General features: G+C 42.5%; 1 long non-coding RNA gene across 1 annotated transcript; it reads right to left on the bottom strand.

The window, feature by feature from the left end:
- Nucleotides 1-53,511: 53,511 nt before the first annotated feature.
- LOC139534558 (uncharacterized) lies at nucleotides 53,512-193,266 on the bottom strand. The gene is made up of 4 exons (XR_011666968.1): nucleotides 193,066-193,266; nucleotides 192,816-192,922; nucleotides 192,653-192,689; nucleotides 53,512-53,539 (listed from the first exon to the last, which is right to left on the bottom strand). It is a non-coding gene; the product is annotated as an uncharacterized lncRNA (long non-coding RNA).
- Between the last annotated feature and the right edge of the window lie 81,800 nt (nucleotides 193,267-275,066).

Raw genomic sequence — 275,066 nt, 5'->3', positions numbered from 1 at the left:
CCTGCAGCCCTGCGAGGGTTAACACGTTTAAATGTTTTACTCACCTCGGCTGCAGTGAAGGAGAGCCCGCAGGTTTTGGTAGCGGGCCGTGTCAGTGGCACTGTATTGTCCTCAAAGCGGGCAAAAAAGTTATTTAGCCTGTCTGGGAGCAAGACATCCTGGTCCGCGACGGGGCTGGTTTTCTTTTTGTAATCCGTGATAGACTGTAGACCCTGCCACATACCTCTTGTGTCTGAGCTGTTGAATTGCGACTCTATTTTGTCTCTGTACTGGGACTTAGCCTGTTTGATTGCCTTGCGGAGAGAATAGCTACACTGTTTGTATTCGGTCATGTTTCCGGCCAAAGCAGAGGTATTAGATAAAGGACAGGAGGGCACGGCTGTCTGGATCGGGCCTGTCAACATCCCATCCCGAAACTCAACATCCCATTTCGTTCTCACTTTCTCTTCCATCTCTCGCTCTTGCTCTCTCTCTCTCTCTCTCTCTCACTCCCTCTTTCTTTTCCAGTCAACTTTGCAGAAGATGATATCATGGATCATATTCTTTAAAAGACAATTTCCTGTCATAATATCACCTATGTCATAGAGAAGACTGTTTCAGTCTCCTCTAAAAGGCTTCGCTCTGGCACGTGAGATGCAAAGCTGTTCAGAAAGCTACCTCTCTGTTGTCTCCTTTCCTTCACGACCACTGACGGGTAAAGTGACTGCATAGGGGGTCTGGGATATTGTTAACACGCATCTGCTATTTTTAGATCAGTGATCATGAAGGAATCAAGGAAGGAAGGAAGGAGACAAGGAAGTAAATCATTTTGCGGTGTAATAGAATTGGAACTCTGCCCAAGAATGTGATTCAATCCATAGATTGAGATTGAGTGATATTGAAAACACGTGATTCAATCAAACACTGTCATAATTCAGTTATTAATATTTCCTTCCTCATAGGCTTTCCTCCTCTATCCCCCTATTGTCCTGATGCATTACCCCTCTGAGTCATCAAACCCAAAGTCTACCCCCTTTCAAATCTCTTGAGCTCTGGGAGTACCCTGAAAAAAGTAAATAGATTTGTTTTGAAAAATCTATATAAAGCTACTTGTAGCAGCATAAATCCTGGGAAGTCGCTGCCCCATGCCACTGCTTATTAGCCGTCTGGGGATCAATTTATTACCTTCGCTAGACAAAGGAACCGAAGCGGCTGGGGATAGGACTGTGTTTGATTTATGAGGAACTTGGATAGGTAGGGCGTTTTTGGGTCATGCAAATTCCGAGCAGGATAATTAATGTGCACATGCAAATGTATACACACACACACACACACACACACACACACACACACACACACACACACACACACACACACACACACACACACACACACACACACACACACACACACACACACACACACACACACACACACAGCCCCCCATTCTCTAGAATGTATTTCCTTGCCAGTGGTAGAGACTACCCTACAGTTTTTGCATAGTACCAGATGGTTCGAGGTATACTTTAAGTAGCATATCAATTGATCCTATATCTGTGCCTAAGGCCGACTTCCCAACTTTTGCCTGAAACAATACAGTACTAGACGTTGCATATCAGACCCCAGACAGTTGTTTACATGTAGTAGCTCACCACCTCCACTAGTCTGTGCTGTTGTTCCAATAATCTCACCTTGCACTCCTGTGACCCACTTTGGGGCCTGGGAAGGCACTGGAACGTGACTGCCTCACCTCACCTGCGATAACTATCCTCCTCTCTCTAGTCTCCTCTGAAAAAAGGGACTGTATATCTGTAACCGAGCGCTCAAGACTCACTCGCTCTCGTTTGTAATTGTCCTCATGTAAATGAAAGGGGCTCAGACATGTGGGAGTTGGATAATGGGTTTTCAGATCCAGTAGTGGGAGATTCTGGCTTGTGATACGGTGCTGTTGAGGAGCACTCCTGCTCTTAGCTGTTACAGGGAAGGGTTGATGAGTTGCATCACCTCACACTCGGCATGAAAGTGAAAGACAAACATCTCATCTGTACAGAGACGGAAGGCACTTTTCAGCTGAAAACTTTGGGAGGAGATTGAAAGAGAAGAGAGACTGGTATCTACAATGTAATGGACAAATGTTATTATGTCCATGGTTGAATGATTTCATAATGTGTTTGTGAATCTTTAGGTGTTAATCATGTGACATTTTTGAGTGTGTGCATATGTCATGTAAGACACATAACAATTGCACATAAGTGACAGTCAGCTGCTAAACTATTTGTGCTTCTGTGTAAATAATTGAGTGTGTATATGCATGCGTGATGTACGTTTGTATGTGTGCAAATAGATTTTCCATATGAGTATTTCCTATACTGCATGTGTGTGCGCACGCGTGTTTACTGTATGAGTACCTATGTGTGCAAAAACAAGATGATGCCTTTCCCTCTCTCGATGCATCTTACAAGAGGGTGTAGCCTGGCAGCCTCACTGTTCACTACCCCATTGTCTTGGCTCCCGGCCACGCTCATCCCTCTCAATAACAAATTAGCCTGTTCCAAGCAGCACATTTCTCCCACACCTAGGGAAAGAACAGATCTTAGCTGTGTGTGTGTGTGCGTGTGAGAAATTAAGAGCAGAAGACTAGCCGTTTGCTGAGTGGGCAGGGGGAGCGGAGGAGGGAGATAGAGAGAGAGTTATCTAACAGAATTAGTCAAGAACAAGGAGAACAATGGAGACGAGACCACTTAAAAATACTCTGACGAGAACCCTCTTGCAAAAAAGGATGGGTAACAACATAGCTGAATCCCTTTCCCAAGTTATCTCCCCCTCTCCCACTCCTTTTCTCTCACACACTCTCTCTCTCACACTCTCTCTCTCTATTTATTACCCTCTTTCTCTCTCTTTCTCCATCGCTCTCTCTCTTTCATATTATCACTCCCTCCCTGTCCTGGGGCTTGATGAGTCTCAGTAGCCTTGTCTTAATCATGTGAGAGAGTGGGTTTAATTAACCAATGAAATAAGTGTTTTGGGGTGTTTTCACATATAGTCCCTTTAAAAGAACCAATCTCAGTCCTCTTTAAAGTGAACTCCGGGGTAAAAAAAAGCTAAAGACCCCGGTTCTCTTTGTATTCACATTGCTATGTTTAGAAAGGAACCAAGATATTTTTCCAAGATGCACTCTGGGTTTTTACAAAGTGCAGGACAAACCATTCAATCAGAATGCGTTATCGGAGAGCTAGATATAACTACTTACATTTTGGAAGCTAATAGATTGCATTTAGTTAAAATATAAGACGTAATAATTGTGATCAGAAGATACTATTAACAGAATAAATAGCAATAGAATGGCTGCCGAATATTTGTAATTAAAAAAAATATATATAATTGAACCTTTATTTAAATTAGGCACGTCAGTTAAGAACAAATTCTTATTTACAATGACGGCCTACACCGGACAACACTGGACCAATTGTGCGCCGCCCAATCACGGCCGGGTTGAACCAGGGGGTCTGTAGCACTGAGATGCAGTGCCTTAGACCACTGTGCCAAGTGGCTACTGCCCCTTTAAGAGCTAGAAAATATTTTCTACCCTATGTTGTGATTCTCACTAAATATATTGTCTTCTCACACTATTCAAACCCCACAATCAATAAACAGCTTATAAAGCTCTTAGCCTATAGATCACATATTGCAAACAAATAATCTGAATTAAAAACTCCACACATTTTGGAATTTCTGTGCGTCCTTGACAATCGCTAATCAATATCCAAAAACAGCACACATTTGTTTTTATTTTGTGGCACCAATGTGAGGGTTTATGGCAGGCAAAACGGTGTTGCAGTAGTCTAGTGTGTGGTGCGGGAATAATGACAAGCGAACCTGGGAAGCTTTGTGTTCACATTGTCCTAAAAAAGGGAACTGGACTGTGGAATTCAAGCAAACCGAACTCAGACCACCTCTCGAGATGGTCTCGGTTTGGTTCAGGGGCTCTTTGAGGGGTCTGAGTTCCTTTGGAGTGTTCACACTGCACAAATAAATAAGCGAACCGCACTGAGATCACAAAAATTGTCTGAAAGGGACCGAGCTTGAGCTTAGAAACCTGCTTAATGTTGAGTTACTAAGAAAGGGAGTGTGAGAGAGAGGAGGAGAGAGACCAAGTGTCAAATAAAGAGGGAGAGAGGAAGAGAGCATGAGAATGTGAGGGAGAAAGTGAGAGGGGGAGACAAATTGAGAGGGAGGGAGGAAAAGAGCCATAGAGGAAGAGCGAGAGAAAGTGAGGGAGGGAAAGAGAGAGGGGGAGATACAAAAAAGAGAGAGAGAAAGAGAGACAGACCAGTCGGAGGGGAAGACTGATGAAGTGTTCCCTGTCATGACTTGGACTCGAATCAAGTGCTTGGCCCCCTTTCGCGCCAACCAGTGCCAAAAAAACAAGGCCAGACAAATTTGCTACCTTTACCAGTCTGCTTCACACAACCCTGGTATACATACGTCAACACATCAACACCAAATAGACATAAATGTGTTATCTTTTCCCCATTAGACGCGACTCAGAAAGGTGGAACAACTTGACAAATATCCTCGGGCGGATGATAGAAGGTTCCGGGGAACAAACTTCAAACGATTTCCGCATTCTCCTTGTCGGACTTGAGATGGCATCAACAGACAGGCAAGAGACGGCGATGCCAAAACACACACAGCGCTAAGAGAGGCGGTAACACTTTTGGTCTATTTTTGTCTGGCCCTTGTCAATTGACTGTGTTTCTCGACGCATTTTAAAGATGGCAAACTTAGTATATTTACTCTGCTTCCAAAAATTCTATTTGACTCGTAATGTATGCGCCAATCGGGTCTCACGAGCCAGCGCCGCCTCCCGGTATATCACACAAAAAACATGGAACTGTGGCTCTGGACGCAGCAGAGTCTGTGTAAATAGGACAAGACTTGAATATTTCACAGGCTGTGTGTGTTGATCAGTCTTCGCGTGGTCTTTTTATTCAACATTGAATCTTCATAAAAGAAAACAAAAAGCTGTGAAGATGTATACATGAATAAGATAGACTGTGTACAATACCCATCATGCATCTTTCACACACAATCAGTGTCTTTCTTTTTTAAGTGAGTGATATTCTATACACTCATGGTTGTTATACATAAGCCTATTTTATGATATTAAGATCATAGGAATTTTGCACTGAAAGAATGTTAATTCCACAACCACTTTAACAATAGTTTTCAGCACTGTACAGTATCTTAATTCCAGATGACTGATTCCTGAGCAGCTGATTTTGAAAAGGTCAAATTAACAAGAAATGGATAACTAACAACATAACACGAGTGATTTACAATGCCTCAAACCTCTAGTTATTTAGGCAGTGTTTTCCATTCATGGTATAGGAGAATGGAACGACCAAGTCCAAATCCAAGACCCTAACACAGTGTGTTGTCATGTTCAAAACCAGGTGCATTATGGGACAGAAGAAGGGGATAAGCAATGTAAAACATTTCATAGAAATGAATTGCCCCATCTACCTATTCATCATTCTCTCTTTCGCTCTCTCTCTCTCTCTCGCTCTCTCTCTCTCTAATCTTGTGACTAGGAGAAGGGAGGGAAGGAGAGAGGGAGGATAACGTACTGAGCGACACATTCCTGTTCTTGTGACTAGGAGAAGGGTATGGGGGGAGGATAACGTACTGATCGACACACTCCTGTTCTTGTGATTAGGAGAAGGGAGGGAGTGAGGATAACGTACTGATCGACACACTCCTGTTCTTGTGATTAGGAGAAGGGAGGGAGTGAAGAAGGGAGGGTGAGACAGAGTGCCTCTGCTCCGATGCCCAATTAAACAGAGCCATAGGCAGGTAAGGTCAAGAGCGGTGCGCTTCATGGGATCTGGTCTGGGACCTGTGATGGAGTGGAAGGTACTACCTCCCCGCATCACCATGACGGACTAAATATACATACATATATATACACAAGAGAAGGGTGTTGACTGGGGAGTGATGGAAGAGGGAGAAAGAGAGAAAGAGAGAAAGAGAGAAAGACAGACAGACAGACAGACAGACAGACAGACAGACAGACAGACAGACAGACAGACAGACAGACAGACAGACAGACAGACAGACAGACAGACAGACAGACAGACAGACAGACAGACAGACAGACAGACAGACAGACAGAGACAAGGGGAATGAGAATATGAAAGTGAGATGATATTTGAAAGCGGTGCCGATTTCTCATTATCAACTTTGTGGCATTACTAATGCCGGGTCCAGTCGAGGGGAGGGGAGGGGAGCGCCAGCGCTTAATTAACGCGATAGCCAAATGCCAAAACCTGATGAAATACCGAGATGAGGGATTAGCCCGGAATGACAATGCTCCGATCAGAATTACTTCTCCCTCTCTCTGATTAGCTTCTCAGAGAATAAATAGTTGCGCGTTGGCGCAGTCTCCTCGTCGCGTTCCTTTAGCGAAGCCCACCACCGTTGTTCCTTATTTTGGTGTGGCTCCATTTGTCATCTTGACCTCAAGTGTTCCATTTCCATCATGATAAAAAAAAAATGACATCGTTTTTTCTTAGGGCAGGCGTGTTTTTTCTGAATGGGATGAATACTAGAAGCATTTGTCCAGGTACTGGAGCTAATCCTGCATTCCGTATGTCGGCCAACATCATTTACTGTACAACATTTACCACAAGGTGCCCGCGGCAAAAGTAGACTGCACTGGCGGTTGCTCCATGATGTATTTACAGCATTAGAAACGTGTTACCAAATGGATGTGGGGCTTGAGCTGAACACATGTGGCTCTCTAGCTCGCATTCAAACTGCAATCTGGCAGATAATAACAGTAGATGTAGATTTCTATATTTGAACATGGGCAAAGTATTGAATTTACCTAACATTTTTCTATGGTTATCTAAGAACAATAGATGAAAAAGAGTTAAAGAGGTTATTCAGAACTTTTGCCTTCGGGACAAAAAGGGGTCCCCTAAATGGACAGCAATATTACCCAGAAATTAAAAATGATTGTGTGTGGTCACACTTTACTTGGTTACGGTTAGGGTAAGGATTATAATAAGGATTAGGATAAGGGTTAAGGTTAGAGTAAGGAAGAAGGTAAGGGGTTAGTTTAGGGTTAGGATAAGGGTTAAGGGTTAGTAAATAGTTAGTTGAAATGTTACTGATATTCTGTAGAGCATCTGTCTGTCTGTCTGTCTGTCTCCAAATAAAGTGTTACGGTGATTCTTTGGTTATCTCTAAATCTATACTATACCGTGTGTACAGTATATGAGAAACACTCAAGCAAAACACTGAGGTAAACAATACCCAATAAATCTTCGTACAGCCTCTTTAATAGGGGGAAGATTGATTCAAAACAGAGTGTTCTAAGGAAGTTTCCTTTCCATAGGGGGGAACGTCCTCCCCTAGCATAACAAAAATATCAAAATCAAATAGCCTTTTAAGACGGAAGCCCAATTCCCAGAGCCAAAGGGAAAGAGCAGCTACCATTCAAAGAGCAGAGAAGAACATGCTGAGGCATCCCAATATTTGTGTTATCACAAGAGCCATCGGGAGGCACCAGAGACAATTCTAGGGATGAGGGAATATCTTCAGAAGGAAGCAGTAACACTTTCAGTGTTATTTTAAGTAGTAACGCTCTCTTTTAACCCCCCCCCCCCATCTTCCTATGTTCACTCTCATCATAGACAGATGATGTCAGCTGTTGAGAACTGATATTACACCATCATGATGATAAGATGTTTCTGTACGGGAGGTAGTAAGCTACCAGTATGGACAACCAATGTCAGTTATTGATTGTCCATTTAGATTGAAGTGAATGACAATAAGATGGTTGATTCCAAATGGAAGCATTTGCATTAATTAAAAGTATTCACCTCTTCATCACTGACCATTCCGGATGTATAGACCATCTCCTAAATAATAATGTGTGTGTATTTCCCCACTTACTTCATTCATGGTGCAAAGTTATTTGTCACATATAGAGTTCACATGTTATGACATCATAAAGCACATTTTTCCACCACAGCTATTGTTTCCCTTATATTCATTCAGCTGTGGTGAAAGGGGGGTGGGGGGGTCACTTTGGAGTAACTTTATTGTAAATAAGACTAGAATATGTTTCTAAACACTTCTACATTAATGGGGATGCTACCATGATTACGGGAAAGTTAGAGGGTCAAAGAACATACCCTCAAGACATGCTAACCTTCCCTGTTATTGATGATAGTGAGAGGTTAGCACGTCTTGGGGGTATGATCTTTGACCCTCTGTAACTTTCTCGCTCATCATTATTCATGATTCATTCAGGATTATCCGTAATCATGGTAGCATCCACATTAATGTAGACATGTTTACGAACATATTATATAATTTTTTATAATAAAAGTGACTCCAAAATGACACAATACATTATTTCTCATTCATTTCTATTGGACACAAAATAATCTGAAACAACCAAAATTAACTGTAAATGTATTCATAAGCTTGATGTAGTCATTGCGTACTAGGAATATGGGACCAAATATTAAACTTTATTTATAATAATCTTTAGGGGTGTCAATAATTTTGACCCCTACCTTTTTGAGATATGTTTTTATTACTTGTTAAACAGAATCTCTTTCTCTGAACAATTGTATTAGTATAAAATAATATAGAGCATACAATATAGCTCAATACTTGAATTATTTATTTTACACAGTCATTACTGCTCATCTTTATCAAAGGTGTGAATAATTTGTGTATTTTCTCCCTGTTTCTCTCTGTCCAATTACACGGTTTAGTCTTCCCTCATTTGTTAGAACGACAAACATGTTTTGTGCTGTGATTGCCGATGCATTGTGATTGCCGATTTACAGTGTCACTGTCATTAAGCAAAATGACAAGGGCAGCCATAACAAAAAAACTGGCAGACTGACCGTTTTGGAAATCAAATGATTCTAAAAGATTTTAAAAAAATCCACCATCAAGACTAAAATGTCTGAGCTAAATCATCTATCACTTGTGGATTACTGATGAGTTTTATGTTTGTTTACAAGCTAAATGATGGCTTATCCATGACTTACTATGTGACTTTTGGGCCTAATCCTAATAAACGACCATATCAAAAGTGAACGAGTATAAAAATAGTAACACAATAAAATAAATGAAAATTATACAGAACAATAGAAATTAACTGATACAAGTTCACTTCTTTCAACATTGTAAGTAAAACCACACGCTTGGCATATATTTTGCCAACTTCCTTCCATGGCCAAACAGTCAGATAGTCACTATACAATTCACTTCCATTCCTTCAATCATCCATTTCTTCAACCTTTTCACATCTATATATAATGTGTACTGTATCTACAAGCAGCCTTCAGTTGGTGTAAAGCCTCCATAATGAGAACACATCTCATAATGTACTCACTCTAAGGATGACTGCAGCACATAATCTGACACATAACACCGTCTTTCACTTCCTACTTCACAATCGGTCTACAGTATATAGCCATATTTTCCATGCACTGTCTATGACTTTGCGTGGGTGTCTTTGAACGTATTCAGATACACACAACTGTCCATACCTAGTCCTCATACCCTATCTGAAAAGGCATCCCACCTCTAACTTTTTCCATTTTCCAAGATAGAAGATACACTGGAAAGAATGTCTAATCCTCTTTGTTTTTGAGTTCATGTTGAATTTATAGACAATTAAAATGAATAATAATTGGAGTAAAACTTCAAGCTGCTAAACTGGAGTTGAATGTCAAATATTCATAACATAAATTGTGTACAGAAAAAGTTCAATCAGATACTTCCCAAACAAAGCCCACACATTGAAAGGCAAAACTCTCCTTAAAATCTAAATCAACGTCAATGTATTTAATTGTCATAACTAGATGACAGACAGTCAGATATTAAAGGGACTCTTTTTAATAGCTATAAATGTAGTTTTCTTTGGCAAGACAAAACCACTGTAAAGTACCTTTTTAAGTCATACATGGCCAACTTACACTTAAAGCTGCCAATAAAAAGCTATGGGAACAGTCACATGGGAATAGTCTCTTCACAGGGTCAGTCTGTCTCATTTTGAGTCTGTTTCTCGCCAAGAGGCTACATCAAGAGGCTAGCGCTCCCCTCGTTTCCTTTTTGTACATGCGTACAATGCCTCCCAATTAGTTAATGGGGACAGTGAGATCAGAATTCATCCTCTTTGCTTCAAATCTAATATCTTGGCATTTTGTCATTCAAATCGGCACAGAGGGTAGAAAACTCTATCACTTAACAAGCCCGTCGCCAGTCCAGAATGGTACCGTGGGTAGTGACGATGACATAACACCAATGTGGCCGCATCACGCCATGTGGGGATGACATATTCAGAACCACTTACAGACACTCAGGAGAGTCGTGTTTAAGATGGATGCCTTAACTGTAAACTCTCTTCCAAACTGTTACAGCAGTAAAATGTAGTTTGTCTATTAGTAATTTAAAAAAAAATAATACAAATAAACAATAATGCCATCCATTGTGGTTCAGGAATAATGTAAATATATTATACAGTGATCCCTCGCCACTTCGCGGTTCACTTATCGCGGATTCGCTATTTCGCGGATTTTCATAATGCATTTTTTTTTTTTTTTTGGTGCATTGTGCTCTGCATTCTGATTCGCTAAAAACTCACTCCCGCTTCTTGTATCAAAACATGCTACGAATTGTGCTATCATTTTGTCGTCTCGTGCAGTTATGTGTACGTACATAAAACAGCTTGGCAAATTTACATTAAGTTGCCCAAATTATCTTGTAATTTCGAACATCTCCTAAACCCATAATGTCGACGAAACGGCCTACACGTGAGTCACTGTATTTGTATACATGTAATAGTTGCTAATTGTAAAAAAAAAAAAAGTTTTCTATTTCGCGGATTTCACTTATCGCGGGTCATTTTCGGAACGTAACCCCCGCGATAAACGAGGGATTACTGTATATATGAGAGCTTGTACACAAAGCGTTAATACCTAAACGGAAGTGCAATAACTCTACTGTGCACCTGACAATCAAAACCACACTAGAACCCAATATGTAATACAGAAGCAAAAAACACAATAACACCTTCTGACAAGCTATTTAACATTTTAATGTAAAATGCTTTCATCACTATTGTACATTTTTGTACACACACACAAGATTTCATCGCTATTGCATGCTATTGAAAACACACACACACACACAGAGAGATCCACAGTAGCAGATATTAAATTAATGTATTGGGTTACAGGGGTAATACAGGCCGTGATCCAAATGGCATCCTATTCCCTCTATAGTGCACTACTTTTTGAATTTGATGTTAGGAGGTCAAAGGTAAGGTGGGGTGGGATGACTGAAATACAAAATGTTCTACCTTTTTCAAATTAAACAAAATACCTGGCTCTTGTTAAAGCTTTTACAATTGATTTGCTTGTTTGCGCACTATATAGGGAATAGGCTGCCTTTTGGGACGGGCCCTATGAGCTCTGCTGACATTTCTGCACCGTCACTTGCTTTTTACTTGATGGCCCCTGCCATGTGCACTCTTTCCAGCTTTATTGGGGTCTGGACTAAAAGTGTAACGTGATGAATTCCCAGAGCGTGAATCCTAATCCCGGTAATAAAGCATCTAGGACACGCCAGGCAGAACGCTCTGTAGTAGTAGTAGTAGAGGTGGTGGTGGATGGGGGGAGTGTGGGGCGGAGGGAGGAAAAAGCGAGGGATGATAAGGAGGGAGCCTGCGGTGTGGAGTTGTGTGCTTATTGCTGGGTAGTTCTGGTGCCCCAGTTTGCAGCGGTAATGTATTCGAGAGCATCAAAGGCGCAAAGTTTAGAGCTTTAAAGAGCGAGTCACTATTGATTTTGCAGTAAGGATAGCTTCCCGTGTTCATTAGACGGAGCTCTTCCTTTTATTTCGGTAGCGAGCGAGGCGATCACACAAACAATTGGCCGCTCGCAGGGGAGAAGCCTGCTCTTTGTTGTTTAGAGCAAAATTTGTTTCAATCATTTCTTATTTTGCATTTGCAGGCTAAGCCTTTAACTAATGAATACTACCCAACTGACTCTAATCCCGAGGGTCTCACCACAATTAATACATGCTTTAATTGAGCGGAGAGAAATGAGGCTGGTTTGCGCTTAGCAATGAGAAACAAATGTTCTAAAAAATAATGGCAGCGGTTTCTCTCACCAAGGAGAAACGAACTGTCTGCACATGAACACCCTTGATATATTCCCACTGTACATACTGTGTGAAGCCAAAGTAATTTATGCAAGTTACTTTTGTCCTCATGTTTGTGTTTGTGCAATGTGTTGTGTCGTGTGTAATTGATTTCATGATTTATATGGTTATTCGAGATACAGCATATTGCTAACACTTTACCAAGAAATCTTTGTAATAATAATAATCATTTTGTGGGTGTACAAGTGTGTATTAATACACGTGGGAATTGGAAATGTGTTTTTTGCATGTCCCAACTCACCCTGAGACACTCTCGGAGAGTGGGGTCGCCGCCAGGATGTACAGGATGTATGAGAGGGGGACATTTTGGAGCGGTTTCCTGGACAGATTCTCCAGGACTAGGCTTAATCTGTGTACGAGAAACCGCCCCATTGTGTTTCGTGTGATCAATCAGCAAGTAAGGGTGCTCTTCAAGTAATAAACTGTAAATACAGTATGCGTCTTTGGGATTATATTAGATGTATGGGAAGCATCTGTGATATGGCACAACACTTCAATACAAACAGTACATTAGCTGTGGTAGGGAAAGGGGCATACCTAGTCAGTTGTACAACTGAATGCCTTCAACTGATCCAACCCCTCTGAATCAGAGAGTAGCAAGGGGCTGCCTTAATTGACATCCCCGGCGCCCGGGGAACAGTGGGTTAACTGCCTTGCTCAGGGGCAGAACTACAGATTTTTACCTTGTCAGCTCTGGGATTCGCTCCAGCAACCTTTCGTGTTACTGACCCAACGCTCTAACCACTAGGCTACCTGCCGCCCCAATAAATCATTACGGTATCCGATTGTATTAATTTGTGGACATTTTGTCACCGCATCTCTTCTAAAGCGCATCTACTCTACTGGTACCACTTAGGTGATGTGTGGACCTGCTACGGTGTGAGAGACCCCATAAGACACTTCAAAACTGTAATATTCTGATCAACACTCATATCTGAGCTTGTCCAAGAGCATCTATTGCAAATATGATCAAAATAGTAAAAAAAAAAAAGCATCCCAACGAGTGCACGACTCACACACCTGAATTTCTAGCAATGCCATCATCTCCGTTAGCATATTTATAAGGGGGTTAAGGGGGGGGGGACATGAGTTAGTGCTGCTGTTTCATAGAGAAATAATGCAGGACTGAGCTGTGGGCGGAGGGGAGAGGAGCGAGCTGGAGGATTCCTCTTGTCACTTTAGATAAGGTCTAAGGAATGCGACTGGTAGCTGGGGGACCGGCTAAGTGGCTGTCGCTTTCCCTCTAGCCTTGCTGGAGCGGACCACTTCAGTGTATTTGAATGGCAGGCAGGCAGCCGTCCCCCTCTAAAGACTTAGCCCCAAAAACCTGCCCAGTCGTGAAGATCATTCTCTGAATTGGGAGTTTGCCTGATTTACTCCATATTGACCAAAGGGAAATTGTCAGATGGAAATAAGCATAAAAACCCATTTAAGATCTCAGAGGGTGCTTTCTACACATTTGAAAAGCGTTGTCAACAATTCAAATCCTTTTTAGCTCAGCTTGCCAAAAAGGATTACACAGAAAATGTTTTTCATTCCCTCATTTTGCTAATTGATTTCAATTGTTGCCGGGTTTTTTTGTTTTTTGAGGATATGAACCGAAGACTCCAAGGATATCTAAGGGAAGCCTCCCCCCAAAAAATTCTCCAAAATAGTTCAAAGGAAAGTGATGACGAGGTCTGACCATGCTCCACTGGCTTCCATCTTCAAAGATCCATCACTCACTGCTGCTTCACTCTGCCTTATGGCAAAGACATAGCCTAGGTCGAACTCACCACTATCTGTAGTATAGCATGTAGGGTGTGGGGTAAAAATGATATCTACACTAATTACCACAGCTAAATATCAAAGCAATTACACTGCGTTTCATTATTCAATTTCAGCGTGATGTGATCCCATCTCGAAATGTGGTTGTAACTGCTGTGCTAATCTTCCCAGAAGGCATTTTCTACATGATGCTTTAAACATGTACTTCTTGCTAAGATGATATTGGCTCTTATTGGCTCAAAAGTATGGTTCAGCAGTTAGGCCTAGGTAGTTCTTTAAAAATACTGGTCAGCCATTATTTCAGTCTCTTGACCAAACATTACACGCTATTGTGATCTATATAGCATAGTACCTCTTTATTGAGTTGTTTGTATGTGTGTCTGGTTACTGTTTGTCAGTAGTGTTCATTTACTCTGATACAGCCTTTCACTCAACACCATCCTCTTTATTGACAGGCCTGTCCTTCCATTGGCGTTCATGGTACTCTCAGGTGCATCCAGTTCCCTTGGGTCGCTCCTCCGTCTCTCAAACTCTGAATGAAACGGAGCTGTGCATAACAGGCAGTGGTGGAAAAAATACCTAATTGTCATACTTGAGTAAAAGTAAACATTCCTTAATAGAAAATTACTCAGGTAAAAGTGAAAGTCACCCAGTAAAATACGACTTGAGTAAGTCTAAATCTAAAGTCTAAATGTATTTGGTTTTAAATATACTTAAGTATCAAAAGTAAAAGTAAAAATTATTTCAAATGGTTTATATTACGCAAACCAGAAATTTTGTTTTTGTTATTTACGGATAGCTAGTGGCACACTCCAACACGCAGACATAATTTATGAACAAAGCATTTATGTTTAGTGAGTCCACCAGATCAGAGGCAGTAGGGATGACCAGAGATGTTCTCTTGATAAGTACGTGACTTGGACCAATTTCCTGTCCTGCTAAGCATTCAAAATGTAATGAGTACTTTTGGGTGTTAGGGAAAATGAATGGAGTAAAAAGTACATCATTTTTATTAGGAATGTAGTGAAGTAAAAGTAAAAGTTGTCAAAATTATAAATAGTAAAGTAAAGGCACTCCAAAAAACGACTTAAGTAGTACTTTAAAGTATTTTTACTTAAGTACTTTCCACCACTGTTAACAGGGTATGTGTCTGGGGACAGCACATCTTCATTACAAATGGCTGTGTTTACTCATCTGGTACACTTCCTTGGGACACGTTTTCTTTATGCCCCCCCTCAACTCTGAAAACCGACTTATTTGTAACAAGGCCAGTGCTTCTCCAGCTTTTCCAAAACGTGTTCATTTTGAGGGTAATTGCACCAGATTGAACGGTGAAATACTGTTACCTTCCACCGGCCTCAAGAAGATTAGTACCGGTGGCCCATTCGGATTGATCGAACGCGGCCGATGTGCCGGGTGAGGGATGGGAAGGTCAATGGTGCTGATGGTGCCTCACTTTGGGAGATTTGTTGTCAGTGGCTTTACTTTGGAAGAGGATAAATAAAGAGGGTGGTTTATGGACGGCTAGATTAACAACCCCGATACTCTGATGGCAGTGTGTGTGTGTGTGTGGGGGGGGGGGGGATAGAGCAGGGAGCATGTGACCCCTGTTTACGTCTGCCATTTTTATTTCACTGGCATGTGTGTGTGTGCGCGCACGTGTGTTAGAATGATTAAAGGGGAAACCTGTAACAACAGAACCAGACTAGATTATAAATGGGTTAGCGGTAGTGCATGACTCTTAATTGCCTCGTCAGTCTTTAAACCCAAACAACCCACTGAGTCATCATGAGCAGCGCAATTAAATCTGCATGTTCATTAAACCCTTCTTTCTTTGAAAACACATCATTTCCAGAGCTGAACATCATCTTTTCTAGTCAGCAGACAAGCCTAGGTGTCTCAATTCCCTTTGTTTTCCTTTAAATCGCAACTATGCATTTTGTTTCCTTCGGTGCATTTTAATGCTGAACACATTCTCGGGCCGACTCAGGATGATCATCAGGGAGAAGGAGCTGACCAATCTCAGTCCCTAAATGTATTCATGTTCAATAAAAGCTATTCATCAGCTTAAAACCTCAGCTGTAAGTTCACAGGAAATTTTAACCACCTAGGAGAAATCTAAATGACTCGGAGGAGGTGAGCTTAAGCAGGCGGGAATGGAATGAAGGAGTGAAAGGAAGGAAAAGGGAGAGGATGGATGGAATGGGAGAGGGAGAAGAGTCTCTTTTCTTCCATCATCGGTCATCGAGTATGGCGTGTGTGTGCAGGGCTGGGTAGGTTACTTTCTAAATGTAAGCCATCACAGTTACTAGTTATCTGTCCAGAATTGTAATCAGTAACATAACTTTGGATGACCCAAACTCAGTAACGTAATCTGATTACATTCAGTTACTTGTAGATTACTTTCCCCTTAAGAGGCATTAGAAGAAGACAAAAATGAATGTTACCAATTGAACGACATCTATTGCAGGATAAATCAATGTTAAAGTTTATATAGCTTCCCATATATGGATGTTATATTTTTACTTCATGGGTTGGTTATGTAGGCTTCTTCTAACCCATCGCTTTCTACTACATATAATAATACAATTAAATGATATCTTTACAATAATATATATAATTTAATATATATAATATATATAATAAGTCCAAAAATGGATGTAGCAACTACAGATTGCCCCTTTAAGTCTAACAAAGTGTTTGAGTTTAAGCATGTGTCCATTAGGCCTATGTATTTATTTTTTATCAGCATGAATTATATTGAGCAATAAAAGCCACACTTTTATTCCATAGGCTGGGATCCGCACTATGCAGCTGTTGCAAGAGCGCATTTTTCACTGGCTGTCCACTGGTTTCAAAAACAATGATTGATAGGCAGCTTAAACTTCTTGAATTCAACAATTATTGGGTTCAAATACACATTTAGATTTGTGAACAGCCATCCACAACAACCACAATCTGTAAGGCGCAAATAGCTAAATGAGAGCAGCAGTGTGATTCACATCAATGTGCTATGTAGATATCAATAATATCCGTATCGCCGTAGACTACACCACTGCTGTCATCCTTACCTCCAAGCGTTTATTCAAGTTGGACAATCGTTGGATGCCGACAGCAGTCGTACCATTGGAAGACATAGCTTGGACTGTAGCCTACAAAAGCATATTCATGATCTTTTCCCGCGATCCATCAAACACATTTGGTGTGTCCTCATAGTGGTCTCTGACTTGTGGTCAGACTCGCTCAGGTGGAACAAACTTAAACTTGCGTCTTTTTTCAATGCTGATTTGAATGTCATTGAATGTCATCCGAGGGCCCTCGGATGTCAACAAAACAAAGAAGATGATTGTGGACTTCAGGAAACAGCAGAGGGAGCACCCCCCTATCCACATCGACGGGACAGTAGTGGAGAGGGTAGTAAGTTAAGTTCCTCGGCGTACACATCATGGACAAACTGAATTGGTCCACCCACACAGACAGCGTTGTGAAGAAGGCTTGTCACCAAAAGCACTCACAAACTTCTACAGATGCACAATCGAGAGCATCCTGTCGGGCTGTATCACCGCCTGGTACAGCAACTGCTCTGCCCACAACCGTAAGGCTCTCCAGAGGGTAGTGAGGTCTGCACAACGCATCACTGGGGGCAAACTACCTGCCCTCCAGGACACCTACACCACCCGATGTCACAGGAAGGCCATACAGATCATCAAGGACAACAACCACCCGAGCCACTGCCTGTTCACCCCGCTATCATCCAGAAGGCGAGGTCAGTACAGGTGCATCAAAGCAGGGACCGAGAAACTGAAAAACAGCTTCTATCTCAAAGCCATCAGACTGTTAAACAGCCACCACTAACATTGAGTGGCTGCTGCCAACATACTGACTCAACTCCAGCTCACTTTAATAATGGAAATTGATCAAAAATGTATCACTAGCCACTTTAAACAATGCCACTTAATATAATGTATATGTATATACTGCACTCTATATCATCTACTGCATCTTGCCATCTTTATGTAATACATGTATCACTAGCCACTTTAAACTATGACACTTTTATGTTTACATACCCTACATTACTCATCTCATATGTATATACTGTACTCGATACCATCTACTGCATCTTGCCTATGCCGTTCTGTACCATCACTCATTCATATATCTTCATGTACATATTCTTTATCCCTTTACACCTTTGTGTATAAGGTAGTAGTTGTGGAATTGTTAGGTTAGATTATTCGTTGGTTATTACTGCATTGTCGGAACTAGAAGCACAAGCATTTCGCTACACTCGCATTAACATCTGCTAACCATGTGTATGTGAAAAATAAAATTTGATTTGATTTGAAAACAGAGAAGTGTTAAAGATTTTTTTCCGAATAAACATCCTTTCTGAATTTAAATGTAATCCTCAAAGTAATCATCTAGTTTTCAAAGGTATCTGTAATCCGATTACAATATTTTTGCTGGTAACGTAATGGATTACAGTTACTGTTTTTTTTGTAAGCTCTTACATGTAACAGATTACATGTAATCAGTTACTCCCCAACCCTGTGTGTGTGTGTGTGTGTGTATGCGTGCGTAATGATCAAGGCTTGGGTGACTCCCAGTAAATGTATTCAGCATCACAGGTGAGTTGTCTTTGGCGACCATGCACACTGATTATCGATTTCAGAAAGACAACTGATGTGAGAGGGAGGGCTATAAAGAGAGAGGGCAAGAGAGGGTGGAGAATGAAAGAGTGCCATAGAGGGTGGAGAATGAAAGAGTGCCATAGAGGGTGGAGAATGAAAGAGTGCCATAGAGGGTGGAGAAGAAGAGATAAAAGAGTACAGGGACAGACAGTGAGTGAGAGAGACAGTGAGGGTGAGAGAGAGAGAGAAAGAAAGAAAGAGAAAGACAAGAGTATAGGGACAGACAGTGAGAGAGAGAGAGAGAGAGAGAGCGAGAGAGCGAGCGAGAGCGCGAGAGAGAGCGAGAGCGCGAGAGAGAGCGAGAGAGCGCGAGAGAGAGAGAGCGAGAGAGAAAGAAAGATAAAAGAGTATAGGGACAGACTGATGGAGAGAGAGAAAGAGAGACAGGGAGGTGAAGAAAGAGAGAGCAGGCACTCTCGAGACTGCTGAGTGTCTGGTGTTCATTTGTCCGTGACACTGCACCCCCCCCCCCCCCCCCCCCCCCCCCAGTCATACCCTGGCGAGAACTCCTAAACACACCAACAACTAAAAAGATGAAGAAGAAAAGAAACCTGCAAAACCTAAGACAACAGAAAAACCACCCTACATGTTCGAGATGAGGACCTTAGCATTGCCTACAAACAACTTGGGTGCAAAATACTAATCAGGTCGGTCGACAGTCAGAATTCCTGGAGACGCTTTTATGGGATTTGCCGGGTTATGTTGACCACGTTTGTACAAGGCTTTTCCGACAAGGAGGGCGTTAGAAATCGCTGGTCTATCAGAAGCCTTTTAGCAAACATCAAACAGTGCCTGGTCTCTGGAGTAGTAATTACATCTACCATCTGTGGTTTGACCCGACCGACCCGCCGCTCTTTAGAGGGCGGTGGGTTCGTTTCTTTATCTCGGACTACCCACGACTAGGCCTAATAGACTGCGTCTTGATCCGCAGGTTCCCTTGTGTAAGACAAGTGGGAAATCCAAAAGCATTAGTTATGTAAACAAGTTTGTCCATGTAGAACATGTAATTATACATTAAACATTAATAGTGCGTGGGACGTTATTTTACACATCCATTCAATTGTGTTAAACGCGGATGCTCGATCTTATTAACAGAGCCGCAGTGACTTGTCATTTTTTACATCAGCGAATCAAAGTCTAATCGGAGGATAACATTGACGCTGTTGGGTGGCGATCCGTTACGAGCGCTTGTGGTGTGTGTGTTTCTGGAAAGAGAATACAAGGATACAAATGCGTGGAGATTATGAAAGAAAGCAATCCCATCGACAAACCTTCTTAGGTTCAGCGGAATCAATACTCAGACATAAATTAATCCGACCCAAAATAACAGTCACTTTTCATTGAGAGAACGTGGGTCATTTGATGTCTAAAGTCCTTGTGTCTAAAGTGGATAAACCTTTCAGTCACGGACTACATTGAAGCTCTCATTATGACACACCACATTCACACAGACAGACATGATCGAATGCACACACACACGCCCATTGTATGCAGAGTAGCTCTCCAGACAATAGACTATCCATAGTAGCCTTCCATCAGCACATTTGTGATCAGTTAGAATTCACCCCCAGTAAATCACAAGAGTAATGGCCTCTCAGAAATGACAAGGTCTAGACCTTAGACTCCCCCCCCCCCCATTTTTTTTTTATTCCCACATGCAGTTTTTCGTCCAACAAAAGAGGCACTGCAGAGGGAATCACAGACTGTATCTTGTTATATACATTAACATTAAGCTAAAACCATCCATCGAGACATTGAATCAAATAACAGCAACTCTGTGGGCAAACAAACTCATTAAATGAAATGTGGTAATCATGTCAATAAAATTTCTTAAAAGTATATGAACGTTGCGAAACACATTGTTCTTGGAACGCCAATGAAAACTAGGTTGGTGTGTTAAAGCTGTCTTCACTGCTTGCCTCAAATATAACTCAGGTACACCTGAACGTGTACACGCTATTCCAGGAGCAAATAATGTTCTCATCCTTTTTTCTTCTTCCCTGAGCACTGTAGTGAAGTCCTCATCTCTGGAAATAACGCTTCCCTGAGCACTGTAGTGAAGTCCTCATCTCTGGAAATAACGCTTCCCTGAGCACTGTAGTGAAGTCCTCATCTCTGGAAATACTGCTTCCCTGAGCACTGTAGTGAAGTCCTCATCTTTGGAAATACTGCTTCCCTGAGCACTGTAGTGAAGTCCTCATCTCTGGAAATAACGCAACCCTGAGCACTGTAGTGAAGTCCTCATCTCTGGAAATAACGCTTCCCTGAGCACTGTAGTGAAGTCCTCATCTTTTGAATACCGCTTCCCTGAGCACTGTAGCAAAGTCCTCATCTCTGGAAATAACGCAACCCTGAGCACTGTAGCAAAGTCCTCATCTTTGGAAATACTGCTTCCCTGAGCACTTTAGTGAAGTCCTCATCTCTTTGGAAATACTGCTTCCCTGAGCACTTTAGTGAAGTCCTCATCTTTGGAAATACCGCTTCCCTGAGCACTGTAGCAAAGTCCTCATCTTTGGAAATACTGCTTCCCTGAGCACTGTAGTGAAGTCCTCATCTTTGGAAATACCGCTTCCCTGAGCACTGTAGCAAAGTCCTCATCTTTGGAAATACTGCTTCCCTGAGCACTGTAGCAAAGTCCTCATCTTTGGAAATACTGCTTCCCTGAGCACTGTAGTGAAGTCCTCATCTTTGGAAATACCGCTTCCCTGAGCACTGTAGCAAAGTCCTCATCTTTGGAAATACTGCTTCCCTGAGCACTGTAGTGAAGTCCTCATCTTTGGAAATACCGCTTCCCTGAGCACTGTAGCAAAGTCCTCATCTGTGGAAATACTGCTTCCCTGAGCACTGTAGTGAAGTCCTCATCTTTGGAAATACTGCTTCCCTGAGCACTGTAGTGAAGTCCTCATCTTTGGAAATACCGCTTCCCTGAGCACTGTAGTGAAGTCCTCATCTTTGGAAATACCGCTTCCCTGAGCACTGTAGTGAAGTCCTCATCTTTAGAAACACTGCTTCCCTGAGAGATTTGTTTTATCATAATAATAATTGAATAGTAAGGGGAAAGCATTTGGAAAAATGTCCATGGAGAGTGAAATATTATATTTTTCACTTGCCAATTTCTCAATGTGGCAAAACACCGAAACACACCTAGAGTAAACAATTTGAGTTCTGTGACCACCCCAACAACCAAAACCACGGTTGACACATGCACGCCTTCCAAACATCAAATTACAAAAACAAAAACACCCACTGATGTCTGGCCAGAGTAGAATCATTTCCAGCTTGGCTCAGATGTGCTGTTTGACATTTGTTCCGGTGATATGAAAGGTCACAGAGAGATGTGTGGTGTGAGATAGAAGGGAGAGAGAAAGGGAAGAGGACAGAGGAGACAAAAGAGGTGGCTGAGCGAGTCCAGCAGATGGCTGTCAGTCGGCCAGCCTGTACACGTCACACAGCATCACACCACGGACCTGCAGGCCTGGTCAAGACTTTCTACGGCAAAGAGAAAGAGGAAGTGGAAGTGTTCTCCCTCACACACCATGAGGTAGCAGGTAGACCACTGGCAGGAAAGGGAGTGGAGAGTGTTTGGAAACGGTGCCAAGATCCACTGGCGTTGATATACTACATTGTAATGCTTTACTAGTGGACTGAAGTGAAAACAATGTCAAGCCTAGATGAGGGTGGACTATGGTGTTAGACTATGGTGCTCATTAAGCCACTACTTTCTTTTCAAGGTCTAGGCAAAGTTACTTGGGTGGGCAATAATCATACAACTGAATTTACTGAGAAAAAAGTGGTAAGTGGTTCTTGATCACTACCTTGAGCTATTTGCTAACAAGTGCATGCATGCTGGTCACGTGTACTACAAGGTAAAAGAGGACAACATGATAGACCCATGGAGACATCAGCTAGTCAATTAAGTACACCTGCATGCCTTCTAACACTGTATCTAAGTTGAGGAGAAATTGTCTACAGGGTAGATGTGTTTTAACTTTTTGAAGCCTGTTTCAGCACTGCAATGTGGCTCATGGTGAATCGTGTCGGGATGAGAAGAGAGGTAAACAGGTTTACACTTCAACGTGAAGAAATCCCCTTCAGTTCTCAACCTGTGCGTTGGCAACGGGGGGATACGAACATGCGAAGAGCCAAGAGACTGGTGAGATCTCAAAGTGAAAGGTTGTGAATTAGTGTTCATCGCACGTTTGGGCGCGTTCACACACGCACCGTCTAATTTTAACGGCGTTACCGCGCTTGTAGACGGCGATGTGTTAGAAAAGTTTGACTTTGCTGGAACAAAAGGAAAGAAGACAGAACAAAGTTTAGCAGCATCTGTATATTCCAAGTACAACACTATACAATTGATTTGGAATATATAAGCAAATGTGAGCTGTGAGAAGATCCCTGAGGCAAAATATTACACCTCACGATGCCTTTGTTGACAGCTCTAATATCTCTCCTTTCACATGATATAGCTATGGCTGCTTTCTAAAGAAGTCACAGGAGAAGACCTACAAAGACGTAACATTAATGGTAAATCAATGTCCATGTGTGGCAAAACCGGGTTGTTCGAGCCCTGAATGCTGATCGGCTGAAACCCGTGTTATAATCAGACCATATACCACGGGCATAACCATTTTTTTTTTTTTACTGTTCTAATTACATTGGTAACCAGTTTATAATAGCAATAAGGCACCTCAGGGGTTTGTGGTATACGACCAATATACCACGGCTAACGGCTGTATCCAGGCACTCCGCATTGCATCGCGCATAAGAACACCCTTTAGCAGTGGTATACTGTATAGGCCTTATACCACACCTCCTCGGGCCTTACTGCTTAATTATATACTGTCTATACACACCACGTATTTACAATTTATTTTCTGAAATTTCTTGATTTCTTGTTTAGATTATTTTTGTATTGTATTTGCTAAACATCCCACTGAGCAAAAACTAAGTAATTTCAATCCAAAAATCCAATGTGATGAAGTTGAATCAACGTGGAAAACTGATTGGATTATTCAAAAAGTCATCAACGTAAGGGAATTTAGTCTTTTTTTCAGCCAACTTTCAACTGAAATCCAATGACACGGTGACATTTTTTGATGACTTCACGTTTAATTCACATTAGTTGGCAACTCAACCAATTGTAAATCAAAACTAGACGTTGAACTGATATCTGTGCCCAGTGGGATTCTGATGCACTTTTGCAGCTAGTAACATAAGCATTTCACTGTACCTGCTATAACACCTGCAAATCTGCTTACGCGAACAATAAACTTTCATTTGAAACTTTCAACAATATCAACAATCAACACCTTTTCAACAAAGAGACTAATACTAATATAAACTCTTAAATTCAAACTTCAGACTTATTAGTTTGGGCTTTGGTCCCTGACATTGCCAGTGCTCTAGAAGCCTGTGGTACATTAAACCTACAACACTTTGATTTAGTGCTAAGTGGCTTCACCTCCGGGAAATGTGCAGTTGTTTAATGTGAAGTTTCACAGAAGGTGTATATGAGATGGTAATTTTCAAGAGGAGAGATGCTGAGAGAGATAAGGAAAAACAAATATCTGGACATTAAATTGGCTCCCGTCGCTGCCTTTGACCGCCTAGAGCCAGAGCATCAAAGCTTGGGTTAGTGGTGGTGTGAGGGGAGTAGGTAGAAATGGGCTCTTCTTGGTTAAAAGCTGGTTCCTGTTCGAGACGCCACATTGGATGGTGTCATAGATCCGATGCTAATGGAGTGTGGGCATCTGCGAGTGGTCCAGTCACCAGCCGAAGCCCCTCCTCCCCGAAGGGGGCCTCCATTTTGTAATATTGTAGAGTAAACGGTGGAGGAGGCGAGAGAGAAGGGGCATTTGGGACAGACACCTACCACCTACGAGTCTGTCACCAGGGGTTACGAAGAGCACTCGGGCCCTTGATGCCGGAGCAGCAACTCAACGAAAAACAAAGATGGGTCAGTGAGCTCAGTGAGTTCTGTAAATGCACACAACGTCATGTTTGGTCGGCGAAACACATGATCAAAGTCTCAAAAACAAATACAAAAAACAACATCTGAGCAGGTCTTCAAAGCATGTCAACCCCCTTGAAAATGCCAAACCCAACAGGACTTTAGCGGTCTGACTTCTAAGGAAGCGCGTGAGCAATGTTAATTCCCTCCTGAAGTGTGAGCTGCCACATTAAATTCTTACGGAGTGTGTGTTCATTCATTTGCATTTCATAAAAGTCACAATCAATAACCTCAAAAATGTGTCAGTATATGTGTGTGTGTGTGTGTGTGTGTGTGTGTGTGTGTGTGTGTGTGTGTGTGTGTGTGTGTGTGTGTGTGTGTGTGTGTGTGTGTGTGTGTGTGTGTGTGTGTGTGGTGGTGCGGGGTTTTGCTTGCTGAGAATCCTGAATAAAGAAGAGGAAAAAAATGAATTGAATTACAACGTTCTCCTCCAATCAGGGCAATTAGCTGTGGATCAGTGTCAGGGAGCCAAGGTCTCCAGCAGCAATTCGGGAAGGAACGGGTCTGGCCTATACTCCAATACCCGAATACCCTCACCCCCTCCAATTTGCCAGTGGCGGTCTCTCTCTGTCTCTCTGAGCTCTGAGATATAGCAGGCCTTCACTGGCAGTGACGCGTGCTGCATAGGCTTGTGTGAGCGCAGCCCTGAATGTCCCTCATAGTCACTCACATACCCTGGGGATTTTTGTGAAAAATGAGACCGTGGAGAATGAGATAATAAGATTATGGTACGTGATTGTGTGTGGCGGAGTTTCTGCATACATTAGTGTGTGTGTGTGTCATAATTGTGTCCTAGCATGTGTGAAAACAATCAATCAGCTCCTTTAATACAGTGTCATTATGGGTAAATAGAAAATCCACGTTGATCGATAGGGTATTGACTGTCTTATTATGCGTGTGTATAATAACAAATATTTTTTTCTTCATTTCATTGCCAATTTATTCTGGGTTTTAAACTCTTTGGCTGTGTCTCGCTGAGAGAAAGCAACATGATGGACAGATTCCCTGTATGTTGAACACATGCACAGATTATATCAAACCAAAAAGTGTGTTTACATTTTGGACACATACGTACAGTATACTGCAATGGTGAGAGAGTTTGATCAAATAATTAATACTTTTCAGACAGATCACGCTCTACGGTTCAGTCTGCTTTCATAAATGTCACTGTACTCAAAGATAATTCCATAAACTGTAAGGAATCAATGATGATTAAGAGAGTTTAAACAAATATTGACATGAATAGGATCATCAGTGAAAGGGAACTAGCATACTAAGCATCCAATGATCATACATACTCTATTCAGATGCATATCCTTGCTTGCAATAGTTTTATCGAAACATCAATAACTTTTTTTCAACCATATCCCTCCCCATCGCTTGTGATGGAATATGTGTTATTACAGCAAACTTAGACAGTAAAACGTATTTGTACGCTCACATCGACAAGAGTATCATACTTTTTCTTTCACACTAATCCTGAACACCTACTCAAACTGAAAACTGATAGACTGTCTCAACTTCAATCCAGTCTCTTTCCAGACGGCTATATAATGATGTGTTTTTAAATCCCCTTTGGTTTTTATTACAAAAGGGCCATTCATTTGAAAGAGAAAGGAGATAATCTCTCCTTGGTTACAGTGTGAACAGCGCCATGTAAAGTGCTATCTTATTTCTCATTAGGGCCTACCCACTAGATATGTGAGAGGAATTAGAGGCACAGAATGAAAGCAATGCACCCTTAATAATATTGCCATTCCAATTTACAAGAGAGGATTAGGTTTCTTATAATCATAATTCACCCAACAATTTTTTTGGCCTCCCTGGACAGTTGCCTTCTAAATTACCTGTTTCAATGGCGTAATTAAAATGGTTCAGTCACTGATGACTCCCCAACTGTCGCGGGAGACAATCACTCTTTTACTAGAACGGGTGCCGCAACAGTATAAAACTATTGTACGCACATGTAGTAGTCACTTTAATTAGGTGTTAACACAAAAAAAGATGGTTCCTCAGATCAGTTTAAACAGTGCCATTCCTTAATTCTTAAAACTCTAAGCCGTTGAGAGGGGGGGGGGGGGTCTATTCTGACATATGTGACCCGTTTCAAGAATCTAGGTGTATGTCACACATCACTACTTCACAGGACAGGCATGAACGTTTTTGATAAAAATAAAAAAAAACATTGGGGCAGAAATGCCTTCTGGAACATGTAAACTTTCATGTGCCTTAATAACAAACTTGTATGCCATCTGTAAATTACAAGCCTAGTTGGTTTAGCCATGGAAAAACACAGGAACCTTCCCTCTAGCCGTGATTGGCTGAGATAGTTGACCGAGTTTTGAAATCAGTGGAAGCAGAGAGATAATTGCCAAATGCGGAGAGACTCGAAAAGAGAACACAGAAGGCTGTTGTATAAAACACCTGTCTCCGAATTACATCTTCAAACTAAGGCAACCATGAAATTCATCCATGTAAGAGTCTAGTTACATTTTCAGATATTATATGTTTCTAATTTTGTCAGAGAGTAATTTTCATAGTAAGTTAAAGTGTTCTGTTAGCTATCTAGCTAAAATTAGCTGGCTGGCTCGCTAGCTAACATTATGATCTGTGTAGTAATATTATTATTATTTCAGAAATCCATTTGCATTGCTAGTTGTAGCCTAATGTTAACTAGCTAGCTAACATTGAACCTAATTGGTTAGCTTTAGCTACCTGCAGAGTCATGCATGGTGCATGGTAGTATGAGTAGAATTATGTTTCATTGTTTAGCTAGCTAGCTACATGTCTAAACATATGACTTGGGATTATGGTCATTGTTAAGTTAGCTAGCTAGCTGCATGTCTAAAGAAAATACTCCACTATGAAAGTAACTATTTCACTGTACCATTTACACTTGTAAAAGATGCTATATAGGACCGAATCCAGGTGGTGGGTCACATATGGAATAGTTTTAAGAATGTCATACCATGGTATGCCAAATAAGATTTACAAATTATTTGATAAAATATTGAATTTGGCCTTTACTACTATAGCCTATAGAAACACATTGAATAATCCATTCATAAATGGCAAAAATACAGTCAAAAAACAAATCATAAGCAATAAGGTTTTGAAAAGCTCAGGAAATATATATATTTTTAAACACATATTTAAGCCCTTATTGTTGTTGGCAAAAAAACAACCGCCTTACAGTACTTACATTCATTTGTAAGGGTTACATTTAAAAGAGGGAAACGGAGAACACCATCGTGTTCATGAGAGTGTCTCCTTTCTACAGTGGTGTCGTATTAGTTTGCAGCCCAAACGGTTCGGACGCCACAGCAAAAAGTCGTCACGTTACCGTGAGAGGCTCCCCTTTCTATGGAGTGGTGATATTAGCCAAACCATTCAGATGCTACAGACGTTTTTGTGAGAGGACCGATTTTTGGGATGTCTCCTGGTCTGACAAACAGTGCTGTAGCTCTGCCACTTTCCACCGCAGATGCAGAAGGGAGAAAAGTTGCGTCATACTGCGGCACACCTTGCGGACTGCTGCAGCATTCTGTGGCACAATTTAATTGTCAGCCATTTTTTCTGTAACTGCAAGTTAGTGCTAGTTTGACCACCAGAGGGCATATTTGAGAAGCATTAGATAGTCTTCCATATTGGCATTACCAGAGACAGGGAGGGCACGCGAGAGACCGGGGTTCAATTCCCCGACGGGCTGTCCTTGTAAATAAGAATGTGTTCTTAACTGATTCCATATTTGTTATTTCATAGTTGTGATGTCTTTAATATTATTTAATATTAAATATTTAATATTAAAATAGTAAAACTAAAGAAAAATCCTGGAATGAGTAGGTGTGTCTAAACCTTTGACTGGTACTTGCTTGATTCATTTGATTAATATCATGGTGTTTCTATTCCATGAAAAACGAAAAACCCTCTGGGTTTCTGTTAGGATGGAATGGATAATATGACGCTGTACAACATGACGGTCGGCAGTACAGTACTGGGATATTTAGCTAAAGACTCCCTGTGTCGTGCGGATGGGAGACCGGGGTTCAATCCCCCGATGGGAAGGAAGGAGTAGGCTGTCCTTGTAAATAAGAAATTGTTCTTAACTGATTCCATATGTATTATTTCATAGTTGTGATGTCTTCACTATTACTCCATAATATAGAAAATAGTAAAAATATAGAAAAATCCTGGAATGAGTAGGTGTGTGCAAACTTTTGACTAGTACTTGCTTAATTATTTTGATTAATATTATGGTGTTTCTATTCCATGAAAAACGAAAAACACTCTCTGTAAATTCAGACCATTTCACTCTCGGAGCGCACACTGGACATTTGGGCCGAGAAGTAGGGTTAATTTGCGCATTCTGGCCTTACAACGGCAGATAAGCACCCAAGCTAACGTTGGCTAGCTTGCTAGCTAATTCCAGACACAAATGAGACCACTCTGACCATTTTACTCACCCTAGCAGAGCTGGTTAGGCAGTTTTTGTGTTAAAGTTATTATATTCTACTCAATCCATAGGCTTCATTAATGCCATTCAGACTTGAAGTTGATACAACAACTATGGTAGCTGAGGTTCATAGATTGGTATGAATATTAGTTCAGAACCTAACGTTTTAGGGTCCATACACAGATCGGCTACATAATGTAGCTAGCTACACATCCATACAGTTATTTTATTCTCCACTACACAATAAGCAAGTAAATACTTAGCTAGCTATGTTACTTCAGCGGCATTGCACGGCAAGGCAAGCTTACACAATTGTACATTCAATTTGCAGTAAATGCTTTAGATAGCTAGATTCTTTACATCCACTGTTTCCCAAGACGACAGCCTGGTTTGCTGATTTTCACAGGAGTCCCTAAAAAATTATACAACACGAATTACAATGTCATACTCATGTCATTACACCAGCTAGCTAGCTGGTTAATGTTAGCTAGTCAACTAACTTGCTAAATAGCGATTTTCGTAAATGAACTTTGACGGGGAAAAAATCACAATCGTTTGTCTCTACTTTAACTAACATGTTCCTCTCAATTGTACATTTTTTGCTTGACTCGTTATGACTTTATAATTACTTACATTTGCTTCCCCCGTAATGTTTTGTCAGCCATCTTTGCTGAAGAACGTCACCAGGAATGGATGGCTCATGTCAAATTCATCATTGTTATCACTCGATATTATTGGTCATATAAAAACCTTGGGACTCAAATGCATAATGAGTGCTCTAACCCCCCCCCCCTTGTGGTAGTCTGGAGCAATGAAGCTCTGATGCTGGGTACCACTAAGTCCCGCGGTGTAAGCTCGCAACTTTTAAAGGAGGAACAACTGAAGGCGGATGCAGGGGATTGAGACACAGCCCATTAAAAATGCTAGCTTAAACCTGACAGAGTTTGATGGGGATTTTTTTATTATGTTACTTAGGTTGACACACTGGTCAATAGACTATAGCGGGTTTACAATTTTTATCAAATAATTTATTGTATAGATTTTTGTTGATACTTCAAAGAGTCTTAAAATTCTAAATCAAATAGCAAAATTATCCTTGATATGACCTTAAAACAAGTCCATATAGCTTAGTAGAACCCCCCACCACCCAGCTTAGACAGGGCTTAGACTTTTATGCTTCCTGGTCTTTCTTATATCTCTCAGAAATAGGACACACACCTCAGAACAATCTTACTTTGATTTTTGGGAGGACTATCTGCTGTTCTATGTAGTGAATCTGTTATTCAATGCGTTTGTATGGGCTAATAGCAGTAAGGCCCAAAATCATTTCACATCAAAAAATTGTTGTATATATTTTAATCAAATAGCAAAATTATCCTAGGTAGGACCTTAAAGAAATTCTACATAGCTTAGTAATAACCCCTCCCGATCCCCCCTCCCCCGGCTTGGACAGGGCTTAGACTCTTATGGGTTAAGCATCCTCTGACTACAGCTGTTTTAGTTGAGTGTAGTTACAGTAGAAGGGTATCAATGGCCTCTTGGATGAAGAATCATTTCAATGGCTGGTTTTCAATAATGCAGACCACAACTTACTATGTCATAATTGAGACCGATCTGTCACTACTATAACAAAATCAGATGTATGATACCAAACTCAAACCACAATGACATAAAACCACAACTAGAAACGAGATACACCATTCCACTATGTGCCCAATAGAAAAAAACGAAAACCTGTAAAAATAGGTACGGTTTGGCCAGAAACCTAGAGGGAGGAACATGGTACGTGTGAGAGAATATTCCGTGTCGGTGGTGGTGCTGTGTCAGCTTATTATTCCTGCATATCTTGCTTTTCTTTCTCTCCCATCCTCTGTGTGAAGTGATTAACAGCCCAAGATACAATTCAGCAGCAAGAGAGTGGGGAAAGGCAGAGGAGTGTAGGTAAATAAAGAGATATCAACTTTATTTAATGGAAGCAATGTACATTGTCGCCACATCCAACGAACACACTGTTCTTTGTAATGAATGATGCTAACAGATGGCCTCGCATTTGCATGTAGTTCTCCAACTGAGAAAATAATGAAATAAACACTGGAGCAATATTGTTCAGTGTAATACAAACTGATATTGCTCATTTACTACAAGCATAAGTCCTGCTTTTTCAGAGGTGTCATGCACCTACCTTTTTTAGGGCGAACTGAAGACCAAAATCAATATATTTTCATTCATTCTGTGTCAAATAAACTGTACCTTGTATATTTGTACTTCAGTTTCAAATGGGCAAGAAGCCTCTGAGTGCGGGGACATGATTGTCCTTTTAACATACATACAGTTGAAGTCGGAAGTTTACATACACTTAGGTTGGAGTGGTTTTTCAACCACTCCACAAATGTATTGTGAACAAACTATAGTTTTGGCAAGTCGGTTAGGACATCTACTTTGTGCATGACACAAGTAATTTTTCCAACAATTGTTTACAGACAGATTATTTCACTGTATCACAATTCCAGTGGGTCAGAAGTTTACATACATTAAGTTGGTTGTGCCTTTAAACAACTTGGAAAATTCCAGAAAATGTCATGGCTTTAGAAGCTTCTGATAGGCTAATTGACATAATTTGAGTCAATTGGAGGTGTACCTGTGAATGAATTTCAAGGCCTACCTTCAAACTCAGCGCCTCTTTGCTTGACATCATGGGAAAATCAAAAGAAATCAGCCAAGACCTCAGAAAAAAATTTGTAGACCTCCACAAAATGGCATAATGACAACAAAGTCAAGGTATTGGAGGGGCCATCACAAAGCCATGACCTCAATTTTATAGAAAAAAACTGAAAAAGCTGAAAAAGCGTGTGTGAGCAAGGAGCCCTACCAACCTGATTCGGTTACACCAGCTCTGTCAGGAGGAATGGCCAAAATTCACCCAACTTATTGTGGTAAGCTTGTGGAAGGCTACCCGAAACGTTTGCCCCAAGTTAAACAATTTAAAGGCAATGTTACCAAATACTAATTGAGTGTATGTAAACTTCTGACCCCCTAGGAATGTGATGAAATAAATAAAAGCTGAAATAAATAATTCGCTCTACTATTATTCTGACATTTCACATTCTTAAAATAAAGTGGTGATCCTAACTGACCTAAGACAGGGAATTTTTACTAGGATTAAATGTCAAGAATTGTGAAAAACTGTGTTTAAATGTATTTGGCTAAGGTGTATGTAAACTTCCGACTTCAACTGTATATGGACACACTACTACAAAGTTAAAAGGGGATCATTGACCTAAATTGAAAGTGATTAAAATATATTGTTTTTGTGTGCTACGGGTTGGATTGACAACCCCATGCTCACTTGCTGTTGTGCTTATGCTCAACCCAAAGGGTACGCCACTAGGTGCCCAACAGTTCATTCTGAACCGGCCTGGAGCAACAACCTAACCATTGTACAGAATTTCCTACTTAACCTGATTTAAGCCCTACAAACGTCTTGCAATAGGTCTCTAGTCTTAATCAGAAGCTGGGGGACTAAAATGCCCCTATTGTTTTGTTGTTCCCCTATTTCACTTAAAACCTGGATCATCTTGTTCAAAGCAGACCTGGTTTGATGTGTGACAAGCCACAGCAGACCAATTAAGGAAGAGGGATTCTAGTTTGGAGTTAGTAAGTAGAGAACCTGTGATTGGAGAGTCGCTCTTCCATAGTGGCTTTCTGTGTACATATACTGTAGCTCTGTAGAGTAAATGTAGAGCTTTTTAAAATCCAACCCAGACCCCATGAGGCTAGTAGGACTGCATTGATATAGCGGGGGGGAAAAAGACATCGTTCAAATAAAAAAAGAGAGAGTTTGGATGTTTAATGGTAATTTGATTAAAATAATTATTTAACGGCTTTGAAAACACTCCTAGTTGAGGATGTACAGTATCAGGTGCTGGACTGTTCATTTTCCCCAGCACTAAAAGTGTCAATTTGAATGATAATGGAGCACATTCAGAGCGTATAGAAATGTAACTGACTAACAGCAAGCTACTAAGAGAACAACATGGGAGTTGCATTTCAAGGCTGCAGAGTATGAGACTAAAGCTCTCGGTAAGAGCTCTACCTTTGAGCGATTCAAATCCCTACACATGTAATATTGCTCAGAGAGGGTGTAGTGGCGGACCCAGCCACCGACTCTTTACACTGTATGCAAGGATTTCCTTTGTTTTCGTAGGAATGCTGAATTATCTCACCAACCCCAATTCTGTCACACCTCTGTGAAGCAGAAGATCTGTTGTGATAACATCCTGTCGGTCTGATATCTGATTGGAGGTTCACTTTTCTATTGGTAAACAACTCAGACATACACTGAGTGTACAGTAAAAAACATTATGAACACCTGCTCTTTCCGTGACACAGACTGACCAGGTGAATCCAGGTGAAAGCTATGATCCCTAATTGATGTCACTTGTTAAATCCACTTCAAATCAGTGTAGATTAAGGGTAGGAGACAGGTTCAATAAGGATTGTTAAGCCTTGAGACATGGATTCTGAATGTGTGCCATTCAGAGGGTGAATGGGCAAGACAAAATACTTAAGGGCCTTTGACTGGGGTATTGCAACGCTGGTGGGTTTTTCACACTCAACAGTTTCCTGTGTGTATGAAGAATGGTCCACCACCCAAAGGACATCCAACAAACTTGATAAAACTGTGGGGAACATTACAGTCAACATGGCCAGCATCCCTGTGGAATGCTATCGACACCTTGTAGAGTCTATGCCCTGAATAATTGAGGCTGTTCTGAGGGAAAAAGGGGGTGCAACTCAATATTAAGGTGTTATAGTGTTTTGTACTCTCAGTGTATATACAGTACCAGTCAAAAGTTTGGACACACTTACACATTCGAGGGGTTTTCTTTACATTTACTATTTCTACATTGTAGAATAATAGTGAAGACATCATAACTATGAAATAACACATATGGAATCATGTAGTAAGCAAAAAACTGCTAAACAAATCAAAATATATTTTATATTTGAGATTCTTCAAAGTAGCCACCCTTTGCCTTGATGACTGCTTTGCACACTGTCACTTTGACAAAGCTCCAGAGTTCCTCTGTGGAGATGGGATAACCTTCCAGAAGGACAAGCATCTCTGGAGCACTCCACCAATCAGAGTGGCCAGACGGAAGCCACTCCTCAGTAAAAGGCACATGACAGCCCACTTGAAGTTTGCCAAAAGGCACCTAAAGACTCTCAGACCATGAGAAACAAGATTCTCTGGTCTGATGAAACCAAGATTGAACTATTTGGCCTGAATGCCAACCGTCACGTCTGGAGGAAACCTGGCACCATACGTATGGTGAAGCATGGTGATGGCAGCATCATGCTGTGGGGATGTTTTTCAGCGGCAAGAACTGGAAGACTAGTCAGGATCGAGGGAAAGATGAACGGGGCAAAGTACAGAGAGATCGTTGATGAAAACTTGCTCCAGAGCGTCTCTGGAGAGACCTGAAAATAGCTGTGCAGCAACGCTGTAATCACTGCCAAAGGTGCTTCAACAAAGTACTGAGTAAAGGGTCTGAATACTGTAGTAAATGTGATATTTCATTAAAAAATATTAATTTAGCAAACATTTCTAAAACCTGTTTTTGCTTTGTCATTATTGGGTATTGTGTGTAGATTGATGAGGGAAAAAAACTATTTAATACATTTTAGAATAAAGCTGTAATGTAACAAAATGTGGAAAAAGTTAAGGGGTCTGAATAAATCCCGAATGCACTGTCTGCATCTGTTGGTCACAGATACCTGTCGTGATAACTGTTATTTATTTAATTAATTTACTATGTTTAATTGTTACACGATTTAAATTAATCATGTAACAATTAACTCATTAGGAATTGTGGGCACCGCGGAAGAGGTTGTTTAAAGAGTTACCATCTCCCGAATTAAACTCTATAAGTTATATATCTATTACATCGATAAACAGTCATCTTATTAATCATTACCTCTTATCATATCATCATTCTGAACAGTCGTAACCTCCTGCATCTGCAATTATTTATTATTTATTTACTAGATAACTAAATAATAACAGGATAACATACACACTTAATAAATGAGACAAAGGTCCCTAGCGGACCTTTACAATATGTGGCTTTCTACACAACGACATGGAGAGGGAGAAAAAGACACACCGTCTATACATTTCAGAACTATTCTCACAGTAATCATATAGTTTGCACACAAACTGCCGCCCGTTTGGAATAAGAAATCGCTGTTTATCTCTGTCGGAACCAGCCCTCCTTAGGAAGGTTGCTGGCCTTTCAGCAACCAAAAGGTGTCTCCCCTTTTCCGTCTTCTACTGTTGTTCACTCCGGAAGATAGCTAGCCAGCCGTGTCGATGGTTCCCATTGGTGATGAGCATAGTAGGATAGTCTCACTTAGATTCGCTTTCTAGATATTTGACCGAAGACAGCTAATCATCTGTACCACATTTCCTGGTCTAAAGGTTGATTTCTCTCCCAAGCCTTTATGCACTCTGGTCAAAGGGGACGGTTCCATCAGTCTGAGACGCTCTCTGACCTCAATCGGGGCGTGGCTATTTACTATGCACAGTTTATAGGAGATATATTCTCTTATACCTCTTCAAATCACATTCCTATCTTAACAAAAGTACTTTCATAATTGTTCATATACAATGTTAAGGATGAACACTTGACAGATAAAGGGGATATACTTTCCAAGTTACAGTATTTCGTCCATGCCTTTTTTAATGACATGACAAAATAAAAACTAATATGACATTATTTTTATATAGCTCCCCACTGACCATTCCCCACGTTCTTATGTTTGAAATATTTTTCCATTATTCGCTTTAGAAAGAGTTTCGGCGGGAAGACTGTCTGTGAAACAAAGGCACATTCCTATGCGCATTTGAAGAGGGAGGGAGAGAGTCTTCTTCTAACTTAAATTTCCGACAGGGTGTGAGGTGTCAAAACCCCCACACCAGTTCCCTCCTCCCCTCTGTGGGTGAGAGAGCGTCTGGTGGAAGTTTATTCACTCTAACCCTGATCTGCCCATTTGGATCACACCAGGACAGTCATGGCATACCTAAAACAAAGGTAGTGGCGTAGATCAGTAAACCAGTTAGTATCTGTTCTGACCACCATTTGCCTCATGCAGTGTGACTCATCTCCTTCGCATAGAGTTGATCAGGCTGTTGATTGTGGCCTGTGGAATGTTGTCCCACTCCTCTTCAATGGCTGTGCGAAGTTGCTGGATATGAACGGGAACTGGAACAGACTGTCGTACATGTCAATCCAGAGCATTTCAAAACACACTCAATGGGTGTGTACGCAGGCCATGGAAGATGTCAGAAAATGGCTCGCCCATACACATGGTCTTCAGATGTAAGGCCGGTTGGACGTATGCCAAACTCTCCAAAACGACGTCGGTGGCACCTTATGGTAGAGAAATTAACATTCAATTCTCTGGCACAAGCTCTGGTGGACACCCCTGCAGTCAGTATGCAAATTGCACGCTCCCTCAACTCGAAACATCTGTGGCATTGTTTTGTGTGACAAAACTGCACATTTTAGATTGGCCCGTCATTGTCCCCAGCACAAGGAGCGCCTGTGTAGTAATCCTGTGTTTAATCTGCTTCTTGATATGCCACACCTGCCAGGGGGATGGATTATTTTGGCAAAGGAGAAATGCTAACTAACAGGGATGTTAACAAATTTGAGAGAAATATGTTTTTTTGTGTGAATGGAAAATGTCTGGGATCTTTTATTTCAGCCCATGAAACATGGGACCAACACTTTACATTGTGCATTCACATTTTTGTTCAGTGTATGTGTGAGTGTGTGGATAGAGTCAAGTGTGTGTGCACAGTCAGTGTTATTTGATTAGTTATTTAGCAGTCTTATTAAGCAGTGTTAAGGTTTGGGGGTAAAGCTGTTCAGGGTCCTGTTGGTTCCAGACTTGGTGCACTGGTACCGTTTGCCATGCGGTAGCAGAGAGAACAGTCCATGGCTTGGGTGGCTGGAGTCTTTGAAATCTTCTGACACCGCCTGGTATAGAGGTCACTGGATCGCCTACAAGTCGTATGTGAGGTCTCTATATTACGCTTATATGATAAATATTTCCCCACTACAGTAAATGGTGACCCCTTTCGTCTACGATCCCTGTACCACAATATATTTTTCATTTCAAAAGCAATGATACCCATTAACAACAAAAAGCCTTCTGTCACGATCGTGTGGAAGAGATTCGGACCAAAACGCAGCATGAGGAAAATAAGCCATCTTCTTTTAATAAATGAACGAAGATGAACATGAAACAAAAACACCTACAAACTACCAAAACAATAAACGACCGTGAAGCTAATAAACGTAGTGCACAGACAAGCAACAAACGTTAAACAAGACAACTACCCACAAAAGCCTACTGCCTATGGCTACCTTAAATATGGCTCCCAATCAGAGACAAATGAATGACAGCTGTCTCTGATTGAGACCCAATCCAGGCAGCCATAGACATGACTAGACAACCTAACAATACTCTATCCCATACACATACAACACCCATAGACTAACCAAAACACACACAACATACAATGCCCACCCCAACTCACGCCATGACCAACTAAACATAATCAAAATAACATAAAAATAGGTCAGGAACGTGACATAACCCCCCCCTCAAGGTGCATACTCCGAACGCACCACCAAAAGTCTAGGGGAGGGTCTGGGTGGGCATCTGTCCACGGTGGTGGCTCCGGCTCTGGACGCTGTCCCCACACCACCATAGTCACTCCCCGCTTCCGTATCCCCCCCCCAATGACCACCCTCCAACTAAACCCACCTAACTGAAGGGGCAGCATCGGGATAAGGGGCAGCACCGGGATAAGGGGCAACACCGGGATGAGGGACGGCAGCTCCGGGCTGAGGGACGGCAGCTCCGGGCTGAGCGACGGCAGCTCCGGGCTGGCTGGCGGATCCTGGCTGGCTGGCTCTGGCTGGTCATGGCTGGCTGACGGCTCTGGCTGGTCATGGCTGGCTGACGGCTCTGGCTGGTCATGGCTGGCTGACGGCTCTGGCTGGTCATGGCTCGCTGACGGCTCTGGCTGGTCATGGCTCGCTGACGGCTCTGGCTGGTCATGGCTCGCTGACGGCTCTGGCTGATCCGGTCTGGCGGAAGGCTCTGGCTGATCCGGTCTGGCGGAAGGCTCTGGCTGATCCGGTCTGGCGGAAGGCTCTGGCTGATCCGGTCTGGCGGAAGGCTCTGGCTGATCCGGTCTGGCGGAAGGCTCTGGCTGATCCGGTCTGGCGGAAGGCTCTGGCTGATCCGGTCTGGCGGAAGGCTCTGGCTGATCCGGTCTGGCGGAAGGCTCTAGCGGCTCCTGTCTGGCGGACGGCTCTAGCGGCTCCTGTCTGGCGGACGGCTCTGTAGGCTCATGGCAGACGGGCGGCTTTGCAGGCTCATGGCAGACGGGCGGCTTTGCAGGCTCATGGCAGACGGACAGTTCAGACGGCGTAGGGCAGACGGGCAGTTCAGGCGCCGCTGGGCAGACGGGCAGTTCAGGCGCCGCTGGGCAGACGGGCAGTTCAGGCGCCGCTGGGCAGACGGCAGACTCTGGCCGGCTGAGACGCACTGTAGGCCTGGTGCGTGGTACCGGAACTGGAGGTACCGGGCTAAGGACACGCACCTTCAGGCTAGTGCGGGGAACAACAACAGGGCACACTGGACTCTCGTGGCGCACTCTAGGCCTGGTGCGTGGTACCGGAACTGGAGGTACCGGGCTGAGGGCACGCACCTCAGGGCGAGTGCGGGGAGAAGGAACAGTGCGTACAGGGCTCTGGAGACGCACAGGAGGCTTGGTGCGTGGTGCCGGAACTGGAGGCACTGGGCTGGAGACACGCACCATAGGGAGAGTGCGTGGAGGAGGAACAGGGCTCTGGAGATGCACTGGAAGCCTGGTGCGTGGTGTAGGCACTGGTGGTACTGAGCTGGGGTGGGAAGGTGGCGCCGGATATACCGGACCGTGAAGGAGGACACGTGCTCTTGAGCACCGAGCCTCCCCAACCTTACCAGGTTGAATGGTCCCCGTAGCCCTGCCAGTGCGGTAAGGTGGAATAGCCCGCACTGGGCTAAGCACGCGTACTGGGGACACCGTGCGCTTTACCGCATAACACGGTGTCTGACCAGTACGACGCTCTCTCACTCCACGGCAAGCCCGGGGAGTTGGCTCAGGTATCCAACCCGGCTTCGCCACACTCCCCTTTAGCCCCCCCCCAAGAAATTTTTGGGTGTTACTCACGGGCTTTTCAGGCTTCCGTGCAAGACGCGTCCCCTCATAACTCCGGTTCTTCACTCCGGTAGCCTCTGCTCTCCTCAGTGCCTCCAGCTGTTCCCATGGGAGGCGATCCCTTCCAGCCAGGATCTCCTCCCATGTGTAGCAACCTTTACCGTCCAAAACATCCTCCCATGTCCATGAGTCCTGTTTACTTTGCCGCTGTTGTTGGTTCCGCTCACGCTGCTTGATCCTGTTGTGGTGGGTAGTTCTGTCACGATCGTGTGGAAGAGATTCGGACCAAAACGCAGCATGAGGAAAATAAGCCATCTTCTTTTAATAAATGAACGAAGATGAACATGAAACAAAAACACCTACAAACTACCAAAACAATAAACGACCGTGAAGCTAATAAACGTAGTGCACAGACAAGCAACAAACGTTAAACAAGACAACTACCCACAAAAGCCTACTGCCTATGGCTACCTTAAATATGGCTCCCAATCAGAGACAAATGAATGACAGCTGTCTCTGATTGAGACCCAATCCAGGCAGCCATAGACATGACTAGACAACCTAACAATACTCTATCCCATACACATACAACACCCATAGACTAACCAAAACACACACAACATACAATGCCCACCCCAACTCACGCCCTGACCAACTAAACATAATCAAAATAACATAAAAATAGGTCAGGAACGTGACACCTTCACATCTACATCTAAAAAAAACAAAAAAAAAACACCGTTTTTCAAAACTAAGGTTGATTAGGCTTACATCGGGCTTTGACCAAGTTGGGAGTGGAAGTTACATATACAGGCAAAACGCATCAGACTGGGGTATCATTGGAGCCAGAATGTCTCGGCTTGGCCACACATGAAGCATTCCGCCTGGCCAAAAGAACATCCAGCCTATGTGCCAGAATCAGAGCCAGAATGGCAGATGGATGGGAAACACAAAAACCTCTGACATTTGACCTTCAGGGAGCAAGGGGTGGATTCTGTCCAATGGTCGTCAACCTCCTAAGTCCTGCCAGAAAACTGTTGGTTTGTATTCATGTGTCAGAAAGACGTGCCAAAGATGAGGCTATGCTTTCAGTATTAGGATTAAACATGGCTGTCTATTCAGCTATTGCACTCAGAGATGACGATTGGTCAGTAATCTTGAATGAAATGTGACTGGTGTCTCTATATCGTGTCTTGTTACTTCATTCTTCTGCATGACTTATTGACAGCATGATATAAAACGAATGCCACAACCTTTTGCACAACAGATTTTTTATTTTTTTTGGTCAGTTCTTTGACTGTCAATGTTTGGTTTAATGGCCGATATATAAAGGCACAAAGAAATACTACTTTTGAAGACCAGTTAATTAATGTGACTAATTAAAGAACTCTGGATTAACAATACAGAGATGGCTGGGGAACTAAAGAGCTAGAGAATCCTTGCTGTGACATATCGGAAAGAGAGCATTTTCGATTGGAGCACATTCTTAACATGGCATGAATGAAAATTAAATGATTAAACACACTAGCATAAAAGACAAGTCAGAGGGTGGACTAGATGACACATCAACAAAAGTGGCGAGGAATGGAGGAAAGGAACATTAAAAGCGGCGTGGTGATTAAAATAGCGCCTTACGGGCATGTTTAAAGACAATGAGTCTAAATTGGGAGTTAATGTAATCTATGTCAGGGAATTCAGCTCCAGTGCCGAGTGGGTGGTGCCCTAGGGGGTTACACAGCACAGCCCTATATTGCAATGTGTCTGGCCTTGAATGCTGAGGCAGGGTGACCATGAGGGATAGAGGTTGCCTGTTTGAGGTGGGGGCGACTTCAATTCCATGTCTTGGGTCTGGGAATACAGAGCAACTTGGAAGAGTCAACCATGTTGCACACTATGGAATCAAATGCATAATGGATGATGGTAAACAACACCAGCATACTTCCCTAATGCTGATGCAATAAGTGGGAAGGAAGCAATCAATCTCGTCCTGACCGAGTCTGTAATACCTACATGTTTCAAGCAGACCACCATAGTCCCTGTGCCCAAGAAAGTGAAGGTAACCTGCCTAAATGACTACCGCCTCGTAGCACTCACGTCGGTAGCCATGAAGTGTTTTGAAAGGCTGGTCATGGCTCACATCAACACCATCATCCCGGAAACCCTAGACCCACTCCAATTCCAATACCGCCCCAACAGATCCACAGATGCCGCAATCTCAATCGCACTCTACACTGCCCTTTCCCACCTGGACAAAATAAACACCTACAGTTGAAGTCGGAAGTTTACATAAACTTAGGTTGGAGTCATTAAAACTTGTTTTTCAACAACTCCAAAATGTTCCTGTTAACAAACTATAGTTTTGGCAAGTCGGTTAGGACATCTACGTTGTGCATGACACAAGTAATTTTTGCAACAATTGTTTAGAGACAGATTATTTCACTGTATCACAATTCCAGTGGGTCAGAAGTTTACATACACTAAGTTGACTGTGCCATTAAACAGCTTGGAAAATTCCAGAAAATGATGTCATGGCTTTAGAAGCTTCTGATAGGCTAATTGACATCATTTAAGTCAATTGGAGGTGTACCTGGGGATGTATTTCAAGGCCTACCTTTACACTCAGTGCCTCTTTGCTTGACATCATGGGAAAATCTAAAAAAATCAGCCGAGACCTCAGAAAAAAAATTGTAGACATCCACAAGTCTGGTTCATCCTTGGGAGCAATTTACAAATGCCTGAGAGTACCACGTCCATCTGTACAAACAATAGTACGCAAGTATAAACACCATGGGACCACCCAGCCATCATACCGCTCAGGAAGAAGAAGCATTCTGTTTCCTAGAGAAGAACGTGCTTTGGTGCGAAAAGTGCAAATCAATCCCAGAACAACAGCAAAGGACCCTGTGAAGATGCTGGAGAACACAGGTACAAAAGTATCTATATCCACAGAAAGACGAGTCCTATATCGACATAACCTGAAAGAACATCTCAGCAAGGAAGAAGCCACTGCTCCAAAACCACCATAAAAAAGCCAGACTACGGTTTGCAACTGCACATGGGGACAAAGATCGTACTTTTTGGAGAAATGTCCTCTGGTCTGATGAAACAAAAATAGAACTGTTTGGCCATAATGTCAATCGCTATGTTTGGAGGAAAACGGGGGAGACTTGCAAGCCGAAGAATACCATCCAAACTGTGAAGCACGGGGGTGGCAGCATCATGTTGTGGGGGTGCTTTGTGGCAGCATGGACTGGTGCACTTCACAAAACAGATGCCATCATGGGGGAGGAAAATTATGTGGATATCTCAAGACATCAGTCAGGAAGTTAAAGCTTGGTCGCAAATGGGTCTTCCAAATGGACAATGACCCCCAAGCATACTTCCAAAGTTGTGGAAAAATTGTTTAAGGACAACAAAGTCAAGGTATTGGAGTGGCCATCACAAAGCCCTGACCTCAATCCTATAGAAAATATGTAGCAGAACTGAAAAAACGTGTGCGAGCAAGGAGGCCTACAAACCTGACTCAGTTACACCAGCTCCGTCTGTAACGCTCGTCATCGGTGGAAGGAAGAACCAAAGGACCAAAGCGCAGTGTGGAAAATGTTCATGATATTTATTTATAAGAAACACTCAAACCAAAATAACAAATCCAAATTTGACCGCGAACAGTTCTGTCAGGCACAGACACTAAACAGAAAATAACACCCCACAAAACTCAAACGGTAAATCACAACTTATATATGATCCCCAATCAGAAACAACGATAGACAGCTGCCTCTGATTGGGAACCACACTCGTCAAAATAACAAAGAAATAGAAAGCATAGATTTTCCCACCCGAGTCACACCCTGACCCAACCAAACATAGAGAACAAATAAGGATGTCTAAGGTCAGGGCGTGACACCGTCAGGAGGAATGGGCCAAAATTCACCCAATTTATTGTGGGAAGCTTGTGGAAGGCTACCTGAAACGTTTGACCCAAGTTAAACAATTTAAAGGCAATGCTACCAAATACTAATTGAGTGTATGTAAACTTCTGACCCACTGGGAATGTGATGAACGAAATAAAACCTGAAATAAACAATTCCCTCTACTATTATTCTGACATTTCACATTCTTAAAATAAAGTGGTGATCCTAACTGACCTAAAACAGGGCATGTTTACTAGGATTAAATGTCAGGAATTATGAAAAACTGAGTTTGAATGTATTTGGCTAAGGTGTATGTAAACTTCCGACTTCAACGGTATGTGAGAATGCTGTTCATTGACTACAGCTCAGCGTTCAACACCATAGTGCCCACAAAGCCCATCACTAAGCTAAGGACTATGTGACTGGGCACCTCCCTCTGCAACTGGATCCTGGACTTGCTGATGTGCTGTCCCCAGGTGATAAGGGTAGGCAACAACACGTCTGGCGTGCTGATCCTCAACGCGGGTGCCACTCAGGGGTGCGTGCTTAGTCCCCTCCTGTCCTCCCTGTTCACCCATGCCAAGCACGACTCCAACACCATCATTATGTTTGCTGACGACACAACAGTGGTAGGCCTGATCACCGACAACAATGAGACGTTCTATAAGGGGGAGATCAGTGACTTGGAAGTGCGGTGCCAGGACAACAACCTCTCCCTCAACGTGAGCAAGACAAAGGAGATGATCGTGGACTACAGGAAAAGGAGGGCTGAACACGGCCCCATTCACATCGACGTGGCTGTAGTGGAGTGGGTCGAGAGTTTCAAGTTCCTTGGTGCCCACATCACCAACAAACTATCATGGTCCAAACACACAAGACAATCATGAAGAGGGCATAACAACACATTTTCCCCCTCAAGGGATTGAAAAGATTTGGCATGGGTCCCCAGATCCTCAAAAAGTTCTACAGTTGCACCATCGAGAGCATCCTGACCGGTTGCATCACCACATGGTTTGGCAACTGCTCGGCATCCAACCGTAAGGCACTACAGAGGGTAGTACATACGGCCCAGTAGGCCCAGTACTGGGGCCAAGCTTCCTGCCATCCAGGACCTATATACCATGCGGTGTCAGAGGAAGGCCCTGAAAAATTGTCAAAGACTCCAGTCACCCAAGTCATAGACTGTTCTCTCTGCTACAGCACTGAATGCGGTACTGGAGCGCCAAATTTAGGTCCAAAAGGCTCCTTAATAGCTTCTACCCCCAAGCCATAAGCCTGCTGAACAATTAAATCAAATGGCCAACCGGACTATTTACATTGACCCCCCCTGCAGCTACTCACTGTTTATCATCTATGCATAGTCCCTTTAACCCTACCTACATGTACAAATTACCTCGACTAACCTGCCCCAGTATTGTTATTTTATTGTGTTAATTTTTATTTTACTTTTTACTTCATGCATTGTTGGTTAAGTGCTTGTAAGTAAGCATTTCACGGCCTGTTGTATTCGGCGCAGGTAGCCTAGTGGTTAGAGCGTTGGACTAGTAACCGAAAGGTTGCAAGATTGAATCCCCAAACTGACAAGGTAAAAATCTGTCGTTCTGCTTGTGAACAATGCAGCTTAACCCACTGTTTCTTGGCCGTCATTGAAAATAACAATTTGTTCTTAACTGACTTGCCTAGTTAAATTAAGGTCAAATGTAACAATGTGGTTTTGTATTCTGGTTGTGGCATCGCAACAAACTGTGTCCAGCAAATAACTTTGGCTCAGTTCAGTGTGTTCTCTAAAAGTTCCCCATTGGCAAAAAATGTAATTAAATCCCGGCAAAGGGACCAAAGCTTGGAATCCGGTGCTTGGTGCTTCCCCTTCTCTGTCTTGTGAAGTGTGGATCTGAGGCCTGGACGCAGGACCAGATACACTCATAGAGAAAGATATAGAAGGAACAACAGAGAGGGAGCCCTTAATGTGCCTTCACCATATGCTGTTAGCTACTGATGGATGTTACTCTCCCCAGGCACTGAGACAACTTATCGCGTCTGCCGGTGACATCGTTGTTTCCGATAAAGTTAAAGACGAGCCATCTGTTAGAAACAGCAGCCCCACTTGCGGGGACAAGTGTATGCGTGTGTGTGTGTGTGTGTGTGTGTGTGTGTGTGTGTGTGTGTGTGTAAGACAAGGTTCTTATAATTGTGATTTTCTAATAGATTTTATTTATTTTAGTTTTTACATTTTTATTTGAAATTCAGACTAGTTTCAGTTAGTTTTCAGACCTGATTTAGTAGTTTTTATTCAGTTTCAGTTTGACGTTTTTTTATATACATTTTTTTTTCCAGTTTTTGTTTGATTTAGCTTCAGATTTAGTTTCAGTGTTATGGACAGAAAGTAGCCTTATAAACGGGAGGCTAGGATACATTTGTGTTATAGGCCTATAGCAGGGGTACTCATGTACTATTTGAGATGGTCCTTCACAAAAATGTTCTAGGTGGCAAAGGTCCGGATGGATATTGTAATTTATTGGCATAGTAACAAACCTCCACCTCACAGCGACCGCAAACTGTTCCCACCCTTCTTTTTGACAGAGAGAAAAATGTGCAGTTTTTAAGACTATTTTCTGCAATTCCACACACTATGCCATTGACCGAAGAGAAAATATTCAGTTTTTATGCAAATGTCCTGCCTTTCTACACATTTTCCACAGCTTATGTATGTTCATTTGATGCCAGGAGTCGAATCCTGACCGAAATCCCCAAATAAAATGATAGCTGTCTCACCTTGTCTTTATCCTGAAATGATTTGTGGGTGCTGTTCAGATTAACTTTGAGGTTGGTTGTATTTTTTCCCTTGAACCTCTGTTCCACACATACTGCCATCTTCTGACACCACAATGCTTTTATCCTTTCTAGTAATTAATGTACTCAAAATAATCCCATATGGCGCTTTGTCTTTTCTGACTGATAATATATATTTTTTCTTAATTATTTTCTTTAAGTTTACTAAATAGTTTTTCCAATTGTAGTTTTTATTTTAGTTTCAGTTGGTGTGTGAATCCCACCATTCCTAATAAACTGGCAAATGTGGAGACACTCTGTGTGTCATAATCATAAGTAATGCCAGTTAAAACTAGCTGAGATCCCAAGGTTGGAGCCCCCCCTTGGTTTGTGCCGTGGCGGAGATCTTTGTGGGCTATACTCGGCCTTGTCTCAGGATTGTAATTTGGTGGTTGAAGATATCCCTCTAGTGGTGCGAGGGCTGTGCTTTGGCAAAGTGGGTGGGGTTATATCCTTCCTGTTTGGCCCTGTCCGGGGGTATCATCGGATGGGGCCACAGTGTCTCCTGACCCCTCCTGTCTCAGCCTCCAGTATTTATGCTGCAGTAGTTTATGTGTCGGGGGGCTAGGGTCAGTTTGTTATATCTGGAGTACTTCTCCTGTCTTATCCGGTGTCCTATGTGAATTTAAGTATGCTCTCTCTAATTCTCTCCTTCTCTCTTTCTTTCTCTCTCTCAGAGGACCTGAGCCCTAGGACCATGTGCCAGGACTACCGGGCATGATGACTCCTTGCTGTCCCCAGTCCACCTGGCCTTGCTGCTGTTCCAGTTTCAACTGTTCTGCCTGCGGCTATGGAACCCTGACCTGTCCACCGTACGTGCTACCTGTCCCAGACCTGCTGTTTTCAACTCTCTAGAGACCGCAGGAGCGGTAAAGATACTCTTAATGACCGGCTATGAAAAGCCAACTGACATTTACTCCTGAGGTGCTGACTTGCTACACCCTCGATAACTTCTGTGATTATTATTATTTGACCATGCTGGTCTTTTATGAACATTTGAACATCTTGGCCTTGTTCTGTTATAATCTCCACCCGGCACAGCCAGAAGAGGACTGGCCACCCCTCATAGCCTGGTTCCTCTCTAGGTTTCTTCCTAGGTTTTGGCCTTTCTAGGGAGTTTTTCCTAGCCACCGTGCTTCTACACCTGCATTGCTTGCTGTTTGGGATTTTAGGCTGGGTTTCTGTACAGCACTTTGAGATATTAGCTGATGTACGAAGGGCTATATAAAATAAATTTGATTTGATTTGATCCCACTCTGGAACTTTGATATGCCGGTACAGTATATTATGTTCAACAATACATTCAAATAATGGCATTTAAAACAAATTTTATGCCAGTTAAAACTAGCAGAGATCCCAATCCGGAACTTTGATATGCCCTTAGTGTCTCGCCCTGATCTGTTTCACCTGTCTTTGTGATTGTCTCCACCCCCTGTCGCTGAAAATCTGTTTACTGTCTCTCTGTGCCAGTTCGTCTTGTATGTTTTTCCAAGTCAAACAGCGTTTTTCCCGTTCTCCTGTTATTTGCTATTCTCCTTTTTCTAGTCCTCCAGGTTTTGACCATTGCCTGTTTCTGGACTCTGTACCCACCTACTTGACCATTCTGCCTGCCTTGACCACGAGCCTGTCTGCCACTCTGTACGTCCTGGACTCTGATCTGGTTTTGACCTTTTGCCTGTCCACAACCATTCTCTTGCCTAGGCCTTTTGGATTAATAAACATTTTAAGACTCCAACCATCTGCCTCCTGTGTCTGCATCTGGGTCTCGCCTTGTGTCATGATACTTAGAGTATATTATGTTCAATAATATATTGAACAATTAGCCAAATCAAAAATGGTGGTCTAAATATGAATGTTTACATTTTCCAATATTCATAAAATTCATGTAAGAAAATTGTTATTGAAAACAAAATACTACTCATATTACAGATTAAGCAGTAAAGCTTCATATGCCACCAAATTTTGCTTCGTAGCATCTATAGATGAGCCTTAAAGGAGGCCTGGGTAAAGTCAAAATGTCATAAATATGCCAACTTTGATTAATTATTTCTCAATTATGCTTTTAGATACAAATGTCAAATATAACAATCCTTCCTCCAGAGGAACATTCTGTGGATTACGTTTCATGATAAAAAAAAAAATGTTTGTCCTGGTTTCGTGAGGGATCACCCCATCGGTAGAAACTCTAATGGCAGTTATCTACCTGTGGCACCTTCTCCTGAAAAAAGTACAATTTTGAGGTAATTTTCATTCCAGAACGATGTTACATAAATCTGAACATTAAGTGGTTAAGAATGACCTTTCACTGAGATATTCGGTGCGCAAACAGCTCCCGACACACATTAGAGAAACGCACCATTTGCAAATCGCATCTGTCACCTATTTATAGAATTTAACAATGTAATGGTGTTTGCTTATCCCGGCAGCCGACAATCACTTTCCTTTGCCACCGCTCGCTGAAACACTGATCAAGCATGCCACAGTTTCTATCTGAATGAAAAGCCTGCAAGGCATAATACAATAATAACCGTCGCGCAGCTTGTCGAAAGAACTGAAGGTGCTATTTTCACTCACTGTGGAGCGAACAAAGAGGAATTCTCTGTACTCTCACCTCATTGCCATTCTTTCCTTTAGCTTCTCATTGAAGTGCATATGAAAAAAAGTAGTAGGCCTTTTGAATGCCAGACGTTTTCAATGTGTATTCAAAGGATGGAGCTTCAAGGATTAGGCAAAGACAGGCGCATGCTTTTGACTTGGTATATAGTGTTGGGAGGAAGACACAAGTGCAGATGGCGGAAATAAAGGAGAGACAAGTGAAACGGGACAGTACGCTGCCATGATGATGAAAATTCTGGAGCATCACCTGGTGTGTGTGACTCATTGGCAGAGATATATTTGGAACTGTCTGCTCAAGGACATACCCAAACTCCTGACATCTCTATCCAACTTCGCACATGGACAAACACAGTAAACGTCAATGAAAAGATTACAACTAATTTGTAAAAATTGAAAGTCGAGTGAGATTGATACAGGGATATATTTTTTGCTTCAAAATGACAGACCTTAATCTGAAAATGACTGTTTCTACAAGACCAGAAAATACAGTGCCTTCAGAAAGTATTCAGACCCCTTTACTTTTTCCACATTGATGTGTTACAGCCTGTAATTAACATGTATTACATTTAGATTTTGTGTCACTGATCTACATACAATACCCTGTCGAGCATTTTGGAAATGAATAAACAATTAAAAGTTGAAATGTCTTGAGTCAATAAGTACTCAACCCCTTTGCAATGGTAAGCCTAAATAAGTTCAGGAGTAAAAATATGCTTAACAAGTTACATAATAAGTTGCATGGACTCATGTGTTCAATAATAGTGGTTAACATGATTTGTTAATGACTAACCCATCCCTGTACCCCACACATACAATTATCCGTAAGGTCCCTCAATCGAGTAGTGAATTTCAAGCACAGAAGACCAGGAATGTTTTTGAATGCCTCGTAAAGAAGGGCACCAATTGGTAGATGAGTAAAAAAAAAAGCAGATGGTGAATATCCCTTTGAGCATGGTGAAGTTATTAATTACACTTTGGATGGTCGTATTAATACATCCAGTCACTAAAAAGATACAGCTGTCCTTCCTAACTCGGTTGCCGTAGAGGAAGGAAACTGCTCGGGGAATTCACCATGAGGCCAATGGGGATTTTAAAACAGTTAGAGTTGAATGGTTGTGATATGAGAAAACTGAGGATGGATCAACATCATTGTAGGTACTCCACAATAGTAACCTAAATGACAAGAGTGAAAAGAAGGAAGCCTGTACGGAATAAAAATATTCCCAAAACATGCACGATGTTTCCAAAAAGGCTCTTAAGTAATACTGCAACAAATGTGGCAATTTTGTTTTGTTGTTGTTATGTTTGGGACAAATTCAACAACACATCACTGAGTACCACTCTTCATATTTTCAAGCATGGTGGTGGCTGCATCATGTTATGGGTCATCGGCAAGAACTAGGGAATTTTTTCGGATAAAAAGAAACAGAAGACAGCTATAAGCACAGGCAAAATCCTAGAGGAAACCTGGTCCAGTCTACTTTCCAACAGACACTGGGAGATTAATTCACCTTTCAGTAGAACAATAACCTAAAACACAAGGCCAAATATACACTGGAGTTGCTTACCAAGACGACATTGAATGTTCCTGAGTGGCCTAGTTAATTAAAGTTTTGGCTTAAATCGGCTTTAATCAATGGCAAGACATGGAAATGGCTGTCTAGCAATGATCAACAATCAACTTGACAGAGCTTGAAGTATTTAAAAAATAATAATGGGGAAATATTGTACAATCCAGATGTACAGAGCTCATAGAGACTTACCCAGAAAGACTCACAGCTGTATACGCTGCCAAAGGTGCTTCTACAAAGTGTTGACTCAGGGGTGTGAATACTATTGTAACTGGCATATTTCTGCATTTAATTTAAATAAATTTGCAAACATTTCAAAAAATTTTTTTTCACTTTGTCATTATGGGTTATTGTGTCGATGGGTGATTTATTATTTTATTTTATCAATTTTTAATTCAGGCTGTAACACACCAAAATGTGGAATAAGTCAAGGTGTATGAACATTTTCTGAAGGCAATATATATTACATTACACTTCTGAGAAGAGACTGGAAGGTAGTTACGTCAATGAATGATCAGTTCAAAGAGGTCTGTACAGGTTAATAAGTACACGGTACATGGTAACACATCCTCAGTAACTATGCCCAAACAACATTACTACATTGTTTTGTTAGTATAAAGGGATTGCATTGTCCCAATTTTAACACAATTACATTTTGTAACTATTCAGATGATTATCATTATTAATCAATCAATTCGTGCATTATGTATTATTCTCAATATGTCACACGTGTCCAAAACACGTATCCGTAATAATGAGCAAAATGTATATTTGTCTCTAACCTTTAATCATGGAAAACAGGGCATAAATAAAGACCATTAGGCTTCCTTCCTGCTCAGTTCACCAAAGAGGACTCCTATCTTTCTGCCATAGTGGACGTGAATCTGGAGACGCAAGACCCGCAGATGCCTGGCGTGCTGTTTGACAGATTCTCAGTCTACCAGCAAGGCTCTCTGTAAATGTCCATCTGTCGGCCTCCCGCGGGTACTTATTATTCCCGGCTAGCCAGGGGTTTTCTCCTCCGAGCAGTCAGTCAGTCGCTCACTGCTGCCTGCCTCTCAAACAATGAGGGCCGAACCAGAACAGTTCTTGCAGATGCTCCGACTGGTTACCAGTGGCAGGCGGAGTGGCGTTGTTTTCAATTACACCATGAGGTGACTTCTCTCCTTAAATGTTTACATTCAAGCTTATATGGATGCTAACGCTTATTGCAGGAATGCTAATTTGAAGAGAGCATTTAACATGTACTATTAAGGGGGGCTAAGCTAAAAATAGGTTAGCATGCTATGGGAAGGTAGTGACCGTCCATTTCCAAATTTTTCTCCGTTGACCACTTCCCTCCCTCCTAGCTTGTGGATGAGGTGATTGATTTTCCCCTCTAAACAACCTTGCTGTGAGCAATAGGGGTGTTGATGGCTCATGCTGTCCAGGTTTAGGGCCCTGCTATGGGGGATTCAATCATGTATCTGACCCCTACCATACCGGTGCAGCCTTAGATTCTGTTGCTGGGCTGTATGCACCGAGGAACCAGGCTCAGTGAGTGTACCCATACTGTTCAGTCAACAGGCTAATTGTGTCATCCCAGTGAGCGATAGTCACGGCTGAGTAGACGGCTGTCTTATCTCCACTGTAGTCGATGTCTGCTCAACAGGGACCATAGTTAAAGGTTACACTACTATACTACTTCCTATTGTACTGTATGACGTGATACTCTGGAACACGAGTACAGTATCACATCATAATCTGATTATTTCTATTATATATATATATGATTTTAAACTAATATAAATAATTCAAATATATATACAGTATATATATATAGATATATATATATATATATATATATATATATAGATATATATATATATATATATTTTTTTTTTTTTATTATTTATGTTATACAGTCATTATCGACCATCTTTATCATGGGTGTCAATAATTGCGGACCCCAGTTGACATACTCTACAATTCAATTATATTATTTACTTCAAAATGACAGAAAATAATGACATTTGACCTTGAAAGGAATTGAAATACTTGTGGTGTGTCGCTCCTCATGATGTGACAATGACATGACACGGTCTACCGTGTTGTGGTTTATAAGTTACAATATCCTTTCGAAACACCACTTCCTTTGAAGTGTGATGCACCCACTAGCTTGAGATATTCAGTGGCCATGAACTGCATCATAATATATTTTTGGGGAGTGCAATTCTAAGATGTCCTCATAGAGCTGTCATCGCCATGGCGATCGCGCCTTCCTGTCGTGACATGGAGGTTTGTGGTAGAGAGGACAAAGGGAGCTGAGGCAGGGAACATGTTCACCACCAGTGGTGGCAGAGATAGATCTCTCTCCCTGGCCCGGGCCCCTTACTATAGTTTCTGTCTTGGGAAACAGACACCGCAGCTCCCTGCTAGAGTCAACACTGCAAGATCCTCTTTGAACAATCTGGGCCATTTGACTCTCATTTGAATACATTTCAAATTTATGGCGCAGAGCTCACAACCCGGCTGCCAGAAATAGCTAGCTTGTGTGAGTCGGCGCACTCACACGTGGGAATATGAAGGGAAGGATTGCAAAGCGTTGCATACCTTCCTGAGCAAACAGCAGGATCTACACAGCCGCGCCCCTACTCCCTCCTTTACTTAGGCATTCAGGAAACACAGGTGGACCCCAATGAGATCCCTTAAAACATATCTCACTGTTTGCAAAAGGAAATAGCAAAATGGTATTATACTTGGAAGATGGGTTAATCTATGGACATCGGAGGGTTGGAGTTCAAACAAGAATGAATGGTGGATTGGCCACTGTGGGTGAAAATCCAGCACTTGCAGAAAGAGGCAATTATGAATATACAGTATGTATAATTAGTTAACTACATGTACTGTATATGTGAGAGAAAATAGCTGTAAGTAGCAGTAGAAGACATATTGTCCGTTAGTTTACTCCAATCGGGGGAGGGCTGGTAGGGTAAAAAAAATAAAAAAAATAAAATAAGAAATGATGCCAACATCATTAGAAATGATGCCAACAATTAATTAGATAGAAACCCAAATCTTTTTGCAAAAATAAAGCCGATCTATATATAAAAACATCTCAGTGTTGAGGATTAAGTTGAAAAAATAACAAAATGAGTCTTACCTATTGTGGAACAGTTGGTCACATCTGTAAGCAGGAGGCAGGGGAAGAATGAGAGGGGGGGGAAGGAGAAACGTCAGCAAATTACAAAGTAAACTTCAATGCAGGCTAAGGCTGTCACCGGCTCCTGAAAAATGACAGTATCCCAGACGTTGGTGCAGACTGGGGGTTAAAAATTGTCCCTGTCAAGAAGGGAGCTGTAATTTATTAAACGAGGGACATTAAAAGTCAAAGAATTCTCCCCCGAGGATCCAAAGTTTGCACAACTTGTATTAATAATTGTCAGTGTTTCCTCCAATTCGAAGGGAAGGAGATAATTAAAAAAAAAAAGGTACTGGGCAGCAGTCATCCATTACGACCAAATGTTCACCTCTGACACCTCAACACCATCATGCACACGCACACACACACACACACACACACACACACACACACACACACACACACACACACACACACACACACACACACACACACACACACACACACACACACACACACACACACACACACACACACACACACCACCTTTCTCCACTCGTATGTCTTGAAAGTAATTTAGCAGGCCTTAGACATCTCTAACCCTTTGTCTGTTTTATGAAGACCTTAAGGTCATCCCACTACAATAGAAGCAGAAGCCCGTCAAGATAAATTAGTCGGATTTAGCCACATCTTCAGTTTCAATGCTGCTTTCCCTGACATTTATTTTGGCTAAGATTTATGAAGAGGACAGTTGCGCGCTTCTTGACTTCACTGTCGAACCCTTCCTGACAAGTCCGAAAAATAGATGTCCATTACCTCACTATTTTTACATCAGAAACTGGTCCCTCTACGAGTGTGCTGCTCTCAACACCTAAAGTACCAGTCAAAAGTTTGGACACACCTCCTCATTCCCGGGTTTTTCATAATTTTTTGTATTTTCTACATTGTATAATAATAGTGAAGACATCAAAACTATGAAATAACACATATGGAATCATGTAGTAACCAAAAAAGTGTATTTGAGATTCTTCAAAGTAGCCACCCTTTGCTTTGATGACAGCTTTGCACACTCTTGGCATTCTCTCAACCAGCTTCATCATGTAGTCACCTGGAATGCATATCAATTAACACATGTGCCTTGTGAAAAGTTAATTTGTGGAATTTATTTCCTTCTGAATGTGTTTGAGCAAATCAGTTGTGTTGTGACAAGGTAGGATTGGTATACAGACGATTTGGTAAAATACCAAGAACAGCTCAAATAAGCAAAGAGAAATGACAGTCCATCAATACTTTAAGACATGAAGGTCAGTCAATCCTGTAAATGTCAATAACTTTTTTTGAAAGCGTGGACACAAAAAAAAAGGGTTTGTACATTTTCAGTTAAAATGATTGAAGTAGTCCTTGTGCATAGAGTTGTATGGTTTGTTAAACTTTGAAATCAATGTTTTTTTGTTTGGTATACAATTACAGTGGAATTAACGCTAATATTCACTGCATTGACCACTACATACACCTCAATCTCCTGTTGTCAATGGAAAAATGGCAACATAGGATTGTAGTTCTCGGCTTTCCTGCCTTGTCAAAAGTTTCCATATCTTATTAAGGTTCCACACAGCGTAACTAAGACTCTGAAAGCAGCTTAACTGCTTAAAACAGGGCAAAAAATGCATCTTCCTCTCTTAGTCTTCCCTTATTCACACTGTGGGTATAAGGAGACTCACAAGAGCCTCTGTTCATCCCCATGCCTTTGTTTTCACCAATCCCCACTGGCCTAATCCACTTACTTTAGGCATGTGCTAGCTTTACTCGATTTGATTGGTGAGGCCATATATTTCTACAGGAAATCTAAGGTCTATAATCTCAATGCTGAGCAAGAAACAAAAGCTCACTAATATAACACAAAACGTGTTTAATTGAGAGATCATTTTTTTATTTCTTGAAGTAAATGGTAGAGAAACAGACTTTTTCTTGTCTGTTGAGTCATCGTACGTGACTGCCCCAAAATGTGTAGCTTGTAGTTGCGTTTGGCTAAGTGGAAATAAGTATCCTGTGCTCTATCATTCTCGAAAGCTACAAAGTGAGCCTGCAGGTAGGTAGCCTAGTGGTTAGAGCGTTGGCCCAACCAAAAGGTTGCTGGATCGAATCCCCGAGCTGACAAGGTAAAAATCTGTTCCTGCTCCTGAACAAGGCGGTTAACCCACTGTTCCCCGGTAGGCCATCATTGTAAATAAGATTTTTTTCTAAACTGACTTACCTAGTTAAATAAAGGTTAAAAAATTAAAGTTGTGCAACATTTTAAAGGGCACTATTGATCTGCTATGTGCTACACCAAACTCCCAATACAGCCGGTTATCTTTCTGTCTCTGACTGGCTCTTAGGAAGTGTCTCACTTTCTGTCCCATTAAAACCCCAGGTGTTTCTTTTGGGTCTGTCTTACCGCCGTGGTCCCTGAAGGTGTCCAGACGCGGTTTAGCAAGAACAGCAATAGACAGTGTGAGGATGTGTTTGAAGCAGACAGCATAGTAATGAATACCCAAGCACAAGGAGTTTGAGTCCTGTTAATTCCCCCCCTTAGCCTAAAAATAAGCCATTCCCTTGTGGGTAGCCAAACTTGGCAGTGTAGTCACATTCTCCCAGCGCAGTCAATCCCAGAAGATTCTATTCACAAAAATGCAAATAGATGCAGGGAGAAATACATTATCTGTGATAAATCATATTTCTTGAAATTTCTGCACAAAGAAAATACAGTACATCTCTGTGAGCTCAGTAAGCAATGCTTACCCACAGAACAGCTTCTGAATCTACTTTCCTTGTGAGCTGAAAAATTCTCTTAGTATTTGTTTTATTGCAACATTTACAAGCAAAGCAAAACTGTACTCCGGTCGTGTAAATTGCAATGGAAATGGCATCTTCCTTGGATCTGTTAGAGCGGTAGGCAAATAGGAGTGGGTTCAGTGTGCCTGGCATGTTGGCCTTGATATGGGTGATGACCAGCGTCTCGGAGCACTTCGTGATGACCGAGGTGAGCGCGACAGCGGCGATTTTCATTTGAGCATATCACCTTGTTTTTCTTGGGCACTGGGACGATGGTGGTCTCCTTAAAGCAAGTGGGAACTACAACCTGGGAAACCTGATGATAAGACTAGACATGAACATTATATTTTTTTGCTAACATATGATTGGGTCCGTGGGTCGCCGGTGTGTGTGGGAGGGGGTTCCTGGTTCAGAAAAATGTAAAGACCCCTGAGGTCTAGTTCATTCAATAGCCACGTGAGAGTGACAATAGCCAACTCGTTTCCACCTAGTCTCTGTTGGTGTGTCCTCTTAAACCCATTGATTTATTTCCGTTCATCAGTGGGTCAGGCTTTTAATTCAATTGCTGGGCCTGTTCCTCTAAAATAGTGTTGGCTGCTGCTGCATGAGTGGTTGCTAATTGGAAACAAAAAGCAATGAACACAACGGAAAGCCTTGCCAAGCCACTATTACACCGACCACCGGCGTCTCATGTTGTTCAATTACGCCACGACGAAAGAGCTGCTGTTTGCACCATGTCACTATTTAACCTATTCAACAAAGTGGAATGGGAGCAGCTGTTTATTTTACAGCGCTATATAATGACCTGAAATGGCTTGCTATTAAAACATCTAGCCCAGAGAGTAGAGAGAGGAGGAGAGCCCAAAATGGTTTAATGTACTGCAGCCTTCCTTTCATCATATCCACTGCTAATATCTGGCCCCCCTCCATAGATGCCATGTTAACACTCTTTCTATTTGTGTGTCTGATAAGGGACATAAAGGAAGTGTTAGAAGCGACAGTACAGCTGGTCCAAGCTCAGACAGACTCGAGCTTCGAGAAGTTTACATGAACCGACGAGGGAGCCAAAAGAGTTTAGCCAAAGTTTTCGGGGTCTTTCAAGAACATTTTGTCAACTATTTGACTTCAACTTCAAGTATTTAATGAATGACGCACAAGTAGGGCTGTTGCGGTGACTGTATTACTGCCACACAGGCAGTCATGAGTCATGACCGCAGTAAAATTCCACGTGACCATTGAGTCCCGGTAATCTCCTCTCCTGTGCACTCTGGACATGCGTTGGTAGTACCCAATTCGCTAACGACCACCAGGTCGCTAATGGCCTGATCCTCAGCGCTCTATTGTCCCTCTAACCCACAGGTGTCAAACTCATTTCACAGAGGGCTGAGTGCCTCCCTTGTACTTGATTGATGAATTAAGGTCACTGATTAGTAAGGATCTCCCCTCACCTGTTTGTCAAGGGCTTAATATATATATCTTTTTTTTTAAATACAGTAAAAACAGGAGAAAATAGGCCCTCCATGGAATGAGTTTGACACCCCTGCTTTAACCACTCTGACATCAATGCAAATACAATTGAAAATCACATCAAACACTTATCATCAAAACATTATGTGCTTTTAAAACTCACCTCACTGTGATTGATCAATTTGAAGAAAGAAGTTCAACAGTTGAAACTGAGTGGAAAACATGGTCACTGTGGATGTTGTTTTAAATTCTAGCACAACGAAATGGACAGCGCTTTCTAAGGGGATGAATTCAAAACACCCATACGCATATTAGAGCTTATGCCTATGCATAGGCCAAAAAACTGAATTAAAATAATAATTGTGCTGTTATACAATACATAGCCTACCACATATTACACATGGCAGAAAAACATAAAATAAAACTGATTTAAGATGTCTTTGGTACATAATTGGTCTAGCATATACTCCAAAATTAAACAACTTCTAGTACTCGCCTTTGAGTGTGGACTGGTTACCTTATGTGACACTCCAAACTTCCTATCCACGTATTGGCCTAGGCGATGCTGTTGGTTCATTGATCGCACAGGGCGGCTTACAGAGTTAGCATACAATTAAAGTGAATTTGTATTTGAATAACCTAGTAATAGGGCATTTTTAATTGGCTGACACATTACATTAACAGAATATCTCATGACGTAGAGGAGCTGTGAAAACATGTTACTATCAATGCTCCCGAAAAGATTTCACTTGGTTTCCCAAATAAAGCATTGGGTTGAAGCAGGAACATGGGTTGAAGAGCACATGGCATATAGGGGTAATGGATGGAATATCCCCTATCGCTCTCGAGAGCATGCTCCTCAAAACAGTGGTCGATGAGTGGAGTGAAATAAGCGTTAATATAAGCCCAAACATTTCTATATGCAATAGAAAGCAGAGTTTTGATGGTTGCCAGTAAAAAGAGGTGGATCCCAGCTGCTACTAAATGTATTTCTCAGCTGCTCATATTAAGCAAATGCTTCGCTATAAAACTGAAGTAGCCTACCCGGCATCATTGAAAAACTAACTGGTGGGAAAGCGGTCTCCATTTTCTATTCGAGTGCAAACGGATGTCATTTTCCCCCTGCCGCTGTTCCTGCCCATTAGATAATGGGCCATTCTAAATGAAAACTATCGGAACAAAAATATAAACGTAAAATGTAAAGTGTTAAATAAAATATCTCCGAAATGTTACATTTGCACAAAAAGCTTATTTCACTCAAATGTTATTTACATCGATGTTATTCAGCAATTCTCCTTTGCCAAGATAATCCATCCACCTGAAAGGTGTGGCATATCAAGAAGCTGATTAAACAGCATGATCATTACACAGGTGCAACTTTGGCTGGGGACTACAATGCCTCAGATGCCTCAAGTTTTGAGGGAGCATGCAATTGGCATACTGACTGCAGGAATATCCACCAGAGTTGTTGCCAGAGAATTTAATGTTAATTTCTCTACCATAAGCCGCCTCCAACATCATTTTAGAGATTTTGGCAGTACGTCCAACCGGCCTCACAAACATAGACCATGTGTAACCACGCCAGCCCAGGACCTCCACATCTTGCTTCTTCACCTGCGGGATCATCTGAGACCAGCCACCTGGAGAGCTCATGAAACAGAGGAGTATATCTGTCTGTAATAAAGCCCTTTTGTAGGGAAAAACTCATTTTGATTGGCTGGGCCTGGCTCCCCAGTGTGTGGGCCCATGCCCTCCCAGGCCCACCCAAGGCTGCATCCCTGCCCAGTCATGTGAAATCCATAGATTAGGGCCGAATGAATGTATTTAAATTAACTGATTTCCTTATATGAACTGTAACTCAGTAAACTCGTTAAAATTGTTGCGTTTATATTTTTGTTCAGTCTAATTTTACATATTCGTAAAGACAAGATTCATTTGAGAAGTCTGATGGGTGAACTTTCTCAAATCATCAATAGCCTAGTCGCATCATGTAGCCCATGATTTCTAAGACATTCTAAGGTTTGTATCATTCACAACTAAAGATGCCAAGTAACTCTAAATCTAGTGTGTAGGACCTGTTTCAAATGATCACTTTTAAGTTCAACATAGCCACTTCGCTCCGCAATTGGAAAAATATATTTTCAATTTTATTCAGCAAAGTTCAATTATATTCTTCTTACTATAAAAATAATATAATATAAATAATAAGCATATCTTGTCAGCTAAAAAAACAAGCCTACTGTTAAGGCTGTCGCTTTCCTCATCCTCAGATGAGGTGAGGAGAGAAGGATCTTCTGACCAAAATGCGGAGTCAGGGAAATAAGCCATTTTTATTACAAATACGACGTAGACTAAACAAAACAAAACACTTTCAAAACTTACCAAAATAACAAAACGACGTTGACGCAACCTGAACATAAACTTACATAGACAACGTAAACTCACGAACAGGAACGTACATCGAAACATACGAACAGCCAAACAGCTCCGAAAGTGAATACATCGAACACAACGACGAAAGACATCACAGGAGACAATCACCCACAAACAAACAGTGAGAATGCCCTACCTAAATATGACTCTTGATTAGAGGAAAACGCAAACCACCTGCCTCTAATCAAGAGCCATACCAGGCAAACCAAAACCAACATAGAAACGAATAACATAGACTGCCCACCCAAAACACATGCCCTGACCATAAACACATAAAAACAACATAAAACAGGTCAGGACTGTTACAGTACCCCCCCCTCAAGATGCGCACGCCGGGCGCACAAGCACAAAGTCCAGGGGAGGGTCCGGGTGGGCAGTTGACCACGGTGGTGGTTCCGGCTCAGGACGCTGTCCCCATACCACCATAGTCACTCCCCTCTTCTGTCTACCCCTTCTACTGACCACCCTAACACTACCTTCCCCTAAATAAACAGCTAGCACCGGGACAAGGGGCAGCACCGGGACAAGGGGTAGCACCGGGACAAGGGGCAGCACCAGAACAAGGGGCAGCACCAGGATAAGGACCAGTACCGGAATAAGGGACAGCACCGGGACAAGGGGCAGCACCGGGACAAGGGGCAGCACCGGGACAAGGGGCAGCACCGGGACAAGGGGCAACACCGGGACAAGGGGCAACACCGGGACAAGGGGCAGATCCCGGCTGAAAGACTCTGGCAGGTCCTGTTTGGACGGCTCTGGCAGGTCCATGCAGGCTGACGGCTCTCGACGCTCATGGCAGACTGACGGCTCTCTACGCTCATGGCAGGCTGACGGCTCTCGACGCTCATGGCAGACTGACGGCTCTCGACGCTCATGGCAGGCTGACGGCTCTCGACGCTCATGGCTCTCTGACGGCTCTGGCTGCTCATGGCGCTCTGACGGCTCTGGCTGCTCATGGCGCTCTGACGGCTCTGGCTGCTCATGGCGCTCTGGCGGCTCTGGCTGCTCATGGCTCGCTGGCGGCTCTGGCAGATCCTGTCTGGTTGGCGGCTCTGGCAGATCCTGTCTGGTTGGCGGCTCTGGCAGATCCTGTCTGGTTGGCGGCTCTGGCAGATCCTGTCTGGTTGGCGGCTCTGGCAGATCCTGTCTGGTTGGCGGCTCTGGCAGATCCTGTCTGGTTGGCGGCTCTGGCAGATCCTGTCTGGCGGGCGGCTCTAGCGGCTCCTGTCTGGCTGACGGCTCTAGCGGCTCCTGTCTGGCGGATGGCTCTGTAGGCTCATGGCAGACGGGCGGCTTTGCAGGCTCATGGCAGACGGGCGGCTTTGCAGGCTCCTGGCAGACGGATGGCTCAGATGGCGCTGGGGAGACGGATGGCTCAGATGGCGCTGGGGAGACGGATGGCTCAGATGGCGCTGGGGAGACGGATGGCTCAGATGGCGCTGGGGAGACGGATGGCTCAGATGGCGCTGGGGAGACAGATAGCTCTGTAGGAAGGAGAAGGAGAGACAGCCTGGTGCGTGGTCTAGGCACCGGCTGCGCTGGAGAGGAGGAAACAGCAGGAGAGAGAACCCGGAGAGACAGCCTGGTACGGGGGGCTGCCACCGGAGGACTGGTACATGGAGGTGGCACCGGGTATACCGGACCGTGAAGGAGGACACGTGCTCTTGAGCACCGAGCCTCCCCAACCCTACCAGGTTGAATGAACCCCGTAGCCCTGCCAGTGCGGCGAGGTGGAATAGCCCGCACTGGGCTATGCAGGCGAACCGGGGACACCACCTGTAAGGCTGGTGCCATGTACACCGGCCCGAGGAGACGTACTGGAGACCAGCTACGTTGGGCCGGCTTCATGGCACCCGGCTCGATGCCCAACCTAGCCCTCCCAGTGCGGCAAGGTGGAATAGCCCGCACTGGGCTAAGCACGCGTACTGGGGACACCGTGCGCTTTACCGCATAACACGGTGTCTTACCAGTACGACGCCTTCTACCTCCACGGTAAGCACGGGGAGTTGGCTCGGGTATCCTACCCGGCTTTGCCACACTCCTCGTGTGCCCCCCCCCAATAAATTTTTGGGTCTTACTCACGGGCTCCCAACCGCGTCGTCGCGCTGCCTCCTCATACCAGCGCCGCTCAGCCTTCGCTGCTTCCAATTCCTCCTTTGGACGGCGATATTCCCCTGGTTGAGCCCAAGGTCCTCTACCGTCCAAGATCTCCTCCCAAGTCCAGAAATCCTTGTTGCTCCGTCGAGCATTCCCATACCGCTTGGTCACATTTTGTTGGTGGGTGATTCTGTTAAGGCTGTCGCTTTCCTCATCCTCAGATGAGGTGAGGAGAGAAGGATCTTCTGACCAAAATGCGGAGTCAGGGAAATAAGCCATTTTTATTACAAATACGACGTAGACTAAACAAAACAAAACACTTTCAAAACTTACCAAAATAACAAAACGACGTTGACGCAACCTGAACATAAACTTACATAGACAACGTAAACTCACGAACAGGAACGTACATCGAAACATACGAACAGCCAAACAGCTCCGAAAGTGAATACATCGAACACAACGACGAAAGACATCACAGGAGACAATCACCCACAAACAAACAGTGAGAATGCCCTACCTAAATATGACTCTTGATTAGAGGAAAACGCAAACCACCTGCCTCTAATCAAGAGCCATACCAGGCAAACCAAAACCAACATAGAAACGAATAACATAGACTGCCCACCCAAAACACATGCCCTGACCATAAACACATAAAAACAACATAAAACAGGTCAGGACTGTTACACCTACAGCCTATGGCATGGAGCATAGCCAGAAATCATGCAGTAGGCCAACTCATATTCTGTTCTTCTGAAATACATTCTCTTCAAATCATAATATATCTAGACCTGACTAAAATAAATCATGGATTTATTGTGATGGTGTCTACTAAATTGATGTATTAGACTTTTTCAATGTAGACGTTCCAAACGTGCGTATCAGCGGCGTGTATGGCCTCGAGATGCTAAACGTGTTTATTTTAATTAAAGGCCAATTACCGTCAGACCGGCAGGCTTTTGCATGACAATAACTGTCTGACAAAATGTAATGACCGCCACAGCCCTACGCACAAGAGCAGATAACTCAAACTCAATCAGCTGTTGTCAGATCAGCTTGGTCCAGTTTAACGGTGACTGAGGCATGACAGTACAGCAGGCACTGAAGCAGATGTGGCATTCTGTCAGCAGCTGTTCTGGGGTTTGCGAATACACCGGTACAACACGGTATCTCTATAAAAGCATTGAACAACCTATATCTGGATACATGAGTTACAATAAATGTCAAGCTACGGTAGACCCAAACAACTGAACATGATTGTCAATTGATCTGATAGTCACATCCCCGCGCACAAGCAAACTCAATAATTGTCTAAATGTATTTAACACAGTATATTCACGTTGAGTTGAAGTACTGCAAATCCAATACATATTAAAATACTGTTGATTGAGACATTTTGTTTCCCTGCACCAAGGGATTTTAACATCATGTCCTGTGTATTTGGAACTATTCCCACATCCTCAACCAGAGCAGATGGTACATAAACAAACACAAAAGTGAAAGCTGAAGTCGAAAATAAAACTCTCATGGTCTGCTTTGTTTTCCAAGGGCCATACTGTAGCCATTTCCTTGTACACGGAAATAAAGCGCTGAACCACTTTTCAAAATGCAGCTTTCTTTTTTTCATACTGCTGCTGCGGCTGCTTGGCAGACCTTGATGAGGGATCAGAAGGGAGATATCAGAGGCCTCTGGCTCCTCAGTGAAATCTGACCCGGAGTTCGGCAAACGGAGAACGATAAAGAGTCAGCCTCTTGCTCGAGGAAGGGAAGAAAAACGAAAGAAAATGAAAAAAAAAGAGAAAGGCTGTAGATCTGACGCCTCTGGCAGCGTGGGGCAGGCCTGTCCCTTCAGATGATGTGTTTGAGTAGGGGGCATCCCCGCGGGGTTTTGTGTGATGGGTTGGCGATTGGCACCATCAAGGCCTTGCCCAGATGCTTAAGGACCCTAAAGTGCCTTCTTCAAGTGTTGAGGAAAGGGTGAAAAAGCTTAGGCCTTTCTAAACAAAACATGGCAAAAGTTCAGGGACCTACAGTATCTATACAGAGACTATTCAGAAAAGACACATGGCATTTGACTACACACACCACGGCTATATATTTAAGTTCATGACCCTGTCAGTCATCAAGATTGTCAAAATACCCTTATAAATATGTAATAAACACTATTAGCACTTTACCAAACCCTATTAACACAATGGGCCTTTTCATCATCACAACCAACAGATAATTAGGGAAAATTAGCAAACAACGTAGCACGTGATCCAAACATGTATATTGCTTTTTAATTGCTTTCCTGTGCTACCTGTATGGAGGCACAGCCAAGGCCAGGTGTAGTCATTACCATGGGACAGATGGATCAACAGAAGCACCACACTACACCGTGCTCCCTCGTCAGCCAGCGTGGTGGCAGCCATATGCACTCATCATTAAAAATGACCTTTGACCCGGGAGCGGAGCACTCAGTGGCTGTCACTCTAATCGGGATAATTAACACTGGCTTTTTAGCAGCGTTTTTTGTTGCTGTTGTTATTCACGCAAATTGTTTTTCCCTGTTGGCAGAACTTTTCAAACAGACATAATGTGTGTGCGTGTGTCTGTTTGTCCAAGAGTCTATGTGTACTCTGACTGTCTCTCTGGGCTTGTGAGTGTGTGTGTGTGTGTGACTACAGTGCCAGCTGAGCTGAAGGTTAGCCGCTCCTTTTAATATTGCCAATGCGGCTCCTTTGAAAATTCATTAAAGTGCTTCGACCCCTCTGCCATCTGGGTGTGCGAGAGGCAGGGGAACAGCTCTGAGAATTTCTTACAGAGGGACGGGCAGAGCGGCCCTTAGACACACACAGAAACACACACACTGTCAACCCTTAGACAAACACACACACACACACACACGATGAATGGCCACTGATGTGCTACTCTGTGTGCTATTTATTTGTTCTTCAACCTTATCTAAAGGTTGGTCCAAAATGAGAGTCAGGGAAAGATTATTGGGTGGTGAGGCGTGTGCCAAATACTGATTGCAGATGGAATGTTAAGTAGCTTTAGAGTGTAGAACTTAGAGTGTACCATTACCTAAATGCTAACTAGAAAGTATTGTGCTTAGAGCTTTAATTAGCAAATACGTTCACCTTGCTGATGCAAGGAGTCTAAGTGATTATCTACAGTGTCTTCAGAAAGTTTCCATTCCCCTTGAATTAGTCCACATTTTGTTGTGTTACAGCCTGAATTGAAAATGATTCAAAATATTTTTCCCTCACCCATCTACACACAATACATCATAAAGACAAAGTGAAAACATGTTTTTTGGGTGGCAAATTTATTCAAAATGAAATACAGAAATATCTCATTTCCATAAATATTCACACCCCTGAGTTTGCACCCCTGTTAGAATCACTTTTGGCTGTGATTAGAGCTGTGTGTCTCTAAGAGCTTTGCACACCTAGAATGTACAATATTTCCACATTATTCCTTAAAAAATTATTCTAGCTCTGTCAAGTTGGTTGTTGATCATTGCTAGACAGCCATTTTCAAGTCTTGCCATAGATTTTCAAGCCGATTTAAGTCAAAACTGTAACTAGGCCACTCAGGAACATTCAATGTCGTCTTGGTAAGCAACTCCAGTGTATATTTGGCCTTCTGTTGTAGGTTATTGTCCTGCTGAAAGGTGCATTTGTCTTCTGGTGTCTTTTGGAAAGCAGACTGAACCAGGATGTTCCTCTATAATGTTGCCTGTGCTTAGCTCTATACCGTTTATTTTTATAAAAACAAAAACCTCCCTAGTCTGTGCCGATTACAAACATACCCATAACATGATGCAGCCACCACCATGCTTGAAAATATTATGAGTGGTACTCCGTGATGTGTTGTGTTGGATATGCCTTAAACATAACGCTTTGTATTCAGGACATAAAGTTAATTTCTTTGCCACATGTTTAGCAGTTTTACTTTAGTGCCTTAGTGCAAACAGGATGCATGTTTTGGGAATATTTTTATTCAGTACAGGCCTTCCTTCTTTTCACTCCGTCATCTAGGTTAGTATTGTGGATTAACTAGAATGTTGTACTTTACAAATAATTGTATGTGTGGGGTACAGAGATGAGGTAGCCATTCACAAATCATGTTGAACACTGTTATAGCACACAGAGTGAGTCCATGCAACTTATTATGTGACTTGTTAAGCACATTTTTACTCATGAACTTATTTTGGCTTGTCATAACAAAGGGGTTGAATATTTACTTATTGACTCAAGAAATTTCAGCTTTTCATTTTTAATTAATTTGTACAATTCTAAAAACATAATTCCACTTTGACATTTACGGGGTATTGTGTGTAGGTCAGTGACACACAATCTCAATTTAATCAATTTTACAATCAGGCTGTAACACAACAAAATGTAGAAAATGCCAAGGGGTGTGAACACTTTCTGAAGGCACTGTATGTGTACCAAAATTGAACCTAAAATCAGGGCTGGGACAAAGGAAGTTGTCAGTTGTGCACAATGGACAAATACATGAACAAACACATTGTTTTGTACTGAACAGACATACAACTCAACAGAATATGTGTGTCTAAGATGAAGGACACTACATTACATTGACTTCAAAGCATGTAAGATGTATCCTACCAAAAGAAAAGCTGCCAGATCAACATCCAGTGTTGGTTGATATTTGATTTAGTCAACTAATATGCATTTTTTTACAATGGAAGAATCCACTACAGTTAGCATCTGACTATTATCTAAGTATAATCTGTAGTTTCAATGCTATTGTGTTATATCACCATACTAGCTACTAGTTAGCATTGTTGCTATTGCATTATAGCACCATACTAGCTACTTGTTAGCATCACTGCTATTGTGTTTGTGCTGTACTCATCTCCATCACAGTAATCCCTCAATAGAAGCAACATCAGCTCCACTTGTTATTCTCTGTAATCGCTTTCTCCTACACCTGATCTCGTCTTCATGAACTCACTCTTCTGGCATTATTGCTGTTTGATTTGGATATATGGGCGGCAGGTAGCCTAGCGGTTAAGAGCTTTAAGCCAGTAACCGAAAGGTTGCTTGTTCGAATCCCCAAGCTGGCTAGGTGAAAAATCTGTAAAAAAATAAAATAAAATTAACTAGGCAAGTCAGTTAAGAACAAATTCTTATTTACACTGACAGCCTACGAGGAAACACTGTGTTTCCCGGTTCAGGAGCAGAACAACATATTTTTACCTTGGGGATTCGATCCAGCAACCTTTCAGTTACTGGCCCAATGCTACCTGCTGCCCCTAGCCTAGTTGATGTGCCCTTGAGCAAGGCACTTAACCCAAATTGCTCCTGTAAGTCGCTCTGGATAAAAGCATCTGCTAAATGACCAAAGCTTAAGGATGCAGACACACATCACACTTAATGCACACACATGCTCTCTCTCTCACACACATCGAGCCCCTAGAGCTAGGGTTTAATGGAAGCTGCACCTTGCCTCTCTGGCTGGCACTAATCAACACCTGTCCCGCAAATAGAAATTCCTCTCTGCGCCTTTTGATCTGTTAACTATCTCATTTACATGACTTGCTCAGCAGCCAGCGTTTGTCTTAGGGCAATGGAGAGAGAGGAGGTGAAGGGGAAATTGGTTGTGCTGGAGTGGATGTGTTTGTTTCAGTTTCAAGTTTTAATGTCACGTGCACAAGTACAGTGACATACTTTCCTTGCAAGCTGTAAACCCAACAATGCAGTAATCAATAACAATGTCATACTAAAAATAACATAAGGTAGAACAAAAACACATGAGAAATGTGGACTGTGTAAGACAACCTCCTGAATGTTTTACTGTGTTTGCAGATATGTATTCAGGTTTGCTTCAGGTTTCTATGTTTTCACGTATGTATTCAGGTTTACATGTACGTATCCGGGCATAAATGTACAGTATGTTTGTGTGACATGGAAGCTTTCCAGGCGCCTTCTGTGTGTGGTGAGTGGCCTAGGAGGGCCTGCCTGTGTGTGAATTGTGTGTTTGGATGTGTATGTGTGTGTTAGGAGAGCACTCGAGAGCAAACAATTCTTCCTGAGATATGGATGTGCTGGTGACAGCCAAATTGGAGGCCTCCTCCCCTTTTTCCCTATCCACCTCCCTCCCTGCCTGACTTCCCATAGTGCTGTGGGCCTTCCAGGGGGGCTGTGCCTCTTTGGCAGGAGCCCTTAGACTGGATGGCATTGAAGAGCTCTGGCACACAGGAGGGAGAGGAAAGGGGGGAAAGGGAGATAAAGAGGAAAGAGGGGAAAGGGAGATAAAGAGGAAAGAGGGGAAAGGGAGATAAAGAGAGATAGAGGGAGGGAAGTTGTGGAAACCTTTGTAGGTGGTTTCAATCATAGTGACGCCATCTGTTCCTCTCCATTTTCCCAATGACAGCAGATTATTTCCGTCGCTCACTGCTCCGTGTGTGTGTGTGTGGTGTGTGTGTTTGTATAAGAGAGTGTGTGTGTGTGTGTGTGTGTGTAAGATTTTGTGTGTGTGTGTGTGTGTGTGTGTGTGTGTGTGTGTGTGTTGTTGTGTGTGTCTGTGTGTTGTGTGTGTCTGTGTGTGTGTGTGTCTGTGTGTGTGTGTGTGTGTGTGTGTGTGTGTGTGTGTGTGTGTGTGTGTGTGTGTGTGTGTGTGTGTGTGTGTGTGTGTGTGTGTGTGTGTGTGTGTGTGTGTGTGTGTGTGTGTGTGTGTGTGTGTGTGTGTGTGCACCTGCTGTGTCTGTAAGTCTGTGTCACTCCCTTCTCTCTATACCCTGTGGGGTGCAATAAGATCTCACCGTTTTAGAAATTTTACTTCACGTTTCTCCAAACATCAGATTTAATTTATTCTTTATTTTTTTTAAGAGTCATGGGATTTTGCCCATCCACTACCCCCCATCTAAAACGCCCTAGCAAAACGCAAGCCTACTTGACGGTAATAGTGCTCACTGTTGCCCCTATTGGTCATGGACCAATCATGGAAAGACGTCATGGAAACAGGTCATGGAAAGACGTCCAATTTCGAAGTCAATTCTGAACGATCTGGCTGGTCTGGTGCTGTGCTCCCGTGTCATCTCTGAGCCTGAGAGCCAGGGTCCTCCTCTAGGAATTTAAATAATGTTTCCTTACTGCTTAAACATTCATGAAGTTATTACAGGCTGTGGGAAGAGGGGAGCAGCTCTTTCTCCCCCTTTCTGCCTCCATCTCTATCTTTCTCCGTCTGCTGTTTTCTCCCTCCTTATATCCCTCCTTCCCTGTCTCCCTCTCCTTCCCTCTTTCTGCATCTTCTGTTTCTACCCCTTTTTTCTCTGTCACTGACTCCCCATGCTCCCAGTTTTGCCCGCTCAATCTCCATCTTTCTGTGTCTGTATCCCTCCCCCCAACTTTTCTCTCGCTCTGTCTCTCGTCTATCTGTCTATTTTTGTTCACTCTCTCTCGTCTATCTCTCTTTCACTCTCTCTCTCTCTCTTCTATCTCTATCTTTAACTCGCTCTCTCGTCTATCTCTCGATCTTTCACTCTCTCTCTCTCGTCTATCTATCTTTCACTCTCTCTCTCGTCGATCTCTCCATCTTTCACTCTCTCTCATATATCCCTCCATATTTCACTCTCTCTCTCGTCTATCTCTCTCTTTCACTTTCTCCCCCGTCTATTTCTCTCTGGTTGTATCTCTCTCTGCCAGCCCATCGCTCTTCCTCCCTTTCTACCTCTCTTTCTCTTCTTCTTCTCTCTCTCTCGCTCACTCTCTTCTTCTCTCTCTCACCCTCTTCTCTCTCTCTCACCCTCTTCTTCTCTCTCTCACCCTCTTCTTCTCTCTCTCTCACCCTCTTCTTCTCTCTCTCTCACCCTCTTCTTCTCTCTCTCTCACCCTCTTCTTCTTTCTCTCTCACCCTCTTCTTCTCTCTCTCTCTCTCAACTCAACCCCATCCACTCACTTTCTTTCCTCTAAATCAGACATGCTTTATGATAGAGAATATTAAAGAAGACAGGGTTTTCTTTTTCACTGTGGGTCTGGATTGTGGTCAGGGAAGATGCTTAATGGGGAATATTGAATATGTAGTTGTGGAGCGGAGGTGTTTTTTGAATATGCTTGCTCGGTAATCACAATGTTATTGGAGCTGTAGTTATGACAGTTCAAGGAAATACCACGGTCACGGTTGGCTTACAGAGTGCATTGAATGGAAGGGGGGGGGGGGGGGGAGAATTCCCAAACTTGGGTGTTGAATTCCTTTATCTCATCAACAATTCTCGCTGAGCTAATTTGGTCATATTTTGGTCGTACTTACCATGAATTAGTATAGGTCAGTGATTTTGCTTTCATTTCTACTCATCTGAATAGGGATACATGAATGACTAAAGACCAAGAGATAACACAACAATAATACACAATTTCCCATAATATTTTCCCATCACATTTGCCAAGATAGAATATTACAATACCCAGTGCAAACCCAACCAAACAACAATTGCACTATCAAGCAATGAAATACTGAGTCCTCCTATTGCCGTTTCAGCATTCTCACTCTTGAAGTACACAACTGTAGTCCTCCAGGCATCGTTCTCTGCCTGTACTCAGTAGTTAATTGTTTAATTAAATACATTGATTGGTTACAGAGTTTACTCAAGCAAAACAGTGGTGGGTTTTGACAATGTAGCACCATTGTCAAAGCATACTGGATAATTACAACCCAACCTCCAGATGACAACGCGCCCAGGGAACGACTGCAAGTGAGTGTAGGTTTTCATAAGGAAGTTGGGTTGGATAATTGCAATATTCATTGTGAAATGTATTAGTAGTTTGGATAGGAAGGTAATCATCCAAAATCACTGTTACATACTTAACCAGCATACATTATTAATGGTTGAATGTTCCAGAAAGCAGGCCGATTCTCATTAGTAAGTAGTTGCATGTTACCTACTGTGCGTGTCTATAGGCATTAGTATTTAGCAAGGACAGTGTACACATGAACTGCTTCGGTAATATCCTGGACCAGTTAATCCACATTTTCAGATTTACAAGGTTACTGGAATAACCAAACACATACTCTGCAGCTATTCTGTACCTACACCAAAACCTCTATGTCACAGGTGGGATCTGAACACCGGTCTCACACGCGGGGAAACCAAAGCTTAACCATTAATAGGGCTGGGAATCGCCAGGGACCTCACGATCCGATATTATCACAATACTTAGGTCCCGACACGGTGTATTGCGATTCTCAAAATTCTATATCTTCTTGCGATTTGATACTGTGATTTTATTGCGATTTGATGTTAAAACATATTGCTCACCATATGTCTGCTGCAGAGAGACAAAACTAGGAAACTAGTTTTGATCAGTCACGGAAATAAAAGTGCTGAAAACATGTTGGCTCACTATTTAAAAATAAGATGGCGAACAAGCTATAGGATGAAAAATACAGGAGTTTTGGCAAAGGTACAGCTGACTACCATAGGCTAACAATACTTAGCAACAACTAAAAATAAAAGTATCAACATTGTCATGACTCTCTCCTTGGCAAGGATCAAAGGTGCCAGATCATCTTGGAACATGGCTGACTGATAGCCAGACCCCCCCCCCCCCCCCCCCACAGGAGAGGAGAGGGGAGAGCTGGGCCAGTTTTATGACTTAACAGCCGGTTGTAAATTTAGAGGTAACTTTCCCTCTCTGCCTTTCAGTATCCACCAAAGAAATGCTTTGTCTGGAGGGAGTGTGGCCCGCCTAAAAACTCTAACGTCAAAGATTGGACAATGGAACATTAATTTCTGATGTCCAAATGGGAATGGTCGGTGGGGACTTAAATAATAATTGTTTATTAATTTGTGATGTCATTAAGGATGGTATATCAAGGTAATGGTAACTCTGAAAGTGTAAGTGTCCTATGTATCAGGTTTACATCTAAATGCTGTAAACATTATTATCATATTTAATCATATACTTTTGCGAAGATAGCAATGTGATTTTAGCCTTCGAAATTAAAATTGTTTTTCATCTAAACATGTGCCCAGCCATTATCCATGCCCCAGTGAGCTCAGAGTCTGTGCCAGCATGCCCTTTGGCCAGAGTGCTTAAAAAGACTCGCTAAAAATGTGTGATTTAGCTGTCTGTCAGCTCACGCTGAACCTATGAACACCACACCAAAACATGCCGAGTTGCTTCTGGTGTGTGAAGTGATCGGGAGCTGAACCCTGAATAATCAACTCGAGACCAGAAAACGTGGGACCGTGGTCCACACGTTGAAATGCTTGGACACTTTGTACTGAGACCAGACAGCGAGGAGCGGTGGCTACACAGCTGGAAATGGTTTAACTCTATAGACCAGCCGACGTACAGCTCTGCAACTCTCAACATGAGTGAAGGAGGTAAAGACTAGACCAGAACATTCACAGTCTGCAGCTGTGCGTGAAAAAGTGGTCATAGAACTTTGAACACTCCAAGACCAGAGAAGCTCTACAACTAAGAAGGACATTGTGACCTCTGGTGGACAACCAGAGCCTTACATTGAGCCACTACCCATAGATGAACCGATTGGTTTCAACAGAGAGACTATATAGAAAGACAGCTACGCGTAAATATATATATTGCATTCCTAATTCGAATGAATGGGTGTTAGGGTGCTAAGTATTCTGGTTACTGTGAGCGTAGCTTACAAATGTATGTACAATAAGTTGACACTCTTGGTCTCTCCCTCTCTTTATCTTTCCCCACCCCTTAACAAGCTGTCATATCGTATCAGTCCACTAGACCTTTTTATCTCATGTAAGTGTGTATGTGTATTCTGTTATTATTTAGTTAGTTAGTAAAAAAAAAAAAAAAGAATTAAGCCAATTTGTGTATTGCTGATTCATCAATAAGGGCTAGGGTTCCTGCAGATATCAAGGAGTATGCGATGTTCAGAATGAGACTGATTTGAAGGTAATAATAATTCATAATGGACTGTTATTGATGTAAGAGATATCTATATATATTTAGAGTTTAAGTCGGGAGATGGTAACTAGTTGAACAACTTTTCCCGTGGTGCCCCAAATTCCCAATGAGTTAATTGTTGCATGATTTATTTAATGGAGTAACAATGAAACATAGTTAGTTTGATTCAATAAATAACAGTCATCAGATTAATGATAGTCGCGTCACGACAACATAATATCATCCAAAATAATATTGGAATAGGTAACAGTTTTGATTTTTTCCACCATCACTAACCATTAGGCCAAGAGAAAATTCCCATCACGCAGTCAGAGCTACCTCATCACAAGGGTATCAGTCCAACTCACCTCCACAACACACACAAATGTACAGAACATCAATTCAATACAACAACCTCATGAATCTAATGTTACAGTCTTACCTATAGAGAACTAAATGGCTCCCTAAACAATTCATTTAACCATGCATTATGGCTGGATAGCATAGGTTAAGAAAAGCCTGTTATATTACGGTATTGCATATAAGTCCCTTTAGTTGCCTACACAATGAATAATAACTTGTACATGCTGTATGTCTATAGAGTGTGTAGGATGTAAAGCCTGTTATTGTGCTGTGAGCAGGGCCTAAGCTGTGTCCAGGTGTTCCTCTCTCTCTGGGTGGTAGTGTAATACTCTCGCCGATCATGGTAATCATGGTGCTGGCACAGGAAGACGACCACGGATACCAGCCCAGCATCCGGGCACAGAGCCAACTTGGCAGTGCCAGCCTCACCAGGCGAACGGATGGACGGGCAGCCAGTGTCTAATTCCCCTCATCAACAAACAGAAATGACTGCATTTTCTCTAAAAGCACAAAGATGGGGAATGACATGGTACATGGTGGGTTGATTTGTCCATTTCAGATTGTCAACACTACATAAGGGGGCATATAGAGGGTATTGTACATTCATGTCTGGTATGTCAATGGTGCAAAATATGTGAATTATGTCTCTCCAGTGTCTTGCTGTGTGTTCAAGCAAAACCAGTTACTGTAAGATGTAACAGCAACAACAAAAAATACATTAAAAACGCACACTTTTTAACTAGAATAGCGTTAACTTACCAAAATAAAACAATTCGATTTTGATCATCAAAAACAAGCCTTCTCTCATCCCAAACTACTTCTTATTTTTTTCTAGGTCTCACCCTGGAAACCGGGTTCTGTGTTTTGATTGAATGGCGGGGCCCATGGTTGCTGGGTGCTGTGATGCCAGTGTAAGGAGAAAGGAGAGGAGAGCGAGAAGGGAGAGGCTGGCAGGCAGCCATGGAGAAGCTCTCTCTGCTGTGTTTTCAGTGCCATCCCCCTCATTTGTGTAGCGCGGTAATTACAGCCTCTGAACGGCGCAAAAAGACGCTTTCGAGAGGGAAAATTGTAAGGATGTGTGGCTTAGAGGCTTAATGAACATGTCAAATGGATTTAAACAAATGGATTACACGTCCTCACACACAAGCTTAAACACGTACGCGCTCGCACACACATGCTAAATGCACACAAACACAATATACACACACACACACAGACAATTGCACATACACGAACACTATGGACACACACAGAAACACAATGCCCCACGCATACAGACACACACCGCAAAACAGATTGGGTGAGCGCACACTAACAATACGTAATCACAGCCAGAACAGAATAGTCATTCTAAGAAATGAAAACCTGTGGAAATAAGCTCACCGCTGCTCCATTCAGAGCAAGTTGGGCCTACTGTTTAAATCAATAGACCGAGTGAAGCACACTTTGGTGAGGTGAATCAAAATGATTGTTTAAAATGACACGCAGCAAGCTGGTATTTCTAAACTGTATGAAAGAGACTGAGAGCAGAAAGTTATCAGCTTCGAAAAAACGTAATTTGCTCTGGTCTCACTGCATCTCACATAGCACCTACAAGAGCAGTGGAGGCTGCCTGCATCAATACATTGATTACAGTTGATTAATAATTGAAGGGGTTCTGCAGTAACATTTTATCGATGTGTTCCGGGTGATGACTCCTACATTCCGTGGGGAAGTCAGGCAACATTTTGAAAAAGTCTTATCAGAGTAAAGGCGAGCAACTGCTCAGACCACGTCCCTGGCGAAATGTAGATTCTGTATTAAGCTTTATAATTGTTTAATGGCGTGAGGTGTGTTTTTTGTCAACTGAGTTTATTGGTGCAATGGAATATTCGGGAGGGAAACCGAGAGCAAAACGTATTCCGAAACAATCTTTCCTTTTGGAATGTCAACGGTTCAACGTTTTTAATGTCAAAAACATACATAATATTGTGCATACTTCACACAGGCTCAGCCTTCCTGTCGGAGTAGCTCATCCTTCAGGTGACATTGATCAACTTTGACCAGAATTAAACCTAGTGCATTTGCATATCAACAACACGTCAGTTTGTTAAGAAAATATATACACTCTGAGCATCTCTACTGTCTGAAAATGTATTTTGGAACGGAATAAAGAGACAACATATTTACACAGACAGTCTTTACCAAGACCTTAGGGTGTTTGTGAGCAGAGCAGTAACTTTGGCTGCCTCCAGCCATTTGTAAGGTAACTGCTTTGTCACAATATGACCCTAAGGCACCTAACAGGGGACACTGAGGTGACAAGCTGAAACTTTCAACAGTATGGAGTTTGATGGAGTGTGACAGTCATACTGTAGTTTATTAGTCATACTGCTGCTTTATTTTTCCTAGCATAACAAGACCTTCCCACTGCACAAAAACTGCTTGAATCAACGTTGTTTCCACGTCATTTCAACAAAAAACAATCCATGTGATGACATTGACTCAATGCGTATATTCTTTTTGAACCTAAATCCATGACATTTTTTGTTGATTTCAAGTTAAATTCACATTAGTTGACAACTCAACCAAATGTAAATCAAAACCAGACGTTGAACTGACGTCTGTGGCCAGTATGGTTTTCATTTAAATGATGTGAAATGATTGAGCTGCAAACAATGAACAGTACCGTTTCAGACCAGAACCGCTTATTTCCCTATTCTTCAACAAATGTCAATTTGTGATGAATAATTTAGAAGTACAATATACTTCTAATCATTACAATCATTAAAAGAATGATTCAAAATAAATGTACAGTAACTAAAATCCACATTACCACGTAACAGAGGGGATAGCAAGTTAGCCATCAAAAAGTGACAGCGTCATATTACGTCACCCAATCCTGACTCTGGTATACCCAGTGTCCCACCTCACTACACGTGTGCAGACAGTAACTAAATCGAAAAGTGTAATTGTGTAGCCTAATTCATACTGTGTCCCGTCTCTCTAATGATGATTCCAACTACTGGATTATTCCAAGGGTGTGCAGCCCACATGATGAGAATCTGATGGCTTGGTCTAATTACAACACATCAGGGAGAGCGTTAGAATGCCAATAATACACTGTGTAGCCCTCACAGCCAGCATCTCTCAAAATAGTACACTTATTTACACTTATTTACACCCAACAGAGATCACTAATTAAATGGACCAATTTGAATTGAGCGAGCCCCTGTGTTTACCTGTCACTATGGTTGGAAATGTCACGTTGACTCATTTCAGCCAATATGAGCTTTATTACACCCCCCAGTCATTACTAAGCAACATGTCAATATCTTATTACAGAGCGAGAGCGAGAGAGAGAGAGAGAGAGAGAGAGAGAGAGAGAGAGAGAGAGAGAGAGAGAGAGAGAGAGAGAGAGAGAGAGAGAGAGAGAGAGAGAGAGAGAGAAAGTAGATGCAGGAGAGAGAGAGAGAGAGAGAGAGAGCGAGAGAGAGCGAGAGAGAGAGAGAAAGGAAGTAGATGCGGGAGAGGAGAGATGGGGAGGGATAGAAAGGGAGCGCAAAGGAGGGAGAGAGTAAGGAGAAAGAGAGAGAGAGAGGGAGGTAGAGCAGTTCCCAGAACGTCGAGTTCATATCGCTTCTTGCATTTTAATACAGTAAAACTCCCGGGATACATAAGCACTCCCACACTCACGCACATAGACACTTGCACTCTTCCCTAACACACATACAGTACAATTCCAGAAATGCCCGGGGTCCTTAATAAATTAGATAGTGCCCCGAGTTCATACAAGTCTAAAATATCGATACCCAAATATGAGTCGGAACAGCACCCGTCTCTCTCTGTCTCGCTCTCTCATACACACAACACCCACGTCAACACTTCACGTTGTGGCGTATGACAACACTGAATGCTCTCTTCCGTTTCCTTGCGCTGCCAGTCTGCCATATGTTTTTAATTGCTTGATGTTGTGCCAACACACCTCTTTTCCTTCTCCTTCCTTGGCAAGCTATTTTTCACACAGGTAGCTACCTTTCAATATGTGTGGCCTGATATTACCTTCTGTGCGCTTTGACATGGATGGATAATTCTGTTTGAGCACGAAAACATTACATTTAATTCTGCCTGCACACTAAGGCAATTGAGTCGATCAAGAGAGAGAGTGGCGTTGTGCACATGTTGTTTAAGGAACCGTTCCATATGTTTGCAATCCGTCTCGAGCTCTGCCTGCACAGATCATTTAAAGGGTCAATAAGCAGTAGAAATAATAAAGTGTGTCGCCGCCCCTGTTTTGTGTGATCAGGGTGGAGAAATGTAACCACTCAAAATTATAGGCAGAATTATGGATGCAAGGACTGACCATCCATGACCTAAACAATTATAGTTTTAATCATGTTTTACATTTTTTCATTTACATTGTTTACAAAAATTTGAGTAAAACAAGTGTACAGTTGAAGTCGGAAGTTTATATACACCTTAGCCAAATACATTTAAACTCAGTATTTCACAATTCCTGACATTTAATCCTAGTAAAATGTCCCAGTTTTAGGTCAGTTAGGATCACCACATAACTTTAAGATTGTGAAATGTGTCAGAATAATAGTAGAGAGAATGATTTATTTCAGCTTTTATTTCTTTCATCACATTCCCAGTGGGTCAGAAATTTACATACACTCAATTAGTATTTGGTAGCATTGCCTTTATATTGTTTAACTTGGATCAAACTTTTCAGGTAGCCTTCCACAAGCTTCCCACAATAAGTTGGGTGAATTTTGGCTCATTCCTCCTGACAGAGCTGGTGTAACTGAGTCAGGTTTGTAGGCCTCCTTGCTCGCACACACTTTTTCAGTTCTGCCGAAAAATGTTCTATAGGCTTGAGGTCAGGGTTTTGTGATGGTCACTCCAATACCTTGACTTTGTTGTCCTTAAGCCATTTTGCTACAACTTTGGAAGTATGCTTGGGGTCATTGTCCATTTGGAAGACCCATTTGCGACCAAGATTTAACTTCCTGACTGATGTCTTGAGATGTTGCTTCAATATATCACATAATTTATCTTCCTCATGTTGCCATCTATTTTGTGAAGTGCACCAGTCCCTCCTGCAGCAAAGTACCACCACAACATGATGCTGCCACCCCCGTGCTTCACGGTTGGGATGGTGTTCTTCGGCTTGCAAGCATCCCCCTTTTTCCTCCAAACATAAAGATGTTGATTATGGCAAAACAGTTCTAATTTTGTTTCATCAGACCAGAGGACTGACCTTTTCTCCAAAAAGTACCATCTTTGTTCCCATGTGCAGTTGCAAACCGTAATCTGGCTTTTTATGGTAGTTTTGGAGCAGTGGCTTCTTCCTTGCTGAGTGGCCTTTCAGGTTATGTCGATATAGGACTCGTTTTACTGTGGATATAGATACTGTTGTACCTGTTTCCTCCAGAATCTTCACAAGGTCCTTTGCTGTTGTTCTGGGATTGATTTGCACTTTTCGCACCAAAGCACGTTCATCTCTAGGAGACAGAACGTCAGAACGTCTCCTTCCTGAGTGGTATGATGGCTGCGTGGTCCCATGGTGTTTATACTTGCGTACTATTGTTTGTATAGATGAACGTGGTACCTTCAGGCGTTTGGAAATTGCTCCCAAGGATGAACCAAACTTGTGGAGGTCTACAATTTTTTTTCTAAGGTCTTGGCTGATTTCTTTTGATTTCCCCATGATGTCAAGCAAAGAGGCACTGAGTTTGAAGGTAGGCCTTGAAATACATCCACAGGTACAACTCCAATTGACTCAAATGATGTCAATTAGCCTATCAGAAGCTTCTAAAGCCATGCCATCATTTTCTGGAATTTTCCAAGCTGTTTAAAGGCACAGTCAACTTACTGTATGTAAACTTCTGACCCACTGGAATTGTGATACAGTGAATTATAAGTGAAATAATCTGTCTGTTAACAATTGTTGGAAAAATTACTTTTGTCATTCACAAAGTAGATGTCCTAACCAACTTGATAAAACTATAAAACTATTTGTTAACAATACATTTGTTGAGTGGTTGAAAAACAAGTTTTAATGACTCCAACCTAAGTGTATGTAAACTTCCGACTTCAACTGTATATTCTGATGGGGTACGACAGTTGAACTAAGATCTTGAGGCATTTATAAGTTGTAAATTCAAAATCAATGAGTACATATCAATTAATTTAGAAGTCCATAAATGGATAACCAACTTGCTCCTTTAACTTTAACTTATACATTTCAATTAGCCTAAGCTAACACACACACACACACACACACACACACACACACACACACACACACACACACACACACACACACACACACACACACACACACACACACACACACACACACACACACACACACACACACACACACAGGATATGTTCTGTGGGTTGGACCAATTTACGGCCCATACAGAAGATAGAACAAAGCTATAACAATTTGTTTTTCATATTTGCTGAAAACACTTGTTTTTTACATCTCAATTTTCTTGTAAGTCAAGGAAAGGAAGAGGAGTACAATGATTAACACTGCACACTATGAGTGAGTCATACACCATTTTGGGACGGTTCCTACCGAATCTATTACAAAGAGGAATGAGTGGCATGGGGGTGACTGGACCATATGGCAGGCGGACATTTTGGCGGCCATATTGTTCGTAAGGGACGTGGCCATTGCCACTTCTCCATGCCTGTTCAAAACGCCCCTTAATACTCAATTATAGCCCTCCATTACGGGACATAGCCAGTGATGCATGGTCTTATGAGAACAGTCCCTCCTCGCAGTTGTCAGTCCTTTTACATAGACTCATCCATTCTGTTTAAAGTCGAGTTAAGTCTTGGAGCAGACCCATCAATCAAATTTGTAGGTAGCCAAGTGAGAGTGGGATGTGAGATGCTATCGAAAATGACTGATCAGAGATTTGGTATCTGAAGGTGGGATTTGTGGTTTTTCAGCCTGTTGTTGTATATGTTGCAAGTAAACATTTACACACAAAAGAATAGGCCTTCACTATACTATTTATGCAGACAGACAAAGCTTTATAAACTATTTCATTTGTGCAATTTGAGGTCAAAAGTAAGCATGTTTTATCTATAAATACTAGAGTTGTAGCGGTACAAGTATTTGTACCGTTCAGTATGGGGACCACTGTTCGGTCCGCACTGTAAACCTGAATGAATACATAAAAACAATGATTTACAAACATAAAAACACTAGGCCTATAGCCTAGTGTTTTTATGCCATTGCCTCTTGAGTAACTCTGAGCTGAAAAAACATTGTAGGTTATTCTGTTAAAATACCTAGAGCCTATGCGCAAATCTTAACTGACGCATTTCAAACTCTCTTTTTGTAGGGTGCAGCCGGTAACTAGTTTTACAATGGCAAATGGTGGGGACGATGAACCAGAATTGGAGAAGGATCCATCATCGTTTAAATCTCCAGTTTGGGAACATTTTAGCTTCCCACTAGATCACAATGGTGATGGACATAGAGTTGTTGATAAAACATTAACAGTATGTCACCACTGCTCAACGACAATAGCCTATGCAGCTGCCAACAACCCAAACATGTCGACATATTTATGCTGACATCACCCCAGTATTCCTACCAGCGGAGCAAGACGGAAAACACCAAGAAACAACAACATAACTTCCTCTCACCTCTGTATTCAAGAGGCCTTCACAGCTGGTTCTGATAGAGAGAGAAAAAAATGGTATGCTCCTGCTCATGCTTGTTGTCGTTGTCGGCCAATCACATCAAATCGGAACCACAGTCATAAAGCCTCCGTTTGTGGCAAGGCAAATTAGGAGATTATCAAAGGAAGATGGAATTATTAAAGTTAAAGCAGAAGGATATGCTACAGCGACCAAGAGCCAAAAGGTAGGCTTCTATTTAATCAGCTGAATGGAGTTGTTGTTATTTGTAACTGTAAAATGAGAAAGTGCATGGAGACTCAATTAGCTTAGTTAGCTAACTAGCTTCTCTCAGTTTGATGCAGTCAAGAGAGTTACTACGTGATACTATTAGATGACAACTAACTTAGCTATGACAAGCTAGAAGTTAGTCTACTAGCACAAGTCGGCTTGGTTGGCTGCTGCTGTCTTTGTCTGTCACTCCATCTCTCCCGCTTCACTCACCGACAGTACACAAACCGCAAGGCCCCTCCTCCACCTGCTAGAGTGACACCTCTCTCTCCCTCACGCTTTCTCAGCTCCGGTTAATAAAGTAGCTTACAAATTGACTTTTCTGCTGCTTCCATCACTCGGATCAGACCAGGTCTGGATCTGAAAAGGTCTATACAGAATGGGTCTATTTGTCCTCAGGTCCATTCAGAACGGGTCTCTATATACCAAATTAATTTATGCAAATCGGGTTCCGGGTGGGAAATTCCCAGGTCCATTTCAGAATGGGTCCAAGACATAACAATCCCTGTCACAACAGACAATGCCAGGAACATTGCGAATGGTTTCACAGAAGCTGGACTTGGTCCACAAATAGGGTGCTTTTAAATGTTCCACCTTTTGCAAAATAAGCAAACGTGACCCCAAAACCGCAATACGTACCAAACTGTGGCTTTGGTGAACTGTTACACCCCTAATAAATACTATGTCTATGTCATTCATTACATTACATGTCTCCCCATGGATTCCTAAAGCACATCATAAAGATGTCAAATAAATAGAACGCTCAATAGCGACAGTAATTCCACATTATGGATAGTCAGTATGGATAGTCAGTATGACTAGCGTTTACGTTAATACTGAGCGATCGGCAAGTCAATCAGCCTCTTTGGCTTACCTTTGGTAAACATGTTCGTCCAACCCAATTCCCCCATTGCTATTCACATGGCAGTGGTTCGGCAGATGGTTAGGCCTAACATGTTGTAGTGATTATCTCTTTCGAGATGGGAGGCCTAGTCAATTAGAGTGCTACTTGACTAAAACAAATGTACAGTATCTCTGGGCCAGGGCTTCTGCGAGATGTAAATAACATGAACCACCCCATTAGAGCGCGCTATACTTCAGTCAAACTTTTCACACAGACACACACATAGGCACATATACACACACAGGATTACACACACAATCACGCATGACCGCACAGACAAACACACACACAGCTCTCACAGACCAGAGAGGTGGGGGCTGCTGCCGCGCGTGCCTCCCCACAAACACTAACTACATTCTTAATGGAAAACAAAACACGCTCCCTGGAGAATACAACGGTCGGGGGCAGCCACCGAGTGTCACTCAATACACCCTGATTGACTCTCTCCTTTGTACCATTATACTAGGGTTGTTACACGGTTCCCCCTCCCCAACCCTTTTTTAAGAGGCACTCTCAAGGTGGCCATTTCCTGCCTTTTAAAACCACAGGGCAAATTGCTATTCCCCACTCACCTCTCCCCCATCATACCCCCCACCCCATCCTTCTGCCTCAGGGAATCTGATAACCTCCTAATGCACAGCTTTAGAAAACTGTAATGCAATAGACGGCCAACTTATATTTCCCCAGTGAGAGGAGGGCCCGGGATGGACCTAAAACTTCATATCCTTCAGTGAGTGACGGTATACGAGGGGGGAAGCAGCGGAGTCTGGCTAGCTGAGGTGAACCACTTGGAAAAGGGAGAGGAAGGGGAAAGATAGAGAGGGAAGCGCCCTATTTCTCGACCAGTTATCCTGTCGATCGTATCGACAGAGGTGATGATGAGGGAAGCGATGGTATCTCCGAGGTGGGCTGAGGTGAGGTGAAGCACAGCAGTGTGGGTAGTTTGGGCTAAAAGTTAAATTGTAGAATCCATAATTCGACGACGGCTCATTCTTCAACGTCCACATTCTTAAAGAGCTAGCTTGTCTGCAGGACGAGCTGATGGGAGTACAGGCTAATGACACATAATCAAATCAATGGATGGATATTCTTCCTATTGATTTACCTCCTTAAGAAGAGCGCCTCTGTAAATCCATTTCCATTTAGATAAAGTAGAGGGAGGGGAAGTGGGAAAATAACTTCAAGTAGCGAAGGGTTCTTTAACTCCAGTCTTCTAGAGCTAATGGAGGTACAGACATTAACACACCTGATTCAAAGTAACCATATTCTTCAATCTGGACCATGATTAGCTGAGGTAGGAGCATTATCTGTTATACTGAAGGGCTGGAGGGAAGCAGCTCTCCAGGACCAGAGTTGGAGAACCCTGACGTAGGCCAAGGTCTGTGCCTCACAGATGCCTCCTCACAGGTAGCTGACTGTGGCGCTAACAGCCGTGCAGAGTTACATGCACGCATCCCTGGATAACGCATTAACATTCCTGAGCTGGCTCAAATTCCTCTCTCTACTCACACTAAAACACATCACAGCCGTCCACTTGAAGGACCAGACGGCGTGTGACAAGCGCTACAGGAAACAGCCCAACGTCTCTCTGTCTTGCCTCAAGGACGCTCGCACTCTGATGGGGGGAACGAAACGTTCGAGGACGACGATGATAAAAAGAGAGGAGAGAGTGAAGGGAGGCATAAAAACACAGTTGGATTATCCGAACCGATATCTGTGTGGTTTCACACAGTTGTCCGCCGACTATAAAACGAGGTTGACTGGAGAAAGGGGTGGCAGCTGGTGGCGTGGGAGGGAGGCGCGATTCGATACATAATACTTGAGGAAGTGCATCTCCAAGCGACAAGAGGAATCAGGTGTAATACACTCATGAATAAATACATTTTTGGTCTGAAATGGATTATTAATGTTCCTGAGGAGATGATGCACAGAATAGGGAGGTGTCGATCTATTCATTGAATATGGGCGCCGCAATTTGACAAGCATTACTGTACCTGCCTGTGAATATACCCAGCTATTTTATCATTATCTAGGCCTTGTATTGAGCCACTACATGAATGACTCATTCATCACACATTTTCCCCTCATCTGACATATGGAGCTGTCGGTTCTTACACAGCTATATGTATGATAGGTGGCATGCAAATAAAGACATCCTCTGTCCTTCATCTTCCTTACCAAAGTCTACTTTTTCCATTTTGCTCCATAGAAAATTATACCAAAACACTTACTACAATAAACAACATGATAAGTGTAAGGCCTATATAATCCCTTGCTATTCAGCATTAGAAGACGATACCATAATGGTCTTTGCAGCAAACAAATGGCTCTGACACTCCCAGAACAGCCATGCTATAATCACAGAAATAGAACCCGTGGATTATATTTCTTTGGTTATAATAGTATGTCTTAACGCAAAAAAGAACATTGAGGGTATCACCTTATATATACAAATGCTCTCTCTGCTAGGACTGTTATCCTCCACATAGTAAGCTCATATGATATCAGGCTATCTCCCTCTACAGTACATGCACGTCTGAGTGATGAATGGCTGGTTTCCTCCAGTGCTACAGCTGCTGAGGGCATAATTGGGGGGCCGTAATAAGAGCAAATCCCTTTTGGAAACCCGTACTCTTCCCGTTTCATACCTCCAAACGCTGTCATCCTGGGAATAACATGAACGTCGGCGTCTGACTATCTGTCTTGATTTACAACCTCTAGCTCTGACCCCTCCCTAAAGACCTGACAGTGGAGTGGTCACACACACACATGCATGTGCACACACACCTCTCACGTTGGATTTAATGAGTGTGTGTAGGAGTTTGAGACCCAGTGGAATTGAATTAAAAAGGAACACTGCTATATTACACACACTAAAATAATGTGCGTAGTCACACACACACACACACACACTTTACAATCATATTTTCATCACGCCACTCAAACGTAATATAGCTGATCTGAGATGCACTTGTTTAATATTTGTGGGAAACTGGTGTTCCCTCTGTCCCTGAATTTCGTTGTTGGTCAGAAACACTGCCATGTCATGTTGTTATTTACTAATCTAAGTGACACATCTACTTTCTGCCTACTGATGCTCACTGGAATGCACGCCGGAGGTGAAAGATGCAATATATGAAGAAGCATGATCCGCGGCACATGCACTGCAATCAAGTGAAGCACAAATTGAATCTGAACCCTTGTAATTACACCGTGGGCTATATAATGTCATTCAGTCAAGTTTCAGTCAAAGCGGTGAATTCCAATGCTAAATATAACTGATGTGTCTGTAAATATAATGTATGTCATCACATAGAAAGTGGTACGGTTGTGAGATGAAGTTAAATGTATCCTGCGGAGTCTCACTGAACACACATCAAGGAGATAGAAAAGGTATGCACAGTCGTATCTATGAAAAGGTATGCACAGTCGTATCTATGAAAAGGTATGCACAGTCGTATCTATGAAAAGGTATCCACAGTCGTATCTATGAAAAGGTATGCACAGTCGTATCTATGAAAAGGCATGCACAGTCGTATCTATGAAAAAGTATGCACAGTCGTTCCTATGAAAAGGTATGCACATTCGTTTCTATGAAAATGTATGCACAGTCGAATCTATGAAAATGTATGCACAGTCGTATCTATGAAAATATATGCACAGTCGTTTCTATGAAAAGGTATGCACAGCATGTCTATAAAAAGGTATGCACAGTCGTATCTATGAAAAGTTATGCACAGACGCTATGATCCCTTATTGTTGTCACTTGTTAAATCCACTTCAATTAGTGTAGGGGAGCTGACGGGTTAAAGAAGGATTTTAAAGCCTTGGGACAATTGAAACATGGTTTGTGCATGTGTGCCTTTGAACAGGATATGGTAGTAGGTGCCAAGCACACCAGATTGAGTGTCAAGATCTGCAACGCTGCTGGGTTGTTCAGGCTCAACAGTTTCCATCACCCAAAGGACATCCAGACAACTTGTAACAACAAGGCTGTTCTGAGGGCAAAAACTACATCTGGCTTCGATTGTTTTCAATTGAAATCTTTGTGCCTTGGATAATGATTTGGGGGGCCTAAGCACAGGAACATAATCTATGGGAAACACTGACATACATACGGTGCCTTCGGAAAGTATTCACACCCGTTGACTTTTTCCACATTTTGTTATGTTACAGTCTTATTCTAAAATTGGTTAAATAGTTTTTTCTCCTCATCATTCTACACACAATATCCCATAATGACAAAGCAAAAAACGTTGTTTTTTTTACATTTCAGCAAATTTATTTAAAAAAATAAAAACAGAAATAGCATATTTACATAAATATTCAGACCCTTTGCTATGAAACTGGAAATTGAGCTCAGGTGCATCCTATTTCCATTGATCATCCTTGAGATCTTTCTACAACTTGATTGGAGTCCACCTGTGGTAAATTCAATTCATTGGACATGATTTGGAAAGGCATACAACTGTCTATATAAGGTCCCACAGTTGACAGTGCATGTCAAAGCAAAAACTGAGTCATGAGGTCAAAGGAATTGTCCGTAGAGCTCCGCAACAGGATTGTGTCAAGGCACAGATCTGGGGCAGGGTACCAAAAAAATTCTGCAGCATTGAATGTCCCCCAAGAACACAGTGGCAACCATCATTCTTAAATGGAAGACGTTTGGAACCACAAAGACTCTTCCTAGAGCTGTTCGCCCGGTCAAACTGAGCATTTCGGGGGAGAAGGGCCTTGGTCAGGGAGGTGAGGGGATGTTTTTCAGTGGCAGGGATTGGGAGACTAATCAGGAAAGAGACAAAGATGAATGGATTAAAGTACAGAGAGATCCTTGATGAAAATCTGCTCCAGAGCGCTCAGGACCTCAACCTGGGGTGAAGGTTCACCTTCCAACAGGACAACGACCCTAAGCCCACAGCCAAGACAACGCAGGAGTGGCTTCGGGATAAGTCTCTGAATGTGGCCCAGCCAGAGCCCAGACCTGAACCCGAACAAACATCTCTGGAGAGACCTGAAAATAGCTGTGCAGCGACGCTCCCCATCCAAACATATATGGGCTGTATGCTGCAACTATAGGCTATTAATCATTTGAGTCATAAAAAAAGGTTACCGTCTGTGTCTTGCCAAAGGCTGCAAATACTGTTCTCTCTAGAGATCGACCGATTATGATTTTTCAACGCCGATACCGATAGCGATTATTGGAGGACCAAAAAAAGCCGATACCAATTAATCGGACGATTTATATATATATATATATATATATTTGTAATAATGACAATTACAACAATACTGAATGAACAACAAACCCTTTTATTTTAACTTAATAGAATACTTAAATGAAATCTATTTAGTCTCAAATAAATAATGAAACATGTTCAATTTGCTTTAAATGTTGCAAAAACAGTGTTGGAGAAGGAAGTAAAAGTGCAATATGTGCCATGTATAAAAGCTAACGTTTAAGTTCATTGCTCAGAATATGAGAACATATGAAAGCCGGTGGTTCAATTTTCCCAGTTCTTCAATATTCCCAGTTAAGAAGTTTTAGGTTGTAGTTATTATAGGAATTATGAAGCGTCGACTATTTCTCTCTACATCATTTGTATTTCATATACCTTTGACTATTGGATGTTCTTATAGGCACTATAGTATTGCCAGCCTAATCTCGGGAGTTGATAGGCTTGAAGTCATAAACAGTGCTGTGAGTCAAGCATTGCTAAGAGCTGCTCGCAAACGCAGTAAAGTGCTGTTTGAATGAATGCATGAGCCTGCTGCTGCCTACCACCGCTCAGTCAGACTGCTCTATCAAATATCAAATCATGGACTTAATTATAATAAACACACAAAAATACGAGCGTTTGGTCATTAATATGGTCAAATCCGGAAACTATACTTTCGAAAACAAAACGTGTATTCTTTCAGTGAAATCCGGAACCATTCCGTATTTTGTCGAATGGGTGGGAACCCCAAGTCTAAATATTGCTGTTACATTGCACAAGCTTCAATGTTATTGTCATAATTATGTAAAATTCTGGCAAATTAATGATGGTCTTTGTTAGGAAGAAACACAGTTCGCAACGAGCCAGGTGGCCCAAACTGTTGCATATATCCTGACTCTGCTTGCACTGAACGCAAGAGAAGTGACATTTCCCTAGTTAATATTGCCTGCTAACATGCATTTATTTTAACTAAATATGCAGGTTTAAAAAAATATACTTCTGTGTATTGATTTTAAGAAAGGCATTGATGTTTATGGTTAGGTACATTTGTGCAACGAATGTGCTTTTTTTCCCGAACGCGCTTTTATTAAATCATCACCCGTTTGGCGAAGTTGAAAAAGGCTGTGATTCGATGATAAATTAACAGGCACCACATTGATTATATGCAACACAGGACAAGCTAGTTAACCTAGTAATATCATCAACCATGTGTAGTTAACTAGTGAAGATTGATTGTTTTTTATAAGATAAGTTTAATGCTAGCTAAAAAATTACCTTGGCTCCTTGCAGCCACAAGGTCTTTTGACGCTGCACTCACATAACAGGTGGTCAGCCTGCCACGCAGTTTCCTCGTGGATTGCAATGTAATCGACCATAATCGGCATCCAAAAAGGACGATCCGATTGTTATGAAAACTTGAAATCGGGCCTAATTAATCAGCCATGCCGACCTCTAGTTCTCTCATCAAGTGATCATATTCTTCCCCATAGATTTAGAATGGCCCATTATCAAATGGGCAGGGACAGGAGCAGCGGGAAAAAGACGTCATCTGTATGCACTCAAATAGCAAATGGAGGCCGCTTTCCTGACGGTTATTTCACTCCATGCATCAAGGACTGTTTGAGGGGCATGCAGTCTCTCATTGCGCAACAGGAGATATTCCGCCCAAACTCTATATTCCATGAACTCTCCAACCCTGTTCCTACAGCTACCCAGTGCTTAATTTGGGAAACCAAGTGAAATCTCTTTGGGAACATCGATAGTAACATGTTTTCACAACAAAACATATTTCAATAAACTGTTGACAGCCCCTCTCTCTGCACACTCGAGAAAGGAATGAAGGAGAGAGGAGGAGATAAAAGTGAGATTTTCTCTAGCTAAAGGTAATGTGTCAGCCTACAATATAAAAAATGCCCTATTATTTGGCTATTCAAAATCAAATACAAATTAATGATAATTGTAGGCAACTCTGTAAGCCGCCCTGCACAATCAATGAACAAACAGCATCGCCTAGGGCTATACGTTCTCTCCCAGACTCATTGATAGAAAGTTTGGAGTGTTGCATAAGGTAATCAGTCCATCCAGTATGCATAATAATACAGTCCACACTCAAAGGCGAGTACTAGAATTTGTTTAATTTTGCAGTATAGGCTAGAGCAATTATGTACTAAAGACATCTTCAATTTGTAATGTTAATCTGCCATGTGTAACATGCGGTATAGGCTATGTATTGTATAACAGCACAATCATTTTAATAACATTTCTGGGGGGCTTTCGCTCATATATATGCCTATACCTATCCATAAGCTCAAAATATGCGTATGGGTGTTTTGAATTCATCCCCTTAGAAAGCGCTGTCCATTTCGTTGTGCTAGAATTTAAAACAACATCCACAGTGACCATGTTTTCCACTCAGTTTCAACTGTTGAACTTCTTTCTTCAAATTGATCAATCACAGTGAGGTGAGTTTTAAAAGCACATAATGTTTTGATGATAAGTGTTTGATGTGATTTTCCATTCCATTTGATGTCAGAGTGGTTAGAGGGACAATAGAGCCCTGAGTACCAGGCCATTAGTGACCTTATGGTCGTTAGCGAGTTGGGTACTACCAATGCATGTCCAGAGTGCATAAGAGGAGATTACCGTGACTCGGTCATGTGGAATTTGACTCCGGTCATGACTGATGACTGCTGGAGTAGCGGTAATACGGTCACTGCAACAGCCCTACAAAAGACCTAATGTGTGCCAGGAAAACGTTCCCTACATCATTACACCACCAACCTGTACTGTTGACACCAAATCCTGACTCTGCCATCAGCATGACGCAACAGGAACCGGGATTCGTCGGACCAGGCAATGTTTTTCCACTGCTCAACAGTCCAGTGTTGGTGATTGCGTGCCCACTGAATCAGCTTCTTCTTGTTTGTAGTTAATAGAAGTGGAACCCAGTGTAGTTTTCTGCTGCAATAGCCCATCTGTGACAAGGACTGACTAGTTGTGCATTCCGAGATTCCGTTCTGCACACCACTGTTGTAATGCGCTGTTATTTGTCTGTTTGTGGCCCGCCTGTTAGCTTGCACGATTTTTTGTCATTCTCCTTCAAACTCTCTAATCAATAAGCTGTTTTTGCCCATAGGACTCCCACTGACTGGATTTTTTTTGTTTGTTGCACCATTCTTTGTAAATCCTAGACACTGTTGTGTGTGAAAAGCCCAGAAGGCTGTCCGTTTCTGAGATACTGGATCCGGCGTGCCTAGCACCGACGAACATACCACGCTCAAAGTCACTTAGGTCACTCATTTTGCCCCTTATAACATTCAATCGAACAGTAACTGAATGCCTCAATGCCTCTCTGGCTGCTTTATATACTGTAGCAAGCCACGTCCACGTGACTCACTGTCTGTAGGAGCTAACTTTTTTTTGTGAACAGGCGTGGGGTACCTAATAAACTGGCCACTGAGTGTATATACAGTATATATACCCTTGTAGGGGTGCACAACTCTGGTAACTTTCCCAAAATTCCCAGAAATCCTGGTTGGAAGACTCCCAGAATCAGGAGGGAATAAGCAGGAAATCCAGAAACCTCCAACCAGAATTTTTGGAAAACATTGTAATTTTACCACAGAAAGTTAGCAGAAGTTTGCATCCCATCTTGACCTAGGTCATAGAGAATACTGTAACATTTATCCAAGGCTCCTCCCCCATGCTAATTAACTAGATGACGGACTGCATCATGGGTTACGAGGACCATTACTGTCCCCGCAGTTCCTTCAAGTACAACCTTAATGGAACCGCTCAGACGTTATGCCAATTAAGTAACCCCGTGACTTGAAAAAAATGAAGGGAGGAAACAGTACTAGCACATGTAACAATAATAATAGAGTCCGGGTTTAATAATAATCACAATAAATAAACTCAGCAAAAAATAAATGTCCCTTTTTCAGGACCCTCTCTTTCAAAGATAATTCGTAAAAATCCAAATAACTTGAACACAGATCTTCATTGTAAAGGGTTTAAGCACTGTTTCCCATGCTTGTTCAATGAACCATAAAGAATTAATGAACATGCACCTGTGGAACGGTCGTTAAGACACTAACAGCTTACAGACGGTAGGCGATTAAGGTCACAGTTATGAAAACTTAGGACACTAAAGAGGCCTTTCAACTGACTCTGAAAAACACACAAAAAAATGCCCAGGGTCCCTGCTCATCTGCGTGAACGTGCCTTAGGCATGCTGCAAGGAGGCATGAGAACTGCAGATGTGGCCAGGGCAATAAATTGCTATGTCTGTACTGTGAGACGCCTAAGACAGCGCTACAGGGAGACAGGACGGACAGCTGATCATTCTCGCAGTGGCAGATCACGTGTAACAACACCCGCACGGGATCGGTACATCTGAACATCACACCTGCAGGACAGGTAAAGGATGGCAACAAAAACTGCCCGAGTTACACCAGGAACGCACAATCTCTCCATCAGTGCTCAGACTGTCCGCAATAGGCTGAGAGAGGTTGGACTGAGGGCTTGTAGGCCTGTTGTAACGCAGGTCCTCACCAGACATCACCGGCAACAACGTCGCCTATGGGCACAAACCCACCGTCGCTGGACCAGACAGTGCTCTTCACTGACGAGTCGCGGTTTTGTCTCACCAGGGGTGATGGTCGAATTTGCGTTTATCGTCAAAGGAATGAGAGTTACACCGGGGCCTGTACTCTGGAGCGGGAGCGGGATCGATTTGGAGGTGGAGGGTCCATCATGGTCTGGGGCGGTGTGTCACAGCATCATCTGACTGAGCTTGTTGTCATTGCAGGCAATCTCAACGCTGTGCGTTACAGGGAAGACATCCTCCTCCCTCATGTGGTACCCTTCCTGCAGGCTCATCCTGACATGACCCTCCAGCATGACAATAGCATCAGCCATACTGCTCATTCTGTGTGTGATTTCCTGCAAGACAGGAATGTCAGTGCTCTGCCATGGCCAGCGAAGAGCCCGGATCTCAATCCCATTGAGCACGTCTGGGACCTGTTGGATCAGAGGGTGAGGGCTAGGACCATTCCCCCCCAGAAATGTCCAGGAACTTGCAGGTGCCTTGGTGGAAGAGTGGGGTAACATCTCACAGCAAGAACTGGCAAATCTGGTGCAGTCCATGAGGAGGAGATGCACTGCAGTACTTAATCCAGCTGGTGGCCACACCAGATACTGACTGTTACTTTTGATTTTGACCTGTTTGTTCAGGGACACATTATTCAATTTCTGTTAGTCACATGTCTGTGGAACTTGTTCAGTTTATGTCTCAGCTGTTGAATCTTGTTATGTTCATACAAATATTTACACATGTTAAGTTTGCTGAAAATAAATGCAGTTGACAGTGAGAGGACGTTTACTTTTTTGCTGAGTTTAGTATGTCACAACAAAATGGTGGAAATATGAATGTGGCATTTAAGAAGAGGCCTGCTGATGAATTGTATTAGGAGACATCATATCAGGAGCTGATAAGACAATATTGATGTGTAATATGAGGACCTAATCACAATGACGATATGGATTCCCATACTGACGTTGATTTCTAAGATATATTATTTTGTTACTGGATATCACAGTGGTTCTGATTTCTTATAGGAAGGCAGACAGTCAACAGCTTATCAGATTGTGTGGAAAGAGAATAGAATGTTAAGCAGACAGTGAGTAAAAGATTGCCAACCACCATGCATTAACCTATTAACCTAAGTATAATACCAATGGATCCCACTATGGTGGGCTCCAAATGAGACAGTTCTGTAAGTAGCCTGATTTCTTACTGCGATGGAGTTAAAACTTGCAGAAGAGAAGTGGAATCTGTCCAGGCTGCCTAGCACACTGAAGACTTATGTGGATATTTAAAGACTGCTAGGATTTACAAAAAAGATACTCGTTCCCGAAGGAAGCTGAGAACTAGTTCATGAATGTGGAAAGTCTAACATCCCAAATCCCGCTCACTCCAGTTGCCATAGCAACCGGGGAGGAAAATCTACAGCGGGTAGATCTCTGAGAACACAATGTTGGAAACTTCCCATCGTTAGACCAGGACGGAAGGGAAAGGGATAAATAACAGAATAAAATAGAGTGTGTTTCACGCCCGAGGCTAAAATGACATGCATGAAGTGTGTGAATACAGAGTGTTTATCAATTCCTATGAGGGATTGGAATGTATAAAGTATCATGTTGGTAATGTGGTTTACTTAGTTCCTACTTCAGCAGCGTCTCTTCAAAGTAATCTTGGAGGAAGAGAGAGAACGCTAAGCTCTTGTGTACATGTAATGCGTTTGTTCCGTCGAGCACACTTCCTGTACGAGAAGCACTTTGATACACACAGTTAGATACACTCAGTCTCAGAAGAGACGGAGAAATACTGTACTATCTCTCTCCATTATTCTCTGCTCTCTACCTTTCCCCCTTTATCTCTTTCTCCATCCCTTCTCCCTGTCGAGGTGGTCTGGCCATGGCACTATTCGATTCAATTTCAATCTCTCTATCCCTACCTTGTGATTTGCACACTCCATGAACTGGAAAGTTGGGCGGCCACATTCTCATCAGGGTTGACGTTCACCGGCACAATCCCATGGCAGTCATGCCACCTTGAACATGTCATCAGCCCACTAACTGACACACAGACTGACAGACAGGCCGGGCTGGAGACTTGATGGTACATGATGCTCATCTCTGGGACGGAGTCATTGACGCTTGTCCGTTCAAATCGCAATGGATGGGGATATACAGGTGGAGCACAACTGTCTATTCACGATAGCTCGTTAAGAATGTAATGATGTTGATGGACAAGTGTATCATCTCACGTGAGTTCGGCTATGATTTTTATCCCATGAACAGCTCTCAGGTTGTAAAAAGGGGTTAGGATGTTTTCGCAAATCAATTTAGTATCCTGATGAGTTTGCAACACACTGAGAATCCCAAAACGTGTTTTGCTTTCACAAGAACTGAAAATCATTTCAGGTAAGCTATTTCCGACAGGAATCCAAAGTAATGACATCTGCACACCTGATACTGGCCTTGGTCATTTTTGTGACAAGGCAGTCTCTAGTTGAGATTTCTTCAGAACCTTTCAAGGTGCTCTTGACATAGGACTGAATACTAACTATGAAAACATTCAAAACTCAATTTCTTTGTACAAAACTGTCATTGACATATGATTCACACAAAGAGTTATGGCCACATACCTCAAGTTAGGATTCAGCAGATAATGAACATTCATCCTCCTACAGTAGCTTTAAAATGGGACAGAGAGGCTTGGTTCAGTATTGTATAGGTGGTGTTTGCATTAGGGCAATGCAGCTCAGTCATTGTTCAGTTGGCCTAAGCCTGTTTTGGCCAAACCGAGGCAGGAGGAATCCCTGGAGAATGCCCGTCTGCCTCACGATCCAAAACCTGGCCTAATTTGTAATTACCTTCTTCATTCTTCTGGAAGACTGCGGTTCATGGTTGCAGGATGTGGGATCAACTTGTGTACTGTGATAGTCGGTTCACAAACACACTCATATAGTCTAACGCACACACACACACACACACACACACACACACACACACACACACACACACACACACACACACACACACACACACACACACACACACACACACACACACACACACACACACACACACACACACACACACACACTCATTGATGAGTTTTTGAAGGCCCAGTACCTGATTGACTGAGACAGTCAGGGATTTTAATTTGCTTCCCCCCGTGTCAGTGTCGTTGTCAAAACCAATTATGTGTTTCTTTTTGTGTTTCCACAGACAGATTTAATATAATTGTATAAACTAAAATTGGAACTAAGGAAATAACAGAAGCAAATATTTGTGAAAATAAATGGCTATGCTACTAAATCTGACACCATAGCCTTTGAATTTAATATCAAGGATTTTGCAATAAATTACTCTACCCACAACAACAACAACACTCACGTATAATCCATTGCAGGTGTGAAATCAATACAATGAACTGATTGCTTAGGTGAAAACCTAGTCTGTGCGTTCACCAGCTAATTCAAATGGCACAGGGCTCGGTTGAATCAACATATCCCAGAGTTTGTTGTGGTCACGTTGACCGTGCTGGTTCCTGTGTGCCAGACGGGCGTTGGTAACCGGGTTCAGGTGAACAGCGGTCCCGGCAGGGAAGCAGGGGCAGCCGCAGGAGCAGCTGGTCCCGGTGACCGCACGGCAACCACAGAGAGCGAGACGCTCAAAGAGAGAGAAAAAAGGTAATCCTTTTCCTCCCCTCCATACAAAATCCCCCTCACAGGGATGACTTTACACACAAAGGTGATGCTTTTTTGGCTCTGACCCACTTAGTGGCAGCCCCAGTCTGACCGACGACGCAGGAGTGTGTATGTGTGTGTGTACACTGTACGCGGGTCTGTATCTCTCTCGGTGTGTGTAGAACCCAGGGCGGTTCATTGATGGAACGGTCCTGCCAGCTCCATCCTCTCTGACACTGAGAGGCCTTGTGATACAAACCAGTGGTCCAGTCAGCTGTGTCAGACTATGAAAGTGGAAGGGGGACAGGGCAGCAGGAGAGGCAGGGGGAGCGAGAGAGAGCGAGTGAGTGAGAGAAAGTGTGAGTGTGTGTGTGTGTTTATTTGTGTCTGTATGTGTATAAAAGAGAGTTGTGATAATATTTCCACTTTGTCATGAATCCACCTCCCGCTCCACAGATAACCTTTTCAAAATTGTATCACTTTGGACTAACTAGAGCAATGTATATCTAGTAGGAGCTCAGCTTTTCCAACCAGCGTTGAAAAATGCTCTGGAAATATGGAAACCCGTGAACATGTTGTCGAGGGCTTTGTCTAAAGGGCACTGTGAGACTGCAATCTGTCATTTGATGTGCCGTTGATATTCACTCACGGCTTGCGTAAGAGCATGAGTGATTTATGGGCTGCTAATTATGTGCAGGGGAGCCTGGTAAGTTGGAGAACTCCAATCCTCAGTGGAACCACTGGCTCAGAGGCCGGGGAGTTACTGGGGAATAAAGTTAACTGGCATACCCGTTAGTCAGTACGTACATGTGGGACTTTGACACAAGGCTTCATTAGAAAAAGCTGAGACACTTCTGTATGAAACAGCTTGAAACTGGGCTCCTCCACTTAAAATATGCTGTCGTGGAATTGAAGCACCATAGAGTGGCGAAGCTCGAAGGGTTGTAGCGTTACATTGTACTCAACGGTGCTGTGATGTCAAGCTGATGAACACATGAGAAAACATTCTATGAGAAAACCTATTTGGGCAAGTCTTTGTACATAGGGCAGTCTCAATGTGTGTAGCTAATATAATTGCGTGTTCATTATGCGTCATATCTGTATGCTAATTCGATTGGGCTGGTCAATCAATTATTCAATGGAATTGGGCTAAATTAAAACAAATGTTGAGACCTTATCAAGTGATAATAATAACACTCAGTGGATGTAATTCAATTTGATGAAATAATTGACACTTGGAAAACAGAAGTGCTCGAGAGCTGCCATCCAACAGTCTACATGTGAAAGATAGCGGGACAAAAAGCAGCGGAAGTGTTGGACTTTAGTTGATGATGTCATAATCACATGCTGGGTGACAGTAAACGTTAATTTCAGGACTCCAGAAATATGGGCCTGAAAAGGCAGCCATTTACCAGGAGCGACAATAAGTTAAAAAAATAAAAGGCTTCTAAACGATTTCAGAATCAACGTGGTATTTATTTGTGCATATTCAGATCCCATTTGACATATAAATTGTTTATTTGGCAGGCCCTGACATGAAATTCTCATTCAATGTTTTTTCAGACCATGCAGCGCCACTTTTAGGATTAATCAAATGTAGACAATGCAAACTGCTGCTGCTATTCAATAGGTGTGTAATGATGTTAGTTTGAGGCAGCCTTTCTGTTGTGCATTGTGCCGACGGGTGACTGTGCCAGTCAAGTGCACAGGGGTGACTTTGGACATGGGGGGAGGGCAATGAGGGGTAATTGCCAAAATCATAGTGGAATAGCATGATCCCTCAAAGGCTGATGGGAAAAAGACAAAGGGCTTCATTAATATTTAAATTGCAATTTCTTCATTTCTTCAATTGACCCTTTTTTCTCAAGACTCATGATGTGGGCTTGTGGGAAAGCAGACATGTCAAACTGAGCCTCTGGCAAGAAACAGCAACCAATACAGAACGAGAACAGGTCATTTTAAAATGTGTTAGCAGGATCAGACCTTCGTTCACTGCGTTGTGGACTAACAAACAAATGTTTTTAAAAAATGTGTTCATTCAGTCTTTGAGTGGCTTATTTATAGATTCCCTTAACCCAGTGTTCCCCCTAGATTATTTTCCACTTGGCACCAAACTGTTGATTTCAACCATGGGTTGGGGGGGGGGGGGGGGGGGCACAACGGTAAAGGAAACACTACCTTTACCCCATTATTCCACTATGAAGAGTCCAGTTTGTATATCTGGCTCACGAGCGAAAGAGTTAACCCAAGATGGAGTTCTTCTAGGGCCCTAACTAATTGGTGCAATCACTCGCTGTCTGAGAGGTGCTATTTATAATACAGTACATGTGAAGAGGTATCACTGATAGGCTTTCGTGATTAGATCAAACGCAAGAAAACATCCAAATGGAGTCAAGATCCCCTAGTCAGAGTTGAAAGGTGAGAGGTCTGCGCAAAGAGACCAGAGTCTTTGAACTAAACACAGATAAACTAAGATCTAATGGAACAGCGATGGGAGGTCCAGTTGCATTATGCTTCTTATTCATGTCTATCACAGGGTTGCCCATTGCTGCCCCTTGGATTTGAGTTCCTGGGAATAATTCCTCCTCCTCTCACAACTACTCGATTCACAAGCATATTCAACCAATTACAGCCTTTGAAGGAAGAAACACAAACATGTTAAAACCCTGTTTAGATTGGTTAATGAACTAGATAGACCAGCACGTCTGGTAACATACTGTAGGTATTTTGTCTCATCTTTAAGACATTGTTTGCAAATGAAATTCAATATCCCATAGCCAACGTGCAGTATAAACTAAGAGGGAAAGATTAACCTATGGGCCAGATACAGATTTAGCCTGGTCCTGGACTAAAAAGCTTTTCCAAATGAAGAATTGCCATTGAAAATGGACTAGTTCTCAGAAACCAACACTATGACCCCATTGTATAATCTGGGGAACCATTAAAACTAATTTCTAATCTGATTCAAAATACAGACCAAAGCATATAGTCCTGCATATACACAACATCTTTCCCTGTTGCTGTGTACCTCAGTGTCAATCACAAAGGGTTAGCAGCACACCTGGTCATTCAGATCGTCATGCAGCTAGACATACCATAAGGCGTTCAGGTGGATCAGTCTACACACCCTGACACGAGTCGCAAACAGGAACAGCATGGTAGGTGAGACGAGAAACACTGCTCTCTGTCTCACCTCAACCCTCACTCTAGTTCCAGTCCTAAGCTTAGGGATAGATAACGCTAGCCTCTGACTAATGACAGTCAGATCATTCTCCAATATCATACTATTACATCAATTAGTCAGCACATCAGTGACTATTTGGGTAGGAAAACATACGAGTCTGTGATTTGTATGAATCTTTGTCAACGGGAGGGGGCTATTCCTGGGGCAGCATTTATCGATCGAGAGAAAGGGTAGCATAGAAATGGAGGCTTATCATTCACACACAAAAAAAATCATCCAGTGGAGCTAAGCTTGCACCAACTACACGTAGGTCCTCAAAGCAAAATCCAAGAACTACCCCCAACCATTTCAACTCTTTAGTAATTCTGCAAAATCATTCTTTCTTGCATATATTTTTGTTCATAAACCGTGAGCTATAAACCAAATTTGACCTGCGTCTTCACATGCGTACCTCATAAATGAAACGTGTTGGGAGAAAATGGTACCTCTATCACAGTTAGTATTAAAAAGTCCCTTGCCAGGATAACGTCATATTGTTATTCACCTTAAGATAATTATTTGCCTTGTGTTACAGACTGAAGTTTTATTCTGGGAGAGCTGTGTGTGTTGGTTGGCAATAATCCTCACAGCTGGGAATGCCTCCCCATGCCGTTAACCTCGGGTAGCCTTTCATAATGAAGAATTGAAAATGCCGCAGGAGAAAGAGAACGAGTTCACCCTCCCATTATCCACAGGGATCTAACACCCAGCCACCTTTCCACACTATCTGACGCCGGTGTCAACAAGCAGCATAAATAATTGCTTCCTGCCTCACCCTATTGTTATTATATTTGATCTTTTTTTTCTTCAAACAATACATAACATACACATACAAACGACAGCATACAGACGCACACAAACATCAACAACACCACACCTGTCCAGACCCACCTGCTCACACCCCCATCTCCAGCGCCCGTGTCAGTCTCCACCATATGGCCTTAAACTGCACCATTTTGTTTCTCTACATCACCCACGCACTTTCAACATTTAGATAATAAAGCATTTGACCTTTCCATCGTGTTAACTATGGAAGATTAGTTGATATCCAGTTTTAAAGTAAACGTTTTTTTCTAGATGAGTATTGTCTAGTATTGGACAAAAGTATTGTCCAACCCATCGTGTATCTCACTGCACCTTTATACGCCATGTCTTGAAATATGCAGACAGACGGATTAAAAGGACATATACATTGCAATACTTCTTAGAGCCAACTTTATAACTCTGCCAATACCTTTTGGACTTTATAGCATTCCCAGACGGCATGGAGTCATTGAGTCATTATACAACGGGTGGGTGTAATCCTGAATGCTGATTGGTTAAAACTGCATTCCAGCCGGTTATCACCAGCTAAATCTATGATGTTAAAATGCCTATTTACTCTGCTCCATCTGACTGCGCAATCCACTGTCTCATCAGCCCAGCCAGGCAATTTATAAACTTTATCTCCACTATAAAAAGCATCTTGGCATTATCTCACATTTCTTTTAGACTAAAATGTAGTTTTCAACAGCAGAGATTTGTATAAACCTTACTGTCTGTCCCTCGGATATTTGGGGTGCGTCCATAGATAAAGAACAAAAAGACTGAATGACTGAGTAGTGTCTCTGGCAACCAAGCTGATAGATCGAACAACCAGCCAGCTTGAGTAGCAACCCTAGATTTGTGTCGGGACTATATCTTGCGGAAGGACAAAATTGTTTATGAAAACATGTCAATCAATATTTGAATAAGTTGGTAACCTGTTGTATAAAAGTGATAATGCCCTCAAAGCCAGTGTTTGGAGGATCCTCCTTGAGCATTATCACTTAATTGTTAGTTTTACACTTAAGAGATGACTCTGCCAATGTGCTGTATGTAGAATTTGTGAATTGTGTCTCTTTTATAATACATTCTATACATTAGTATATACTGGATAAAGTGTACACTTTCGCTAACTAAGTTTTGTTAGTTATGTTCCAACATTCCCTCCACCGTGTGCCAATATCAGTTCTTTTCAAGTCTTGGTTCAAATAGTTTTTTTTTCTTTCTAATAGATTGTCAGTTGGAGAGCCCTCTGCAAGGCTTTGTATTGCTTACCTATCATATGAATATCCTTTGCTTTGATGTCCAAAAGATTTCAAATTGAAATGTTGTGATATGAAACTTTTAAGTTGCATTTATTTGAAAATATCTACATTGGTCAGTCCAAAATTGCTTTTTAGTTCTGTAATGGAAATAAATGTATTACCTATTATCAAGTAATATATGGTTTCTATGCCTTTAGTTTTCCATGTGGACCAATTTATCAGTGAATTCTGAAAATCTATCCAAGGATTGTTCCATACGATTGTGTTTTTAGAGAGTGATATTGATTCTAGTAGAATACGTTGCATTTTCTTCCATATTGTTAAAGTGTTCTTAACTATGAAGTTGTAAATGTTCTTAACTTCATTCTTTGAAAATAGACACGTGAATATATTCTGAGGGTGAGCATCTTCAGTATGTACCCATTGTCCTTCTTTAGTGCATTTAACTACTGTATATGTCGCATGTAAATGCCTTGGGTGGCGCGTTGATGTAATTCCAAGTCTGGAAGGTTTAAAACCCCCTTTAGACTTAGAATAAAAAGGAAAGTTTTACATCTTCCTATGAGTTTTATTTGCCCATATCAATTCTGTTGCGACCAAGAATACTTTTTTAAAAAGAATGTCTTAGGTGGGGTAATTGGAATTACCGAAAATAAATATAACAACTTTGGGAGCCATGCCGTTCTAAAGAGGTTTATTCTACCTGTAAAATTAATTGGAAGATTTAATTAGATCTGCTTTCATAAAGATAAAAGATAAAGTTGTTTTTATATATTTGTTGTTTGATGTCACTTATTAAGCATCCAAAGTATTTAACATTTTTTGTGGTGCATTTAAAGGATCCCTGTAGATCATGAGTTATTCTTTTCTTATTGCCATTATTTAGTTTTTTCCCACATCAATGTAATATCCTGAGATTTTAAAATCTTAGGTTGATTCCATCAGCTAAAGGGTCATTATCACAATGACACTCAGACATATTCACATCCACTTGGTGAACTTGTTGCTTCACTTTGAGGGAGATTTAGTTCGTTTTTGTCTCTCGCCCCTGTTTGTTGTTATGCTTGTTGTAAAAATTCTCTCTCCAATCTCAATCTCGGAGCTGGTTGCATTCTAAGTATGTTGTTTTGATTATGCAAGCAAAACCATGGTGATGCTTGCGATTTCTTTTCGCAATCTCAGAGACATCCAAATGCTTTTTTCAACATGTCATTGCGTCATCTGCCAGTTTACTCTGGGGGGACTGTTGGCAGCTTGAAACAGTGATTGACATTACACAACTGCACTGTTAGACATTGTTACACATCTACCATAATCCCCATCGTAAGGTGGTGTGGTGTTGGGGTGGGGAGGTATACAGTACCAGTCAAAAGTTTGGACACACCTACTCATTCCAGGGTTTTTCTTTATTTTTACAATTGTCTACATTGTAGAATAATAGTGAAGACATTAAAACTATGAAATGACACATGGAATCATGTAGTAACCAAAAAGGTGTTAAACAAATCAACATTTATTTCATATTTGAGATTCTTCAATGTAGCCACCCTTTGACTTGATGACAGCTCTGCACACTCTTGGCATTCTCTCAACCAGCTTCATCATGTAGTCACCTGGAATGCATTTAAATTAACAGGTGTGCCTTGTTAAAAGGTCATTTGTGGAATTTCTTTCCTTCTTAATGAGTTTGAGCCAATCAGTTGTGTTCTGACAAGGTAGGGTTGGTAAACAGAAGACCAATTTGTAAAATACCAACTCCATATTATGGCAAGAACAGCTCAAATAAGCAAAGAGAAATGACAGTATCATTACTTTAAGACATGAAGGTCAGTCAACCCAGAAAATTTCAAGTGCAGTCGAAAAAACCATCAAGCACTATGACGAAACTGGCTCTCATGAGGACCGCCACAGCAAAGGAAGACCCAGAGTTATCTCTGCTACAGAGGATACAATCATTAGAGGAAGATTACCTCAGATTGCAGCCCAAATAAATGCTTCACAGAGTTCAAGTAACAGACACATCTCAACATCAACTATTCAGAGGAGACTGTGTGACGCAGTCCTTCATGGTCGAATTGCTGCAAAGAAACCACTACTAAAAGACACCAATAAGAAGAAGAAACTTGCTTGGGCCAAGAAACACGAGAAATGGACATTAGACCGGTGGAAATTTGTCCTTTGGTCTGATGAAACTTTGGTTCCAACCGCCGTGTCTTTGTGAGATGCAGAGAAGGTGAAAGGATGATCTCAGCATGTGTAATTCCCACCGTGAAGCATGGAGGAGGTGGTGTGATGGTGTGGGGGTGCTTTGCTGGTGACACTGTCAGTGATTTATCTAGAATTCAAGGCACACTTAACCAGCATAGCTACCACAGCATTTTGCAGCGACACACCATCCCATCTGGTTTGGGCTTAGTGGGACTATCATTTGTTTTTCAACAGGACAATGACCCAACACACCTCTAGGCTGTGTAAGGTCAATTTTACCAAGGAGGGTGATGGAGTGCTGCATCAGATGACCTGTTCTCCACAATCACCCGACCTCAACCCAATTGAGATGGTTTGGGATGAGTTGGACTGCAGAGTGAAGGAAAAGCAACCAACAATTGCTCAGCATATGTGGGAACTCCTTCAAGACTGTTGGAAAAGCATTCCAGGTGAAGCTGGTTGAGAGAATGCCAAGTGTGCAAAGCTGTCATCAAGGCAACGGGTGGATACTTTGAACAAAATATATTTAGATTTGTTTAACCTTTTTTTGCTTACTACATGATCCCATATGTGTTATTTCATAGTTTTGATGTCTTCACTATTATTCTACAAAGTAGAAAATAGTAAAAATAAAGAAAAACCCTTGAATGACTAGGTGTGTCAAAACTTTTGACTGGTACTGTATGTCAACGCATGTTTAAAAAGACAAGTAAATTCCATCAACGTTGGGCTAATTAGAAAAGCAAATCAATTGTATCAACATAAATTCATTATGCAACGCTCTGAACAACAAATTCAGAGCAATGCGGGAGATCACACTGAGGTGTGCTGCTGGAATTGGGGTCAGTGGTTTATAATGCAGGGAAGTTCATCGATTGGAATCGGCGTGGAAGCCCGGATCAATAGGCCTGATCCCTCTCAGTTGATCTTAGAGTGCCGAGGTGCCAGGTGAAAAAATGATCCATTAGAGGAATAAGAACCAGACTCTGCGGAGCGCATTTAGTCCTTGTCCTAGTCCCCTGGTCTCTGTGCTGCATAGTATTGACTTCTCTACGGTCTATGAACTATACTTGACAGCTTTGAATGACCTTAGATGCTATTTCATTTGCTGTGCCCACTCAAGTATTTTAAAATCGAGATGTATTATTGGGAATATACTTCTATAGGCATCAACTGAAGAAATTACTTTCTTGATGACACTTGATACCATCATTACAGTCCTTTCTATTGGTTAATGATTAGATAACAAGGTAACACAGGGCATTTTAACCATAGATATCACATTCTGACCTTAGTTCCTTTTTTATGTCTTTGTGTTAGGTTGGTCAGGGCGTGAGTTGGGGTGGATAGTCTATGTTCTTTTTTCTATGTTGTTATATTTCTGTGTTTGGCCTGGTATGGTTCTCAATCAGAGGCAGCTGTCGATCGTTGTCTCTGATTGAGAATCATACTTAGGTAGCCTGTTTTCCCCATTTTGATTGTGGGTGTTTATTTTCTGTTTAGTGTCTGTTCACCTTGCAGAACTGTTTCGTTTTCTCCTCGTTGTTATTTTTGTGTAGTGTTCGGTTTTCAATTAAATTATGACGAACACTTACCACGCTGCATTTTGGTCCTCTTCTCCTTCACCAGACGAGAATCGTTACAATAGAGCGACCTGTACTTTCATCAATCTCTGTGTTCAACAAGATGAATTGTGACTAAAACAATCGTCGACATCTGGTGGACTGCTGCAGTCACCTGGTGTGCTCAGTAAAGCTTACACCTGACATAACAGCCAGACACTGTCACGCCCTGGCCTTAGTATTCTTTGTTTTCTTTATTATTTTAGTTAGGTCAGGGTGTGACATGGGGAATGTTTGTGTTTTGTCGGTTTTGGGTGGTTATATGGTAAAGGGGGTGTTGGGTGTAGTGTATGGGTTTGTGTTGAGTGTATGTGTCTAGCTGTGTCTATGTTGGGTGTAGTTGTCTAGGAAAGTCTATGGTTGCCTGAATGGGTTCCCAATTAGAGACAGCTGACAGCAGAATATTCTGTCACGATCGTGTGGAGAGACGGACCAAGGCGCAGCGGGATATGAATACATCTTCTCTTTATTTTAATGACGAAGATGAACACGAAACGAAACACTTATACAAACTAAACAAAACAACAAACGATCGTGAAGCTACAAACGAAAGTGCACACACAAGCTACTTACGTTAAACATAGACAATTACCCACATCAAACGAAAGCCTATGGCTACCTTAAATATGGCTCCCAATCAGAGACAACAGAAATCAGCTGTCTCTAATTGGGAACCCATTCAGGCAACCATAGACTTTCCTAGACAACTACACCCAACATAGACACAGCTAGACACATACACTCAACACAAACCCATACACTACACCCAACACCCCCTTTACCATATAACCACCCAAAACCGACAAAACACAAACATTCCCCATGTCACACCCTGACCTAACTAAAATAATAAAGAAAACAAAGAATACTAAGGCCAGGGCGTGACAGACACAGAGACAGACATACAGTATGTTGTTGGATTATCTCCCTCCTTCACACGTCACAGTGCATATGCCAGGCGCATCAAATGATGGCATCTTGAATATTATCACACACGCTTGTTTTCCCTTTGTTTTTTCTATGACTTTTCTGCCCCTTCCTATTTTCATTATTACCCTTTCATAGCTTTCCTTAGTAGTATTATTACTAGGCTTTCTCAGCTTTGAGAGATGCCAGAGAAAGTTGTTGGTTGGAACATGGCCCTGCAGGTGTGGTGCTAGTGGCGGTAGGGTGTTATGAAACACAGAGACAATTCTTGCCCTTGGTGCTTCATAGCTGTAATCAAAAATCTGCTCTACCTACAGAGAATGAAATATGATGTGGAGCTGCCTCGAGAGACTTGAGTATGATGTGTCAAGAATTTGCAGAGGGGCATTTTGAACTGCTCAAAATAATTGTCTAATGTGCATGGAACATTCCACAACCTGGGCTAAGATTGTAAAATGAGAAATGCGAGAGAATCCTAGAGGCTTCATTATAATGAAGTGGAATATTGTACACAAGAGGGAGAAAGAGGGAGAAACAGTGCAGAACTATATGTATTGATGGACCAAAATATCACTGGGAAACAAACAAACATGAAAGCGAGCAAACATGTGGCTCCCTGAGAGGATATTTATGAGTTGGTGACTGACTTCATACCATTCACAACACTGTTAGTTAGTGCTCTCTGAATAAGGAGGGTGGAGAGAGGAAAAATGAAACCTTCTCTAACTTCCCCCTTATTAAGTCAAGATTAGACGAAGAAACAGAGAATAAAAAGCCAAGGAAAATATATTCATACTTGTTTTGACCTATTTAGAGGGTTTTCATCTCAGGCGCTTCATCTTCATCTTTCCGTGCTCGCTTACTCTTCCGAAACTTCAAACCTGAATTGTGGTGGCCATTATGGCCAATAATCATGAAGACTAATCCTTCTTTGGCCAACTATGACCATCGTCCATTCCATATCTTTGCTCCTCACTGGCTAAATGAGAACAGTGGTTAAATGTAGCAGGGGGGAGCTCATGGTTGAGGGTGAGGAGAGGAGGGGAGGTTTTTATTAAGTGTGCTATTTTGTGTGAGACAAGGTGTTCTCAGCCACTCGGAAAGATAAGGTTTGCTCTGTCAGGACCTGTGGAGAGGAGTAAGCAGCTTGGTGAATCGTCTGAAGGACCAGGGCTGTTTGACTGCTACACAGCCCATATGCCTTCTGAGGTGCATCACTTCCCTGGGTTATTTTGCTAGACGCTCTCTGGCTCTCTTTCCCTTTCCTCTCTCTCTTTCTCTGTCTCTCCCTCCCCCTCTCCCTCCCTCTCATTTATTCACTCAATAGTGTGACTGCAGTTCCGTTTTAATGCAGTGCATTGTTATTACCACACATGACTTGCCAGACAGACAATCTACAGCTGGTGTCAGGTTGTGTTGAGCTGAGGGTGAGGTGAACGAACGCTACCTATTACACCTCCACCCCTGTTAGACGTACAATGAGTGGTTGAGTGTTTTAATAATACAGTCGGGACACTTATCAACAACTACTGAGATAACAATACGCCGGTGTTTGTTTGTGATTGACTTGGTCTACTTGAGATTTCATGAGATTCCAAACAGTGCTCCTGACCCAGTGTTTATGAGAGGGCTTTGTTGTGAAAATATGTCCTTGTGACTGTTGTCGTGGAATTACACAAAATATTTCACAACAACTACGTACCACGTGTTTCTTATGCATTCTGAATCAAATTCTTAGCCATGTATGCACGGTTGTGAATGGTTGTACTAAACTCCTCTCACTGTCAACTGCATTTATTTTCAGCAAACTTAACATGTGTAAATATTTGTATGAACATAACAAGATTCAACAACTGAGACATACACTGAACAAGTTCCACAGACATGTGAAAGTTCCACAACAGAAATGGAATAATGTGTCCCTGAACAAAGGGGGGGGGGGGGGGGGGGGGGTCAAAATCAAAAGTAACAGTCAGTCTCTGGTATGGTCACCAGCTGCATTAAGTACTGCAGTGCATCTCCTCCTCATGGACTGCACCAGATCTGCCAGTTCTTGCTGTGAGATGTTACCCCACTCTTCCACCAAGGCACCTGCAAGTTCCTGGACATTTCTGGGGGGAATGGTCCTAGCCCTCACCCTCTGATCCAACAGGTCCCAGACGTGCTCAATGGGATTGAGATCCGGGCTCTTCGCTGGCCATGGCAGAACACATTCCTGTCTTGCAGGAACTCACGCACAGAACGAGCAGTATGGCTGGTGGCATTGTCATGCTAGAGGGTCATGTCAGGATGAGCCTGCAGGAAGGGTACCACATGAGGGAGGAGGATGTCTTCCCTGTAACGCACAGCGTTGAGATTGCTTGCAATGACAACAAGCTCAGTCCGATGATGCTGTGACACACCGCCCCAGACCATGATGGACCCTCCACCTCCAAATCGATCCCGCTCCAGAGTACAGGCCTCGGTGTAACACTCATTCCTTCGATGATGAACGCAAATCCGACCATCACCCCCTGGTGAGACAAAACCGCGACTCGTCAGTGAAGAGCACTTTTTGCCAGTCCTGTCTAGTCCACGACGGTGGGTTTGTGCCCATAGGCGATGTTGTTGCCAGTGATGTCTGGTGAGGACCTGCCTTACAACAGGCCTACAAGCCCTCAGTCCAGCCTCTCTCAGCCTATTGCGGACAGTCTGAGCACTGATGGAGGGATTGTGCGTTTCTGGTGCAATTCGGGCAGTTGTCGTTGCCATGACTCCAACCTAAGTGTATGTAAAATTCCGACTTCAACTGTAAATGATCCTTGGTATGACCATCTTAAAACAATTCCAAATGTTAGCTAAGTAGAACCCCTCCCCCCCAGCTTAGACAGGGCTTAGACTCTAGAGCAAGGGTACTCTTCTTACCCTACGAGGTCCAGAGCATGCTGGTTTTCTGTTCTACCTGATAATTAATTGCACACACCTGGTGTCACAGGTCAAAATCAGTCCCTGACTAGAGGGGAACAATTAAAAAATGTAGTGGAACTGGCTTTGTGGTCCAGAGATGAGTTTGAGGGCTCTAAAGGGTTAAAGGAACAGGCTTTCTTGCAGGATAATAAAACAGAAATGTATTAATTTCCGATCAACAAAAATGTTGTTGTAAATGCTGGTGTATTTTACTGGATTGAGGACAAACTATAATTTAATGGGTTCAATTAAGAAAAAAAAGGATTTTGATTGGCATGAAAAAATCCTACAAGACCTCTAGGATAAATGTACTTTTAACCCATTTGTCTGCATATTTCAAGACATGGCATATGAGGGTGCAGAGAGATACCCGATGGGTTGGACAATACATTTCTAGTCAATCATCGAGAAGAAACATATACTTAAATACTGGAAATCAACCAATCCTCCAACGTTAACACAATGGAAAGACCAAATGATTTACTATCTAAATGTTGCATGGGCGGCAGAGAGAAAGAAAATGGTGCAGTTTGAGGCCATGTGGTGGAGAGTGATACGGCCACTGGAGATGGAGTTGTGAGCAGGTGGGTCTGGGCAGGGGTTACGTCGTGGATGTTTGTGTGCGTCTGATTGTGAGAATCCTATAGGATTCTATTGGAGAAATCACTAATCCTATCGGATATTTTTACTAGGGCTGTGTGTCGATTCTGATATTCTGACGCATCTAACGTGGACATAATTAATGTAATCAATCAGCGGCCATATCAGCCTGATTCGAGAGGAGAGAAGATATAATGTCCCGCCCTTTGACATAAAGATTTTCACCGCAGACGGACGGCGCCCTTCGTGAAAAATATGCTCCCCTCTAAGGAATCGGGCTGGCTGTCAGAGGAGAAGGCGCTTGCCTTTTAACTGCATTTATACACAGTACAAACTGCCAAGCGTGATAAGGGAGAAGAGGAGGCTTCGACAACAGTTTTGACAGGAGACAAACGACTGGCGCCCGACTTATCAGCGTCGATACATGTAACCAGAATTTACTGGACACAGTCAACTGACATGTACAGGGCTTATTTTTGGCTCCCCCAAAAAACTGAGAAGGAACATATCTTGTATAACCACTCATGGGCCAGCAGCTAAGCCGGGTTGGTCATAGCCTTGTGTAGACCCTCATACCATCATGGCCACATAATCATTCCCCGTTTCCAATTGGCTCATTCATTCCCCCTCCTCTCCACTGTAACTATTCCCCAGATCATTGCTGTAAATGAGAATGTTTTCTCAGTAGGACAGTCCCCGACCCCCCAAAAAATGGGGGTAGAATCTTGTATTTTTTCCATATATAGACACATCGTAATGTGTTTTAATCAAATCAACTACATGCACTGAGCTTGTCTGATGCTTAAAGCACACATTCTTATGAAATAATTAAGACACACAAATGACGAGAGGGAGTCCGACCGCAATTGATTTGATTGTGCCGGGCCGGACTCAGATTTGCTGCGCTGTGTTAAAAAAATTACAGTGAAGTGACAGTGTGAGATGTGTCTGTTACTTGAACTCTGTGAAGCATTTATTTGGGCTGCAATTTCTGAGGATGGTAACTCTAATGAACTTATCCGCTGCAGCAGAGGTAACTCTGGGTCTTCCGTTCCTGTGGCGGTCCTCATGAAAGCCAGTTTCATCATAGCTCTTGATGGTTTTTGTGACTACACTTGAAGATACACTTGAATATACTTTCTAAGTTCTTGACATTTTCCAGATTAACTGACCTTCATGTCTTAAAGTAATGATACTGTCATTTCTCTTTGCTTATTTCAGCTGTTCTTGCCATAATATGGAGTTGGTCTTTAACCAAATAGGGCTATCTTCTGTATACCACACCTAACTTGTCACAACACAACAAATTGACTCAAATGCATTAAGAAGGAAAGACATTCCACAAATTAACTTTTAAGAAGGCACACCTGTTAATTGAAATGCATTCAGGTGACTACCTCATGAAGCTGGTTAAGAGAATGCCAAGAGTGTGCAAAGCTGTCATCAAGGAAAGAGGTGGCTTTATTATTTATTTATGGTATTTTTTATTTAACCTTTATTTAACTAGGCAAGTCAGTTAAGAACAAATTCTTATTTACAATGATAGCCTACCCCGGCCAAACCTAGACGATGCCCGGCCAATTGTGCGCTGCCATATGGGACTCCCAATCATGGCCGGATGTGATACAGCCTGGATCCGAACCAGGGACTGTAGTGGCGCCTCTTGCACTGAGAGCTAATTTGAAGAATCACAAATATAAAATATATTTTGATTTGTTTAACACTTTTTTGGTTACTACATGATTCCATATGTTTTATTTTATAGTTTTGATGTCTTCACTATTATTCGACAATGTAGAAAATAGTAAAAAATAAAGAAAAACCCTTGAATGAGTAGGTGTGTCCAAACTTTTGACCGGTAGTGTATATGGATGATTTATAAAGCCAGGCACATTTAACAGTTACGCTATTGATTATGGACCTGATTAACTTCTCTTGGGTAGGGGGCAGCATTCGGAATTTTGGATGAAAAGCATGCCCAAATTAAACTGCCAGCTACTCATCCCCAGAAGATAGGATATGCATATTATTGTAGATTTGGATAGAAAACACTCTGAAGTTTCTAAAACTGTTTGAATCATGTCTGTGAGTTTAACAGAACTTATTTAGCAGGCACTCTCTTTTCAATGAATTTCATTGGGAAACCAGATTTCTAAGGGACCTTATTGCAGTGCCTACCGCTTCCACTGGATGTCAACAGTCTTTAGAAATTGGTTGAGGTTATTCCTTTGTGTAATGAAGAAGTACGGCCATCTTGAAGGAGGGTCACTCGAAGTGTCCTGTTTGTTAGAAGCGCATGACCAGAAAGCTAGCTACAGTTGGTTTTAATCCTGTCTTCAGATCATCCCGTCTTCAATTTGATTGATTATTTACGTTAAAAAATACCTAAAGTTCTATTACAAAAGTAGTTGGACATTTTTTGGCAAAGTTTACAGGTAACCTTTGAGATATTTTTTAAGTCACGTTTCACAATTTGGAACCGGTGTTTTTCTGGATCAAACGCGCCAAATAAATGGACATATTTGGATATATATCGACGGAATTAATCGAACAAAAGGACCATTTGTGATGTTTATGGGACATATTGGAGTGCCACAACAGAAGCTCGTCAAAGGTAAGGCATGAATTATATTTTTATTTCTGCGTTTTGTGTCGCACCTGCAAGGTTGAAATATGCTTCTCTCTCTTTGTTTACAATGGTGCTAACTCAGATAATAGCATTGTTTGCTTTCACCGAAAAGCCTATTTGAATTCTGACATGTTGGCTGGATTCACAACTAGTGTAGCTTTAATTTGGTATCTTTCATGTGTGATTTAATGAAAGTTTGATTATTATAGTAATATTTATAGTAATTAATTTGAATTTGGCGCTCTGCATTTTCTGTCTTTTTGCCAAGTGAGACAGTAGCGTCCCGCCTAAACTCAGATTTTTGGATATAAATATGAACTTTACCGAACAAAACATACATGTATTGTGTAACATGAAGTCCTATGAGTGTCATCTGATGAAGATCATCAAAGGTTAGTGATTAATTTTATCTCTATTTCTGATTTTTGTTACTCCTCTTTTTGGCTGGAAAAATGGCTGTCTTTTTCTGTGACTTGGCTCTTACCTAACATAATCGTTTGGTGTGCTTTCGTAGTAAAACCTTTTTGAAATCGGACACTTTGGCTGGATTTACAACAAGTGTATATTTAAAATGGTGTCAAATACTTGTATTTTTGAGGAATTTAAATTATGGGATTTCTGTTGTTTTGAATTTGGCGCCCTGCAGTTTCATATACCCTAGTGAGGCTAGGTTGGTGTTTCCTCTCCTTCACTTAGAAAATTAAGGCAAGAGCTGTTTTGTCATCTCCTAACTCCGCTGCTGCCCTCGCCGCATTGTTCTCAACACCAATATGCTGGTTAACTTTGCTGTTATGCACATAGCAACATGGTCTAGGACAAGGCGGCAATTCAACAGTGCACTGATGTTTCAGAACCGCGGACAGCGACCGCTACCCAACACGGGAGAAAGTGCATTTGTTATAATATAATATAATTTTTATTAGTGTTCTTACTATTGTTCTTACATAATATAACCATATACAATTTCAGTAGCATGTCTTAGAGTGATGGACTGTGCCATCCCCATGTCCTCCACAATGAATTTGTCCACTCAGACAGGCGCGAATCAGACAGGTGTCTTGTACACCACAATTTTTTATTGCTACTGCTCAACTAAAGAAATCTCGGTTGACGAACAGCCTATCGACCAAACAATCGACCAGTTGACTAAATGGGGTCAGCCCTAGTTCTTAGTCAACTTAACTGGTAAAAAATAAAATAATTATTATTTATAAGTTAATGAGCGTTGACGTGATTTTGTTTCTGAGATCTAAAGCTAAAGAAAGCGGGGAATGAATGCTGTAGTGATGCAATGCAATTCAGAATGACTCAGAAGACAACTTGACTTTTAGGCAATTCAATTATTAACCATGATTAGTTTTCTACAGGGACAATGTGAAAGATTGCAATGCTGAGCTTGGTTGTTGTTACTGGGGCTAGTATCCGTTTTCAGAGATCAACGCTGCATGTGGTAATGTGGACTCACAACACAAAACAGAGCCCTAAGGTGCTGTCCTCCCTGTCACAGTAACTACCCGGGTGTCCACTCAGCATGTCGGACACCGATGCTCAGGTCGTAGGACCACCTATCTGACACACTCAGCGGTTAGTATGTATGAGTGTGTGTGTTAGCGAGGGTCAACGCTTGCCGGAGGGAGCAGAGTGTACGGGAGAAAGCAAGGTCCCTGCCGGGCGGCCACCTGCTGTGGAGAGCCTGTGTGTTGTCACACACTATCATGGCTGAGAGGCGGGGGGGGGGGGGGGGGGTAGAAGAGAGAGGCTGATGGTGAGAGGGAGATATAGAGAAAGGAGAAGGGTGAGATAGAAACAGGGAAAGGGGAGAGAGAAAGAGAGAGATGAAGAGAGAGAGAGAGGTACTGAACTGTGTTTCCTTTGAAACCACATAAGCCATGGGGGTATTACCTGGGTTTGACACATGGCCACAGACCCCCCCACTACATATTCCTCCTTCCACACTATCCTCCCATCTCAGCAATAACACAGCATAGCTTTGCCATGAAAGGTGGGTCCATAACCACAGTCAAGAACCTCCCTAGCACTGTCATTTTTGCCCACTCACTATTGTACTTCTCTAGTCTACTTAGCACCATTACATATGTATCACTGATTCCAACTGTTCCACTACCAGCACTGGTGAAATGTCAATACATCTGGACAATAAAATGAGGAAGATCTCTCTCTCTCTCTCTCTTTATACAGCCTCCTAATCTCACACTTCTTAATTAACTACAGTAATGAACTACGCAAAATTGTGCATGTGATTCGAGTTTTGTCGAACAAGCCATTTGAGCACCGAAGCATAGTGGCTCCCGATTTTAATGGTGAGATTTACGGGCGCAATCATCGCGGAGGCCCTAGCAAAATCTTGTTTTGTGTGACTGACATACAAGTGAGATTAAAACTCCTGTAATTAAATGGCTGCTTAGAGTTAGAGTGATTACAGCAGCTCCTGCCGAATAATTGTGTTGATTCACATCATTGCGAGGAATTAGAAGGATAATACTAAAAATCAACGGGTTTTTTTGTCAGGTGCGTGCTAGGAGTCTGTTAGCATTGTAAGAAGACACCACCTGCCACAGTCTACAATATCTGGATATGGATAAATGCCTGCCTTTGTCATTATTCTTAGAATTCCTTCTCTACAAAACCACTTGAATTATGAAGGTTGAAATGAATATTGCACATGCTCCATACAGTATGCACGTCTTGTAAATGAGTTTGGAGAGAAGGAAACCGGCCATCACATCAAGCAGTGTTGCCCATTTTATGATCCTCTCAGCATCCCATCAGATAATATCAGAGACGTTTAGCTGTTGATCTCCTGAACACCAAAAAGGTATTATAGCATTGGACTTATACCTCAGCATACTGAGAGGGTGAACAGTGCAGGCATGCCGAGGTAGGAAGCATGCTGAAAATCATGTTACAGGGCCCATGGACAGGGGCCATGGAAAATACAATTATGGAGCCAATGGATTTAATATATCTTTTTGCCCGTCAGATGTTCCGTTAGGGAACAGCTTGGGCATCTCTTATCTTTATCCACCTTATGGGCACACTCCCGGCAGAACCATAACCCTTGTGCACGCGCATGTATAGTGATTCATCCCTCACCCACATGCTGCTGCGTCTTCCTTCCAACTACTTTATGCACTTGTAATCAAAAAAGCTAGAACAATTGTATTTATAAAATGCCTTTTTTTGTCTGCCTCAACTGTTTGAATTAATTTAATGAGATGACAAATAACCCAGAGGGTTGAAGTTTGTGATAACTTATTAAAATATTCAACTGGGACTAATCAATAGAGTTCTATTCAAACAATGTCACTTTTGACAGCAACCTGTCAAATAAATAAACTTTTTTTTCTCTGTACTAGACCTATCAACCACCAGACCTTGCCTTGAAAAGCAGGCAAAATATATATAAGCAGAAAAGGACCACGGCTGATTTAACAGGAGTCCCTTTGGTAAATCCCAACTGTCTTTGGCAGTGACCTTCCTCAGTGACCTGGAAGTAATTCAGACCCTCGGCTGTCAATTCCCCTCCATCAGGAGCGGCATTTTAAAGTCATGGTTTCGACTCATTCCCAGCCAACAACACAGGGCCTGGTTACCCTGGTCACTTTCGCTTTATACGAGACATGTACGGGGGCTTCAAAGGTGGACTACAAAATTGGACGACCTGCAAAGATACCAAATTAAGTCTCTCTCGATCTACTACACTCCACACAGACTGACGGTTTCCTGGAAAATTAAAGGAAAATAACAGTTCCATTTAATCAGGAATGGCGGATGTACTGAGATGTGGGTATTGCGTAACTCATAACAGCGTTCTGATCTTTACTGTTGTAACATCGAGTTTGAAGTGGCAAGGTTTTTTCTCTCTTCGTTGTCACTTGATTTGAGGCTGCCTCTCATTCTTTGGAGGGCTGACTGGTTCAACAAGACTCTGTGTTGTGGTATTCTCTTCCCTTCATCTGGTCTTTCTCCAAGGGCCCCAAGCCCCATCTCTCACGCTTCGTTGTTCTCTCCTCTTTTTCTGTCTTTTTCTATCAAGGCTCACTCAGCTGTATCCGTCTTACTTCTTCTCCAGGCTCCCGCGGGACACGTTAATTCCCCCGCGCTCCGGCTAACTTTGATTTTGCCGATGCCCCCTCCACAAACAGTGCCTGAGATACAGGCCCACGTACCTGCACTGGAGACGAATGGCTTGAAAGACTGAACGGTCTCAAGGTTCTGCTAAATTATTAAAGAGTAGTAATGATTTCACTTTGAAACCCTATTTACAATGAAATAATAAGATTGGTTAAGATAAACTACAGTATATTGCCCCTGTAGGGGAAAATGTCTGGGACACCGAAAAATATATTATGGATAATGGTTGGTTGAAAACTCTAGCCATATGTTGAGAAGAAGAAACTAAGCATTTCCTCAGGAAACTGGCCACAGTCAAGAAACTGGATAAAGGACAGTATTCTGGTGAATTGAGTACGAAGCGCATCATCAAAGCAAGCCAAATATACCAAATATGGCTAAGCACACATTGCCCTACCACAGATACAATGAAACAAAATATTAGTATAAAATAGAATTGTCCAAAAATATTAGCTCAGTATATGTATTATTTATTCATACAGTCTTTTTTGCTCATCTTTATCAAGGGATCCAATAATTCCAGACCGAACTCTATGTTATCTGGGCTTGTGTTTTCTGTGTGGCTAATCACATGCACCGAGTGAAACGCATTTTAACATAAGTACAATTCTCATTCAATAAATGATTATATAAATGGACAAGCCATTTGTCAGTAAGAATGATTAAGAAGTTCCCCAGCTCGAGGAAAGTGCATCATGTAAAATTAGCTTAAATATGTTTAATTATTCATATGTACATCATATGCACGCATCTACATCTACAGCAAAGTAATATGTCTATTCCTATTTTGGATGAGGAAGTCACAGTGGATTAACATGCCTCGCTGTGTTTCCGCAGTGCTTTAAGAGCAGTTACAGACTCTGTAACGTACTTGTGATGTATGCCTCAGTCGATGAGGTGTGAGAAGCACTAGTGCATAATGATGAAACACTTATGTGGGTGGGAACGAATGATCCCCCCCATATGTCACTGAGTGGAGCGCATTGGCAGCCATTGGCTGTGCAGAGGACCCGCATCCATCGAGAGGGAACGGTTAGCAGCAAACAGGACAGATTGTGTGTGGTAGAAGAGAGTGCCTCTCTTTGACTCCACCACATGACCAGGTAGATCTGAAGTACCCCCCCCCCCCCCCTACCCCCCGACGTGGCTGCCGAGAGCTGCCCCGATTCCCCAGACACCAGCGCTAACACCTGCTTGGCCAGTTTGTCAGGCTGACAGCCTTGTTATCATGGCGGGTCGCCCCGAATGGTGCTAACGCTAGCTGCCTTTAATCAGCTCAAGTAGCAACGAGCAAGGGATGTATGGCTGTACACGACAGGTGAACATTTGATCGGATAATGAGGCTACAAAAGTCAGAATTGAGCTTTGGGGTGTTTTGAATTGAGGGAGTTTCTTTGAGACCACAAAAGGGAGAGAAGTGGAACATATCGTGTCTAAATGCCATATTTGATACTACTAGGAGAAGCCAGCCATTAACATGAGTAGTCATGATCCAAAGAGTACCAGCGGCCGATTAAGTAGACTTAAGTTCATGGAGTGGCGATCTGCAGGCGAAGACAAGCTTATACAATTTAATAGCCGAAAGTCAACCGACCATTATGCTTCCACAATGTAATGCATAATGAAGCAGAAAATACTGGACTTTGATCACTCCACTGTAAACGCCTGCTGTAAGTTCTGTATTGGGTTACATAGCATACCAATGTAAAAATGTGACTTGTGTTGAGAAATTGATGTGACTACTATCTATGGTAATTAAGTGAGCTTTGTATTAAGACGTGGGAGTAGATCTTTCCTCTGAAAGAATATACTGCAGAAGATTTGAGACGGGACGGTGATAAAATAAGAGATCTATTTGACTAATGAGACGTTTCGAGGGGGCATCCTTTAAAATTAAACAAATGGCCGTCACAGATTCCCCCTCTCTCTCCTCACTTGGAGCGATGGCGCTGGATGGAACATGGGTTGGGCGCGGCGATATGACAGCCTAATTGAAGGCATATTTCAGAAGGAGGAGAACAATATCTGCTCGGGATCCATAAGTATTTAGCAGCGGCGGTGTCCCGGTCGAGGGAAGAAAAGAACAAATAACTAATTATGCCAGCCTGTCTCTACATCATTAGTCGTCCGGACTCCTGACAGCGGGAACAGGGAGTGGCGAATCGTATCGGCAGACACCAGGTTTTTTAGACACCACTGTCTGTTAGACGGCATTGGCAGTAAAGTAATTGACAAAACAAAAACTAAGGCGCCGGTGCTGTTTCGGCCTGATGCAATGGGTAAAGGGCGTATACATAGATGCTTAAAGAGGAGGAGAAGTGTGGGGAGAGAGAAAGAGGGAGACGGGTAAATTAGGCCATCGCTACAGCGGAAGAATGTGGGTAGGAAAAGAGAAGAGCCGCTAACTCCCTGGTGATCAGTACCTGCCAAGTCTCTGTGCTGAACAGCTGCTAGCGACTCGAAGGTGGTGGAGGGTGTACATTAGCTTACTTCCCTCCTCCCTCCCCCATCCCACTTCCATAGCTCGCAATTAGATATCCACGATGCCAGTGTCAGTCGATCTTCAACACATCTTTATGCAACCAAGATAACCAACAGAGACTTAATATCAAGTCGCTCTATACCGGTGTAGTTACAATGTAGTTTCAACATGGGAATAATATTTCTGTTACATAATCACTTGGAATCTAGTCATTATGGCATACAGCTGCAATGGACAAAATCCTAAAAATGTATTAGGTCTTAATTTCTTGGTCTTCCTTAAACCACACTGATGTTAAAATAATTGGACAAGTGAAAGCTAGTCCCTTAGGTAAAACCTTCCAAAATAATGTTCTAGTATAATTTTTGCTTTTCCAGATCAATGCAGATGAAGGGGAAAGTGACAAGGAGATGGAGTCAGTAGGTGATTACTGTAGGATTAGGGCACAGCTTTGTTTTTGTTTAGCTTTCAAGAACTGACAACTTCCCTTGTCACAGCTGAGCACTGTTTGCGCAAGTCATCAGTATCTGTCCAATATGTTGAACATGTTCAGAGAGCGGTGTCTCTCCTCCGGTATCAAACATTTGCAATGTTTTCCTGTGGTTTTTTGTGTTTTTTTTTACACAAGGTGCCATCCGCCATTCATGCCGTCCGCTTGTTCTATGAATCACATCTACAGTGTGTTATATAACAGTCCACCCTGAACATCCAGCAGTCCCTTACTTTTACACGACCCGTGTTCGCAATGACGGGCATCGTTAGGCTTAGCGTTGAGTGTTTTCTTATTCATAAACTCAAAAGGGTTTCAATTAGGGCGTGTGCACTCGCCCTTCCCAGCGGTGGAGCGCTGAGATGAGATGTTCCACTACACAAGAGGACCTCAAAGGTTGCGTCTCCTGCTGAAGCTTTTCCAGAGTAGCGCGAGGGGCAGCCAAACAGACCTTTGAACAGAACATGTTTATTTATGGTTATGATAATGTTCTAATGGCAATGTGAGTGTAGCTTTTCTGTTTTACGTGTGTAGAATTGACAATAAAGCACACGGACATAGTGTGTTCTCTAGAAAGTCTGATTCTAGATCATTCCGCCATGTTTACTGGTGCGTATCAAAGAACAACTTTCCACAAATCACTCACTAAATACAAAACATCTTGAAAATGAGAAAATGCATATGACTTATCGTACAAACGTACAAACCACAATCGTACAAACCTCAATAAAGGGTCATCCATAAACAACCTATAAACAATACAGTCCCATTCTGGTACTGGCTTATAGCCAGTCAGTTCATTTGTAAATACAGGTAACTGCCAAAATAAAGGAAACACCAACATAAAGTGTTTTAATAGGGCATTGGGCCAACACAAGCAGCTTCAATGTGGCTTGGTATAGATTCTAGAAGTGTCTGGAACTCAAATTTCTTCCTTGAGAAATTCCATAATTTGGTGTTTTGTTGATGATGGTGGAAAACGCTATCTCAGGCATCATTCCAGAATCTCTTATAAGTGTTCATTTGGGTTGAGATCTGGTGACTGAGACACACACACACACACACACACACACACACACACACACACACACACACACACACACACACACACACACACACACACACACACACACACACACACACACACACACACACACACCCTTTAACCCCCTACACACCTTTGAGACCCCTCTTTCAAAGTCACTGAGATATCTTCTTTTAGCCATGGTAGACAAAATGGATGGGCAACTGGGCATTTTTATACATGACCCTAAGCATGATGGGATGTTAATTGCTTAATTAACTCAGGAACCACACCTGTGTGGAAGCACCTGCTTTTAATATACTTTGTATCCCTCATTTACTCAAGTGTGTTCTTTATTACATGTACATGCACCATTTATTTGAATTTACTAGCTACAGTTGTTGTTGTCCCTTGCTTTGAAGGAAATGTTTGTTTGCCACATATCACAAAAGCTGTGTTTTATGTGATGCATGCAATAAAAAGTAGGGCCAGGTTTGATATAAATCCGGTTTATAAGTCTCTGGGAGTCTTGCCTCTTTTTGAAGCTCGTAACAACAAAGGGGAACTTTGTGGATTTGCTCAGCCAACCCTGTGAAATGCACTTGGTATTTCACCAATTGACCGATGTAATCGCTGATGTATGGTCTAAACTATCACTTCAACTTCTCTATGGGATCTAAAGTAACCAGCACTACATGCTAATAAAATGCATGCAGATGATGATTGCACAGTGTCCAATCTTCAGCAAATTAAGACAATGTACTCAAGTAATCACCAATGCAATTAATAATTAAAATCGTACGGCCTGATGCCGTTCATTAGGACAATCAATTATCAGGTATCCAATTTTGCATTGACTTTCTCATTTCCAATATTAGATATTGCCATTTGTTAATGTTCATCGATGGCACAAGGATAACATGGCTGGACATCAACACGTTGTTGTCCACTCTAATTTTCACCACAGCCAATAGGACGTGCTCATTTATACCACACAATAACTGTGTCAGGATGCAACGGCAACCAATTAGAGTCAATAACAGAGGAAGCAGAGAGACTGGTGCGACTGCAACCCAGATGTTTGCGTCAAGGGGGGAAGGAAAGTGGAGGAAAAATGTGAAGGAAAAAAAACACGCCTCTCTGCTTTGCTCTTGTGCTCTTGCTGAAAACTGACGCATTAGCCCCGAGTTGACACCATCGTCAGCACCCGCTCCTTTGTTGCAGATCTGCGGGGAACTTCAAGCGAGGCCCGTATTAAGTAGGATCAGGTCATCACTTGGGATGTGATTGCAGCAGAGTTCTGATCTGAATAGAGAAATTCTCCCCCTCTAGAGCAGACGGAGAGAGAGTGGGCAGGGAACAATGAGGAGTGGCAGTGACGTCAAAGACGTTGACTGCGAGAAGAAAAAAAACTTGCAGGCGGATTGATAGGGACGGTTGAAATCGTTGATCTTCTGCATACCGTAGCTAGATATGCATCAGCCAGATAGACAAAAGGGGGGAATTAGACTGCTTCGACATGTAGAAAGTACGATGCTCGTGTGAGATGCAGATCAGGAAGAGCAGGTTAGAAGGACGTCTAGCAGGGTGAGTCAGTTGTTACGCTGCAAGTGTAGAAACTTGCGAGTGCAGTTGAGAATAGATTGTTGCACATATCCTTTGAGAGCTCTCGTGAGAGCGACAAGAATATGGAGACTTGGGAGTATTCTGCTCCTCTTGGCTTGGTCCATATGTTGGCAGGGAAAGTTGGTTGTCCACACTTTGTTTACCACAATATTGCCTATTTACATCTTAAAAATTGCTCAAAAATAGTTTACATTTGGCATGCCTTGTAATTGAAAAAAGTACAGAGAGTGTATAGCCAAGTGTGAGACGCACATTTTAAACTCTTTTCGACTTGGTTTTCCTTCAGAAGCCCCAAGAAGCCAGAAAATCAGAAGGGAAATGATGGCTAAGCTCTACAATTCACGATCACTTTGAAGTGAAGCGGATGGTTAACTTCATCTGAATGTACGCAACTATAAAAGAGCATCATTTAGGAGAGTGAAAGTGTAAACTCAACTTTTCAGTTTGAGTTGGCAGACAACATGATATCAGGTAAACTACGCTATAGATCTGTGTTTGAGAGATAGGCTTTGGTTGTCTTCTGCAGTTGACTTCAGGCCTATCAGAGACTTTGACTTTCGTTTTTGACTAGAAAATCATCATCTTACAAACGATTCTCTACCATTGCAATGTATTATTTAGGAAATGTTGTGAGTCAAGCTTCTTAAAATTACTTGGCAGATTTGCCCTGTCAAGCTCTGTTGCTCCCTTAAGTAAATAACAAATCATTTCCATGTCTGAAAACTTGATTCCGCACACACATTAATGCAGAAATATCACAGAGACTGACAAGTCTTTGAGGGCAAGGTCCGCTTTATCTGGCAGCTGTGAGTTTTTCTTGGCAAAAGTCCACTAACTGCAAAGCAGGATGAGTAGCCTAACTGCAAAGCAGGATGAGTAGCCTAACTGCAAAGCAGGATGAGTAGCCTAACTGCAACGCAGGATGAGTAGCCTAACTGCAACGCAGGATGAGTAGCCTAGCTGCAAAGCAGGATGAGTAGCCTAACTGCAAAGCAGGATGAGTAGCCTAACTGCAAAGCAGGATGAGTAGCCTAACTACAAAGCAGGATGAGTAGCCTAACTGCAAAGCAGGATGAGTAGCCTAACTGCAAAACAGGATGAGTAGCCTAACTGCAAAGCAGGATGAGTAGCCTAACTGCAAAGCAGGATGAGCAGCCTATTTCAGCCCAATATAAGTGAGTAGATGTAGTCAGTGATATCATCAATATGGATTGTAGGCCAACCTGCATTGTCTTTACATAAACTGGTGAGTTAATTTTCCACATTCAATGAGATTAGCCCCAACCACATACAGTATTCCCACTTCTTTTTAAGTGTCCAATTGGTCTCAGATCGAAGCTCGGTTGCTGAGTTGTTTTTCCCAGCCTGTCTCGACGTGTCCTTTAATATTTTACTTACAACTAGAATCCTTAAAAAAACGGTTACCCTGCCTCTGTTTTGGGTAAACATTGAGGGATGGGCCTGGAGAAATGCAACCACTCTCAAAATCATAGACAAAGCTATGGATGCAAGGACTGACCATCCAGGAGATCAACATTAGAGTTTTAACCATGTGTTGATGCTATACAATGTTTGTTAACGTTTACATTGTTTATAAACATTCAATGTTCACTATTCCAATGTGACAATGCCCACAGCTACAGTAAAGCCACATATGTTTAAATGACAAAGTTGATGGCCAGGTCAACAGTGAAGAGCCACTTGACTGAACAACTAGCAGGCTGACGTTTATAGTCATGGGTCTTGTCCTGGAGGCAGAAATTAGCGATTTCCCCTTAGATAGACCAGCTGCACATTCAAAATTGTCTATATTGTAAAAATTCATGAAAACAGAACTTTTTGGTCTTAATTTAAAGTTAGGGTTAGGCATTAGGTTTAGCGTTATACCCTGACTACACAGCTCGCGTTGCAAAATAAATGTAGGAATCTATGTTATTCAATTATTGCACCCACACTGCTCGCGAGCGTCTGCGTTGCCAAGGGCTAAAATAGAAGTAATTCCTATTTCTGACGCAGATCGCGCTGCAAGTCCTGCCTCTCCCAACTCCTCATTGGTTTATAGAAGCAGGTACACACCATCTCCTCATTGGTTATACCCACGTGGGTGATTGAATTACGAACTTTGTTGCCGGTCATCGTGGTAATACTATGAAAGTTTAGATGCCAATCACCATCTAAGTTCAAAGATGAAAAAGCCTGTAAGGAGGAGAGATGACTAGAAATGATTCGGTTGACCGTTTTATGTATGGATTAATTGTAGGAGTAGAGGACCTTGTGCATTTCAGGTAAAATAACAACTCAATGTTTATATCCCAGGACAAATTAGCTAGCAACAGCAAGCCAGCTAAATAGGACAAATTAGCTAGCATGTGCAAGCTAGCTAGCTAAATGGCCATACATGTTTAATGCTTTTCGACCTGTCCCCAAATTAATGTAATTGGTTCAGAGTTTGTTTTGATATTTTAACCTGCGTGTCGTGATCGCGTTTGGTGTGGGGGGACAAAATTAATTTATGCACGATGGTGCACGATTGCGGTTTGGGTTCCATGTTAGGGTTAAGGTAAGGGTTAGGCTTAAAATCAGATTTAATGACTTTGTGGCGGTGCCAGCTAGTGATCACTCTGCAGAGTTGCCTCCAGAGCAAGATTAATGACGAAAAACGTGAACCTTCGAACAACCAGCCCCTGAAGGTGAAGAAAGGCAAATGGTGTCAGTACTACAAAGCTGCCATTCAGAAGGCTACGCACTATAGCCACTCTGGTTAAACACAGGGGTTACACCCAAGGCCACATTGCTTTTATACGTGGACTTGTTCACTTTTATACATTGACTCACTGATTTCGAAAGGAATCTGTTCACATGTTCTTTTCACACAAATGTGCAGGAAGTCACTTGAGGTACTTCAATATACAGTAGCTATTAAAAGTTAATCCAACATTCTGTTTAGATGATCAACACGCCATGACTTTATCCATGTTCTGTTGCTTTACAACATGATAGGAAGTGTGAGAGAGAGAGAGAGAGCGAGAGAGAGAGAGAGAACCTTATAGTCTGGGCCTGAGGACTATTTTGCATAATTGGAGATTGTAGCTCCGGTGCTTGTTATTCATTGACGTAATGAAGCCGGGAAGCAGATGGCGAAATGTACTGAACTGACTGTTCTGATTTCTAACACGAGGGCAGCAAAACCTAGCTCATCGTTGGGAACGGAACAACAGAACAAGCCACTTAATGCCACGAGTTCCTCTCAAGTAAGGCTGCTTGCATTTCTAATTGAAATCTACACATAAACAGGTACTGCATGTCTCAAAGCGAGAATCCTTAATTGGCGCATACATTTTTGGACTTTATTGAGGAATATAACTTATAAATGGCTCATGAGCTTATTTCAACTGTACCCCATCAGAACCCACAATATAAACGTGTTTAACTCCAATGTTTATAAACAATGTAAACGTTAACTAACACTGTATAGCATCAACACATGGTTTAAACTATAATGTTGATCTCCTGGATGGTCAGTCATTGCATCCATAGCTTTGACTATGAATTTGAAATTGTTTACATTTCTCCAGGCCCATCCCTCAGTGTTTTACCAAAACAGAGACAGGGTGACCGTTTTTTACGGATTCTAGCTGTAAGTAAAAAATAAAAAGGACACGTTGAGACAGGCTGGGAAAAACAATTGTGCATCCGAGCTTCGCTCAGAGACAAATTGGAGACTTAAAAAGAAGCGGAAAACTGTTGTGTGAGGTTTATGGCCCAACTGGCTCTAAATAAGGTGCAAGCAGCCAAAGAGCGAAGCACCTGACTGGAATGAGATGGAGCTGACTGACACATCCATCACCCTTCGCTATCCATCTGAGAGAGACGGGAGGAGAGCTCCCTCTTTCTCTACACTCTCCCATTCATGAAGAAGAGAGCACTGCTTATTAGTAAGGGAGAGAGAGAAGAGGAGAGCGAGAAAGAGAGGGAAGGGAGGGTCATATCGGCTCACATTGTGATTGATGAGGAACACCATGCCTCTCCTGAAATCGTATAAATAAGGTCTCAGTGAGTTCGATAAATTTATGAAATCAAATGTTCTGCGGGAATATCAATAACATTTTGATCAACTGTTGTGTGTTGTGTTTTGATTATATGCTAAAGGTATACAGGCTGTGAGTAGTAATCGTGAAGATTAATTGTGATTACATATTGAATACAGAACATACTATACGTCCCGTGTGGCTCAGTTGGTAGAGCATGGTGCTTGCAATACCAGGGTTGTGGGTTCGATTCCCGTGGGGACCAGTACGAAAAGTATGAAAATGTATGCTCTCACTGTTGTAAGTCGCTCGGGATAAGAGTGTCTGCTAAATTACTCAACTGTAAATGTATATACTAATATGGTCCGAAGACATTGGTATATAGAGTCCACTGCTACATAACATAGCTACCTACAGTACAAAAGTTCTCCACAACTTATAATAAGTGGGATGCACAAAATGGTAGAATTATGCCAAGTCCACATTTCAAATGGTTGGCAGTATAATGGTATGATATTTATGGAGAAAGGTCTGCTACTCCCTTGTGTGTGAATGAATGGAGCGCATTCAAAAATCACAGGATAAGCTGGCCAGTAAATGTCAGGTTACACAATAACCATTACTTTATTGCACAGTCACTCTCATAATGTCACTTAGCTGAACGAAGGCTGATGTGAGTCGGAGTATTCAATTGCACCCAATAACAACATATCAACAACAACATATCAAATGAACCATCTGTTTGTAACGGAAATATACATGCATGCGTCTTCAGTTTCTGAACTGAATTCATCACACACACACACACACACACACACACACACACACACACACACACACACACACACACACACACACACACACACACACACACACACACACACACACACACACACACACACAAGCTAAACGGCACGTCATTTCAAAAATATTGCTTTGTCATCGACATCTTACGCGGTTATTCAAAAGCTCCGCACACTAGCACACAACCACGCTGCCCCCACAAGCGGGATGGCCCAGTCAAGTTCTTCCACACAGATCTCGATAAAACATTTCTGTACGGATATCGCTTTGTGCACGGGGGGCATTGTAATGCTTCAGGGAAAGGGCCTTCCCCAAACTGTTGCCACAAAGTTGGAAGCATAGAATCGTCTAGAATGTCATTGTAGTGTAAAGATGTCCCTTTACTGGAACTAAGGGGCCTAGTCTGAACCATGAAAAAACACCCAAGACCATTATTTATCATCCACCAAATTTGACAGTTGGCACAATACATTGGGGCAGATAGCGTTCTCCTGGCATCTGCCAAACCCAGATATGTCCATCGGACTGACAGATGCTGAAGCGTGATTCATCACTCAAGAGAACGCGTTGCCACTGCTCCAGAGTCCAATGGCGACAAGCTTTACACCCCTCCAGCCAACTCTTGGCAATGCGCATGGTGATCTTAGGCTTGTGTACGGCTGCTTGGCCATGGAAACCCGTTTCATGAAGCTCCCGATGAACAGTGCATCTAGGGGCAGTTTGGATCTCAGTAGTGAGTGTTGCAACTGAGGACAGACGATTTTTATGCTGTGTGCTTCAGCACTCGACATTCCTATTCTGTGAGCTTGTGTGGCCTACCACTTCGTGGCTGAGCCGTTATTGCTCCTAGACATTTCCACTTCACAATAACAGCACATACAGATGACCGTGGCAGCTCTAGCAGGGAATACATTTGACGCACTGACTTGTTGGAACGGTGGCATCCTATGACGGTACAATGTTGGAAATCACTGAGCTCTTCAGTACGGGCTAATCTACAGCCAATCTTGGTCTATGGAGATTGCATGGCTGTGTCCTCAATTTTATACACCTGTGAGTAACGGGTGTGGCTGAAATAGCCAAATACACTCATTTGAAGGGGTGTCCACATACTTGTAACATATAGTGTAACATAAGACCCTCCGTTCCAAACACAGGAAAATATGCCACACTGTGTACATTCTAAAGTAGGAAACTCAAAGACCTTCTCCAAATACGGGCGGCGCTCTCGTGAGACAACTGCAACCGGAGGCGATCAAACACGTCAACAGTGTAAATGTTTAAAAGCACATGCACGTTTTGAGTATAAACTGGAAATGTCATGGCAGAAGCTTGTCCTAAGATGTAGGGTTTTATGAACAGATCAATCAATAAGCCTGACCTATTACCTGCACGGCAGCTTGTCACGACCACTGTTTCACGTTTACGCCCTCTCCACATGACAGCTCTGTTGATTGCTTGCTTTGCCTCGGGAACGTTTCTGTCTTCTGATGGATAGACATGAGGATGAGGCAAACCAGTAAGTAGCGCAGGTTGTCAGGTTTTGGTGTGGGAGTGGTGCTCAAACTGAGGGGATATAAAGCTTAGACATCAAGGTTCTGTTTGAGAGCCACCCTACCTATACAATGTGTACCATGCACGAGACTAAAGAACACACAAAACACTAAAAGAATGACTAAATGTCTGATAGAATTCCCTACCTGAGGAGAGTATGGCAAGAGAAAACACGACATTAATCATATGAAGGAAGCAGATTTAAATGTTTAGAGTGGTTCTCAGATTACACGGCTCCAACCATGCATTCTCGCAGCACGTTGTCTTCTCTCGCCTCGGCTAGATTAATACCCAGCTATCCCCTCTCCAGAAAAACTGAGGCCCGTTACGTGCCGTCGAGCTCTGCAATCTAACTGTGTTATTCCTCAGACAACATTTCCCATGGATCAGCATTTTGTTTAGCAGAAATTGGACTGTGGGAAGTGGTTCAAAATGCTACATGGAAGCATACTGCACCATCTGCACATTAGCATACTCACAGTGTTCAGGCCTTTCTATGGGCCCTGTTTAGGGGGCCACAATTGTCTTACTGTAGAGGTAAATTGACAACTTTTAGGGTGGAGAAAACGCTGTGTATTGCAATCCTAGACCGAGACTGGCTCACACTAATTGCGTGTCCTGCTATTGGATTCAGTTTAGTAGCAATTGGCTTTTTGATGGCTTTGATGCTTAACAATTCAGAAAATGAGGGACTCAGCTAAACAGAAGGCAAGGAGCACACTGGCTTGCTTGCACCTTGCTCACAGGGAAGCTGACAGAGGCTTGTGCGTTGTGTAGACCAAGAGGATACAAAAACGATTCAAAAAGTGATGATGATGACAATGACGAAAATAAAAAGACAGTCACCATCATCATCACTCCCACCACTACCACCACTACCACCACTACCACCATCAACGTCATAAACAATCATTTTCAATTTCACTCTAAAATTACTTGGAGGAAGTGGCATTCCGATGAGGGGGAAATAAACAGCATGACTACCCCTCATAAACAAGCTCAAAAGCCAGCTCTTCAAAGGCTCTTTCAAGTGAAAGGGCCAGACAAAGGAAATTAGTGCCTGACTGTGAATGAAGGGAAGATGGCGATAAAACACAATTTACACACAGAGGTTTTTTCTTCTAATGTTAGTGTCAAGTTGCCAAGTCTTCGTTCTTTAGATCTCTCCTCTACAAAAAAAAGTTGCCAAGTCTCGATGGTGTCTTTTGTATTCATTCTCATGACCGGGAAGGTGTATGCATCTGCACAGAGACGCCTTACAACACGTCACTACAATATTGTGGAATATGGGAATATATTTAATTAGGTACTTTATTGAAGACAAGGTTAACATCGCTTGTGTATTGGGTTGCAGTTACATCACAGCAAACAGAGAAGGTAGAGAGAGCTGTGTTTACGTCGCCACAGATAATGGTGGCTCTTTTCTCAGCACATTTGTCGTTCTCCACTTTCACTGAGAAAGAGTCACGACCAAAACAAATGAAGCCGAATGATGCAACCGTGTTTGTCGACCAGTTCAGCTAAATCAGGTCGAAGGAATTCCTTTGCCGATCCTTCTAAGATCCATCTATCATAATTCTTATTGTTTTTATGTAATCCTACCTGAGAAAACAACAGGTACGACAAAGTGACCTTACATCCATGTAAATAAAACATGGAATTCTGAGAAATGGTTTCTGTCACACAGTTCATTAATATTTAGAGTCCATTTTTTTTCAAGGAGATTTCAAGTGCCATTCTTGAGATGTGCGAAGTGGTCTTTGGCTTCAAAATAGTTCAAACAACTACTCCAAAACATTTTAATCAGGCCCATAATTGACGGGGAGGACTGCGACTGGAATTAATGAATCCAAAAAGGGCCCTTTGATGTTTGAAGGGACTGTGGCATTTAGTTTAATGCTTGAGTGAGTCTAAACCAGATAGCTCCTGAAAAATAGCTGACATTGGCATTGGCCGGCTACCATCCATTCATCCATCACTTTCGATATCACAGTCCAGACAGGTAGATTAATACTCCAGATAAGGGAATCCAGAGGGATCCAAATTGAACAAAAATAAATGGTTGCCTCTGCCTCAGGCCAGTTTATGGCCCTTTAACAAAAAAATGTAATACATGACTAGAGACAATTAACAAGATTACAATATCAGTAGCAGAGGTCGACCGATTATGATTTTTCAACACCGATACCGATTATTGGAGGCCCAAAAAAAGCAGATTCCAATTAATTGGCCAATTTTTATGATTATATTTGTAACGATGACAATTACAATACTGAACGAACACTTTTATTGTAACTTAATATAATACATAAATAAAATCAATTTAGTCTCAAATAAACAATGAAACATGTTCAATTTGGTTTAAATAATGTAAAAACACAGTGTTGGAGAAGAAAGTAAAAGTGCAATATGTGCCATGTTCCTTGCTCAGAACATGAGAACATATGAAAGCTGGTGGTTCCTTTTAACACGAGTCTTCAATATTCCCAGTTAAGAAGTTTTAGGCTGTAGTTATTATAGGAATTATAGGACTATTTCTGTCTATACCATTTGTATTTCATATACCTTTGACTTGTTCTTATAGGCACTATAGTATTGCCAGCCTAATCTCGGGAGTTGATTGGCTTGAAGTCATAAACAGCCCAATGCTTGAAGCACAGCAAACAGCTGCTGGCAAACGCAGGAAAATGCTGTTTGAATGAATGCTTACGAGCCTGCTGCTACCTACCACCGCTCAGTCAGACTGCTCTATCAAATATCAAATCATTGACTTAATTATAAAATAATAAACACACAGAAATACGAGCCTTTGGTCATTAATATGGTCAAATCCGGAAACTATAATTTATACAAAACAAAATGATTATTCTTTCAGTGAAATACAGAACCTTTCCGTATTTTATCGAACGTGCGGCAACCCTAAGTCTAAATATTGCTGTTACATTGCACAACCTTCAATGTTATTATTATGAATTTAATGAATAATGACTAAACAATGTATACATTTAACTAGAACTATAACTAATTGAATTCTACCCTGTTTTTACTTTAGTGATTAATAATGTTAGTTCATGAGAAAGAGGTTATGTAGCATGGCCAAGGGGTAATTAAAAATGATAACCATTGTGGAAGAAAGGAATGTATGTGGGTGCCGAAAGAAAGCAAAGAGACTCGTTAACCTATGTTTGAACCGACCCAGCTATAACTCTGTGGACAGCGAAAGCCCCTCCAGGTTTTCCGTATCTGGGAGGGACTGGAACTGTCAGCTAAGTGGTAATAAACTGTGGTGAGACTTCAGGAGATAATCCAAATATAGTGTGTAATGTATGTGCGTTAGTTTAAGAGAAGGGATAAAAATAACTGTTTTGTATATGCACGGGAGAGCTCTCGAGAATAAACGCTATTGATTAATTTGGTGGCTGGTCTTTGTCTATTTTATACAAATAAGAACCTTACAAATTCTTAGAAACGGACACAGTGTTTGCTTTGTTATAATTGAATTGGTTAACGAACACATAGGAAACTAATTCCTCTATTAGTTATGTCATAATTATGTAAAATTCAGGCAAATCAATTACGGTCTTTGTTAGTATGAAATGGTCTTCACACAGATCGCAACGAGCCAAGCGGCCCAAACTGCTGCATATACCCTGACTCTGCTTGCACAGAACGCAAGAGAAGTGACACAATTTCCCTATTTAAAATAAATTCATGTTAGCAGGCAATATTCACTAAATATGCAGGTTTAAAAAACGTACTTGTGTATTGATTTTAAGAAAGGCATCAATGTTTATGGTTAGGTACACATTGGAGCAACGACAGTGATTTTTTCACGAATGCGCTTGTTAAATCATCACCCGTTAGGCGAAGTAGGCTGTGATTCGATGATAAATTAACAGGCACCTCATTGATTATATGCAACGCAGGACACACTAGATAGACTAGTAAAATCATCAACCATGTGTAGTTAACTAGTGATTATGTTAAGATTGACTGTTTTTTATAAGATAAGTTTAATGCTAGCTAGCAACTTAACTTGGCTCCCTGCTGCACTCGCGTAACAGGTGGTCAGCCTGCCATGCAGTCTCCTCGTGGAGTGCAATGTAATCGGCCATAATTGGCGTCCAAAAATGCAGATTACCGATTGGTATGAAAACTTGAAATCGGCCCTAATTAATCGGCCATGCAGATTAATCGGTCGACCTCTAATCAGTAGCATGTATAAGTGTCTATGCATGCACAGTTGTGAATAATAAAGAAACGGTAGAGAGACAGATGCAATTGTCATTGTCTTCAGTACTAAATTGGAGACAACATAAACCCAAACCGCATCTAACTACAACTGGGAACATACGCTATATGCTAGGACTATGTTATATAATTATGCTATACTAAAAGCCAATTGCCTTGAAAGTTCCTGCATTGACTCCACAAGTGAAGCCTGAAAGCTGATGTTAAGAGAGCCACCGCTTTGATTTGTCATCATAGAGTCATGCCCGGGCACAGTCCTAGGGTGCTGAACCAGTGCGCCAGTGTATACTGGCTCTGAATGGAAAGGGGACTCTTTATTCGCTAACAGGCAGATGACCTAGTAGCCTTTGACAGGTTTGGGCCAAGACTGCTGAGCCTTGTCTAAACTGGTTGGCCGCGCAGACGGAGTGGGTAGTACACGTCGACAGGGAATTCAGGTTTGTGCCAATGGAGTGAGAGTCCTGGGTAAAAAAACACACAGGCCTTTCATTCACCAAACATTAGCCGCCATGCACTGTTACCATATTTGCTAATACAACTGTTTTGAATCCATGACACATTTCAAGTAACACCTCTCTAAGAGAATTGTCGTAGAGACAACAATTCAAGTTGAAGGTAAAATTATATTACATATACACTACCGTTTAGAAGTTTGGGGTCACTTAGAAATGTCCTTGTTTTTGAAAGAAAAGCATATTTTTTGTCCATTAAAATAATCTCAAATTGATCAGAAATGCAGTGTAGACAATTGTAATGTTGTAAATTTGTCACGCCCTGACCTTAGAGAGCCTTTTATTCTCTAATTTGGTTAGGTCGGGGTGTGACTAGGGTGGGTACGCTAGTTTTTGTATTTCTATGTTGGCCTGGTATGGTTCCCAATCAGAGGCAGCTGTCTATCGTTGTCTCTGATTGGGGATCATATTTAGGCAGCCTTTTCCCACTGGGTTTTTGTGGGATCTTGTTTATGTATTGTTGCTTGTGAGCACTGCATAGCTTCACGTTCGTTTTGCTCTTTATTGTTTTCTGTGCGTTTCACTCGAATAAAGATGATGAAACCATTCCACGCTGCACCTTGGTCCGATTCATACAACAACGTTTGTGACAAAATTACTATTATAGCTGGAAACGGCAGATTTTTTATGGAATATCTACATAGGCATAAAAAGGCCAATTATCAGCAACCATCACTCCTGTGTTCCAATGGCACGTTGTGTTAAACAAATCATTTTCTTCTGAAACTCGTCAGTTTATTCTTGTTCTGAGAAATGAAGACTATTCCTTGCGAGAAATTGCCAAGAAACGGAATATCTCGTACAACGCTGTGTACTACTCCCTTCACAGAACAGTGCAAACTGGCTCTAACCAGAATAGAAAGAGGAGTGGGAGGCCCCGGTGCACAACTGAGCAAGAGGACAAGTACATTAGAGTGTCTAGTTTGAGAAACAGATGCCTCACAAGTCCTCAACTGGCAGCTTCATTAGATAGTACCCGCAAAACACCAGTCTCAACGTCAACAGTGAAGAGGCGACTCCAGGATACTGGCCTTTTAGGCAGAGTTGCAAAGAAAAAGCCATATCTCAGACTGGCCAATAAAAAGAAAAGATTAAGATGGGTAAAAGAACACAGACACTGGACAGAGGAACTCTGCCTAGAAGGCCAGCATCCCGGAGTCGCCTCTTCAATGTTGACATTGAGACTGGTGTCCTATTTAATGAAGCTGACAAAAAAAGTGCTTTTCTTTCAAAAACAAGGACATTTCTAAGTGACCCCAAACTTTTGAACGGTAGTGTGTATATATATATATATATATATATATACTGTACAGTGAACAAAAATATAAACGCAACATGTAAAGTGTTGGTCCCATGTTTCATTAGCTGAAATAAAAGATCCCAGAAAATGTTCCATATGCACAAAAAGCTTATTTATCTCAAATGTTTTGCACAAAATTGTTTACATCCCTGTTAGTGAGCATGTATCATTTGCCAAGATAATCCATCCACCTGACAGGTGTGGCATATCAAGAACCTGATTAAACAGCATGATCATTACACAGGTGCACCTTGTACTGGGGACAATAAAAGGCCACTCTAAAATGTGCAATTTTGTCACACAACACAATGCCACAGATGTCTCAAGTTTTGAGGGAGCATGCGATTGGCATACTGAACGCAGGAATGTCCACCAAACTTTTGAACGGTAGTGTGTATATATATATATATATATATATATATATACTGTACAGTGAACAAAAATATAAACGCAACATGTAAAGTGTTGGTCCCATGTTTCATTAGCTGAAATAAAAGATCCCAGAAAATGTTCCATATGCACAAAAAGCTTATTTATCTCAAATGTTTTGCACAAAATTGTTTACATCCCTGTTAGTGAGCATGTATCATTTGCCAAGATAATCCATCCACCTGACAGGTGTGGCATATCAAGAACCTGATTAAACAGCATGATCATTACACAGGTGCACCTTGTACTGGGGACAATAAAAGGCCACTAAAATGTGCAATTTTGTCACACAACACAATGCCACAGATGTCTCAAGTTTTGAGGGAGCATGCGATTGGCATACTGAACGCAGGAATGTCCACCAGAGCTGTTGCCAGAGAATAAAATGTTAATTTCTCTACCATAAACTGCCTCCAATGTCATTTTAGAGAATTTGGCAGTATGTCCAACTGGCCTCACAACTGCAGACCACGTGTAACCACGCCAGCCCAGGACCTCCACTTTCATGTTTTTCATGTGTGGGATCGTCTTAGACCAGCCACCCAGACAGCTGATGAAAATGAGGAGTATTTCTGTCTGTAATAAAGCCCTTTTGTGGGGAAAAACTCATTCTGATTGGCTGGGCCTGGCTCCCCATGGCTGTGCCCCTTCCCAGTCAGGTGATATCCATAGATTAGCACCTAATGAATTTTATGAACTGTAACTCATTGAATTTGTTGCATGTTGCATTTATATTTTTGCTCAGTATATTATAATATATATCATTATACAGGTATGTGTTATGTAACTCAGTGACAAGACTTCTGTACACTACTAGCTGGTGCAACTCCAAAAACACTAAACACTGCAAATTACCGAGATGGGTTGACCACATCCTTCACTCTAATAGGTTAAAGCAGAGGGTTCTGGGATGTCTCTTGGTGCTGTGAAAGACAGATGGTCATAGTACACGATCTCCATAACGATAGAAAGCAGAGGGTATTCGGACTTCAGTGAAATTGGCCAGGTCTTGGCAAAAGCCCTGCAGCCTATGGAGATATGCTGGGTTCTCTCAGAGGCACTACACAACAGTACTAACGTAGCGCGATGCTGCCAAAAAAGACAATACTATATGACTACCTCCACAGGTATGGCAGCCACAGGGTTGCCAAATTGCTGGCGGAGGTCCAAATAAATCCAGTTTGCAGACAAGCCTGAGGGAAGCCCGGACACCATTAACTGAATGGGACCCAATGGGTTTTTAGAGATGCGCACCTTGAGGCAGACCCCAATTTGGCACATTTAGGAGGGCTTGGCAAAGCTGGGTACTGTATAGCCTCTGGGAGTGAGGCGAGCTCCAGACAACAAGAGATGGTGTGTAGTGAGCTAGACCTCTACTCCCTCATTGGGGGAGATTGATGATCTGAGTCAGTCAAGTGGGAAAGAGAGGTGACCTTCATGTTTGGTCTTCTACTGTACAGACAGTTCTCTTCCATTTTAACAGCACTCTAAACCATATTTTACGCATCTATTGTTGTTCGGTTCATGCAGGGCGTTAAACGATGAACCCACTACCAGAGCCCTTTTCACATACAACTTGTTTTTGTCTTTTGGGTAGAAAAAGATCCCCCCAAAATTGTTCGGCCTAGGCAAAATAAATAATTATTCTTGTCATTGACCTCTTTAGGGGGCAGTGACTCTGAGGGGATCCCAACCTGTCATAGGAGATTTGTTTCAAGTGAGTCGCTCTGAATCAAATCATCTGTGATGAGAGAAGTTAGCCAATGAGAGAGAGAGAGATTTACTGCCAGAGATTGAATCAAATAGTTCACCATAAACTCAATTTATCATCCCCCGCATTACCCTGTCCTCTTCAAAAAGATACCTGGCCATTTTGCGATTAATGACCCGTCAAGGGGGCAAGTGCAACCAAAGGCAGAAAAAATACATGTTTTTCCCAAGAAAATTTTAGGGGGCGGCTGATGTGTGGCAGGCTAATGTTTTATCACAACTTAATACTTTTTCAGCAAGGTTACAAAACGGACCTGGCTGTAATAACTCTACCTGTATATTAGGCAGAGGTACAGGACGGGGACATATTGCATTTGTCAATGTTGACAATCCATTTTCCAAAATGGTGGAATAGAAACACATTTATCCTCAGAACTCTCTTTTGTAATGTCTTGGAACAAACATACAGACAATATCACTCTGCTAATAATAACTCAGCCCAACAAGCTGGCGAAGGCTTATGAACCGAGGGCAGATACAGTATATGAAAGACCAGCCTCTAGCCTTTAATGAAAGCTATACTGGCAGACCAGGTAGATACCGTCATTCATCCATTAAACCCGACTGCACTTTGTCAAGTGTCAGATTACATAGCCCTGGAAAAAAGTAAATTGTACTCTAAGCCACATGAACAAAAACAAAATTATATCTTAAAGTGGAGTCAATTTCATCTGTATGAAAAATGTGTGTTGTCAGTGCTGGGGTGCTAAAATAATTTTGGGCAATATTTCTCTAGATCTATATCCCAGCATTGCCAATGAATCTGCACACAGAAAACCCCCTTGAAATATCAAACAGACATAAACGCAGTAAGCTGTTAGCTCTGAGACCATGGGGTGGGTTTAAGTCTCCATGTCTAAAGCTTTCTTTTTATTTTATTTGTAATTAAGTAGCATAAATCACCCTAATTATATACAGTATAGGTTTACATACATAGCTTTGCTGTTCTGTAAATACAGTTCCATGTCACTTCATAAAGACGAAGGAAGCAGGCTTGTTTAGTAGATCCTATGACTGTGTCATGTCTCTCTTGTAATCGAGTTTATGACTAATATAAAGATTTCATTTCACAAGACCTGGGAGAAGGAGAGAAAGAGAAAGCGAGCATGCCTTAGATGTCTGTGAGAAGGCCCAGGAACAGAGAGAAAACTTTGTTCCCAGCATATTTTTAAAGGCCTTGATGATCCTTCCCAGTTAAACTTGGGATGATTTCCGGAGTTGGCAGTTCATCACGCTCGCGCGCGGGAGGTGCTGGGGGCGAGAGCTCTGTCAGGAAGACACTCCGCTGCCAATTAGTATCAATCGGGAGGAAAATAAGAGCTGCACTGTGTTGCAATTTCTACAGGGGTCTTTTTTTTTCTCAATCACAACTAAGAGCCTCCTCTCAAGAAAGCACCGTTTCCTTCCCCATCTGTAGATCAAACCTTTTAAGCCGCAAGCATATCTTGTGATGGTATGTTTTCTCGAAGTGATCAAATCGCTTTGTGTGAAATCACACTAATTAAGGCATATTCTCACTGTCACAATCAGATTTAGATTTGTATAAATCACTGGGAAAATCTACTGTTTTAAGCAAATATATATGTAACCTCTATTAGTGATGAGATTTCAAGGTTGATTGAGATTGACAATATATAGCCAACCGATAATTCACTGCAACGTGAAAAAAAAGGTGATATGACAGGCGGACATTTTGGTATTTCAACTGGAATCAAGAGCATACTTCACCTGTAAGATCAGAGACAAACTTGGATGTACACATGATGGACACACTAGCTTAAATGTGAAAAGAGAAATCGAGAACAAATTGCCTTTTAGACTGCTCTCTCAGCTAACACGTTACAAACCAATACAATCCACAAACAAAACAAGAAAACGAAATCCAAATATATCCAGTCGGTTCATGTCATCCTCACTTGGATCCCTCTTTTTATACTGTTTCTTTATACTTCCAACATAAAACGTGCCTATAGGGGACTGCCAGTGTATTCTAAATCTTCTGAAAGTGTAATGCCCTGAGATTTCATATTTGCTTCTCGTTTACTTCATTCCAAAGTAGACTGGGCAGTGGTGGTGTTGGGGGGTGGAGCGCACCAAGCGTCACTGTTCTGGTATAGTAAGACTCACTGGGCACACACACTAGTTGAATCAATGTTGTTTCCATGCTATTTCAATGAAATGACATTGAACCAACGTGGAATAGACGTTGAATTGATGTCTGTGCCCAGTGGGAAGTCTCACACAAGACACTAGCCTGTGTTTACTATTTTGGTGCCCCCTTGCTAAACACGTGTGTCGCCTCTTGTTGGGCTCTGTGACCATGCCAGCTGTATTGACATAATGGGATTTGCTACTGGCTCTCGAGTGTTATACTCCAGGGACGACTGGGAAAGGCGCTCTGACTGGACGTAACAGAGGAAGAGAGGAAAAATATCTCAACAAAGAAACAGCACCAACAACGGTTGGCTGCTTCTGCTGCACTCTCTACCCTCAGAGAGTGAAACCATCCTCCCGTGTTATCGAGGGAGGGAGGGAGGGGGTTGGGTGAGGAGGAAAGGAGAGAGAGATGAGGCATCGTCCCTGAGCCGAATAATGTCCTTAATATTCCAGGGACGGCCGTGGCGAAATTACCCTGATACTTCCATTTACAAATATATTAGGAGAGCTGCGTTTACATGGATGGGGTCCAGCCATTTCACTGTCAGCACTGGGAAAATATGGTAAGGAAGCGGCTGCCTCGGCTAACTGTCACACTCTATTGATGTCTGAGTGATTAATCTCCGGCAAGATCCATCCTAGCACTCATTTCATTTTATTCTCCCAAAGCTTTGCCCATTCTTTAATAAGTGGAGCATTTGTTCTGATAAGATTATTAAATGAGCACTTCACCAATAAACAATCAAATGCTGTGTCTTATCCGCAGCGTCGTTAGAATATCCTCTATCACGCCGATCATTAATATCCTGACGTTGACAACATCAACTCAGAGGCGGAGTCCAGCACAGCAAAAAACGATCAATCGCTTGAGCTACAACTAGAAGGTCGTTGTATCTGCAAAAACAATACCGGTTATTCACTCATGGTCATGTAAAGCTCAGGAACATCTATAGTAGTGTAAACAAATATCATTACGCTCCTCTAGTCACGCAATATGACTAGTATGATCCTCTCCCCTATTGTTCTATTGAGGTAGAGTGGAGAGAGGGGAGACTAGAATTAGGGACGGGGGGGAACATATTTCAAAGTCGCACAAGCTCGACAGGTCAGGCATCACTTAACAGCTAGGCCACCCTCGGTAGGGTGGCTTATGAAATATTCAGCAAAATAAGAGAGAAAGGCGTGACACAAAGCAACCTGTTCCCCCAGGGGCATGCCGTTGAATTACATACTGTATGTGACTGCACTTTACAAAGACCAACATTGGAGACCTTAATTGGCCCTAATTGCCATTCCAACCAGGTTAAGTCTTTTACAGATTGACTGGTGCATATAAAGGCATGATTATCGCTTATTATAGCCCAGAAAATGGGTGTAGAAAAAAATGTGTGCTATGCGGGTTCCGGAAGATTTGGTGGCTTATGAGAGGATGATTGCAACCTCTCGCTCAATGTCAACAAAACAAAGGAGATGATCGTGGACTTCAGGAAACAACAGTGTGTGCACCCCCCTACCTACATCGACGGGACCTCAGCGTACACATCACTGGAGGCAAACTACCTGCCCTCCAGGACACCTACAGCACCCAATGTCTACGGAAGGCCAAAAAGATCATCAAGGACAACAACCACCCAAGCCACTGCCTGCTCACCCCACTATCATCCAGAAGGCGAGGTCAGTACAGGTGCATCAAAGCTGGGACAGAGAGACTGAAAAACAGCTTCTATCTCAAGGCCATCCGACTGTTAAACAGCCATCACTAGCACATTAGAGGCTGCTGCCAAAAGGCATAGACTAGAAATCACTGGCCACTTTAAGGATTGGAAAACTAGTCACTTTAATAATGTTAATATATCTGGCATGACTCATCTCATATGTATATACTGTTTCCTATACCATTCTAAGGTATCTCATTCACTTAACAATGTTTACATATCCTGCATTACTCATCGTATATGTACATTTGTAGTCGGAAGTTTACATACACTTAGGTTGGAGTCATTAAAACTCGTTTTCAACCACTCCACAAATTTCTTGTTAACAAACTATAGTTTTGGCAAGTCGGTTAGGACATCTACTTTGTGCATGACACAAGTAATTTTTCCAACAATTGTTTACAGACAGATTATTTCACTTATAATTCACTGTATCACAATTCCAGTGGGTCAGAAGTTTACATACACTAAGTTGACTGTGCCTTCAAACAGCTTGGAAAATTCCAGAAAATGATGTCATGGCTTTAGAAGCTTCTGATAGGTTAATTGACATCATTTGAGTCAATTGGAGGTGTACCTGTGGATGTATTTCAAGGCCTACCTTCAAACTTAGTGCCTCTTTGCTTGACATCATGGGAAAAATCAAAAGAAATCAGCCAAGACCTCCAAAGTCTGGTTCATCCTTGGGAGCAATTTCCAAACGCCTGAAGGTACCACGTTCATCTGTACAAATAATAGTACACAAGTATAAACACCATGGGACCACGCAGCTGTCATGCCGCTCTCCTAGAGATGAACGTACTTTGGTGCGAAAAGTGCAAATCAATCCCAGAACAACAGCAAAGGACCTTGTGAAGATGCTGGAGGAAACAGGTACAAAAGTATCTATATCCACAGTCAAATGAGTCCTATATCGACATACCCTGAAAGACCGCACAGCAAGGAAGAAGCCACTGCTCCAAAACCGCCATAAAAAAGCCAGACTACGGTTTGCAACTGCACATGGGGACAAAGATTGTACTTTTTGGAGAAATGTGCTCTGGTCTGATGAAACAAAAATAGAACAGTTTGGCCATAATGACCATCGTTATGTTTGGAGGAAAAAGGGGGATGCTGGCAAGCCGAAGAACACCATCCCAACCGTGAAGAACGGGGTGGCAGCATCATGTTGTGGGGGTGCATTGCTGCAGGAGGGTCTGGTGCACTTCACAAAATAGATGGCATCATGAGAAAGGACAATTATGTGGATATATTGAAGCAACATCTCAAGACATCAGTCAGGAAGATAAAGCTTGGTCGCAAATGGGTCTCCAAATGGACAATGTCCTCAAGCATACTTCCAAAGTTGTGGCAAATGGCTTAAGGATAAAAAAGTCTAGGTATTGGAGTGGCCATCACAAAGCCCTGACCTCAATCATATTGAACATGTGTGGGCAGAACTAAAAAGTGTGTGCAAGCAAGGAGGCCTTACAAACCTGACTTACACCAGCTCTGTCAGGAGGAATGGGCCAAAATTCACCCAACTTATTGTGGAAAGCTTATGGAAGGCTACCCAAAATGTTTGACCCAAGTTAAACAATTTTAAGGCAATGATACCAAATACTAATTGAGTGTATGTAAACTGATACACTGGGAATGTGGTGAAAGAAATAAAAGCTGAAATAAATCATTCTCTCTACTATTATTCTGAATAAAGTGGTGATCCTAACTGGCCTAAGACAGGGAATTTTTACGAGGATTAAATGTCAGGAATTGTGAAATACTGAGTTTAAATGTATTTGGCTAAGGTGTATGTAAACTTCCGACTTCAACTGTACAGTCGTGGCCGAATGTTCTGAGAATGACACAAATATTATTTTTTACTAAATTTGCTGCTTCAGTGTCTTTATTTTTGTCAGATGTTACTATGGAATACTGAAGTATAATTACAAGCATTTCATAAGTGTCAAAGGCTTTTATTGACAATTACATGAAGTTGATGCAAAGAGTCAATATTTGCAGTGTTGACCCTTCTTTTTCAAGACCTCTGCAATCTGCCCTGGCATGCTGTCAATTAACTTCTGGGCCACATCCTGACTGATGGCAGCCCATTCTTGCATAATCAATGCTTGGAGTTTGTCAGAATTTGTCGGTTTTTGTTTGTCCACCCGCCTCTTGAGGATTGACCACAAGTTCTCAATGGGATTAAGGTCTGGGGAGTTTCCTGGCCATGGACCCAACCTATCGATGATTTGTTCCCTGAGCCACTTAGTTGTCACTTTTGCCTTATGGCAATGTGCTCCACCATGCTGGAAAAATTGTTCGTCACCAAACTGTTCCTGGATGGTTGGGAGAAGTTGCTCTTGAATGATGTGTTGGTACCATTCTTTATTCATGGCTGTGTTCTTTGGCAAAATTGTGAGTGAGCCCACTCCCTTGGCTGAGAAGCAACCCCACACATGAATGGTCTCAGGATGCTTTACTGTTGGCATGACACAGGACTGATGGTAGCGCTCACCTTGTCTTCTCCGGACAAGCTTTTTTCCGGATGCCCCAAACAATCGAAAAAGGGATTCGTCAGAGAAAATGACTTTACCCCAGTCCTCAGCAGTCCAATCCCTGTACCTTTTGCAGAATATCAGTCTGTTCCTGATGTTTTTCCTGGAGAGAAGTGGCTTCTTTGCTGCCCTTCTTGACACCAGGCCATCCTCCAAAAGTCTTCGCCTCACTGTTCGTGCAGATGCACTCACACCTGCCTGCTGCCATTCCTGAGCAAGCTCTGTATTGGTGGTGCCCCGATCCCACAGCTGAATCAATTGTAGGAGATGGTCCTGGCGCTTGCTGGACTTTCTTGGGCGCCCTGAAGCCATCTTCACAACAATTGAACCACTCTCCTTGAAGTTCTTGATGATCCGATAAATGCTTGATTTAGATGGAATCTTACTGGCAGCAATATCCTTGCCTGTGAAGCACTTTTTGTGCAAAGCAATGATGACGGCACGCGTTTCCTTGCAGGTAACCATGATTGACAGAGGAAAAACAATGATTACAAGCACCACCCTCCTTTTGAAGCTTCCAGTCTGTTATTCGAACTCAATCAGCACGACAGAGTGATCTCCAGCCTTGTCCTCGTCAACACTCACACCTGTGTTAACGAGAGAATCACTGACATGATGTCAGTGGAATGTGTTTTGGGGATTCAGTTTATTTGCATGGCAAAGAGGGACTTTGCAATTAATTGCAATTCATCTGATCACTCTTCGTAACATTCTGGAGTATATGCAAATTGCCATCATACAAACTGAGAAAGCAGACATGTGAAAATGTATATTTTTTGTCATTCTCAAGACTTTTGGACACGACTGTATATACTGTATTCTATACTATTCTACTGTATCTTAGTCCATTCCGCTCTGACATCGCTCGTCCATATGTATATAGTCTAAATGTATTCCTACTTAGATTTGTGTGTATTGGGTATATGTTGTGTAATTTGTTAGATATTACTTGTTAGATATTACTGTACTGTCGAAGGTAGAAGCACAAGCATTTCGCAACACCCGCAATATCATCTGCTAATCACGTGTATGTGACCAATCAAATTTGATTTGATTTAGTGTGGTTTAGAACTCAAACAAAATAGTTTTTTATCATTGTGTGCTAGAATTCTAAGGCTTTTGGGGGATTTGTTAGGGAGTTGAAATCAATGGGTTCTAGATCGACAGAAATATGGTTTTTGGTACTACAACCATGAGCCTACAATATGTGGAGTAGTACAACATCCTATCAAGATCACAAGTCTTTAATACTCAACACCAGTGTGCAATGAATATAATATCTTGAGTCAAAAAACTGCTTCAGATGTCTTTTAGCCCATTTTTAGCTTATGATGTATGCAGGCAGTGTTTTGGCCCAGAGTTGATATTCTGATGCAGCACTGCCCCAGCAGTGCTGAAAGCCCAAATTGCCCTTGCTGAAAAAGAGAAAAGTGGAGCAGTTAAAGTGTTTTGTGCCACCAAACAAAGCTATTTTGTTGCCTAAGTAAAGTCACAATACAAATAAAACGAGATAATTGATTTGTCTTATAACTGAACCGTATGTAATTGACTTTGGTTGGTTAAATGCTTAAAAGAATTCATGTCATACAGACGTGTCCTGTTTGCCTGGGCAGGGGGAATTTTCAACGGTGGGTTGGTTTGATTGTAGCTTTTGTATGTCCACTCGTAGCACGAGTCATCAGATGTAAGGAGTAGCACGAACTCGTTGGGTGATGACTTTTTAATGCGTTCATTAATGGTTCAAATGTACCAGTGAGCTGTGGTCAACTATGTTAATTAAGTTGAATTTGGGAGGCCTTTGCAAATAGACACGAGGCAGAGATATTTGCCTGTTCTTTTACATCAGCAAATCAAGACCTGTAAAATCAACAAAGGCAATTGAATATTGTACGAAAATAATTAGAAATATATTTACCCATCTCATTCGAGCGTGTAGGGGATGAGATGGAAAAATAGGCTATTTAATATGCTAACGTCATACAGTTATCCACCAGGGATAGCAGACATCACAGAGACACCAACAGCCCGACCTAAAGTTCTTAAAGTGACAAATGACAACATAGAGGCAGACAGCATACATATACACTACCGGTGAAAAGTTTAGAACACCTACTCATTCAAGGGATTTTCTTTATTTTTACTATTTTCTACATTGTAGAATCAAACATCAAAACAATGAAATAACACATATGGAATCATGCAGTAAACAAAAAAGTGTTAAACAAATCAAAATATATTTTATATTTAAGATTCTTCAAATAGCCACCCTTTGCCTAGATGACAGCTTTGCACACTCTTGGCATTTTCTCAACCAGCTTCATGAGGTATTCACCTGGAATGCAATTCAATTAACAGGTGTGCCTTGTTAAAAGTTAATTTGTGGAATTTCTTTCCTTCTTAATGCGTTTGAGCCAATCAGTTGTGTTGTGAAAAGGTAGGGGTGGTATACAGAATATAGCTTTATTTGGTAAAAGACCAAGTCCATATTATGGCAAGAACAGCTCAAATAAGCAAAGAGAAATGAAGTGCAGTTTCTTGAAGTGCAGTCGCAAAAACAATCAAGCGCTATGATGAAACTGGCTCTCATGAGGACCGCCACAGGAAAAAGGAAGACCCAGAGTAACCTCTGCTGTTATCAAGGCAAAGGGTGGCTATTTGAAGAATCTCAAATATGAAATATATTTTGATTTGTTTAATAGTTTGTTTAATTACCACGTGTTATTTCATAGTTTTGATGTCTTCACTATTATTCTACAATGTATAAATTAGTAAAAATAAAGAAAAACCCTTGAATGAGTAGGTATTCTAAAACTTTTCACTGGTAGTGAATATATTTAAAAAATATGGCTTAAATGTATACTTTTGTTGTTTCAGCACTCTTGGGATCCAGAAAATAGATACTTCTGATAAGATGTCCTTGGCAGCGACAATGACAGTCTTTAATCTTCACAGAGGAGCACTTTTGGTATGAACAACTTGAACAAGCAGCTTGTTAATTCCATTAGCCCTGTGCATCTCAGGCATTCTGTTCCGTCTTCTTCATCTTTAGCTACGTGACTACCACCCTCTAATCCTCCTCCATGTTGTATCCCCCATGCGAACTGCCGATGTTTATCTTTAGGTCGTTAGGAAACAAAATGGCCGCCTTTCACTCTGACAATCAATTCCTGGGACTTTTTTTGAGGCTGTCTGTGATTTACCTAGGTAGGGCGGTGTCAAATAAAAAAATCCCTCTTGATCTGACGGAGTCTCATCTTCGGGACTTCCAGGGACGAAACTGATCCAAGCTTCTCACTCTCCCACACTTCCCAGCATTCCCTTATTACCTTTAACACTTAGAAGCAGCTCATGCTCTTGTCAGCGAGGTGATCAAAGTGTAATGTAGCAAGCCTTTGAAATGAGCGGGCTGTCGTAATATGCAATTCAAATATTCTGGGGAAGATTGTCTAAATATACTGTTCACAGGGAACTGAGAATGCTTGGATGTGACACTATTTCTGTATTAATTTAAGAAGCGTTAGTATTAAATTCTAATTACACATCTGATTATTTGGTTTAAGAGCTACCTCATCTGCAGTTGTGACGTGTGGAGCTATTTCTAGCTTTTCAATTCTCCCCACAGCAATACAATTTGCAGTTGTGACGTAGGGAGCTATTTCAAGCTTTTAATTTCCCCCCACAGCAATACAATTTGTTTGCCATTTCATGCTTATGAGTAGATGGCCTTTCCGTTTTTCTTATCTAAAACATGGATCGAAACAAATTATTTCAAAGGTGTGGGAGCATATCTACCTGGCAGCCTGGATATTTAAGATAAATGGTTATTTAACCAGCTTGATAAATATTGTTTCCATGGACATTACATCACTTTGTCATAAGGACATGTTTGTTGTTGCTATGGTTTCATTGCATTTACAATAGGATGCTCATATTATCCTTATAATGACACAATGTATCTTTATCAAATCATGGCAGGCAACCCAGAACTAGGTATGACTAAATCTGGAAAGGAATCCCTATATGGCAAGCTAGATCTTCAGCTAGTATTATGACACAAATAAAATAAACTCTGTTGCTAAACAATAATCTGGACAAATATTTCAATAACGACTTCAGTCTTGATTGTAATAGCTTATATACTGGCATAATTTTGAGGTTGGAACGTTGTCTTTTTGATCTAGGGGTCTCAATCTCCCTCGAATAGATGTCAAATGCTAAAAAGACAAAGTATAAGAACGAAACTGGGGCCAGAATTCTTACTCAGGTGTAGACAGAACCAATATCCCTGAGCTTCTCACAGGGGAGCAGCCATCAATAAAAATGAGGAGGGGGACATATTTGCAGCCAGGCAAGAGAACATCCCTTGAAGGGCTTGCGCGTCTGCCTGCCAGCCTGCCTGTCTGTCTGTCACCTTTCCCAGGTGCGTCACGACAAAGTGGCGACTGTCCGGCATTCTGACTCCTGATAGGCTTCTGAGTCATTACATTCCGTTCGACACAGGACCCATTTCACTGCTGACATGGCTCGCTGTCACTGCTGAATCGCATTGACATTCACAAAGTCTTTCTCCCGGCAGACTACGTGTGTGTGTGTGTGTGTGTGTGTGTGTGTGTGTGTGTGTGTGTGTGTGTGTGTGTGTGTGTGTGTGTGTGTGTGTGTGTGTGTGTGTGTGTGTGTGTGTGTGTGTGTGTGTGTGTGTGTGTGTGTGTGTGTGTGTGTGTGTGTGTGTGTGTGTGTGTGTGTGAGAGAAAAAAGGCAGAAGTCAGGCAGGCGTCAAATGTGTCTGTGATAAGTAATACTGAAACAGCGATCGTTCCGTCTGTTTGAGAATCATATTTTGTATGTTGTAGCACTCCCGTGGACTTAATTGAGTGATTTCCGCAGATTTGCAAATGGTTGTGAGTGGCATGGGTGTTTAGGTGACCTATCGAGCGCTGGACGATTGCATGGAATACTAACCCATGACCCTGTACATGAGAAAGCATGCAACAATTAATTCATTATGTATGGCCTCTCTCTCGGGATGGCAAAGTGCAACTTGGTCGGAATACCAACACAGCCTTGATGCGCTGCGCTCCCACTTCCGCGGCTCACTACTGACTGTCCTGGAGAGCCACGTTGCCACATTGAAGCCAAACATCCTCATTGTATTACATCAAATAGCTGACAATATCCATAATTTTTTGTGAAATAAAAACACCAGTCTTATTAATACAACTGCAAACTATTATTATTATTTTTTTAATCACTCAAATCAAAATGCTACAGATGACGATTGAGTTGGGGGAGAGGGGCACGTAGCTAGCCAATACAAATACAAATGCACATGTTACAGTAACACTGGTACAATAGATTGGGTAACATAAAAGCTTTATTACCTATCTCGATCAGTATGTTCCTTGTGAAGGTTTCGTTGAGGAAATGATGAGTCTTTCACGTGGCACAGAGACAGGCACAGCACATCACACCTTGTACGCTTGGTGGCGACGTGAAAAAACTGTTTTCAGGAGGTGCTAACAGACCCATGTCAGGCCGCTGAACACTGCATTAAACAGTCATTACTGAGCAGCAGGGTCTGGAATTGCTACCCCCGGGGCCAAATGTCTTCAATTAACTGCTCGTCCGATGTACTGTGTGTGTTCAGCAGTGTCCCTGTCGAGTGTACACTCTTAGAAAAAAGGGTTCCAAAAGGATTCTCCGGCTGTCCACATAGGAGAACACATGGAATCCAAAAGGGTTCTCCGGCTGTCCACATAGGAGAACACATGGAATCCAAAAGGGTTTTACCTGCAACCAAAAACAGTTCTTCAAATGGTTCTCCTATGGGGACAGACAAAGAATCCTTTAAGGTTCTAGATAGCTCCTTTTTTCTCTAAGAATGTAAACCTATGGCTTCAGTACAGTCGCACAAGAACAGAGAGGCACACATCCACTCAAGGTATTGATAGCATGTACTGTAGTTGACTGACAACACACATGTTGTTGGCGTCATGGCACACACACAGACATTCAAACAGAAAACCACACATGACTTCTGAGTAGGAGTCAATGATACATTTGTCTTCAATTTTCATGGTCTCTGGTCCCATTCAAAAGCCTACACTGTATTTTATACTAGGGATGGGCATTTTAACTTCATTCACTATTCAAATAATATCATGACAGTTTTGTTGCTCTTTACTCGCTTGACGAATCAGAATGACACATATGCTGAGGGCAGTACAACAGAGGACAGGCGCTTTGCTCCGGTAGTTTTGGGCTAACAGAAACAGAGATGTTCTCCATGATATATATAACTGATTCTGTTACAAAAATATTTTCTGGTGAGTGTACTGCATTGATCTGTGTCAGGTCCTCCGTTAGGTGAGCGCCTGTAATCGCTATTTGAAGAGGGGAAAATAGCATACCGTTGTCAGGCCTGACTGAAGGGCTAAATAAAAACTATGTCATAAAAACGACATTCAAAAGGTTGTTTTATTAAAATAAGAATGTCATGGTATATCATTTTATGTAATCAAGACAAAGCTTTTTTTTTTTATAAAATAGGCACAAAAAAAAGTTAGATTTTTTTTACACAGAACTACACAAATTTACGAATACAAACGTCCATTTGGATATTCGAATAACCATGTCCTTCCCTATTTTATAGACAGGAGTCATGAATCCATGACGCCCATGACGCTCCATGAATCACATATGATGAAGTGCACACAATTCACATTTACATTACTGTACATGTGAACCGGTTCACCCTATTCCACTTAGAACTTCTAATCCATGGGGGTTCTAAAAATGAACTTCAAAGGCAAATTTCTAAAGATGTTCTCCTTAGAAACGCACAGAAGGGGTTGGAACAGTCTGAACTAGAAACCAGACATTTATTCTGTTAAAGGGAAATGCATGAGAGAAAAATTAAACATTTTGGTTGAAGGAGGTCCCAGAGTACCGTAATTATCTTGAATGACTCATCCATTGATATGCATACAACTCAGATTTCACAGCCACAAAGTCAGATTCCACAGCCACAAAGTCAAAATTGGCTACAAAAATGTGCTTTTTAATTTAAGGTGAGGGTTAGGTATAAGGTTAGCAGTGTGGTTAAGGTTAGGGTTAGGCATAAGGTTAGCGGTGTGGCTAAGGTGCAGAAAGACTGAACCCAGCCAATAATATATACACAATATATCCCTCTCATATCCACTATGACACTTTATTCAGCACTTTATTCAGTTCCCCCAGAACAGTGGTAGTCATTTGCGCTGGCATTTATAAGGTCCCTGGTTTGAATCCCACATATCCTTCTGTCACCCAGATATATGCCACATTGGTGTCAGATGTGGGATCCAACGTATGCCCAGTCCAAAAAGTCTCATCATAGCTGTGCTGCCTGTATTAATGACCATTTCACAGCACAAAACATGGGCCTTCATAGCTCAGGTGGTTGTTCTACAAAGTCAGGAGTGACCAAGTTCGGTTGGTTTTCAGTGGAATCACCTCCTAGTGAGCGAACTTGTCAGTCCGGTCAATAAATCAGGGACAGTCATGCCGTCCTCAATCTGTTCGCAAGCTCAGTTCACGGTCGGGTTTGCTTGGGACTGCCAAGGAGGTATTAGCATGAACCGCAGACGACGCCACCCACAGTGAAGATCCGTTTTGAGCGCTTCATCATAGAACACCGAGACGTGAGCGCCAGCAGCTCCAGCTAACGGCCTCCGCAGCCTAATTGGCTACTGTGGCGATGTATCAGAACCGGAACCCCATGTGCGACGCTTCCACCGAGAGAACAGAGATGGAGGAAAGTGATATGCGTGACGCACGCAGCCAGACATTCCCATACCACAACCAGACGTGCTGGGGATGAAGCAGTGGCTTAAGGATGTTCCGGAACATGCCGTCTCTTCACATGTGTGCATGCGTCTGGATTCTCAAGGCTCGCCAGACACCAAGACTAATTCCTTCACCAATGTATCCAATGCGAAGAAAATAAAAATATCAATATTAATAATAATTTTTTTTCCTGGGTTAAAATTCTCACTAGCATGTAGTGAATGTATTTTTTGCTTCACTTAGCCCCCTTTGGAGTGTGTTTGTACTGACAGGCAAAAGGCACTCCCATGGGGAGTGGTGTTGAACTACAGAGAAGAAGTTATTGTTGGCTAGTACACTGTCAGCTGTGACAGTGGAGGGGCTAAAACAGCTGTGGCCTACCGATCCCTCCCCTCGTCCTTTCCCCTTCATTCTCCCCCTCTTTTCCCTTCCGCCTCGGCCCCCATGACATCAAAGGGAGTCTGTGGCATTGCTTCGGCGGGTTGGAGCGGCTGCGGGGCCATCTCTGTTTTAATACTGTATGAACGCCCCACAGTGAAGCTGTGGAGTGCCATCTCTCTCCCTCTCTCTCTGCCTCTCTCTCTCCCTCTCTCTCTCCCTCTCTCTCTCCCTCCCTCCCTCCCTTTTGTTCTCTCGCTCTCTGAGATCATGAAGGCACAGATTGTGTAAGAGCGACTAGCTGGCAACGCTAGCCGTGTGGGCTGGGGAGAGGGATGGATGGGAAACCTGTCACAGCAAAGGTTTTTGTTTTTGTAAAGCCTTCTCTAATTTACTTGAGAGCTTTGAATGGACAGTTCTTGAGACATAGCAATGTCCACAACAGATTAATGTGTACAGCAACCATTTTCTCAAAATAAACTTGACTAAAATAGACTACAAAATGTGTAAAGTGTGCACTGATCTGAATTGTGCATTTGAACGCACCAAACTCCATATCAAAACTAGCTGTGGTTATCAAGTTCTACTCACTTCTACAAGAGTTTTACATTATTTACTTGAGATCAAACTATGACACTTTCAGTTAACTTTGTTCTGTTCATGTCGCTTTGGGATCAGATTTCCCTTAAGCAATGTGAGACACTGTCCTCAGAGAGAGGTGCCAGGGAACTCACTCTGGTCAGGCACCTGCTGGCAAGATGGGATGCACCTGGGGTTCAATTCAGAAGAAGAGAATATATCCCTGTGTGTGTATGTGTATATGCGTGTGCATATATGTGTGTGTGCGTGCGTGTGTGTATGTGTATGTGCAGAAAATACTATCCCCAGTCTCTCAGAAGAGGCTGAGCCACAATGCAAAGCGAGATTGAGAGGCCATCTACAAATCTCACTGAAAATGTGATGTTTATCCTACCAGGAAATGCTGCTTAGAAGGAGGTGGACCATTTGTTCTGATCCCTCCTTTCGCCGTATCACCACTCTACTGCAGACAGTACATTTCACTCTCAAGTCTCATCATTTTCTTCGCTCTAAATGCAGTCTGTATGCATCATATGTCACAAGGGCAATGTACAAATACATGGTGTGCCGTATTGTCGAGCTGTACTACCGCTAAGCACAGATAAGGAGCCTGTCAAAGCTTTAAGGGCTGAGACAGAGTGTGTACAAGGTTTTTGTTCCATGCACTACGGCTGTGTGGGAACAGTCAGGGGATAAATGACTGGCTGATAACAATGTCCTCCATGGTAGATAAATGTTAGTGTACAGTCAAGTAATGCTACCTGACCCCAAGACAAAGGAAGGGATAACAACCACAGGCTATCCTTCAACACCCTACTGAACAGACCATCAGATATTACATTCGGTTTGAAATGAAAAGTCTTGTTCACCCGATTTGATGAAGATGATGAATACACATTGAGGATTTTGAAAGAGAAGCGCATATAGTTAAAGGTGAACCCCCTTCCTTATCCCTTATTCTGCACAGGATTCAAAACAACCATCCGAAACTGCATAACAGCAGAGAATAATTGTATTTTCTGTGTCAGTAGCCGCATCTTTTGTTGTCGAAGGACACTGACTGTCTGGTACCGAGATGAAAATCTGGCTGTCAACTTTTCTGACACTTCTTTCAGGTGATCGATGGCAAAATGTATGCTAGGCGACCATGTGGGAGAGACAGGTAGGAGGGAGGAGGTGAAAGAAAAAAACCTGTTCTCGCGACATATCTCCCCTAAATGAGATCTCTTACTTTTATCCTGGGAGTCTAAGACGTGTTGGAATCATGAAGTCTGCCTACCCTTTATTTAATCAACCAAATTTCAACACCTACATAATTAATCAGCTCACGCTCTGAGCTGCAAAGAGACAGAGAGAGAGAGAGAGAGAGAGAGAGAGAGAGAGAGCGATGACATCTGCGAGGTGATAACAAGGGAGAACATTTTTATTTAAGGACAAAATGTAACAAGATGTTTTTCTTAATTTTCACTAATGTGGAATGTGAAAGGATCCTGCAAAGCAAATCCATTTAGAGAATAATTATTTTATCTCAAGTGTCCAAAAATGGGCCTCTCAGACTAACTTTGAAATTGATACTTCAACCTAAATAAGTTTCCTTTTAACAAGCTCACTGAAACAGTATGCCTCCCTATTGTGCCTCCCTAGTATGCCTCCCTATTGTGTCTATAGTTCTACTTACATAATCTGCTCCTCAGAGAATGAACCATGTTTCTGTTGGCTTAATCTCCTATTCCGGTCTTTCTTTATCATCCCATTCCCACATGTATTCCTGTACATCTCAAAGCCTATTGCTATTCTTTTATACAAACACTTTCAACAACTAAAAGTAACGCATCTACTAGACAGAGCCCCACTTACCTTTATCTTCATCATGTACTGACATATACATAACACTTTACTATACAGTATTTACCGCACACAGAGACCTACATAGGTTACAGCACAGGCGAGAGTTCACAATGTTGTGAAACGCAGTGGAATCACAGAGTTGTGAAACCCCAAGGCACTTTACCTAGCCCTTTCTCATGGCTTAATCAGAATTCATGGCCAGTGGCAGCTTGTGTAGTCAGTTTGCATTCAGAACGCACTGCATAAGATCACCGATTTTTAGGCATTAGACCAGCCTCAGACTCATCTCTCTCTCTCCTCTGCTGCTGCTTAGCATTGATGGGAAGGGAAAGAATGTGCCCTCCCGAAAATAAATAAATATACAGTATATAAAAAAATGTAAACGTTGAAAATCCCCTCTAGGCTTATTTATTATCGCTGACTGGAATATACTTTAGCTCAGACATTACTTACAGTTTAATATATAAAAACATCATGTAGATGAAATGGGAGTCTGACGTGGGGGAAAGGAAAAGCATTGCAAATGTTCTACCTCCCAATTCCATTTCCTCAGGTATTCCAGCCCGTGTTTCGCTCTCACACATGTGGCCTTATCTGGGGAGGATTGTCAAGAATCATATACATAATGAAGGTGAATCTCCCCTGACATAAGTTGCCTGGTAATGTACTGTATGTACATTGTGGGGCCGCGGATCACTCTTAATGCACCTTCTGCGCCAACAGAAGTTAGTGTTGTTTGATGTGAAACTTGAACTGGTGGAGAAAAGCCGGCGCACCAGTATGAGAGGATTAATGGGGGGGGGGGGGGGGGACTGAGTGCACGCTCAGCACATTTTCAAACATTAGGAATGCCTTCCTAATATTGGGAAGAGCCTCAATTGGTCTGGGCATGGCCTCTACAAGGTGTCGAAATCGTTCCACAGGGATGCTGGCCCTTGTTGACTCCCATGCTTCCCACAGTTGTTTCAAGTTGGCTGGATGTCCTTTGGGTGGTGGACCATGCAGTTTTTCTTTTTTGCTAACGTATAATGGAACAAGAAAATGTTGAAGACCTCTTCCATACGGTGTAGTAACACCTTGTACACAGCTTGCACTCTATGTTCACTCTCTATGGTCTCTGCATCAACCTATCCTTACTCTCTGCCTTTTCCAATTGCACTCGGTATCCTTACACGAGCCTCCCATGCTGTTTTAGATTGTCTCACTTTACACCAGGCTTTGAAATGGAAAACCGAGTGCATTTCTGCACAAGGCTTGAGGTCAGCGGTCACCGCTCATTTCAGAGCAGACCCATATGGGAGCGTACCCCCTGAGATCACCCGGGTGCACAGCGAGGAGTCTCTCTAGCTCTTGACCTTCCTTTCATTAAGGCCTGACTTCTAAATCTTCCTCTGTCAAGAGTTCAGTCTCTTCCTCTATAGTCACACATAATTCATTACCTCTGGATCCTTCACATTTACATGGCATTGGTCCATATTTATGTGGAGGCAGTTTTCTTTTTCTTTATTTATTTCAGGAGAAGGTACTTTTTCAATGTCAACCTCAATCTTCTAGCAACACACTGCCTCTGCTGCCATTGTGAGCGAGGAATATTAAAGTGTGATTCTCCAGAAGAAAGCCTAACTCTTGGTATCCTCAGTGTATGTTCAGCACCATGGACAGTGAATTTAGACGGTGACTACACTACATGGGGTAGGTTCAGGACCATGGATAGCGAATGTAGAGCGTAGTCCCTGTCTAGAGAGGGTGCCACTGCCTACATTACATGGGGCATGTTCAGGACCATGGACAGCATATGAGCTTCAGCGTTCTCATTTCAACAGGTCTGTGCTGTGCTGCAGTAACACAGATTGGTCTGAAATGCAATTAATGGTAACCCTACATTGAAATATGGACAAAACAGTTTAGTTTAACTTTAACTGAGAGAAATGAAGAGATACAGTCTGGCCAGAGAGTAAAAAAAACAGGAGCAATCTCAATTCTTCATTGTTGTATTAGACCCATCCCTTTGTATCTACAGACTCATGAATTAGATTTGTCGCCAACTGGCAAAACAAAACTCGAACACTATGTCAAGTGGAGTAGACACTATTTCTACTTCCCAAAGACCCCCACTGCTGCCTTTTGTCCTGTAAGGGGGCATCAAAGCCAGCCTGATGGATATTATTTAGCTTATCCCCAGCATATAGCACTCCGCTATTGTCTCGGGGCCATACACAGTCCTGGAGGGTGGTCCATTACATGAACTAACACCACCGCAAAGAGAGAGAAAGCACGAGAGAGCTGCATTTAAAAAGGCACATTACCAGAGAGGGAGTAATTTACTTATTTCTGTGCCTTTTTTTCCCCTACAAACATTAGGAGTGAAGGAGGCCCCCTGACTGTCAGCTCAGTGTGCTTTGCCTCGTCCACAAAGCCTCTTTCCTTTCTTCCCTCCCCGTCCACCCGCAAGTCGTCTATGTTAATTTGGCAATGATTAATTCTAGCTTGCCGACGTGGGGCTCCCGGTGAATGGATATTAGGTAAGGAGGGAGGAGGGTGACGTACGGTGCTGTAAAATCCTGGTGGCTGTACAGAGAGAGGTAGAGGGAGGGGCCAGGCAGAGAGAGGAAGAAAGAGATGAGAAAAACAGGGGTAGAGAGAGTGATATAAAGAAAGGGAGGGATAGATAGAGTAAAAGAGGGAGTGAGAAAAAGGAGAGAGGGATAGAGTGTAGTACTGTTACAGAGACATTAGAGAGAAAGGTTGACATACAAAAGGGTTATTTGTCTGTTCCTATAGGAGCACCCTTTTTGGTTCCAAGAAAAACCCTTTTTGGTTCCAGGTAGAACCCCTTTTGGTTCCAGGTAGAACCCTTTTTGGATCCAGGTAGAACCCTTTTTGGTTCCATGCAAAGTGCCTTCGGGAAAGTATTCAAACCTCTTGACATTTTCCACATTGTTAGGTTGCAGTCTTATTCTAAAAATGGATTCAATAGTTTCCTCCCCATCATCAATCTACACACAATACCCCATAATGACAAAGCAAAAACAGTTATTTTATTTTATCTAATTTATAAAAATAAAAATAAATATCATATTAACATGAATATTGAGACACTTTACTCAGTACTTTGTTGAAGTGCCTAAAGCAGTCTTCTTGGGTATGACGCTACAAGCTTGGCACACCTATATTTGCGGAGTTTCTCCCATTCTTCTCTGCAGATCCTCTCAAGCTCTGTCAGGTTGGATGGGGAACGTTGCTATACAACTATTTTCAGGTCTCCTCAAAGATGTTCGATCGGGTTCAAGTCCGGGCAATGGCTGGGCCACTCAAAGACATTCAGAGACTTGCCCTGAAGCCACTCCTGCATTGTCTTGGCTGTGTGCTTAGGGTCGTTGTCCTGTTGTAAGGTGAACCTTCACCCCTGTCTGAGGTCCTGAGTGCTCTGGAACAGGTGTTCATCAAGGATATCTCTGTATTTTGCTCTGTTCATCTTTGCCTTGATCCTGACTAGTCTCCCAGTCCTTGCCGCTGAAAATGATCCCCACAACATGATGCTGCCATCACCATCCTTCACCGTAGGGATGGTGCCAGGTTTCCTCCAGACGTGACTTTTGGCATTTCAATCCTTGTTTCATCAGACCAGATAATCTTGTTTCTCATGGTCTTAGAGGTTTTAGGTGCCTTTTGGCAGACTCCAAGCGGGCTGTCATGTGCCTTTTACTGAGGAGTGGCTTCCGTCTGGTCACTCTACCATAAATGCCTGATTGGTGGACTACTGCAGAGATGGTTGTCTTTCTGGAAGGTTCTGGCATCTCCACAGAGGAACGCTGAAGCTCTGTCAGAGTAACCATCGGGTTCTTGGTCACCTCCGTTTGACCGGGCGGCCAGCTCTAGTAAGAGTCTTGGTGGTTACAAACTTCTTCCATTTAAGAATGATGGAGGCCACTGTGTTCTTGGGGAACTTCAATGCTGCAGACATTTTTTGGTACCCTTCCCCAGATCTGTGCCTCGACACAATCCTGTCTCGGAGCTCTACGGACAATTCCTTCGACCTCATGGCTTGTTTTTTTCTCTGACATGTCGTCAACTGTGGGACCTTACATAAACAGGTGTGTGCCTTTCCAAATCATGTCCAATCAAATGAATTTACCACAGGTGGACTACAATCAAGTTGTAGAAAGATCTCAAGGATGATCAATGGAAACATGATGCACCTGAGAACAATTTCGATTCTCATAGCAAAGGTTCTGGAAAAAAATATATATATATTTTAGTTTTGTCATTATGGGGTATTGTGTGTTGATTGCTGAGGATTTTTAGTTATTTAATCGATTTTAGAATAAGGCTGCAAAATGTGGAAAAAGTCAAGGGGTCTTAGTACTTTCCGAAGGCACTGTAGAACCCTCTGTGAAAAGGGTTCTACCTGGAACCAAAAAGGGTTCTACCTGGAACCAAAAAGGGTTCTTCAAAGGGTAATCCTACAGGTTCTAGATAGCAACTTTTTTGTGTGTAGAGAATGTGTGTGAGGAGAAAAGAGAGAGATAAAGAGAGGGGGATGGAGGGAGCTGAGTAGCCATTTGTATGCATCAGGGTTGAGGAGGCCCTTGGAGCCGTTCCCCCAGAGCACATACTGTCCCCTCCAGGCACCCCATGGCATGCTGTTAATTTGGCAAGGCTTGGAGGGCTGGGCACTCAGCTCAGGCTCAATGTCAGCCAGCAGTGCCACGAGGCTGACCACATGTAGTGCCCCACATCTATACTATGGCTTGTCAAAAACCACCGCTGTGTCAATGATGCCACCTAAAACGGAAGCGGTTTTCATATAACAGTCGCTACTGTCGACTCTCATTGGCGCAACACTAAAAATACACTGTTGTCTGACTTCCGCCGTGAGGTTTGCCATGGCAGACGTCTTCTCAACTCTCCTCGTGAACTCTTTAGTAGGTGCAATGACAATGAGAGACTGTCAGAAAAGGCCACTTTCTGGGGGATAAGTTTGTGCACAATTCCTGACACACTAGGTAGCCTAAGAAGAACTGCGTGCAATTATAGACGAGGAGTAGTAAGGGTCTAATTAAATTGTGAGTCTGATGTTGTCCTCTGGTGAGGTTTGGATCATCGGGATCAGTGAGTGACAGTTTCACTCATAGGATAATGGCCCGTGAGCACAAGAGAGAGAGAGGGAGAGAGAAGGCGAGAAAGAAAGATTGAGAGCATGGAAGAAACCGAGAGAAAGGGATTGCATTTGGTGGCAGCGGTGGGATCCAGAACTGCAGGGAAAACCGGGAGAGAGAGAGGGAGTACAGATGGAGATCATGGAAGAAACAGAGAGAAACGGGAACGAGAGAGATGAGGGAACAGAATAAAACAGACTTTTTTCCTCTTAGACCCCTTCAACTTCTCCTGCTTTTATCGAATCACAGAATACAATATCTTTGACTATCAACTGTTTTCCTCCCTATTTACATCCATTTTTAAACCTCATGCATTATGTCGACGTATGTCTAAGCCAAATGAAGAGAGGAGATATTCACGGCACCAAATCCAAACTCCTCGTTTCAAATGCCACAGCTACATGGGATACGGAAAAAGAAGCAGTAATAAAAAGCTGGGTGATATTGGCGCTAGGAGCAAAATAACCTAATAGAAAGCGGAACGACGTAAAATGTGGGCCAGTGTGTTTATGAAGTAATGAGGGCTGTAATATATCTGATAGAGTGGAGAAAAGCCTTTGATTAAAAAGCCGTTGCCTTGGTTCTCTGATTATGTGGTTATAACACAGCTCAAATCTCACCCAAAATCAGAGAAGTTTACTTTCTGTTGAGGATGCTGTATCTTATGCATTACATTCCGTGCTCTGCTCCTAATGCCACACAGGATGCGCAGGCTTTTGTCCCAGCACTGTACTAACCCACCGGATTCAACTAATCCTCAAGCCCTTGATTAGTTTAATTAGGTGTGTTACTACTGGGCCGGACCAAAAAGTCTGCACACCCATGTGGATCGTATCCATTCAGGACCCTTTTTCTCAGATTCCAAACATATTAACCAAGTCTACCTGCAGTTTGGAGTGGAAACAGAGAAAGAGAGGATTGTCTCCTTCCCACGCAATGAGGCCCTTCCACTACAGCGAAATAGAAGAGGAATGAGATGTTTTGCTGGTGTTATTATGCTCATATTACCCATAATGCCAGATCCTCCCCCACTGGGTGCACTAGGCATAGTGCGGGGAGAAGGAGGCGGTGTGGCGTATGCTGTAGAAGGGACGGCTCCACCTGCCAAAAAAACAGCTGGCTGGCACAATTACAGAAGTCTTGGGTTCGGTTCAGGCAAGAGAGGTAGGGATGGTGGGAACGGAAAGCGGGGAAGGGGGGATGAAGGGGAGAGATGGGGGGATTGTGGCGCTAATATGCTAAGGCTTGTAGCATTTCTCCCCTATTATACAAGGAAAAAAACAAGATATCGAGATTCGGCAGATTTTCCCCCCAAACATTAAGATGATTAAACCACTTCAGCGGCAAAAACAGAAGCATTAGAAATAATTGGCACCGGTTTAGCAGCGGTCGTCTTGGAATATTAATTGCGTCTCGGTGAGACCCAGGTTCCTGTTTTGGGAGGCACAGCTGTTGTCTGTTGTCTTTTGCTAATTAATTTGGGAACTCTTTCCATTGTATCATGAAAAGCCTAGTATTGTTTTAATAATCGTGCTATGCATATACGTACGCAAAAAGGGGATAATGATATGATTTAACTAGCCTGGGTCTATTCTATGATTATCAACTAATCACAATGGAAGTACATTATATTGCATGACTAAGAGAGAGAACCAGTGTGTGTGCAAAACTGCTGTGTGTGCGTACAAGTATGTGTGTCTCAATGCTTACACGTCTGAGTCACAGCCAGCCAAACATAACATAATGAACGTGATTCAATATAGCCACCTGTCTTGTCTTGCTGTATTTAATCAACACTGACTTCAAATAATGGATGGATGCACGCACACACACACACACACACACACACACACACACACACACACACACACACACACACACACACACACACACACACACACACACACACACACACACACACACACACACACACACACACACACACACACACACACACACAGACACACACACCAACTGGGGTTTAGTGCTGGCTAGCTTCGTTATTCCTTGCAGCCACTGCCTATATAGCCTGGGATAGAGCCTAAGACTGGCTAGATGCGACAGAGTCTGATTATTACAGCGTAATCGTTTCTAAAGGGATATGTGTGCATTTATGATAGGCCGTTCCCCACAAGTGGCTAGACACTTAGTTTTTTACGATTATACCATCATGGTCGTTTATTAACCTTCTCTCCTTGGCCGTGAATGACAATCACTATCCAAGTTGAAAAGAGACGGTTGATAGAAAATGGAATTCTAAGAACAGTGCTTCTCAAGAACATGCCTTCAGAATAGACACAAAAGAAACAAAAGGATGAGGCTACAGACATGCAGGTACACACAGTAACTCAAACACAAAACACACTAAGAAGGTGTGTGGGCTAACATAAAACATACACATACATCCATGATTTTCCACACCCACACACCCCTCCCCCAATAACGATCCTTGCCCTCTACTCTTGTTCCTGACAGACTACACAAAATAACCCAAAGCACTGCCACACTTTTAAACATTAACAGCCAACAGCTAACAGCTAATGGCTAACGGAGGACACAGCAGTAGCAGCTACTGACGATGGGTCTGTTCCTTAACTGGAATGGCGGGCGGCCTCATAACTTACCTGGGATTGTCCCATCGACAGAGGCATCCTTCAGGAGACCGCCCGGGTGCCCCTGGTCGATGGTGGCCATCTTTTTACGCTGATGGAGCAGGGATAGAGCGCCCCTGCTTGCCTGGTCCATCCGCCCGCAGTGACCAAGACCATGAGAGCAGAATTATGGCTATTTGCAACTGGAAAATCAATGCTAATGACTAGAGAGCGCTTCCATACACACACACACACACACAGGAGGAATGCACGCACACACAAGTTGGAGACACACACTCGATGAATACACACACACACACACACACACACACACACACACACACACACACACACACACACACACACACACACACACACACACACACACACACACACACACACACGGAGGAGGTCTGAGATCTGGGTGTAAATTACTGACATCCAATTAAGACAGTGTTAAGGAAGCTGTAGTGATTACTGTCTCACGAGCATGGCATTGATTCAGGATGGCCTCAGCGGTCTCATTAGGTCGCTAAGTACCTCCACCTATTTTTACTTATATATTTGTTTATTTATCCCGCCTCTAGCCTCCCAACTCCGCGGCTAATGGCGTGGGATGACCTTTCCCCCTTTTCCTCCGCCTTACCTCCTCCTCCTCATCCCTCGCTCTGTGGATCGAAGAAGGGAGGGAGAGGTAAAAGGAGAGATTGTGATGAGGTGGGCGACACCGTGCTCGCCTCCTCTGTTTGCAGTGCTCGTTTTCAGCAGGCGTAAATATGAATAGTAAGTATGTATGTGGTTCTATAGATATAGACGGCGGACCTGAAATGTGATGGGTTGTTGCTGCTTGTTGGGAGCCCCGAGCAACGCCAGATAACACTGTCTTGTCAAGGGGGATCAGGGAACATGATAAGAGCATGACTGCAATCCGATTACACATGGAGAGGCTGGAGCTGGTAAGACAACTTTGGTAATGTGCAAATAAATCAATGTGTGTGTGTGTGTGTGTGTGTGTGTGTGTGTGTGTGTGTGTGTGTGTGTGTGTGTGTGTGTGTGTGTGTGTGTGTGTGTGTGTGTGTGTGTGTGTGTGTGTGTGTGTGTGTGTGTGTGTGTGTGTGTGTGTGTGTGTGTGTGTGTGTGTGTTGGCTTGTCCATACATGCGTTTGTGAGTGTGTGTGTAAATGTGTGTGTGCCTGTCCTCTTGCTTGTGTGCATATATCTGAGTGAGAGTTAGCAGTGTGTCATTGAGTTTTGCTGGTGGCTGTGTTAACCTGAACGTGGTACAGTGGTCTGTCTTGTTGACCTGGTACAGTAGTCTGCCTTGTTGACCTGGTACAGTAGTCTGCCTTGTTGACCTGGTACAGTAGTCTGCCTTGTTGACCTGATACAGTAGTCTGTCTTGTTGACCTGGTACAGTAGTCTGTCTTGTTGAATCAAATCAAATTGTATTAGTCACATGTGCCGAATACAACAGGTGTAGACCTTACAGTGAAATGCTTACTTACGGCCCCTAACCAATATGGATAAGAATAAGAGATAAAAGTAACAAGTAATTAGAGAGCAGCAGTAAAATAACAATAGCGAGACTATATACAGGGGGGTACCGATACAGACTCAATGTGCGGGGGCACCAGTTAGTTGAGGTAGTATGTACATGTAGGTAGAGTTATTAAAGTGACTATGCATAGATGACAACAGATAGTAGCAGTGGTGTAAAGAGGGTGGGAGGGGGCAATGCAAATAGTCTGGTTAGCCATTTGACTAGATGTTCAGGAGTCTTATGGCATGGGGGTAGAAGCTGTTTAGAAGTCTATTGGACCTAGACTTAGCGCTCCAGTACCACTTGCCATACGATAGCAGAGAGAACAGTCTATGACTAGGATGGCTGGAGTCTTCGACAATTTTTAGGGCCTTCCTCTGACACCGCCTGGTATGAGGTCCTGGATGTCAGGAAGCTTGGCCCCAGTGATGTACTAGGCCGTTCGCACAACCCTCCGTAGTGCCTCGCGGTCGGAGGCCAAGCAGTTGCCATACCAGGCAGTGATGCAATCCGTCAGGATGCTCTCGATGGTGCAGCTGTAAAACCTTTTGAGGATCTGAGGACCCATGCCAAATCTTTTCAGTCTTCTGAGGGGGAATAGGTTTTTTCGTGTCCTCTTCACAACTGTCTTGGTGTGCTTGGACCATGTTAGTTTGTTGGTGATGTGGACACCAAGGAGCTTGAAGCTTTCAACCTGCTCCACTGCAGCCCCGTCGATGAGAATGGGGGCGTGCTCGGTCCTCATTTTTCCTAGTAGTCCACATTCATCTCCTTGTCTTGATCACGTTGAGATAGAGGTTGTTGTCCTGGCACCACACGGCCGGGTCTCTGACCTCCTCCCTATAGGCTGTCTCGTCGTTGTCGGTGATCAGGCCTACCACTGCTGTGTCATCGGGCAACATTTTATGATGGTGTTGGGAGTCGTGCCTAGCCGTGCAGTAAACACGGAGTACACCCTTGAGGGGCCCCTGTTTTGAGGATCAGCGTGGCGGATGTGTTGTTACCTACCCTTATCACCTGGGGCCGGCTTGTCAGGAAGTCCAGGATCCAGTTACAGAGGGAGGTGTTTAGTCCCAGGGTCCTTAGCTTATTGATGAGCTGCGAGGGCACTATGGTGCTGAACGCTGAGCTGGTACAGTAGTCTGCCTTGTTAACCTGGTACAATAGTATGTCTTGATAACCTGAACTTGGTGCAGTAGTCTGTCTGTATCAATACCTGGTCTCCCCGGGCCGGGAGGATTTCACACCCATCTGCTCAGTTTCCCTATCCTTCCGTCATCTATTAAGTAATGGTAAGAAATCAGCAGTTCCAAGCACTGCTAGCTCAGCATGTGTGAGCGGATGGCCGGATGTGGCCGCTACGCTCTCTAGCCACCAGCATACATACATACGTAGGTACGGTGTACATACATACATACATAAACACTCACTCACACATTAGACACACACACATGGTGTAGCCTATTAACACTAACAAAAACAAGAGCAGACACTTCCACAACCACACACGGTGACACAATCTCCCCTCATGGTACAGTGCAGGCAGACACCTTGACAATGCAGCCGTTCATCCCTTTATTGAGTCTCCGAAAGTTGCTCTCTTAGACAGACCCAGATTCTGATCGACAGGGGGAACAGGTCCAATAAAACACAAATCTTGTTGGGCGTCAAATGGAGGGTGGAGAGGCACCGGAGCGTGTCAATCTGCTCCTGTACTTTACTCTAACAGGGGAGGGATAGAAATGCTAGGAGCGTGTTGTTGCCATGCCACTCTGCTACTGAACCACAGGGCCCTGACCCCTGTGCTCTCCTTTGGGCCAAGTAGTAAAAATGCAGGCAGGTCACCTTTCTGGCCTTGAGTCACCTCCACCCCTCCACCTCTACGTATGTCTATGGATGTAGCCTTTCCATCAATCTATCTATTTAAAAAAATATATATCTTTATTTAACTAGGCAAGTCAGTTAAGAACAAATACTTATTTTCAATGACGGTCTAGGAACAGTGGGTTAACTGCCTTGTTCAGGAGCAGAATGGCAGATTTTTACCTTGTCAGCTCAGGGATTCGATCTTGCAACCTTTCAGTTACTAGTCCAACACTCTAACCACTAGGCTACCTGCCGCCCCTATCAAATCAATCAATCTATTTGTCCAACCATTCGTCTGCTATCTTGCAGTGTGGTCATTTACATGTACACCCTTGGCATGGACATAGAGGGTCACAGCCACTACACACACAGACATGAGGCAGGAGGCAAGTGTGTGTGTGTGTGTGTGTGTGTGTGTGTGTGTGTGTGTGTGTGTGTGTGTGTGTGTGTGTGTGTGTGTGTGTGTGTGTGTGTGTGTGTGTGTGTGTGTGTGGGGCAATCGGAAAGAACCCATCTGTCAACCATTGGGCTGAACTGGCTAGAGCACAAGGCTAACTCCTCATCTAGAAGACATGGTGCTAAGCTAGCTCCATATAGACTCAAATAGACCTGGGATGCTAAGCTATCTTCCCATAGACTTGGCATGCTAAGCTATTTTTCCACAGACTCCCATAGACTTGGCATGCTAAGCGATCTTCCCATAGAGTCACATAGCTTAGCATGGAAAGTCTATGTGACTCTATGGGAAGATAGCTTAGTATGCAGAGTCTGTGGAAAGATAGCTTAGCATGCCAAGTCAACGTGAGTCTGTGGAAAAATAGCTTAGCATGGAAAGTCTATGTGAGTCTATAGGAAGATAGCTTACCAGGCCAAGCCCATGTGAGTCTATGGGAAGACTTTCCATGCTAAGCTATCTTCCTACAGACTCATAGACTTGGCATGCTAAGTTAGCTTCAGACCCACACAGTCCTCAGAGCCTTTGGTGTAGGCTACTGTATGCATGAGGGAATGTATTTCTCAAGCTACAGTTTGAGGCATCTAAATAATTTAAATCAAAGTCGGAAATCTATACCGGTCGTTGTTCCAGCCAACCAACCGACAGACAGACAGACAGACAGACAGACACACAGACACACACACACACACACACACACACACACACACACACACACACACACACACACACACACACACACACACACACACACACACACACACACACACACACACACACACACACACACACACACACATCCTTTAATCTATATAACTGATGTCCAAGTCCAGATTCACTCACAGACAAACACATACATATCTCCTCTCCAACACACATACAGACAGCGTCAGCTGCAGACCCAGGTGTCCGTATCTGGAGTTCGATCCAATTAGCATTACCACGAGACAAGCGCATGATTATGATGCATTGGGAAGTCTGTTGAAGCACCCTATTATACAAACCCAGTTTCTGTCAGCTCCTGGCATACACAACTCACACTTGTTATTCTATGCATAACTGGAATATTTGGCCAAATCAGTAACAGTGAATAAAATGGGAGGGGAGCCTTCATAAGCCAATTATAAGCTGTTCTGATGTTGTTAAGAACGGACAGATAAAAAAAACACAGGGTGTGTCTCGATAGTCTAAAGTGACTTCCTCTCCTCGTCTCCCCTCCGTCTGTTGATCAGGTTGGTCAAACAAAGACGGTGTTTCTCAGTGTTCTTAAGTGGCCTCCTCTCCTTATCTCCTTTCAATCTGTGCTGATCAGGGTGGAGAATGAAAGCAAAATGGTGGACTCAAAGTTGTTTTTCACCTGTCCAAGTTCTTTCACGTAGGAGCAGATGAAGGAAAGAAGATTAGGAGAGAAAGCAACACCAGACTATTGAGATGCATTGTCAACTAAGACTGACCACACACTATTTGGATAGTCCCACACAGATAATCTTTCGATGCTGAAACACTCAGCAAACTCTGTTTGAAGCACTAAGAGCCAACATGCAATTTTGCTGACATTCTGTACGAAGATGCTTTGTTGTGCATTTCAAACAAATCATATGCCAATAGCTAGTTGAACATATGTTCATACGAATATATGTATTTGGAGCAATCCACAAAGAGTATTACTAGAATATTGGCATAAACATGCAATGTGGTCGGTATGTGGTACAAGATCTGATGACTTCAAAGACATGAAATGAAGACAGAAACCCAAGATAGCAGAACAGTGTGCCGCCACACGTAAAGTATGTCACAGAACACTGCCATTGCCAGAAAAGTATTGATTTAAAAGGAAGCTTTGTAACCAAACAGACAGGAACACTCAATGCATTTCTCTTTGTAGAACGCAGTAGAAGAGCCCATTTGTCTTTGGTGAATGGACACTACTGTGGTCACAGGTCACTGTGACCGCTGATCCTTCATGATTGCAGGGACCAGAGATGGTTCAGTGGTCACTCGATTCACAGGGGACTGTAGCCTAGTAATGAATGAGGTGGCTGAGGTTACTGCCTTCAGAGCACATGCCAGTTTTGGCGTGGGATCGAATCCGACCCAATGCCGTTTGTACACCCACTTTGTTCTCTTTACTGTCCTATAATCTTGAAAGATATCGGCAGGGGGATATAATCGAATTAGTTCTTGTTTTCCCTCTACAGAGGCAAAAACCAGTGTGAGGATTCAATTCCACGTCAAAATGCCAATGAATTTTGAAAATTATTTGACGTATGACTCAGTGAATAATTGACAATTGGTAGCCTAGCGGTTAGCGCATTGAGCCAGTAACCGAAAGGTCGCCGACAAGGTGAAAAATCTGTCGATTTGCCCTTGCGCAAGGCACTGTCCCCAACCCAGGCACACAAACATATCAACAATGGTATTATATTTCTATGGATCTTTGGGAGGTACAGCTTTTTTTCTCTCTCTTTCTCTTCAAACGTCACTATCTAACTCACAATGGTCAATCAGGAAGCCAGTGTCTGGAGGTCAAAGTATACAAACACACCGACTGAAAAAAAGAGAAGAAGATCGATGTACCCTGAGTCATCCTTCATCCTAGAGAGTGGCATTCAAGCTTTGGACAATGCCGCTTGTTGGCAGTCGCCCATTGTGTTAGCAATAGCACTTGTTTTGCTAGCTTCCTAGCCAGATGTTAACAAAATACAATAAGTGTCATGTCCCCTCCCTTTTTACAGTGGGGAAGAAAGGCAGCGTGTGTATACCTTGATTGTTCATGCTAATTGGAATTGCCATCACTATGGTATTGACGTTTCCATCATGCCTGGTTATATTCCCCGGTGCTCAAATAAGCCTTTACACCTTGAAAGCACAGACATAGCCGACAACTCTTTACAAAATAAAAATATCGAAGCCGGAAAGAGCTGGTTTGTTACTGAGACATACACTTGACTAAGGTGTGAAAAACGGTGGTATGTGGTAGGATAGCATACCACTGCAAATACACAAATAAAAATACATAAAACCCCAATAGGTCTTCCCCAAAAATGACATGTAATGCATTGTCTGTCTTTGGGAAAAACTATTCTGGACAAGAATTTGCAACAAGCAATTTGTTACAAATACACTGTATAGTTATACTACTCAAAATGACAAGTATATAAAATGAAAACATTGTATGTTTTTGTACTCTATTCATCTGGAGATGACCGGAGATAATGTAGTGAAATTGTCTCTCAACTACTGAACCTGTCAGGGAAAGTAAAAGAAAGTGCTACATAGAAGTAGCCTAAATAGAGTGAACAGCGTAGAAAACTGTATTTTCCAACTACTCACAATACCTCAGTAGATTATTTTGAGTCTAACTGCAGAAATTAAGGCACTTCATCAAACTCACGAAGCCCCATAATTCCCTGTGCAATTGTCACAGCGGCCTAGTGATTTTGTCACAAACGGTCTCTAACACCTTTGCTGAGAAGAGTGAGAAAATCCACTTGCAAGATGGCAACTTCAACTGCTTACAGACACATGGGGAGGACTATTAAAAGCAATGCTATCCAGCCCTCTTTATTGTGGCATTACTGCTAATGAGTATAATATAGTTCCGTCCTGTCACTGGGAATAAGTGCCCACATTGATCTGAAGTCAATGTATTTATAATATATTTTTTCCCCGCATATATTATTGTCAGTGTTTCAGTCCCTGGAACCCCTTAGAGATTTGCCTTGATGTTTTAATATTTTGTCTTTGGGGAGAGTGGCAACTGATATGTATAACATTCCAAAATGATGCAGCTCATGTATCCATTTTCCTTTGGCCTGGTGCAAATCAAAATGGTGGCTGGTTTTGTGTGAAAATATTTCTGTTTGTTGGAAAAATGTGCATGCGGTACCAAATATATTTGTTGTAAAAGGCCCAGCGCAGCCAAAAATCAGTTTGTGTTCTATATCATATTGTACAACAGCTGATGAAACTAACACAGTAAAAGTGTTAAAAAAATGTGATCGGTGTTATTTACTGATAGCTGCTGACTGAAGATACATGGGTGGAGTTTTGGCTTTCCTGGAGACATCACCAGGCGGTATAAGTTGATAGACCAATAACAAAGAGTGTTCTGTTTTCAGGTAACATATCCCTCACATTAGGCCCTTCCATTTAGGTCCCTCACTCAGACCACTCCCAGACATTCCCAACAAAATTCTTGCTTGAGAAATAGTTTTTTGCTAAAAAGCTATTTTTGTTGCTTTTTTACAATTTTTATGGAAAACTATTATATTAAGGTACTCAATTGTTACCTAGAAATTACATGATATTAAAACAAAAATGGCTGCACTGGGCCTTTAAGACTTTCACATTTTCTCTTTTGCATACCTCATCTCTGTGAAAAAAAGCAAACAAAAATGGAATGGCATCAAAACGGGAGGAGATTTTCTATGAATAAAAGTCCACTACAACTACTAGTACTACTAATGCTTTTAGTACTACTAGAACTACTACTACTGTCACTGTTATTACTACTCCTACTACTACTACTACTACTACTATTAATACAAGGTCTACTACTATTAATACAAGATCTACTAATACTACTACTACAGGGTCTACTACTACAACAACAATGTCTACTACTACTACAACAAGGTCTACTACTACTACAACAAGGTCTACTACTACAACTACTACAAGGTCTACTACTACTACGTCAACTACTGCTGCTGTTACTACTACCACAACAAGTAACTACCGATCTACTCAGCCATAATATCCATTTAATATCAAGCTCCTCTTTTAGCTGAGTCCTTGATTACAGAGAGCCTATTTGGCAGAGTATGCAGTGCGGTAGTGAGGGTTTAGGCCTCGCCTAGAGAACATACTTGGCCCTTCCCGTAAAAGGGGTCCGCTAATGGAAAACCCTGGGCCCTGGTCTCGCACACCATCTTTATGCAGGCAATGGCGGCCTTTTATGGTGATAACAAAGCAGGTCCAAATGGAAGGTGGTGCCAGTAGTGGAGGAGGAGGAATAAGAGCCTGCCGACATGTTTACAGCTGCCAGGGAGCAGGTGCTGCCACCCTGCCCATAAGTTCACACCACCAGCCGGTGTCGGAGCATGTCTAATGTGGAGAAACATCTTGTGGCTTCTCTTTTTTTCCCACTCCCTCTCATCTCTCTTTCCTTCTCTCTCTCTAACGAAAATGTGTTTGTAAACTTCCGCGGACAGTTCATCAAAAATTAATCTGGCTCGCCGGAGCATGTTTCCTTTTGCTTGGGCCAATGCCTGTTTGTCAACGGCCGTTTGTCATGTGCCTTTGCACAGCACGTTCGGGGAGGAGACGGAGGTGAGGGTGGGAATGGGGAGGGGAGTGAGAACGGGTGTGGTTGTGGTGGGGGTAGGAAAGGTGAATCATAACACTGTCAGCATGCAAGTTTAAATTTAGATGCTAGTGTTTCTCTGTGGAGACACTCCAGCTTGATTGTGCCATGGCCTGGAGCGGAATGTAAATTTATTTTCTCATCTCTCTGGCTCCCGTAATCACAATAGCTGGTAACACACACGGCACCCAGATGCCGGGAGAAACTAAGTGCAAACCTACCCTCTGCATGTCTCCGAGGATGAAAAGAAGAAAACAAACACCCCAAATATAAAAAATAAATCCATTGTTATGGGCTATTGTTATTGTTTGCTTGGTGGGGAGGCTGGCTTTCCATTGTAGTCAATAGATTTGATGGTGAACCGAGATTGTCTTGAGTGATCTTTTAGTAGCAGATGCTCATAATACATACAACACATTCACTTCCATTCATTAGAACAATCCCCCCAAAAATTGAAAATAATCCTTTATGGGAGAGTAAGCGGTGTGCTAAACGACTCATTTGCAAACGTAATTTTCAATTAAGAGAATCTTATTAGATAAAAGAGTATTTAGACATTTTACACTGGAAGCAACATTTAAGAGTAATATGGTCATTATACAATAGTCTGACATAATGCCTTTGAAGGATTTGGAGGGTAGATAGAACGGCTGTGGTCTAGACAGCATAATTGGCACCCTATTCACATAGGGCTTTGGTCAAAATTAGCACACTATGTAGTGGAAAGGTGCCGTTTGGGACGCAGTCCTAGTCTATTGTTAGGGAGGTGAAGTGGTTTCTCTGTCAGTGTGAGGGACACGGTGACCTCACGTCCACATGGTCAGACAATGGCCCTCTTTATTGCCAAACAAGGTTGCTTCTTGATGGAAAAGTGTACTGTAAGTGAATCTGTACCCTGTCTGTGGTTCTGTAGTTTAAATGGGAAGGCTGTCTTTTCCTCCTCAAATCTGTCTCATGCAAGCCCTCATAAGATAGAGATGGAAGGGTGTGTGTGTATGTGTGAGTGGGAGAGAGAGAACGTTAGACAGACAGACAGACAGACAGACAGACAGACAGACAGACAGACAGACAGACAGACAGACAGACAGACAGACAGACAGACAGACAGACAGACAGACAGACAGACAGACAGACAGACAGAGACAGACAGAGACAGACAGACAGACAGACAGACAGACAGACAGACAGACAGACAGACAGACAGACAGACAGACAGACAGAAAGAGAGAAAGAGAGGTAGAGAGAAGCGGCCATCACTTTCAGCTGGTATCTCTTTAAAATGTACATGAAAATCAATTAGGGACGTAGACATATCATGAATGGGATGACAGTTCTGCTCCATTTCATGATGCACAATGAAGCGGCAGTCAGTTCTCTCTAATAATGTGGTTTATGGGGGCGGTCTATTATTCAACGGCTTCAGTCCCCATACGCTGAGTCGCAGTGACAGGCTAATTCAAACATTGAGATAGACAATGTAATATACAATGTAATATACACGTATCCATAGAAGAGCAAATCCCTCAGTGCATTAATTCATACAGTACGTTCCCCATGATTAATAGTAAGCCGGGGCGTAAGTAATGAAAGCAACACCGCACATTGTCCAATGGGTCAGCTTCCGAGAGAGTAATTTGGATGTCTTTTCAACGCAGGCTCACAATGATTATTAGCTACATGTAGCTAAGTAAGATAATATTTTACATATGATATAAGTAAGTTTGTACAGCTTGAGGTGTGCGTGTGTTTTGGTATCATCCTGAGTTGGACATTAAAAGGTTGACTGTAGGGCCGGGACGATACCAGTATCACGATATTCGTTAATAAGGCCCCAGGTCCGAAATTTCCAGACCTAATAATATAATAGATTTTGATTAAAGTAATAATTGATTATTTTCAACCTCAATCTAGTGAATTAAGCCATATGTAAAACAAAACAACTAAATTGATTTACAGTAGTTCCATAGCTTCTAACAAATTAACCAACATCGTCGTACTTGGGAACAGAAAGGAAAACGGGAACATTTTCCAAGATGTGGAAATGGAGACCGGTTGCATGACCAAAACATTCTGCACTGAAATGAGATAAACAAAGTGTGAAAAAAGATACATACACAAACAGATTTTCCATCTGAGGCTCTCCTAAGCTCAACATGCAAAATTCAGATTGCAGTGGATCCTCAAATAAATATATAACACTGTTGGTTCGGCAGTTCCAAAAAAACAAATCACACATCCAGACCATGATGCAGACCACATCCAGACCATGTATGTTGCAGACAGAAAGCCATTCAACGACGAGGGGGAGGAGGGTTGGAGGGAATATCTGCTGTAAAGTCATAAAATGTGATTCATCTCGTTGCGGTACCTGCTAGCAGCGTGTAATTGCAATGACACACTAGTGTAATCCATTTAAAAGCCCGGGCCTAGTCTGCTGGGACTCGGCTGTTGCAAAGGAGAAGACTCTCCCGATTCCCTCATTCCAGATACCGTGCATGCGTTTCACTGGACTGACTGACTAGCAATTAGCACGGTGTAAGTCTTGTTCGTCCACTTGCTTGGGCAGGCAGACAAGCATGCTCCTCATTGCATTACACAAATACGAGAAGGAGACAAAAAAAGAAAACGATAATCTGCCAGCTGTCTCAGGAACTGTGTCGAAGCGAGCCGAGGTGAAGAGCGAGCAGCGTTTGCTTGTCCAAAAACGTGTAATCCGTCTTGAGACGAAGAAGCGCTTTCTCTCTCGTGGCAGGCAGGTGGTGTACTTCGACTTTTGCAAAGTCAAGGCCGACCCGGCACTAACCTGACCAGAAAATGAGTCTACCTCCACAGTTTAATGGTAATTTAGGTGGTTGAGCAAACATTTCCCATGATGGTGTCTCGAGGGCAGGTTAAGGTGAATGATGGCTCAGAGGGTTTTAATCTTACGGGAGAAAACACTACCACTATCGCCATTTTTAATACGAGTCCCATAAGGAAACCTGGTCTCTCCATTCTACAAGTGCTTTGCTGTGCCAAGGTATAATTTAACAAATGATGTGCTCAGGGGGACCAAATTAACCATCTTGCTGGCATTAAAACTGGTCCAGGATCACTGCCTGCCCACCACTAGAATGTTTATGCACCATTGATGTAATTATTACTATTTGTTAATGGGGTAGTTCTAAATGAGGTGTAGGTGATTAATATAACATTTCAGAGGCCAGGGATTTTCCTGCCATTGAAATCCTTGTGCGGGCCACCTAAAAAATTTTTGGGGGGTCAACTAAGTCCAGTGGAGAAATTATTATACATTTTTTGTATCCATTTTTGGGATAGAAAAACGCTTTCAGTGTAAACCTAAATGACTAAAACCAGTTATAAAGTGCTGTACGTAGAAAACCTGTATATTTGTTTACAATATAATCTTTGAGAACGAGCAATCATCAAAAGAAAAGATAGACAGTCATGGAGAATAAAACTTTACAAAAACAATGAATTTAGTAGTACAGACTTTTTACTGGTTCGTCACCCACTGACACCGCCCCGGTTAGAAGGGAATAAAGCAGGCCAAGAGATACCACACAATAACTTTATTTAAAAAACACTGAAGAAGATGAACATGAGGATGGTTCTGTAATGGACAGAAACAGAGAGATAATAAATATAAATATGCTATACAGGAGATAAATACACTGGCCTGAATAGATGTATGTAGAGTAGAATAGAATGCGACATGGGATAGAACAACGAGGACTGTATCTAATAATTACTTAGTACCATGCATTACTAGTAACACCATATTCATTTATGTATTTATTTATCTCCTGTATAGCATATTTATTATCTCTCTGCATGGCAATAGCGTAGTAAGAATAATGTCAATGACTATATATTATATATTATACAAATAGGCTATTGCACAGCAACACACAACAGCAAAAACTGTATTTAAATATATAGGAAATAGGGAAGTAGTAGAGTGACTAATCATTAGTAGCAAATTAATAACAGGAATGAAAACTAGATAGAATATTGCTACTCTAGAACATACTGCAATGATAACAACAGCGACAACTTAATTTGTAATCACGCATCCCATGCCACCCACACTCTTGACACTGGAAACAAAATTGCAATTCAGGCCTAGCTATTGCTGCTAATAATTATATACTTGAGCGAGCACGCAATGACCCGACTGGCCAGTGCTGGGCTAGCTAGGAGCATCTGACCAATCGCAGGATGCATGATCAGTGCATGGAAAGAGTGTGTGTCTCACGTGAGGGGGTGAAAGGGTGAGGACGATGAGAGCCAGACAGCGCTGCTCCAGAAAGCGAATAAACAAATGCGCACACAACACAGTGATATAGCGTCCTGTAGTGATTCTCTAACATGCTGACCAGACCGGACACGTCGCGTGCGAGAGCGTCGCAAAATAAATTTAGAAATCCATGTTATTCAATTATTGCACCCACACTGCTCACGCGCGCCAATGAGCATCTGCGTTGCCAAGGGCTAAAATAGAAGTCATTTCTATTTCTGACGCAGATCGCATCTCTCCCATCTCCTCATTGGTTTATAGAAGCAGGTACACACCATCTCCTCATTGGTTATACCCACGTGGGTGATTGAAAGACGAAATGTTTTGCCGGTTGTCGTGGTAAAAGTGGAGATGCCGATCACCATATAAGTTCAAAGATGAAAAGGCCTGGGAGGAGAGATGACTAGAAACGATTCGGTTGGCCGTTTTATGTGTGGATTAATTGTCAGAGTAGAAAACCTTGTGCCTTTCAGGTAAAATAACAACTCAATGTTTATATCCCAGGACAAATTAGCTAGCAACAGCAAGCTAGCTAAATAGGACAAATTAGCTAGCAAGTGCAAGCTAACTAGCTAAATTGCCATACATGTTTAATGCTTTTCGACCCGTCCCCAAATTAATGTAATTGGTCCTGCGTGTCGTGATCGCGCTTGGTGTAGGGGGAAAAAATAAATGTATGTACGATAGCGCACGATGGCGTACGCGCGCAGCCGGTTTGGGTTCCTTGTTACAATATTGGTTAGTCACTCTTGCCAAGCTCTGGACGCTTCGTACAATGAATGGCTGTGAGAAGAGACTAACTGGCTCTGGCCAATTGATCCCGGGATGTGGGCCACTCTATGAGTGAAACAATATTTAATAGCGGTCAGTGATGCATGCCATTGGGACCCAAGTCAAATATAGAAACTATAGGACATGAATGACATGTCTTTGTCCCAATCCAAAAGGAAACTTGCTTAGTAGGTAGAACTTTTCCATTAGGTAACTGCCATTTGGGACGGGCCTTGAAGGCAGCATCACGTGACAACGCATTCGCAATCCACCTGAAAGCGAGACGTTTGTTTCCATTGTAGCCACTGTGTAGCAGCATGAGCAACTAGTGCCAGCAATTCATTGAACAACTATCTGACACAAATAACAAGTAAACAAGTAACCGAATCGATCCTAGTACCTGTTAATTAATTAAGTTGACACAGACCTGAATAATTATCCTGCAGTATAGGGTCTGCAGCTCCATCGCTGTGGATAGACAAGCAGCCTTGCATGCATGATACAGGATACTATTTTGAGATAGCTAAATGCGATATTTTAGTGACTGTTTAAGAATAATTAATAGCCAGAATAGTGGTGTTTTACTGTGAAGTGAATGTGTGCATTAGAGCTGCTAATGTTTTTTCTATGAGTAGGCTTACATTGTGATTCATTCCTTCATCTTTCACACCCATGCATATTATATTAAATGACACTGATGTTCAAGATAACATGTTTATTTTCTTCATATCCGTTGATAGCTAATATTGAAAGGTGATATTATGCAATCTAACGAGATAAGGCCTAGGCTAATTCATCCTAATGTAAGCTAAATGCATTGGATACAAATACTGGCATGTGATAAAGGATAACATGTCCAATATAATTATATAAATGCATATCAACCAGGAATATATATTCAATGAAACAAATACAGCATTGATGCATTTCTCTCTCCTTGCAGGGGATTAGACATATTAACAACAGGCACCAGATGCCCAAGCTTCAAAACCAGAAACATGTGGAGACATTTTGAATAAATGTTCAAATTTGTATTGGCTTTTCTGTATCTGTGCATGAGTCCTTAAAACACAGTCTATTGTACAAAATAAGTAACTCAAGTGAGGGACATCTCAAGGAGATTAACCTCCAACATTCATAAGCTTGTTAAGTGCGTAAGGGAACATTTTGTCATGACCGCCACAGTTTGGTTTTTTTATACACAGGACATGAGTTTACAAGTTAGGCTTAGTTAGTTTAGTTGTTCATCTCTAAACAGCCGATAAGCAGGATGAGAACACCTATCGATTAACTAGCTAGCTGTCGCGTACAGCATGTTAGCTAGCTAGCTTGGCAATGGTCTGATAAACAACAGTTACTCAACATTTGAATTCAAAATTCATAGGAAAGTAAAAACATTTTAACATAATGTGGTGAATAAATAAATATTATACTTACATTCAGAAAAGTTATTACTTATTCTTCTGGAAAAGGCAGCACTCTTGTCGATTGGGACACAGTTTGTCTCTTATCAGTGAAGCACAACTGTAACTTAATGTTCTTACTTTACCATTTCATTGGTGTTTCATTGGTAGCATTAAGCCCATTTATGCCATACCTACCATATACAGTATATCAATGACACTGGCATCCAGTCATAATTGACTCATCATCAACCTAAATGACCATACTGGAATCTTCCACTATTTGTCTTTATTTTTGTTAAATCTCACAACCACTATAAACACACTCTCTCTGATCATATCACATTCCCCAATTCAGCTCAATGTCTCACTCCACCTCAATTCTCTCCAGGCACCAGATGCCATCCTTTTTCTTTTTACACCCTCCCCCTCTTCCTCTCTCATTCACTCTTGGCCCATTAGATGGATCATCTCTCCCTCCGTTCGTGTTTCCTCAGCGCCTCCTTAGACGGAGATTGATTTGTCTACAGGACACCCCTGACCTTTGATATGATCAGATAATGGACATGTGCTCCTAACTGAATTAACTAATCAAAGGAGAGGTACATAGAAGGGGATCTCTGACCAAAACATAGCTCCATAGCATACCTCCCCACCCTCACTCAACCACTGCTGTTTTTCCATGCCGCTTAGACCTGCAGTCCATCTTTTCCAACCCCTCCAGACGCCCAGGGGAAAATAAAATATGTGTTTTCAAATGCACTTTGCCTAAAGGCTCTTTGGGCAAATAAAATGTTCACCTTCTATCGATTTTCCCTTCCTCCAACTCGATGGATCCTAATGTTATCTATCGTGTATGTATGTGCTCTTCAGGAAAAAGGGGGGGGGGGGGGGTGAGGTTGGGGCCTATGTCGAATGACACACAACACCCTTAGGTTCTCTGTTATATCGCCCTGGGAGAGATGGGTTTGAGAAAGTTCCCAAAGCCTTTGTCTTTCTTTGTTTCACCATCTCCTATCCAGTAACAACGCGTGGGTAAAATCACTGGGGAAGCCATGAAGAAGATAGCCATATTACAACCTATGTGTTGTGATAATTGTGTTGTTTGCGCTATAACCTGTTAGTTCATATCCCTTGCCACCGTGAGGGAAAGGAAGAAACCTAGTCAGTTGCACAACTGAATACATTCAACCGAAATGTGTCTTCTGCATTTAACCCAACACCTCTGATTCGGGGAATGTGTCGAATGACACACAACACGCTAAGGTTTTCTGATGTATTGCCCAGGAAGAGATACGTATGAGAAAGTTCCCAATGTCTTTTTTGTCTTCCTTTGTGACTATGTTTCACCATCTCCTATCATCTTGGATATTTACAAATCACCTTGAAAATATCCTCTTTTGCCTGTCTTTGTATTTCGCCCATTTGGCTTTTTAGCAGCTTTGCGATTACCTTAACCAACAGAGAACATAAAGGTATTTTTTTCCCTCTCTCCTGCTTTCACCTTTATTCTTCCTCAAAGCAGGCACAGTCCAGATGCTGCTGATTAAATGCGGAGCCTTGGATGCGTTGCGTTTTGGAATTCAGACAGCACACATGCAGAGCGCTTCACCAACTCTTTTTTTCTTCTTCAAAAAATACACCTAGCAGCAAGGAATTGTAGGGACAGATCTTATCGGGAGCCTGGTGCAATTATGTATCGAAGAGCCCGACAAATGAGCCCCGCGAGCAGCCGGAACCATGCATTTCTCTGGCCCTGCTTAAAGAAATGTGTTCGCCAGCCGCCAGTCACTGCTGAGCCTTGCCACCTGCATGGAGATTTGCAAGATGGCAGCACCACAATGAGCGCAATATCCTGAGTATTAGCTGTATTAAGAGTGCCTTGGTTATACTACATGTAGTATTAGTTATTTTGGGGTGTAGTATTAGTTAGTATTAATGTAGTATTAGTTCTTTTTTATTCCAGAGCTGCAAAGTGACAGTGACATATAGTGGAGAGGACTGAACGGCAGTATAGAAATAAGCCTGGTAGTGAGTGAAATGACAAACAGTCCTCTACCGTAGATAGATGAATAAATATTTTCTTAGTGAATCCCCCAGAAAAACACATGGTTTCCCCTTCGGCCTCTCTCTTTTTTGACATTTGGAACACCACCAGTAATATCAGGGCTGAGTGAATCTCCGTGGCGGCCAACCTCCAAAAAAGTTGACGGGCCGACAAAAGGAAGGATGTGTTTTGACAGATCCCTGCCTTCATTCGCTGGAACATATGATGGGGAAAACAGGGGGAGTGAGGGAGGGAGAAGTGGCTTCAAAGTTAGCAACAGCATGATGCAGCATCATGAAAACACACGCCTGGCATGCATGGGCACATATGAGACCTGGCACATATCACGGGCTTGCGTGTACAAACACAATGTGTGCGAGTGGAGACGGGGAGCGTGTGAGGAGATGCAATCCCTTTTGGTGAGTCATACCTCCTCTGTACCATTTTTTTGTCCTCTTAGGCCGGATGGAATGCTCAGAAAGTTGAGACTTGTGTAAACCCAGCCAATTATTGCGCTGTCCTGGAAAACTGATCCCTCAAACCACTCATTGTTATTCACTCATGATGCCGACAGATCTGCTGGGCACTCAGAGCCAACTGCTCAGCAATTTCGAGTCTCAAAGGGTCTGAATACCTAAGCTATTTTTGTTTTTTATTTTTAATAAATTTGCAAAAATGACTAAAAACCTGTTTTACTTTGTCATTATGGGGTATTGTGCGTAGATTGATGAGGGGAAAAAACGTGCTATTTAATCCATTTTAGAATAAGGCTGTAACGTAACAAAATGTGGAGAAAGTTAAGGGGTCTGAATACTTTCCAAATGCACTGTATCACAGTCATGGTAAGTACATTTTTCCTCAATAAAGTAGCTATCAGCAAGGTCAGAGCTAGCAGGGCAGAAAGAAAGTCAACTTAGTTTACAAAATTATAAAAATCTTTTTTTTATGAGCAGTTCATGACCCTAGGTTTGCAACACAAATTATAAGTGATCCCCACCCCCCACCCTTTTCTCCCCAATTTCATAAGTGATTTTAATGGGGCTCTGATTGTTTTCTACTGTTCAATCCAACTTCAAACAAAACAAAAAATTCTGCATTTCCTGCATTTTTATAATTTCCACTCTGTGCCATGCAGCGCTGCATGATATGTGCAAAACATTTAGACCTACTTAATTGGTGAATTGTTGGAATCATGGAAATAAAATTAGTCGGAATATAGTGGGCAGGACCTTGAATACATTGTTGTTTGACATGACTAAGCCAGGGAGGATTTATTGACAGGGTAGGAACCAAAGTGTTGGTCAGTGTTTCCAGGGGACGGAGGTTGCGTATCACATTTAACTAACCAAACATTGAAATACCGTAATAGAAGGTAAAGTAAAAACCCAAACCAGTCCGAGCATCAATACAATAGTAAAATACAATATACAGCCCAGCACTAAGTCATTCTACCTCAGTTAGCAGGGCTCACAAGTGGCGCAGCGGTCTAAGGCACAGAATCTCAGTGCAAGAGGTGTCACTACAGTCCCTGGTTCGGATCCAGGCTGTATCACATCCAGCCGTGATTGGGAGTCCCATAGGGCGGTGCACAAATGGCCCAGCATCGTCCAGGTTTGGCCGGGGTAGGCCGTCATTGTAAATAAAAATCTGTTCTTAACTGACTTTCCTAGTTAAATAAAGGTTAAATAATAAAAAATAGCAGCTCAGTATACATAGTTAACTATTACAGTAAAGTTTTGCTTTTCTGTTTGTGAAATACTGGTAGTACTTTGATTTCTCTTACAAAACAGTTTTTTTTTTAAACTGTCCATTTCTTTTTACGTTACTATATAGTATATTCACCTAAAGTGTACTGCATTTCATGGTCATTAATCCTGGCAGCTCTGTAGCCCAGCATCGACATTTAGGCTTTCTGCTATCAAAACCCTTTTCCATTTCACTCAGTGCGAGACCAGCCCTATCTGTCAAATCGAATTTACCCTTTTCAGTGCTGCTCACCGATGACAATCACCTACTGGTAGTACGTCGTTAAGGAAGAGGGGGGTGAGAGAGAGCTCAAAAGAGGTACAGTGTAATTGGTTGTAACACTATTTGATTTTTCTATTCAAATCAGAGAATATCATTTTACCAGTTCTCTTTTACTGGAAAGACCAGGGGAAGTTGCCTAGGAGGATAGGGCCAATGGAAGCTGGGGATGATTAGGTGGCCAAGATAGTTTGAAAGGCCAGGTGGGGGATTTAGAACCGGACACACGGGCTATAGCACCTCTACTCATAACGCTGGAGTATTGATGTCTCCTTAGACCAAGACACCAGGGCTATAGCACCTCTACTCATAACGCTGGAGTATTGATGTCTCCTTAGACCAAGACACCAGGGCTATAGCACCTCTACTCATAACCCTGGGGCATTGATGTCTCCTTAGACCAAGACACCAGGGCTATAGCACCTCTACTCATAACCCTGGGGCATTGATGTCTCCTTAGACCAAGACAGCAGGGTTATAGCACCTCTACTCATAACCCTGGGGCATTGATGTCTCCTTAGACCAAGACAGCAGGGTTATAGCACCTCTAGATGTCTCCTTAGACCAAGACACCAGGGCTATAGCACCTCTACTCATTACCCTAGGGCATTGATGTCTCCTTAGACCAAGACACCAGGGTTATAGCACCTCTACTCATTACCCTGGGGCATTGATGTCTCCTTAGACCAAGACACCAGGGTTATAGCACCTCTACTCATTACCCTGGGGCATTGATGTCTCCTTAGACCAAGACACCAGGGTTATAGCACCTCTACTCATTACCCTGGGGCATTGATGTCTCCTTAGACCAGGGGGAAGACAGACCCTACTAGCCCTCCAACACCCCGTCCAGCGGTATCTGGTCTCCCATCCAAGGCTTGACCAGTCTCCACCCTGCTTAGCTTCTGAGGCAAGCCAGTAATGGGATACAAGGTGGTATGACAGCTGGGTTGCTCTCCTGTGCTTATGTGTTCGTACAGATTATACTCTCCTCTTTTTCTGAGCTGTCGTTCGTAAGGGTAGATTTATGTCGGAGGTGTGGCATGATCAAAAAGCAGCTTCTTTTCGACGCGATCAAAGAGAGAACCCTAGGGCCTAGTGGAATCCATTGACAGTGGTACGCTCGAAACCGCTGTATCTACATTGCTAAGCCCCATTTAATCAAATATGCATTAAGATTCATTAGCCCATTTCTTTCAAACATCTCATTCAATTATGTAAGGTCATTTTCTCTGGATCTCCGGGAAATCCATAATGTATGCATTTTAAATGGCAAATTAACCATTTGTGCTGTGAGCATAATTGAAGACCTCTTGCCATTTTGGTAAAGTGATACAAACGTCAAAATATAAACACGAAGAAAATATTCTAAGTGGAATAGTCAATAACACAAATATTTTCTAAGTGGAATAGTCAATAACAAAGAGATATTCTTCGTGGAATAGTCATTGTCTTATGAGAAACTGCTAATGTCACAAAAGTATTAAATGTATCTAATTTAGCAACAGTATTGAGGTTCATCTCTGTAAGATTCAATTAAATCAATGTGGTTTCACCAAATTAATATTGCTTGATGAAGAACATGCAAAATAATCAGTACCTAAACTAACAATAACATACAAATACCTATGAAAAACATTCAAAAAGTCCATAAATTATCTCCTCTGCTTTCAAACCAACTCACAAACAACGGTCCTTTTATAAGTACAGTACAGTGCAGAATCCTCTTCCACAGTTGCCTCTTTACAAAACCAGCATATTCACAGACATAATACTGATGCCATGAAGTGTAATATAACAAAGACCAACTGTGCCCCTCATGGTATCAGTAAGAAATGCTAGTACTGTATGCCCTGGCACGCCGACAACGTCCCTGTAGTATCAGCCGTGAAGTAAGCGGGTGAAAGGTCTGACGTGTAATTACAGCATAGTGCTCGGAGAGCCCCGAGGCTGCTGGTAGGGAGAGGTAAGCAAGGACAACAGTAAGGCTACTTCACGATATCCTCAAAATAGCATCCTTTCTCCATCCCCTATCCTTCCTGGCTACTGATCAGAAAGGACTCAATAGTAAGGCTACGTCCCAATACTCTCACAATAGTATCCTTTCCCCATCCCCTATCCTTCCTGGTTACTGATCAGAAAGGACTCAATAGTAAGGCTACGTCCCAATACTCTCAGAATAGCATCCTTTCCCCATCTCCTATCCTTCCTGGCCACCAGATCAGAAAGGACTTGATAAGAGAGAGCAGTTTGGTTGATACCTGGGTTAGGCTCATATACATTTTACCTCACAAGGACAACAATGTAACAAATCGAAAGCCCTCATTGTAAATAAATTGAACTTTTCCATTATTGAATTGGAATTGCAATTAATCTTGTAAATTGGCTGAATGTAGTTAACTCCAATCCTGGTAGAAACCCCAACAAAGGCTTTCAGCAGGCTAGTATTTTGGACCATAAAGGAAATAGGTTGAAACAAAGCAGTCATTCCAGTGTATTGGGACGTGGCCTGCAACAGTTAGGTGTTAGCAGCAGGTCATATCGGTCCAGATCTTTTTACAGCGAACAGGCCGCGCCGGCATCCATGTTCACCTCCCTCCTCCATTCTTCTTTCTTTCTGATTCTCTCCATCCTCTCCCTCACAGTGAAAGTCCCTCGGATAACAAGTGAGTGTCTAATTGATTTCTCATGTTCGGGTCGGGGTAGCAACATCGACCTGTACAGAGTTGCCTGGCACCGGCATGCCTGCAATATTCTTTCCTTTTTTACTCTCCCCCTTTCTTCCTCCTGCTCTGTTCCTCCTGGATTACACACTGCTAACACTCAACCTCTCGCTGCCCTCTGAAAAGCTTCAGAGGGGCTAGGAGCAAAATAAGCAGTCTTACAGAATCCCCCTCTGGTGTTGTACTGTACATGCAGACCATAAAGAAGGTCAAAATATACAATGGGGTTGGCGTTTTCCCTTTGGATGTGGCAAAAGAATCATTAGCCATGCTAGCGCTTAATACAGGATCACGTGGCCATGATCTATCATGCTAACGTGTCGTAATTAGCACAGTTCTCCAACCACACAAAGGCCTAGATTCTGACTACAAGGTGATACTCAAGAGTCCCAAGTCTCCCCTTATCTTGCCTTTTCTCTTTCAGTCAGTTTTTTGTCTTATTGGCGAGATTCTGTCATGTATGGCCGAAAGGAGTCCACTTTGGCAGCGTGAGCACAAGACTGCTGCTGGTTCCCTACAGGTGAAAGCAAAGTACGCTAAAGGGGGTGAACATATCCACCACAGTTCTCAGTTGAGGTGAATTTCAAAAGCATGCTTGGCTGACCCTGGGTTGGAGGCACTACTTGCCTTCCAGTGAAATGATGTAACGCGCAAAACAACTGAGTACAGTACCATTCAAGACTAGTCACTTCATCTCTGCTCAAAGTGTGCTGTGCAGTGAACCCAGCCACATCATTTTCTTCAAGTTGAGTAGAAACCAAGCCAAGATATATATATTTTTAAATGACCTACTGGCAATTTCACCTAAATTTGCACTCTACGGCCTACATCCTATTCAGACATATTCTAATAATCCCTATGGTATTGCTTTGTATTGAATAAGCAACTGGTTATATACAGAGTTAAAACAAATACATTAGGGCCTGGGTTAAGCCATACACGTCATCGCCTTTGACACGCTTGCGTGCTTGGAAGTAAACAGTGTATCCTTACTTCAGGCCGAGCAAAGAATAAAGTTTAAGTCTGGTGGTATAAGTCTCTACAGCATGCAAAGGCGAGAATTGATCCGCAGTAACATAGAGCCGTTGCAGTGTTCCCCTCGGTCCACTGTGCTTCATCCCTGCAATCAATCCCTGCTCTTCTAAATGTTACCAGAGCAACGCCAAGAAGAGAGGACAGCGGGGTGAAGAAGAGCGGAGAGAGGGGTGAAGGAGAGGGGTGAAGGAGAGCGGACGGAGGGAGGGGTGAAGAAGAGCGGAGGGAGGGGTGAAGAAGAGCGGAGGGGGGGTGAAGAAGAGCAGAGGGAGGGGTGAAGGAGAGCGGAGGGAGGGGTGAAGGAGAGCGGAGGGAGGGGTGAAGGAGAGCGGAGGGAGGGGTGAAGAAGAGAAGAGAGAGGGGTGAAGAAGAGAGGACAGAGGAGAGAGGAGTGAAGGAGAGAGGCGAGAAGGAGAGAGGCGAGAAGGAGAGAGGCGAGAAGGAGAGAGGGGTGAAGAAGAGAGGCGAGAAGGAGAGAGGGGTGAAGGAGAGAGGGGTGAAGAAGAGAGGAGAGAGGGGTGAAGAAGAGAGGAGAGATGGGTGAAGAAGAGAGGAGAGAGGGGTGAAGGAGAGAGGGGTGAAGGAGAGAGGGGTGAAGGAGAGCGGAGAGAGGGGTGAAGGAGAGCGGAGAGAGGGGTGAAGGAGAGCGGAGAGGGGTGAGGGAGTGAGGGAGAGAGGGGAAGGAGAGAGAGGTGAAGAAGAGAGGAGAAATGGGTGAAGAAGAGAGGACAGAGGGGTGAAGGAGAGGACAGAGGAGAGAGGCGTGAAGGAGTGAAGGAGAGAGAAGGAGAGAGGGGTGAAGGAGAGAGGGGTGAAGGAGGGAGGAGTGAAGAAGAGCGGAGAGAGGGGTGAAGGAGAGAGGGGTGAAGAAGAGAGGAGAGAGGGCTGAAGAAGAGAGGAGAGAGGGGTGAAGAAGAGAGGATGGAGGGGTGAAGAAGAGAGGACAGAGGAGAGAGGCGTGAAGGAGTGAAGGAGAGAGAAGGAGAGAGGGATGAAGGAGTGAAGAAGAGCGGAGGGAGGGGTGAAGGAGAGCGGAGGGAGGGGTGAAGAAGAGCGGAGAGAGGGGTGAAGAAGAGCGGAGAGAGGGGTGAAGAAGAGCGGAGAGAGGGGAAGGAGAGAGGGGTGAAGGAGAGAGGGGTGAAGGAGAGAGGAGAGAGGAGAGAGGGATGAAGAAGAGAGGAGAGAGGGGTGAAGGAGAGAGGGGTGAAGGAGAGAAGGGTGAAGGAGAGAGGAGAGAAGAAGAGAGGAGAGAAGGAGAGAGGGGAAGGAGAGAGGCGAGAAGGAGAGAGGGGTGAAGAAGAGAGGAGAGAGGGGTGAAGAAGAGAGGAGAGGGGTTAAGAAGAGCGGAGAAGGGTGAAGAAGGGCGGAGAGAGGGGTGAAGGAGAGAGGGGAAGGAGAGAGGGGTGAAGAAGGGCGGAGAGAGGGGTGAAGGAGAGAGGGGAAGGAGAGAGGGGTGAAGAAGAGAGAATGGAGGGGTGAAGAAGAGAGGAGAGAGGGGTGAAGGAGAGAGGAGAGAGGGGTGAAGGAGAGAGGGGTGAAGGAGAGAGGGGTGAAGGAGAGAGGAGAGAAGAAGAGAGGAGAGAAGAAGAGAGGAGAGAAGGAGAGAGGGGTGAAGGAGAGAGGCGAGAAGGAGAGAGGGGTGAAGAAGAGAGGAGAGAGGGGTGAAGAAGAGAGGAGAGGGGTTAAGAAGAGCGGAGAAGGGTGAAGAAGGGCGGAGAGAGGGGTGAAGGAGACAGGGGAAGGAGAGAGGGGTGAAGAAGAGAGGAGAGAGGGGTGAAGAAGAGAGGAGAGAGGGGTGAAGAAGAGAGAATGGAGGGGTGAAGAAGAGAGGATGGAGGGGTGAAGAAGAGAGGACAGAGGAGAGAGGCGTGAAGGAGAGAGAAGGAGAGAGAAGGAGAGAGAAGGAGAGAGGGGTGAAGGAGAGAGGGGTGAAGAAGAGTGGAGGGAGGGGTGAAGAAGAGCGGAGAGAGGGGTGAAGAAGAGCGGAGAGAGGGGTGAAGGAGAGAGGGGAAGGAGAGAGGGGTGAAGGAAAGAGGAGAGAGGGGTGAAGGAGAAAGGGGTGAAGAAGAGGAGAGAGGGGTGAAGAAGAGATGAGAGAGGGGTGAAGGAGAGAGGGGTGAAGTAGAGAGGAGAGAGGGGTGAAGTAGAGAGGAGAGAGGTTAAGAAGAGCGGAGAAGGGTGAAGAAGGGCGGAGAGAGGGGTGAAGGAGAGAGGGGAAGGAGAGAGGGGTGAAAAAGAGAGGAGAGAGGGGTGAAGAAGAGAGGATGGAGGGGTGAAGAAGAGCGAATGGAGGGGTGAAGAAGAGAGGATGGAGGGGTGAAGAAGAGAGGACAGAGGAGAGAGGCGTGAAGGAGAGAGAAGGAGAGAGAAGGAGAGAGGGGTGAAGGAGAGAGGGGTGAAGAAGAGAGGGGTGAAGGAGGGGTGAAGGAAAGAGGAGAGAGGGGTGAAGGAGAAAGGGGTGAAGAAGAGGAGAGATGGGTGAAGAAGAGATGAGAGAGGGGTGAAGGAGAGAGGGGTGAAGTAGAGAGGAGAGAGGGGTGAAGAAGAGGAGAGAAGGAGAGAGGCGAAGGAGAGAGGGGTGAAGGAGAGAGGAGAGAGGGGTGAAGGAAAGTGGAGAGAGGGGTGAAGGAAAGTGGAGAGAGGAGAAAGGGGTGAAGAAGAGAGGAGAAATGGGTGAAGGAGAGAGGGGTGAAGGAGAGAGGAGAGAGGGGTGAAGGAGAGAGTAGAGAGGGGTGAAGGAGAGAGGAGAGAGGGGTGAAGGAGAGAGGAGAGAGGGGTGAAGGAGAGAAAAAAAAAGGGAAAACAGGCTTAAAAAAACGGAATTTAATTGAATAGCCAGAAGAAACAGCAATAGCTCATGTTCCCTCCTACCGTGTCATATACATCAGGCTTAATGGCAATAGTAGTCATTTAACAACTTAATAAATGTCTGATTTACGAGCGGCGCCAAATGGCTGATAAATAAGCGGGTGGGCAGAAGTGCAGGTGACGTTTCCTTTCAAGCAACTTTTCCAATCAACACCAGAGAAAATGTTTGTTATTTGTGTGTGTGTGTGTGTGCTTTGTTTGTGTGTCTGCCTGTATGTTGTCCTGTGTCTGAATTAAATGGATCATGCACGGTGTACTGTATGTAGTATGTGATTGAAACAGTTGATTAGATGCGTGTGCATCCATCAACTATAAATCTCCAGACAGCTGATGTCTGTATTGAAAAATCTGCATGAGGGATCCGGTTGTAAATGAACACGGCCCCACCCCCACAACAAGCCATTCAAAACACACACACACACACACACACACACACACACACACACACACACACACACACACACACACACACACACACACACACACACACACACACACACACACACACACACACACACACACACACACACACACAAGGTTCTCAATGCACTAACACCACCGGCTAAAACAGCTACCAAGTCTGGGAGCAGTTGTACCACTATCCATAAAATGGTATTGCATGACGTGACAACTTCTGACAGGGACTTACTGTATACTGAAGTAATCTTTTAGGCTTGAAGGGGAGGGTCTTGGTGATATGACACCCTGTGCCAAAAGGAGCCCATCTGGGGAGTCATTCGGTTCAGGGGCCTCAGAGGGACAACCCATATATTTTTTGTCCCATTTTCAAATCCAGCAGCCACTCTTCAGGTGATGAGAAACTTTGGCAAGCAAAGCCCCAAAATAAGAAAACACGCCACATCCCAAAAGTGTAAGAAGCAGATGGGATAAATAAAACATTTTTGCCACAGTGAGAGGTGACGTGACAGAGGGAGAGAGATTTCTTGCTTCATGTTGGCGGGCAGAAACTTTTTTTTTTTTCGGGGGATGAATCAACATTTCCTTAAAGCGCCTGCGCAAGGTGTATCTGACAGTACATCCTCTTTATAAAACGGCCCCCGGGAGTTGGCCATCCGATGTGTCATAGCAAGTGGGCTTGTAATCCAGGTGCGTTAGTTACAGTATGTGGAGGAGAACATGGGGACATCTCAGAAGTACCGTGTATGCTAGCTGTAACTTACATATGAGCCTACAGTAACTGTGGAGAGAACTAGGGAAAGAGGGCGGCAGGTAGCCTAGCAGTTAAGAGTGTTGGACCAGTAACTGAAAGGCCTCCGAGCCGACTAGGTGAAAAATCTGTCGGATGTGCCTTTCAGCAAGGCGCTTAACCCTAATTGCTCCTGTAAGTCTACTAAAAATGTAAATTAAATGGCAGGATTCTACTGCAGATAATGTCTGCAATCAGTGGCTGGGAATATGGACACTTGCACAATCCATATCCTTCCACTTTACTGCTCATTAGTTAATGCAGACTATTGTCTCAGCATGGAAACAAACATCCACGTACTGAAGTGAATTAGTAGTAAAAGTAGTTTGATACTTGTTTATTTGCTGCTGTTATGGCAATCCTCTGCTAACACTTAGCCATGGCCCGATTATGTCACCTGGACAAATATCATAAACCATAATTATATGTTGAATCCCTTTCTCCCTGTCTTTCTCTCCGGGGAGACAAAAATAACAGGTAAAAGTCATGAAAGTGTGTTCAACAGAGCCGCGCAGTTGAGCTATCGGTGTTGAAGGATAATTAAAAGGGGGAAGAGCTTTGCAGCAATGTGGAGTTAATGCTCTTCCGCCACTCAGCAAGCACACGAGCCAGAGCTGTCTTTCTCCAACTAACTAATATCTTGTTGATGGATGCAAGGCAAGCAAATAGACTCCAGGAGTAGAACTCAGGGAGAAGACGGGAGAAAATTGTCAAACGGTGGGCAATTTATGAAATGGGACTGCTGCTGCCGGGAATGGATGGCGGGAAAAATACTTACCTGGGACTAATGCGTGAAAAAGCCGTGAAAAAAAGAGTGACGACAGTGAAAGTTGAAAATCCCCTTTCCCAGAGAAAAACGGAATGTTCCCTCACATCTCCTAAAGCACTAGTCTCATGAATGCCTCAGCCAAGTTGCAATTCAACCTGGAAGGGTTAGCTAAGCTAGTAGTGGGAAATACATGCTGCAATGTCAACTTGTTTTCCAGTTGCTGTGAGGGATTTATGTATTTTTCGCTCTTGCCACTGGCAGTATGATGCTCCTCTTCTTGTTAGCACGTTCCCACTGTACCGCTTAAAATGGACAGGTGCATGCATGATCAAATACATTCCACTGCCTTCCTGCTTGCTTTCAAAGTCACTGCTTTGTCTTTTCATCTTGTAAAAAAAATACTGTAGTGCCTCACTAGATGATGATGAATTATGTAACATGTAAAGAAATGTGGGTGAAACTGCTATGCTTTTTGTAGTGCAGTGATGTCAATCATGTGTGTGATCTTGCTGTGCTACCTCAAGGGTATTGTTGACTTTCCTCAATCAAACAAGGTCAAATAGGAGACGACTTCAAAACATCTACCGAGACATGACGGCTTCACCATTTTAAAGCACAGCTAAGGAGATTAGACGTGGCGATATAAATTCATATTTAAGTAACGTCCATATTAATACTTCATTCATAGTTTGATGATAAAATAACAATGGCCTCAATATTGCAAGCAGACAGACAGACATTTCCATGTTAGCTATTCTTTTCATTTACAGCATGAGATAGCTCTAACTAAATATGGTGAACACCAGAAAAACTGCTACACGAGGGCCACATTAGCGCAGCCAAGCTAAATCTTGCCATCACTATCCACAAAGATAACTTTAATGCTGACCTCTCTCTGCTATGCAAAATATAACCCTCAAATATGGTAGAGTAACTTTGAATAACACAGCTTGAATAATACAGTATATTCATGGTTAACAATATGTAATTGCCTGCATGTAATTGTGTCTACATCATGATTGACTCATTGTAGTAGTCCATATTGATGAGTTACACTATCCTCCCTCCATGTCCCCGGGGATAGAGAGACCTATAACGCTATCACATTACCTTTATGGTCATTCTCACTTAACCCTGTGTCACTCTGCTGTACAGCGGAGAGATGTATGACTTTCTCTTGCCTTCTTTCCCTTTTCACAACTGCCTCTCCTGAGTGTATAGGAAGCACAATATTAACGGAAAGGTGGTTTTAATGGTTGAGACCAACCAACAGCTGTTTCATTGTAAGGTCATTTAATTAGTTGACTTTTGATTTGATACACTGCCATTGCACATCGCACTGATTTGATCGGAGTTAATATTGAGAGACAGGATTACGCGGGATAAACCACTCAACACTCTCCATGAAAAAGAATGCAACACAGAGTGTAGTAAATGCTGCGGATTCACATGACATTGATGGAGGGCAAACAAACATGCCACCTCTCAGTGCAGCAGTGGGCAATACTATGTATGTCAATCAGCAGTGATTCCACAATAATATTTGACATGTAAAGAGTCTATCCAATGGAGAACAGCGAGTGCATGCATGCATACACACCACACACTGACTCTCTCTCTCCGGACATGACACCACTGGAATAACTTTACACCCCCAAGTGATGATTTTGCACATACATACAGTAGCCTACACACCCCAGCCCCTCCCAATGTACCTCCCTAACACAAACAGCAGCACCTTTCAAGAGAAGTTTCTCCACATGTTCTGTGATATTTAACATATTAAAAAAAAGGGGAGCATCACAGCATCGTTTTCATCAACCATGTGGACAACAGATATGCATCAGGGATGGACAACTGGCGGGCCGCGGGTGGATTAACTGGATTAACTACTTAAAAATATATATATATATTAGGGTTCTCAACTTACTGTTAAGAGTTAGAATAGTAGAATACACAAGGTACAATTTCAAGTTTGTCTCTTAGTCACTGACAGTCACTCAATTAGCCATGTCAGTGGGAACAATTTTTATTGGTGAGTTACGTCTAGCCAGCTATCTAAACTTCTAGTAATCGTGTCCCGAATACCGACCGGGCATGCAGGGCACGTGCCCAGGGGCCCTGACCTCCATGGGGCCCCCATGGATTTTGTTAGTCACTCTCACTCAGATATCATATTAGCATCACATAAGTCATGGCAAAATGTGTAGAATTGCAGGAAAATTGCTTTAAAAAGGCTAAATTGTATCTCCACCTCATGGAAAAATGAGTAGAATTGTATGAAATTTGGTATAACATTTCAAATGTTCACTTTGCCACAGAGAAAAATGTTTACAATTCTTGGAAATGTACTTTAAAACGTGAATGTTTCTCTCTGTCGTGAAGACAGGCCAGTAAAATGTTTGGCTGTGAGGTGGGGGGGGGGCAACCAAATCTTGCTTAGGGTCCCCAAAAGGCTAGGGACAGACCTGGCTAATGGTATAATGCATTTCGTTAAGTCGTTTAACTGCACAAATAGAATGCACAAATCAGTTGACGGCATATGTGGTGGGTATGAGTTTTGGTGCCCCCCCCATCAAAGTTGCCCATCCCCGGCATACATGGACCATCTCTCCCGATCTCTTTGGGAGATAAACTTCCTTATCTAGCCTAGGCTATTTAAGGCAAACATTTAATATTGAAAAGGGGAGTCCTGTAGTGTGCAGGCAGCTGAACGGATATCTTCATATATGAGCAGACAACATAACACCAGGGGCATAGTGAAGCATAGTGAACAAGTGCTCGTCTGAAAAGCATCCGACATCGTACTTCCATGATGAGCTGAAATGTCTGCTCATGGCATGTCAATAATAACACGTCACAATAAATAATTTGCTAAAATATTGCTTACACAACTCATGAACCCGACACTTCTAAAAGCCTGTAAAGTAGGCAACATCTCTGCAGATAACAATGCGAGAAAAAATCTAAATGCTACTTACTATATACCCCAGCTGATGAATTCAAAAGCCTCGGTAACTGTAATTAAATGACAAAAGGGAGAATAAATGATAAGTGATTGAACTGTACACTCATGTCGGCAAACTGGGATTTATCAATTGTGATAGCCTGACCTCTTTCTATGCGACGCAAAGGACCACTTACCAAGGCGTTCAGATCAAATTCCTTAGGAAATCCAGAGGAGTCTTATCTTCCTTCTCTCCAGTCAGAAAACAGCAATGGTTTCTTATTCCAAATAGACTCCAAGTGAACTGAAAGAGAGAAGACACCAAAACAGCCACAACAAATTCCGTTAGAATCGAGGTCCCCCCCCCAAAAAGTGCTAAAATAAACATTTGTGCAGCACAAAAAAAAAAGGCTATTTATAATATAGGGTGAGGAGGAGAGTAGGTACCTGCTCCGTTTCTCGCTGTCGAAAGAAACAATGAGAGCGGTAATGAGACAGACTGAAAAGTGCGAGCTAAGCTTTCTTTAGAAAGCAAGCGCTGCTGCTGTCAAATTGGAGCCTACCACTCCTGGCGACGGCTGGAAAGCGAGCGGCTCCGAGCGCGCGAGCGAGAGAGGGATGCGCGAGGAAGACAGCATCCCAGATAGATACTTTCCACACACACTTGCGCACACCCCTGCATTTCTCTATCTAGCCACTTGATGGCCGGCTAGTAGAGCAACTAACTCGAGTAGGATTTGTTCTCCCCCTCCCTAAGCTCTCCGTCAACGATCCACAGACAATAAATTGTTTGGCCTATCTCTTGATTTCTATGTCGAGAATAAATCCATTAGAAATTGATGTGTTACGCATATCAAACGTCTCCCACGGCAGCGCACTGTGCTTGTTTTGCTAAAATGACATAAAGCAGATATTTGAACCTGGGAGGCAAACTGCTTGTTCAACCTTTGCGCGCAACTATCCTAGACAATTAACCAGCGTGCAACCTGTATAATTATTCACGTGATATCAATTGAGTTTAACATTTGTTTAAAAATGTAGATTCAATTCCAATACAGCTACAGTTGATCTTATTGACCCTATAAAGCAATATCATTTGGAATAGAATACTGTTTCGATTGTTTGAAATATGACAGAAATTCATGTAGTAATATTTGTCCTTTTCACACTGGACTGGATTGCTTTGTTCAATACCTTTGGTTATTAACTTGTATCAATACTCATAAATGATAATCAGATATTGAGTTTGTGTGTGTATCTTAGTGCATGGGTTTAAATGTGTATGAGAATGTGCTTATTCAAATAGGGAAGGATGATGTTAAATAAATTATATAAATGTATGCTATATACTTTTAAATTAATTACGATATACACTTAGAATCTTATAAGAATATAACTTATAAATGTCTCATCTGCTTAGTTCAACTGTCGTACCCCATCAGAACCCAACAGAATCTTTTTAACTAAATTTTAGCTGACAATGTCATTGTAGACAAACACTGTATAGACTCAAACTACAGTTTTGATCTTATGGATGACCAGTCCTTGCATCCATAGCTCTGATTATGAATGTGAAAGTGGTTAAAGCCCCATTCCTCAGCTGTTTACCAAAACAGTGTCCTCTACTTGATGGTCAAGTCAAGTAGAGGACACCTTTAATTGATTTGAAATCAGGGCAGTGGGGCAGAAAACACAGATTACAGTACCGATACCTCACCCACTCATACATTTCACATCTTTAAAGGTTGCCAAACTTTGCAGCCCTGATACCAAGTCCTGGAGATTTTTCATCCTTACGGAAAGATATTGGGTGCGATGGGAGTTTGTCAACGTGTCCATCCATTGGCTCCATGGCAACATGGGTCGATGTAACCTTTGTATTTACCGCCCTAGGTTGCACTCTCCGCGTGCAAGAGTTGCATTCCACAAGTACTCTTGACCTTTTGGGGTTGTGTTGTGACTAGCGAAAGGATCATCACATGTTTGCGTGTATTCCCCCGGGGACCGATGGCACCTGTGGAAGTGTCGCATTGTCCATGTGATTTGAATGTCATTTCTTCATCCAGGCAGGTAGTAGTACTATGAGCATGAATATCATTTTATTTTGACTGGAAATGTATGTGACAGAGGGTACCTTTAACCCAGTATATTACCTTCTCTTCTGCTCACAAACACAGACACTTGCAGACACAGTCATGGCAAAATTGAAAATGTAATCTTAATTCCATCAGCCGTTGTTTTGACAAAGTGGGTGAAAGTGTGTGGGGGGGGAACAATATTTTTTTTAATTGTTATTGTATAATTCATCACTCTGCATTTGAAACGTATATCTCGTGGCTGCATCGATCTATGTGATCTATAGCCTTTAATTCTATTGACTCTCTACCACTCCCACTGTGACATTCACACAGGAGATGAGACTGTGCAACAAAATCAATTGATAATTGGGTGCGAGGTTGAATTGGATTAAAATTCACATAAACACACTTTTCAAAAAATGAACAAATGAAAAGCATTTGCTTTGTTTTGAAACCTCAGCTAAGTTCAACCTTTTACTGCAAAAATATATCTTGGATATCAGCCAGAGTAATGCAGTGTACACTCTTAGAAAGAGATTGGGTATCATAACCTTTGAATAATCCTTTTTGGTTCCAGGTAGAACCCTTTTGGATTCTATGTAGGACCCCTTGGTTCTACATGGAACCCAAAAGGGTTCTACCTAGAACCAAAATGGGTTCTCTTATAGGGACAGCTGATGAACACTTTTAAAACCCTTTTTTTCTCAGAGTGTACTGTATACTGTCTGTCGAAGTTGAGTGGGTGAAACTCAGTGTGGGTCAATGCATTTCTGCATGTGATATCCATTCTGGTCTATACAGGAACAAGGTGCTGGTTATGAGTCATCAGTATTATTCTTGGAGACTTGAATCATATGGAACATTCGTTTTTCCACCGTTTCAAGGGGTACATGTTCTGTGACTCTGCCACTCTTGACTCCTCTTGTGATTTCTCCTGGATTATAGGACAAAGAGGATTTGCATATTTTGTTTGGCTAGGAATTCATTAGACCCAATCCTACAGTGTGTGCTATGAATGAGTGTGTGTAACTTTGAGTGTGTATTCCATTTTTTTCTTATTTTTGGATGGGAAGGTCATTGAATATACGTTGGTGTAAAATGCTGCATTTTTTAGTTTGGTAATGTAGTGAGGACCACTGTAAATTGACATAATGGATGGGGGTGTGTGGAGCTAAGAGGGGGAGGGTAGTACAGTACTTGTCCCCATGAAGCTGTCATTAGCGCTCACCAGATTAAAGACCTAACCACGGTCTGGCCTTGTCTAGGGTAAGAATTATGAGCTTTCAGACACAATGCGAAAAAGATCAATTGGCAATGAGACACACCTTATTATTACAGGTGCACTGTGAAACAACTGAAACACAGGTATACAGTGGGGTCCGAAATTATTGACACCCTTGACAAAGATAAGCAAAAATGACTGTATAAAATAAATAATTCAAATACTGTATGTAAAAAAAATATTGGGAAATTATATTATTTGATACTAATACAATTGCACAGAGAAAGAGATTTGTTTAACACGTAATCATTTATTTTCTCCATAAAGTAGGTGTCAAAATGATTGAAACCCTGTTTTCAATACCTTTCAGTACCTCACATTGTGAGGATAACATCACTGAGTCTTTTTCTCAAATGTTTTATGAGTTGGAGAACAAATTGGGAGGGATCTTAGACTATTCCTTCATACAAAATCGTCCTTGATCCTTGATATCCTTCATTTGCAAGTGTTCAATGGGGTTCAAGTCAGGAGACTGAGAAGGCCATTACAAAATGTTTATTTTTGGAATTTGATGCGTGCTTGGGATGATTGTCTTGCTGGAAGAGCCACTTGTGGCCAAGTTTCAGCATCCTGGCAGAGGCAACCAGGTTTGTGGCTACAATTTCTTGGTACTGGGAGAAAGTTAATGATGCCATTGACCTTCACAAGGATCCCAGGACCAGCGAAAGCAAGATAGCCCCATAACAGCAAAGTTCTACCACCATATTTTACAGTAGGTATGGGGTTATTTTCTGCATTCTAATTTCAACGCAAACCCAACACTGGTGTGCGTGGCCAAAGAGCTCTATTTTCATGTCATCCAACAAATGTAAATGTCTGGAGTTTGCTGAATGACATTGGAACTTGGATTGGAACCGGTGCGTTGGTCAGATGACAGCTGTTGACAGATTGTAGATTTGGAAAATGTACCCAAATACATTTAAATAAATAAAAATCTAGCTAAATAAAATTTTTACAAAATCGATGGCCAAATGCCACCGTAATTCAAGAACGACCCACATGCGCAGAACGTACGGTGGTTAGGGGACAATGTGTCCTGAGCAAAGATAGCGCCAGCACTGTATTTTAAAAGCATTTATGACATTTTGAAACAGTGCCACCAACACATTTACAGTAGAACTATGTTCAAATAAATTACAAAGATGTGAACATTATGCTGTATGCTAATGAGGTCTCGCAAAGATAACCCCCAATCATTGTTATGCGTTTCAGCTAATGTTGAGGCAATCGTTGGCGACAGACAGTTCTCCAGGTTAATCCCTGATCATGTGGATGCTATAGCGAGAGATGAATGTGACGGTCGGGACATCACAGGCAGTCTTAATTAAGCTTGCAGCAAATGAGACAAAGGAAGCCAGATATGCTGGAGGAGGGCACACGTCTTTACTTATTAGATAGCTGCAGTGGGTACTGATATCACACACTGGCAGTTACTCCACAAATGCAAATGAACTTCTGTCCATTCCAGTCATTATGCTGGACTAGAAACACTGTAGTAATGTTTGGGGAATATTGTCCTCAAATTATCTCACAACTGAATGGGCACCATGGAAATGTGAAAGGCTGTCTAAACCGGCTTTTTAATTTCAACTTTTTTGTTTATCACAAATGAGCGAATGGTTGTTATCAGTTGCTAAATTAATGAGACGGAATAAATTGTAAACCTTAGCAGAATATGTTTACATACTCTGGATAGTACATTGGGCTTAAACTTGTGGAATCTCCAAGTGCCACATGGTATCCATATGACTACCAGGTCAACTAACACATACAATACTGATAACTATACACGGCAGGATATGCATGCTACATGCACTGGTAATTAAAACAATACATGTTTCCCTCTGTCTCCTCTGTTTCAACCTCAAGGAATCCCTGCCATCTCTGTGATGTGTCTCTCTAAGTAACTGGCAACTTTGGTTTATTTAACTTCCCCCATTTCCAAATGACATTCGGCGAAGGTCACACTCCATCCATTATCAGCCCGCTTAATCTAAAAATCTCTAATGACTGACAATAAATGCTTAGAAGTCAAAAATCTGTGCATGCGGAATGAGAACCTAAGAAGCTTCGACCTCATTAGGATTCCGCCTGCTCCTACAGATACCTAATTATCGCTGTGTCACGTGCTACTTGCATATGAGGTCAGGGCTGATGTATCAACCCAACACTACTCCAGTCCAGCCTTCGTCCCCACTGCCATTATTGCAAATAAATGGTTGATATGTCTCTCTTTCACCTTAATGAGCTTTGAAACAGTTTTAAATAAGGGCATCTGCATATTGAATCTCTATGACCACCCCCCGTTTATCCTCTCGGTGGCCAATAGGCCTAGTTATCAGCCCATGTGCATCTCTCTTGTGAAAAAAACGATTTTTGTTAGCATTTACATTCATGGATGGCCTCTCACTCTCTCTGTCTGCTTAGCTGCTGTAAGCCACTCCTATTAAATAGCTTACTGCACAGTAAGGTAAGTGTGCTCCCACAGGAGTGCTTTTTAAGAGGCGATCTCAATCAGTCTTCAATAATTAACATGGCTTACATTCAGTAAATAAATTCTGGGCCGCTTTAGTCGGAGCGGGTAGACAAGACCCAGACGGAGTGCTATTAGAGTGAAAAGCATAACGGTCCACAAGTGCATCAGTGCTAAAACATACCTCACACAGGGGCCATCAACACAATTGAGGCTTAGGAGAAATGTAAGAGGGCTAAATAGTGCTAAAATACCACCATCCTGCAGTTTGTTGATAGCATACAGTCCAAACAAAAATGAATAAGTAATATTTTAAAATACATTTCAGATAAAGAGTAGCTGTTATACAGTCCCGATTAGTAATAAAAAAGTAGTATACAAAGTTGTGTCTCGGGGTTGTTCTTTTGAAAACGCTAACAGTCCACGATGACACTGAATGCAGCCTCAGAAGCAGCCCATAGCTTTGGTGAAGCAATATGTTGAGGCCTCTGTACCCAGCAGAGACCCCGCGGTCTATTTATAACGGGGCAAGCCTTTGATGGGCTTTCATGTTGACCTCTCTTGAGTCTGCCTGCATCAACAACCTATGTAGCACAGACTTTTTGACTAAAGCAAGTATGAAAATGCTGGTGATAGAGATTCACTATACGGTGTATACGGTGTACAGTGATTTGGAATACAATTGCCATATGCACTGAGTGTACAAAACAATAAGAACACCTGCTCTTTTCATGACAAAAACTGACGAGGTGAATCTAGGAGAAAGCTATAATCCCTTATTGATGTCACTAGTTAAATCCACTTCAATCAGTGTAGATGAAGGGGAGGAGACAGGTTAAAGAAGGATTTTTAAGTCTTGAGACAATTGAGATATGGATTGTGTATGTGTGCCATTCAGAGGGTGAACGGGCAAGACAAAATATTTAAGTGCCTTTGAACGGGGTATGGTAGTAGGTGCCAAGTGTCAAGAACTGTAACGCTGCTGGGTTTTTCACGTTCACCAGTTTCCCGTGTGTATCAAGAATGGTCCACCACCCAAAGGACATCCAGCCAACTTGACACAACTGTGGGAAGCATTGGAGTCATCATGTGCCAGAATCCATTTGGAACGCTTTTGACACATTGTAGAGTCCATGCCCTGATGAATTGAGGGCAAAAGGAAGGTGTTTTTAAGGTGATCTTAATTGTATTGGCAAGTAAAATAGTAGTTTATCAATAAGTTGATTCCCACTGGGCACAGACTTCAGTTCAACGTCTAGTTTAGATTTGCATTTGGTTGAGATGTCAACTAACATGAATTCAACATAAAGAATCACCATGGCATCGGATTTCAGTTAATAGATAGGGGGAAAATATATGAAAGAAATTTGTAAAACACTTACATTGATGAATTTTTGCAAATCCAATTCGTTTTCCAAGTAGATTTTCTGGGTCGAAATGAAATGGAAACAATGTTGATTCAACCAGTTTTTGCCCAGTGGGTTAGTTGTTTTATTGAGTAACATTTAGTGAAGCACCTTCACTTACTATCCACATTGGGAAAGATCTCTAGTATTGGCATTTCAAATCCAAATTACCAGCATGCATGTGTATATGAGGGGTGGAACTTGCACAAATGATTGAATCCAAGAAATGCAACAAAATGAAACAAGCATGCGTTAAATCACGCTTGTAGTTCAGTTTCTTGAATGAACAATGGTCATCTTTCAAATCAAACAAACAGCCGTTAAATCATATAGCCTAATGACAATATAAATAATACAAATCCTACCAGTCGAATGAAATACACACCTCTCACGTAATGTAAATCATTAAATCAAAAGTAATATTGCATCTGTTTATTCAGCTGTTTAGGCTTTCATTCAATGCACTGTGTGTTTCAGTTGAATGTTGAGACTTTGTTGAAAGATGTCACATCCCTAAACTCTGGTCAAGTGTGATCTAGCCTCTGCCAAGTCCCCAACAACCGGATGGTCCGGTTTTCAAGGGTAATGGAAAGAGAGCCTGTGACACAACTTCTGCTTTTAACTCCTCCTTCACATTTACTGGATTGGTTGAACAGTGCAGAAGAGAACCTCCTCCGAAAGTTTTTTTTCTTTTCTTGTCAACACCAGTATGTAGGGGATCTAGATTCAGGGATTTCTTATACGCCTGCTATGTTAGGTTAAGTGTGACCAAAAGCACATCCTTTAGTGGGGTGCACATCCCTAAACTGCCAATCAAATTGCCCCTACCACGCATCGGGCACGCAAAGTTCTTGCCTGGGTGGGCGCGGTTAATACTACATTTGAGATGTATGACCCCAGCGGAAAACGCTGAAAGTTGTCACCGGCTATTGAGAGGAAAACAAAACAACAATGAATGTACGTAGTATTTGTATTTTTTAACCAGGCAAGTCAGTTAAGAACAAATTCTTATTTACAATGACGACCTGCACCGGCCAAATCCGGACGATGCTGGGCCAATTGTGCACTGCCCTATGGGACTCCCAATCACGGCCGGTTGTGATACAGCCCGGATTCAAACCAGGGTGTCCTTAGTGACGCCTCTAGTACTGAGATGCAGTGCCTTAGACCTCTGTGCCACTCGGGAGACAAACAAAATTCAAGTTTCAAGTTATATTAGTCGTATGTACGGGATACACATGGTATACACCGATGATCATCAATCTGTGGTATGACTTAAAGATTGCTGTACACCAGCGGAACCCATCCAACTTGAAGGAGCTGGAGCTGTTTTGCCTTGAAGAATGGGCAAAAATCCCAGTGGCTAGATGTGCCAAGCTTAGAGAGACATACCCCAAGAAACGTGTATCTGTAATTACTGCAAAAGGTGGCCCTACAAAGTATTGACTTTGGGGGGGGGGGGGTGAATAGTTATGCACGCTCAAGTTTTCTGTTTTTTTTGGTCATATTTCTGGTTTGTTTCACATTAAACATATTTTGCATCTTCAAAGTGGTAGGCATGTTGTGTAAATCAAATGATACAAACCCCCCAAAAAAATCTATTTTAATTCTAAGGTTGTAAGGCAACAAAATAGTAAAAATTCCAAGGGGGTGAATACTTTCGCAAAGCACTGTATACAGTACCTTCGGGAAAGTATTCAGACCCCTTGACTTTTTCCAAATTTTGTTAGTTTAAAAAAAAAAAAAATTTAATAGTTTTTTTTCTCAACAATTTACACATAATACCCCATAATGACGAAGCAAAAACAGGTTTTTGGACACTTTTGCTCATTTCTAAAATATAAAAAAACTGAAATATTACATTTACATAAGTATCAGACCCTGTACTTTGTTGAAGCACATTTGGCAGCGATTACAGCCTTGAGTCTTCTTGGGTATGACGCTACAAGCTTGGCACACCTGTATTTGGGGATTTTCTCCCATTCTTCTCTGCAGATCCTCTCAAGCACTGTAGGGTTGGATGGGTAGTGTTGCTGCTCAGCTATTTTCAGGTCTCTCCAGCAATGTACGATCAGGTTTAAGTCCAGGCTCTACTGTAGCTGGGACACTCAAGGACATTCAGAGACTTGTCCCGAAGCCAGTCCTGCGTTGTCTTGGCTGTGTGCTTAGGGTTGTTGTCCTGTTAGAAGGTGAACCATCGCCCCAGTCTGAGGTCCTGAGAGCTCTGGAGCAGGTTTTCATCAAGGAGCTCTCTATACTTTGCTCCATTCATCTTTACCTCGATCCTGACTAGTCTAGTTCTTAAGGATTTAAGGTATTTCTGTTTAACTAATATTTAAAATGTATTTCAAAAAATACAAACCTGTTCTCGCTTTGACATTATGGGGTATTGTGTGTAGAGGATTTTTTTTAAATGTAATCAATTTTAGCATAAATCTGTAACGTAACAAAATGTGGAAAAGTCAAGGGGTCTGAATACTTTCCGAATACACTGTATATATACTGTGTATACAGTACTATATATGTGCGCTACATTGCATTTCAGAAAATGGGTTGTCATATACAGTAAGAAAATTCCACGTCCTTTAAGGACACACCAACACATACAAGGAACCATTTGATTTTCCAATTGGGCAACCACTCAGAATCATGTTCATTTAATTTTGCCTCCCATTTCATATAAACACAGTTTTGGACTACAGCTGCTGAAATCATTTAATGTCAGCATCTAATGAAACTCCAAAATGGATATGGACTAATACACACGAACACAGACGAAAAGCCTTAGTGTGTTTCCGAAGACAAATGCAGAGCATTACAGTTCCAATCAAGCACCAGGATAGGCAACTCGGTGTCGTTAAATTTTGAAAAAAGTAAACATTTGTCCTCCTAATTGGGCGGCACTGTGAATTACATTTTAATTGTTCAATGGTAAGAGAGGCAGGTTTGTATATTAGAACTGTTCAATCACTCCTTTTACAGAGCGGTTTGATAAGTCACCACAGATATTATGTCCAGTCATCATATCTGGAGATCTGTACCTCCCAGTTTTATACATTAGGCCTGTTCAGTCTGGTGTGAAGACATGGTGTCCTGATCTGGTGTCATTAGAGAGACATATGCCACAGAGGTAGACCTCCACAGTTAGCTTCCCTCTTACTAATCGCCTGTCAAACTTGGCTCTCGGGTGACAATGGCAGATGGGATATAGGCTCACCCAAGTAGTCCCATGCCTAATTTTGCCCAAACCCTGACACCCTCACATGAACTGAGATAAATGTGTTTGAATACTACTATTTTGTGTTTAGATACACCTTTTCTCTATGGCTAATGAGTGTGTTATTTCTAAGAAAAGGCATGGGGAAAGGTATACTGTCACAAGCCCTAACAAAGGGACAAGAATTAAAGAGCAAAGGATCAAATAAAAGGCATAACCATAAACATCATCATCTTCATCCTTTGTGACTGGCAACACTTGAGTGAGTTTCCACTTCCACATCGTCTCCGTGTTGCTGTGTTGTTTGTCGCTACTTGGCTACCTACCAAACTTTTATTTTTTTATCAAAACTCATTGAACAAATTTACCAACGTCTTAGTTCTACAGGACCTCCACCAGCCGAAAAATCAAAGTAGTAACATTAACGCTATGTCATCTATAGTAAGTGCGGTCGCTGTACTCATAATATGCAGGAGAACTATTGGTGAGGATAGCCGAGTTGCAAGCCCAGCTTCAGACGCAATCGTAGAGCAAGTGCAATTTTAGTGTAGGAAAAGATGAAACAGCGTCCGTGCCTCCAGTAAGTACAGATAGTAGTATAAATCCCCTTGCACAGTCCCCGCAGCAGGACACTTTTCTCAAGGCCCCTGGAAAGAAATGCTGTCTGCATGCTCAACCAGTGTCGCTCATTCAGCTGACAGAAACTTTCAACCGGTTCTCCACATTAAACAACCAGTCGGAGTCAGAGGCCGAGCCTTCTCAGGTCTCTCCTCCACCTGTTATGGGGTCTGAGGTGTCGAAACCTCCCACCATTAGCTCTGACAAATTGAAAACCCCAGTCATTGCAACTCCTTTACCCGCAATATTAGACTTAAAAATAATCATACAGCGATCATACACTGTTTACCAGGGGGCAGGGCTACCGACATTAAAATCTGATCTGAGGCTAAAACTGGCGAGTGTAGAGAGTATAGGGATATTGTTATCCACGTAAGCACCAACGATGTTAGGATGAAACAGTCAGAAGTCACCAAGAGCAACATCGCTTCAGTGTGTAAATTAGCTAGAAAGATGTGACAGCATCGAGTAATTGTCTCTGCCCCCCTCCCAGTTAGGGGGATTGATGAGCTCTACAGCAGTCTCGCAACTCAATCGCTGGTTGAAAACTGTTTTCTTCCCCTACCAAAAGATTGAATTTATAGATAATTGGCCTTCTTTCTAGGACTCACCTTCAAAGAGGACCATGCCTGGCCTGCTGAGGAGTGACGGACTCCATCCTAGCTAGAGAGGTACTCTCATCTTATCTATCAACGTAGACAGGGCTCCATCTCCTCTATCTCCAAAATGAAAAGGGTGCAGGCCAGGCAGCAGGCTGTTCGCCAGCCTGACCAGCTTACGGAAGACTGCCGCAGGCACAGTCAGTGTAGTCAGCTTTGTTTTCCCCATGGAGACCATGTCTGTGCCTCGATCTAGGTCGGGAAAGTCTAAACATGGCGGAGTCTGCTTTAGCAATCTCACTGGAATAAAGACCTCCTCCATCACTGTCATTCTGTAAAGAGACTGTGATAATACATCACAACTCAAAATATAACAATTTAATGTTAGATCCCTCACTTCCAAGGCAGTCATACTCAATGAACTAATCACTGATCATAACCTTGTTGTGATTGGCCTGACTGAGACATGGCTTAAGCCTGGTTAATGAGATAAATGAGACCTCTCCTCAAGGTTACACTAGTGACCATATCCCCCGCAAAGGTGGTGATTTTCTCAAGGCCCCTGGAAAGAAATGCTGTCTGCATGCTCAACCAGTGTCGCTCATTCAGCCGACAGAAACTTTCAACCGGTTCTCCCCATTAAGCAACCAGTCAGAGTCAGAGGCCGAGCCTTCTCAGGTCTCTCCTCCACCTGTTATGGGGTCTGAGGTGTCGAAACCTCCCACCATTAGCTCTGACAAATTGAAAACAAATATTAATTTATATACAGTTGAAGTCAGTTGAAGTCGGAAGTTTACATACACTTAGGTTGGAGTCAGTAAAACTCGTTTCTCAACCACTCCACAAATTTCTTGTTAATAAACTATAGTTTTGGCAAGTCGGTTAGGACATCTACTTTGTGCATGACACAAGTCATTTTTCCAACAATTGTTTGCAGACAGATTATTTCACTTATAATTCACTGTATAGCAATTCCAGTTGGTCAGAATTTTACATAGACTAAGTTGACTGTGCCTTTAAACAGCTTGGAAAATTCCAGAAAATGATGTCATGGCTTTAGAAGCTTCCGTTGGGCTAATTGACATAATTTGAGTCAATTGGAGGTGTACTTGTGGATGTATTTCAAGGCCTACCTTCAAACTCAGTGCCTCTTTGCTTGACATCATGGGAAAATCAAAATAAATCAGCCAAGACCTCAGAAAAACCTTTGTAGACCTCCACAAGTCTGGTTCATCCTTGGGAGAAATGTCCAACTGCCTGAAGGTACCACGTTCATCTGTACAATAGTACGCAAGTATAAACACCATGGGATCATGCAGCCGTCATACCGCTCAGAAAGGAGACGCGTTCTGTCTCCTAGAGATGAACGTACTTTGGTGCAAAAAGTGCAAATCAATCCCAGTAGGAAACAGGTACAAAAGTATCTATATCCACAGTAAAACGAGTCCTATATCAACATAACCTGAAAGGCTGCTCAGCAAGGAAGAAGCCACTGCTCCAAAAAAAAACATAAAAAAGCCAGACTACGGTTTGCAACTGCACATTGGGACAAAGATCGTACTTTTTGGAGAAATGTCTTCTGGTCTGATGGCAGCATCATGTTGTAGGGGTGCTTTGCTGCAGGAGGGACTGGTGCACTTCACAAAATAGATGGCATCATGAAGATGGAAAATTATGTAGATATTTTGAAGCAACATCTCAAGACATCAGTCAGGAAGTTAAAGCTTGGTCGCAAATAGGTCTTCCAAATTGACAATGACCCCAAGCATACTTACATTTACATTTACATTTAAGTCATTTAGCAGACGCTCTTATCCAGAGCGACTTACAGTAGAGTGCATACATTTTACATACTGAGACAAGGATATCCCTACCGGCCAAACCCTCCCTAACCTGGACGACGCTTTGCCAATTGTGCGTCGCCCCACGGACCTCCCGGTTGCGGCCGGCTGCGACAGAGCCTGGGCGTGAACCCAGAGACTCTGGTGGCGCAGCTAGCACTGCGATGCAGTGCCCTAGACCACTGCGCCACCCGGGTACTTCCAAAGTTGTGGCAAAATGGCTTAAGGACAACAAAGTCAAGGTATTGGAGTGGCCATCACAAAGCCCTGACCTCAATCCTATAGAACATTTGTGGGCAGAACTGAAAAAGTGTGTGCGAGCAAGGAGGCCTGACTCAGTTACACCAGCTCTGTCAGGAGGAATGGGCCAAAATTCACCCAACTTATTGTGGGAAGCTTGTGGAAGGCTACCCGAACCGTTTGACCCAAGTTAAACAATTTAAAGGAAATGCTCCCAAATACTAATTGAGTGTATGTGAACTTCTGACCTACTGGGAATGTGATGAAAGAAATAATAGCTGAAATAAATCATTCTGACATTTCACATTCTTAAAATAAAGTGGTGATCCTAACTGACCTAAGACAGGGAATTTTTACTAGGATTAAATGTCAGGAATTGTGACATACTGAGTTTAAATGCATTTGGCTAAGGTGTATGTATGTAAGCGTCTGACTTCAACTGTATATACAACAGTCAAAAGTTGAAGGCTTGATTCACGCAGTCTCCTCTGAACTGTTGATGTTAAGGTGTGTCTGTTACTTGAACTCTGTGAAGAGGCTCTAATGAACGTATCCTTTGCAGTAGAGGTAACTTTGGGTCTTCCTTTCCTGTGGCGGTCCTCATGAGAGCCAGTTTCATCATAGCACTTGAAGGTTTTTGTGACTGCACTTGAAGAAACTTTCAAAGTTCTTGACATTTTCTGGATTGACTGACCTTCATGTCTTAAAGTACTGATGGACTGTTGTTTCTCTTTGCTTATTTGAGCTGTTCTTGTCAAAAATATGGACTTGGTTACCTTCTACCACCTTCTGTATTTTATTTATTTTAACTAGGCAAGTCAGTTAAGAACAAATTCTTATTTTCAATGACGGCCTAAGAACAGCTGTCTTGTTCAGGGGCAGAACGACATATTTGTACCTTGTCAGCTCAGGGGTTTGATCTTGCAACCTTTTGGTTACTAGTCCAACGCTCTGGTTACTAGTCCAACACCTGTTAATTTAAATGCATTCCAGGTGACTACCTCATGAAGCTGGTTAAGAGAAGACCAAGTGACCATATCCCCCGTGCATCCCGCAAAGGCGGAGGTGTTGCTAACATTTACGATAGCAAATTTCAATTTACCAAAAAAGAAATGACGATTTCGTCTTTTGAGCTTCTAGTCATGAAATCTATGCAGCCTACTCAATCACTTTTTATAGCTACTTTTTACAGGCCTCCTGGGCCATATACAGCATTCCTCACTGAGTTCCCTGAATTCCTATCGGATCTTGTAGTCATAGCAGATAATATTCTAATTTTTGGTGATTTTAATATTCACATGGAAAAGTCCACAGACCCACTCCAAAAGGCTTTCGGAGCCATCATCGACTCAGTGGGTTTTGTACAACATGTCTCTGGACCTACTCACTGCCACAGTCATACTCTGGACCTAGTTTTGTCCCATGGAATAAATGTTGTGGATCTTAATGTTTTTCCTCATAATCCTGGACTATCGGACCACCATTTTATTACATTTGCAATCGCAACAAATAATCTGCTCAGACCCCAACCAAGGAGCATCAAAAGTCGTGCTATAAATTCTCAGAAAACACAAAGATTCCTTGATGCCCTTCCAGACTCCTTCTGTCTACCCAAGGACGTCAGAGGACAAAAAACAGTTAACCACCTAACTGAGGAACTCAATTTAACCTTGCGCAATACCCTAGATGCAGTTGCACCCCTAAAAACTAAAAACATTTGTCATAAGAAACTAGCTCCCTGGTATACAGAAAATACCCAAGCTCTGAAGCAAGCTTCCAGAAAATTGGAACGGAAATGGTGCCACACCAAACTGGAAGTCTTCCGACTAGCTTGGAAAGACAGTACCGTGCAGTATCGAAGAGCCCTCACTGCTGCTCGATCATCCTATTTTTCCCAACTTAATTGAGGAAAATAAGAACAATCCAAAATTTATTTTTGATACTGTCGCAAAGCTAACTAAAAAGCAGCATTCCCCAAGTGAGGATGGCTTTCACATCAGCAGTAATAAATTCATATTCTTTGAGGAAAAGATCATGATCATTAGAAAGCAAATTACGGACTCCTCTTTAAATCTGCGTATTCCTCCAAAGCTCAGCTGTCCTGAGTCTGCACAACTCTGCCAGGACCTAGGATCAAGAGAGACACTTAAGTGTTTTAGTACTATATCTCTTGACACAATGATGAAAATAATCATGGCTTCTAAACCTTCAAGCTGCATACTGGACCCTATTCCAACTAAACTACTTAAAGAGCTGCTTCATGTGCTTGGCCCTCCTATGTTGAACGTAATAAACGGCTCTCTATCCACCGGATGTGTACCAAACTCACTAAAAGTGGTAGTAATAAAGCCTCTCTTGAAAAAGCCAAACCTTGACCCAGAAAATATAAAAAACTATCGGCCTACATCGAATCTTCCATTCCTCTCAAAAAAAATTGAAAAAGCTGTTGCGCTACAACTCACTGCCTTCCTGAAGACAAACAATGTATACGAAATGCTTCAGTCTGGTTTTAGACCCCATCATAGCACTGAGACTGCACTTGTGAAGGTGGTAAATGACCTTTTAATGGCGTCAGACCGAGGCTCTGCATCTGTCCTCGTGCTACTAGACCTTAGTGCTGCCTTTGATACCATCGATCACCACATTCTTTTGGAGAGATTGGAAACTCAAATTGGTCTACACGGACAAGTTCTGGCCTGGTTTAGATCTTATCTGTCGGAAAGATATCAGTTTGTCTCTGTGAATCGTTTGTCCTCTGACAAATCAACTGTACATTTCGGTGTTCCTCAAGGTTCCGTTTTAGGACCACTATTGTTTTCACTATATATTTTACCTCTTGGGGATGTCATTCGAAAACACAATGTTAACTTTCACTGCTATGCGGATGACACGCAGCTGTACATTTCAATGAAACATGGTGAAGCCCCAAAATTGCCCTCGCTAGAAGCCTGTGTTTCAGACATAAGGAAGTGGATGGCTGCAAACTTTCTACTTTTAAACTCGGAAAAAACAGAGATGCTTGTTCTAGGTCCCAAGAAACAAAGAGATCTTCTGTTGAATCTGACAATTAATCTTGATGGTTGTAAAGTCGTCTGAAATAAAACTGTGAAGAACCTCTGCGTTACTCTGGACCCTGATCTCTCTTTTGACGAACATATCAAGACGGTTTTAAGGACAGCTTTTTTCCATCTACGTAACATTGCAAAAATCAGAAACTTTCTGTCCAAAAATGATGCAGAAAAATTAATCCATGCTTTTGTTACTTCTAGGTTAGACTACTGCAATGCTCTACTTTCCAGCTACCCGGATAAAGGACTAAATAAATTTCAGTTAGTGCTAAATACGGCTGCTAGAATCCTGACTAGAACCCCAAAATTTTAACATATTACTCCAGTGCTAGCCTCCCTACATGGGCTTGCTCCTATCCATCTTTCCGAGTTGGTCCTGCCATACATACCTACACGTACGCTACGGTCACAAGACGCAGGCCTCCTAATTGTCCCTAGAATTTCTAAGCAAACAGCTGGAGGCAGGGCTTTCTCCTATAGATCTCCATTTTTATGGAATGGTCTGCCTACCCATGTGAGAGACACAGACTCGGTCTCAACCTTTAAGTCTTTACTGAAGACTTATCTCTTCAGTGGGTCATATGATTGAGTGTAGTCTGGCCCAGGAGTGTGAAGGTGAACGGAAAGGGTCTGGAGCAACGAACCGCCCTTGCTGTCTCTGCCTGGCCGGTTCCCCTCTCTCCACTGGGATTCTCTGCCTCTAACCCTATTACAGGGGCTGAGTCACTGGCTTACTGGTGCTCTTTCATGCCGTCCCTAGGAGGGGTGCGTCACTTGAGTGGGCTGACGTGGTCTTCCTGTCTGGGTTGGCGCCCCCCCCTTGGGTTGTGCCGTGGCCGAGATCTTTGTGGGCTATACTCGGACTTGTCTCAGAATGGTAAGTTGGTGGTTGAAGATATCCGTCTAGTGGCGTGGGGGCTGTGCTTTGGCAAAGTGGGTGGGGTTATATCCTTCCTGTTTGGCCCTGTCCAGGGGTATCATCGGATGGGGCCACAGTGTCTCCTGACCCCTCCTGTCTCAGCCCCCAGTATTTATGCTGCAGTAGTTTATGTGTCGGGTTGCTAGGGTCAGTTTGTTATATCTACAGTACTTCTCCTGTCTTATCCGGTGTCCTGTGTGAATTTAAGTATGCTCTCTCTAATTCTCTCTTTCTCTCTTTCTTTCTCTCTCTCGGAGGACCTGAGCTCTAGGACCATGCCTCAGGACGACCTGGCATGATGACTCCTTGCTGTCCCCAGTCCACCTGGCCGTGCTGCTGCTCCAGTTTCAACTGTTCTGCATGTGGTTATGGAACCCTGAACTGTTCATCGAACATGCTGTTTTCAACCCCCTCCCTCCCTCTACCGCACCTGCTGTCTCAACCTCTGAATGCTTGTCTATCAAACGCCTACTAACATTATCTCCTGAGGGTGCTGACTGGTTGCACCCTCTTCAACCACTGTGGTTATTATTTAACCCTGCTGGTCATCTATTTTGAAGAACGATCTGGTCTTAATGGCCATGTACTCTTATAATCTCCACCCGGCACAGGCAGAAGAGGACTGCCCACCCCTCAGAGCCTGGTTCCTCTCTAGGTTTCTTCCTTGGTTCCAGCCTTTCTAGGGAGTTTTTCCAAGCCACTGTGCTTCTACAACTGCATTGCTTGCTTGCTGTTTGGGGTTTTAGGCTGGGTTTCTGTATATGCACTTTGTCACATCTGCTGATGTAGAAAGGGCTTTATAAATACATTTGATTTAATTTGATCATCATCATCAAAAGCTTATTTTCCATACTTCCTGGTATTGTTTGGAGGGAAATAATGATCTACTCAGAATGTGAAGGAAATGGTTTTAAGTGCATTATATGTTTGATTTCCAGTACAGAAGACTGATCAATTCAATGGGACAATAATGAAACATAATACATAATTGATTGGCCATATCAATAGAAATACCCAGTATTTAAAGCTAAATAATTCAAGAGCTCTGCCACAGATACAATCAAGAATGGATTCCTGGAACAATACTGTCTTTTATGAAATAATTGAGGTTGAGATTAAAGTAACCAATAGAGTTGTATCGAATAATGTTAATATCGGATCATATTGTTATGTTGTGTATGTCAGTTTTCTTGGTGTACATTTCAGTGTTCTAAGTTTTGCAAGTTTCTTGAACCATACATTATTTTGTCTGTTATCTCTAGAAGCAAAGGATGACCTAAAATACTGACATCTCTAAAGGTTGAATACTGTAATGTCATGATATCTCTTGTCACGTCTGCTAAGCAGTGTCAAACCTGTTCAAGCACCCCTTATGAAGTTTTAACACCATCAACACCTCAACTGCTTGACTAGGCTGAAAAGTACATTTCCCCGGCAAAGCCCTCACTTTTCGTTAAGTGTTATAGACAGACTGAAGTTCTAAATCTGGACCCTCCGGATGTTTGCTATTCTAGGCAATATACTCTTTAAAATGAAATAGATAACACAAAGTGCAGGATAAAGTGTTTGATACTGTTAAACTAAAGTAAGGTTCATGACTGGCTGTATGTTAGAATATGAAGTCGTAAGCCACCATATTTGAGCATTGAAACAATGTATGATTAGTAATATTCAATAAAAGAACAATCAGATTAGACATATCGATGATATGTCAAGCCGGGGTGTATAGGGATAACAGCTTGATAATTGACATTTCAGACACAGTGCTGCAGTGACATCAGGCCGTTCTCGTACGGAATATGACTCTTGGGTGCATAAGTGCAGGCACCATTGTTATTTTCATGACCATTTCCAAAACCGCGAGCTACGGCGCCGATGATAACGGGTTCAATCTCAGTGCTGGGCACAATTTCTTAACCCTCGGAATGAATGTCAAGTTTTTCTGTTGAGTTTCAGCTAACATTGGTCAAAATATTCTGATTTATAATGGCTACACTGTGCAAAATCTACAGGTGGCACCACAGTACATATCTCTATTGCTGCAATTATGCACAGGGACTGCATTCTCTTTGGTGATTGAGTTTTGTGAAATCCACTTTAGACCTAGAACATTATTACAAGAAAAGGAGAGTCTGTGCTCAAGGTTTTGATAAAGATGACTCAACATTGGATTAACACTGCATAATGTGTTACTTATTACCAAAATCGGGATTTACCACAAGAAAATGTACTTATTGCTCGCAGAAATGCATTCCATCATCAACCCTGAGTTATAATGGAAAATCCCCAGTATCATAGCATTCCTTGATTTGTTTCGTCATATGAACATCTTGTAATCAAGAGTCTCTTAATCAAAATAGTTGAACGTAAGACCGTGTTGGAATGAGTTACTCTGGCTTGAAAAGCCGCAGCTTAAATCTAATGTAAAGAGACTGGTGGTCTACCGCTACCCATCAATATGAATTCATAGCTCTGTGCACTTGAATATGAGACTTGATTAGTATAGAAACTCAAGGACACTATAGAAAGTACAGCGTAGAATAGGTGATATACACACTACATACAAGGCTGGACATTTGATTGATTATATGCAAAATATTCCCTTTTGGCACAATGAATACACAGAGGTCGTATTTTGTACATATTACACAGGACACTGTATTCATTTAATCCTAAAAGCTTACATGTAAAAGCACCAACAAGGGTCATAATTTGATCCCAACTTGCAAATGATTGTGAAGCAAATGGTTTAAATTCCCCAAAATAAGCGTATCATTTCAAATTGTTCATACAGTTGTAGTAAAATTTGATGTTTCAAAATTTGTTTTTCATGTTTTTAAAATATACTTTGATCATTTGCATCCATAGCCACTTGTTTTAAACATTTGTCTGTTATTCTTTCAAAGTGTTATGTTTCTGTGATACTCAGAGGCTGGGTTTAAAAAATTATTAAATTTTTTGACCCCTGTTTACTCCACACATAGAGACGCGTACAAAGCTTTCCCTCGTACTCCATTTGGCAAATCTGACCATACATATATCCTCCTTACAAGGAAAAACTCAAGCAGGAAGTACCAGAGACTAGCTCAATGCGGAAGAGGTCTGATGACGTGGATGCTAAGCTATAGGACTGTTTTGCTAGCACAGAATGGAATATATTCATCCAATGGCATTGAGGAGTATACCACATCATTCACCGGCTTCATCAATAAGTGCATCGACGACGTCATCCCCACAGTGACCGTACGTACATATCCCAACCAGAAGCCATGTATTACAGGAAACATCCGCACTGAGCTAAAGGCTAGAGCTGCCGCTTTCAAGGAGCGGGACACTAATCCGGACACTTATAAGAAATCCCGCTATTCCCTCAGATGAACCATCAAACAGGCAAAGCATCAATACAGTACTAAGATTGAATCCAACTACACCGGCTCTGACGCTTGTCGGACGTGGCAGAGCTTGCAAACTATTATTGATTACGGCAGGTAGCCTAGTGGTTAGAGCGTTGGGCCAGTAGCCGAAAGGTTGCTGGATCAAATCCTCGAGCTGACAAGGTAAAAGTCTGTCATTCTGCCCCTGAACAAGGCAGTTAACCCACTGCTCCCCGGTAGGCTGTCATTGTAAATAAGAATTTGTTCTAGTTAAATAAAGGTTCAATTAAAATAATTTTAAAAAACAAGGGAAAGCCTGCCACAAGCTGCCCAGGGACGTGAGCCTACCAGACGAGCTAAATGCTTGCTTTGAGGCAAGCAAAATTGAACTGTGAACTACGCTCTCCGTAGCCTATGTGAGTAAACAGGTAAACAGTAAACAGGTCAACATTCACAAGGCCACGGGGCCAGATGGATTACCAGCACGCGTACTCAGAGCATGTGCTGACCAACTTGCAAGTGTCTTCAATGACATTTTCAACCTCTCCCTGGCTGAATCTGTAATACATACATGTTTCAAGCAGACCACCATAGTCCCTGTGCCCAAGAATGCCATGGTATCCTGCCTAAATGACTACCGCCCTGTAGCACTCACGTCTGTATCCATGAAGAGCTTTGAAAGGCTGGTCATGGCTCACATCAACACCATCATCCCAGAAACCCTAGAGCCACTCCAATTCGCATACCGCCACAACAGATCCACAGATGACGCAATCTCCATTGCATTCCACACTGCCCTTTCACACCTGGACAAAAGGAACACCTACGTGAGAATGCTGTTCGTTGACTACAGCTCAGCGTTCATTACCATAGTGCCCTCAAAGCTCATCACTAAGCTAAGGACCCTGGGAGTAAACACCTCCCTCTGCAAATGGATCCTGGACTTCCTGATGGTCCAACCCCAGGTGTTAAGGGTAGGCAACAACACATCTGACACGCTGATCCTCAACACGGGGGCCCCTAACGGGTGGATGCTTAGTCCCCTCCTGTACTCCCTGTTCACCCACAACTGCATGGCCACGCACGACTCCAACACCATCCTTAAGTTTGCTGAAAACACAACGGTGCTAGGCCTGATCACCAACAACGATGAGACAGTCTACAGGGAGGAGGTCAGAGACCTGGCAGTGTGGTGCCAGGACAACAACCTCTCTCTCAATGTGAGCAAGACAAAAGATTGTGGACTACAGGAAAAGGGGGGCCGAGCACGCCCCCATTCATTTGACAGGGTTGTAGTGTAGTGGGTTCAGAGCTTCAAAGTTCCTTGGCGTCCACATCACAATTAAACTATCATGGTCCAAATACACCAACACAGTCGTGAAGAGGGCACGACAACACCTATTCCCCCTCAGGAGACTGAAAAGATTTGGCATGGGTCTTCAGATCCTCAAAAAGTATTACAGCTGCACCATCGAGAGCATCCTGACTGGTTGCATCACCGGTTGGTTTAGCAACTACTTGGCATCTGTCCTGCAAGGCGCTACAGAGGGTAGTGAGCACAGCCCAGTACATCACTGGGGCAAAGCTTCCTGCCATCCAGGACCTCTATACCAGATGGTATCAGAGGAAGGCCCTAAACATTGTCAATGAGTCCAGTCACCCTAGTCATAGACTGTTCTCTCTGCTACCGCACAGCAATAAGTACTGGAGCGCCAACTCTAGGTCCAAAAAACTCCTTAACACCTCCTGCCCCCAAGCCATTAGACTGCTAAACAGTTAATCAAAATGGCTACCCGGACTATTTGCATTGACACCCTTTTTTAAGCTGCTGCTTTTTATTTTTTATGTATTTAACTAGGGAGGCCAGTTAAGAACAAATTCTTATTTACAATGACAGCCTACACAGGCGGAACTTGGATGACGCAAGGCCAATTGTGCACTGCCCTATGGGACTCCCAATCACGGCTAGTTGTGATATAGTCTAGATTCGAACCAGGTTGCCTGTTGAAGGCTTCTTGAGAGCACTGAGATGCAGTGTCCAAACGTGTTTGTCTCCCGAGTATTATAAAATATTTTCTTACTTACTAAAAAAAAATCTGCATTGTTGTTTAAGAGCTTGCAAGTAATCATTTCACGATAAGGTCTACTGCTGTTGTATTTGGCACATGTGACAAATACAATTTGATTTGTTGGCTCTTTTAGGGTTAAACACACTAATAATCCCTACTCTTTGCTCCACCAGTGTTGTGTGGCACCAATGTTGGTGTCTTGACTTTTTCACTTTTATTTTTAGACATGTCTTGTTAAAAACGTGGCTTCGGAGAGAAACTATTCTCTGCTGGTATGGAGAAATATTCCCAACACCCCTCACATCATTTGCTGTCTCCTGTTTTTACTTGAGTCAGAGTATGACAGGAGTAAAAGCCGTCTGTCACCCAGTTGAGAAGATGGTGGAAAAGATCCTGTTATGTTGACAGGTTCTCCATCGAAATTAGGAAAGGTTGTAGAAATGATGCATAACAGATATTACCAGGATTCATGTAATTGTATCCACTGCGCGGTTGTTACTAGATGATTGTATTCAATTGAAAATGATTATGACTGTGTTTTTATGACTGAAGTAATGCCACTATTATTGGAAAATATGATCATTACTGAAACCGTTGAAGGATAGCTTGCAGGTATACAGTTGTAACCATTCCATCTGTTGCACATACCATACACTGTGCATGTACATAACATTAAGATATATTAGAACTAAAAACGATGAATTTCAATATTGTCAGATAACTCAAATTAAATATTACAATACAATGTAAACATGTTACAACAGATTAGGTACTCACAGAGTTTAGGTGTTGATGAGTAAGACACAATGGCATACCGATGATTGACACGTACTGTGAGAGCTCTGGCCGAGCACAGTAGCGAGACAAACTCAGAAAACAGATAGCCATCTATCCTCGTTTGCGCCTGTCTCTGGCCCTTGATCCATGACTCCGTGAACTGCCGTGTACATAAAATGACTTCACTCCAGTCGGGAAGCTGAGATATATTTTCTATCGGTACAGGGCCCACATCTATCCAACCAAGGTCAGATGTGCTACACCTCAAAAACACCCCATGATTGCCTTAATATTGATCCCTGTCCAACCCCCCTCTTCCCCAAGGGCCCCCCCACTCATAGTATCAGTCTATTTCAGAGATGAACACCCAAGAATCTAATTTACAGTATAACATGTTGAAAACAATCATCTTTACTAACTTGATGCTGAAATAGGCGACGGAGTGTTTTCCTAGCGTTTTTCTAGAGTTTCGCGTTTTTTTCTGAGCAGAACAAAACACCTACAGTCTGTTTAAATAAATCTCCCCAAAAATCACAGCAGCCATGTTTTTGCTTGTTTTATCTGTTAACATCCCAGGTACTGGTCCTACCATTTCTTTCCGTTTAGTTTATTCTTCTTCAAAGGGAGCAGTTTTCCCAGGTGTAACATCTGTTCATATTGGCCGAAGTGTTCTCAGTGAACACTCAAGTAATATTGGAGTGAAAAATTCAATAACTTCCAAGTAACTTGGAAGATTGAGGAGACAATTTCGACTGGCAGAATCTTGAGCAAAAACCATTTGAAGTGGGCGGTTTATTCTATTTCTTATAATTGATGGTACCAAAGGATTGTGTCAAATATGTTGGAGTATTAACCAGATACAGTTGAATCCGTTTTGGGCACTAAAACCTTTTCAAAATGCCTTCACTGCAGCAAATGATCTACATCTAAGAATATAATGCAAAAGTTAATTTTGATTGTTTATTTAGTACTTCCAATTAATTAATTCCACATCCATATAACAGAAAGATGTGAAAACCAACAATGAGCCTGTTTATTATTCATGTACAGTACATTCATGCATGCTTTTGTTGTTTGATACTTTTCCAAGCCACTAGCGTTTTGATCAACCAAGACAGGAGAGGGATTACATAGTTGTTTCCTCTCTCTCCCCTGCCAAACATTGACTTGGCTCAGCATTTTCCGAAGTGTGAACTAAATTATAGATTTCTAATTTTATCTGAACTTAAGGCCAATAGGGACTTTGGGGAAGACCATGGATATTTTATCACAAATGAAAAAATAAATAAATACACAATGGCCAGGAGTGCCCGGGGAAAACACAGTGTACGGAGAGAAAAATGAAGGGAATTTGACAGTGACAAAGCTCCAGCTTTATCCTCTGGGTCAAAACTAAAGCCAGCTAGGGTGATGGAAACTGAAAATGATACACTTGATCTTATGCACAAACAACACGTAGTACCGAACGTTAAAACGTGTCACAATATATCTCTGTCACTATGTACCTTCATCGTAAATAGTTCTGGTGAAAAAAATAGACACAGTTGAACTTTTCTCACTTGTCAAACCAGGGGTATAGTTAGACCAGCGAGGGAAAAGGGTGATATATGAAGCACTAACGTGATGATAGACTATTCTTCCCTATCCCTTGGCAGGGTGGTTGATCGGCTGTTCTTATGTTTGCAAACATAAGAACAGCCGAGCAGCTAAAGCCTTGTGTTACGAAAGCTTGTGTCGGAAAAGGTTAGAACATTTACACGCTGTGTAGCGCGGTGGCTACGGGTTCTGCTCATCTCTCTGCCTACCGAGAGCACTGCATGGGTTATTAGCTATTGTATAATGTCACATGCACAGCCCCTAATTAGGGCGCCATGTGAAAACAGCCAATTAGCAGACAAATATTGTCGATGATAGGGTAGAGTGTGTATAATAATGACAATTGGCAGGGGTGTCTGAGAGAGGGGGAGTAGATGAGAGAGAGACAGAGAGCTAGAGAGAAAGAAAGAAGGGGTAGAGAGAGAGAGAGACAAAGAAAGATAGAGAAAGAGAGAGCGAGAAAGAGAGGGAGAGAGAAAGAGAGAGCGAGAGGTGGGGTGGCGCACACAGCCAACAAAGAACTGATGGCTTGTGAGACCTCCCCATCTAATGGCGCGGTCAGTACTCATTCCCTCATTGATGGGCTATGGAGACTGTAAGAGGTAATTAGCATTCTCAAGTTTTTACAGGAAATTACAAATGATCAACAATATTGCTGGCTAGCGAGGCAACAGGAGGATGATGCCTGTGTGTTGCTGGTTGCAGAGGCCCTAAACATTGGAAATTGGAAATTGACATGACAGAGGTAGAGAATGGAGAGAAACTGCAACACTTTTGTTATGATTGGTTTGCCATGTTGTTGGATAGTCATGCCCTGATCAGAGTGGATGTCCTGGTCCAGGAAATAGGAATCATCTTATAATTTTGTCACTGGGTGAAATTATTCACTGTGAGCTTGGAACAGAGGGGCTCACACACTAGATATATATTATCATGCATAAACTAACTAGATAAATGTTTGTTCAATGTTTTGATGGGTTTGATCTTCAAAACATTGGACAAGGTTGTAGGATACACAGTATCCATTAGAGGTTTGATTTTGTATTGACTTTATGTGGAGGTTCTTCTATTGTCAGTGTTGTCATGAAAAATGAAATATGAATCATTGTACAACAGGTGGGATCTAATCCTGATTGCTGATTGGTTAAAGGTGCATTCCAGCCGGTGTCTATTCCACAAGTTACCACCGGCTAAATCTATGACGTTAAAATGCCTATTTACTCTGTTCCATCTGACTGCGCAATTCACTGTCTCATCAGCCCAGCCAGGCAATATATAAACTTGATCTCCACTATAAAAAGCATCTAGACATTATGTCACATTTCTTTTAGACTAACATTTAGTTTTCAACAGTAGAGATTTGTATAAACTTTACTGTCTGTCTCTCCGACATTTCCAACATTGTTTCAATATTTAAATTCAATCTCCAACTGTCTCCAATGAAATTAAGTGAAGATAGTTTGCAGTCTTCCAGCTTCAGTTTGAAGTTATTGTGTTAGCTGTGTTGTTGGCTAACTCCTCTGAACAACGAGAGAGCACATTTTCTATGCCAGGGGAAATCGTGCTTCATTAGCTCAATGTTATAGAAAACAGCTTAACTTTTTAGAGCTGCAATCCCGTTAACGGGATCGATATGACAACAGCCAGTGAAAGTGCAGGGCGCCAAATTCAAACAACAGAAATCTCAGAATTAAAATTCCTCAAACATACAACTATCTTATACCATTTTAAAGGTAATCTTGTTGTTAATCCCACCACAGTGTCCGATTTCAAAAAGGCTTTACAGCGAAAGCACCACAAACGAGTATGTTAGGTCAGGGCCAAATCACAGAAAAACACAGCTATTTTTCCAGCCAAAGATAAAATTAATCACTAACCTTTGATGATCTTCATCAGATGACACTCATAGGACTTCATGTTACACAATATATGTATATTTTGTTCGGTAAAGTTCATATTTATTTAAAAAAATCTCAGTATACATTGACGCGTTATGTTCAGTAGTTTCAAAAACATCCGGTGATTTTGCAGAGAGCCACATCAATTTCCAGAAATACTCATAATAAACTTTGATCAAAGATCAAGTGTTATACATGGAATTTTAGATCCACTTCTCCTTAATGCAACCGCTGTGTCAGATTTCAAAAAAGCAAACCATGCAATAATCTGAGGTCGGCACTCAGAGCCCAGTCAAGACAAAAATATATCCGCCATATTGTGCAGTCAACAGAAGTCAGAAATAACATTATAAATATTCACTTACTTTTGATGATCTTCATGAGAATGCACTCCCAGGAATCCCAGTTCCAGAATAAATGTTTGATTTGTTCGGTAATGTCCATAATTTATGTCCAAATAGCTACTTTTGTTAGCGCGTTTGGTGAACAAATCCAAAGTCACGAAGCGCGTTCACTAAAAGCAATGTCAAAAAGTTCTGTAACAGTCAGTAGAAACATGTCAAACGATGTATTGAATCAATCTTTAGTATGTTTTTAACATAAATCTTCAATAATGTTCCAACCGGAGTATTCCTTTGTCTTCAGAAGTGCGATGGAACAGAGCTCGCTCTCACATGAACGCGCATGGTCAGCGCATGTTCAGGTCATGGTAGACCTTACTCAATCCCCTCTCATTCGGGCCCCCTTCATAGTAGAAGCATCAGACAAGGTTCTAAAGACTGTTGACAACTAGTGGAAGCCTTAGGAAGTGCAAAATGACCCATATCCCACTGTGTATTCGATAGGCGATGAGTTGAAAACCTACAAACCTCAGATTTCCCACTTCCTGGTTGGATTTTTTCTCAGGTTTTTGCCTGCCATATGAGTTCTGTTATAATCACAGACATCATTCAAACAGTTTTAGAAACTTCAGAGTGTTTTCTATCCAATACTAATAATAATATGCATATATTAGCAACTGGGACTGAGGAGCAGGCAGTTTACTCTGGGCACCTCTGGGCACCTTTCCATCCAAGCTACTCAATACTGCCCCTGCAGCCATAAGAAGTTAAACAAATGAAGCTACTGTTGTTATTCTGTCTGCACTGTTTAACGTGACTGTAAGTTAGCCATAGTTCGCCAGCTAGGAAGCAAGGGATAAGAACGTTGCCAGCCAGTATGGCAATCAAACATTTAGAACGATTGACTGGGTTGCGTCCATAGATACAGAACAAAAAGACAGAATGACTGGGTCGCTTCTCTGGCAACCGAACCAATACAACTAATGACCAACCGGCTTGGGTAGCAACCCTAGATTTGTTTCGGGACTATATCTTGTGGAAGGATGAAATAGTATGAATAAATTAATTAAAATAACAGTTTTAATTCAAATATGTAAATCGTTATTTGCATATGTTGGTAACCGTTGTATAAAAGTGATAATGCCCTCGAAGCCAGTGTTTGGAGGACATATTGGTATGGTTTGACTTTGTCTCGGGCCTAACAACACCCGTGCCAATATATCCTCCAAACACCGGCTTTTAGGGCATTATCACTTAAATAGGGAACCCCTCTTGACTTAATCATTGATATTTATGGGACTATATAATTGGTGATCTCTTGGTTATTACTGACAGATATGTTGTATATATACATTCTAAATGTATAATGAAACCCTCCACTGGGAGTGCTTTATGAATGGCCTTCACCCGTGTAATAGAATTTCAACACTGAGAAACAGCGGTGGATAAATGTACTGTACATTTGAAAGCATTTTCCCTTCCCCACATCATGTCTATGGAGTGATAGATCTCAACGAACGTACATCAGTCATGGGACCATTAAAACTGTTTTGTACAAATCTATTCAACTGCATGCTTAAGTGGTTTTATTGCCTTTTGTCACGTTCCTGACCTGTTTTCTATTGTTTTGTATGTGTTTAGTTGGTCAGGGCTTGAGTTGGGATGGGCAGTCTGTGTTGTTTGTTCTATGTGGGATTGTGTTGGTTAATTAGCCTTATATGGTTCTCAATCAGGGACAGGTGTTATTCATTTCCTCTGATTGAGAATCATATATAGGTTGGCTGTTCTCACTGTTTGTTTGTGGGTGATTGTCTTCCGTGTCTGTGTCTGTGCACCACACGGGACTGTTTTCGGTTTGTTCGTTTTATGTAGTCTATTCCTGTTCGTGAGTTCTTTCGTGTCTTTATGTAAGTTCCATGTTCAGGTTTCGTCTACGTCGTTTTCTTATTTTGTAAGTTATTCAAGTGTTCTTCGTGTTTCGTCTTTGTTTAAATAAATATCATTATGTCTAATTACCACGCTGCGCTTTGGTCAAATCCCTACTCCTCCTCTTCGGATGAAGAGGAGGAGGACAGCCGTTACAGAATCACCCACCAAACAGTGACCAAGCGGCGTGGGAGAGCGCAACAAGGAAACCAGGACTCGTGGACATGGGAGGAAATATTGGACGGTAAAGGATCTTGGGCTCAACCAGGAGAATATCGCCGCCCCAAAGCTGAGCTGGAGGCAGCGAAAGCAGAGAGGCGGCGATATGAGGAGCTAGCGCGGAAGCAGGAAAAAGATCTGGGCTACACTACGTGGGAGGAGATAGACAGGTGGTCGATCGACCCAGGGCGAGTGCCGGAGCCCGCCTGGGATTCTCTGGCGCAGTGCGAGGAGGGATACCGGCGAATGGAGGCAGCACGACGACGCGGTAGGAAGCCTGTGAGTAAACCCCAAAAATGTCTTGGGGGGGGGGCTTAAAGGGAGAGTGGCGAAGTCAGGTAGGAAACCTGCGCCTACTCCCTGTACTTACCGTGGAGCGCGAGAGTACGGGCAGACACCGTGTTACGCAGTAGAGCGCACGGTGTCTCCTGTACGTGTGCATAGCCCGGTGCGGGTTATTCCACCTCCCCGCACTGGTAGGGCTAGATTGAGTATTGAGCCGGATGTCATGAAGCCGGCCCTACATATCTGGCCACCAGTGCGTCTCCTCGGGCCGGCTTACATGGCATCAGCCTTACGCATGGTGTCCCCGGTTCGCCTACATAGCCCGGTGCGGGTTATTCCACCTCCCCGCACTGGTCGGGCGACGGGGAGTATTCAAACAGGTAAGGTTGGGCAGGCTCAATGCTCAAGGGAGCCAGTACGCCTGCACGGTCCGGTATTTCCGGCGCCACTTTCCCGCTCCAGCCCAGTACCACCAGTGCCTACACCACGCACCAGGCTTCCTGTGCGTCTCCAGAGCCCAGTTCCTCCTCCACGCACTCTTCCTGTGGTGTGTGTCTTCGGCCCGGTGCCTCCAGTTCCGGCACCACGCACTAAGCCACCTGTGCGTCTCCAGAGCCCTGTATGCACTGTTCCTTCTCCCCGCACTCGCCCTGAGGTGCGTGCCCTCAGCCCGGTATCTCCAGTTCCGGTACCACGCACCAGGCCTATAGTGCGCATCGAGAGTCCAGTGTGCCCTGTTGTTGTTCCCCGCACTAGCCTAAAGGTGCGTGTCCTTAGCCCGGTACATCCAGTTCCGGCGCCACGCACCAGGCCTATAGTGCGTCTCAGTCGGCCAGAGTCTGCCGTCTGCCAAGCGGCGCCTGAACTGCCCGTCTGCCAAGCGGCGCCTGAACTGCCCGTCTGCCAAGCGGCGCCTGAACTGCCCGTCTGCCAAGCGGCGCCTGAACTGCCCGTCTGCCCAACGGCGCCTGAACTGCCCGTCTGCCCAACGCTGTCTGAACTGTCCGTCTGCCAAGCGCCGCATGAACTGCCCGTCTGTATTGAGCCTTCAAAGCCGCCCGTCTGCCATGAGCCTGCAAAGCCGCCCGTCTGCCATGAGCCTACAGAGCCGTCCGCCAGACAGGAGCCTCTAGAGCCGTCCGCCAGACAGGAGCCGCTAGAGCCTTCCGCCAGACCGGATCAGCCAGAGCCTTCCGCCAGACCGGATCAGCCAGAGCCTTCCGCCAGACCGGATCAGCCAGAGTCTTCCGCCAGACCGGATCAGCCAGAGCCTTCCGCCAGACCGGATCAGCCAGAGCCTTCCGCCAGACCGGATCAGCCAGAGCCTTCCGCCAGATCGGATCAGCCAGAGCCGTCAGCGAGCCATGACCAGCCAGAGCCGTCAGCGAGCCATGACCAGCCAGAGCCGTCAGCGAGCCATGACCAGCCAGAGCCGTCAGCGAGCCATGACCAGCCAGAGCCGTCAGCGAGCCATGACCAGCCAGAGCCGTCAGCGAGCCATGACCAGCCAGAGCCGTCAGCGAGCCATGACCAGCCAGAGCCGTCATCCAGCCATGACCAGCCAGAGCCGTCATCCAGCCATGACCAGCCAGAGCCGTCATCCAGCCATGACCAGCCAGAGCCGTCATCCAGCCATGACCAGCCAGAGCCGTCATCCAGCCAGGATCCGCCAGAGCCGTCATCCAGCCAGGATCCGCCAGAGCCGTCATCCAGCCAGGATCCGCCAGAGCCGTCATCCAGCCAGGATCCGCCAGAGCCGTCATCCAGCCAGGATCCGCCAGAGCCAGCCAACCAGGATCCGCCAGAGCCAGCCAGCCAGGATCCGCCAGCCAGCCAGGATCCGCCGTCCCTCAGTCCGGAGCTGCCGTCCCTCAGTCCGGAGCTGCCCCTTATCCTGGTGCTGCCCCTTATCCTGGTGCTGCCCCTTATCCTGGTGCTGCCCCTTATCCCGGTGCTGCCCCTTAGTCCGGTGCTGCCCCTTAGTCCGGTGCTGCCCCTTAGTCCGGTGCTGCCCCTTAGTCCGGTGCTGCCCCTTAGTCCGGTGCTGCCCCTTAGTCCGGTGCTGCCACTTAGTCCGGTGCTGCCCCTTAGTCCGGTGCTGCCCCTTAATCCAGTGGGGTTAATTTGGAGGGTGGCCATTTGGAGGAGGCTACGAGAGCGGGTAGTGACTATGGTGGGGTGGGAACCACGCCCAGAGCCTGAGCCGCCACCGTGGATTGATGCCCACCCAGACCCTCCCCTAGACTTTTTGGTGGTGCGTCCGGAGTTCGCACCTTGAGGGGGGGGTTATGTCACGTTCCTGACCTGTTTTCTATTGTTTTGTATGTGTTTACTTGGTCAGGGCGTGAGTTGGGATGGGCAGTCTGTGTTGTTTGTTCTATGTGGGAGTGTGTTGGTTAATTAGCCTTATATTGTTCTCAATCAGGGACAGGTGTTATTCATTTCCTCTGATTGAGAATCATATATAAGGTTGGCTGTTCTCACTGTTTGTTTGTGGGTGATTGTCTTCCGTGTCTGTGTCTGTGCACCACACGGGACTGTTTTCGGTTTGTTCATTTATGTAGTCTATTCCTGTTCGTGAGTTCTTTCGTGTCTTTATGTAAGTTCCATGTTCAGGTTTCGTCTACGTCGTTTTCTTATTTTGTAAGTTATTCAAGTGTTCTTCGTGTTTCGTCTTTGTTTAAATAAATATCATTATGTCTAATTACCACGCTGCGCTTTGGTCAAATCCCTACTCCTCCTCTTCGGATGAAGAGGAGGAGGACAGCCGTTACACCTTTAATATAAAGTTCGTCCCTGTGTCACCTACTGATTCTTAAAGTTGTATTATCCCTTTCACTCCCGACTCCTTTCTCAACAAACCCCAGCCTCGTAAGGCCTTTATTTTGTCCACCATGTAATTGCTAATACAAACACAACATAGCGGGACTATCATTGATACTGCTTGCATTAGACTTTACAATAAGACTTGGCTTTCTGACTAAGTATTGTGGCAAAAAGCAAGCAATTGTTAGATTTTTCTTGGTATTGTGGCAAGAAACAAGCTTTTGTCACAGAATTCTTCAAAAATGAATGTGTCATGTAGAACCAAGTAATGGTCAATGCTTTCTTGGTAAGTATTGGGTGGAGAACCAAGACAAAAATAACCAAGAAATCATCAATGTTTTCTTAGTAAGTATTGGGTGTAAAACCAAGCTCATACCTTCAGGGACCTTCTGTGAAAAGAGCAGGTCTGTCTTCCACAGCAATTAGATTAAGAGTGGACTTTGAGACTAAGAGACTAAGGCAAAAACACTACAGTCCAGCTTAAATATTAACAAGGTATGTGAGCTCAGTTGTGCAAGGATGCAGCAAAGCCACATGATAATAAGCTTACTTGTTTGTCACACTGTCCCTATGTGACTTCAAAAGTATCATTTGCATAAGGACAATAAGAATATCTTCTAGGGTCATTTTCACCTGAAACCAACCATAATATTAGAACGATATGGTAATGAGAAGGCACTCGGTCTGGGTACATATATGCACACATGGACACATACTGACATGCTCAAGCAGACACACACACACACACACACACACACACACACACACACACACACACACACACACACACACACACACACACACACCTACACACACACCACCACGTCAGACCTTTGGAGCAGATGTTTTAAAAGACAGTGTATCAAAGCCATTTATCCATTTGAAACAACAATTAATCATCAAGGGTCCAGATTACATTTGAAAATCCTTAGAGACACTAAGTAACTTCAGCTAAGCTTTGTCTAATACAGGAGCTTACTGAGTGATTCGTCATGAAACCATGATTTTGGGGATTTTCATTAAATGTAATCCATAGATTAGTCCTTTGGCGGAAGGATTGCTGACATACAATGAGTGTACAAAACATTAAGTACACCTTCCTAATATTTAGTTGCACCCCCTCCCCTTTTGACCTCAATTCATTGGGGCATGGACTCTATAATTTTGGTATTTATTAGGATCCCCATTAGCCGCTGCAAAAGCATCAGCTGTCCTGGGGTCCACACAAAATATGACATATACATGGTACAGAACATTATTAGTCAAGGACTGAAATACATACATTTAAAACAGCATACATAGCTGTTTTAAATGTACACATACACAATATCTAGGTCTAATACATAGTAGTGCAAATTACAATACTCAATATATAAAATGTCTGTGTCTCTTCACAGTCCCCTTTGTGCAGTAAGGTGTTCTATTATCAGTGTTTTTCAACAGATTTTATTGCTAGCTTGAGTTACCTGGGGTGGCAGAGAGTTCCATGTAGTCATGGCTCTATTTACATTTACATTTAAGTCATTTAGCAGACGCTCTTATCCAGAGCGACTTACAAATTGGAAAGTTCATACATATTCATCCTGGTCCCCCCGTGGGGAATGAACCCACAACCCTGGCGTTGCAAGCGCCATGCTCTACCAACTGAGCCACACGGGACCAGTATTTAATACTGTGCATTTCCCCACCTCTGTTCTGGACCTGGGGACTGTGAAGAGACCTCTGCATGCATGTCGTGTGTTGTACCGATGAGTGTCCGAACTGTGTGCCAACTGCTTGAACAGACAGTTTGGTACCTTCAACACATCAATACCTCTCACAAAGACCAATAGTGATGCAGTCAATCTCTCCTCAACTTTGAGCCAGGAGAGACTGACATGCATGTTACTGAAACTTTCCCTCTGTGTTCATCTAAGCGCGGAACGTGCTGCTTTGTTCTGGACTAACGGCAATTTACCTATGTTCTTCTTTACCGCACATGACCACACAGCTGGGCAGTAGTCCAGGTATGACAAAACTAGGGCCTGTAAGACCTGTCTGGTTGACTGCGATGTCAAGAAGGTAGATCAACACAATATCATGGACAGACCTCTTCCCATTTTAGAAACAATTTAGTCTATATGTTTTGACCATGGCAGCTTGCTATCTAGGGTTACACGCAGCAATTTCGTATCCTCAACTTGCTCATTAGCCACATTATTCAATAAAATCAAATCAAAATCAATAAAATAAAATGTTATTGGTCACATACACGTGTTTAGCAGATGTTATTGCGGGTGTAGCGAAATGCTTGTGTTTCTAGCTCCAACGGTGCAGTAATATCTAACAAGAAATCTAACAATTTCTCAATTACACAATACACACAAATCTAAAGTAAAGGAATGGAATTAAGAATATATAAATATTTGGACGAGCAATGTCAGATCTAAACGGAGTTTAGTGTTGAGCGAGTGATTTGTCCCAAAGATTATGCTTTTAGTTTGAGATATTTAGCACCTACTGCTAGTTACCCAATCTAAAACTGACTGGAGTTCTATGTTAAGTGTCTCAGTTATTTTACTGTTGCAGCCGACGTGTATACTGTTGAGTTGTGAGTTGTACGTAAATACACAAGCTTTATTCAAGGTCAGTGGAAGGTAATTTGTAAAAACAGAAAACAATAGTGGGCCTAGCCGGCTGCCCTGTGGTACACCACACTCAACTGGGTTTGAATGAGAGAGGCTTCGGTTAACGAAAACCCTATGTGTTCTATTAGATAGGTAACTCTCAATCCATAATAAGGCAGAGGATGCAAATCCATAACACCTCATTTTTTTCAGCAATAGGTTATGATCAATGACATCAAAAGCTGCACTGAAGTCTAACAAAACAGCTCCCACAATCTTTTTGCTATCAATTTCTTTCAGCCAATCATCAATCATTTGTGTCAGTGGTGAGCATGTTGAGTGCCCTTCCCTATAAGCATGCTGAAAGTCTGTTAATTTATTTTCTGTAAAATAGCATTGTATCTGGTCAAACACAATTTTTTCCAGAAGTGTACTAGGGGTTGGTAACAGGCTGATTGGTCGGCTCTTTGAGCCAGTAAAGGGGGCTTTACTATTCTCGGGTAGCGGAATGACTTTAGCTTCCCTCCAGGCCTGAGGGCACAGGATCTCTAGTAGGCTTAAATTGAAGATGTGGCAAATAGGAGTGCCAATATCGTCTGCTATTATCCTCAGTAATTTTCCATCCAGATTGTCAGACCCCGGTTTCTTGTCATTGTTGATAGACAACAATAATTGTTTCACCTCTTCCACACTGACTTTACGCAATTCAAAAGTACAATTTGTGTTTTTCATAATTTGGTCTGATATACTTGGATGTGTAGTGTCAGCGTTTGTTGCTGGCATGTCATCCCTAAGTTTGTTTATCTTGCCAATGAAAAAGTAATTTAAGTAGTTTGCAATATCAGTGGGCTTTGTGATGAACGACCCATCTGATACAATGAATGAAGCAGCCGAGTTGGCATTTTTTCCCAAAATTTAATTTAAGGTGCCCCAAAGCTTTTTACTATCATTCTTTTTATAATTTATATTTGTTTCATAGTTTAGTTTCTTTTTCTTTACTTTAGTCACATGATTTCTTCATTTGCAGAACGTTTGCCAATCAGTTGGGCTGCCAGACTTAACTGCCATACCTTTTGCCTCATCCCTCTCAACCATACAATTGTTCAATTCCACATCAACCGATGGGGATTTAACAGCTTTTACAGTCATTACTTAAAAAATTGGTGTGTGCTTATTAGTAACTGGAATAAGTAGTTTCATAAATCAAGTCAAGTGCAGCGTCTGGTTGCTCCTCATTACACACCACAGACCAGCAAATATTCTTTACATCATCAACATATGAATCACTACAAAACTTCTTGTATGACCTCTTATATACTATATTAGGCCCAGCCTTTGGAATTTTAGTTTTCCTAGATATGGCTACTATATTGTTATCACTACATCCTATGGATCTGGATACTGCTTTAAAGAAAATATCTGCAGCGTTAGTAAAGATGTGATCAATACATGTTGATGATTTCATTCCTGAGTTTTTGTAAATACTCTGGTAGGTTGACTGACAACCTGATCCAGGTTGCAGGCACTGGTTACAGTTTAAAAAAAATCCTGAGTGGGTGGCTTGATGATAACCAGCCAATATTTAAATCACCCAGAAAATATACTTCTCTGTTTATATCACATACATTATCAAGCATTTCACACATATTATCCAGATACTGACTGTTATGACTTGGTGGTCTATAGCAGCTTCCCACAATAGTGGGCTTTAGGTGAGGCAGATGAACCTGAAGCCATGTTACTTCAACAGCATTTAACATTAGATTGTGTCTAAGCTTTACATTTACATTTACATTTAAGTCATTTAGCAGACGCTCTTATCCAGAGCGACTTACAAATTGGTGCATTCACCTTATGATATCCAGTGGAACAACCACTTTACAATAGTGCATCTAACTCTTTTAAGGGGGGGGGGTTAGAAGGATTACTTTATCCTATCCTAGGTATTCCTTAAAGAGGTGGGGTTTCAGGTGTCTCCGGAAGGTGGTGATTGACTCCGCTGACCTGGCGTCGTGAGGGAGTTTGTTCCACCATTGGGGTGCCAGAGCAGCGAACAGTTTTGACTGGGCTGAGCGGGAACTGTACTTCCTCAGAGGTAGGGAGGCGAGCAGGCCAGAGGTGGATGAACGCAGTGCCCTTGTTTGGGTGTAGGGCCTGATCAGAGCCTGAAGGTACGGAGGTGCCGTTCCCCTCACAGCTCCGTAGGCAAGCACCATGGTCTTGTAGCGGATGCGAGCTTCAACTGGAAGCCAGTGGAGAGAGCGGAGGAGCGGGGTGACGTGAGTGAACTTGGGAAGGTAGGACACAATGGAGTTGTCAACCGTGATGGCGAGATCATGGAACGAGCAGCTCCGTCTTGCCGAGGTTCAGCTTGAGGTGGTGATCCGTCATCCACACTGATATGTCTGCCAGACATGCAGAGATGCGATTCGCCACCTGGTTATCAGAGGGGGGAAAGGAGAAGATTAATTGTGTGTCATCTGCATAGCAATGATAGGAGAGACCATGTGAGGATATGACAGAGCCAAGTGACTTGGTGTATAGCGAGAATAGGAGAGGGCCTAGAACAGAGCCCTGGGGGACACCAGTGGTGAGAGCACGTGGTGCGGAGACAGATTCTCGCCACGCCACCTGGTAGGAGCGACCTGTCAGGTAGGACGCAATCCAAGCGTGGGCCGCGCCGGAGATGCCCAACTCGGAGAGGGTGGAGAGGAGGATCTGATGGTTCACAGTATCAAAGGCAGCCGATAGGTCTAGAAGGATGAGAGCAGAGGAGAGAGAGTTAGCTTTAGCAGTGCGGAGCGCCTCCGTGACACAGAGAAGAGCAGTCTCAGTTGAATGACTAGTCTTGAAACCTGACTGATTTGGATCAAGAAGGTCATTCTGAGAGAGATAGCAGGAGAGCTGGCCAAGGACGGCACGTTCAAGAGTTTTGGAGAGAAAAGAAAGAAGGGATACTGGTCTGTAGTTGTTGACATCGGAGGGATCGAGTGTAGGTTTTTTCAGGAATGTGGTTCTGAATATAGACCGCAACACCATCTCCGTTGGCATTTCTGTTTTTTCGGTAGATGTTATAACCATGTATTGCTACCACTGTATCATCAAAGGTATTATCTAAGTGAGTTTCAGAATATGAATGTCATCTGTTACAAGCACGTTCTTCACTTCATGGACCTTGTTTTTTAGGCTACATATGTTAATATGGGCAATTTTTAGCACTTTTCTGGGTTGCTTTATTGTTTTGAATGTTTAACTGGGAAGCTTATCAGAGGTAGACTTACTCATGTTATTTACATTGGAGCTGATAGTACAGGGTGAGCTGCATAAAGTGGTCTTCCTACTATTGCTCCATGCCTCAATGCTAACAGTGTAACTCTGGTTAATAGGCTCATGATTACTGCGTACAATAGCTGTAGGATAAACAGATGTATTCGGTGCAATTAGGAGTACATAAATTAAATTACTTACAGTGTTTGCCAATGCCCCTAAGATCATGTACATTTGATGCAGCATTATGATGACTTATTGTCGCAATGGTAGGGATTAACTGAGCTGGTCTTGGATCATTTACCAGTCATTGTTTCAATGCGTGGACAGAGTACAGGAGCCAAGATGATTTGGATGGACTCCGTCATTCCGGTAGAGTATCTTCTTTTTCCAGAAGGTGTCAAAGTTATTAATGAAAGTGATTCCAGCAGAGCTACAGTAGTCTTTTAGCCAGATATGTAATGCCAGCAGTCTGCTGAATCTTTCACACCTGTGGACCAATGATGGTACTGGACCTGAAAGTATTGGCCTTTTTTGGAGTCTTTTAATGCTAAAATCAGCCATTTAAAATCTATTTTCAAATGTTCCGAGCTAGCCCTCCTGATGTCGTTTGACCCCACATGGACTACGACAGTGTCAGCTCCCGGTATCTGTGGTAGAACAGTCGGAAGCAGCCTTGTTATGTCCTGTACTTGTGCTCCTGGGTAGCACAGGGTTTTTGCCTTGGGGACCGAGATGTTTCTCACCATAGAGCTGCCTAGGATGACAGCTGGTGATGTTGAATGGGCCGGTCTCTCAGGGAGCTCCGAGGATCTGAACTTGAGGTATAAGCCACCGGAGAGGGAGGCAGAACAGAGAACGAAGATGCAGGTACCCAGATCCAATCTTGATTGGGAAGCCACCAAGGTCGAAGACGGCAGAACCTCTGGATCCAGGGTGGCAAAGCTGTTTCTGGTCTGTGTCAGTTCCGGGCTCAATATCTCAATGGAGACCCCCGTTGCCAGAGGACGCCTTCTTCGACTTCCACGGCGAGTGACGTACCTCCATGGCTGGTTGGTTGGGTCGAGAACAGCTCCGCTCTCCAGGGAATGGGGAGACCCCTTCGGGGATTGAACCCTGCCTAGCACTGGCCAGTCGGCTGTGGAGAGCTGACACGGCGGCGAAACTTTCACCAGACCAGAGCGGCGTCCGGCTACTGTGGTGGAAGATAAAGAAAAGGTAGGTGGTCATGGGTTCCCCAGTAGCTTATGTAGGTTTGCTACTTGCTTGCTAAGAGTAGCTTCTTCTGTCCTGTAGTCCTCCGCAAGCAAGCAGTTGCTACATTGAAAGTCAGCGTAGTCCACATTGTCCTGTAACAAAGCAAAGTAAACACAGCTCCTGCAACGCTGGACGTTCAATAGCGGCCTCTATTTGAGACCGCCAAGCCAGCTAGCTGGGATTTCGCGTCTCTCCCCCTATACAGAATCTGGCAGGATTCCGGGAAATATAGCAGCGATCACAGCAATTGAGCCCAACAGAGCCGCAGAATTCAAAATAAAATAAAAATATATAAAACACACACCGAGGTCTTTAGTTCAGGTTTCGGCATTCAACAGCGTTCAACAACAACAAACATACGTCACACTCTGATGACGTAGTGATTGACATACACTCGTCATAAAGATTTGATCAGTACATGTGGATCATTTAGTTCCTGTTCTGTTTGTAAATACCCTGGTAGGTTGACTAATGACTTGATCCAAATTGCAGACACTGGTTACAGCTTGGAGCTTATTTTTGAGTGGGCAGCTTGTTATAACAACCAGTCAATATTTAGGTCACCCGGAAAACATACCTTTAAGTGAGGCAGATGAACCTGTTGTCATATTACTTCCACATCATCTGACATTAGATTATCTCTCAGGAAACTCACTCTGGACATACAGTCGTGGCCAAAAGTTTTGAGAATGACACAAATATTAATTTCCACAAAGTTTGCTATGGAATACTGAAGTATAAATACAAGCATTTCATATGTGTCAAAGGCTTTTATTGACAATTACATTAAGTTGATGCAAAGAGTCAGTATTTGCAGTGTTGACCCTTCTTTTTCAAGACCTCTGCAATCCGCCCTGGCATGCTGTCAATTAACTTCTGGGTCACATCCTGACTGATAGCAGCCCATTCTTGCATAATCAATGCTTGGAGTTTGTCAGAATTTGTGGGTTTTTGTTTGTCCACCCGCCTCTTGAGGATTGACCACAAGTTCTCAATGGGATTAAGGTCTGGGGAGTTTCCTGGCCATGGACCCAACCTATCAATGTTTTGTTCCCCGAGCCACTTAGTTATCACTTTTGCCTTATGGCAAGGTGCTCCATCATGCTGGAAAAGGCATTGTTCGTCACCAAACTGTTCCTGGACGGTTGGGAGAAGTTGCTCTCGGAGGATGTGTTGGTAGCATTCTTTATCCATGGCTGTGTTCTTAGGCAGCATTGTGAGTGAGCCCACTCCCTTGGCTGAGAAGCAACCCCACACATGAATGGTCTCAGGATGCTTTACTGTTGGCATGACACAGGACTGATGGTAGCGCTCACCTTGTCTTCTCCGGACAAGCTTTTTTCCGGATGCCCCAAACAATCGGAAAGGGGATTCATCAGAGAAAATGACTTTACCCCAGTCCTCAGCAGTCCAATCCCTGTACCGTTTGCAGAATATCAGTCTGTCCCTGATGTTTTCCTGGAGAGAAGTGGCTTCTTTCCTGAGCAAGCTCTGTACTGGTGGTGCCCCAATCCCGCAGCTGAATCAACTTTCTTGGGCGCCCTGAAGCCTTCTTCACAACGATTGAACCGCTCTCCTTGAAGTTCTTGATGATCCGATAAATGGTTGATTTAGGTGCAATCTTACTGCAATATCCTTGCCCGTGAAGCCCTTTTTGCGCAAAGCAATGATGACGGCATGTGTTTCCTTGCAGGTAACCATGGTTGACAGAGGAAGAACAATGATTCCAAGCACCACCCTCCTTTTGAAGCTTCCAGTCTGTTATTCGAACTCAATCAGCATGACAGGGTGATCTCCAGCCTTGTCCTCGTCAACACTCACACCTGTGTTAACGAAAGAATCACTGACATGATGTCAGCTGGTCCTTTTGTGGCAGGGCTGAAATGCAGTGGAAATGTTTTGGGGGGATTCAGTTCATTTGCATGGCAAAGAGGGACTTTGCAATTAATTGCAATTCATCTGATCACTCTTGATAACATTCTGGAGTATATGCAAATTGCCATCATGCAAACTGAGGCAGCAGACTTTGAAAATTAATATTTGTGTCATTCTCAAAACCTTTGGCCACGACTGTACATGGCAACAACTCCTCTATTTGCATTTCTATCTTTCCTATAAATTCTATAACCATGTATAGTTACTACTGCATCATCAAAGGAATTATCTAAGAGTGTTTCAGAGATGGCCAACATGAATGTCTTCTGATGTTAATAAGTTGTCAATTTCATGAACCTTGTTTCTCAGGCTACATATGTTAATATGGGCAATTTTTGTCATTTTCTGGGTTGCTTGTTTGTTTTTAGTGATATTCTGAGAGGCTGATCTGAGGTAGACATTTACATTTGACTCAAATGGTACTGAATGTGCTGCCCACAGTGGGCTTCTTCGTAAGGCAAACAGTTTCAGTGCAAACAGTGGAAATACATTCTATGTGCATATGATTATTGCAGACAATACCCTTGGAGCTAACAGTCAAAAGAACATAGATTGGGTTACTTACATTTACTGCACTTTCATTCTTCTGGGATATAATACGATGTCCTCTGTTGCTTATTATGACAGGGAGGACTGAAGCGCTGCCGAACCCAGACAGGGTGTCGAAAGCTTTTCACAGGCATGCTGGCCCATGTTGACTCCAATATTTCCCACATTTGTGTTAAGTTGGCTAGATGTCCTTTGCGTGGGGGACCATTCTTGATTCACACGGGAAACTCTTACCCTGTTCAAATGCACTTAAATATTTTTTCTTGCTCAGTCACACTCTGAATGGCACACATACACAATCCAGGTCTCAATTGTCTCAAGGATTAAATATCCTTCCTCACCTGTATCCTCCCCTTAATTTACAATGTTTGAAGTGGATTTAACAAGTGACATCAATAAGGGATCATAGCCTTCACCTGGATTCACCTGGTCAGTCTATGTCATGGAAAGAGCAGGTGTCCTTAATGTTTTGTACAATCAGTGTATATTTCACATTTTGTATTTAAAAGCATAATTGAGTTGGCATATTTATGACATTTTGGCCTTACCCAGGCCTCGTTTAAGTGTCATATGAGAAGTATTTTGATTTCAATAAAAAAAATGTTTTACATTAATTTATGAATATTGAAAATGTAAACATGAATATATACATTGTTTTTCTATATATTGTTGAACATAATATACTCTATGGGCATGCAAAAGTTCCAGAGTGAGATCTCTGCTAATGTTAAAGTTATGGCCCATTTTATTCAGAGAAATTGGCATAGTAGGCAATGTAACCAATCACAGCCATCCGTTTACTTGTATCATTGCACATCCTGCAAATCACCAGTAGAAAGTGACCATTTTGAATAAATGTTTACATTCATATTGTAAGGCTTACAAATTGCATCATAACTCTAAAAGTCACAGAGATTCCACTCTGGAAATCAAAAATTGTATATTTAAAATGTTCATGTTGATATTTTTCTATATTCATAAATGAATGTAATCATTTTTTATTGAAATAAAAAAACTACTCATTTTACAGAGCAAGAGTTATGTATAACACCAATGTTTGCTTTGGAGCACCTACAGATGAAACATAATGAAATCCTAAAGGAGGCCTGGCTAAGGCCACAATGTCATAAATATGCCAACGTTGATCAATTATTTCTCAATTTAGCTTTTAGATACAAATATATGTCAACAATCTTTCCTCCAAAGAACCATTCTATGGATTATATTTTGTGGAAATCCCCCAAATCATGGTCTTTTTTGGTCTGGGTTTCACAAGGACTCACTCTACCCTGTATGCTAAGCGGGTACAATACTTCACCATTGCCAAGAGTGTTGGTGTGTGTGTGTGTGTGTGTGTGTGTGTGTGTGTATGTGTGTGTGTGTGTGTGTGTGTGACACAAAACGTTGCACACCCACTGGCCATCCAGATCAATACCCACGTGCCCCCCCCCCATTAGCTGGCCTATATCAATGTATGAATGCATATATTTCAATGCTTCCACATACTATTGATTAACTAATCCACTCGGAGACTTGCTCTCCTGCTCTTTCTCACAGAGGTCCATAACTTAATAGATCCCTTTGGGAATAGCGGGCGCTGAACTATGAGACAAAATGCCAGCCTGCGATTGGCCTTGGCTAAGGCTAGTGTAATAGAGAGAGAGAGAGAGAGAGAGAGAGAGAGAGAGAGAGAGAGAGAGAGAGAGAGAGAGAGAGAGAGAGAGAGAGAGAGAGAGAGAGAGAGAGAGAGAGAGAGAGAGAGAGAGAGAGAGAGAGAGAGAGAGAGAGAGAGAGAGAGAGAGAGAGAGAGAGAGAGAGAGAGAGAGAGAGAGAGAGAGAGAGAGAGAGAGAGAGAGAGAGAGAGAGAGAGAGAGAGAGAGAGAGAGAGAGAGAGAGAGAGAGAGAGAGAGAGAGAGAGAGAGAGAGAGAGAGAGAGAGAGAGAGAGAGAGGAGACTATGAGAGTCAGAGGAGAGAAAAGAAAAAAAATACATGATAAGGTAAGCTGCATGTGTGTCTGTGTGTGTTGTATATATTCCAACAGTTTCTCCATGTGAACACTGGCCTCTCCTTGGCTACCATTCGGGTTAATATTACCATGCTGGTTAATAAACCATTCACATCAAATCAAATTTTATTGGTCACATACACGTCTTTAGCAGATGTTATTGCTGGTGTAGCGAAATGCTTGTGTTTCTAGCTCTGACAAGTAACATCTAACAATTTCACAAGATATACCCAATACACACAAATCTAAGTAAAGGAAGGATGAATTAAGAATATGTAAATATATGGTCGAGCAATGTCAGAGCGGCATAGACTAAGATACAGTAGAATAGAATATGTAAACATTCTTAAAGTGACTAGTGTTCCATTTATTGAAATGGCCCCAGTGTCTATGTATATAGGCAGCAGCCTCTTATGTGTTAGTGATGGCTATTTAACAGTCTGTTGGCCTTGAGATAGAAGCTGTTTTTCAGTCTCTCGGTCCCAGCTTTGATGCACCTGTACTGACCTCGCCTTCCGGATGATATCGGGGTGAACAGGCAGTGGCTCCCGTGGTTGTTGTCCTTGATGATCTTTTTGGCCTTCCTGTGACATCGGGTGCTTTAGATGTCCTGGAGTGTCCATTCTGGTTAATATGACCATTCTGGTTAATTTGACCATATCGGTTGTTCCATGTAGTGAATATGTTATTCAATGTGTTTGTATGGGCTAATAGCAGTAAGGCCAAATTCAAATTGTCATCAAATATTTTTTTAATATATTTTTTGATACTTCAAGGGGTCATCAAATCCAAAATCAAATAGCTAAAGGATCCTTGGTATGACCTTCTTAAAACAATTCCATATAGCTTAGTAGACCCCCCCCCCCCCAGCTTAGACAGGGCTTAGACTGTAATGGGTTAAAGTTATCACTCATCTGAGATACCTGTCACTTTGTGTAGCAGACACTGGCAGAGGCCTCATTTTACATTAGCTTGATTTATTCCCAATAACAATTCAATTGCATGACAGAAATGCAGCGTTGATGTATGGTGTGTGAATATATACAGTACGTGCAGTATATCCATGAAGAACCAGCTCGAGATCATAGAGCAACTCTTGACCCTCACCCTTTTGCGCTCTGCCCCCCCCCCCCCCTCCCCAATCACTTGAGTGTGTTGTCCATTTTACAAATCAATAAGTCCTCCGTCAAAAGTCTGTCTGGTCTGCTACCATCATCCCTCATACTAAATGGCTGTTGGGCTGCTCTCATTGAATTTAAACTTGTTGTTCTCTGACTTTTCCCATTGGCTAATGTACACATCTGTCAATATTGACTGCCCTCAGATGATCTTGTGGGTCTCTACAGTTTACGTCTACTAAAAACGTATAACTGTCACTAGCCACTATATCTTCATACTGTCTAAATATTAGGATTCTCTACCAAAGACTGTTGCTATGCATTTCGATTCAATCACAGGACACCGAGCTATCTAGCAGGCAGGACTCCTAGCTATTCTATTATTCGCTATGAAGTACAATACATTTGATTGTATTTTATTGTACATTCTACTTCCACTTTAGTTGAGTACACTTGGTTACTCCATATGTGCAGCAATGGCCAATCCATCAATATGAAACATGTTCAATGTTCTTTTAATTGTGCCTTATACTCTTCAATACAACTCTCCAAGCTTTGCACTTGCACATGTGCTTGACTTCACAAGGAAAAGAATAACAGCAGTTGGAAACTGCAGAGTTTATTATGCAGAAACATGAAAAGGGAAAGTGGTTTCTAACTACTTTAATGACCACATAAAAGCGGCCAAGTTAAGCCATATTTGAATTCTATGATGCTATTTATAGTTTTAGGAAATATTATGCCAAATGCATTATTGGACATGTCTCAACAAATATAGTAATTTAGTCCCATGCAATAATGAGGCTTTGGAGAGATGCAAGTGGAAAATCCACTGTCTGTGGCTTTTTTTATATGCAAATGAGTGATGGTTTAAGTCCTTCCATGACTGACAGATGCATTAATATATAGCATAACATATTCCCCCTTCCTTTATGTTTGCATGCTATACAGTGCCTTCAGAAAGTATTCATACCCTTTGACTTATTCCACATTTTGTTGTGTTACATCCTGAATGCAAAATGTCAAAAAATCAAAAAATGGATCTCCTCCATCGACAAATGACAAAGAAAAACATGTTTTTAGAAAGTTTTGCAAATGTATTGAAAATGAAAGTCAATACTTTGTAGAAGTACCTTTGGCAGCGATTACAGCTGTGAGTCTTTCTGGGTAAGTCTCTAAGAGCTTTCCAAACCTGGATTGTACAACATTTCTCCATTATTCTTTTCAAAATTCTTCAAGCTCCGTCAAATTGGTTGTTGATCATTGCCAGACAACCATTTTCAGGTCTTGCAATAGATTTTCAAGTAGATTTTAGTCAAAACTGTAACTTGGCCACTCAGGAACATTCACTTCTTGGTAAGAACCAAGTCTTCTTGGTAAGCAACTTCAGTGTAGATTTGGCCTTGAATTCACCTTTCAGCAGGATAATAACCTAAAATACATCTCACAGTGTCTGGTGGAAAGCATACTGAACCAGGCTTTTCTCTAGGATTTTGCATGTGATTAGCTACATTTTGTTTATTTTTTATCCTGAAAACCCCCCCAGTACTTAACGATTACAAGAATACCCATCACATGATGCAGCCACTGCTATGCTTGAAAATATGGAGAGTGGTACTGCGTAATGTGTTGTATTGGATTTGCCCCAAACATAAAAATTGTATTCTGGACAAAAAGTTAATTGCTTTGCCACATTTTTTGCAGTATTATTTTAGTACCTTGTTGCAAACAAGATGCTTGTTTTGGAATATTTTTATTCTGTACAGGCTTCCTTCTTTTCCCTCTGTGAACTAGGTTAGTATTGTAGAGTAACTACAATTATGTTGATCCATCCTCAGTTTCCCCCTACCACAGCCATTAAACTCTGTTTTAAAGTCACCATTGGCATCGTGGTGAAATCATCATGGTGAAATCCCTGAGCTGTTTCTTTCCTCTCCGGCAACTGAGTTAGGAAGGACAACTCTATCTTCATAGTGACTGGGTGTATTGATACACCATCCAAAGTGTAATTAATAACTCTTCACCATGCTCAAAAGGATATTGTCTGCTTATTTACCCATCTACCATTAGGTGCCCTTCCTGAACTTATTTAGGCTTTCCATGAGAAAATGGGTTGAAAACTTATTTACTCAAGACATTTCAGCTTACATTTTTAATTAATTTGTAAGCATTTCAAAAAACATAATTCTACTTTGACATGATGGGGTATTGTGTGTAGGCCAGTGACAAACAACCTAAATGTAATCCATTTTAAATTCAGACTGTGACACAACAAAATGTGGAAAACGTCAAAGGGGTGTGAATACTTTCTGAAGGCACTGTATTTCCAACTCGACCTTGTGGTTGGAAGGTTTGGGGTTTCATCCCTGGTTGAGTCATACCAAAGACTTGATACTTCTCTGCTTGGTACTCAGCGTTAAGGGCCTGCGGTAGACTAAGCATCCTGTCCAGGGGGGTACTTGTACATCAGGCTGCCTCAGGCTATAGAAGCTAGAGATGGGCCATTCTGGCTCGGACAAGGCTACGTTTTTCATTGCAAAGACTAAGTAGTGCTTCACACAATGCTTCTACGAATTCCTAGTTCAAGTATTGCATGGGGAGTGAACCGATATCCAAGGGTATACACTCTCTCTGTGTACAAGACCATTGAAGAACAAGATAGACTAGGTAAGACCTGTTTCCAAGACAGCAGGATAACCTGCACACGGACACAGACACACCATCATAAGGGCTTACATCAGTCTCTACATTTCACACAGACCGCATGGGTCGTACTCCTGAGATGCTCTTTTATCCGGTGTTGTTGTTGTTATCCCACTCAATCAGTATCGGTCATGGGCAGCTTTGTGTTTGAAGCACCCAACAGACCTATAGATACTGTATCCGGTGGATGGATTCCTTTTGCTTACTTTCCCGGAGGTTACACATTGGCTCAAGGTCGCCTTGGCTTGTTAGTGATCCATGAGAAGCTAACGGTTTGGAGTCGTATGGAGGTGACATGTACTCAATGGATGTGGCTCAAATAGCACCCTATGAGGTGCACTACTTTTGACCAGCGCCCTACGGAACCGTGTCAAAAGTTGTATACTATAGGAAATAGGGTGCCATTTGGGACCAACCCAAATGTAGGTAAGGCCAAGGTGGCTTCTTAAACAGCGTGTGCAATGGCATAGCAGGCAAATCATAATAATTATTTGTGTAAGAGTATGTCGAGTTGTGTTTGTTTAAAAAGCTGATATTTCTGTTCTCTTTATTTCAGTGTGGGTTTGGTGAGAAATGGTGGAACTAGTGTTTTATTTCTATCTATCGTCCCTCTAAAACCTACGCAAGGCTGAGTATATTTTTAACACCAGGTTGCTGCCAACTCAGAGCTAAGGTGTAGGCAGGCTCTATATCTTTCTTAGCCCCCCTACCCCCACCCCCCGTCTAGCAGACAAGCACACACACACACACACACACACACACACACACACACACACACACACACACACACACACACACACACACACACACACACACACACACACACACACACACACGCAGAGTACCACAGAAACCCCACAGGGTTTTCGTGAAGGCATGGGCCTGTGGAGGAAGGAGAGAAGGGAGGTCATATTTACAGCTCGGTCTCTGCTGGGTTTGGCCTCACTCCTTCTCGATAGGTAGGCAACTCCCCCATAGTTTATTTATTCTACCTCTAACACAGGCAAAGACCTTCCATTGAGAGTGCACTGATTGTTTACATCAAAGACATCTATTGTTGGTGTACCGGACTAAAATACAATGTGTAGTTGTGTAGTATAATCCACTTGGAAACTATGCTTGTAAAATCCTGAGAATACTGGTGCACATTTTCTATTGTCCTTCTTATGAGCTAGTATGAATGTTGATGGGGGAAAGTCATGAGATAACATAGAGCACATTACTGCTAAGATCTAAGATCTGTTAGCTTTGCGTTCATCATGATCTTACAGAATACCAAATTAACATTCGGTCTACCCCCATGCAGGGGCAAGTAACAAAAGAAAAGAAAAGCATGCTGACATTCTATTCATAACTGAATTTTGTTCACTAACTTGTATAGTTATTTTCTCTTGGCTCATAGTCAAAGATTAAACATTTAAACAGAACTGAGTGTATACCCAGGAACGGTCATCCTATTGTACTGGTGGAAAATACAAGAAAGTATTCAATGAAATGTCAAATACAGCAAATAAATAATGCCACCAAACTAACTCGGCTGTGTATCCCTCGACAATTCAATAGAATTATTCACTTTGAATGTATCAATCGTTCTGATACATTCCCTGGACACATCTCAATTCATTTGACCTTTCTGATCCTCGGGCTATAGGATGCTATTAACTTCAGGCTTCACAGTCTTAGATTCGGTTTGTTTTATTGTATTTCTGTGACAGGTCTTAAGCTTGTTCTTTATGACTTGTGTCTTTCCCGCATTTGCCAGTGTTCATCATATTGTCCTTACTCCAGTTGTTGATGATGTTTTTGTGACAGGTCTTCATATCACACTTTTGGACACAGCTCTTACTGTACGTTTGACACAGTCTTTGAGGTAGCTAGTTTTCTGCTAAATAGAATGTGCATGTCTGTATTCTGTCAAGGGAATAACATGTAAATGAATGGCTACAAACATAAACTTGGCAGCATTAGTTTTTGTCAGATTTGTCTCTGGACATGGATCATCATTAGATCCTCAGCTGCTCTGATGAAAGTCAAAGTGTTCACATTCATAGAGATTACTTGTATTTCTAGTGTAAACCGCAGGCAAAAAGCAATATTACTCAGTATGATCAAGAATGACAGGGTTCCACGAAATAGCTTTGTAAATTGTGTGGTACAGAAGCTAGGGTGATGATGTCAGTGTTGGCTTAGATGCTGGCAGCTACGTGCTGTGGGCACCACTGCTTTGAAGCATCACTACTTGGTGTTCAGAGTGCTTGGATGTCTTACAATATGTCCTTGAAAAGCAATAAATGTACATTATCTGGACTGGGAAGAAATAAAAACCACATCAACTACAGATAGCCTGCCTTGGATTGACCTTCAGTCACCTCTGACGGTTGACGTGGTGAATTTCTCGATAATGTTTTGTAGAATGAGCTACAAGATGAGAGAGAGAAGTCATCAGATAGGTAATTTATTATTTTAATCCTATTCCGACTGTTAATTCAATTTGTTTCATGTTTTCCATTGATATGCCCGACTTTGATAATGTTACCAACCCATTTTCATACAGTATGTAAATCCCATGTAGCATGTCAGATGACGACTCTGAAATAGTTTTTTTCTTCATATCGATACGCTATGCTAATATGGTGGGAAAATAATTGACTGGACATACTTGATTTTCCAAGTTCCTGTAAGGAAATATTCAGATTTCTGCTGCAATTACTTCAGGTCAGAGATTCACAACAGTGGTCTCCCCAAACCTCTGTACTAATGTTTGGGTTTATCCACAATTGACGCAAGAATCTAAAATGATTTTGAACCACGCTAGCACACGCTCCTTCTCCTCTTATCACATTTTTGGGGATTATCAAAGTCGCCTTAACAACTTCAGCCTTGTAGAACTCGTGAATTATTCCTCTACAGTAAAAAAATGTCTCTCCCCTTCGTATGACTGTCTATCTGACACACCTCAGTTTCCTCTCCTTTCAGAGCTTCAGAACTCGCTGGATAAGTTTTCCTTTTTAGTGTAATAAGTTTGGATTTGCCTTTAAGTTATCCCAGCGAGAACATCATCTGCCTTGACTGCCTCGCTTTACATTAGTGTCACACTCTCGCCCGTCCGTCTCCTCGAGGCATGTCAATTAAATAATTGTATTTAACATTCTGAATTGTAAAATATGTCTGCCTGTGCCCGAAGCCCTGCTTCTTAGATCTTCAGAATGGCTCAGTGTGCCTGATAAGACTGAAATATGGGGGGAGGCATTGACCAGATCCCAGAATCAATTTCTCAGGGTTAACAGGAATGTGAAACTCGTTTCCATTAGGATGCTTGCTGCCTTCTCTTTCCTTGACATGAAAGTTATACACTTCCTTCCCCGTATTTTCTGACAATGTGTGGATTTCTGTGCATCACATGACGTGTACATGAGAGGCAAACTCCAGCAAAACGTGAGACTTTGATCTAAATGAACGGTATTCATTTCTTAATAACACAGTTGTATGGATGAAAAGAAAAGAGGGTTGGAGGGACCATTACTGGAGAATATATGTATATGGTAAGTCAAATGTGCCAATGATCAGGTGATCAGAACATTCAATAACTCAGTATGTCTTGTGTAAGGTAAGAACATTCACTAATTTCCAGGTGCCTTCATGACTATATTAGTGGGTTGAAAAAAAAGTGTCAAATGGTGTTCAAATAATAATTGTTTTCATAGAAATACTTTGAGAGTTTGATTGAGCGTGTCTGGAGTGCAAGATGGGTGGGGGGGTTTGCACTTTTACTCTTCTTTTGATTCCATTGCGCCAGACAAGCTCAAGTGAACCCAGGTCTGAAGATCAGTGCCAAATGTATTGAGAAGAAGACGGTTATTCAAAAATTCCAAAAAGCACTCGCACATCTGAGTTATCGCATTGCAGGTGTGTGAACAAAGAGAAACCCGCACACTGCTTTTGGTTATTAAAACTCACGTGACACGTACGCTTCAGTAAACAATGGATATCAACAAGAGGAGTGTGCGGGTTTCTCTTTCCTTTAATAAGAAGACGAGTAACCATTATGTTAGCTTCAGGAGCAACTTAACTAATAGCAAACCCAGATATTGTGCACAGGACAAGGATGTTACACAGAGTATTATTGGTACTGTAGTATATTCTAGACCATATGCTTCTGCATCCCCATACTGGCTAGTTCCTGAAGCTAAGCAAGGCTGGCCCCAGTTGATACAGGAACGGGAAACCGTCTGGGTAAATCAGGTTGCTGCTGGAGGTTGTGGTAAAGGACTAGTGGGTGGCACTTCCCCATTTCATCAAAGAGGTCCCAAAGCCCCAGAACTATGACTGGGACACTGCCCTGCAAAGGGTGTCGTTATTCTTAGGTGATGATAGTGGTGGCTAAATAGCATAAATATTGCTCTAGACTGTTAAGGATGTAAACTATCAAACCATTACACCGTAATAAGTCATTTATTCAAGAACTGAAATGTAATTACCTCACTACAGAATACTTTTTGCAGATCTTAACCCTTTCACTGACTTTTGAACACAATCCATAACATGGTGGGATTTTTTATGTAGCCTACCCTGGTCTTAAAGGTTCTGAACTGTACATAGAATAGGTGAAATGTGTATGCCTGAGATTGGTTAAGAGGTTTTAAGGTGATCCCCCTACCTGTTTGGGATTGAAACTCGGCCTCCATTGGCCTTCACATTATCTTGCCTCTGTTAGTCTCCCTGCTCATTTCTATCAATCCCAGTCAATAAACCTGGACAAAGACTTTGAAAAAACATTAGGTGAGATGTTTCTGAAGTTGGACAAAGGACAATTTGTCAATAGCAACAACTCAGTGAAGCATGTTGAGACACTGAGTGTTCCGAGAAAAACACATGACCCATAGACCATTTGGTTACCTCAGTAATGGCTTTTTCTACAACATGGAATTAACCCACCGACACCTCATGTCAACATGACTGCTTTTGACAGGTGAAATGTGTTACCCGGCCTGCACCTTGTCAACCCCAACCATTGTGATGCCGGGGGTACACAACTAAAATTCACACCATAATGTGTGCCTCTTTTCCCTTGACAAATGACAGATTTACAGAAAGCATGCATCCCATCCAGGCCCATGTTGAAAGCTGGTATCCCTGATAAGGCCGACTATGGCGCTCCTCTTGGGAAAAGTAGAAATTGTAACAGGGAAGGGGGTGGGGGAAGAGAGGAGAATGTCAGAAAAAGGAAAGACAACAACTCTCCATTTGAAGCTCCTGGGATGCCTGTCATTTTGTTCATTTTGGCCAGCCACACAGTGAAGTTGGAGGGCAAATGGCAGCAGACACACAGAAGCCAGAAGTGCTAGTATAGACGGTACTGTGTATTAGTACACAGAGAAACAAGCACCATATGTGTAAGTATTGTAGTACGCTGCTAACCAAAGCAGGTTCCCATGGAAAGACTACTTGGACAAGAGGATGCTAAATACATATTCCTAATGAAGGAGGAATGATCAGGATGTCCCTCAAAGTGTGACTCAGAATATGATGGGAGGATAAAGAAATGCACAGTTGATGTTGTCATAATTGATTGACTCTTGACAATAATTCAGTGGAGTTGCACACAAAATATTAACATGGCTAATATGATGTAAGTAGAGAGATCTAACTGGAATTTGACAGGTATTTAGTGTAACACTACAAAGCACATTTCATCCATCAATATACTCGTCTTGGTTGGCATATCAATTAAGCTCAGTTCACCTTTAAAGTAAAACTTGTTGCCCCCAAGGTGTGATATTTCAACATCATAGACTAATAATGATTTGGCTGTTGAGCTCAAAACTAAGGGAGGATAACGTATCAGAAGGCAATGCTTGTCAATTATACTCTATCCACAATGATTAGTGTGGGCTTATACACTGAATACAAAACATTAAGGACACCTGCTGTTTCCACGACATAGACTGACCAGGTGAAAGCTATGATCCCTTATTGATGTCACTAGTTAAATCCACTTCAATCAGTGTAGATGAAGGGGAGGAGACAGGTTAAAGAAGGATTTTTAAGCCTTGAGACAATTGAGACATGGATTGTGCATGTGTGCCATTCTGAGGGGGTGAATGGGCAAGACAAAATATTGAAGTGCCTTTGAACAGGGTATGATAGTATGTGCTGGGTTTTTCATGCTCAACAGTTTCCTGTGTGTATTAAGACTGGAGTCAACATGGGCCCAGCATCCCTGTGGAACGCTTTTGACACCTTATAGAGTCCACGCCCCAACGAATTGAGGCTGTTCTGAGTATAAAGGGGGGGCAGGGGAACAAAACTCAAGACACTTCAATTCGGTCTGTATTGCTTCATAACATCTAATCTGCATAACTAACACTGTGGGACAGCTGTGAGGGGAAAAATAAGCTCTGTAAGTAAAAAACAACAACACATGAAATATGATTTGACTGAAAAGCCTTATGCGCCTTGGTACCCTACTCTGGCATCCTACTCAGGCCTACACTCCAACACAAAGACCTTAAGGATAATTATGAACATGGTTTCATTTGGAAATACATATCTTTATTTGTTCAGGTTGACTTTCCCACTGAATATAAAAGCAGGGTACATAAGAGCCTGGTGAGGCTGAATTTGAGTTGTAAATGGTGCTGCTTTTAAAACAGTTGTTAACGAATCAGGTGAATCTCCTGAAGGACAAAGCCTGTGGTTTGGGTCATCAGTTGGATTCCATCCCCTGCCAGGCACATTCCTCAATAATTAAATACACAGAACACAAATCAATGCGAGGGCTTGACTGTTTTCAAAGACAAACAAGACAAACATCTCATGAGGAAGCCCTTTAAAAATACACCCAAACAATGGGTTTTGTAAAACTGATGGAACCAAATCACAGACGCACGCGCACACGCACGCACGCGCGCGCACACGCACGCACACACACACACACACACACACACACACGCACACGCACACGCACACGCACACGCACACGCACACGCACACGCACACACATGCACGCGCACACACAGAGACACACACACATGCACACGCACGCACACACAGAGACACACACACACACACAGAGACACGCACACACAAATACACACACAGACACACACACACACACAGTCTGAATCAGGACTAATTATACTAATTATGCTATAAACATGGTACTGTAGAATGCAGAGTAAGCAGAATGTGGATGTGTGTGCTGTCTCATGCTCAATGGTAATGCACAATAGTCCATAATTACTGCTATATTACAGTTTTTTACAATTACTTTGGCACTAATTTCAGAACCTTGTGGTCATTTTTCAAAACTCTAGACACAAAACTCAAAACGGTCATCACTTGTAACACAGGCTGTCCAATGTTCAAAACATTGCATTGTGCATTCATATCTTTAAAGAAACATTGGTTCAAATAACTCATTTATCATGAAATACAATAGGAACATTCATTTAGATCACCCACACACAAGATACCGATAGTTTCACTGTGTAGTTGTTTGTACAATCATTAAATATTGTAGTACAAAATATGTGATACATGTTTCATTATGGTACTACATGTAAATACATCACTGTAAAAGGACTAGTAGAGAGAATACTACAGACACAGTGGAATCATTGAACAAAATCTGAAATGTATTGATGAAATACAATAAAATCACAACATAGGTTTCTTTGAATCAAAGCAAAAATAATGAGCTACAAAAAAAGAAAAAAACTACAGTAAAAGGTCAACTGCAGTGTTCCACACCTGGCTTACTGTAAAAAGCTAAACAACGGATTGATTACTGTACTTCTATATTTCCATCAACACTGTCTTGTGGATTTGGCCACAGGTTCTCAGCCACATCACAATGGATGTTTTCATTAGCCAAACATCTTGGGAAGAATCTTCGGGCATGGCGAATCCAGTCATGACACTGGTCTGCCGTGATGTCATTGCATGCGTCATCCATGGCCTGGAGAAGGGCGGCTTGTTCGTGAGGGCGCCTATCATATACCTTCCACCTCCATGTGGAGAAAAATTCCTCAATCAGGTTAAGGAAAGGAGAGTATGGGGGTAAGTACAGGGTGGTAAATTGTGGTTGGGCCTGAAACCATGCTTGCACCATTTGAGCATGGTGGAACCTGACATTATCCCACACAATGACATAGGTCATGCCATCAGCTATACAGACTTGATTTAGCTCATCAAGGAAGGTTACATTCGAACAGTGAATCATGTGGCTGCCTGCAACTCAATATATAGAGTATATAGAGTAGAGAGCTTTAGATGTTGTTCGACCAAACATTAGAACAGGCAAGATGAGTAATCTAAGCAACTTTGACCGTGGTATGATTGTTGATGCCACACATGGTGATTCCAGCATCTCAGAAACAGCTGCCCTCCTGGGATTTTTACTCACTATAGTCTCTAGAGTTTACAGAGAATGGTGCGATAAACAAAACACATTCAGTGAGCGGCATTTCTATGGGCAAAAACACCTTGTTAATGAGAGAGGTCAGAGGAGAATGTCCAGACTCATTCAAGCTAACAGAAAGGCCACAAATGCTCAAATAACAGCTGTTTAAAACAGTGGTGAACAGAATGGCGTCTCTTAACGTACAACACCGTGAATAATTCAGGCTGTTGTGGAGGCAAAAGGGGGTCCTACCCAGTACTAGATAGGTGTACCTAATAAAGTGGCCGGTGAGTGTACAGTAATGTCAAATCTGAAAACATGGTCTGGAAAAGTGGTACATGGGACCATAGAAACAGTGTCTGATAAAGAATGATAATGAAATATTACATCCATAGATAATGTAGTCCAATTGGTTCATGCTCCACGGTAACTGGTGTCAATGGATCTCGTTATCCTGAAACTTTCATGATCTAAACATGGAATATTGTTCGTCAGTTACCGTAAAACTATGCATTAAGAGTAATACAACAGTTATCATTTTGATCAGTTGTATCAATTGATAGTTAGATCATTGTAATGAAATTAATAGACAGTCATTTCAGATGTAATGTGTGAATTGCATTTTGAAATGGTAATACTTTGATGTTAAGTTGTGTCATTTTGAACAGGTGATTTTAGTTCAATGAACAAATGATCTTAGCTTTATGTGTATTGTATCCAAGCAATTGGAAAAAGAGTTTTGAAAAATATGCATTTTGATCATCGGTTGTGAGTTTGTGTCTAGAGTTTTGAAAAATGACATCAAGGTTCCGAAATTAGTGCCAAAGCGATTGTAAAAAAACTGTAAGCTTCTAGAAAAAGTGGCTATCTAACCATGACATGACCACTGCAGATGAGAGATACAAGTTACTTGTTGAACAACTCTATAGGAAGTGGCATATTTACCTAAACAGGGACTACTGCCAGTACTGTTTTCACATGTACTGTAGCTATTTTAGTCCTATAAGGGCTTGTGGTGTGGTGGAGGGGAGACAGACTAGAGCCAAGTAATCACTTCCAGAAGCGTAGAGGAAACCGGGGCTCCTTCGATGTCAGTGATCCAGGGATGTGAGGAGCGCTTGGGGTCATTATATCCCACTGGAAAGTTAATCTCGCACCAATTAGTTCCAGCCCAGGAGGTATCACCGGGCACCGCTGTATGAAATGGCGGCACTCCATTGGGAGGACCCATACACTTCCCTCCTCCACTCTCTCCTTTACTCTCCCCAGATCAAGTGATACACACTGAAACATGGTCTAGCTTTAACACGTCCAGAGACACTCTCCGGGTTGTTGTATTGATTTAGCCTTTCATGCTGTTTTTGAAGGCAAATATGCATAGTGTTATTTGATTCGGGTATAGATGTAGAGCCTAATTAGATTGCACTTAGGTTTCGTTGAAATGACGTCGGAAATATCCGCATTTGTGTAATGGTTAGAGTCTGTCAAAATACTTCGAAATTGGGATGAAATTGTTAGTTGTGCCAGAATGGTTGAGCTGGCGTCTATTGTGGACAAGGCTTTTAGGCTTTCTTTCTGTACCAGTGTGTGACCAGTGATTGCACATCCATTTATCCTTTGACGTCAAGATGTTATAGAGCACTCTGACTATGACAACAGGGTTTTCTGTCACCATAACAACGCCTATTTTGTCGAGTCGTGGCATGGTTGAAGCTTTTTGTGAGCTGTTCAAGTCACTTCATCACGAGACACCCTGACAACATGTCACAGATATATATATATTTTTTTAAACGTACTTCTTCAGGGAAACGTTTCCTGAAATATAAAAACCCTGACAACACAACTATTTGAAATTATTATTACATTGCTTCATATGCAATCATTATTATAATTTTATAATGATGAAGGAATTTCAGAAACATTTGAAATAATACAATTATTATCATAGTGGCAAATGGGAAAAGGTCACGAGCACATGCGCTTTTAATAATAATATTATTATCATCGTGGCAAATGGGAAAAGGTCACGAGCACATATGCTTTCTGTCCACTTGAATGTTTTGAAATGAAGTTGTTTGGGAGGCAAGCGTATACGCTGCCAAGGAAACTTGTCAAGGAACCGACAATTGTCCCTGTCAAGGTGCTTTGATGATTGAGCTCGGTTGCCTCAGATGCAGCCTCACTTTCCACCCATTTTGGCTCAACTAAATGGCGTGACTCAAGGGCTGAAAAAAAGAAGCTCTGACAAGAGGCAGATGGTTGTGTGACAGGAGCAGCTCAGGAATGCTCCCTTGGACGTAGCAAGCAACAACCGCATTTGTCACACTTTTGTCATTGATATTACTAAGCGAGCTGAGCGTTTTGACATGCTGGCATGAGCCCTTTCTGGGATATTTCGGAAGAAGAAATGCTTCCCAAAATCTTGACGTTAAGATTACTGTAGAAAAGAAAACTACTGTAATAAAGTTGTCTTAATTAAGAGGGCAGCCCTTAAATGATGTGACTATTTTACTATTTTCCTGTCATTGCAATGAAAGACATGAGATAGCAACACTACACGGAATACCCTTTCCTCTAGCAATTTGTGACTGCAGTTCTGGTATACTCTATAAGAGATATACCACATGACATGAATAATAGTAGCAATACCTGAGATCAACTATTAAAACATTTAGGTAATATAGAATCTCAATAATGCATGGTAGATTACTTCAAAAACATACAATCCCTATTTATTTAACAATGACTTAATCTTCTTTTCCCCCCAATCAGCCTAGTTCCATACCGCGGGACATTGTAACCCATATAGGTTCTTTAATAAGAAACGCTTACAGAAAAAATTCACTGAGACTAGGCCACTATGCCCAGAAACAAATGTTTGATGTATGAACCGAAATATGGGCTTGAACTTATTACCCGGCCCATTTCCCATAACTTTAGCCTCAGCGTCACTCCACTGCTGCATCTCAACCGTTCCGTTTACTGCTTAGCTGGGAGATATTGGATTGTCGTCTGGAACCCCCTCCAGACACCGAGATGTGCTTATGTATTGCCATGCTCTTATGGGAATTGGCTGTCATCTTCACAGCCAAGTTCTTCATGGCAGATTTGTCTACTCGTTTATTGTCTCTAATTCCTTTTGCTGGCGAAGCAGCAGAGTTGCTTAGCCTGCATTGAGACCTCCCGAAGAGCTTCCTTTGACATCTAAATGGGACTTCCCCCGAAATTAAGATGCTGCAGTTGAAGACTTAAACGACAGAGTCATGTTATCTGAACGACAGGGTTCTAAGTAAATCCGCTTTGTTTATATATAAAGCCATGACATCTTTATCAGAGGAGACTGACACCTGAATGACATGTAGACTCTGCAATATGATGACATTATACACAGTGGGGCGACGTCCTGCTGACTTAAATCAACAGGAACAAATTCAAATCTGCCAAAACTGCCACTTTTGGATCTTCCGAATGTAGGCAAGCCTCAAAGCCTTTGCAGATTACAATTGTGCTGTTTGTTTGGTTGATGACGTCTTTAAGATGGAAGTCGTCTTGCTGTGTATGATGATGTCATATTGCAGAGCTACATTAAAGGTTTCTTATTGGATGCAATAAATATATCTAAAATGTATCTAAAATATATTTTAATGCATGACCATACTGTTTGTGACATGACTTTTAAGGGCACTGTTTGGGAAAGTGCTTTTGAATACACAGAAGAATATTTTTGACTCATAAAGAATCTAGAATCATTTTTATTCACGTCAAGCGGAGATGGAATATGTTAATTTCAACATGGCTCGACATAAAAGAGTAATGTGCCGCATCTCATTTCAGACACACAGAATGTAGAATTGGTCTATCCAGTTTGATCTTCTAATTTCAGTCTCTCATCTACCGACCTCCCACAGTCACGTCGCCCTAGCTCCATTACTCCCCAGACTCCCTTCATACATACTGACAAGGAACTTCAGCAATAGTGGATAAATTAGTAACCAAGTTCATAACTCCCAAAACGAGTCGGATAAAAGCCATGCATCTCTTGACGTTGAACTCTTGTTCAACTTGCTTCCCCTGGACATATCCATCGATTGAAACATAGGCAGTGTCCTGACCCCGAAAACATCTCTGCATCCCTATCTTCACATGGACTGTTAAACGGGAGGCCAGCAAATGTTTTTCGTTGATTTCAGACACCTCATTTGTCAACGGCCACATTTGTCAACCAAAGTATTGATTTAGCAATATCGCTGAGATTGGCTTGGAGTTAGGGAACTGTAAATCAAACTACAAATCAAGGGTCCTGGGACATTCTGGAAATGGCAGTGTTTCTCTTCGAACAATCTGGATTACATGGTGGAAGGGCTTAGTCACTGGCTGGTAAGAGTTTGAAAGTGCTCTTACAATTATCTTAGTATTCAACAAGGGCTGAGTTAAGTGACTTTCAGAATAAGAGTGACAATGGATATTCTTCTTTCAGTTAGCTTATACATATCTCATCGTGGTCACGTTCAAATCAAATCAAATTTGATTGGTCGCATATACAGTACATATATGTAGAAGATTTGGTTGCGGGTGTAGCGAAACGCCTGTGTTCCTGGCATTCACCTTTCCCTTCCAGTAGGTTATGGCATTATAGACAATTCAGATTACATCCTTTTTCCATAGTTCCATAGTTTTAAAACGCATTTTCCTTAGATAGAATACAAAGGGACATTAGAGACAGAACTGCATGTTTCTTTTTTCATCAGACACCCAACTATCACTTATCTAATGGCACATTCTGGAAGTATTTAAGATCAAATTCATTCAAAGCTTGTGAATTACGCTTATCATGGAATCATGGAGCCAAATGATGATGCTCTTTAATGTTTCCAAAATTGGGACGTCTTTGAACACATTAGTGACTCTGTCGCGAAAGGCAATAACCTATTTATCTCTCCCTCGCTTTCAAAATGAAAGGAGACACCTACAAAGAGCTGAGCACACCCACCCGGTCGGCGCTCATCTGAGGATTTTGACTTTTCGTGATCGACGGACTCCGTCACTGAGACACATCAACATCACAGCAGCCCCCCTCACCCCCCGGTGACAGGCGGCGCCTCTGCAAGCCCTTACGTTTTAATTCCCCCTCTCCTTTTCTTTCTACCACCTCACAGTTCGGATGCAAATGGATCCTGGTTTGCAGGTTGTGGAACACAAGCGTTCCCCACAGTAATCGTGCTCTCCTGCACCTAAGACTAGCAACAGTGGTTGAGGAAATTTGAGGTTCAAGTTTAACAAGCTGGCCTCTCAAATATAACACAGTTTACAAAAAGTCCATTCAGCTACTCCACTTACTTTTCTATTTAGGTACAATCGTCACATGTAATCTGGGTTGACATGTGAACAGACCTGGGTTCATATAGTATTTGAAATATTTGAAATATTTGTGTGTTTGCTTGAGCCTGTGAGCTTGATCAAGCACAGCTGATTAAATAACAAAAAAATTGCATATTTCAAATATTATTTGAACCAAGGTCTGCATGTCACTGGTAATACAGTAGGTGAAATCTTTTTAATTATACAATATATGCCTCAACACAAGTAAAATACCGCCTCACTATACAGACATGATTATCAGCCCAAATCAACCCTGCTGACGATGACCTTGTCTCGATAGCCATTAGTTTGTCTCCTCATTAGTTGAGGTGATTGACCTCATTGGATTTGTGGTTGTGCATAAATGCGGACTTGATGAACAACTTGGACTAGTTCTGTAGCTAACAGTGCAACACGCATAGATTTACTGCCTGGGTGTTACCTAACATTATAAGAGCTGCATATATAATAGGCTACGTTGCTTGTTTTCTTTCTGGGAAGATATTGTTTTTGATATTGTGGAGGAAAACATATATGTTTTTCCCTTCTCTAATTATATTTCCATCTTCCTGAGGCACCTGCCTTCTCAGAGTTAGAGCAACATGCTGTGCAGCACTCGACACACACACACCGCTATGCACAGACTCACACAATTGTACTCATGAAGAGAAAGTGAAAAGATACCAGTGACAATATCCGTATATAATGTGGAGCAGGCATTCCGACTCAGAACTTCCCATTCTGTCTCATTTCCACACTTTGAAGTGTTTAACGTGACAGGGGCAGCCAATAGATGCTGTTCACATTTTGAAGATTTAAAAGAGATATTTCACGAGGGTGTAAGGAATGAGAAAATACACCCACGGAGGAAATGATGTTAAATTATTTGGATGAAACAGGGAAACGAGGACGAGGCCTAATATAGTTAGGCCTTTGGGTTGGTGCTTGCCACCACATTTCCATATAGATTGTTTGTCCTTGCATATTTCAACCGAAACAATACTTTTCCACTCACTTAACTGTGTATTGAAAATATTAAATATAACTGACAAGAACAGAGAATGTAATTCACCTAGCCTAGTGTTTGAACAGTTAGCAATGAATGCTACAACATGTGCACTGTAGTCAAACGTCAGGGCAACCTACCATAACACGTCACAACATCCAATACTATTAATCACAGCATAGTGTTGATTGGCGTCGAAAGCTCGATACATCTACTTATTTTGACCTCTGAGACTTAAACAAGAGAATCCACAATCCATTTCTCTGTGTCCTTATATTCACAAGGTGGTGACCTTGTGGGAACTTCATCACATGATCTGGGACAGGTGAAGCCACCATAAGCCCAAGAGGAAGTGATAGTCTTCAGCAAGTCTCCTTGCTGCTTTCTCCTGCGTCAAGGCAATGCTATCATATTGTCCAAATGAATGACAGATGACCCCGTTCAAACGTAATTATGATGATGTTTAGGCAGCAATTGTTCTCTCATAATTCTCATTACAGTTTTGACCAGTTTGATGGCCATTACTTGGCCCAGGTTAGTGCAAAGGAAATTGTTTGTTTCTTCTTCCTCCAGCAGTGGCTGAAAAATGATTATCTAACCGAGAGCAATCAATGTCAAATCATACTTTCGTTTGAAGTTAATGTCTGAAAGTAATCTACATTTCCCAATGAAGTACAATATATACCCAATGCATGACCTTTTGTCCTACAACGTGAGGGTTCTATTCTTGTCACGGTACTGTACAGACTGTTCTCTGGAGGGACAGAAATGTGTCATTGATTTTTCTTTGGATCTGTAGACCTGTGGTATGGTGTTGGTTGGTTGACTATCTGGAATGTGAAGGTTACTGCCATGGCCAATTTGAGAAGGAATTGAACCACTGAGGCATACCAGTTTTATTCCCGAGAGGAGCATACATACTGCTGGTGGAGCCTTGAGTGTGGCACTCAGTCAAAGATGATCTAGTATATTGACCAGATAGTTCAGTGACTGCTTTTACAATGGAAATATAGGTCCTCAAAGATGGAACGCAGGAGGGAAGAGGCGAGCTCAGATTCTAGCCAATGAGAGGGCAAATAAGCGTGTGAACAACTAAGTTGTTTCTCTAAGTTGACGGAAATGCAGAGTAAATCCACCTATATCAGTACATTTGTAACAGCCTAACCATTACGAAACTTCTATTAGATCAAATAAGCCTCACGTAATTTGACACTCTCATAGACCTCCATACAAAAAATCCCCACTTGGTCTGCTTAAAACGTCTGGTCTAAGATGACTTTTCAGCCTTTGGTAGATACAGTAAATACCCCATGGGGATTAGAGCCCTGCACGGGCATGCATTTTAACCCAGAGCCATACCCATGCCCACGTCGTTCAGGCCCAACCCTACTCAAATTTAAGGGCCAGCCCTGCTCGAAACCCGAAATCAGAAATAACTTACTCCGTTAGTAAATCCATTAGCTGCTCCTCTGTCTGTCACTCACTCCCTGTGCACTGCTCGCTCTGCATGCGCTCTGCTCATGGCGGCTCTGAGTCTATGAGTATCCATAGCAATGGCTCCTCTTGGGCTGCTCTGCTCAATGAGGAGATGTGAGAGAGCAGTTAGCTGTTAGCTACTTTTCGTCACTCTAAACTCAGACAAAACCCAAGCAACATTAGCTGCTCCTCTGTCTGTTATTGTTATTTTCTGTGAAATAATCTCTCCTGTCTTATATTTGACATAGTTGAAGCATTTCTGACACCATGTTATGATCTTAGTCAGATTTGACTGTACTGAGCAGCAGAGCACGAGCAAATGGCTCAGCTTCAAAATGTTAGTGATCAATTTGGTGATACCCGAGCCCTACCCGTATCCTAGTTATTTATAAAATAAAACAGGCCTTACCCGGCCGTAACCAGATGTGTAATGTCGGGGGCCTTTGGGCTCTGGTCGGGTAGCAGAGCTCTAATGGGGAGTGATTCTTCTTGATCAGTTGATTTATGTAACAGATAGACTGCATGCATCAGTGCTGAGGGCCAGTGTTAAGGCCTAGCTGTGTGCTATTATCATGCACTGCATGAAGATGGATTGTCAAATGACAGGATGAACAAAGTTGAACATCTATCTCTTCATGAGTCAGAAATTGGTGTGAACTCATGACAGGGGCGGACTGGGACAAGAATTCAGCCCAGGCATTTTAGCCACACCAGCCCACATCACCGTGTGTGCACCAACCCCCCACGCTACTTACAGACACAGGCGGAAATTCTACTCACACATAACATAGGCAGTACACTGTAGTATTGCTTTTCTAAACTTTTACAGTACCAGTGAAACAAAGTCATCCTCCTTTCTAACCTTTTTAACCAGCTAATGTTTAAGACAAATACAACATGTAAAAACACCACTGGAGATACAACTCACCATTATAACTGTGCTTCTGTTGTCTCCCTGTTGTGCAGTCTGTCTCTGCATCGTCTGTGCAGTCACTTGGCTGCCTGTCTGTCTATCTGTCTGTCTGTCACTCCGACTGTCTGTGCTTCTCCTTGTTCTCCTCTGTTGTCACTCTGTCTCTCTACCTGTCTGTCTACCTGTCTGTCTGCCTGCCTGTCATGATATGTTTCTCTAAGTCCTGCCGTCTCCTCCCTCTGCCCGGTCTCCCTATGGCCCTACAGACTGTGGAGGCCTTGTTTACGCACGTCTTCCGGCACTACGGGGTGCCTGAGGATATAGTGTCTGATCGAGGTCCCCAGTTCACTTCGAGGGTCTGGAGGGCGTTCATGGAACGTCTGGGGGTCTCGATCAGCCTTAGAGTAATGGGCAGGTGGAGAGAGTGAACCAGGATGTGGGTAGGTTTCTGCGGTCTTATTGCCTGGACCAGCCGGGGGAGTGGGCGGCGTTCGTGCCCTGGGCCGAGATGGCTCAGAACTCGCTCCGCCACTCAGCCACTCCTCCACTAACCTCTCCCCCTTCCAGTGCGTACTGGGGTACCAGCCGGTTCTGGCGCCTTGGCATCAGAGTCAGACCGAGGCTCATGCTGTGGACGACTGGTTCAGGCGCGCGGAGGAGACATGGGACGCCGCCCATGTTCACCTCCAGCGGGCCGAGCTGCGCCAGAAAACCAGTGCAGACTGTCACCGCAGTGAGGCCCCGGTGTTCGCACCGGGGGACCGGGTCTGGCTCTCGACCCAAAATCTGCCCCTCCGCCTGCCCTGCCGGAAGCTGGGTTTGTGGGGCCATTTAAAGTCCTGAGGAGACTGAACGAGGTTAGTTACAGGTTACAGTTTCCCCCCGATTACCGTATTAACCCCTCATTCTATGTGTCTCTCCTCAGGCCGGTGGTGGCTGGCCCGCTCCAGGAGTCTGAGGTGCGGGAGGTTCCTCCGCCCCCTCGATGTCGACATCGAGGCGGCCCCGGCGTACTCTGTTCGCTCCATACTGGATTCGAGGCGTCGGGTGAGGGGCCTTCAATCCCTCGTGGAGTGGGAGTGGTACGGATCGGAGGAGAGGTGCTGGGTCCCGGTGGAGGACGTGTTGGAACCTTCAATGCTGCGGGAGTCCCACCGTCTCCGGCCGGATCACCCTGCGCCTCGCCCTGCGGGTCGTCCCAGAGGCCAATGTCGGCGCGCTGCTGGAGCCGCGCGTCAAGGGGGGTGGGGTACTGTCATGACTTACGCCATGGTCGGTCCCTCTCCTTGTTCGGGCGGCGTTTGGCGGTCGACTTCACCGGTCTTCTAGCCATCGCCGATCCACCTTTCATTTTCCATTTGTTTTGTCTTGTTTTCCCACACACCTGGTTTGCATTCCCTCATTACTCGTCTTGCATATAACCCTCTACAGACAATCACGGACTACAAAGGAAAAAACAGCCACGTCGCAGACACCAACGTCTTGCTTCCAGACAAGCTAAACATGTTCTTTGCTTGCTTTGAAGATAACACAGTGTCACCGACGCGGCCCTCTACCTTGCCGACGTGAGTAAGACATTTAAACGCCTTAACCGTCGCAAGTCTGTCGGCCCAGACGGCATACCTAGCCACATCCTCAGAGCATGCGATGATCAGCTGGCTGGAGTGTTTACGGACATAATCTCTCCCTATCCCAGTCTGCTGTCCCCACATGCTTCAAGATGTCCACCATTGTACCCAAGAAAGCAAAGGTAACTGAACTAAATGACTATCACCCCGTAGCACTCACTACTGTCATCATGAAGTGCTTTGAGAGGCTAGTTAAGGATCATATCACCTCTACCTTACCTGATACCCTAGACCCACTTCAATTTGCTTACTGCCCCACTGACGATGCAATCGCCATCACACTGCACACTGCCCTATCCAATCTGGACGAGAGGAATACCTATGTAAGAATGCTGTTCATTAACTATAGCTCAGCATTCAACAACATAGTACCCTCCAAGCTCATCATTAAGCTCGAGGCCATGGGTCCAAACCTCACCCTGTGCAACTGGGTCCTAGACATCCTAATGGGCCGCCCCCAGGTGATGAAGGTAGGAAACAACACCTCCACTATACTGATCCTAAACACAGGGACCCCACAAGGGTGCGTGCTCAGCCCCCTCCTGTACTCCCTGTTCGCCCATGACTGCGTGGCCACGCACGCCTCCAACTCAATCATCAAGTTTGCAGACGACACAACATTAGTATGCCTGATTACCAACAATCATGAGACAGCCTACAGGGAGGAGGTGAGTCCCCTGGGAGAGTGGTGCCAGGAAAATAAACTCTCACTCAACGTCAACAAAAGTAAGTAGCTGATCGTGGACAGCAGAGGAAGCACGCCCCTATCCACATCGACGGGACCGCAGTGGAGAAGGTGGAAAGCTTCAAGTTCCTCTGCGTACACATCACTGATGATTTGAAATGGTCCACCCACACAGACAGTGTGGTGAAGAAGTCGCAACAGCGTCTCTTCAACCTCAGGAGGCTGAAGAAATTTAGCTTGGCCACTAAAACCCTCACAAACTTTTACAGATTCTCAATTGAGAGCATCCTGTCGGGCTGTATCCCCGCCTGATACAGCAACTGCACTGCCCACAACCGCAAGGCTCTCCAGAGGGTGGTGTGGTTTCCCGGTGGTGTGGTAAACTACCTGCCGTCCAGGACACCTACTGCACCCGATGTCACAGGAAGGCCAAAAAGGACATCAACCACCCGAGCCATGGGTCAGTACAGGTGCATCATAGCTGGGACCGACAGACTGAAAAACAGATTCTATCTCAAGGCCATCAGATTGATAAATAGCCATCAGTAGCCGGCTTCCAACCGGTTACGTAATCCTGCACCTTAGAGGCTGCTGCCCTATATAGACTTGGAATCACTGGCCACATTAATAATGGAACACTAGTCACTTTAATAATGTTTACATACTACTTTACTCATCTCATATGTATATACTGTATTTTATTCTACTGTATTTTAGTCAATGCCACTCTGACATTGTTCAATCTAATATTTACATATTTCTTAATTAAAAAAAAAAAACTTTTAGATTTGTGTGTATTGTTGGGAATTGTTAGATACTACTGCACTGTTGGAGCTAGGAACACATAACATCTGATAAATATGTGCATTTGATTGATTTGAGATAGGTTGCAGGCCAGGCAGCATTCTGTTAGCCAGCCTGCTAGCTTAGTGGAGTCTGCTACTAGCACAGTCAGTGTAGTCAGCTCAGCTATCCCCATTGAGACCATGTATGTGCCTTGATCTAGGTTGAGCAAAACTAAACATGCCGATGTTCGTCTCAGCAATCTCGATGGAATAAAGACCTCCTCCATTACTGTCATTATTGAAAGAGATTGTGATATCTCACATCTCAAAATAAGACTTCTTAATGTGAGATCCCTCACTTCCAAGGCAGTCATAGTCAATGAACTAATCACTGATCATAATCTTGATGTGATATTCTTGACTGAAACATGGCTCAAGCCTGATGAATTTACTGTTAAATGAGGCTTCTCCTTCTGGTTACTCTAGTGACCATGTCCCCACGCATCCCACAAAAGCAGAGGTGTTGGTAAAATTTACGACAGCAAAAAATTCAAATGACTGTGTTTTCATCTTTTGAGCTTCTAGTCATGAAATCTACGCAGCCTACTCAATCACTTTTTATATCTCCTGTTTACAGGCCTCCTGGGCCATATACAGTGTTCCTCACTGAGTTCCCTGAATTCCTATCGGACCTTGTATTCATGGCAGATAATATTCACAATATTCACAAAAGTCCCCAGACCCACTCCAAAACTATTTCGGAGCCATCATCGACTCAGTGGGTTTTGTCTAACATTTCTCCGCACTTACTGATTGCCACGGTCATAACCTGGATCTAGTTTTGTCCCGTGGAATAAATATTGTGGATCTAACTGTTTTTCCTCATAATCGGACCACCATTTTATTGCGTTTGCAATCGTAACAAATAATCTGCTCAGACCCCAACCAAGGATCATCAAAAGCTGTGCTATAAATTCTCAGACAACCCAAAGATTCCTAGATGCCCTTCCAGACTCCCACCATCTACCAAAGGACATTGGAGTACAAAAATCGGTTAACCACCTAACTGAGGATCTAAATGTAACCTTGCAAAATATCCTAAATGCAGACACACCCCTAAAAATAAAAACATTTGTCACAAGAAATTTGCTCATTTGTCCTGAGTCTGCACAGAACTGCCAGGACCGAGGATCAACGGAGACACACATTCATGGAAATAGTCATTGCCTCTAAACCTTCAAGCTGCATACTGGACCTATTCCAACTAAACTACTGAAAGAGCTACTTCCTGTGCTTGGCCCTCCTATGTTGAACATAATACATGTCTCCCTATCCACCGGATGTGTACCAAACTCACTAAAAGTGGCAGTAATAAAGCCTCTATTGAAAAAGCAAAAAAGTAATTACCTGGAAAATGTCAAAAACTATTGTCTCAAATAAAACTGTGAAGTACCTCGGCGTTCCTCTGGAACCTGATGTCTCTTTTGACGACCCCCGATCCCCCCCGTCTCAGCCTCCAGTATCTATGCAGTAATAGTTTATATGCAGGGGGCTAGGGTCAGTCTGTCATATTTGTGTAATTCTCCTGTCTTATCTGGTGTCCTGTGAATTTAAGCATGCTCCCTCTAATTCTTTCTCTCTCCCTCTTTCCATCACCTACCGGAGGTTCTGAGCCCTAGAACGATGCCTCAGGACTACCTGGCTTGATGACTCCTGGCTGTCCCCAGTCCACCTGGTCATACTGCTCCAGTTTCAACTCTTCTGCCTGCTGCTAGGGAACCCTGACCTGTTCACCGGACATGCTACCTTGTCCCGGACCTGCTGTTTTTGACTCTCTCGCTCTTTCTCTCTCTCTGTCTCTACCACACCTGCTTTCTCGACCTCTGATTGACCCTGCTGGTCATCTATGAACGTTTGAACATCTTGAAGAACAATCTGTCTTTAATGGCCATGTGCTATCTCCACCTGGCACAGCCAGAAGAGGACTAGCCACCCCTTCCAGCCTGGTTCCTCTCTACAGTAGGTTTCTTCCTAGGTTCCGGCCTTTCTAGGGAGTTTTTCCTAGCCACCGTGCTTCTACATCTGCATTGTTTGCTGTTTGGGGTTTTAGGCCAGGGTTCTGTAGAGCACTTTGTGATCTGCTGATGTAAAAAGGGCTTTATAAATACATTTGATTGATTGATTGAAAGAGGAGAGAGAGTGAGAGAGACTGCCAGTTCCTTAATGTTTTGGCTACATCAAGGAACTCATTCTCTCTCTCTCTCTCTGTTTTCAATATAAATCCTTCAGCTTATTTTTCTGCCAAGAAGTGACGAACTAAGACCAACTTGCTGGCGGAAGCGACTGAGATTCAGAAGCCAATAAACATTGAAAAACAATTAAAATACACAGACAATTATTATGTTATAATTCATAATTTTGTGTATGGAGGCTGTGGAGAGTTCACCACTAAGTACAATTAGATAGACAGCAGTGGGTTGACCTCTACATGCAGAGTACATTTATTAGACGCTGCGTTTCCAGAAAACTACTCAAAACACCATTGTGTCTTTCTCCCTCATAGGCATTAGCTGCAATTCAGATTAGCACTCGACTGCGCAATCCCACAATGAACTTACGCTCCATCAGCTCCTCCAGCAAAAGGCTACCTGTAGCATTGCCATGCCTCAATTAACAAGGTCAAATGAACCATCATCCTACCGTCCCATATAGCAGGCATAACAAACACTTACATAAATAAGATTATGGGGACGATTACAAAGACATTGACTGGGATCTCTCGCAGCAGAGTGCCGCGTGGTTTTCTGTTTACTAATCTCGAGAGGCAACCCTGAGGGTATTGAGTGAAGCCAATCCCTTATAGCCTAACGGATCACTGTGTAATCTCTTAATTACTCCACAGGTCAATTCAGTACTTTTATGAGCAGTGTGTGTACACACACACACACACATGCACTCTCTCTCTCTCTCTCTCTCTCTCTCTCTCTCTCTCTCTCTCTCTCTCTCTCTCTCTCTCTCTCTCTCTCTCTCTCTCTCTCTCTCTCTCTCTCTCTCTCTCTCTCTCTCTCTCTCTCTCTCTCTCTCTCTCTCTCTCTCTCTCTCTCTCTCTCTCTCTCTCTCTCTCTCTCTCTCTCTCTCTCTCTCTCTCTCTCTCTCTCTCTCTCTCTCTCTCTCTCTCGTCTCTCTCTCTCTCTCTCGTCTCTCTCTCTCTCTCTCTCTCTCTCTCTCTCTCTCTCTCTCTCTCTCTCTCTCTCTCTCTCATGTAACAGATGTATATGTACTCTCCATGCGTTGTGTTTTCTCAAAATAAATCACTTCGGCCAGTGGTCCCAGTTGAGCATCATTTATTTCTGTTGTTAAATGGGAAACAGCACGTTAGTTGTGTAGGGCTTAACGGTATTGATGGCTGTCGATGGTAAAATCCCTTGCATCACATTTTCCTACTGGGCGAACAAAATACAAAAATACAATACAAAATATAACATGTGTAAATACCTGTTGTTAAATGGGAAACAGCACGTTAGTTGTGCAGGGCTTAACGGTATTGATGGCTGTCGATGGCAAAATCTGTAGCATGAAGACAACTGTGTTAGCAGTGGCTTATGTGACCATGACATCGGTGTATGCTAGCTAACACACTTATTTACAGCAATCATATGCCAAAGCACATCCCAGAAAGCCTCTCAATCCCTAACAGGTACCATATACCCACACATGTATAAATCAGTAACGTACAGCAAACTTGTACACATTGTAAAATAGAAAACACTATTCAGAACGTGACCTACCCCTTGCATCACATTTTCCTACTGGGAAGACCTGACGTTCGCGATCTCCCCCTATCTGCAAGCGGGGCCAATCACAACACACCTTATTGTCATCAGAGTTGAACTAACCAATAAGAATGCTTGAACATTAAATACACATTTCCTTAGAGGCAAGTGGAAACATAACCAACCCTGTTACACACACACACACACACACACACACACACACACACACACACACACACACACACACACACACACACACACACACACACACACACACACACACACACACACACACACACACACACACACACACACACACACACACAGGTCACACACAGGTCATGAAAAGCATACAAAAGAAGCTATGCTTATATGCAATGTGTACTTTTTCTGTACCTATTTGTTGCTATTTCAAATGCATTTCTCAGCAGCATGGGATATGGGTGTAGAATATGAATTGTACTTTAAATTAGAAAACAATGTATAGCCCTGCACATTGACCTTCAGTATATATGCTAACTGCAGGTAATTTTAGAAGTTTATTATCAGAAAGCAATTGATGGGTAACTCCATTTAGCAGAAAGACAGTCATTTAATCAAGTAGCTCTCTAGTCAGGTAGGTTTGTCTTCAGCACATTTAGCTGACAGAATACGTAAGGGTCACTAAGGGAAATGACAAATGTGCCATGTTAAATATGTCACATGCACTTTTCAGCTTGCGTTCATGCATAGTATGTGTTCATCCATTACAATGTTTCCAGGAAACACATCATTAAAACTTTAACAGGTCTGAAAACATATCGCTACAATACGTTGACCTTGTTGTCTGGCAGATTGAGCGCAACATGAGACACATGAAAAAATGAATGTTGGTAGTTAGTAGGCTGCTTTCCACTGACCCTGGTTTATTCGACAAAAGCAATATTTCAAAATATTATTTTTTTAACATGTGTGATGGAAATAGTAGCTATAGGAGAAATGTTCTAAAGATGTTTATCCGTTCATCAGGGGTGAATGTATCTTTTGTCTAACTTCATTGCAACAAATGATAAATTACTTATTTATTGCGACAAATGATAAAGGATGACTGACGAATCATTTTGAAGGTACGCAGGGCACGTGACGTCATCCCGTAACTATAAAGCTCCATGCACTCCACAGGACAAAGATTGTCCGGACTTTCAAGAAAGCCTGAATTGCTTCGCCTTTATTTTCTGCTTGGCAGGATGTAAGTTTCACCATCCAGTTATTTCAGATCTGCAGGAGTGCAAGTCTCACCATTGCACGGACCGTGGTGATACGTTAGCACATGAGAATTGTTAGAATATGGCAAATAAATTATTGCATTCTATCCATGCTGGATTTCGTGGGCTACCTGCGACGTGAAACAAATAGGTGGGAGGGCATTCAGGCTGTCGCCAATGTATTAATGCGCAATTTGCCTAAATGGTTCATGGAAACACTTCAACCACCAATTTTTATTCAGTACTTGTTTAAAAAAAAGGTGTGACGTCATTACGCCCAGCTGTTTTTATCTACACAAGACAGTTCAATGGTAGGAACCGTATCAGGCAATTGTCCCATCTATTTACAATGCAACATTTCTAAATGTCGCCAAAACATCACTGGACAAGTTAATGAAAACGTAGCTATTACTGTATGCGTGTATCTATCTCTGTTTGCTATCTCTGTTTGCTATCTCTGTTTACTATCTCTGTGTAGTCCCTTCACCCTTACCTACATGTACATATTAACCTCAATTACCTCGACTAACCCGTACCCCTTCACATTGACCCGTTACCGTTACCCCTTGTATATAGCCATGTTATTATTATTCTATTGTGTTACTATTTTTTCTTTATATTATTTAGCCAATTTTTCTTAAAAACTGCATTGTTAGTTAAGGGCTCATAAGCAAGCATTTCAAAATAAGGTCTACGCCTGTATTCGGCGTATGTGACAAATAAGATTTGATTTCATTTTATGTGTGCTGATGATAACCCTTTCTATTAGGTTTGTATGAGTTTGATTAGGAATATATAATTCAATACATTTTGCATCATCAGAATTATGGTCAGAGTTTTTTTTCGTATTCCATTTCCTAAACAAATGGAGTGAGTGAAGATGCACAACTTCACCTGTACTTTGCCCAAAGTCATAGGACCACCCACAGGCATGCATTACATTTCCTCTGCACAGACATGGTTTGCAGTGTTGTTTTACCAATTTGAACTCAAAATAGAGAGTGGTTGATTTACAGTGCAAAGCTGAATCTGTGCTGCCTTTGCATTGGGGCATAGTGATCCACATTTTACTTCATGCATGTAATCAATTACTCATTCATATCAACTATCATATTGGATGTATTGTTTAATGAGAGTTGTAAACCAGTAGCCTAGTACAATGCAGAGAATTTTGAATCAGGTAGGAAATAAAACACATTAAAGTAAGTAGATGTTGAAATAACTAACTGCGTTGCCATTCATCTCGTCTTTAGTCAGTCTGTAATTAAAAAGATGAATTATGAAGAGAAAGCCTATCAGAGCTGGACTCTGGCGGTGGGAATCCTTGTTAATTCAATACGGTGTTGCTCCACAGACTGATAACCAGCTGTGCTTTGTAATCAATGAAGGACCGGACGATTCTGCTGATGCAGTGCTCACTTGGGGTCCTCCAGCTAATGAGTAATGGGGGTTGATGGAGCCTTGCCAAACGTGCATTGTCATGGAAAGGGTTCGCTTTGTCACAACCTCAACTTCTGTCACAGCCACTGCTCCAAAAGCTGCCAATTAATTCAATAATGTTCCAAGTACATAATTGCTAATGGCCTTTAAATAATAGGGTGATTGTAATACTCTGCAATTGTTGTATCAACACAAAGCAGCATGATCACCACAATAAGTACATTAGATTAAAACCTGCATTGTTTTAAGCATAAATGTCTAGCAAAGCCTTACTTACATATTATGTGGGTGTAAGCAAGCAGGCAAGAGAAGCAAGTGAAAATAAAGCAACTTCCCTGACAGTACCATTCACAAAAAAAATATTGTAGAAGAAATACAAACATACTGTTCTGTTCAATCAGTTTGGGATGTACCAAAACCTCAGACATGGCTGAAAACGTTTTACCCTTTTGTCTCATCAAAGCCTAACGTAGCTTTGACTCTAACCCTCCTAATACGTCTTTGACTGAGTGGGGCATCTTCTGCCCTCCATCTTAAACTCATTCCACTTTTCACTTATTTACCACTTGCCCTTGTAAATTTATCAGCACGCTTGTCCTCACCTCTATTGTCAGCTTGTGATGAACTTAACAGGCCTCTGTTAAAAGGGAAGACTGGAAATCCATTTGGACTTAGCTGTGAATAGACGAGGGGTGATTGAAGGGAAGATGTATGTAGCTCTGTGTGTCGTTCATCAATGGGATGATGTGTGTATGTCCATTCCACGTTCAGCTTTTTGAAAGCTTTGGTAATTTCAGCTTTTTGTCCAGAGATTTCCCTGAAAGTCCACCTTGTGTCACTGTGGTATGCCAGCAGGGCATTTAGGCCTACCAAAGCTCAGTAAAAAAAGTTGCAATAGAAAATGTCAGCTTTTTGTCAAGAAATGCCCTAAAAGTATTACAGAATCTAACTCCATTTTAGTTTTTCGTCCCAAAATGTTAGGCTACCAGGTTTCAAGGCTACATTTGTAAAGTACAACCATTTCAGCTTTAGGTGAGTGAGATTCTCATAGAAGATCTTATACAATGGCCTCTGTAAGCCCCAGTTGACTTAAGAAATCCACTCTTAGAAAAAGTTTTTTTTCTTCCAAAAGGGTTCTTCGGTTCTCCCCATAGGAGAACCATTTTTGGTCCCAATTAGAGCCCTTTATGGTTCCAGGCAGTACCCTCTGTGAAATGAGTTATACCTAGAACCAAAAAAGGTTATTCAAACGTCTCTCTTATAGGGACAGCTGAAGAACCCTTTTAGGTTTTAGATAGCACCTTTTTTTCTAAGAGCTTTCTGTGGGCTGACAGCAAGGTGAAGCGTGGTCTTAAATGGTCTTGAATGAGCACAGCGGTATTGACCAAATGATTATTTTTACGGAAGCAACATGCCGATGGGGACAATACATAAGTGATACTCCATACAAGAGAGGCTCTATAGGGGTTTATAACCACTGTTGGATCAATCAGAGGACCAGGTCATCCAGTAGGCTATGCTACATGTAGCCACTCTCCCCCTCTGCAGATCTCAATTTCACAGCTGACTAATGGAACATTCTCTGCAGGTCATGTGTTTGATATGTGTAAACTTTGTCTTATGCTCAATACTCTAAACCTCAATGAGAGGGAGCTATAAAATGGACGCCGCAATGGTTTTGTTCACCCAGGGCATTCAAAGCCCCATATATGCCCTAATAGCTTAACTCTATCCATATCATTTCTTTCAAATATGTCTTACCCAATATGAAAATATATATTTTCATGTAAATGTTTTATGTGTAAAATAAAATGTTGAATAAAGAGAACATATTTGCTGTAATGACATCTTCATCTTCGTCTTACTCTTGATTTTTTTTGCCCACTGTTCACTTCAAAGTCAATCATGCATCTCAAAGATTTGCAATCACCTTCACTTTAGCAGTGCGTTTCTACCAGCTCGAACTGTGGGTTGAGGTAATTGATCCTCCATGGGTGGTAGCTGAACACCAAGGTCATCAGCTATGTAATCAATGTGTAAAGCCATTAGTTTAAACAGGGAAAGGTGCAACATTTGTACATCATCACTGGGTTTTCTTTTCCCCAAATTGATTTGAAATCAAGTATTTTCCCAGGGGCGTTTGATCGAAACATCCTGAAATCAATACCCTCTCAGGCATTTGTGAATCAAGCAATGATAGCAGCATACCACCCTGCATACCACTACTGGCTTGCTTCTGAAGCTAAGCAGGGTTGGTTCTGGTCAGTTCCTGGATGGGAGACCAGATGCTGCTGGAAGTGGTGTTGGAGGGCCAGTAGGAGGCACTCTTTCCTCTGGTCTAAAAACAATAATATCCCAATGCCCCAGGGCAGTGATTGGGGACATTGCCCTGTGTAGGGTGCTGTCTTTCAGATGGGACGTTAAATCGGTGTCCTGACTCTCTGAGGTCATTAAAGATCCCATGGCACTTATTGTAAGAGTAGGGGTGTTAACCCCAGTGTCCTGGCTAAATTCTCAATCTGGCTCTCAAACCATCACGGTCACCTAATAATCCCCAGTTTACAATTGGCTCATTCATCCCCCTCCTCTCCCCTGTAACTATTCCCCAGGTCGTTGCTGCAAGTGAGAATGTGTTCTCAGTCAACTTACCTGGTAAAATAATGGCTTAAAAAAAAAAAAAAAAATGATAGAACATTTGTGTTCCCTTAAAAAATGCAGTTGAAGTCATTAAAACTTGTTTTTCAACCACTCCACAAATATCTTGTTATCTTGTTAACAAACTATAGTTTGGCAAACTATAGTTTTGGCAAGTCGGTTATGACATCTACTTTGTTCATGACACAAGTCATTTTTCCAGCAGCTGTTTACAGACAGATTATTTCACTTGTCACTTGTAATTCACTGTATCACAATTCCAGTGGGTCAGAAGTTTGCATACAGTACGTTGACTGTGCCTTTAAACAGCTTGGTAAATTCCAGAAAATGATGTCATGGCTTTAGAAGCTTCTGATAGGCTAATTGACATCATTTAGGTAAATTGGACGTGTACCTGTGGATGTATTTCACGGCCTACCTTCAAACTCAGTGCCTCTTTGCTTGACATCATGGGAAAATCAAAAGAAATCAGCCAAGACCTCAGAAGAAAAATTGAGGACCTCCACAAGTTTGGTTCATCCTTGGGAGCAATTTCCAAACACCTGAAGGAAACACGTTCATCTGTACAAACAATAGTACGCAAGTATAAACACCATGGAACCACGCAGTTGTCATACCGCTCAGGAAGGAGACGCGTTCTGTCTCCTAGAGATTAACTCTCTTTGGTGCAAAAAGTGCAAATCAATCCCAGGACAACAGCAAAGAACCTTGTGAAGAAGCTGGAGGAAACAGGTACAGAAGTATCTATATCCACAGTAAAATGAGACCTATATCGACATAAACTGAAAGGCCGCTCAGCAAGGAAGAAGCCACTGTTCCAAAAACCCGCCATAAAAAAAGCCAGACTACGGTTTGCAACTGCACATGGGGACAAAGATCGTACTTTTTGGAGAAATGTGCTCTGGTCTGATGAAACAAAAATAGAACTGTTTGGCCATAATGACCATCATTATGTTTGGAGGAAAAAGGGGGAGGCTTGCAAGCCGAAGAACACCATCCCAACCATGAAGCACGGGGGTAGCAGCATCATGTTGTGAGGGTGCTTTGCTGCAGGAGGGACTGGTGCACTTCACAAAATAGATGGCATCATGAGGAAGATAAATTATGTGGATATATTGAAGCAACATCTCAAGACATCAGTCAGGAAGTTGAAACTTGGTCGCAAATGGGTCTTCCAATTGGACAATGACCCCAAGCATACTTCCAAAATTGTGGCAAAATGGCTTAAGAACAACAAAGTCAAGGTATTGGAGTGGCCATCACAAAGCCCCGACCTCAATCCTATAGAAAATTTGTGGGCAGAACTGAAAAAGCGTGTGCGAGCAAGGAGACCTACACAGCTGACTCAGTTACACCAGCTCTGTCAGGAGGAATGGTCCAAAATTCACCCAACTTATTGTGGGAAGCTTATGGAAGGATACCTGAAACGTTTGACCCAACTTAAACAATTTAAAGATAATGCTACCAAATACTAATTGAGTGTATGTAAACTTCTGACCCACTGGGAATGTGATGAAAGAACTAAAAGCTGAAATTAATCATTCTCTCTACTATTATTCTGAAATTTCACATTCTTAAAACAAAGTGGTGATCCTAACTGACCTAAAGACAGGGAATTTTTACTAGGATTAAATGTCAGGAATTGTGAAAAACTGAGTCTAAATGTATTTGGCTAAGGTGTATGTAAACTTCCCACTTCAACTGTAGATGGGTGCTTATATTTGTCCTATTTCACAATTGTGTATTGATACACATGTGTGAATTGGAAATTCGTTTTTTACTTATCCGAACTCCCCCTGAGAGTGGGTTCACAATCGTCCAGCACCCATGGAGCAATTAGAGTTAAGTGCCTTGCTCAGGGGCACATCAGCAGATTGTTCACCGTGTACATTTAGGGATTTGAACTAGGTACCTTTCAGTTACTGGCCCAATACTCTAACACATAGGTTACTGGCCCAACACTCTATCTACCAAGGTATCATCAACTATCAACTATAAAATGGTTCCGGAGAGGATGGCTGACGTTTAATGTGCTCCTAACCAACTGTGCTATTCTGTCTTGTCGTTGTCTGTGATCAAGCCTACCACTGTTGTGTCGTCTGCAAACTTAATGATGGTGTTGGAGTCGTGCCTGGCCACGCAGTCATGGGTGAACAGGGAGTACAGGAAGGGACTGAGCATGCACCCCTGAGGGGCTCCAGTGTTGAAGATCAGCGTGGCGGATGTGTTGCTACCTACCCTCACCACCTGGGTGCAGCCCGTCAGGAAGTCCAGGATCCAGTTGCAGAGGGAGGTGTTTAGTCCCAGGATCCTTAGCTTAGTGATGAGCTTTGAGGGTACTATGGTGTTGAATCATTTAGGCAGGTTACCTTTGCATCCTTGGGCACAGAGACTATGGTGGTCTGCTTCAAACTTGTTGGTATTACAGACTCAATCAGGGACATGTTGAAAATGTCAGTGAAGACACCTGCCAGTTGGTCAGCACATGCCCGGAGCACACGTTCTGGTAACCCGTCTGGCCCCGAAGCCTTGTGAATGTTGACCTGTTTAAAGGTCTTACTCACGTCGGCTATGGAGAGCGTGATCACACAGTTGTCCGGAACAGCTGATGCTCTCATGCATGCCTCTGTGTTGCTTGCTTCGAAGCGAGCATAGAAGTGATTTAGTTTGTCTGGTGGGCTCGTGTCACTGGGCAGCTCCCGGATGTGATTCCCTTTGTAGTCTGTGATAGTTTGCAAGCCCTGACACATAAGACAATAGTCACAGCCGGTGTAGTATGATTCAATCTTAGCCCTGTATTGGCGCTTTGCCTTTTTGATGGTTCGTCGGAGGGCATAGCAGGATTTCTCATAAGCTTCTGGGTTAGAGTCCCGCACCTTGAAAGCGGCAGCTCTAGCCTATAGCTCAGGGCGAATGTTGCCTGTAATCCATGGCTTCTGGTTGGGTTATGTATTTACAGTCACTGTGGAGACGACGTCCTCGATGCACTTATTGATAAAGCCAGTGACTGATGTTGTGTACTCCTAAATGCCATCGGAAGAATCACGTAGCATGTTCCAGTCTGTGCTAGCAGAACAGTCCTGTAGTTTAGCATCTGCTTAATCTGACCACTTTTTTATAGAATGAGTCACTGGTGCTTCCTGCTTTAATTTTAGCTTGTAAGCAGGAATCAGGAAGATAGAGTTGTGGTCAGATTTACCAAATGGAGGGCGAGGGAGAGCTTTGTATGCATCTGTGTGTGGAGTACAGGTGATCTAGAATGTTTTCCCTTCTGGCTGCGCATTTAACATGTTGATAGAAATTAGGTAAGACTGATTTAAGTTTCCCTGCATTAAAGTTCCCGGCCACTAGGAGCGCCGCCTCTGGGTGAGCGGTTTCCTGTTTGCTTATTTGCTTATACAGCTGACTGAGTGCGTTCTTTGCGCCAGCATCTGTCTGTGGTGGTAAATTAACAGCCACGAAAAGTATGGATAAAACTCTCTTGGCAAAGAGTGTGGTCTATGGTTTATCATAAGACACTCTACTTCAGGTGAGCAAAATCTAGAGACTTCCTTAGACTTCGTGCACCAGCTGTTCTTTACAAATATGCACAGCCCGCTCCCCCCTATCTAGCCGGTGCAGCGTGTATCCCGCTAGCTGAATATCCATGTCATCATTCAGCCATGATTCCGTGAAACATATAATTTTACAGTTTCTTATGTCCCATTAGTAGAATATTCGTGATCGTACCTCGTCTAATTTATTGTCCAATGATTGCACGTTGGCAAGTAACATTGAAGGTAACGGCAGCTTTCCCACTTGCTGTCTGCGGATCCTTACGAGGCACGCTGTTCTGTGTCCTCTGTACCTGCGTCTCTTTTTTAATTTTTATTACATTTTTTATTTAACCTTTATTTAACCAGGAAAAGCCCATTGAGATCCAGAGTCTCTTTTTCAAGGGAGACCTGAAGGCAGCAACAATCAATACATGACATAACTAAAACATACAACAACATGATCTAGCCTAAAAAAGCATTTACACTCCTCTGTAACAGTCTCCTATCAATATTTAAAATTAATTCAGTGGCACTAACATATCTAGATGAAGCATGTATTGTAGATTATTCCATGCATCTGGGGCACTTCACCCCTACCTACATTTACAAATTACATCGACAAAGCTGAACCCCCGCACAATGACTCGGTACCGGTACCCGCTGTATATAGGCTCGTTATTGGTATGTTATTGTGCTACTTTCATAATGTTTTACTTTAGTTTATTTGGTAAATATTTTCTTAACTCTTCTTGAACTGCACTTGTGGTTAAGGGCTTGTAGGTAAACATTTCACAGTAAGATCTACTCTTGTTGTATTCGGCGCGTGTGACAAATAAAGTTTGATCTCCAGAAATACACTCATAATTGATTACACTACTACTGGAGCCTTAAAGTTTTGGAACCAGAGGCTGGGCTCTGAGAGCATTCTGGAAGAGCTGTTGAACTCCACAACAATATCGATATGCATCTCTGTGAGCCTTTAGCCAATGTGCAAACCTATTGAGAGGATTGGTGTACACGTGATCCAATAGTATGGTATGGTTTTGCTTTTG

The sequence above is a fragment of the Salvelinus alpinus genome, chromosome 11 (assembly GCF_045679555.1).
Source record: "Salvelinus alpinus chromosome 11, SLU_Salpinus.1, whole genome shotgun sequence".
In the NCBI taxonomy this organism is placed as follows: Eukaryota; Metazoa; Chordata; class Actinopteri; order Salmoniformes; family Salmonidae; genus Salvelinus; species Salvelinus alpinus.
Note: the sequence above shows the minus strand (reverse complement) of the source record. Positions and strands in the feature narration are given on the sequence as shown.